Source organism: Gnatocerus cornutus, chromosome 7 (assembly GCF_029298725.1).
Source record: "Gnatocerus cornutus isolate USDA-ARS CGAHR chromosome 7, icGnaCorn1.1, whole genome shotgun sequence".
NCBI classification, from domain to species: Eukaryota; Metazoa; Arthropoda; class Insecta; order Coleoptera; family Tenebrionidae; genus Gnatocerus; species Gnatocerus cornutus.
In genome coordinates this window covers 18,179,534-18,406,646 of record NC_142239.1, presented here as the reverse complement: position 1 = coordinate 18,406,646, position 227,113 = coordinate 18,179,534, and the positions used below count along the sequence as shown (strand labels likewise).

General features: G+C 36.0%; 25 protein-coding genes and 1 pseudogene across 33 annotated transcripts; 10 read left to right on the top strand and 16 right to left on the bottom strand.

Moving 5' to 3' along the window:
• Positions 1–9,276: 9,276 nt before the first annotated feature.
• On the top strand, positions 9,277–79,661 carry LOC148172028 (Ig-like and fibronectin type-III domain-containing protein 2). Its single transcript, XM_088042593.1, has 14 exons — positions 9,277–9,498; positions 23,628–23,650; positions 44,255–44,312; positions 64,234–64,440; positions 70,912–71,055; positions 71,109–71,276; positions 72,356–72,583; positions 72,629–73,611; positions 73,662–74,165; positions 74,213–74,351; positions 74,403–74,728; positions 74,775–75,021; positions 77,705–78,816; positions 78,859–79,661. The coding sequence occupies exons 3-14, from the start codon at positions 44,264–44,266 to the stop codon at positions 79,054–79,056; spliced, it is 4,305 nt and encodes a 1,434-aa protein (XP_087898719.1). The 5' UTR covers positions 9,277–9,498; positions 23,628–23,650; positions 44,255–44,263; the 3' UTR covers positions 79,057–79,661.
• LOC148172032 (cytochrome P450 4g15-like) lies at positions 10,327–12,532 on the top strand. Its single transcript, XM_088042595.1, has 6 exons — positions 10,327–10,844; positions 10,890–10,996; positions 11,044–11,320; positions 11,367–11,436; positions 11,486–12,312; positions 12,365–12,532. The coding sequence occupies exons 1-6, from the start codon at positions 10,640–10,642 to the stop codon at positions 12,523–12,525; spliced, it is 1,647 nt and encodes a 548-aa protein (XP_087898721.1). The 5' UTR covers positions 10,327–10,639; the 3' UTR covers positions 12,526–12,532.
• On the bottom strand, positions 15,464–16,136 carry LOC148172031 (uncharacterized). The gene is made up of 3 exons (XM_088041244.1): positions 16,047–16,136; positions 15,752–16,002; positions 15,464–15,697 (listed from the first exon to the last, which is right to left on the bottom strand). Exons 1-3 carry the CDS (start codon positions 16,093–16,095, stop codon positions 15,509–15,511), a joined length of 489 nt encoding a protein of 162 aa, XP_087897370.1. The 5' UTR covers positions 16,096–16,136; the 3' UTR covers positions 15,464–15,508.
• On the bottom strand, positions 62,319–63,287 carry LOC148172030 (uncharacterized). The gene is made up of 4 exons (XM_088041202.1): positions 63,270–63,287; positions 63,136–63,176; positions 62,659–63,094; positions 62,319–62,606 (listed from the first exon to the last, which is right to left on the bottom strand). The coding sequence occupies exons 1-3, from the start codon at positions 63,285–63,287 to the stop codon at positions 62,842–62,844; spliced, it is 312 nt and encodes a 103-aa protein (XP_087897328.1). The 3' UTR covers positions 62,319–62,606; positions 62,659–62,841.
• Positions 63,121–63,840, top strand: LOC148172029 (uncharacterized). The gene is made up of 2 exons (XM_088041706.1): positions 63,121–63,385; positions 63,438–63,840. The coding sequence occupies exons 1-2, from the start codon at positions 63,370–63,372 to the stop codon at positions 63,782–63,784; spliced, it is 363 nt and encodes a 120-aa protein (XP_087897832.1). The 5' UTR covers positions 63,121–63,369; the 3' UTR covers positions 63,785–63,840.
• Positions 79,662–79,683: 22 nt separating the features above from the next.
• On the bottom strand, positions 79,684–81,543 carry LOC148172027 (potassium/sodium hyperpolarization-activated cyclic nucleotide-gated channel 2-like). The gene is made up of 6 exons (XM_088042397.1): positions 81,247–81,543; positions 80,994–81,203; positions 80,791–80,950; positions 80,247–80,754; positions 79,980–80,203; positions 79,684–79,941 (listed from the first exon to the last, which is right to left on the bottom strand). Exons 1-6 carry the CDS (start codon positions 81,492–81,494, stop codon positions 79,684–79,686), a joined length of 1,608 nt encoding a protein of 535 aa, XP_087898523.1. The 5' UTR covers positions 81,495–81,543.
• A 54-nt stretch (positions 81,544–81,597) lies between these two features.
• On the top strand, positions 81,598–108,949 carry LOC148172026 (calpain-9-like). Of its 3 annotated transcripts, XR_015770338.1 has the most exons (11): positions 81,598–81,837; positions 96,422–96,497; positions 98,433–98,601; positions 102,472–102,659; positions 106,730–106,870; positions 106,919–107,717; positions 107,761–107,991; positions 108,041–108,265; positions 108,310–108,561; positions 108,606–108,695; positions 108,860–108,949. XR_015770338.1 is itself a non-coding variant. In XM_088040664.1 (10 exons), the coding sequence occupies exons 1-10, from the start codon at positions 81,753–81,755 to the stop codon at positions 108,630–108,632; spliced, it is 2,190 nt and encodes a 729-aa protein (XP_087896790.1). In that variant the 5' UTR covers positions 81,598–81,752; the 3' UTR covers positions 108,633–108,747. The 3 variants fall into 3 exon arrangements, 2 of the variants coding, with proteins under 2 accessions (XP_087896790.1, XP_087896789.1); XM_088040664.1 differs by lacking the exon at positions 108,860–108,949 and having other exon boundaries at positions 107,764–107,991; positions 108,606–108,747; XM_088040663.1 differs by lacking the exon at positions 108,860–108,949 and having other exon boundaries at positions 108,606–108,747.
• On the bottom strand, positions 108,776–111,471 carry LOC148172025 (toll-like receptor 4). 2 transcript variants are annotated; one of them, XM_088040661.1, is made up of 2 exons: positions 111,363–111,471; positions 108,776–111,313 (listed from the first exon to the last, which is right to left on the bottom strand). In XM_088040661.1, the coding sequence occupies exon 2, from the start codon at positions 111,303–111,305 to the stop codon at positions 108,831–108,833; it is 2,475 nt and encodes an 824-aa protein (XP_087896787.1). In that variant the 5' UTR covers positions 111,306–111,313; positions 111,363–111,471; the 3' UTR covers positions 108,776–108,830. The 2 variants fall into 2 exon arrangements, with proteins under 2 accessions (XP_087896787.1, XP_087896788.1); XM_088040662.1 differs by lacking the exon at positions 111,363–111,471 and having other exon boundaries at positions 108,776–110,953; positions 111,009–111,091.
• An 822-nt stretch (positions 111,472–112,293) lies between these two features.
• Positions 112,294–115,001, bottom strand: LOC148172024 (toll-like receptor 4). The gene has a single exon (XM_088041100.1). It carries the CDS (start codon positions 114,727–114,729, stop codon positions 112,294–112,296), a length of 2,436 nt encoding a protein of 811 aa, XP_087897226.1. The 5' UTR covers positions 114,730–115,001.
• Positions 115,002–119,228: 4,227 nt separating this feature from the next.
• On the top strand, positions 119,229–121,043 carry LOC148172023 (uncharacterized). Its single transcript, XM_088042429.1, has 4 exons — positions 119,229–119,531; positions 119,575–120,048; positions 120,124–120,367; positions 120,417–121,043. The coding sequence occupies exons 1-4, from the start codon at positions 119,432–119,434 to the stop codon at positions 120,907–120,909; spliced, it is 1,311 nt and encodes a 436-aa protein (XP_087898555.1). The 5' UTR covers positions 119,229–119,431; the 3' UTR covers positions 120,910–121,043.
• Positions 121,044–121,130: 87 nt separating this feature from the next.
• Positions 121,131–151,045, top strand: Pde11 (Phosphodiesterase 11). 5 transcript variants are annotated; one of them, XM_088042427.1, is made up of 13 exons: positions 121,131–121,277; positions 131,762–131,842; positions 143,172–143,373; positions 144,429–144,759; positions 145,134–145,448; positions 147,117–147,224; positions 148,251–148,661; positions 148,712–149,047; positions 149,096–149,182; positions 149,230–149,397; positions 149,449–149,961; positions 150,020–150,103; positions 150,151–151,045. In XM_088042427.1, the coding sequence occupies exons 3-13, from the start codon at positions 143,207–143,209 to the stop codon at positions 150,337–150,339; spliced, it is 2,709 nt and encodes a 902-aa protein (XP_087898553.1). In that variant the 5' UTR covers positions 121,131–121,277; positions 131,762–131,842; positions 143,172–143,206; the 3' UTR covers positions 150,340–151,045. The 5 variants fall into 5 exon arrangements, with proteins under 5 accessions (XP_087898553.1, XP_087898549.1, XP_087898550.1 ...); XM_088042423.1 differs by lacking the exon at positions 121,131–121,277 and adding an exon at positions 127,339–127,399; XM_088042424.1 differs by lacking the exon at positions 121,131–121,277 and adding an exon at positions 128,519–129,054.
• On the bottom strand, positions 150,816–153,927 carry LOC148172021 (pickpocket protein 28-like). The gene is made up of 9 exons (XM_088042428.1): positions 153,443–153,927; positions 153,149–153,391; positions 152,997–153,102; positions 152,796–152,944; positions 152,499–152,703; positions 152,185–152,455; positions 152,085–152,138; positions 151,879–152,038; positions 150,816–151,830 (listed from the first exon to the last, which is right to left on the bottom strand). The coding sequence occupies exons 1-9, from the start codon at positions 153,601–153,603 to the stop codon at positions 151,605–151,607; spliced, it is 1,575 nt and encodes a 524-aa protein (XP_087898554.1). The 5' UTR covers positions 153,604–153,927; the 3' UTR covers positions 150,816–151,604.
• Positions 153,928–167,128: 13,201 nt separating this feature from the next.
• Positions 167,129–168,960, top strand: LOC148172020 (pickpocket protein 28-like). The gene is made up of 7 exons (XM_088041288.1): positions 167,129–167,281; positions 167,317–167,550; positions 167,599–167,853; positions 167,894–168,357; positions 168,403–168,465; positions 168,511–168,664; positions 168,707–168,960. Exons 1-7 carry the CDS (start codon positions 167,184–167,186, stop codon positions 168,903–168,905), a joined length of 1,467 nt encoding a protein of 488 aa, XP_087897414.1. The 5' UTR covers positions 167,129–167,183; the 3' UTR covers positions 168,906–168,960.
• LOC148172019 (uncharacterized) lies at positions 168,937–172,608 on the bottom strand. Its single transcript, XM_088041287.1, has 2 exons — positions 172,478–172,608; positions 168,937–172,362 (listed from the first exon to the last, which is right to left on the bottom strand). The coding sequence occupies exon 2, from the start codon at positions 172,354–172,356 to the stop codon at positions 168,988–168,990; it is 3,369 nt and encodes a 1,122-aa protein (XP_087897413.1). The 5' UTR covers positions 172,357–172,362; positions 172,478–172,608; the 3' UTR covers positions 168,937–168,987.
• Positions 172,609–172,916: 308 nt separating this feature from the next.
• LOC148172018 (uncharacterized) lies at positions 172,917–176,598 on the bottom strand. Its single transcript, XM_088041802.1, has 2 exons — positions 176,478–176,598; positions 172,917–176,363 (listed from the first exon to the last, which is right to left on the bottom strand). The coding sequence occupies exon 2, from the start codon at positions 176,355–176,357 to the stop codon at positions 172,989–172,991; it is 3,369 nt and encodes a 1,122-aa protein (XP_087897928.1). The 5' UTR covers positions 176,358–176,363; positions 176,478–176,598; the 3' UTR covers positions 172,917–172,988.
• Positions 176,599–176,834: 236 nt separating this feature from the next.
• On the bottom strand, positions 176,835–182,409 carry Swip-1 (EF-hand domain-containing protein D2 homolog Swip-1). Its single transcript, XM_088041342.1, has 3 exons — positions 182,093–182,409; positions 177,152–177,434; positions 176,835–177,103 (listed from the first exon to the last, which is right to left on the bottom strand). The coding sequence occupies exons 1-3, from the start codon at positions 182,260–182,262 to the stop codon at positions 176,972–176,974; spliced, it is 585 nt and encodes a 194-aa protein (XP_087897468.1). The 5' UTR covers positions 182,263–182,409; the 3' UTR covers positions 176,835–176,971.
• Positions 178,487–180,141, top strand: LOC148172017 (ero1-like protein). Its single transcript, XM_088041341.1, has 2 exons — positions 178,487–179,489; positions 179,537–180,141. The coding sequence occupies exons 1-2, from the start codon at positions 178,580–178,582 to the stop codon at positions 179,914–179,916; spliced, it is 1,290 nt and encodes a 429-aa protein (XP_087897467.1). The 5' UTR covers positions 178,487–178,579; the 3' UTR covers positions 179,917–180,141.
• A 4,378-nt stretch (positions 182,410–186,787) lies between the features above and the next one.
• On the bottom strand, positions 186,788–188,192 carry LOC148172015 (pickpocket protein 28-like). Its single transcript, XM_088042396.1, has 5 exons — positions 187,987–188,192; positions 187,753–187,948; positions 187,433–187,706; positions 187,166–187,388; positions 186,788–187,121 (listed from the first exon to the last, which is right to left on the bottom strand). Exons 1-5 carry the CDS (start codon positions 188,190–188,192, stop codon positions 186,914–186,916), a joined length of 1,107 nt encoding a protein of 368 aa, XP_087898522.1. The 3' UTR covers positions 186,788–186,913.
• LOC148172014 (pickpocket protein 28-like) lies at positions 188,152–188,723 on the bottom strand. The gene is made up of 3 exons (XM_088041015.1): positions 188,548–188,723; positions 188,266–188,504; positions 188,152–188,217 (listed from the first exon to the last, which is right to left on the bottom strand). The coding sequence occupies exons 1-2, from the start codon at positions 188,673–188,675 to the stop codon at positions 188,282–188,284; spliced, it is 351 nt and encodes a 116-aa protein (XP_087897141.1). The 5' UTR covers positions 188,676–188,723; the 3' UTR covers positions 188,152–188,217; positions 188,266–188,281.
• Positions 188,724–190,895: 2,172 nt separating this feature from the next.
• LOC148172013 (pickpocket protein 28-like) lies at positions 190,896–191,283 on the top strand. Its single transcript, XM_088042395.1, has 2 exons — positions 190,896–191,023; positions 191,067–191,283. Exons 1-2 carry the CDS (start codon positions 190,896–190,898, stop codon positions 191,281–191,283), a joined length of 345 nt encoding a protein of 114 aa, XP_087898521.1.
• Positions 191,284–193,156: 1,873 nt separating this feature from the next.
• Positions 193,157–199,444, bottom strand: LOC148172012 (uncharacterized). Its single transcript, XM_088042394.1, has 27 exons — positions 199,317–199,444; positions 199,031–199,273; positions 198,744–198,983; positions 198,512–198,707; positions 198,192–198,465; positions 197,919–198,141; positions 197,626–197,874; positions 197,109–197,145; positions 196,826–196,829; positions 196,758–196,762; positions 196,445–196,534; positions 196,248–196,300; positions 196,071–196,205; positions 195,993–196,020; positions 195,872–195,934; positions 195,802–195,840; positions 195,735–195,749; positions 195,405–195,636; positions 195,138–195,360; positions 194,848–195,093; positions 194,516–194,582; positions 194,450–194,452; positions 194,277–194,345; positions 194,038–194,205; positions 193,718–193,991; positions 193,448–193,667; positions 193,157–193,403 (listed from the first exon to the last, which is right to left on the bottom strand). The coding sequence occupies exons 1-27, from the start codon at positions 199,442–199,444 to the stop codon at positions 193,157–193,159; spliced, it is 3,771 nt and encodes a 1,256-aa protein (XP_087898520.1).
• Positions 199,445–202,757: 3,313 nt separating this feature from the next.
• On the bottom strand, positions 202,758–205,405 carry LOC148172011 (pickpocket protein 28-like). The gene is made up of 7 exons (XM_088040694.1): positions 204,830–205,405; positions 204,537–204,782; positions 204,245–204,487; positions 204,013–204,208; positions 203,693–203,966; positions 203,446–203,647; positions 202,758–203,398 (listed from the first exon to the last, which is right to left on the bottom strand). The coding sequence occupies exons 1-7, from the start codon at positions 204,952–204,954 to the stop codon at positions 203,200–203,202; spliced, it is 1,485 nt and encodes a 494-aa protein (XP_087896820.1). The 5' UTR covers positions 204,955–205,405; the 3' UTR covers positions 202,758–203,199.
• A 1,344-nt stretch (positions 205,406–206,749) lies between these two features.
• LOC148172010 (pickpocket protein 28-like) lies at positions 206,750–208,398 on the top strand. The gene is made up of 7 exons (XM_088042392.1): positions 206,750–206,856; positions 206,910–207,260; positions 207,307–207,481; positions 207,529–207,799; positions 207,851–208,067; positions 208,118–208,329; positions 208,373–208,398. Exons 1-7 carry the CDS (start codon positions 206,750–206,752, stop codon positions 208,396–208,398), a joined length of 1,359 nt encoding a protein of 452 aa, XP_087898518.1.
• On the bottom strand, positions 208,347–211,940 carry LOC148172009 (pickpocket protein 28-like). 2 transcript variants are annotated; one of them, XM_088040693.1, is made up of 7 exons: positions 211,762–211,940; positions 211,483–211,725; positions 209,537–209,785; positions 209,294–209,492; positions 208,990–209,260; positions 208,882–208,941; positions 208,347–208,839 (listed from the first exon to the last, which is right to left on the bottom strand). In XM_088040693.1, exons 1-7 carry the CDS (start codon positions 211,926–211,928, stop codon positions 208,433–208,435), a joined length of 1,596 nt encoding a protein of 531 aa, XP_087896819.1. In that variant the 5' UTR covers positions 211,929–211,940; the 3' UTR covers positions 208,347–208,432. The 2 variants fall into 2 exon arrangements, with proteins under 2 accessions (XP_087896819.1, XP_087896818.1); XM_088040692.1 differs by having other exon boundaries at positions 208,347–208,941.
• Positions 211,941–212,060: 120 nt separating this feature from the next.
• LOC148172008 (pickpocket protein 28-like) lies at positions 212,061–214,550 on the bottom strand (annotated as a pseudogene).
• A 187-nt stretch (positions 214,551–214,737) lies between these two features.
• On the bottom strand, positions 214,738–215,726 carry LOC148172007 (enhancer of split mgamma protein-like). Its single transcript, XM_088040974.1, has one exon. The coding sequence runs from the start codon at positions 215,648–215,650 to the stop codon at positions 215,033–215,035; it is 618 nt and encodes a 205-aa protein (XP_087897100.1). The 5' UTR covers positions 215,651–215,726; the 3' UTR covers positions 214,738–215,032.
• Positions 215,727–227,113: the final 11,387 nt, after the last annotated feature.

The following is a 227,113-nucleotide window of genomic DNA, read 5'->3' as shown; positions in this document are numbered from 1 at the left end:
GCCGAGGAAGCATTTCTAGAATAAATCCTCATGATTAAAAAAATCTCAGCAGCGTTAAATCATAAAATGTTTGCAGTGCTTAGATGTTTATAATTAGTTGGTACAACCTTGGACCTGGGACGTCGTAATTGTTGTTATGTAATGAAATGAGCTCCTTCTCAGTTTCAATTCGAGCGGGAGGAATTTTACCAGTATTATTCAGTTAATTTTTCGCCATATTAGAAGTTTTGAATAATTTTTGTTCTGTTCATAATACTAGTCAAAAAATTTGGAGCAGTGAAAAATCATTTCTAAAGTACGACTCTTCTGATTCTAAATCCGAAGCCCGTTTTGCCTAATCAGGTCAGGATTCAGAGATATTTGTAAAGTACGTTTGTTATTTTCAGTTTTGCTTAACAACCTGCAAAATTATGAAACTCTAAAATATATTATTGGAAAAAGTAATTAAATAAGCTTCTCAACAAACTATGAAAGTCGCCAGGAGAGTTAGTTTTTGCCAAAATATTTGAGAAAAACTGATGAAAATTTCGAAAAACAAACGCGCATTTTTTTGAAAAGAACTTTTAAATTGGTATTTTGATCTTTTATTGTAATACATGCGCCATTATAAGGGTTAAGATTTCTGCTTTCGAACGTAGTGTTAAACAAGTTATTATCTTTTGTCACTTAGAAGTTACACGCCAAAGAATATTGAATTATAAAATTTTGTAAAATTTTTAATTTGAATACTCACAAAATTGTAGTTTCTCGATAAATCCCGCGTATTAAATGATTTTACTGGTCAGAATGAAAGATCACAAATAAAAATTTTGCAGAAACTATTAAAAACTTTTAATGAATTTGAAGACGTTTTTGTATCAACCTAGATAACTGTTTTGTCCCAGATAAAATTTTCGTAAAATTTATGAGATTTTCTTCGATTACTACTACCACAAGATTGACCGAAAAAAAGTTAAAGTGAAGATACAAAAAATTTTTAGTGATATCCACTTCTTCATTGTGGGCTAAATTTCCAACAAATTGGCGAGGATTTGTGTTTAATAGTTACCTACTCATTTTGTCTTCCAAAAAAATCTTTCAAACTTCTTTCAAACATTTCCATCCTCAATTTTTTGATCCATAAGTAAACCAAGAACTCTTTCTAATCAAAAATCTAAAAAGAAATTAGATAATGTAGATAAGACCTGTAAAATTCTAAGAGAAAAAGGATCTGAAGATTCTACAGATAATCCAAGAAGAATCTAAAGAGAGTTTAGAAAATTTAGCAAAACTCTTAAGAATCTCTAGAAAATCTAAGAAGAGTCTAAAGAAAATTAAGATAACTTAAAACAAGAAATAAAAGATCTAAAAAGAATTCAGAGAATTTTAAGAATCTAAAGAAAACATAAAAGAAAGAAAGAATCCTAGGAACTTCAATATTGTCTATAAAAGCAATCTTAAGAGATTCTAAAAAGAATTTAAAGTGAATTTGGCAATAAAATCACAGCTCCAAAAAATCTAAAAAGAATTAGAAAGATCTTAAAGACAATTCAGAGAATTTAAAAAATCTATGGGAAAGTTAGAAGAAAATTTAAAAGACTCTAGAAACTTTAAAAAAGTCGAAAGACTATAGGTAAAAAGAAAACTTTATGGAGAATCTAAGAAGAATCTAAAGAAAATATAGAAAATTTAACAAAACTCTAATAAAGTCTAAACAGAATTAGAACGAATTAGAAGATAATTCAGTGAATCTAAAGCATCTAAAAAAAAACAGAAGAAATTTCAAGAGTCTCTAGAGACTTCAAGAGTGTTGAGAGACTATAAAGGAAATTTTGAGAGAATTTAAGAAAAATTAAAAAAAAATAGAAAATCTAACAAAAACACCAAGAAGTTTAAATGTATGCAGCGCTGCATAAGGATTAAAGTCATTTTAAAACTCAATGAGCCATTTTACAGAAGCTATGTTAAATTTTTAACTTTGATTAAAGATTTAACATTATGTTAAAGTGACATGTGATAATTTTTTCGCCAATCAAATGTCACTAATCGTCAAATTAGTTGCGAGATTAACTTAACTTCAATTAAATTATTGTGTAAACTGGCCCAATATGTGTCTAGAAATTGGATTTATTTAAGCAATGGCATTAATTTTTTATAAAATCGTCAAAAAATAAAAAAGTTTTAGTTTGTAGAAAAACTTCTCAATGTTTTTTGTCCTGTAACTTCTAAACGATAAGAGAGGGCAATGCTGTTATTAGCGCGCTTAAAAGGCAAGATCTCAATCCTTCCAATAATGCATTACAATAAAAAATCGATGTGTAATAGTTTCTAAATTATATACAAAATTGTAGAAAAACGACATTTTAGGAACATGAAATCAGTTTTTCAAAAATATTATGGAATGTACTTAACCTAGCAATGAGTTTTATAGATCGTTGGAAAGCTTATTAAATTAGCTTTCCAAAACATTGTCGAACAGTCCCACAACTTTGTAACTTTTCAAGACAAAAAATAGGAAAATAAATGTACAGTAGAGCCTAATAAAATAATTGTTCAAGAATACCTCTGAATCCGGACCTGATCTGATGGAGCAAAACAGAGTCCAGATTTGTTGAAGAGAAAAATTTGTTGACTATGTATAGTGGTATTTTGAGTAATCAAACAAATCTAAAAAATTTAATATACATAAACTCAAGAAAAAAGTTCAAATTTTAACTTAATTTTACAAAACCTGCTTATGAAAGAAAATCTAATAAATCTAATGGAATAAATCCAATTTTATAATTAATTAAAGACCACTCCTACAACTTTACCAGTTGTCAAGAAAAAGTGACGAAAATATAACTTTCGACTTTTCCAGTACAATTTTTTCTCACTTTTTTGACTAGTGAATCCAAACCTTGAAAGCCCTGGAAGGAATCTAAGAATCAATAAAAATTCGAGGTTATGGCCCCCTGCTAATGTTAACAATTTTTAAAAACAATAAATCATTATAATTAATTACCATCGTTGTAAATTAATTATCAACTAATTGCTTTAATACAAAATGAAATTAATTTCGTCTGTGGCAAGTTTTATATCGTTGTATTTAATAACCGAGTGGAGGAAATATCTTGAGGATGTTCCCAGATTCCGTCCGCAAACAAGATTTTCTCTCATCTTGCGCCACTCCAGCTTTGTCAAAACTCTTCAGCATTGTGTCATCCATGTCAGGGACAAGGTTGCATTCACACTCAACCAATTCCAGCGACAATTTCAATGAATCTTTGTCAACATTCTTCCTCTCCTTTGTTTTCTCTGTTAAATTCCTCCTAATCGCACCGCCGATAAAGAAAAAAACAAAATGTATTCCGCCTTTGGACAGCAAATAAAGGGACGGATTTAATGAAATCGAAATCAAACGCTGAATCGGCGAAAGTAAAGAATCACTCATCTGTTAAACGTCGAATTCTATCACGGTCAACACACACTTTCTATATTATCGCACTTTGAAGAAGATTCACCGTAAAATGATCAATTAACAATGCGAATGATGGCGTTCTTTTATAATTACGAGCCAGGGCCGGAATAAGTAGTGTTGGGATTAATATGTCATGGTTTTCGAGCGCAAGGTCGATACGCCGATCCGAAGTTGGTAAATAAGTCAATATTGCATGCTTTGTGCTAATTCATTGGCTAATTTCAAATGCAGACGGTCAAGGTGGAACAACGCGGAGGTTTTCAATTTTGTGATATAATCTCAGGAAGTTACCGAAAATGTTAAGTGATGTTCAGATTTGAAATGATGTCACTAGTCGTGAGAGATTTTCTTCTTTAATTGGAACCTAGAATTCTTGCAATTTCATTCCAAAGCCATGAAATCGCCTCCAGTTATCAAGCTCCAGATTCTGACTCAAAAATTTGTTTTTGTTTAGCGCAAATTTTCTAGATCTTTGTCAACTATGAGAGTATTAGTTCAGACAAAAACACCTATTATAAAAATTATACCTGATCAAATTTGCGCAAGTAAGTTTTATTTATGGTGATTGCCGCGGTTCATCTTACCTGTATCTTAGGTAAATAAGTATAAATTGCACGATTTCAACAAAGATATACATAAAATTCATCCTGTTCTTTTGAGGACTCTCAAAAACTAGAAGAAGTTCTGAAAGAAAATAGGTATCATGAAAAAAAAATTGCAGAAGATTAATTTCATAAGTGGCTGGAAAATTTTGTGGGTTAAGTTTACTCAATGCTTTCTCAATCTAAAAAAAGACACTAAGTTGTTTCGACTGTGGTGCATAAAAGAATAAATTTCTTGAAATTTTGAAAAATATTTTTTTGACAAAGTAAACGAAAATTTTCCTTTTTATTCAATTCCGTATCTTTAGTAGTTTCAACGTTAACACAATAAAAATTGGACTATTTACTACTTTTAACATGTTTATTAACTGTGCCAAATGCCAAAGTATTAGAACAAGAAAGAGCAAATTTGGAAATTTTTACTCTTACGAAGATTAAAAAAGTCAGCATTTTCTAAAAAATTACGTAACTTTGCTAATTTAAACGCTAAAACAATAAAATTTGTCGACACTATAATTTACAACACACTTATTAACTTTACTAAATCTTAAAATTTTAGAGCAAGAAGGAGCATTTTTAGAAATTTTTATTGAGAGAATAAACCAAAATTTCTTTCTTTTTATTATAAAATTTAATTTGGTAATTTAATCGCCAAGACAACCAAAATTAGAGCAGTTATTACTTTTCACGCGTTTATTAACTGTGCTAAATTCCAAAAGATTAGAGCAAGAAAAAACAGTTTTAGAAATTTTTGTTTTTCGGAAGGATGAAAAATGCCACTATTTTTTCTAAAATTACGTAACTTGGACAATTTAAACACTGAATCAATGAAATTTGTTGACGTTATAATTTATGGCTCGCTTATCAACTTCACCAAATTTTAATATTTTAGAGCAGAAAAAAGCAATTTTAGAATTTTTTTTGACAAGATAAACGAAAATTTTCCTCTGTATTCCATTAAATTCCGTATCTTTGGTAGTTTTAACGCCAATACAATAAAAATTGGAGTATTTACTACTTTTGACTTGTTTATTAACTGGGCCAAATGCCAAAATATTAGAACAAGAAAAAGAAAATTTAGAAATTTTTACTCTTACGAAGATTAAAAAAAGTCGGCATTTTCTAAAAAATTACGTAACTTTGCTAATTTAAACGCTAAAACAATAAAATTTGTCGACACTATAATTTACAACACACTTATTAACTTAACTAAATCTTAAAATTTTAGAGCAAGAAGGAGCATTTTTAGTAATTTTTATTGAGAGAATAAACCAAAATTTCTTTCTTTTTATTATAAAATTTAATTTGGTAATTTAATCGCCAAGACAACCAAAATTAGAGCAGTTATTACTTTTCACGCGTTTATTAACTGTGCTAAATTCCAAAATATTAGAGCAAGAAAAAACAGTTTTAGAAATTTTTGTTTTTCGGAAGGATGAAAAATGCCACTATTTTTTCTAAAATTACGTAACTTGGACAATTTAAACACTGAATCAATGAAATTTGTTGACGTTATAATTTATGGCTCGCTTATCAACTTCACCAAATTTTAATATTTTAGAGCAGAAAAAAGCAATTTTAGAATTTTTTTTGACAAGATAAACGAAAATTTTCCTCTGTATTCTATTAAATTCCGTATCTTTGGTAGTTTTAACGCCAATACAATAAAAATTGGAGTATTTACTACTTTTGACTTGTTTATTAACTGGGCCAAATGCCAAAATATTAGAACAAGAAAAAGAAAATTTAGAAATTTTTACTCTTACGAAGATTAAAAAAAGTCGGCATTTTCTAAAAAATTACGTAACTTTGCTAATTTAAACGCTAAAACAATAAAATTTGTAGACACTATAATTTACAACACACTTATTAACTTAACTAAATCTTAAAATTTTAGAGCAAGAAGGAGCATTTTTAGAAATTTTTATTGAGAGAATAAACCAAAATTTCTTTCTTTTTATTATAAAATTTAATTTGGTAATTTAATCGCCAAGACAACCAAAATTAGAGCAGTTATTACTTTTCACGCGTTTATTAACTGTGCTAAATTCCAAAATATTAGAGCAAGAAAAAACAGTTTTAGAAATTTTTGTTCTTCGGAAGGATGAAAAATGCCACTATTTTTTCTAAAATTACGTAACTTGGACAATTTAAACACTGAATCAATGAAATTTGTTGACGTTTTAATTTATGGCTCGCTTATCAACTTCACCAAATTTTAATATTTTAGAGCAGAAAAAAGCAATTTTAGAAATTTTTTTGACAAGATAAACGAAAATTTTCCTCTGTATTCTATTAAATTCCGTATCTTTGGTAGTTTTAACGCCAATACAATAAAAATTGGAGTATTTACTACTTTTGACTTGTTTATTAACTGGGCCAAATGCCAAAATATTAGAACAAGAAAAAGAAAATTTAGAAATTTTTACTCTTACGAAGATTAAAAAAAGTCGGCATTTTCTAAAAAATTACGTAACTTTGCTAATTTAAACGCTAAAACAATAAAATTTGTCGACACTATAATTTACAACACACTTATTAACTTAACTAAATCTTAAAATTTTAGAGCAAGACGGAGCATTTTTAGAAATTTCTATTGAGAGGATAACCAAAAATTCTTTCTATTTATTATAAAATTTCGTAAATTTAGTAATTTAAACGTCAAGACAGCCAAAATTAGAGCAGTTATTACTTTTCACGCGTTTATTAACTCTGCTAAATGCCAAAATATTAGAGCAAGAAAGTACAATTTTAGAATCTTTTGTTTTTTGGAAGGATGAAAAATGCCACTATTTGCTCTAAAATTACGTAACTTTGACAATTTAAACACTGAATCAATAAAATTTGTCGATGTTATAATTTACGATTTGCTTATCAACTCCACCAAATTTCAAAATTTTAGAACAAAAAAAAACAATTTTAGCATTTTCTATTTTGCGACCGAACCAAATTTCCACCAGTTTCTATAAAATTTCGTAACTTTTCAGTGACAAAATGGTTAAAAATGTTGTGCATTACCAATTTTAAATATTGGTAATGACCAACTTTATTATTGCTGATGACATTTTGAAAAATATTTTCATATCTCAAAAATGCCAACTCCAATGAAAAATATTACGAGTTTTTTTTTGTGGCCAATTTGATAAGATAATTGATAAGAAAGTCATAATGTAAACAAACCCTTATCTCTTAGCTTCAACAAAAACTGACTTTTTGCGGCTATTAATCAGGTGGGACGATAGTCAATTTAATTGCTTCAGTGTTAGTTTGACTCCGTGACGGGAATTTTTAAAATGTTTTCCAATAGTGAAATGATCATGATCTACGGAAAAACTAGTGGAAATGCTCTTGTGGCTCGCGATTTGTACAGTTTACGTTTTCCAAATCGACACGTTCCTGATTCTCGTGTGTTTGCAAGAATTATGCAGAAATTATGAGAACATGGTTCTTTTAAAATGAACACAAGAAACATAGGCCCCACCGAAAGTGATCGCAGATTAGAAGTTGAAGAGGAAGTGTTAGATACCGTTGAAGAAACTCCAGGTACCAGCACCAGACGATTACGACGAAAATGAGCTAGAAGATTTGTTAGACGACGTTCAGTTAAACATAAGGGCTCAAATGTGGTTTTTACAAGACGGAGGTCTTCTCCATAGTGCGCGCATAGTGTCCCTGTGGTTGAATAATAATTTCCACGAGCGGTGGATCGGAAGAACTGGACCAGTGTTGTGGCCCCCATGTTCTCCAGATTTAAATCGAGCCTACATCGACAACGGGGGGCGGCAGTTTGAGCAATTTTTGTAATTTCAAGGTAACATTTCCATGCGTAAACACAAGGTTTTGTTGAAATCGCAAAAAACCACATTCGTTTTTTGTTCGGTCGTCGTTCCAGTGACCACCAAAAGTTTTTTCTCGTGCACATTTTTCTCAAATTGATGGATTTTTTTTCCCCTGTATAGTAGATGTGGACTTTTGACATCTCGTTTAGAACAATAAAATAAATGTCCACACGAAAAATCAGCCTTATGGAAATTATTTCAAGTTTTTGAAATTTTTGTGTTTATTTTGCCTGAACTATATGCAAATTTTCAAAATTTAATATTAAAAATTAAGACGATTTTGGGGTTTTTAGGTACTTCAACGCTCCTGAACTGTCTAAATTTGGACTGTGTGTAACCTGAGTAGAAATAATTTCCGAATAATTAATTAGTACGCACCTTAATTACCCCAAAGGTGGCAATTAAAGCAAATTAAAGCCTTCCCGTACGTCAGTAAAATATCGTGATTATTTGAATTTCCTGTCACCGAATAACAATGCAATATTGTGGCTCGCTTTAATTAAACAATACACATTCCGAACGCATTTTAACGAGCGATTAACACACGCAATCACCATTTCTTTATCATAATATGACTCCCAATCCAAATATCCGTTGTCGCAAGAGACGACCGTTTTTAGTACCTTGTACAATCTTGTAAATAATCTCCAACATGAAAGGCTTGTCCGGTGTCTCATATCCTTCAAAAAACACAATCCAATTTTCTCGATCAAACACAACAAAGTGTAAATACGGGATGTGTCAAGAGTTCCAAATGTTCCATCTATCGATCATGTCTCTAAAGGAAACTGAATTTCCTAATCAATTTCGGAGCGTATCAACACTTTGTAAAGTTTTGTATGCTAGATAAAAGATATTAGTGTCTTATGAAAGTTTCTTTTCGTAATAAAAGTGGTTATATATAGAGAGCGATAAACGTGGATATGGTAGCACGAGAGGTTACATATGGAACGAGATGTGCATATTAATGAAAACCTGCAAAAGCGAATCGCAGATATGGTTTATGGAAACATCAAATGGATCACATACTGTTGAATATTGGATTAATTTTTATTTTTGCTTTGTGTTAGGAGAGAATATTGCGAATTAATCATATCGCGGAATTTGAGGGGGAATAAATTTGATAAGCCGGATTTTTCCGTCCAGGAGCGGCTTTTCGGACTTTTTCAGTCGAATCCGCGCCATTTCCCCCAATAAAAGAAAACCTCCCTCGCCCCCTCGCCCCATCCCGTTGCAACAGGTAGCCCCCAATCGATTTCCAGCCTCTTCTCATCCGAAAAAAAGCGCGTCCGAGCCTGCTAATTGTATTCCTGCAGCAGCAGGACCTTCGTTGCATCCAATGAACACAACGTTCCGATCCTGCCCGAACAAGAACGGCACCGTTTGCCCACTATTATTGTTGACATCGAGCTTGATCGCGACTCAGTCTTCGCCGCGTCCTTCCAGCAGGCGCCCCGAGAGTCGCAGGACTAACAGACGGCGTCGCGACGCTCTCACGTAACGTTCATCTGGTAAAATTGACGGTTGATTGCGAGTAGCAAACGGCAAATCGACAACACCTGTGAGTTCATGTTCAGTGTTTGCAAGACTCAAGAGGAAACGTTGTGTTGGTTTGAAGGTAAGCAACACTTACTATTTGGATTTTTTGCGAGATTAGGTGTGTTCGCGGTGTGGATGAAAAGAAAGAAATGAGGGGAATAAAGAGTAAAAGAACCACAGCGTGACAATTTGGGAGTAATCAATATTTCTCACCCCCTCGGTCTTGAATTTTTCCGACGACCTTAATTCTTTATTCATGGTTCTGTTTTACTCACGATATTTACATCGATCTTGAATTTTGACCACCCTTTTTTAATTTTCCCTCCAAATATTTAACGAGATGAAATATTAATGAGAATCGCAATGAAATTTTCATGTCAACATTATTACAACTCTTGTTGCCGATTTTTTAATTAAAAGCTCCCAATTTCTACTGTCAACAAGTGATGGGAATTAGATTTTTATATACTGTTTTTATTATATAATCCTAAAACGACGATATTATCTCAACGTTTTGCGACCTTTCACTTTGCATTATCCTCGTTGACATTGTAACCGATTTGAAACTAAATCAGAGCAAAAGTGGAAGAATATAAAGTGCTAATTTATGGATTTTTGAGCAGATGCAAGGTTCTGACCGGACCGTAATTAGCTAGTTTTGCGTTAGTTAAGCGATTTTTATGTGATGTTGGAAGTGAAAGCGGACGGAATTTACGTAAACTGGAGTTATTTAAAATGCTCCAAAATATTGAATCACAAATTTCGGTCTCAGGAAGAAAAAAATGACCTGGAATCTGTCGAGAAATTTTTATTACAGGCGCAGCAAAACATGATATTCTCATGTTTTTAGGTGTTTATATCTTCATCTCGTGTTGTCTTTTTAGTCAATTCTCTGTTTTTTCTGTAAACCTGCTTCTTAACGTCTTGTGGTCTTAGAGATTTGTTCAGATCTAAAACGTTGGAGGTTCTGGTGAAATGTTGAAGCCAGTGAAGAAATGCAACGCAAATGACGGCGGTTCCAAATAATGGACTTTCACCCTCTTCACCATGACCTTACATTTAAATAATTATGGAATTTCTAACTAGCGGTGTCTGGGAATTATAATATATAAATCAAACTTTTCCAAAAGTCACACCTAAATATTTATGGTCTATTGTTCTGGGGTTTATAAATAAGTCCAATTCAAGGGTCTCTTCAGTTGTGTTAGAAAAAAGTCGCCATGAATGCTGTGGAAGTTCTCAAGCAGAGCCAAGTTCTCTATTATCTACCAGTGTATTTTTTGGTAGCGGTAATCGGTCTTTTGACCATTTACCATTTCTGGTTCCAATCTCTTCGCTCGACGAAGCTCGGTAATAAAATTCCTGGTATCTACCCTTTACCAATTGTCGGAAACGCTCATATGGCCCTCAATAAGAGCCCCGCAGGTAACCAACGAGTCATAAAATTCTCCTCCAAAATTGACTTTGCAGATATTTTCAATGAAGCAATCAAGAGAAAGAAGGAGTTTGGTAATACCGTTAGAATCTGGTTTGGGAACAGATTAGGTGTTATCCTAACTGATCCAAGAGATGTTGAAGTACGTATATCTTCTTCTCGAGATTTTCCGCTAATTCCAAGTCTTAGCTTATTCTGGGAAGCAGCGTGCACTTGGAGAAAAGCCAAGAGTACTCGTTCTTCGAGCCATGGTTGGGTGACGGTCTTTTGATAAGTAAAGGTGAAAAGTGGAGGTCCCATCGTAAGATTATCGCTCCAACTTTCCACCAGTCTATCCTCAAGACGTTCATGCCGGTGTTCAATAAAAACTCAAACGATTTAGTGGAGTTGTTGCGCAAAGAAGTCGTAGGGAAAGTGTGCGATATTCATGACTACATGAGCGGGGCCACTGTCGATGTTCTCTTAGGTACCACTTCTCATTTTACCCTCAAAGTCTTATGGTAACTTTGTAGAAACTGTTATGGGAGTCAAAAAAACCAAAGAAGACAAAGCTAGTTTTAGATACGCCAAGGCTGTGATGGAGTAAGTTGTTTCCAGTCACGAAGAAGTGGTCATTTTGTTTACTTCTTAGCATGTGTACGATCCTCCACATCCGCCACACTCGCTTCTGGTTGCGCCCAAACTATTTGTTCAGTTGGACAAAGATGTTCAAAGAACAACGAAGTCTCTTGAAGATCATCCATGGTCTTACTGATGCGGTCATCCGCCGCAAGAAATTCGAGTTTTTCGAAAGGAAGAGCAGTGGTGAGGTTAGCCTCTACCAGGCGGCGGTCCAAGACACCGAAAAGACAGTAAAGAACGATGGTTTAGGCTTTGGAAGCGGCCTGCGCGACGATCTTGATGAAAACGACGAGAATATTGGAGAGAAAAAACGTCTTGCTTTCTTGGAATTCATGATCGAAGCGAGTCAGAGTGAAGGCAACAATCTCAGCGATAGAGACATTCGTGAAGAAGTTAACACTATCATGTTTGAAGGACATGATACCACGGCGGCCGCCTCGAGTTTCTTTATTTGCATGCTGGGGGTGTATCCAGAGGTACAAGAGAAGGTCTTCCAGGAAATAAAGGAGATCTTCCAGAGTAGTGATCGCCCAGTCACTTTCAACGACACTTTAGAAATGAAGTACTTGGAGAGAGTCCTTCTGGAGACTCTGAGGATGTACCCTCCCGTTCCTTTAATTACTAGAGTCATCCGGGAGGAGATCAAGCTCGTTTCTGATAATTATATCTTACCGAAAAACACGACTATTGGGATCCCTCAGTTTATAATTCATCGGAATCCTGAGTACTTTCCAAATCCTGAAAAGTTTGATCCTGATAATTTTCTACCGGAGCGGTGCCAACAGAGGCATTACTATAGTTTTATTCCGTTTAGTGCAGGGCCTAGAAGTTGCGTCGGTAAAGTAACAAACTGAGTAACCAACACAAGTACCTACATGTTTTTTTACAGGGCGAAAGTACGCCATGTTGAAATTGAAAGTTCTTCTCGCTGACATCGTTCGTAATTTCAAGATTCGGTCAGTGGTGGAAGAGAAAGATTTTGCACTTCAGGCTGATATTATTCTGAAACGAGCCGATGGGTTCCGGGTGGTGTTGGAGAACAGAAATTGAGTTCTTGACTGAGACAATAAATTTGGTTTTTTTGTTTGAATTCTGCATTTTATTTCTTGCTTCCAAAGAATGAAAAATTCTGAAATTTATGTCTTTTGCTTTAGCATTTTGGCATTTGGTGGTATTAATGAACAACTCAAAATTAGAAACCTCCTAAAATTTAGTCACGATTGCACCAAAAAATTCAGAGTTATAAATTAGTAAAAAAATTGTGAAAGTAATTTTTTGGTTCATCCAAAAAAATGAAAAAATTGTGAAATCTGGGTCTTTTGGTTTAAAATTTTAACATTTGGTAGAATTAATAAAGGTTTCAAGAATAGAAACTTCCCCAAATATTGTTACTGTGGCACTAAAAATGTCGGAGTTACGAATTTCCAAAAAAAGTTTAAATTTTTTGGTACATTTGAAGATTAAAAAAATCCTAAAATTTGTATTTTTTTGTTTTATAAGTTTGGCATTTACTGAAATTAATAAACAGTTCAACAACAGTAACCTCCCCAAATTTAGTTACTGTAACCCTAAATATGTCAGAGTTATGATTCTTTCTAAGAAAGTTGAAAATTTTTGGTTTATCCAAAAAATGAAATTTTTTAGAATTTGTGTCTTATAGTTTAGAATTTTGACATTTTGGGGTATTAATAAACAGCTTGAATTACTTTCTCGAATTTGGTTACTGTAGGTCTAAAAATGTATGAGTTATGATTATGAATGTTGAATAGAAAAAAGTTGAAATTTTGAAAATTTAAAAAATGTGTCTTATGGGTTAAAATTTTGACATTTTGCAGGATTTATAAACAGCTGAAAGATAGTAACTTGTCCAAATTTAGTTACTGTGGCACCAAAAATGTCGGAGTTATGAATTTTTCAAGAAAAGGTGAATTTTTTGGTTTGTCCAAAGAATGAAAATTTTTTATATTTGTGTCTTTTGGTTTACATTTTTGGTAATTGGTGGGTCTAATAAGCAACTCAAAAATACTAACCTCCCCAAATTTGGTTATTGTAGCACTAAAAATGTTAAAGTTATAAAGTTTTATAAAAAATTTTTGGTTCGTCCTAAGAATGAAAAATTCTAAAATTTGTGCTTTTTTGATTAAAACTTTGCTTTTTGGTGCAGTTAATAAACAACTCAAAACTAGTAACCTCCCTAAATTTAGTTGATATGGCACCAAAAATGTGGAAGCTACAAATTTTTATAAAAAAAGTTTAAATTTAGTTTGAATTTGGTTCATCTTACGAATAAAAATTTCTAAAATTTGTCTTTTTACTTAGAATTTTTTGCATTTGGTGATAACATTAAACAACTCAAAAATAGTAACGTTCCCAAATTCAATTGTTGTGGCACCAAAAATGTCAGAGTTATAAATGTTTGTAAAAAATGCTGAAAATTTTTTATTCGTCCAAAGATTGAAAATTTCTAAAATTTGTTTCGTTTTGTTTAGAACTATGGAATTTGGTGAGATTACTTAACAGTTCAAAGACAGTAATCTCCCAAAATTTTGTTTCTGTAGCACCAAAAATGTCTGAATTATGAATTTTAGAAAAAAGTTGAAATTTTCTGGTTCGTTCAAAGAATGAAAATTTCTTAAGTTTGTGTCTTTTGGATTAGACTTTTGTAATTTAGTGCAATGAATACCCAACTCAAAGATATTAAGTTCTCCAAATTTTATAGCTACAGCCCCAAAATTGTGAGAATTACGAATTTTTTACCAAAACGTAGGAAAATGTTTTTAAAAATAAAAATCGACAATTGGTATTTTTTTAGTGCTCAAGTTATACAACTATTAAAATTAAAAATTTGTTTTAAATTCGCCTTTTTAAATGCTCATCAGTGAAAACTTCAATTTTCTATCGCTCCAATAGCTTTGAAATGATGTTAGAAACCCGAGTTTGAAATAAAGTGCGCGCATTTTAATTTCCATTAGTACATCATCCTTTCAATCACTTCTGGCGTATTTTCCGGTTGTGCACAAATAGAAAAAACTCCCGCGTTGGAAAATCAACGTGACAACTTCATCCCAGCCCTCTTACTGTCTGAAATCGTATTGTCATGCAAATTCGCGAAGTCGTTGTTGAAATAGAACAACGTGTTCCCATGTTTCTACCTGCGACTTTATTTAATTATTTACTAATGTGCGCAGTTGCTGGTTTCATCGATTTGGGGACTTTTTGTAAGAAATCGCCACCAACTGACTTTAATTAATCTTTGGTGGTAGTTTTGCGGCTGACTGAACAATCGGACGTTTTATACTTATACAGGGTGTCCAAGTAAATTAGAGCGTTCATTCCGGGATTGCTCAAAGTGTTGTGTAAGAGGCAAAAACTATGGTCACGCTTTACTCGTTCCTTCCCAGCGGAGTGGGGAATTACCATAGAATGCAGAAGAAACTTTTCGGATGATAATTATAAATTCATAATAATAATGACACCGAGTTGCCCGGGGCAGAATTTTAACTCCTTAATTAATTTAACACCCGTCTATTACCGGAGTTTGAAAAATTATTTAAACCGAAATAAATAAAACTGACACCGATGAATAATAAACACAACCCTCTCATCACTTATTTAAACACAATTTTTCTTCCCGGATCTCCGAAGGGACGATTTTTTCAGGCACACCTCTTCGCAAGAGTCGTAATTTTAATCGGTGTTCTTCTGCACATTAAACTTGGCTCGTTTCCTACAACTTGGAAGATTAAAATTAATTCGAGAGGGGAAAAGAACGAGGTTTCCTTCCTAGCAGGTGTATGTTGATCGAGATGAAGCAATAATTAGTTTTCAGGGTCACCGGCTATTGTAACAATTATGTAAAATTAATGTGAGCATGTAGAGGCGGTGGAAAAAATGTGCAGATTTACCATCACCTTGATTTTTAAAAGTTATTGCCTTGAGAACGAAATCTTGGCCAACGAACCGGAAATTTTTACAAGACTAAGAGATGTTAATGTTTATGTTTATATTGTTTTACTGCAACGACACAAATCTGTTAAAAAACTTCTGGAATGCACCCATCGTAACCTTCTTCAGCTAACATCTGATTAACTCCGATGCTCTTCGCACAGTCGTTGAATCTTCGCGCGTACGTCGTGTTAAACATGGGATTGGTACACTGAGAACCGAACAAGTGGATAGCGAACCTGTCTTTGCAATCGAATTGACCATCACAGTTGCAATCCTGAAATTTCTTCACTAAAAAAACTCTTTATTAGCTTACGAGTACGATTTTTACCCTTTCTCCAATAGCTTCAATGTATTGAACAATCGTGGCCACAATGCAATTCTCATTTCTCATGCACTTCTTGTAACTTGCTTCACTGTTAGGTGCATCATTTTCGTCCACCACTGGACTCTTTGCAATGGTCCAGTAGTCCATATTGACGGAGTATCTGGCACAATTGAAGCGACTGTAGCAGCCACTTCTGGCATGGCAGAGACAGTTGATACATTTCTGGATGTCTGTACCCATGTAGTTTGTGATGGCTTGAAAAAAATGTTAAAAAGTCGGTGGGATAAAGAGATTTTACCTTCGGTTGATGTGAAGACCACGAAGAGAAAGAATAGGAAAAATTTCATGTTGATGGTGTTGAATTCAAGACGGCAATGGCGTGTGATTTTAAACTCGAAGGAAGAGGTCGAAAGTTATCGTTTGTTGACAGTCAAAAAGTTATCGGAATTGTTGTGCAAAGAACGCGGGTTTTCCCAGATTTATACGATAAGCAATTGTAGAAATTTCTTTTTAGTTCTTTGCAGGTCAGTTTCAAACTCTGAGAAAATGAAGATTTTAATTTCTAGAATTTGTGCTCTCTGGTTTAGAATTTTGTCATTTAGTGCAATTAAAAACAGCTCAAAAATAGTGATCTTCTTTTTAGTTGCTTTAGCAAGTGTCAGAGTTTTGGTTCGCAAAGAAACAAAAATAATTTTAAATTTTTGTCTTTTGGTTTATAATCTTGACATTTGGTGGGCTTAATCAGCTCAGAAATAGTGACTTCTCAAAATTTAGTTACTGTACCACCAAAAATGTAAGAGTTATAAATTTTTGTAAAAAAATTGAAAATTTTTGGTTTGTCCAAAGAAATGAAAAATTCTAAAATACATATGTGTCTTTCGGTTTTCACTTTTGGCATTTGGTGGAGTAAATAAACAACTCAAAAATAGTGACTTCCCTAAAGTTAGTTACTGTAGCACTAAAAATTTTAGAGATATGAATTTTAGAAAAAAAATACAATTTTTGGTTCGCCCAAAAAAATGAAAAATTCTAAAGTCTGTGCCATTAGGTCTTCAATTTTGGCATTAGGTAGGATTAATAAACTACTTAAAAATAGTAACTTCCACAAATTTAGTTACAGTAGCATTAAAAATTTCCGAGTTATAAATTTTATTAAAAAAATTTAAAATTTTTGGGTTTATCCAAAGAATGAAAAATTATAAAATCTGTGTCTTTGGGTTTACAACTTTGACATTTGGTGGGATTAATAAACAACTCTAAAATAGAAAAATTCCCAAATTTAGTTACTGTAGCAGCAAAAGTGTCAGAGTTATGTTTTTTTTAGAATTTAAAATTTTTGATTCGTCCAAAAAATAAAAAATTCTAAAATCGGTGTCATTTAGTCTACAATTTTAGCATTTGGTATGATTAATAAACTACTTAAAAATAGTAACTTCCACAAATTTAGTTAGAGTAGCATTAAAAATTTCTGTTATAAGTTTTATTAAAAAAATTTAAAATTTTTGGGTTTATCCAAAGAATGAAAAATTATAAAATCTGTGTCTTTGGGTTTACAACTTTGACATTTAGTGGAATTAATAAACAACTCTAAAATAGAAAAATTCCCAAATTTAGTTACTGTAGCAGCAAAAGTGTCAGAGTTATGTTTTTTTTTAGAATTTAAAATTTTTGATTCGTCCAAAAAATAAAAAATTCTAAAATCGGTGTCATTTGGTCTACAATTTTAGCATTTGGTAGGATTAATAAACACCTTAAATATAGTAATCTTCCTAAATTTAGTTACTCTACCACTAAAAATTTCAGAGGTATAAATTTTAGTAAAAAAAGAAATAACATTTTTGGTTCGCCTAAAAAATAAAAAAATTTAAAATCTGTGTCATTAGGTCTACAATTTTGGCATTTGGTAGGATTAATAAACTACTTAAAAATAGGAACTTCCACAAATTTAGTTACAGTAGCACTAAAAATTTCCGAGTTATGAATTTTATTAAAAAAAATTAAAATTATTGGGTTTATCCAAAGAATGAAAAATTATAATAATCTGTGTCTTTGGGTTTACAACTTTGACATTTGGTGGGATTAATAAACAACTCTAAAATACAAAATTTCCCAAATTTAGTTACTATTGTAGCACCAAAAGTGTCAGAGTTATGATTTTTTTTTTATTCTAAAATTTTTAATTTGTCCAAAAAATATAAAATTATAAAATCGGTGTCATTTGGTCTACAATTTTAGCATTTGGTAGGATTAATAAACAACTTAAATATAATAACCTCCTTAAATTTAGTTACTCTAGCACTAAAAATTTCAGAAATATGAATTTTAGTAAAAAAAGGAATACAATTTTTGGTTCACCCAAAAAATAAAAAATTCCAAAATCTGTGTCATTAAGTCTACAATTTTGGCATTTGGTAGGATTAATAAACTAGTTAAAAATAGTAACCACCCCAAATTTAGTTACAGTAGCACAAAAAATTTCCGAGTTATGAATTTTAGTATAAAAAAATTAAATTTTTGGTTTATCCAAAGAATGAAAAATTTTAAAATCAGTGTCTTTTGGCTTACAACTTTGACATTTAGTGGGATTAATAAACAACTCAAAAATAGTACATTTTCCAAATTTAGTTACTCTAGCACTAAAAATTTCAGACATGAATTTTATTAAAAAAATTAAATATTTTTGGTTCATCCAAAGAATGAAACATTCTAAAATCTGTGTCTTTAGGTTTACAACTTTGACATTTGGTAGGATTAATAAACAACTCAAAAATAGTAACTTCTCCAAATTTAGTTACTGCAGCACGAGTTATGTTAGAGTTATGAATTTTTATAAAAAAACTGAACATTTTTTTGGAACGTTCAAAGAATAAAAAAATCTAAAATGTGTGTCTTTGGGTTTACAATTTTTTGACTTAGTGGAATTAATAAACAGCTTAGAAGTAGTAATCTCTCAAAATTTAATTACTGTAGCACCAAAAATGACAGAGGTATGAATTTCCATTTAAAGAGTGGAAACTTGAAAGAATGCATTAACTCCGAGAAAGCTAAACACCCTTTGGTAGATACCTGAGGAGTTGTAGGATTAAAAAAATTAAAAAATCAAGACTTTGTGTGAAAAATTCCAGAGGAAAAGACAACTAAAACTCGAAATACAAAAAATTGAATAAAGCTCCAGTAACCCAAAAACTCAACGAGGTGGCAATGAGGAAACAAATTTTAAATATTCCAAGCACGGGCTTAAAAATGCGCCCCGTAATCCCGAAGACCTTTAAACTTGTCGATCCTTTTTCTATCAGATTAAGGCGAAACCACACCGCACCGAATCCTTTTAAGCACATGATTCAGTTCAAGGCGCTCCTATGCAAATTTTTATTGTATGGTTTTCAAGAGCATATCTTCCACACCTCCAACAATTAATTTTCCGACCTTGACAGTTGCAACAGCGCGACCTTGCTCCTCCACTGAGATCACCTTTTGCATCATGAACTGGTTTAAGGAGTCCCAGCGACATTATGCAACAACAATAAACAAACAATTGCAAAATCATCTAATTGTGTAAATTATTGGTTGTGAAGTTTTGTCGGCTCCACTTTCGATTTTCGTTTTTTCGGTGACCTTGTTGACACACTTGTTCTAATTGCGAAAACTCGAGATTTGTTTATAAACAAAAAGTTTCATGACGCCATAAAATCACAGGTCGTTAAAGAAAAGCAGATTTTTTCTCCGATAGAACACGCAAACACTTTCTTACATCCTCGCGATGTAAAGTGGAATTTTAACTTTTACCTCTCGAAATACAATTTCTCACACCACGCTGTAAATCAGGCCTCAAAAGTCTTCATTCATGTAGATGTGCCCTTTAAATAATTTAACAATTGCAGCTCAGCTCGGTCAGCGAATGGGATGTGAATATTTTATTGGGGTGCTCCAAGGCATCGCTCTGAATCCGTCTCTGTTTAGTCTGCTCCAGTGTAAACACTGCAAGATTGACAAATGTAGAATTTTTTCTCAGCCCCAGGGCTCGGAATTTATAAATAATTAAATCGATTCAAGGTGAAATGAATTATATCATGCTCATTTTTGGTCGGCGATTCACGAGGACTTCCTAGGGTTTAAAAGGTTATTGCTTTGTTTCGAAACCAGGCGTCAAGGCCGTTCAAATCCGACAAAATTAATTAAAAAAAAAAAACAGGGAATCCGAATTAATTTCTACTGATGAAAATGGAACGAAAAAGTTTCGTCTGAGATTAAGGGAATGAAATAACTTTGATATTTCTCTCTATCATTTTTATTAATTTTACATAGTTTGGCGAGGATGTAATTAAATTTTTGCAAACGCTTCAATGAATCGCTTAATGAGAAACACATTGTTGGTTTTTAATTAGAAATAAAATAATTTATAATGAGTGGGTGTCATATTCAGGCTCTACAGGAAAAAATCAAGGTTGGAATAGTTGTTTAAAATATTAAATAATTAAGGATTCATGTCATGTCTTAAACAATTTTAATTACAAAAATGTTTGCTTGGAATTAGAATTAGAATTTTAAAACGTAGAGTTTCAGGTACAGGTATAACGACTAAATTGCCAATGAAAATGTTGCGCAATAAATTCAGAGCTCGATTACTTCTGTTTAGTGCGTTTTTTGTTATCGTTATCAGCATCCAATGAACTGTTTCTTTTTTGTGCATGATTTAGAAATTTAAATTTTTGTAAAAAAAGTTTGGAAATGTTTGGTTCGTTTAAAGAATGAGAAAAATTCTAAAATCTGTACATCTGGTGGCATTTGGTAGAATTAATAAACATCTCAAAATTCCCAAAAATATTAAACATTTCTTTGGACAAACCAAAAAATTTCGATTTTTTTTGAAAATTTCATAACTGACATTTTTAATGCTACAGTAACTAAGTTTGGAGAAGTTACAATTTTTGAGCTGTGTATTAATCCCACCAAATGCCAAAATTGTAAACCACAAAACAACGAGTTTAATGTTTTTCATTAAACCAAATGTTTCAATTTGGTTTACTAAAATTGATAACTCTGAAACTTTTAGTGCTATAGTAACTTAATTTGAGAAAGTTATTATATTTGTTTATTGATCCCACTAAATGCCAAAATTGTAAAGTTTTCATTATTTGAACAAACCAAAAATTTTCTTTAAAAAATTCATTTTGGTGCTACAGTTACTAAATTTGAAGAAGTTACTTTACTTAAGAAGTTTATTAATTCCACCAAATGCCAAAATTGTAAACCAAACGACACAAATGTTATATAGAATTTTTCATTTTAGGCGAACCAAACACTTTCAATTTTTTACTGAAATTTACAACTGGAGAATTTTGGTGCTATAGTAACTAAATTTGAGAAAATTACAATTTTTGAGTTGTTTATTAATCGCAATAAATGCCAAAATTGTAAGCTAAAAGACACAAATTTTACAATTTTTCATTCTTTGGACAAACCAAAAATTTTCAATTTCTTCTAAAATTTTAAAATCTGTGAGTTTTGGGTTACAATCTTGACATTTAGTGGAATTAATAAACAGCTCGGAAATACTAAGTGCCTCAAATTTGGTCACTATATCACCAAAAATGACAGAGTTATGAATTTTTATAAAATAAGTTGTCAATTTTTGGTTTGCCTAAAGAAATAAAAAAATGTAAAATATGTGACTTTTGGTTTAGAACTTTGGCATTTTATAGAATTTATAAACTGCTCAGAAGTAGTAACTTTTCTAAATTTAGTTACTCTAGCACCGAAAATTTTGGAGTTACGATTTTTAGTAAAAAATATTAAAAATTCGTCCTAAAAAATAACTCATTTTCAAATGTGCGTCCTTTGGTTTAGAATGCTGACATTTAGTGCGATTATTAAACAGTTCAAAAGTAATAACCTCTCCAAATTTAGTTACTGTAGCACCAAAAGTGTCAGAGTTAAGAATTTTAGTAAAAAAATTGGAAATTTTTGGTTTGCCTAAACAAGAATTCTAAAATTTGTTCCTTTTGCCTTACAATTTTAGTATTTTATGAGATGAATAAATAGCTTAAAAATAGTAACTTCCCTAAATTTAGTCACTGTAGCACTGAAAATTTCAGAGTTACGATTTTTAATAAAAAATTCGAAAGTTTTTGGTTCGTCCAAGGAATCAAGAATTCTAAATTCTGGGTCTTTTGGTTTACAATTTTGGCAATTCGTGGAATTATTAAACAACTCAAAAATAGTAAATTCCTTAAATGTAGTGACTGTAACACCAAAAGTGCCAGAGTTATGAATTTTTTATAAAAAGTAAAACATTTTTGGTTTGGTTAAAGAATACATTTTTTTTGTGTTTTTTGGTTTACAATTTTGGCATTTAGTAGGATTAACTCAAACAGCTCAAAGATTGTAACTTCCCCAAATTTAGTTAGTGTAGCACTATTATGTCAGAATTTGAGTAAAAAACTGAAAAATTGAGAATTGGAAAAATCAAGGTTAGAATTATTTGTTTAAAATTTATATTTAAATTAATGGCTTAACGAAATTTAATAACAAAAGTGTTTAGATTTTCACAACGGGAGTTTCAGGATAAATAGTACACTACAAAATTAGCCATTGAAAAAGTTGCGCAATAAATTCAGAGCTCGATTACCTCTGTTTAGTGCGTTTTTTGTTATCAGCGTCCAATGAACCGATTCTTTTTTGTGGATGATTTAATTAGCTTCGAAATTTATCCAATAAATAACATTTTTGAACATCTAGCCAATGAATGAAAAGTTACGATCGAGTTGGTCGCTTTGGTGCGTTTTTTGTTATAAAAACTACTTTGATAAAGACAATCCTAGCGAATCAATGAACTCTTTTTTGGGTTTTGATAAAGAAAGGTTGGATCTATAAATGTTTAAGGGAAGAATTCATTTTAAATTTTTCTGCATTCTTGAGATTCTCTAAACCTTATCAACTTAATAAATACTTTCGATTTAAATTGTTTACCATAATTATGTAATGTGTAGTAGTAAGCAATGCAAAATATGCATTTTTAATTGTAAAGTCCAGGGCAGGCTTTGGAATTGAAAACCAGTTGGTAGCGCCGATTGCCATTACTCATTGCTCTGAAATGTCAAACTGAAGCAACGTGTAAAAAATTGCAGAGCCGTTTCCTCCACACGTGTTCAAATAAAACCAAAGTAAACAAATCCTTGACCATGAAGCGGCTTCTGAAGCGCCTTTCCAATAATTTCTTTCAAAGTAAATCGCGACGTGACTTTATTACGAGAACTTCTCGGAATGTGCTGTAACTTTTCCATTTTGGCCCATAAAGAATTAAAGCGTAAAGACAAGAGTTTGTTTTTATCCCGCATCATCTTAATTGGTCTGTGATCTCGTGGACCTGGTGAAGAGTCACTCGTTTCGGTTCAGTTGCACCGTTGATTGCCTGTAATTGAATTTGTTCGCTTTATATGACACAACAATCCAAATGGCCGAATTAACTTATAAACACCACTTGGTTACTTGGTTAGTTATTCTTCCTTCCTAGTAGAGAAAAGTGCAAGAGGGAGTTGCGCTTCCATGGTCAATCAACAATGTTTTAACAGAATTACAACGTCATACACTCCGCTTATAATGAAGTTGACATTAGAGGAACAACAAAGACCGCCACTTAATTGGTTCCTTTCACCATTGCCAACGGTTGCGCACAAAAGGCCCCAAACGGGGGGATCCACGGGACTACAAACTGCACCCACTTTCGCATTCTTCTGCGGTCACGAAGACTCCAAAAGAGATTCATTCATTATTAAATTGTTGCACCGATCGAATTGCACGAACACGTTTTTCCTTTTAAAAAGAAAGTTGATTATTTGTACTTAATTTCCCTTTTGTTAATTATTTCTCATTGTTACAGGTTGACGTTCAGCGCCGTTACAGGTCAGTACTCATAAATATTCTTATCTGTGGATCTTTTAATCATTATTTAAAGCTGTAATATGTAAAAGTGGATCTAATTCCACGTGAAATATGCCGTTTCGTGAAAATGTTTTGCAAATGTAAATCTGTATGCAGATCGCGATGCGGTTTAACAATAGAGGAATCAGGACTCTGCGCTCATTCTAAAGTTTCTGGAGTTTAACTGGAGTGTAATAGAGGAGATTTGCGGTGGAATTGTGGTTTGCGACTTTTTTAATATTCGCCGGATTGAGATGAAAAAATATTACGTGGATGAACTCTGCCTAATTTATTTTGGGAATTGCAGCGATGGGGGATTATTAAACTGGGGGCGGTTCTCGATTACTTAACGTAGATTGGGTTAGCCGGTAATCTCGCTAATTTCATTTCGGTTTATTGATGAATTGCCTTATTTATTTTATTGGCACTCGGAAATCCATTTCTTGCATTTAAAAATTGAGGTAGACACTTTGATGTGATTTTAATCTAAAGCGGCGTTTTATAACCCAACACTTGAAGATAGAGTCTAATTACCCGTCTCAAATGAGTTTTTAATTTGTTATTTTTAAAATCCATTTATGGAGTCGTAACTGTTGTCCAATCCGAGCTGTCAATCTTTATTTATATCCCAGACAGCAAATCGCAGACGAATCAATAGAAAACGTTTTGTAAAAAACATCGTTTAGGGATTACCTCTACAAATAGGTTTTCTTTTAAACTTTAAAGCCCCGCATTATAGAAAAATGTTTCTATAAATTCAAGTGTTATTACTTGGCTGTCATAGTTTTCAAATACCATTACATTGGTCGACAAACAAAGCAGTTAGAGTAAATTTCCAATAATTGGACGTTTTCAATAACCGATTTGTTCTGGTTTTAGGTAAAAAACTTAACCATTTGTGTCATTCGAGAAATCAAATGTAGTATCCTCAGGCTAACAATTGACTACAGCGTTACAAATCCCCCCTTGACACACTTTTCCTAACAAAAAAAGGATTTTTCCAATCGAGTACTTTACATTTGTATGCAAACAACGGACGTCTTAATAAACAACATTCTTTGCCTTAATTGCTGTGGAAATGGGGGCCTCCACGGAACTGTTACATCATCGGAAATTTGTTTTGGAAACGTTTGAGATTTTTCGTTTTTACCTTGATGGAATTGAAATTTATTAATTATATCAAAGACGAGAATCTCGAGTCAATAGCTTGGAAATTAATATTTAATTATAGCTTCGCGGTGATGATTAAGGTTAATGCGGAAAAAAGGTGTAATAATAAAGTAATCACGAGAATCCTTGTGTTTAAATTATCGCGTTTTTGGGTTTTATTTATGGATTGTAATAAAAACGACATTAGAAGGCTCAGTTCGTGTTGGTCAAGGACGAGGGACGCTATAAAAATAAATTGTTTAATAAGGGACAAGTGGTGGGACATTTTCAATTCATTTATCGGATGGAGTGTAAAAATCGGCGCTGAAATAGATTCTCTGTTCCGGAGCACGCCGCCGCATTTATGGATAATAAAGAGATTTATGAGAAGATTTAGATCTGCAGAAGCTATCAGTTGAACTGGAATAAACTCAAGTTGTAAATACTTGTTCAGGAAGAACTAGATTTTTTTAATTGACCATAAATACAGCAGTGTTAGGATAATTAGACACGAAAGTTGCCAGCCCTCGTCGGACTTTTCCATATGTGTAATATTAAATTAAAACACATGATACAAAATACGAATACAGATTTTGTCTTGTTTTATTAATTAATGTTTGAAGATATACAGGGTGAGTCAAGCCTGGACAGTCCTTGAGTAACGCTTTTATAAAAAACTATGTATATTTGAAAAAAAGAATGTAAATGTTTGAATAAAGTGCATATTTTAAAATTGATTTCAGTTCTCAAAAGTGCACCATTTTTGTAGGGCTGCATTCAACTTTTAGTGGAGAATTTTTATGAGTTTTTGAGTCAGCTATTCAAAAATATCAAGTTTCGAATATTTGGTCGGGGCGTTGTTAAGTTATGAATTTTTGAAGTTGCGGTGGCTGACTTAAAAATATACAATCACTGTTATTTTTTGTGATATGGAGACAAAATTTGACACGTTTGATAACGAACCTACTAATTTTTTATACATAAATGTAAAAAATTGGACGATTTAAATTTTCAGGATTTACAAATGGCCAGAACTTGTTTTTTTAAATGGAACACCAGGTATATATTTGAATTCATTTTTGTATTCTCTTTATTTTTTGTCTTCATCTCTGCAAGCTTAAAATCGACGATTTTTCAGATATTCCATGGTACATATTTGATTGATCTACTTACCATATAATCTAAAAAATTCAACATTTAGCTGTTTTTTAAAAACACATTGAAACGTAAGACTTGGTTTGAATGATGCGCTTGACAATTGTTGACAATTGAAGGTAAAATAACGTCACTTTGAGTGTTTAGGGGTGGTTTTGTGTTATTAGAAGCATTTAAATGAAGTTTCTTAAAATGGTATTTTCAAGTATTTTCTATAAATTTTGGTAAATACAAGTAGTGATACTTCGCCATTAATTTTGGCTAGTTTTGACGAAGTTCGAGCTTGTAGTTCAAGCTAAGCTCTACGTTTCTGTTGCTTCTGTTTTTCAATGACAACTATACCTGATTTTTTGGAGTATATGGTAAATTAAAAAAAATACAACTAACGCACGGTATTAAGCAGAATTAAGTTAAATCCTCGACATCGCTAAAAGCTTTATGAACGCAAATCCTAATCCTTTTTAAAAATGAATTTATGTTTACATTTCGTACAGTATTTTTATTAATGTCATGAAAGACTTGAGTAATCCAATTTATTGTCTTATTTGGTGGTTGGAGGTTTTTGATAAATACTAAGACATACCTATATTTCTCAAAAATCGTAACCATGAAGAGATTAAAACAAAAAATGACGAGAATTGAATTGAATTCATTACACTAAAAATTTACAGCGAGTTTCATTTGATAAAAGCAAGCTCTGTCAATTCGTAAATCCTGAGAATTAAAATTGTATATTTTTTACATTTAAGCATAAAATTCATTTCTGGTTAAATCGAGAGAAAAAGCATAGTTAAATGTGTCAAGTTTTATCTTCAAATTTCGAATGGTAATGGTGCTGTAAATTTTTAAGTCAGACACTGCAGCTTCAAAAATTTTCGGAAAAACCTTGACATTTTTTAATAGCTTACTAAAAAACTCATCAAAATTCACCACTAAAAGTTGTATGTTGAATTTGCGGTTTTGCAGTGCACCTTTGACAACTGAAGTTCATTTTAAAGTATGCATTTTATTCAGACATTTAGATCCACTTTTTCAACAATATAAAATAATTTTTTATACATGGCGTTATTTTAATGCATGTACAAAAAGAGAGTGTTAATTCCTTGTCACAAAAATTGAGCCTGTTAAGAGAAAAACGTCCGTTTGTTTCGAGATAATAAATTTCCTTGTGCGCCACTGTGGATTGAAGTTAATTTTAACTTGTCAGTTTTTGACTTAAACATTGGTTTTTCATTTTTCATACTCTTTCTAAAATAACGCAGAACTGTTTTGTACATGCATTTAAAAACACCTGTATGTAAAAGTCTTATAGGACTACGCAAGCTAGACTCACCCTGTACACATTGCTAGTTACTTAGCAACATAAATTTGTCGTAAGAAGAATCGTTTGTGATTGGTGGATTTCAAATGTGACGTTTGTAATTGGTGAACTTTGAATTAATCCAAAATCTAATCAGATTATAGAACTTTTTTTGAAGATTCACTCTCATGTCTATGGTCTATGGTTAAAGGGTTTCTTTTACAGGTGTCCGGAAAGTCGGACACCACTTTAAAGGAAAATAACTGGATATTCCTCTAGAATGCGTTAAAACTGTTAAATAATCACATTTGTTTACGGTAGAGCCAAAACAAAATACGAAAATCAGTCAACATTGCTGAACTGTGCACTTAACAATTTCTTGTATTCAGAGCGATGTGAAAATTTTGTTAACAATCTTCAGGGATTCAGGGAGTCTTAAAATTTCTTATGCAGCACGACATTTTACACAACGCCTTTTATATCACAAATGCATTGGAACGTGAAACAGTTGGACTGAAATCCTCAATTTCGTTATATCTTGAAAAATGTAAAACAATTTTTTTAACACTTTTCCTATAGTTCATGACATGGTCTTAATAATCCAGTGTCAAGGTGGTGTGCGACTTTCCGGACACCTGTATGTACAAATATACAGGTCTGACAACACTTGTGTTCACCTCCAAAATGGTCTTTAATTTTAAAGACAAAATTTTGAAAATTTGCATAACGCTTATAGTTGACAAAACTCTAGAAGCTGACGCAAAAATTTGTTTTTTATCACGGTTTGTTTGGCGTCGCGACGCCTAAGAAGTATAATTAACCAATTTTTAGTTTTTGCGGAAATACTCGAGAATTCAATTTTTCTTCAACACATTTGTGATTCAAAAATTTGCGAAAAAAACGCCCTTTTATCAAGTTTTCAATATTATAATGGCGCAGTGGCAAACTACGTTTACACCAAATTTTCACAAGTCACTTCATTTTCTCGTATGAAAGTCAATTTTGATTAACTAGGGCATATTGCACTTTTTGGGCATCAGAGGAATTGTTAATTAACATCGACAAAGCGACAATTTCACCAAGTAAGACTTTTGTTACAATCTAAAAAGAACCAAAGGATAGACGACTTTGTGACACAAGATGTTGACAGCTGGGTGTGAACGTAGTTCCCAATTTTGACGTAATGAAATTAGAAACTAACTTGATAAAACAGAATTTTTTCCTCAAATTTTAAATTTAATTTCTATTTTTAATTTTTGACACATTCATATTGAAAAAAAAAAATTAACTGTTAATTTTACAAACCCTCATAATTAGCTAAAAATTGCATTCTTAAGGCGTCGCGACAACAAAACTATCAGTGATAAAAAACAAATTAATGCGTCAGCTTCTAGAGCTTTGTCAACTCTGAGCGTATGCAAATTTTCAAAATTTTATCTTTAAAATTAAAGAGATTTTGGGGGTGGACATAAGTGTTGCCGGACCCTGTATAGGTGTCCTAGAACTTTTAATGGAAAATTCTTTATCAAAATGTGAGATGATTTTTGTATGGAACAATTTTCAACGACTAGTTTTTGAATTAGATAAACTTTGGCCAATCACAGTCCATAAATCGCTAGAATGTGTTCTGTTGCTAACTTATCAACAAACATTTTTTTTTGTATTACATGCAGATGCACTGTTCGATTGCATGTTGCACTGTTAAACACTCAACTTAAAAATGCTTGGAATTTGAGTACTATAAATAACCTGTTCATTGTGCGTGCGTGTTACAAAAATCTACTCAGATTTCGATGGAGAATTTTCCATTAAAAAGAAGTGCGAGCGTTCTGGGACACCTGTATATTTATCTTGCTCTGAATACGATTCTTCATAACGGAATCCACTACGTCTTTTCGGTAGCTTTCAGAACAGTAACGATTATTTGAATATTTTCACGGCAAAGGGAAATCAACATGTCCGATTATGGAATCAACTTTACACAATGGACGTGTCGGATTACATGCAAAGGTTGCGAATTACGCGTACAATACATTACTATGGAATTTTTCGAAATGTTTGAAAAAATTGATGGGTAGAAGTATAAAAACTGCGCAGAAATAGACTATCTATCCTGCAGCACGCCTGTGCATTCATAGATAATAAACAAAAGCTCCCTCCAGATTTACGATATAGATTTAGACACAGACATCATCTGGCGAAGCCATCAGTTTAACTCCAATAAACAGAACTCCCCAAGTTGCAAATATTTGTTCAACAAAACTCCTGATAAACCTGCAGAAATTGCAAACACCAGCAGTCCCAGCCGTAAAATCCCAAATATAGTGTCCTTTTTTTGTCCCTCTGGATAACTCACGATTTTACAACCATCCGACCATGTACACACCTATCAATGACACTTCACTTATCTTTCAGGTGGGATAAAGTTCACAGTTCACCTTTTGTAGCACGCACGGACTCTAAATCCCGGAAAAATCCGAGTTAATAATCAAAAGTAACGATAATGCGATTGGGTGTTGCGTGTCGAAGTCGTCCTGATTTATGGGAACATATCAGAGAATTACTTTGAGGATTGGATACTGAAATATAGCTCCCTATAACGAGATCTTACATACGCTTAGTTTGGGGGTGAAATATGCTAGAGGGGGTAATGCGTTACCATTAACCGAGCGACTTAATTACAAGTCACCGCAACGTCAAGTCCGGGAGCTTTGTTTATGACCGGAATTCTCCGAATAGTACGGCGAAGTCTTCGATTTTTCATAGTGCTAATGACAGGGAACTAGGATTTCGAATTTTGCCTACGATGATGGACTAAGATTTATAGTTTTTGGCGGCTATTGTGCGCCAACATTCCATTTATTATTTACACTACATTAAGTGGTTTTTCAGTGACGCGTTTATCGAAATTATCGCGGATTTTAGGGCAGCGCTGCGGTGATAAAAATTCGGGAAACGCAATTAAGCGGTTGTGGAAACGTGATTCAATGAAAGAGATTAGATTTGATTTTTTAGTTATTTCGGGCCTACATCGGAAAGTTTCCAGGGGCGGATTGAGACACCTTTGTATTTTTCTTAGATCAGCATGAGTCTTCTTTTAAACTTTCCATTAAAACTTCCTTTAAATCCGCCTCTGGATGTTTTTTAACCAAGTTAAATTGAAAATTTCAGATTTTGCCGCTCAAACGCATAAATACCGAATATTTCTCGTCCATAGCTCTCATTATCCATAAACTATTAATTCCACCCCGAATAGCCTACCCTTCCCTTTTAGATAATGAGCGCCGAATTTCCCCACTCGTGTTGCTTCCCCGACCTTTTTCATCCCTACACGAACTACCCCTAATTAACCCAACATTGTTAATTAAAGGACTTTTTGAATTAGGTCCATGACACGCTTAAAACTAACGGTACAAAACGACCGTTTTTTCAATTTGCATATTTTTTCCACTCCTGGACGGCATTCCGCAGGTTGTTACCCTATGATGGTAATATTTTTATATGGTCAGTTGTTGACCTTACTTGACCACCGCACGTGTTCTTCGCGGACTATTTTTCGAAATGGAGCGAGAATTCCACTGATTTAGCGGTAATAATTAATTATAGAACGAATCGATGGAATATGAATTATTGATGGGTCAAATATTTGGATAGGAAACAGCACACGGTCAATAGCCGGGAAATTACGTCAGAACGAATTTCATAAATTATTTTAATAGGTGCAGGATTTGAAGTTATGATGGAAAATTTAAGCAAGTTGTTAACAGGATTATCGGGAAATTGCATACACGTCCTCTCAATACCTCTTCAGGGTATTCAATTTCAGGAATGTTAACCTGCTGGTTGTAATAATCCGAAATCTGCAAATTAAATTACCAACAAAACACTTTTATTGAGCCCTTTACCCGCATCGTGTTGTTATAATCTTTCTTGGCAAGTTCCTCCTCGGATAATGAAGTTTAAACACAACCCCCGTAGATTTATGGTCAATTAACTTTCTTGTTAATAGCCGCAAGAGCATAAAACGCTATTGTTATAGCGAAAATTTGCCACCACTACAAACCTCCAAAACCCCCGTTTCTAATTGTTTTTTTTTTCATCCCCAATTTCAATATGAGATGAAAAAATTATGCGGAGAGCGCGGATTTTTCTGCCGCAACATGTGCCGACAAAACATTTCGTCGTTTCCGGACTCGGCGTGACGAAGATCCGGAACCAGGCTTATATTGACGTTTTCCCTTTTGTTGGCCCTTTCACTCTCAACCCTCATAAATCCACAAGTTCTTTAACGAAGCTTGTAAGAAAGAGTTTCGCGGAATATTCGAAAAATGTATCGGTGCTCGTGAGTGACCTGAACCAAGGAGAACTTCTTCGGTGCTCCAGAGGCTGTTTACTTGAAACGACGTTGGCGGGCTCGCCTTGGAAGGGCGGTTTTCCGATTGATGAAATTCCCCGCAGCTGTGGAAATCCGGTTTTAATCCCGTTTATAAATTCCGTGAAAAAATCAGCCGTGCACCCTCGTCTAAAAAACCAACATTTAACTAAGTTTCCTCCCTAAACAGTCCGATTTATCGTGGTGGAACATCCGTCCAACCCTCTTGCACCCTCCAGATAAGCGGAAGCGCATTTCGAAACAATAACTCCACATGACTTGTTCCATTCCGTCGAAAAAGTGCCAATTGAACGAGTCAAAGAGGGTGGTTACACTTTTTTCTTGTTTTCTCTCCCGAGTTTCACAAGGGTGGGGTTCCAACCCCTTTGCATAATGAGTTTGAGACGGCGTGAATGTACCAAGGTCGGTAAGTACACCATCATCTTGATATCTTTCTTGTTAGACGTTTTAACGTGATGAAAGGGTGAATAAGACAAGCAGTTATCGTCGAGAATGCTGCACGAATTTAAGGGATGATATTGCCAACATGATGGCGCGTTTTCAGAGAAAGATGTTTGCATTTCTGTGTCGTTTCCACTTTGAAATTTTAAACTCGAAGCGTGACAAGAGCACGTATAATTAAAATCGTGAGGGGTGGATCCACCCCTTGCAACGAGATGCATTCAAAGGTGCATGACAAACAACAAGCTGTGGGAAAATTACAGCTTCCTTGACATGGAAATGGCTGCGTTTTCAGATGCATCAAAAATGTGTCGTTCGAATGAAATATTGCACGTTTTAATGGAAAATCCGGTTTTTTTTCTGCTGTACCAACAGGTCGACATCAGAGGGCTGTTAATACAAAAGAGGCGAATAATCCGACGTCGGAAACTCTTAATCCGATAACTGCTCGCTTGAATCTGTATAAAGACGACGTGTATCTCTTCGGTGGAAGGCATTGATCATCGAATAAAGACGCCGTTTTTGGAAGGATTAGCACCGACGCGTTGTTGGTTTCAGTTAATTTACCGAAGGGAAGACAGGCGAAAAAACCGGAAGAGAAAAACGCTCAGTTCTGATCGACTTAAGAGCGGATTTTCATGCTAATTCCACTTTTTAGAACGTGCAAAAATTCCAAAATCTCGCCCAAATATATTCAAAATTCGATCATAATGTGATTCTAATTTCAGGGGCGTGCAAAAAAGGGACCTCAGCAGCAATCTGCGTCACTTATCTCTTGTCTCTGCCGGTTTTAAGGGACAATAAGGGCCGACAATGCCCTCTCATGTTTTATTGTCTGCTTTATTGCCTTTTTCACGCGACCGCCTCCTGATGACTTTCATGAAAATTAATTTCGACTCTCCTGTTCGTGAGCCAAATTGTTGGCGAAGATTTATTTTTTCCTACAGACTCGTGTAATTCCTGCTGGCAACCTTATTCCATCATTATTTTTGCACGAATATCGTCTTAAACTCGTCTCTATTAATTACAGCAGAATTCCGTTTCGCTTGATTCGTCCAATTATTGCTGTTGTGACAATAGAAGAAAGTTTTTTTTTATTCTTTGTTTTATATTCGTTCGACGTAATTTACTGCCGCGCACTTTTTAATGGAACAAAGCAATCTAAATTTAATATGATTCCAAAGTTTTGACAAATTACATTCGAGCTGGAAAAATGAGCGAGGGATTTTAACGTTACATTTTTGGTTTGATCCAACTATTTCGCCCCAATTAAGGGGTACCGAAGTCAAGACGTGAAAGGATCAGTTTCGAGGGCTAATTACGCCGCTAATTACTGATATTCAGGTTCGTTTTGTGTTAAACGTGTTAAGTACGGCAATTAAAAAATAATTAACGGAGTCATCCCAAAACAAATATAATTAGAAAAAGTCGTAACGAGGTGTCAGCAACGAAGTGGTAAACAGTCGACTCATTTCAACTAAATAAACACTCCTAAATTGGACAGAGCCTTATTCAGTCTCATTGCTAGTTTTCCTAATTTCCCACATTTTTCCTTTTCCGCCACAAAAACTTATAAACATGTCATAAAAAGGGATGAAACAACCATTGAGGGCGGAAGCGAGTGTTCCTGCCTCAGGTACAATTATTTATAGTTGTGCCGCTTCCACATCCTCAACTAAAAAACTTAAAAAACGTAATTAAGCTCGTTACGTGACAAATCCGATCGGTTTTAATCGCGCGAAAAAACGTGCTCATCCATGCAATTTCAACCGTTATCTACGTCAGAACACCTGAAACGAATTAATTGACGTTGTGTCCTTCAGGGAAGATTTCGGGACTTTTTTCCAATTAGGGACGCTCCGGGACTATTGTCACGTGATCTGAATATATTTGCATCGGTAATGGCGGGCGGGTGGCCATTTTGGTATCAGTATTGATGCAAATGCAAATGGCAGCGTCTTAATTTATAGACGGGGCACTGGGGGCGATTTTCCTAATTGGGTCGCTTGGGCGCTAAAATTATAATAGGGTCGGTTTTGGGCGCTGGATTTTGATCTTTGATTTGCATGAATTTTGGAAAATTTGAGGGCCCCTTTCATAATTTTAATTTGAGAGACACGGGGACAGAATTTTTGATCGTTTTCCCCCTATAAATAAGATCGTCCCTCTGAGAAATCTGCATGAAAACTCCCTGAAACAATGGAATAAAAGAAACGCCATGTCGTGCTTTTATCTTCGACCAAAAATTGCGCCATGTTCCAGCAGCAAAACAGATTAATTACGACAACAAAAGCCGAGACGAGCCTTAATTCTTGCGTTTTATTACGTTTCCTCGGTTCGATGTGAATTATATCTCTGTTAATCCCCCAAGAGTTATCAGTAACGTTAAAAATTATTGATGGGGTAACATTTAAGTATAAACCACAAAACAGAGGGTGTAAAACCTAGTAAATTCACTTTTGATGTTTTCAATTTCACGGGTTTCTTGCCAATTTTACCTGCAAAAATTGCAAGATGTGGAATCGATAGTGTGGAAAAAAGGCAAACCGCGACACAGGGTGGGATTAGGAGGGTACCAATTTCCCATCAATTCCCATTAGGGGAAAGCCCGGACCGCGATCCATCAAAAGTGACTTCTAAATCGAGTCGTGGGGAGATATACACACCATTAGATTATATCTCCATAATGGAGGAGGGGGCTCCTCAGAAACCGGTCCTGCTTCATTCGCAAACATTTAGTTTAAGGGTGAAATTATATCTCTTCAGCGCGAATAGAAAACAAATACACTCCTGAAAGATATGAATCGATTTTGAGGCCGTGCCTGGAAAAGCCAATGGTGTTTACAGAGACGACTTCGCTAAAAGAACCCCTTGGGACAGCAATCCCCTTCGTGGCGAAAAAACAATAGATACAGGGTTGCGACAATGGAGCTGTTTATTATTTTCGAATTGGCAGATAAGGGTGACTTTACCCTCAGCTTCGAGGCAATTTAAACAATATTGAATCAAAAAAATGTGGAAGAAACAGAGCGGGAAAATTAAAATATGTCTCCGGGAAATTACATTGTACGAGATAAAACACGGAAAATCCCACATGTGGAAGTTAAATGTCTCATGAAAAACAAAGGCTTATTAATATTAATATTATTAATATTATCTCAATTTTCTAAATCTTTTACTTCCGTGGAACTATGACAGAAAACCATTAAATCTGAGTGTTCTGAAACTACCCCTAACTACTCCAAACTGTAACAAGTTGTCGCCTTAGCCGTCCCCGAATAATAAATTTAATAAAGCGTAAAATTACTCCAAGTAAACGCCGTTATTAAAACTACTAAAACCAATTTAGGACTTAATGCACAACATTAAAACTAATGAAAATTTCCAACTCCAAACTTAAACTTTTCTCAATACACTTGAATGGAACAAAACGTGCCGCTACCTCCACCGAACTCTTAAAAGCCCCCCAATTTATCAACCCTCATTTTCGAATTAATCGGAATTGTGGCGGAAACACAAACAGCCATCTGTTGATGTTCTCGCTAACGTAAACAACGACTAATTCTGTGGGAAACAGAGTGTCGACTGTCTATTGAATTAATAAGGTCTGTGGATTTGATTGTCGGCAGAAAACCTCGGAAGCGGGAGGTAAAATCAAAAACTAGAAATGGTGGATGCGCCGGGAAAATCACTAATTAATTCCTCTAAATACTCATTTGGTTAACACCCTCCAATTCGCAGTGCTTAAAGTAATAAAACGCATTAACTCGATGCAATCGGATTGATGAAATGCGCATTGTCCTGACGTTACAATAACAATAATTTGTCGACAGCTTCTGTTTAGTGCTTGTACATCCCATTGACTATCGAGCACGATTGTACATTTTGTATGACGTGTGTCATTTTCACTAAAACACACATGTTGCCAGACGTTTTTATCAGGAGATTTTCGCTTCAATTGCATGATTCGCGAATTTTTGCATCACACATTGCAACAAAAGTTTCAACATATGTCATAAGTCATAAGTTTGTGCAGCAATTCCTAAATTCTGTGATTTTTTGGTTTTGACTTATTTAAAAAAAAAAGATGCTCAACCTTGACGCTGAGCTTATAAAAGTTATTCAAACCGGTCTTATATGTATTTTATAATAATTTTGTGCTAATTTGTGCTGCAATTTTTAAATTCTGTCCTCTTTTCGTTTCTTGTCGAGTTTGAGCATCAAAAAGATAAAAGTTACTTTTTTATCATCGATAATAAGTAGTCTATATCTTTTTTTAATTATTGTTTAATTTTAGTACGAATTAACGCAATCATACTGTATTTGTAAATATTTAAGAGTTGTTTACATCCGGTTTAAATTCTAAGGAAAATAAATGATACAAAAACAGAAGAGTTTAGTTACTATACAGGGTGATTTTGAAATAGAGGCGGAAAAAAATCCATTACAGCGTTGTTGTTAAGGTTATTTTGTGCATATCAGTGGCGCTGGTAAAGTCAGGATTTTGAAATTTTTATCTTTACCTTAAAATTAATAAAAATCACTGAAAACGTCTTCTACGTATTTCCGTAAAACCATGTTTTTTTTCTGCTTCTATTTCAAACTCACCCTGTATATTATTTTTGAGTCGTGGATTTAACTCTACCAAATTTTGTACAATTGTAGAGCAAAAATACTCAAAGTTTAAAAATGTTTATTTTGAAGTCCAAGGAAAAATTTCCGACATCCGCCAATAAAATTGGTAATTTTGGTAATTTTAGAGCTACAGCTGCGAAATTCAAACAAGTTACTATTTTTGAGTCGTTTATTAACTCTACCAAATTTCAAAATCATAAAACAAAAGACTCAAATGTTAGAAATTTTAAATGAATGACACTTTTTTTTGCATGATTTAATTAGGAAAGAAATCAATCCAATAAACCATAGTTTTGGACAAACAGTCAATGAATACACGTTACGTTCGAATTGGTTGCTCGGGTGCGTTTTTATTATAAAAACTTCTTTGATAAAGAAATGGCAGCCAATCGCACGAATTCTTTTTTTGGTTTTAATCCGATTTCAATCACATTCTTCATTTTGTAATGGGGAGAGGGTGGATCTTTAAATATAAATTTTTAAAAAGTGTCTCTTTTGCTACAGAAGTTTGTAATTCGGCATATTAAAAGTAGTAACGATGGCAAATTTTGTTACTGGAGGATCAAACGTAACAGAATTTTTAATTTTTTTAGATCTTCAAAATTTACAATAATAAAACCAAAGCATGCAAAAGCATTCAAAAAACAAAATGTATATCGAATTTAAGCACCAATAATACTATAAATGAAAAAATAGAGAATCCACAACACTAAACAATTCAATTAACCGCAAAAAACAAAAAAAAAACACAACTTTTTTTCAAAATTTATTATCTGAAATGTTCTGGATTTTGCAGTTTTTCACATATCCGTTTATACGCGTATATTTGAATTTAGTTTTGTAACATGGTTGGTTCCAAACTTGCTCGAATTTCGAATACATACCCTATTGTAGTGCTAAATTTTATCACAATAGAATAATAATTATTGATCGTGTTGAGTTTGAGAGTGTAGAAAATAACAAAGAGAGATTTTCTGGAGATACGACAAATAGACACAAGAATTTAGATTTTTATATCTATTCTTTTAGTAGGCGCCTTCAACATTCCACAGATGTGAATTTTTTTCATAAAGAGAAATTAAGGATTTTACATCGTCTGTAGACCATGGTTTGTTGTCTTTTCCCGAAATCTCTATTGTACAGAAACTGCTTATAGATCAAAAGTTTGTTGATCAAAAAACTTCATAAAATATGTACCAAAAATGGTTCCAAGCTCCAAGAGTTGCGATCTAAGGACCCCAGAAAAATTCCAATTTCCGTAAATGTAAATTTATTAATAATTTTATGTAGTGTGGAAATTTTCCATTACGTGTCGTCGTAAGTAATCTGAGTCCCGAGAAAATCTCGTATGTCTCATAAGCAAGCGTGTAATGATAAGAATAAGGAAAATTTTTTACTAGTGAACTATCAGCAAAGAAGATAGTCAAAACAAAACAAAAATCTTTATAAATTATATATTCAGGGGAATTCAACTAAGATGATTTAAGTTTCCCCTACAAAAAGGCAACCCAAAATACAGATTTCAATGGATTCTAGATTTTAATAGATAATTTTTTAAAATGCTTTTAATCCGAGTCTGTTTTTAAAAGAATATTGACGAAATCTGTCACTGCTGTAATAAACTTTTGCTAACTAGATAAGTTATGTACCGGGTGTTCCGCGGATTACTTAACATAAAGAAATAACATGGGAATTTTAATTTTATTTTTTACTGCTTTTCCGAACCTGAAAATTAAATTTGGTTAATGTCGGATTTTGCTCTAGAGAATTTTTATTTTTAAAATTCTATGTTATCACGGCGTTAGTCAAAATTAGTTTAAAAACGTAATATTTTAAATTTCCCGCTCGAATTTTTGACGTGCGTGACCGCGAAATAAAGATCCGTCACTGCGGAACGTCGCATGATTTCGAAACTATCCTTTTTACTGCAAATTTGTCTTTTTAAGATCCGTGTTTATCTTTGGTTCTATCTTTAAGGTTGAAAAGTAAGGTTATTTTAGACATTGTCGTGTCAGTTCTCTAAGTTTCGAGCCGACAATTTGAAATTTTACGTTTCTGATTCGATTTTTTTAATAATGCCGGAATAACACTGTATTCTAAAAATTGCTGCCTTTTAAGTAACATCAATGTCAGTTTAAATTTAAATTTTTTAAATTGGGATTTTGTTGAATTAACTTTGTAAATTTTAGGATGACAAGTTTGGCATTATTGTTGCCCCAAAATTTGACAGTTGTCAATTTTGACATAAAAACTGCTTTGCATCAATGTTAGGAAACTAATTGAGAACTCAATAAATCCCTTTCATAAATTTGTACAAGGTGTTTATAAATGTTTCTAGCATCAAACGTGGCTTTGGAATTCCTGTCGTACACTATTTTGCCGCTTTATTTTCATGGTGAATATAACTATCTTGAAAATTATTCATAATGTTACTTGCTTCAATGACGTTTTAGTTACGGTTTTGTGCCCAAGTTTTCGATTTTCAGGTTTTAAACCACAACTCGAACAGTTTATTTCTCAAAACTTACTTTGCTTCATGTTTGAGGTTAACTGCAAATGTCAGTTGACAAATCGAAACCCACATTTGTAATAAGCGGCACAATTCTTTGACATTTCATAGCCACCCTTGATGCTAGAAACATTTATAAACACGTTGTACAAGGGTTTTAATTTTCTTCAAATTTTCTTCAATTATTTCGGCATAAGAGGGTAACACAATGTTTTAGCAAAAGGTTTTTCACTGAATAAAGAATACACATTGTTAGATTTATCCAAAATAATCTCAAATTCACATCAAACCCAATGTGAGTCAAAATTGGATTGATTGAGGTGAAATTTTTAGAATTTGTGGCTAAGAGTAGACATTCCAACCTAAACGAACTGTAAAAATATTATTTAGAATTTAAAATCTATTGAAATCTGTATTTTGGGTTGCCTTCTATTAGGACGTACGTGGGCCATCTTAGCTCAACAACGAAATAATTCGAGAACGAAAAGAGCAAAGAATTTGGAATCTTTAAACTTCTTTTGCAATGATGCTTAAACTAGACGCACCTTTTGACCTTTAAAGACCTTTAAAGGGATAAGTTGTAGGAGTCATTAATTTTTATTGAATATCTGAGTGGAATTACAACCGCTTAAACGTTCGCTCGAGCTATAAATAGTCCGAATATTCTGCCCGTTTCCCCATTTAGTGTCTCCAGAAGAAAATTGGTGTTTGCGCCAAATAGTTGTAAAATTATGGGAGCCCAACATTAATTTCAGTCTCGTTCTCTCAACAGCCCAATTCTGGTCCAGTGTCACTTTTATACAGTCTCTGTCTCTTTGAAATGACTCCTCCAACTAATTATCGAGGGTGGAAAATAATCAGGCCATTCTATTTCCCCATTACTCCACAGATGTTCGTATTTAATTCTGTCGTCGACTCCCTCTTCCGGTCTAAAAGCCGCTCCGGAGATTTTCATTGAGGTCAAAACCCGACAATTTTAACACAATCAACATAGCCATTGAAACAACAACCCTCTCATTGTTTGCCCCCAAAATCGTAGTCCGCATTCCCAAGAGGGTCGCATCGAAAAATCGATTCGTTTTAAAATTGTCGCCATTAGTATGCCGCTAATTCACGGGGGTAAAAATGATGAATGTCGGGTATCGTTGTATCTTTTCAAATTGGAATGTATAAATAAATCTCCCCCTCTTTATCCAATAAAATTCAGCCGAAATGAGCGCATTTATCAAAATTACTATGAATGGTATCGTTCTCAGAGAGGGAATAAAGCTGGCGATATCATCTATTCGTAGCGCTTCTTATATTCAGGATTCTATATTCCGGAGGCGTGTGTTGCTTTTCAATTTATGTATTTACGAATTCACCACGCTGAAGTTGATTGATGAAGGATGTAGGGTGCATTATTACCTTCCAGTTGCAATCGATGCACTCATCATTTCAAACAAAACTTCCCATCATAATAATACAGTTAAAAATATGAATGCTTTCGTAAACAGAAACCACTAGATCGCTGGCCTAGAACGGAATTCTGCGAGAATCAGCGGAGAAGTTTTACCTCATTACTTATGTATGAGATAAAATAAAGTTCGGGCTGTGTATTAACAAGGAGTCTGCTTTTTGTAAAGCTGTTTTTATAGAATCTTTAGATAAGTCGATTTATGCCTTGTTTCGGGACGCCAAAGTGCCAACTAATTTAAATATATACATCCGGCGCATCCACCATTTTTAAATACATGATTTCGTGCCCAATTCCAAATAATTGCGTCAATTAACTTCGCTATTAATCAGTACAAAACGCGGTTTTGTTAAATTTAACGAGGAGATTTATTGGGGGTGTTAAGAGCCATTGGGGTCTTATTGATTGGGGGAGTGCAGTGATGCACTAGCTAATTGAGCAACGGGGGTGAAATGATTACACTAGTCAACGAGGTTTTGGAGAAGTGGGCAGGCACTCCTGAAGGAAAATCGATTCGAGGTTCTGGAGCCGCCGATTTTTTAAAAGAGATCGTTATGAATTTATGGTGGTCTAAGCATTTTTGAGATTCTGAGTATTGTGGCAAACCGAAGAACACGCCGAAAGCACGTAGCGAAAATTTTATTTTTTTTTTATTCTAGATAGTTTACTAGTCAACAAATTTTATACGGAATTTGTACCGGAGCAGTGGAAAGTCATTTCTAACGTCGAATTGCCTCCAGATTCTAAATCCGAGGTCCGTTTTACTCCATCAGGTCAGGATTCAGAGATATTTGTGAAAAATGTTTTTTGAGTACCTCGCGTTCGCTTTTAGTTTTTCCTAATTTGCATTTTAAACATTCCCAAGTTGCTATCGAAACAAAGCTATTCTAGCGAAAATAACTTTGTTCATAAGGCCATTAAGGCACTCATCTATTATAAAGTGGCTCAATTTTTAAACTTGGATTCGTGCTTTATGAAACTCGATGTTTTAATATACTATTTTAGATCTCTAGTTCGTTTTGGATTCTCTTCAATTTGTGTAGGTAAACATTCTGGATTCTCTTTAGATTCGGTTTGATTGTCCTTCGATTTTAAAATTTACATTCTTCTTGCATTTTCTTTTTAGATACGAACTCTTTGAATTTCATAAATTGTCTCTAAATGTCTATATTTTTTTCTTAGACTCTCTCTAGATTTCTTTATGATTAATTTAAATTCTCTTGAGTTTGTCTAAATTCTTTTTTCTTGTTTTTCCTCCAGATTGTTCTTAAATTGGCTACTTTTTAGATTTTCTAAATTTCCCTCAACTTTTGTGCAAATTGTTTTTAGATTCTTTTTTTTTAATTTTGCTGTCTGGAGCACTCCTCGTTAAATCCTTGCAAGCTGCCTCCCAGAAAATCTGTGAATGAAAGTGAAGCTCGGCGTTTAGTTTGTACTACATGCAAATTCTGAGTTCGTCAAAAATCTGTTTTCATTGTTATTAAGTTTAATTAAAACGTTAAAACTTTGAAAAACAATTTGCCAAAGTTGCGACTCTTACAAACTTCTAGAGCAAAAGAGACAAAGATCCACCCTTTCTTTATAACAAAATGGAGAATGCGATTAAAATCGGATGAAACCGCAAAAAAAGAATTCTTTCATTGGCCTGCATTATCTTTCCCAAAGTAGTTTTTTCAACAAAAAACACACGCGAACAACCCACTTGAGCGTACTGTTCATTCATTGGATGTCTATAACTGTTGCTTATTGCATAAATTGCTAAGCACAAAAAAAATATTATTGAAATTAATAATAAACTAGAAGAGTTAAAAAAGTGAAAACGTTGGAAAAGAAATTCCGGGAATTCCAGACCCAACTCTGGATAAAAGTTTAAACTAAAGAATCTTTCTGTATATTCTAAATTTTATCATTATGGCTCAGAGTTTCTTTTTAAATTTTTTTAATATACTATACCCTAGTAATGAGTTTTATCGGTCGTTTGAAACCTTATTAAACAAGCTTTCTAAAACACTGTCGAGCAATTCTTTAACTCTGCAAGTTTTCAAAAAAAATTGAAGAGAAATTTTCGTACAGTAGAACTTAAAAACATAATTTTCAAAAATATCTCTAAATCCGGACCTGTTGAAGCAAAACGGATTTTGGATATGAAATCAAGAGCCCATACCACTTTTGAATATTTTCCACTTTTTCAGTAATTTTTTTCCAAAATTTGTTGACTGGTGTTATTTGGAATTTTGAAAACTTGCGTAAAAAATTTGGTACTTGATTTTTTTGTTTCTTTTCTAAAATACTGAACTTATGAATATGAAAGTTTGTTCACTTATACATTTTGAGTCGCTCTTTCATTTGGTATAGAAATCAAACAAATTTGACCACGATCTCAATCTGAAAATATTCTTAAAAATTCGACTTCTTGAATTTGCTTATTCTGATTTCTCGTCTACTAATAATAATTATGAGCCCACTTTAGATGTGAATTTTTGCCTCATGAAACCAAAGAGTGATTTGATAAAAAGTCCCTAGTCGTTGGCAGCCCTGACATATTTCCTGTTTATTCAGCGACCACTTCCGGTCGTGCCCCGCATCTAAATCCATCGATACAGACTTTTTAAACTGGTTCTTGTCCTCCCGGGAATATATCAACAGATGTCTTGTAGAACAGTCCGGGGATTTACCCGGAGCGCTCTTGACAGTCCGGAATGACGAATAGGTCCGGGTTATGTAAACGGCACCGCCGATAATCAATATTTAACGCAATGTTAAAAATCCGCCGAAACAAACGACTTTGACAAAGCTTTTTGACACGTGTTTATGGAATCCAAAAATAAATCAAATGCAAAATAAATATTTTGGGAATTTCCGACGAAATCCGCGCATTTCATCGTTTTATGGTGGTGTTGGCAATTTATGTAATGTTAAAACACACCTGGCCTCGCTAAAATCGAAACAATATTGAAAATATAATTGGAATCGACGATATTTTATGCGCGTTGTTAATTGAAGCGTTTCGATCACAGCGGGGCGGTTTTTCCGGGATGCCCCGGAGCGACTCACCCCCTCAAGTTTTGATTTGTAAATAAAATGGAAGCTGGGGGCGGTGGTACACAATAGATGTATGGATTGTTGGGACGCTTCTGTTTGCTGATAGTTACGTGCTTTGGGTGCTTCCGGGCATAAAATGAAAACCGACAACGTTGTAACTAACTTCTGCCACCACCTGCGGGAATTGGAAGGCTCAGAGCGAAGGAACAAGGACTAGAACTGGGATTGTGTGATTAGTGATTATTAATTATTACGCGGACCAGGAAAAGAGGGATGAAACAGCTGTTCGCATTTTTTCTTCCAATGACACAAACAACACGGAAGGCGTTAATTCCAGTCGACACTTTTTGCTCGGACCCCATGAGATGTTAATTACCGAGGTGTTGAGAAATTAGCGGTGGCGGCATCGGAATTTCGGGTTCTTAATTAGAATTAATTAAATTAAGAGTGATTAATGTTACGAACTACCAGTTTATTGTTTCTCAAAAATGTTTTTTTTATTACAGACTGCCGCCATGCTGCCCCCGGTGGCGGTGTTCGCCGCCCTCTTCGGCCTAATTTCTGGTAAGCATCCTAAATTCTCTAAACACTTGACGGATGAGGTGACAAATTTCCACCGGCCCGGAAACTTTATTTGTCCCAAGTCGATGCAGATTATAGGCCGAAAATAACCCCCCTTAGGACTTTCCCCTTGAATTAAAATCGATCTTGAAAAAATATCCAAACGTCTGCACAAAGCTGAAGTTTCAAAGCACATCTCGCTGATTAAAGTGAAATATTCAGAGCACATCCGGCTCCGGAACTTGCCTCTATCTCCAGGTGAGATAATTCGGAATAATCCGGGTCCTTCTCTATAACTCCGGTTGGAGTACGATCAGTTAAGCACTTCCGGTACAGTAATGAAATTTTTACCCTGGGAAAAATCATTTCAAAATATATCGAGCAAGGAAAGTTTCTTCGGGGAAATTTATTTTTTATTCTAAACAGTTGCGATTACATCTCGGGAACGCCAGCATCGTTAAAGTTTTTTATTTGTTGATAACTCAAGCCAACTTTGTTCAACTTGAGATTAAACGTTAGCAAGTTTTAAAACGAAGAACGTGTTATAGTTACAATGCAGGCTCTCTTTTTTATTTTTAGCGGAAATATAATGAAACTCGAGATTGATGGGGGAGGAAAAAACTATAATTACCCTCAATGATAATGAAGAGGAACTAAAGAATTAATTAGGCGCAATTAGGTGTTTGGATGACACGCTTAATTATAATTAACCTGAAATTAGGCGGAAAAAATTGTTGAAAATGGTGGATGCGCCGGGCGAGGAGAAATTTAATTGCCATTTCAAAGCAGAAAAGTTAAATGTGGTGGATGCGTCAATGAAATGTATCAATTCGAGCTCGGTTAAGTGCATTGGAAGATGCAGCTTTTGAATAATTAACCTCGGAGCTTTCAGGTCTTGTTAAAATTTAATGGCATCATAATTTTAGCTCTGTTTATTTGAGCAATCGATCTTGTTGTTTTTGGCCGAGAAAATAGTTCTTAGAAGACGCAGCAGAGAAAAAAAAAGATGAAAATAGAGGATCCGCCGCTTTAACACTCCAGAAGAGTAAAAAGTGTCTAAATTTTTTAATTCGGCCGGGGCAACAAACACTAAAAGTTGCATTATCTGAATAATTAACGCCAGAGCTTTTAGATTTTGTTGAATTTTAATGGTATCAAAACGTCAGCGGAGTTAATTTTTCCATCGATTTAGCATTTCCGCTTGAAAATCCCAACCTTCACTCAGAATAAAAACTCGTGTAAATCTGCCCTCGCAACATTTAACTCGAAATTTAAATTTAATAACGCAGACATATGTAGCCTCTTCTCGTAATTTTTGCTCCCAGTAGCCGCGTTGTGAAGTTTGAAACACAACAGAAGCTGCCAGTGAAATGATAAATGAATAAAACTTCCACAAACACTAATTAGCAACTATTTGGCGTAAAAAATCAATGACCGAGAAAAGATTTAATCGACAACATGTAAATAGCGGCGAAATAATTTATTCCATGCATATTTAAAGTCAGATCGATGTGAACGAGCTTTTGACGTTTTCAAAGTTCGCGAATAAATGCGATAAAAGCTGTACCCATCTAATTAAGGTTGTATGTGACACCGCCGCCGCCCCCGACTATTCTAATTACAAACACCGCCATCTCGTTGCAATAGAATTAGTTGCGGGCTTATTCTGTATAACAGCGCCTTGATTAATCTTCAAGTTTAAATTAAGGATCTCATTTGTTCAACAATGAATCATTTAGATTAGTGCCGCGGCGGCGGCGAACCTCTTTTTACACACCTCCAACTATCAACAAGTTCCCCAAACTGGAGACATGTGAAGTCCGCGAAATTTCATCAAATTCATAAAAATGTAAATACTTGCCGTTTTATTAAAACCACTTCCGGCGCTCCGACTCGACCCGGAATTTAAAATTAAATTATTTGTTTTCTTTCTGGCTGTGTTTTTAATTCTCTACTATTCTTTACTACGAACTTTAATAATGAACTTTTAATTGCTGGAAGTTTCGGCGGTTGTTAAAGTTGTCACGACTGATCTCACTGTTGCCAACAAAAAAATCTACGATTCCCCTGAACCTCGTCTCGTAAATAATACACGTCGCGCGTTATTTATTATGATCTGTTGTATTTTTCCAGACACGTTACGTGTCGTAAATTGGGATTGCGCCATCTTTTGACGACAAGTGACGGAGTGTAATGGTTTTGACGTTTAGGGAAGCACAAAGATGAATGTAGAAATAGGGAGATTCCGGGGCATTTTTTTTTGTTTTCAGTTTTCTCATTTTTTTTTTGATTTTAATTCTGAAATTTTTTTAGTACTTGCTGTTTTGCTTAAAAACTTGAAAAATCATGAAACTATAATGTATTGTTAGAAAGGTAAAGAAATAAGCTTTTCAACGAACTACAGAAATCTCCGGGAGAGTTAGTTTTGCCAAGACATTTTAGAAAAACTGATGAAAATTTCGAACAACAAACTTTTTGACTGTTTTTTGTATAAAACTCCTAAGTTGGTACTTTGATTTTTTATTGTAATGCGGTCATTATGAAGGTTAAGATTTTTGCTTTCTAACACAGTGTCAAACAAGTTATTATCTCTTGCCATTTACAAGTTACATGAAAAATAATATGGAAAAATTTTTGAAAAAAAAATCATGTTTTGTCAACTTTTCCAGACTTTACTTACAACAATGTAGTTTTTTGATAAATCTCGCGTTTTTAAAAGATTTCAGAGGTCAAAATTGATGATAATCATAGACTACCATTTTATGCAGCAACTCTTAAAATTTTGTAGCCGAGTTTTTTATTATTTAATGAAATTTGAAGGCACTTTGTATCAAACAGCATAATTTTTAGTCCTAGTTAAAATTTTCGCAAAATTGATGATATTTTCATCAGCTATTGCTACAAAATTACCCGAGAAAAAGTTCAAGCTAAGATACAAAATATAAATTATCAGTGACATTTACTTCCTCACTTTGTGCTAATTTTTCAAGAACTTTTTTTCATCAAAAATCTAAAGAGAAATTAGACAATGTAGATAAAATCTGTAAAATTCTAGGAGAAAGAGGATCTGGAGATTCTACAAATAAATTAGCGAGATATCGATATCAAAAATTTGACATAGTTTTAGTCGTAAATTTTTGCGAAAATTTGCAAATTTTGACTGTAGAAAAATCAAAGACTGTTTCTTATGTAAAAAATCGCGAGAAAAACGATGGCACAAACCGCATCCCAATATCTGAAATAGTTTCCGAGATATCGAGAAAGAATTGTTTTGAAGGCGTCAAAAATTTGGCTCTCTGGCGACAACCCAAAATTTCAAACGGCCATAACTCGGTTATTTATTAACAAATATTAAAAATCATCATGTTTTTGGATTCAGCGTGAAATTTTGCGTAAAATGAGACCCAAATTTGTTGAGTTTGCTTAATAAATAAACGAGGTATTGGCCAAAAACTGTTTTGGAAACATCATTTTAGGGTGATTTTAAATCAATCTTTTCAAAAAGAAAACGATGTTAATAGCATTGAATTATACATCAGTCGAAAAAGGAGCTCAAAATCTATTTGCTGACCAAATTCGAGATCTATCGGACAAATAGTTTACTAGTTATGGCAAAAAATAAAAAAAATGAAAAATTTTCGTCGTTTGAGTCGGAATTTTTTTTCGCAAAAAATCGACTATTGAATTTTGGGCTTTTGAGAACATTTTCTAACGTAAAATGAGCCGAGAAAAAGAATGGCGCAAACCACATCTCAATATCTCAAATCGTTTCCGAGATATGTAACTTTAAAAATTACGAAAAATGAGAAAAAATGAAAATCAACTTTCCAAAACTTTGATCGGCCATAACTCAGTTATTTGTTGTCGGATGTGAATTTAAATCCAAGATTTGGAATCTGCGTAAAATTCTGCGTACATTGATGTATAATAACTTGAGTTTACTCTAAAAAATAAGCGAGATATCGATATGAGAAGTTTGGCCATAGTTTTAGTCATGAATTTTTGCGAAAATGTGCAACTTTCGACTATTGGAAAATCTAAACACTATTTCTTATGTAAAAAATTGCGAGAAAAACGATGGCGCAAACCGCATCTCAATATCTGAAATAGTTTCCGAGATATCGAGCATGAATTGTTTTGAACCTTCAAAAATTAGGCCCTCTGGCGACAATCCAAAATTTCAAACGGCCATAACTCGGTTATTTGTTGACAAAAATTAAAAAATTATCATGTTTTTGAATTCAGCGTAAAATTCTGCGTAAAATGAGACCAAAATTTGTTGAGTTTGCTTAATAAATAAACGAGGTATTGGCCAAAAACTGTTTTGAAAACGTCATTTTAGGGTGATTTTTAATCAATGTTTTCAAAATGAAAACGACGTTTAATAGCTTTGAATTGTACATCAGTCGAAAGAGGAGCTCGAAAACTATCTACTGGCTAAATTTGAGATCGATCGGACAAATAGTTTACAAGCTATGGCCAAAAATAAAAAAAATGAAAAATTTTTATCGTTTGAGTCGGAATTTTTTTTCGCGAAAGGTCGACTATCGAATTTTGAGCTTTTAAGCACTTTTTCTAACGTAAAATGAGCCGAGAAAAACGATGGCGCAAACCGCATTTCAATATCTCTAATAGTTTCTGAGATATTTAACTTCAAAAATTGAGAAAAATGAGAAAAATGAAAATCAACTTTCCGAAACTTTGATCAGCCATAACTCAGTTATCTGTTGTCGGATCTGAATTTAAATCTCAGATTTGAAATCTGCGTAAAATTTTGCGTACACTGATGTATAATAACTTAAGTTTACTCTAAAAAATAGGCGAGATATCGATATCAGAAGTTTAGCCATTGTTTTAGTCATAAATTTTTTCGAAAATTTGCAAATTTCGACTTTTGAAAAATCTATGAACTATTGAACACGCGAGTAAATGACACTATTTTATCTACGACTAAATTAATAATTCTGTAACTGAAATTTTTATTTTACATTATACAGTAATTTTTATCTCAACCAGTCATAGCAAAGATGTTCCGGCGTCTGAGTGAAACCCTAGACGTCCCGGTTTCAAATTTCAGCAAAACCAGGGTTTTTATCAGTCTGTAATGATCCGTATGGATGTTGTAATAGCGTATCGATGTAATAATGAATATTACTTTTCATGCAATAGAAAGATGCATCGTTAATTACTAAAATTTTTAGAAAGATTCTAGTCATGACTTGCTGATCGTAGACAAAATGCAATTTTCTAGACTGAGATTCCTTTAACTTTCAACGCTATTCCAGCTATTTCTTTCATTTTATCCACGAAATGTTTTTCACTTGCACTAAAAATGTAAACACAGTTTGCTACCATAACACTAAAACAGCACATTTTGAAACCGTCAGAATTTTTTATGCCAAATCTCATTCTTTTGAAAGAAAATCGAATATAATCCTTTGTATGTAACTCATACATAATAAGGCTTTGTAAACTCTTCCACAAAGATTTAAATTATGTCTTTGTTACAACAATAGCTTTAGATTTTGTGATATCTATGAATGGCTGCAGAAATAAATTTGAAAAATGGTGGATGCGCCGGGCTTTGCAACTATTTCCAATTTATTGGTAAAAACGCGCAATCTATCACACCGCCAATTATGCTGATCAAATTCCCGCCTGCTACTAACACGATGGTTAATTTATAACACGATAATTGCACACGTGCCATTACCAACTATGACCGAAATGACATACCGGTGTGCATATTACGGCATTGATCGTTGAGAATTTGCCGGTTTCAGCATTTCTGCCAAGATTCCAGCTCTGGCAATAAACGAAGTTGCGCTTTCCATAAAATGCATCCAGTCGCGGGTGTAATTTACGCCGCAATAAGGATCTGGAAAGACTCATACATGAAGTGGTGCTTATTTTATTTGTTCCACTGTTGATGGTACAGAGGAGGCCGTTTCTCCAGGACCTCCTTGAAGACAATGGCGCGCACTTTTGAACTACTTGAGATTAATTCGGGCGGAATAATAAGCGTCTAAAGCAGAATCCCTCGTCACAAATCGACTTTCCACGTAACGTATTACATTAATCCAGGCTCCGTTTCCTCCTCCTCCTCATACATTTTCATATTTTAATTCTTTTCAGCGCTTTTGAGCTTAACTCGAGCTCTCTTAAACAACTTTATGATCTCTGAAGAATTTCGCACATTTAATTGCGCTGCTTTCAGGATTTTTTCACTTCTGTCAGAGTTAATTACACCACTTTTTAGGGTAATTGGAACCAGAAAGGGACGAATTAAATGTTGGGCCCCATTGAAGATCCTTCTCTTCTAATCGATGCCAACATTCCGCCTCGGAAAAACTAATTTTGTTTAGATCGGGGTTAGAGATACGGGCAACATTTGCTTTGAGAAATTAGCAGGAAGGTGCTGATGTTTACTCTCGAGATCTCTGTTTGATTAACTTCCAAAGACCTCCATTTGCATGAGTGGAAGCAAATAAAACGGGCTTCTTTAAGATTGATTCGGCGACGGGAAATTGTCCGTGAAAAATCTGATTCGGGATTTTTTACCGAGATAATCAACGCCAGCGTATGAGATATGGAGAAAGTTTTTATTTCTTCTTTGCAAAGATAAAAGATTACGCAGGTGAAATGGTGGATGCGCCGGGATAACTGAGCTAACATTACCAGATTAAGTTCCCTCGAACTCCTAGAAGTAACTTGAGCGAACTCCACCAATTTTTAATTAAGGGGCGAAACTAGGGATAACAGTTAATGAGTAACATTTCCGTCGAGTCTCGCAGATAGTCGATAACGAGTCACAATTGGCACTAAACAATGGAGCAGCCACTCGAAAGGCGTTGTCGCGATTAAAATAACTAAGCTCAGAGACTTGGAGTAATTTGTCAGCACCCCAGAGCAACATCGATTATGTATAAAGAGGGTGGAATACCGGAATTGTCATTTTTCTCCGGGAATTCCCGGAGCGACCACCTTCTTTTTGCCTTCTTGCGTGTAGTTCCCAGTCAGCGGTCATTATAAATACGGGGAGGCTTAAAAACAACGTGAGCTAAATCCTCAACTCGTTAGCGGTCCCGGAAAGCTCCGGTAATCGTCTGTCTGCCTTTTGAATAGATTAATCCGGATAGCTCGTCGGAGTATGTATAACACTCTTCAGTCCGACCTTTATAATCCCATGAAGCTGTTGTTGATGGCCTTTAATTACACCACAAAAAACGCCCGTACCAACAAATCTCAAACAACCAATTATACACAAACGTGTCGTTCCTCCACATACGCTGTCGTTTCTATTCAAATCAAGTCATAATCTCGGCATGTCGCGGTCGTTACCGTTGTCGTTTTCCAATTTAAGTCCGAGAAAACGGAGCTCAATAAAATCAAACGACACTTGTTGCAGTTACGAAACGACATTCAAACATTCGCTGCAAATGTCCGTCGGAAACGGTCCCGGTAACGTTATCGCGGTGGTTATTCCTTTTGAGTCAGCGTATTTGTCTGGAAGACGTTAATTTGTGGATAAATTACTACGGGCGACAAGGGGATTTTAAGGGTCTGTTTTGTTTGGATGGCAAGACTGGAAAAACTCTGTGTGGTCTAAGGGGAATTAAATTAACTAGAATCCAAGTTTTAAAGGGTTTGAGTAAATAGTTATAATGTTCTAATTGATTTAAAGTACAGAAACTGAAGAGGAGTTGAGATCGATCCCAATTGGTGGCTGCGCTGGGATTTCATTCTCAAACATTTCGGAATACATTTTTCTTCTTCTTTGAAAAACGATTGTATTTTCAAAACATTTCAAGGATTTCTAAAATTTACTTCTTTGGCGTTTTGGTTAACTGTAGAAAATTCCAAAAAATTTTACTTTTAAAATGCACAAGAGTTCCCAATATTTTCCATCGCTTGTAGTTTTAATGCCAATTCGATGAAATTTGAGGAGATTATTATTTTAGGGTTTTTAATAATCTGTTTTATATTTCCATTATTATGTATTTGCACCTGTAATTCTCGTCATTGTGATGCCAGTTCAATGAAATTTAAAGAGATTATTACTTTCAGCTTATTAATAAAATGTACCTAATTTCAAAATTTTAGAGCATCAGGGACGAATTTTAGAAATTTTTATTTATAGAACGAGCCAAAATTTTACAATATTTTTTATTTGCACCTGTAATTTTGGTAATTGTGATGTTAAAGCAATCAAATTTGGGAAATTTGCTACTTTTAGGTTACCAATTCATTGTCCTGAATTTGAAAACTTTAAAATAACGGAAACAAGTTTTAGAAATTTTTGTTTATAGATTGAGCCAAAAATAATTAATGTTAGATATAGGCAACTGTAATTTTCGTAATTTTGATGCCAATTTGATAAAATTTAAGGAGATTGTTAGTTTAAGTTTATTAATAAACTGCGCTAAATTTAAAAATTTTAGAGCAACAGGAACAAATTTCAGAAATTTTCGTTTAGAAAATGGGCCAAAAATTTCCAATTTTTTGTGTTTGTTTCTGTAATTTTCGTAATTCTGTCGCTAGACTGATGAAATGTAGGGAGATTGCTATTTTTGACTTATTATTTAACTGTCCAAAATTTTAAAATTTTTGAGCAACAGGAACCAATTTTAGAAATATTTGCTTTACAGAACGGGTCAAATTATTCATTTTTTTCTATTCGCACATGTAATTTTGATAATTATGATTCTAGAATGATGCAATTTGAGGAATTGGCTACTTTTGAGTTGCTGATTAAGTGCCTTAATTTTCAAAATTCTAAAGCAATAGGGACAAAATTTAGTAATTTTTGTTTAGAGAACGGGCCAAAATTTTTTAATATTTTATATTTGCCCCTGTAACTTTCGAAATTCTGACGCTAAAATGATGAAATTTAAGGAAAATGCTACTTTTGATTTATTATTTGACTGTCTAAAATTTGAAAATTTCTGAGCAACAGGAACAAATGTTAAAAATATTTGTTTTGCAGGACGGGCTAAATTTTCCCATTTTTTTTCTATTTGCACCTGTAATTCGGATAATTATGACACTAGAGAGACGAATTTTGGATAATTGGCTACTTTTGAATTGCTAATTAAGTGTCTTGAATTTCAAAAGGAATAAAATTTAGAAATTTTCGTTTAGAGAACGAGCCAAAAATTTTTAATATTTTATAATTGCACCTGTAATTTTCGTAATTTTGATGCTAGAACGATGAAATTTAGGGATTTTGTTAAATTTTAGCTGTTAATTTATTATCCCAAATTTAAAAATTTTAGAGTAGTGGCAACAAATTCTAGATATTTTTTTTATTGAACAGGCCAAAATTATATTTTATATTCACACCTGTAATTTTCGTAATTTTGATGCCAGTTCAATGAATATTAAGAAGATAATTATTTTCGGCTTACTAATAAACTGTCTCGAATTTCAAAATTTTAGAGCATCGGGGACAAATTTTAGAAATTTTTGTTTAGAGAACAGGCCAAAAATTTTCAATATTGTGTATTCGCACCTGTAATTTTCGTAATTCTGATGTTAGAATGATGAAATTTAGGGAAATTTCTATTTTTGACTTATTAGTTAGCTGCCCTAAAGTTGAAAATTTTTGACCAACTGGAACAAATTTTAGAAATATTTGTTTTACAGAACGGGTAAAAATTTTCCATTTTTTTCTATTCGCACCTGTAATTCTGATAATTCTGATTCTAGAACGATGCAATTTGAGGAATTGGGTACTTTTGAGTTGCTAATTAAGTGCCTTAATTTTCAAAATTCTAAAGCAATAGGGAGAAATTTTTGTTTAAAGAACGGGCCAAAATTTTTCAATAGTTTATATTTGCACCTGTAACTTTCGAAATTCTGACGCTAAAGTGATGAAATTTAAGGAAAATGCTACTTTTGATTTATCATTTGACTGTCTAAAATTTGAAAATTTCTGAGCAACAGGAACAAATGTTAAAAATATTTGTTTTACAGGACGGGCTAAATTTTTCCATTTTTTTCTATTTGCGCCTGTAATTCGGATAATTATGACACTAGAGAGACGAATTTTGGATAATTGGCTACTTTTGAATTGCTAATTAAGTGTCTTGAATTTCAAAAGGAATAAAATTTAGAAATTTTCGTTTAGAGAACGGGCCAAAAATTTTTAATATTTTATATTTGCACCTGTAATTTTCGTAATTTTGATGCTAGAACGATGAAATTTTGGGATTTTGTTAAATTTTAGCTATTAATTTATTATCCTAAATTTAAAAATTTTAGAGTAGTGGGAACAAATTCTAGATATTTTTTTTTATTGAACAGGCCAAAATTATATTTTATATCCACACCTGTAATTTTCGTAATTTTGATGCCAGTTCGATGAACATTAAGAAGATAATTATTTTCGGCTTACTAATAAACTGTCTCGAATTTCAAAATTTTAGAGCATCGGGGACAAATTTTATAAATTTTTGTTTAGAGAACAGCCCAAAAATTTTCAATATTGTGTATTCGCACCTGTAATTTTCGTAATTCTGATGTTAGAATGATGAAATTTAGGGAAATTGCTATTTTTGACTTATTATTTAGCTGCCCAAAAGTTGAAAATTTTTGACCAACTGGAACGAATTTTAGAAATATTTGTTTTACAGAACGGGCCAAAATTATTCATTTTTTTCTATTCGCACCTGTAATTCTGATAATTCTGATTCTAGAATGATGCAATTTGAGGAATTGGCTACTTTTGAGTTGCTAATTAAGTGCCTTAATTTTCAAAATTCTAAAGCAATAGGGAGAAATTTTTGTTTAAAGAACGGGCCAAAATTTTTCAATAGTTTATATTTGCACCTGTAACTTTCGAAATTCTGACGCTAAAGTGATGAAATTTAAGGAAAATGCTACTTTTGAGTTATTATTTGACTGTCTAAAATTTGAAAATTTCTGAGCAACAGGAACAAATGTTAAAAATATTTGTTTTACAGGACGGGCTAAATTTTCCCATTTTTTTTCTATTTGCACCTGTAATTCGGATAGTTATGACACTAGAGAGACGAATTTTGGGTAATTGGCTACTTTTGAATTGCTAATTAAGTGTCTTGAATTTAAAAAATAACAAAATTCAGAAATTTTCGTTTAGAGAACGGGCCAAAAAATTTTAATATTTTATATTTGCACTTGTAATTTTCGTAATTTTGATGCTAGAACGATAAAATTTAGGGATTTTGTTAAATTTTAGCTGTTCATTTATTATCCCAAATTTAAAAATTTTAGAGTAATGGGAACAAATTCTAGACATTTTTTTTTATAGAACGGGCCAAAATTTTCCAATATTTTGTATTCACACCTGCAATTTTCGTAATTTTGATGCCAGTTTGATGAAACTTAAGAAGATAATTATTTTTGGCTTACTAATAAACAGTCTCGAATTTCAAAATTTTAGAGCATCGGGGAAATTTTAAAAATTGTTTTATATGTAAAATCGATCAAAATTTTTCAATACTTCCTATTTGCCCTTGTAATTTTAGTAATTTTAAGGCTAGAGCAATAAAATTTAAAAAAATTCTTACTCTTAGGTTGCTAATTCATGATCAGAAATTTCAAACTTTTAGAGCAACAAATTTTAGAAATTCTTGTTTATCGAACGGACCAAATATTTCCAATATTTTTTATTCGCTTAAACATCTCTCTAAAACCGACTTTTCATCAATTCGAACCTCAGAAACAAGAATCTATTGAAGATATTTCGATGCGCCGCGTTAGGCTCCTTCCAGATACGTCATTTTCTATGTATAATTCCTTCTATTGTTACGTATTCTGTTTGCAACAAATACAGTACGTCCCAATTACCAATTCTGTTTGATGCCCCGCCGACATCTTCGCCCTTGTGATTGGAATTCCGCGATAATTGCAGCAAACCCCAAAAATGTCCCTTCCAATGATGAATGACAAATTTGGTCCTGGAGCGCTCCGGTCATTTTTAATAACATCCCCGGATGAATCCGTGTTTTAAATGTAACACATATTGCCAAGAGCGCGCCAACAAGATGGATCGTTCACGTGTGCGCTTCAGCAGTGTTACCAACATTACGTCACCCATAAATATTCCCCGGAGCTCGGGTATTTAATACCGCCGCCACAATGATATGTAGACGCCGCCCCCGGAACTATCTTGATTCACAATTACAAATTTACGCAACTGGAGATTGAATTCGCTTGTGTTTTTCCACATCCCCAGAGGCGTTTAACCGGTCTCGCAATACAGCAATGATAATTAAAGAGGTGCTTTCTTTAATCGCCCTTTTGAAGCCAAAGCGAATTACGGCTCTTTTGATCGGTTTTATTAAAGTCTAAGCAATCAGTCGTCTGTGGCCATTATTAATTATACCTCTCTTTAATTAAAGTGTCGGTGCAGGTGGGATCAGAATTTTTCCGATTTTCTCGGAATAATAAGAAAGGAAAGATTTATTTCCACGACCGTGCTCACTTCTTAATTTAACTTGTCGCGGCGACTAATAGGATCTGTTTAATTTGTGGCTCCGACGCAGAGCTTGAGTGAAAAAGCCTGTTCGAATCAATCCGAACGACGTGGACGGGCTAATTTGCTTCTGGGGCTATTTTTAACGGTCACAGTCCGGGGGCGGACGCAAACATGCTCAACTTCTGCCCCCGAGGGACCCAACTCTTTCGCCAAGACAACTGTTGATAACACGCCTAATAGAATCTTGTTTTGGGAGAAATGGCCCGGCGCATCCACCATTTTCTCTCGCAAAAATTAATCCATTTATTTGTCAAAATGGCGGCTTATGTCAAATCCTGCTGTCAAATTAGCGCATTCAGTTTTTTTCGGAGCGTCATAAGAAACTGTCTCAAACTTCAAAATTTTAGAGTAACAGGGACGGATTTTAGAAATTTTTGTTTATAGAACGGACCAATATTTTACAATATTATCTATTCGCACCTGTAATTTTCGTATTTTTGATGTTAGAACAATAAAAATTAGGAAATTTTTTACATTTGATTTGCTAATTAATTCTCTCAAATTTCCAAATATTAGAGCAATAGAGACAATTTTTAGATATTTTCATTATACAATAGGACAACAATTTCCCATATTGCATGTTTGCACTTGTAATTTTTGTAATTTTGATGTTAGTTTGAGTCGCAATTTTTTTTCGCGAAAAATTGACTATCGAATTTTGGGCTTTTAAGCACTTTGTCTAACGTAAAATGAGCCGAGAAAAACGATGGCGTAAACCGCATCTTAATATCTCTAATAGTTTCCGAGATATTTAACTTTGAAAATTAAGAAAAATGAGAAAAAATGAAAATTAACTATCCGAAAGTTTGATCGGCCATAACACGGTTATTTGCAGTCGTATCTGAATTTAAATCCCAGATTTGAAATCTGCGTAAAATTCTGCGTACACTGGTGTATAATAACTCAAGTTTACTCTAAAAAATAAGCGAGATATCGGTATGAGAAGTTTGGCCATAGTTTTAGTCATGAATTTTTGCGAAAATTTGCAACTTTCGACTATTGGAAAATCTATCGATTATTTCTTATGTAGAAAATCGCGAGAAGCACGATGCCGCAAACCGCATTCCAATATCTCAAATAGTTTTCGAGATATCGAGCATGAATTGTTTGGAACCTTTAAAAATTTGGCCATCTGGCGACAACACAAAATTTCAAACGGCCATAACTCGGTTATTTAATAACAAATTTTAAAAAATCATCACATTTTTGGATTCAGCGTGAAATTCTGCGTAAAATGAGACCAAATTTGTTGAGTTTGCTTAATAAATAAACGAGGTATTGGCCAAAAACTGTTTTGAAAACATCATTTTAGGGTGATTTTCAATCAATGTTTTCAAAATGAAAATGACGTTTAATAGCATTGAATTATATATCAGTCGAAAGAGGAGCTTAAAATCTATCTACTGGCCAAATTTGAGATCTATAGGACAAATAGTTTGCGAGTTATGGCCAAAAATGAAAAAAAATGCAAAATTTTCATCGTTTGAGTCGCAATTTTTTTTCGCGAAAAATCGACTATCGAATTTTGGGCTTTTAAGCACTTTTTCTAACGTAAAATGAGCCGAGAAAAACGATGGCGCAAACCGCATCTCAATATCTCTAATAGTTTCCGAGATATTTAACTTTGAAAATTGGGAAAAATGAGAAAAAATGAAAATCAACTATCCGAAACTTTGATCGGCCATAACTCAGCTATTTGCAGTCGTATCTAAATTTAAATCACAGATTTGGAATCTGTGTAAAATTCTGCGTTCACTGATGTATAATAACTCAAGTTTACTCTAAAAAATAAGCGAGATATCGATATGAGAAATTTGGTATAGTTTTAATCATGAATTTTCGCGAAAATTTGCAAATTTCGACTTTTGGAAAATCTAAAAACGATTTCTTATTTAAAATATCGCGAGAAAAACGATGCCGCAAACCGCATTCCAATATCTGGAATAGTTTCCGAGATATCGAGCATGAATGGTTTCAAACCTTTGAAAATTTGACCCTCTGGCGACAACCCAACATTTCAAACGGCCATAACTCGGTTATTTATTAACAAATGTTAAAGAATTATCATATTTTTGGATTCAGCGTGAAATTCTGTGTAAAATGAGACCAAATTTGTTAAGTTTGCTTAATAAATAAATGAGGTATTGGCCAAAAACTGTTTTGAAAACATCATTTTAGGGTGATTTTCAATCAATGTTTTCAAAATGAAAATGACGTTTAATAGCATTGAATTATATATCAGTCGAAAGAGGAGCTTAAAATCTATCTACTGGCCAAATTTGAGATTTATAGGACAAATAGTTTGCGAGTTATGGCCAAAAATTAAAAAAAATGCAAAATTTTCATCGTTTGAGTCGCAATTTTTTTTCGCGAAAAATCGACTATCGAATTTTGGGCTTTTAAGCACTTTTTCTAACGTAAAATGAGCCGAGAAAAACGATGGCGCAAACCGCATCTCAATATCTCTAATAGTTTCCGAGATATTTAACTTTGAAAATTAAGAAAAATAAGAAAAAATGAAAATCAACTATCCGAAACTTTGATCGGCCATAACTCGGTTATTTGCAGTCGTATATGAATTTAAATTTCAGATTTAAAATCTGCGTAAAATTCTGCGTACACTGGTGTATAATAACTCAAGTTTACTCTAAAAAATAAGCGAGATATCGGTATGAGAAGTTTGGCCATAGTTTTAGTCATAAATTTTTGCGAAAATTTGCAACTTTTGACTATTGGAAAATGCAAAGACTATTTCTTATGTAAAAAATCGCGAGAAAAACGATGCCGCAAACCGCATTCTAATATCTCAAATAGTATTCGAGATATCGAGCATGAATTGTTTGGAACCTTCAAAAATTTGGCCATCTGGCGACAACCCAAAATTTCAAACGGCCATAACTCGGTTATTTATTGACAAATTTTAAAAAATTATCATATTTTTGGATTCAGCGTGAAATTCTGCGTAAAATGAGACCAAATTTGTTGAGTTTGCTTAATAAATAAACGAGGTATTGACCAAAAACTGTTTTGAAAACATCATTTTATGGTGATTTTCAATCAACGTTTTCAAAAAGAAAATGACGTTTAATAGCATTGAATTATATATCAGTCGAAAGAGGAGCTTAAAATCTATCTACTGGCCAAATTTGAGATCTATAGGACAAATAGTTTGCGAGTTATGACCAAAAATTAAAAAAAATGAAAAATTTTCATCGTTTGAGTCGCAATTTTTTTTCGCGAAAAATCGACTATCGAATTTTCGGCTTTTAAGCACTTTTTATAACGTAAAATGAGCCGAGAAAAACGATGGCGCAAACCGCATCTCAATATCTCTAATAGTTTCCGAGATATTTAACTTTGAAAATTGGGAAAAATGAGAAAAAATGAAAATCAACTATCCGAAAGTTTGATCGGCCATAACTCAGGTATTTGCAGTCGTATCTGAATTTAAATCAGAGATTTGGAATCTGCGTAAAATTCTGCGTTCACTGATGTATAATAACTCAAGTTTACTCTAAAAAATAAGCGAGATATCGATATGAGAAATTTGGTATAGTTTTAATCATGAATTTTCGCGAAAATTTGCAAATTTTGACTTTTGGAAAATCTAAAAACGATTTCTTATTTAAAAAATCGCGAGAAAAACGATGCCGCAAACCGCATTCCAATATCTGGAATAGTTTCCGAGATATCGAGCATGAATTGTTTCGAACCTTCGAAAATTTGACCCTCTGGCGACAACCCAACATTTCAAACGGCCATAACTCGGTTTTTTATTGCCAAATTTTAAAAAACTATCATATTTTTGGATTCAGCGTGAAATTCTGCGTAAAATGAGACCAAATTTGTTGAGTTTGCTTAATAAATAAACGAGGTATTGGCCAAAAACTGTTTTGAAAACATCATTTTAGGGTGATTTTCAATCAATGTTTTCAAAATGAAAATGACGTTTAATAGCATTGAATTATATATCAGTCGAAAGAGGAGCTTAAAATCTATCTACTGGCCAAATTTGAGATCTATAGGACAAATAGTTTACGAGTTATGGCCAAAAATTAAAAAAAATGAAAAATTTTCATCGTTTAAGTCGCAATTTTTTTTCGCGAAAAATCGATTATCGAATTTTGGGCTTTTAAGCACTTTTTCTAACGTAAAATAAGCCGAGAAAAACGATGGCGCAAACCGCATCTGAATATCTCTAATAGTTTCCGAGATATTTAACTTTGAAAATTGGGAAAAATGAGAAAAAATGAAAATCAACTATCCGAAACTTTGATCGGCCATAACTCAGGTATTTGCAGTCGTATCTGAATTTAAATCACAGATTTGGAATCTGCGTAAAATTCTGCGTTCACTGATGTATAATAACTCAAGTTTACTCTAAAAAATAAGCGAGATATCGATATGAGAAATTTGGTATAGTTTTAATCATGAATTTTCGCGAAAATTTGCAAATTTCGACTTTTGGAAAATCTAAAAACGATTTCTTATTTAAAATATCGCGAGAAAAACGATGCCGCAAACCGCATTCCAATATCTGGAATAGTTTCCGAGATATCGAGCATGAATGGTTTCAAACCTTTGAAAATTTGACCCTCTGGCGACAACCCAACATTTCAAACGGCCATAACTCGGTTTTTTATTGACAAATTTTAAAAAACTATCATATTTTTGGATTCAGCGTGAAATTCTGCGTAAAATGAGACCAAATTTGTTGAGTTTGCTTAATAAATAAACGAGGTATTGGCCAAAAACTGTTTTGAAAACAGCATTTTAGGGTGATTTTCAATCAATGTTTTCAAAATGAAAATGACGTTTAATAGCATTGAATTATATATCAGTCGAAAGAGGAGCTTTTACACATTCACACCTTTTCCCGATATCCCCGGTTTTCGGCTAGGCATGAGTTCTGGGACACCTGTATATAATAACTTCCGCCCCCGAGGGACCCAACTCTTTCGCTAAGACAACGCCGAATTGAATCTTGTTTTGGGAGAAATGGCCCGGCGCCTCCGCCATTTTTGCACGCAAAAATTAACCCCTTCATTTGTCAAGTTGGCGGCTTCTGTCAAATCCTGCTGTCAATTTAGCTCATTCATGCATTAATCAAACACTTTAGATGAGAAAGTTCCCCTAAGAGGGCCGGAATTAAATTTGGAAGGTTTGAAACTTTGCTAAAACTTTCCCCCACAATTGTGAGATACCGCTGCGGTCGCTGCAAATGCCACGTGAATGATTCTAATGATTCTGATTGGCCGAACTGGTTGCTAGGAGCATTGAGTCGTTATGGTTCATAAATCAAACACTTTAGATGAGTAAGTACGGTGTAGTAGGCGGAATGAAAACACTAGCGCCAAAGTGTTTGTGGGGAGAATTAAAATTGAATTACGATTAGTATTACTATTATTTTTATTTTAGTTTCACTTAAAATCAAATAACCCAAAAATCGCTGTTGTAATTTTTATTTCTTAGTAGTTTGTACACTGCACTTTAACTGATGTTCTTGAATAGTTTTATGTATGTTGGGAACAGCCAATCTTGCAAACGATTAGTTTTCCCCCGGTGTGATCCATTCACAGATAACATTTTCCAGTTTCTTCCTGTTGATTGATTATCGGTTTCGTTATTCATTCTTCTTGGCGATTTTTCGCTAGAACTCTGGTCTATCCATCTATGTATAAGTCCACATCTCAAAACTTTACATTATCCTTTATTTTGAGCGTTCATCCTTCCATTTTGTGCCTGTTCATCTGGACAAGAGAATCTCTTGTTTATTCCTAGATAATTGAATGTGTTAACTCGGTTTTGGGAATCATTATTTTAGTATACCTTTCTTTCCTGGCATATTATCTTCGATATTTTGTTAATGGAGAACTTGTTCATTCCTGATGAAAACAGTTCAGTTTGTTTATTCTTTATAGCTGATGATGGTACCTGGACCTGATGTACGTAATGTAGAAAATTGATGTCCTCTGGCTTCAATTAGTGTTAAATCAACTCTTGGGCTCGGATTTACAACTGATTTGAACGTTTTGGAGAATGATAATGTGACAACACCACACATTTGTCTGCGCAGTTTGTAAGTTTGTAACAACCATAACGACTCAATGCTCCTAGCAACCAGTTCGGCCAATCAGAATCATTAGAATCATTCACGTGGCATTTGCAGCGACCGCAGCGGTATCTCACAATTGTGGGGGAAAGTTTTAGCAAAGTTTCAAACCTTCCAAATTTAATCCCGGCCCTCTTAGGGGAACTTTCTCGTCTAAAGTGTTTGGTTAATGGTTATGGTTGTTACAAACTTACAAACTGCGCAGACAAATGTGTGGTGTTGTCACATTATCATTCTCCAAAACGTTCAAATCAGTTGTAAATCCGAGCCCAAGAATTGATTTAACACCAATTGAAGCCAGAGGACATCAATTTTCTACATTACGTACATCAGGTCCAGGTACCATCATCAGCTATAAAGAATAAACAAACTGAACTGTTTTCATCAGGAATGAACAAGTTCTCCATTAACAAAATATCGAAGATAATATGCCAGGAAAGAAAGGTATACTAAAATAATGATTCCCTAAACCGAGTTAACACATTCAATTATCTAGGAATAAACAAGAGATTCTCTTGTCCAGATGAACAGGCACAAAATGGAAGGATGAACGCTCAAAATAAAGGACAATGTAAAGTTTTGAGATGTGGACTTATACATAGATGGATAGACCAGAGTTCTGGCGAAAAATCGCCAAGAAGAATGAATAACGAAACCGATAATCAATCAACAGGAAGAAACTGGAAAATGTTATCTGTGAATGGATCACACCGGGGGAAAACTAATCGTTTGCAAGATTGGCTGTTCCCAACATACATAAAACTATTCAAGAACATCAGTGAAAGTGCAGTGTACGTACTACTAAGAAATAAAAATTACAACAGCGATTTTTGGGTTATTTGATCTTAAGTGAAACTACAATAAAAATAATAGTAATACTAATCGTAATTCAATTTTAATTCTCCCCACAAACACTTTGGCGCTAGTGTTTTCATTCCGCCTACTACACCGTACTTACTCATCTAAAGTGTTTGATTTATGCATTCATGCCGACAGCAGCATTTTATTACCTTGAAATTTTTGACGTGTCCCGGAGTTTTCTCCGGAGCGGAAATGAAAGCGCGTCCTTACAAGAACAAGACAAATGGAAAAGCGTAACTGTAACTGTAAATACTATTATTATGATGGATGTGGCCCGTTGACAGCTCCATAAACTGAAAAGTAGGAGTGTTTAGGAACGTGGAAAGATACAAATGGTTGGGCACGTCATAAATTTTTATGAAGCTTTCGGGATATATAATAAGGATATTTATTCATTTTTCTTTGTCTTATCCACATGTGTTTTGTTCCAGGTTTGCCGTCGATGCGAGACAGCCTAACTAATCCCGTGCACGTGTATGAAGGCGACGATGCTCTTATTACGTGCGTGGTTAGAGATATTGGGGAAAACACCATCATGTGGAAGAAGGAGGACAGGGAGAGACACAGCCGGAGAGTATTGACGGCGGGAGATAAGAGGGTTACTGCTGATAAGAGATTCGCTGTCTTGCACGACTCATGTAAGAATTTTTCTTCGTTTCGCGCCGGGAAAATGACGAGGAATCACTCTCACTTCCAAGTACTCATTTTTCATCGCTTGCGGATAAATTTCATTCTTGTGCCTCATTTAACACGCTAATTTTTTTTTTATTTAATTCTGTCAATTCGACCTTTTTCAAGTTAAAGCAAAAAATTTTGTTTCAGCTATTACACAGTTTTAGGACAAAAAGGAACTACTTTTGAATTCTTACTTTTTATACGAGCTCAAAATAAGAAAAGTCGCATTAAATTCTGTATCTTCCACAATTTTAACGCCAAAGCAACCAAATTTTGAACCATTCTTACGTTTATTAAATGTTCCAAATTTCACAGTTTTTGAACAAAAAGGAAGAAATTTATTTTTTTTTATTTTTTTATCGGAAAACTTGGATTGTGTCTTCATGAATTTTAATGCCATAGCAATCAAATTTAGTACAATTGTTACATCAAAGGCGTTTATTAAATGTACCATATTTGTCAGTTTCGGAACAAGAAAGAAAAAATAGAATTTTAAATTTTTTACACGACCTCAAATAAGAAAAATTTCATTAAATACTGTATTTCACGACCTCAAATAAGAAAAATTACATTAAATACTGTATTTTCCACAATTTTTACACCAAAGCTACCAAATGTGGTACAATTATTATTTTAATGGCGTTTATTAAATGTACCAACTTTCACAGTTTTAGAACAAGAAAAAAGAAATTTAGAATTTTTTATTTTTTATACGAACTAAAATACGAACGACAATAAAAAAAAACCATTAATTTGTGTATCTTCATCAATTTTAATGCCAAAGCAACCATATTTGGTACAATTATTACATTAAAAACGTTTATTGAATGTACAAAATTTGACAATTTTAGAGTAAGAAGAAAGAAATTAACAATTTTTAATTTTTTGTACGAACTCAAAATAAAAAAAATCCTGTATCTTCCACAATTTTAACGCCAACTCAATCAAATTTTATAGAATTATTACATTTAAAGTGTTTATTAAATGGCCAAAATTCTAAAATTTTAGAATTAGAAGGAAAAATGTAGAATTTTTAATTTTTTATTGAAACCCAAATAAAGAAAAATTGCATTAATTTCTGTAATTTCCACAATTTTAACGTTAAAGAAACCAAATTTAATAAAATTATCACATTTAAAGCGTTTATTAAATGCGCTAAATGAACAAATTTTAGAACAAGAAAAAAAAATAGAATGTTTTTATTTTTTATACAGAATCGAAATAAAAAAGATCTATTAAATTGTGTATCTTCATCAATTTTAATGCCAATGCAACCATATTTGGTACAAGTATTACATTAAAGGCGTTTATTCAATGTATTAATTTTCACAGTTTTAGAACAAGGAGAAAGAAATTTAGAATTTTTAATTTTTTTGTATGAACTCAAAATAAAAAAAAAATGCATTAAATTTCGTATCTTCCACAATTTTAACGACAAAGCAACCAAATTTAATAAAATTATTACATTTAAAGCGTTTATTAAATGTGCTAAATGAACAAATTTTAGAACAAGAAGGGAAAAATTTAGAATTTTTATTTTTAATAAAAACTCAAAATAACAAAAATTTAATTAAATTCTTTACCTTTCACAATTTTTACGGCAAAGTAACCAAATTTGGTACAATTATTACATTAAAGGCGTTTATTAAATATACCAAATTTCACAGTTTTAGAACAAAAAGGAAGAAATTTTGAATTTTTTATTTTTTATTCAAACTCAAAATAAAAAAAATTATTAAATTGTGTATCTTCATTAATTTTAATACCAAGACAATACAATTTGGTACAATTATTACATTAAAGGCGTTTATTGAATGTACCAAATTTGACATTTTTAAAATAAGAAGAAAGAAATTTAGAATTCTTATTTTTTGTACGAACTCAAATAAGAAAAATTGCACTAAATTCTGCATTTTTCACAATTTTAACGCTAAAGCAAGCAAATTTAATAGAATTATTACATTAAAGGCGTTTATTAAATATACCAAATTTCACAGTTTTAAAACAAAAAGAAAGAAATTTTGAATTTTAATTTTTATATAAACCCAAAATAAAAAATTCTATTAAATTGTGTATCTTTATTAATTTTAATGCCAAAACAACCAAATTTGGTACAATTATTACATTAAAGGCGTTTATTGAAGGTACTAAATTTGACATTTTTAAAATAAGATAAAAATAAGAAAAATTGGATTAAATTCTAAATCTTCCACAATTTTAAGGCTAAAGAAATTAAACTTGGTACAATTTTTACATTATAGGCGCTTATTAAATGTTCCAAATTTGACAGTTTCAGAACAAGAAGGAAAAAATAGAATTTTAAATTTTTTACACGAACTCAAATAAGAAAAATTTCATTAAACACTGAGTTTTCCACAATTTTTACACCAAAGCTACTAAATGTGGTACAAGTATTAGATTACAGGCGCTTATTGAATGTACCAAATTCCAAAATTTTGGAACAAAAAGAAAGAGTTTTATAAAATTTTATATTTTTAGGACCAATATTACAATATAAAATTGTTTATTAAATTATGTAAATCTCGCAGTTTTAATCGTAGAATAAATTTTGCGGATTTATAACTTTCGGCCCGTTTATTGAGTGTATCAATTTCCAGAATTTTAGAACACGAATCTCGAAAATTAATTAAAAAGGTGCCAGAAAAACGTGTCAAACCTTATTAATTTTTTTCATTTTTCCCTCCGCGTCCATTTCGCCGATCTCGGTGATAATTTTTTAAGCAAGATAAGCACAAAAGCGTTGTAATTTGCCGCTCAGTAATTTTCGCTTTGCTGATCACCATATGGTCTAGTCCATAAAAAAGTGTGAATCCTCTTCGGCGATCAAATTTCGCGTTATTTACGAGCCGATTAAATCTCAATTCGGTTTAAAAACTGCCATTGACGTCCCCGTTAAGGATCCCTTGCTTACCATTCATAAATATAAATACGATCTTTCGAAAGTCGAAACTGCAAGAATCTTTTACGGTAATTGGCGGCCATAAAAACGTGCCTCTCGACTTTTCGAGGGCGAAACGAGGGTATAAATCAATAAATTTCTCATACTTGTGTAATGATAGCGTCGACGGGGTGTGTGCATCTATGAAAATTAAATGAGACACTATCCGCAGGAATGCCGTCAGTTCACAATGCAAAATAAATGGAAATTTGTATCCGTATGGAAAATTCAATATCCGGCTGCTTTGCCAAACTACAACGTGAGAATTTTTCATGGAGAAAATTTTATGACTCTCTCGTTCTCGCTGGTGGAGGTGCGCTCGATATTCACAAATAACAGATTAAATCAATTTGAGTATTTGCAGACGGTCGAAGATTGAAGCTAATGTAAACATGCTCGCCTGAATTCCTGATATTAGATTCACGGACACGGGAATTTTCCCGGCGCATCCACCAATTTTAAAACTCCTCCTAACGAGTTAAGATGATCCCTACTCTTAATGAAGCTCCCGTTATGTAACTGATCCTTCCCGGATTCGGCAATTAAAAAATCAACCGAGCATAACGAATCCCGAACGGAATTAACCGCGTTAAATTTGATAGATTTGGGAGTAAAACGAGCTCCAAGTCAATATTCCAAACCCTCGTACCTTCCTGTTCCTTAATGTCGTTACGCAACGCCCTTTTATTCGAAAACTTTTAGTAATATGGCGCTTCATAAGCGAACTGAATTCCAATCGCCGTGGAATTTATATTGCGTTCGATTTACTCCCATTAAATGATCTCGATGGTCGCTTCCTTAACTTATTGAATTTTTTTTGTTTGGAGAAACCATCCCGATATTACTTAATTTCAAAGTAACGAATTTTGTCCAAATGCTTCCACATTAAAATAATGAAAAATTGAAACGCGCCGCGGCGAAAGTCGCATCACGATATGAAATCAAACGAAATCAATACGAATTGTTAGATACTCTCCCAAAAATCAACAATTATTTTATAAATTCTTGTCTTTTCTGCTATCGTCTGAACCATAAATCGCTTCTTTATATTGTTTTTGTCCTATTTCCTCTCCGAACGTTTTTATATAGAGCAATAGGGACAATTTTTAGATATTTTCATTATAGAACAGGCCAACAATTTCCCATATTGCATGTTTCCATCTGTAATTTTTGTAATTTAAATGTTAGTTTGATAAAATTTAAGGAAATTCTTACTTTGGGCTTACTTATAAGCTGTCCCAAATTTCCAAATTTTAAAGCAACGGGAACAAATTTTGGAAATTTTCGTTTAGGAAAACTGGCCAAAAATTTCCAATTTTTATAAGCGCACCTGTAATTTTCGTAATTTTGCCACTAGAGCAATGAAATGCAGGAAAATTGTTATTTTTGAGGCATTATTTGAGTATTAAACTATTCAAAATTTTAGATCAACAGGGGCAGATTTTAGAAATTTTTGTTGATAGGACGGGCGAAAATTTTCCAATATTTTATATTTGCACTTGTAATTTGGGTAATTGTGATGTTCCACCGATTAAATTTGGGAAATTTGCGACTTTTAAGTTGTCAATTTATTGTCCTAAATTTGAAAATTTTATGTTTTCCTTTATAGAAGGTTTCAAAATTTTCCAATATTTTCTATTCGCACCAGTAATTTTCGTAATTTTGATGCCAATTTGATGAAATTCAAGGAGATTATTAGTTTGAACTGATTAATAAACTGTCACAAATTTCAAAATTTTAGAGTAACAGGGACGGATTTTAGAAATTTTTGGTTCTCGAACAGGCCAAAATTTTCCAATATTATCTATTCGCACCTGTAATTTTAGTAATTTTGATGCCAGTTTCATGAAATTTTAAGAAACCATTACTTTGAGCTTACTAATAAACTGTCACAAGTTTCAAAATTTTAGATTATCAGGGACGGATTTTAGAAATTTTTGTTTATAGAACGGTCCGAAATTTTCCTATTTATCTATTCGCACCTGTACTTTTAGTAATTTTGATGTTAGAGCAATAAAAATTAGGAAATGTTTCATTTTTAAGTTGCTAATTAATTGCCTCAAATTTCAAAACTTTAGAGCAATATGGGCAATTTTTAGATATTTTCATTATATAGAACAGGTCAACAATTTCCCATATTGCATGTTTGCACCTGTAATATTCATGTTAGTTTGATGAAATTTAAGGAAATTATTACTTTGGGCTTACTTATAAGCTGTCTCAAATTTCCAAATTTTAGAGCAACGGGAACAAATTTAAGAAATTTTTGCTTAGAGACATGGCCAAAAATTTCCAATTTTTTTATAAGTGCACCTGTAATTTTCGTAATTTTGCCACTAGAGCGATGAAATTCAGGAAAATTGCTACTTTTGAGTCATTATTTGACTGGTCAAAAATTCAAAATCTTAGAACAACAGGGACGGATTTTAGAAATTTTTGTTTTTAGAACGGGCCAAAATTTTCCAATATTTTTGCACCTGTAATTTTGGTAATTGTGATGTTAGACCGATAAAATTTGAGAAATTTGCTACTCTTAAGTTGTCAATTCATTGTCCTAAATTTAAAAATTTTGGAGCAACAGAGACATATTTTAAATATTCTCCTTTATAGAACGGGCCAAAATTTTCCAATATTTTCTATTCGCACCAGTAATTTTCGTAATTTTGATGCCAATTTGATGAAATTCAGGAAAATTGCTACTTTTGAGTCATTATTTGACTGGTCAAAAATTCAAAATCTTAGAACAACAGGGACGGATTTTAGAAATTTTTGTTTTTAGAACGGGCCAAAATTTTCCAATATTTTATATTTGCACCTGTAATTTTGGTAATTGTGATGTTAGACCAATAAAATTTGAGAAATTTGCTACTCTTAAGTTGTCAATTCATTGTCTTAAATTTAAAAATTTTGGAGCAACAGGGACAAATTTTAGAAATTGTCGTTTAGAGAATGGGTCAAATTTTTTTAATATTGTGTGTTTGAACCTGTAATTTTTGTAATTCTGATGACATTAAAGGAGATTGCTATTTTTGACTATCATTTAATTGTCTAAAATTTCCAAATTTTTCTGTCCAGGGGCAGGACGAAAACATGCTTATTGAATTTGAATTGATTATTAAATTTTTTTGTTCGGGGTAACGAATTTTGTCCAAATGCTTCCACATTAAAATAATGAAAAATTGAAACGCGCCGCGGCGAAAGTCGCATCACGATATGAAATCAAACGAAATCAATACGAATTGTTAGAAACTCCCCCAAAAATCAACAATTATTTTGTAAATTCATGTCATTCCTGCCCTCGTCCGAATGATAAATCGCTTCTTTATATTGTTTTCGTCCCATTTCCACCCCGATCGTTTTTATATAGAACCCCGTACTGTTTTATGATCCCTTAAAGAAAGATCTCTTCATTTCCAATTCAAATTCTCCAAAAGAAAGTTAGACGCAAATATCTAAACATTGGATTTTGTTGCAGCGGCTTCGGACGAATCAGCGGACGTGCCTTCTGGTGGTGACGTTTGGGTTCTGGTGATAAAAAACTCGAAACCTTCTGATTCCGGGATCTACGTTTGTGAGGTGAATAGCAACCCCATCGTGAGGAGTTTTCACAAACTGAGTGGTTAGTTGGGTTCTATTGGAATTTTAAACATGCGGAAAGATTTATTGTTGTAGTTTTATCGAAGGCTCTTCTGCCGCCGAATAACACGACCGATGCGGCGCTGTACGAAGAGCAGAAGCAGCAGTTTAGCAGCAGGAATCATAATTACACGGACTGCTGTTATGCGAAGAACGTCTCGGCGAACTGTCTTGGGTTCTGCAACATTCAGAGCATTCTGGAAGGTAAAACTAAAAATTTTCTACTTTGTGTCAACAATACTTTCATTGTGAAACTCAAATGCGTTTTACAATAACAACTGATTTTATTATCGCCCTCAAACAATAACTTTTTTTATTATGTTGGCATTGTTGTTATGCAAGACTCCAAAATTGAATCCAAATGTCAATGAATATTGTTAATAATTTATATCTAAATTAGGCATTTCTGTCCAATCAATAAACTAAAACTAGAAAAAAAAGTTTTAATACCAAATTTTGGAAAAAAGAACAGTTTGGTAATAAAAATTAAGCAAATAACGTCAAACATACTTCAAATTTTGTTAGTCAAATGTCATTTCTTCCTTTGTTACCAACCAAACATGTCAAAAATTCCTAGTCATTTGTTTTTATTTATTTATTTACGACGCAATGTAGAAAAAAATAGTGTAAACACTCTTTTCATAAACGATTTGCAGCACCCACGTGTAATAATGTACCAGGTGTTCCGCGAATTGCGAAACATAAGGAAATAACATGGAAATTTGGATTTCATTTTTTTTCTGCTCTCCCGAACCTCCAATTCAAATTCGGTTGATGATGGATTGTGCTTCAGGAGGTTTCTAATTGGAGAGTAATTTTTTGAATTCAATGTTACTGTGGGATAATAAAAAAAATTGAATCAAAAACGTAAAATTTCAAATTTCCCACTCGAAATTTCGAAGTTGGTGTTACTGAAATTTCTGAAGTGTCTAAACTAACCTTACTTTTTAAATTTACTTGTTCCAAAACCAAATACGCACCATAAAATAGCGTTGGAAAGGAATATTTGCAGTTAAATGGTGAATTTAGGCACAAACCGTCGTGACAGATCTTCATTTCGCAGTCACAACCTTGAAAACTTTGGGCGGAAAATTCAAAATTTTACATATTTAATTCAATAACATAGAATTCTAAAAATAGCTCTCTGATAAAGAAATTTCTAGAGCACAATCCACCATTGACTAAATTTGATTTGAAAATTCGAGAGAGCAGGAAAAAAATTAAATTAGAATTTTCAATTCGCGGAAGGTCCGGTAGTTCGATTTAATTTCATGTTTTTACAGGAAGCACCGGTCAAGACCCGGAAAATTGCGAGTCCGACTTCCCCTCCATCGTCCGGTGCATGGCCGACGGCCGCAACCACGTCCCTTGTTGCATTCAGGAGCGCGTCCCGGACATCTGCCAGGACGTCTGTCGTGGCGAATACACCGCCATCACCGACAACATCAAGACTCATTTCTCTTGTTCTTCGTACACGGAGCAGACTCTCGCCTGTATAGTTGAAGGAATAGGTAAGAAGAAGACCTCGTGAAACTGTTACTGAATGAAATTTCCAGAACTCCTCCCGAGTCCGCCCCAGAACGTGGAAGTCGAAGCCTTGACAGAAAAGTCCTTAAAAGTGTCGTGGACGTTTCCGGTGTCCAACTCCGAGACTGTTACAAATTACGTCATAAACGTGACGTCGCTGAAATCGTTCGATGAGAGTCTCATGGAGATGAAGACGACCTCTAAGTCTCCAGTGACCACTCAGAACGTCCAGGTGAAGGTTCCTCCTTCCGAGAACACGACGACGTTGAATAATCTCACTCCTTTCACGATGTACGAAGTGACGGTGACGGCGGTTAACACGCACGGTGCGAGTCTTCCGAGCTACAGCGTCCGTTCTTTGACTCTAACACCCGGAAATATGAAGAGTACGAAAGTCGGGGAAGCCCCCCAACTCCCGGATATCAAAAGCTGTTGTGCTAAGAAAGGAGTTGTTCATAAGACGTGTTTGAACAAGCTGTGCGACCCCGCTCTCGCCGATACCGCTGAAATTACAGATCTGATGATCTGCGCCCCTTGGGCCGCTGACACTTTTAGTTGTCTTACAAACGAGTTGGACCACACGCCGTGTTGTAAAGCGAGGGGGCTGCCGGAGCTGTGTCAACAACTATGTACCGGGAATGTCTCTAGTATTGATTTTAACTACTTCAAGTGTTTGCGGTACATGGGGGAGTACACTAATTGTCTCCTTCAGGGTTATGGAGTGTTACCAAGTGCCCCCACTCAAGTTCATATCACGAATATCGAACCAGAGTTCGCGATCGTGCATTGGGCGCCGCCGAAGACGTTAGGAGACACAGTCTTGCACTACACTGTTCATTATAGGGCTCTTGCGGCGCCGGATGATGACTACAAAGCCATAGGTAAAGTCCACAGTCCTTACATCCTGGAGGACTTGGAAAGTTACAGCGATTATGAAGTGTACGTGGAGGCGGTTAACAGCCACGGGGTGGGGATGCCGAGCAGTCGCATCACCTTCAGAACGGAAAGCAAAGTAAGGATTTTCAAACGTTTTTTCCCATTTTTACTTCTTTTTTTTTTCAGATCGTCGAAGAAAAAATCGAAGAAGCGGCAGTGTACAACGTGACCGCCTGTTGCGTGGACGCCGAGCTCAGCAGCGTCTGCCTCCCGCTGTGTTCCTACAACGCCAACATGAGCGACATCAAACTCTTAGCCGGAGTCTGCGGCGCGGAGTTCCATAAACTCCTGCGTTGTGGAGCCGGCGGTCGTAACCACGGAGCGTGTTGCAGCAGACGTGGTGTTCCTCCAGCGTGTCTTTCTCTTTGCTCAGGAGTCATCGTCGACTCGTTGCTCGTTACAGCAACCACTTGTGTGCCATACATCGGGAATATTGCTCAATGTTTCGAGGAAGGAACGGGACTCCTTCCAGGACCCATCTCTGAGTTGCACGCTACTGTGATCGACGACAAATCGCTTTTCTTAGAGTGGGAGCCTCCAACTGAAGGCGTCAACGTCAGCGACTACATCGTTCATTACCAGAAAGTTGATAACACATCGATGCATGAGACGCTGTTGAAACTAGATAATGTAAGTAAGAGTTCGAGTGTCTTGGGAGTTACTTAGGGAGTTTGTAGCAAGTCAACGTGACTGGTACCACTGCGACTTTAACGGCTTTGGAAGCGGATGCTACATATCATATTTTTGTGGTCTCGAGGAATCAGCACGGGACGTCTTTACCGTCATCTATCATCGTGATTAAGTTAGTCAAAACAGGTAAAGTAGTTTTTCGCATTTTGTGGTCATGTCTTTAGAGAAACTTCTCAGGAGACAGTCAATGGGTAAAGGCGGTCACCTCACCCCCGCACTCCCTTGCGGTGGCGGCTCACAGCGCTACTTGGGTCACGATCTCCTGGCAGCCCCCCGAATTCAGCCACCCATCGGAACAAATCACGTATCGACTTTACCACAAGTCGACGTCTGAAGAGAATTATCACATCATAAATGTCACTTTGACATCGCACATGATTACAAATCTCAGTCCTAATACACAATATATTATTTACGTGACTGCCATCACTGAGAAGGGGGCTAGTATGCCTTCGGAAACACTGATTGCTTGGACGGATCCTGCATATCCTGCTTTTGTTGAGGTTAATTGAAATTCTAGTAGTTACCAAGTTGTAATTGTCTTTTTAGCCTCCTACTGTGCATCCAATTAATTTGGTCATTGAAGGGAGCAGTATGACGATATTGTGTATTGCAATGGGGACACCAATGCCTACGATTTCCTTGTACATTTCGGGACGACTGGTCAGACAGGAAACGACCAGGCACATGGTCACTGTTATACATAACGTCACGAGAGACATGGACCAGATTTCCTGCTACGCCGACAACGGGTACGGCACGCCCATGCAGGCGTCCCGGAAGATTACGATCAGCCGTAAGTTTATGACTCCGTTAATGTAAAACTGACTATACGAACGTAAGTAATCATCTTACACTGATACTTCAACAGTTTTTTACTTCAAAATCAACTTATTATGACTTTCAGAATGTAAAATTGACTGTAAGAATGTAAGTAGTCAATTTATCTCGGTGATAATCCATCTGTTTCTGACCTCAAAATGAACTTATTCTGACTACCCAAGTAATATGACTATTAATGTAAACTTGACTGTAAAAATGTAAGTAGTCAATTTATTACGGTGATGATTCATCTGTTTCTGATCTCAAAATCAACTTATTCTGACTAGTAGTAGTCCGACTCTGTTAATGTAAAATTGACTGTAAGAATGTAAATAAAAATTAACTTATTTTGACTACCCAAGTAATATAAATCCGTTAATGTAAAATTGACTGTAAGAATGTAAGTAGTCAATTTATTACGGTGATAATTCATCTGTTCTTGACCTTAAAATCAACTTATTATGACTTCGATAATGTAAAAATGTAAGTAGTCAATTTATTACGGTGATGATTCATCTGTTTCTAATCTCAAAATCAACTTATTCTGACTACTCAAGTAGTCTTACTCTGTTAATGTAAAATTGACTGTAAAAATGTAAGTAGTCAATTTATTACGGTGATGATTCATCTGTTTCTGATCTCAAAATCAACTTATTCTGACTACTCAAGTAGTCTGACTCTGTTAATGTAAAATTGACTGTAAGAATGTAAATAAAAATTAACTTATTTTGACTAACCAAGTAATATAAATCCGTTAATGTAAAATTGACTGTAAGAATGTAAGTAGTCAATTTATTACGGTGATAATTCATCTGTTTTTGACCTCAAAATCAACTTATTATGACTTCAATAATGTAAAACTAACTAAAAATGTAAGTAGTCAATTTATTACGGTAATAATTCATCTGTTTCTGACCTAAAAATCAAGTTATTATGACTACCCAAATAGTCTGTTGTTCTTATGATTCCGTTAATGTAAAATTGACAGTAAGAATGTAAGTAGTCAACTTACAGTAATAATTCCTCTGTTTCTGACCTCAAAATCAACTTATTATGACCCTGTAGTTGTAAAATTAACTGTAAAAATGTAAATAGTCAACTTATTACGGTGATAATTTATCTATATCTGACCTCTTAAAATCAATTTATTATGACTACCCAAATAGAATGACTCCATTAATGTAAAATTGACTGTAAGAATGTAAGTAAAATCAACTTATTATGACTCCGTTAATGTAAAATTAACTGTAAAAATGTAAATAGTCAACTTATCTCGGTGATAATTCATCTGTTTCTGACTGCAAAATCAACTTATTCTGACTACTCCGTTAATGTAAAATTGACTGTTAAAGTAGTCAACTTATTACGGTGATAATTCATCTGTTTTTGACCTCAAAATCAACTTATTATGACTACCCTTACTACTTATAGTAAGTAGTAAACCCATGTAATATGACTCCGTTAATGTAAAATTGATTGTAAAAATGTAAGTAGTCAATTTATTACGGTGATGGTTCATTTGTTTATGACCTCAAAATCAACTTATTATGAGTCCGTCAATGTAAAATTCACTGTAAGAATGTAAGTAGTCAGCTGATTACGGTGATAATTCATCTGTTTTTGACCTCAAAATCAATTTATTCTGAGTACCCAAGTATTATGACTCTGTTAATGTAAAATTGACTGTAAGAATGTAAATAGTCAACTTATTACAGTGACAATTCATCTGTTTCTGACCTTAAAAATCAACTTATTCTGACTACCCAAATAATATGACTCCGTTAATGTAAAATTGACTGTTAAAGTAGTCAACTTACGGTGATAATTCATCTTTTTTTGACCGCAAAATCAACTTATTATGACTACCCAAATAGAATGGCTCCGTTAATGTAAAATTGACTGTAAGAATGTAAGTAAAATCAACTTATTATGACTCCGTTAATGTAAAATTAACTGTAAAAATGTAAATAGTCAACTTATCTCGGTGATAATTCATCTGTTTCTGACCGCAAAATCAACGTTTTCTGACTACCCATGTAATATGACTCCGTTAATGTAAAATTGATTGTAAAAATGTAAGTAGTCAATTTATTACGGTGATAGTTCATTTGTTTATGACCTCAAAATCAACTTATTATGAGTCCGTCAATGTAAAATTGACTGTAAGAATGTAAGTAGTCAGCTGATTACGGTGATAATTCATCTGTTTTTGACCTAAAAATCAACTTATTCTGACTACCCAAGTAGTATGACTCTGTTAATGTAAAATTGACTGTAAGAATGTAAATAGTCAAGTTATTACAGTGATAATTCATCTGTTTCTAACCTTAAAAATCAACTTATTCTGACTACTCCGTTAGTGTAAAATTGACTGTTAAAGTAGTCAACTTATTACGGTGATAATTCATCTGTTTTTGACCTCAAAATCAACTTATTATGACTACCCTTACTACTTATAGTATGACTCCGTTAATGTAAAATTGACTATAAGAATGTAAGTAGTCAATTTATTACAGTGATAATTCATCTGTTTCTGACTTCACAACTTATTATGACTCGCAGAATGTAAAATTACGAACAAATCGCGCTCTAAACTTGACATTGGCACTGGCGATTATAAGATTTTAACTAAAATAACGATAAACCGTTTTTTCTAGATCCGCCTCACATCCAGGCGAGCGGCATAACCATGGCGGCCCTCGGCGACTCGGTGACTCTGGAGTGCCGCGTGGACGCCCAACCCGAGCCAAAGATGATCTTCTGGAAGAACCACGAAGACAGAACTCCGGTGATCCAAGGCGGTAAATACGACATCAATACAAAACCGGTCAAAGACGAAGAAGATAAATACATTATGCAACTGACCATCAAACAGATAACTGACATGGACGTCGGTGACTACTACTGCCATGCTGAGAACGCTTTCGGTAGTAAAACTCAAGCTGTGTCAGTTCGTATTCGGAACGTTGCAGCGACGCACAATGTAACGCAATGCTGTATCGAACAGAATGTGACGTCTTCGTGCATGGATGCTTGTTCGTTTTATTTGGATATGGACGCGGTCATTGATAAACCAGAGTGTATTAATGACTTTGATAAGTTGATGAAGTGTGCGGCTGATGGGTCTGATCATAGGAGCTGTTGTACGCAATGGGGGGTTCCCAGGAGGTGTTTAGATTGGTGTAGGGGTGAACCTATTTTGAATAGCAAGATCTGCGTTTTGTCGTACACTAAACAGATAATGAGTTGTTTCCATGAGGGGAGAGAAAAGCTACCGGGGCCCCCCCAAAACGTGAGAATAGAGTCTGTAGATTCTCACTCTGTAAACGTGTTGTGGGATCCCCCCATTAAGAACCCACACACTGTGGAGTTATACAGAGTGTTCTGGAGGCTTGTGGATTCCCAAGGACGAACGGGACAGAAGGGTGACACCTCAGAGACACACTTATTGATTGGGGAGTTAAAAGAAGGCTCAACTTACGAATGTGTAGTCAAAGCCGGAAACAGTAAAGGAACCTCGACTTTGACCGAACCAATCAAATTCACAGTAGGAGAAAAGTACATCACTTCTGCAGCCAGTCACAGCGAAGATAGTAGTCACGTGGGTGTCGCTGTAGCTGTCGTACTAGCTCTAGTAGTAGTGGCAGCAATCGTGGTGGGGGCTGTATGGTTCATGCGCAACAAGAAGATGTTAGGAGTGAAGAACTCCAATGGAGTTGCGTTCGAAAATCCGAGCTATCTTAGAGAAGTCAACATGGACCATATCCAGGTAATAATCCAAGTTGTTTTAAGTGAAACTAGCTTGTTTTAGGTCCCTCAAGGGCAGAGTGATAACCCCACAGTCTCCAATGGTGCTGCTAACGGCATCTCCGTTTCTTCAGCTTCTGGAGTCCAAGGTTGGAAGAACGAGGCGCTCCATGTACCTGCAGCGACCGAAGTGAACCCCACGCTTTACGAAGAATTGAAGTTGGGCCAAGACGGCGCCGGTTTCAAACGACTTAAGCCCTAGTATGAGGCCAGAGAAGGGAGCGAGTCCAGGTTCTAAGATTTCGGTCACGATTGTGATATAGTAATAGTAATACTCACCGGCAAGGTATTATTGAAATACCTCATCTAGTGTAATTTTCTCCTCTAAGTGTCAAGTGTGGGAAAGGGGAGATAAACATTTAGTTGTTAGCGACAAAAAAAATGTGTAAAATAGCAAAAATTTTGTAAATGCACTTTTAGACATAGATAAAACCAGTCCAAATGTTTGTATCTATCTCGTTGTCATGACTGACTGTCAAAAGAGACACCATCAGTGATATGTAACATTCCGGAGATTTTGTGATCAAGGGACTTGGTTTTATGAGGATTCAACTAGCTCTAGTCTCATCTAACATAAAGATAAAGCCATGGTTCTTGATCATTGTGTGTTATTATTTATGATTCAAGAATAAGTTAAGAAATACACTTATCGTGCCTTTTTCACAAATCTTGTATGATATCTGGTTGAAATAACGTAGAGATTTTTAGATATTTCTTTGTACATAATTTTTAAAAATTTGTAAAAATATAAGATGTCACAAATAGAAAAGGCAATAGACATATAAATAAAACCCAAAGAGAAAACAAGACTTTTATTACCAACCATAAATCATAGAATCACACTCATTGAATGCTCCCTCTCCAACAATCTCTTCTCTATATCCTGCGTCAACATAATCCTCCTCTTCGCCACTCGTTTGATCGTTTTAAACAACTCATCTCGTGCCTCAAAACACTTCTTGAACTGCCTCCGCTCCAACTTGTACAACTCGCAACACTCCAACGCTTTTATACTAGCCGTGGTCTTCTGATTCGGAAAAATCAATCCAATCTCACCAAAGTAGTCACCATCTCGCAAATGACAGACCTACAAACTAACTTAACTAACTCACTGTTAACCTCAACCTCTTTTCCTGAAGGAGACGACACGGAAACGGTTCCAGAGGACAGGAAGTACATGCAATCTCCGATGACTCCGCTTTTGATGATTAGGTCTTGAGGGAGGTAGATTTCTTTTTTTAGATGAGTGACGATAACTTCTAGAATCTCCGAAGGAAGGGACTCGAAGAGCGAGACGCTTTGGACCAAGAGGTAGCAGGTTTGGAATTTGATTTCTTTGCGGAGCTTATCTAAACTTATCAATGAGAAAGAGTGGTGAGATGTGGTACCCACCGGAGATGTAACGATCAATGGTTCGCTCGTTGAAGAATTTTTTTTGGTACTTGTACTCGTAGTACTGATACACTCTGTTTTGAAGAGCTGGAGGAAACTTGTACACTTGCATAAATGCGTTCATCTGACTCATAATAGCGCAGTACTTAGTCTCAGTACTGTTGGAATCAGAGTTGACTTCTATAAACACAGCTAAGGGAGAATAAAGGACTGTTGGTACCACCGCACCTGTTAGATAAGCAATGAAGACACCACCAATTATGTAGATAAGAATAGCAAAGCCGTAGACGCTCCAGTTTTGGTCGAGTTTGATGGGTACTTCCACTCCTAGAATAAACGACGCGGAGTAGAAAACAGAGAGGATGTAGAGGCTCCCCATCAGCTCCCAGTCTTTGGAGGGAGTACCAACCACCATTGGAGTCAAAAAGAAGTTGCAACAACTAATATAGTTCACTATTATGATAGTCAGGATGCAGATCTTGGGGGAGAGACACCTGCATTTAAAAAACTGGAGAGGATAGAAAAGGTACTTTGTGGTAGTTACGTGGAGAGTTCGGTGAAGGTAGATCATGAACGTGAGAAGTCTGAAGATTTTTAACAGCGCCAGGTAGTTAACTACAGTGTTGTACGTGGAGGCTTCGTACTGAAAAATCGGTAGCGAAGAGAGCAAGTCGGTGATGAAATAAATACTGCAGAAGTAGTTCCTGGAAGACATTTTAGCTCATGGTGGTAAAAATTCGTACGGACTTTGCAACCCTCGTTGGATTCATTTCAATTTCTTTGTTTGGAAGACAATAACCCGTGTAGAAGTTAATGGCAATGTCGCAAAGACAAAAAGCAGACAAGGCGTTGGGGATCCAAAGGACATTATCTAAGTAGTACCGAAAAGCAACATCAAGAGGTCGATAAATCAAAGCGCCAAGAAAGACGAAAGTCATCCACATCTCGTAGTACAACCTAGAAGTGTCAATGAATACTATGCATGGTACTGGAACCCAACCTGAAGATGCTGAATGGGTGTATCACCCACGATCCCGTCACTCCTTGTTTCTTTCGCTCAGCGGCAATCACTGAAAGACTCATGAAGAACTTCCGACTCTGCGGATTGAACTCGGCCGCCAAAATGCACTTCCTGATGCTCCTTAAAGCCTCTCGCCACAACGGCGCATTTGTCGGTAACTTCGGTAAAAAACTCCCCGACGTCTTCTCCATAACAGCACAAAGATGATTCGCTTTCGTATGAAACATCTTGACACATGTCACGATGACTTGAAAATTCCGTTACGCCCCTGTAAACACCAGCAACAGGTGTCCGTCAATTTCCGGCTCTAGTCGAGGAAACTCGAACTCCTAGGCTAGAGTACCACTCTGCATTTTCCTTCAGTGATGTTCGGTCGCTTTGATATCGTGAATACGCGAAGTAAGCGGTGGAACACACGTGTGCGTTGAAAAAAGTGTTGTGCGACGCCAACTTTGCGTTTTTGACAATGTGAAAATATTGAAGAAATGCCTCACACGATTTTACGGGGGCATCCGAATGGGTATGCCCATCATTACACCCAAAACGGGCATGCCAAAACCAATGGGCATGGTAAGATTTTTTCAAACTCGAAATTTTTAAACAATGCAATTATGTGCATTCAAGAGCTCTTGAATGCGAGTGCAATTCATGTGACAGACGGACAGCGGAGATGTTGCATGATTTGTGCAATTTCTTCAGGCTTGAGATGATAAGGAGGAAAAATAATGCGGTAATTGGATGAAAATTATCGATCGCTTGTTGCGCTGTTGACACTCATTTTAGCGCACACCAACACCTGTTGTTGAGGTTTTTAAATTTGAGGGCGATTATCGGACTCCAAGGACCAGCATCAAGGGGAAATTAGTCCTAAATTCTTTGATTTTTTAATTTTAGTGCTAGTTTCTCACCCTTAATAAATTTGATCTACAATCATTTAGAAAATAGGCACTTTTTGCACGTATTTTCGTTCAAAAAGTAGACGTTTAGTGCACTGCAATAAACGTTTTATTGAACGCTTTTTGCTTAGAGTCGATAAATCAGCAGTCAAATTGTATTTATTTTGACCTTTGATGACAGATAATTTCTGATTGTCCGTTTTTATAAATTAAAACTGGAGAACAGTCGTAGATAAAATGTTGTAAAATACAAGTTAAAAATGGCATTTGTTGCATTTAAAACACTCGTAAATTCGTGTTTTAGACACTCATGCAATAAACACTTACTTTTTACACTTATTACTTAAATTACTATGAATATTGACTTTTTCATTAGTTAATTTAATAGTTTTCAGGATTTTTTTTCATTTATATTTCATGTTTCTCAGTTACTAATTTCTCGCTTTATTTCTCTTTCTGTGGTACTTAATTTTTCCGATCGTTTGGGCATCTTAGCTTCATTTTTAGATCCTCATTTCTCCAAAAATTTCTCAGATTATTTTCATTTTTTTTATCAGACCCTGAATTAGCTTAATTTTGAATTTATTTTCAGTTTTCAGGATTTTTCCGTTTCGCATCTCGTCAAGACTTTTAGCGACTTTCCTTAATTTGTCTATCTAAAAATGAGATCTTATAGTTTATTTTCAGTTTATCACTTTTTTGGATAAAAGCAGGTGTTGGTATTTTAACCCAGCTGGTTTGACGGTCAGTGATGTAAATTCTGCCAGGGCTGCCAACGTGAAAACCAGTTGATTTTCAGTTTCTCACATTTTTGAGTAAAAGCAGGCGTTAGAATTCTGACCCATCTGGTTTGGCAGTCAGTGATGTGAATTTTGACAGGGCTGCCAACGTGAAAAAATCGCGTCACTGACTGTCAAACCATTTGATTTTCCGTTTCTCATTTTTTTTTAATGAAAGCAGGCGTTGGAATTCTGACCGGCTGGTTTGGCAGTTCTAGTGATGTGATTTTTGCCAGGGCTGCCAACGTGAAAAATTCGCCGTCGTTTTGTAAAGGCAAACAATGTTCGTTTCAGTGGCAGCGAGGTAAATTCCAATTTCCTCTTTTGGCGTTCTTCGAATTCGGCTCAATGAACAATAACTTCAATTAAAGTGTAAAATTTCTTCCCACTATCTGCATGAACATCGAGCAGTTCTTACCGAAGTAATTAGCCAAGAAAGGCATTTTACGATACGTCAACCGATAAGAAATGCATCTGAGATCTTATCCGTTTCCACTTTTAATTAACAGAAAAACAAAACAGAAATTTAGGTTAAAATGACAATGTGAAGTCGCCTTAACAATCCCAGTAGGAGGCAAGAATATAATTTATCGCCAAATAACACATTCTTCGGTTATAAATCATAATTACATTAAATTTCATAATTCCAAATTTAATTTCGAGCGATGATTTATCGACGTATTATTAAATATCAACCTTGTATTTATATTGTAATTTTTTTTTCGCGCGCTCTTCGGCATTCAACATCACGTTGTCGACGTGATTGTTATAATTTCCCGTAATTGACGATTTAATTAAATTCGATCGAAGTCGATGAACTCAAATCATCGGGCTAATTTCAGGAGATTGGTGTCAAGGTCGGGTAAAAAACGCGGGTCATCACCTTTAGAAAAATTGAATTGGAAGATTTTCGAGCGGAAGAGATCCAAGGCCGCCGATGGGAAGATTACAGACGTCATTAACGAATAATTGAAATATTTATCATGATCGATTGTTGGCGGTTTCGAAGGAAATTCCACTCGAAATCTGCACCGGAGCGGAATTCATTCGAATTAATTTCGATTTCGATGATGTCTTCGCGCCGGACGGTGAGAGGAGGTTGTAAACCTTTATGGTTCTTGTACAGTTAATGCTTCCGTTACTTGTTTTTATAGTTTCTCGGAGTTTACCTAAAGTCGCAGTTGTCATTTTCACGCATTTCCTGAGAAAGGCTCGCTTGTGGTTGCCCAAGTTGCTTTACGGTCCTCCGAGCCACAATAAAGTCTCCCTTTCTGTACTTGTGACAGGGCATGAAACTAGGTCTGCATGTATAAATTGCGCCGAATATGGAAAAGGCGCGCATACCAAACATTCTACAGTTAGCACGCGATTCCTGCGATTTTTCTTACATTTCGACGGTGACTTCAACGGTCGATGACACGCCGAACTGATAAATCTGATTGTGGGTGTTGGAATTAGTGCGACGTCATTTATAATAACAATGGAGAGTGTTTGGACGCCTACGGGGATTTTTCTTCACTTATTCCATCACCTCCACAAATCATCACTGCTGTGTTATTAACTGATTGAAAGCGAGATCGAAAGAATGCGGAAAAAATTCCATAGTTTGGGCTCCTCCATCACTTACATCACAAATTTTCGCTTTGTGGAGGTTGAAGTAAAGAAACGTTCCTCCTCGTCTGCTTCTGTGCCACCCACTTGTTTTTCTTCATTTAAGAATCTTGCACGGTGCGACCAATTTCGCCTCGCTCTTCATCCTCATCTTTTCCCATGTCGCCTCCGCCAGTAACCCATCATCCTCAAACAAAAAACGTCTAATTGCACGTTAGAATAATGGGCTAGTAAACCCTATAACGAAATTGCACAATAAAACTCTCAGAACGGATTTTCTAGTCTGTGTGCGTTATAAGTGAGATGAACTCTGAAGATACAGTGGGAAGTGTTTGTTGCTTAGCGTCTCGTCGTAACATTTTTTTCTTTTTCTTCTTCCGTTCCTTGGCGAGAGAACGACACACTCTGTCGTAAACAATTTTTATGTCATAATGAAGCACTAAACTCCCCTGAACGAGATACCATGAATTACGAGCGGTGTAAAATCGATGGTAGCGACATGAACGATCGATAAAAAATCGATGATCGGATGTCAAACGATCGATGATTTAATGGACGATCGTAAACAAGGGAGGAATTAAATTGTTGATCATTCGGCTATAAATACCGACGGCCGAAGGCGAGATTGTATCTGTTTAATTAACATCGGCGTTAAAGGATTTATAAGAGTTGCTCGCCACAAATTTCGAAACTGATCCTTATTTATTTTTCTTGTTATCTGCGCTTTTGTTAACTCGGAATTTTATTGCGAAGATGCTAAATATGCGCATAAACATTACAGGTCGCCATATAGCTGTAAAACGTCCTTTATTATGGAAATTCTGTGGAAAAATTATTAACGCGAAATTAATTATGCATTTTCCTGTGCTGCTGAGAGAACTGACGTGTCGCCATTTTCGTCGATGATCTAAGGTCACTAAAAGAAAATTTCTCTTTTGTAAGATACCGCTCTTGGTTACGAAGAGAAAGACAACGATATATTCTGTCTTTTTAATTTTTTTTACGCGAATGACATGGATATTTTTTGTTGTTTGTGTACCAACCCTGTTTTTATGATCTGTTAGTAGGATTGTCATATGCAATTTTGGGATTTTCTTCTTCTTGCACTTAAAAATTTGTTTTACCTATAGCTCAATTCTTCTATCGTTGTCAGAATCACTTACCCCCAGATTTTCGAAATATAATTTAGAATATTTTTTTCGGTGACATTGGAGTTTCATAGCTATCTAACACTTTTGATAAAATTCTAGATTTATAGTGGCATTTAAAACTATTAATATACTTCAGAAGTTTCAAGAAATTACCACAATATCAGCTTTTACAAACTAATTCTGAGAAAATATAGAGAGGAAATCACATGTAAATTTTAAGGAAAACGCAAGGGAAAAAAAAATTCGAGTTGTAGAAAAATTCGAGTAAAAGAAGTTTGAGTAGTTGTGGAAGTTCGCCTGTATTTTGAAGTACAAAAATCTAGTACTTTTATTTATTTATTTTTTTGGTCTCAAAATTTCTTCTGTCATTTAAGTTTTTAGTTTCCTTAATTATGAAGGTTTTTATTGCAAAAGAATTTTTATTTCAAGCATTTTTGTTAATGTTTACAAACACTACTAGACAAAGACAAAAATTTTAGTTTTTACTTTCTGCACTACCGACTTAAACCACATTAAACTACACCAGTTGTTACTCGTAAAGTTCCAATTTTTAGGTTTTCTAATATTAGAAGCAAAAATACGAAGTAATTGGTCTTAGATTTGAGTGCATTTTGTAATGCACGGATAATCCGTATCCGGATAATCGAGGTTCTACTGTACTTTAAACAATCATTTTAAGATAATCTTAACTTTTGTCGATGACAAATTTCATGTCTTTCTAATCATTGTTTTCTGCATTATGTCTATTTCTTTAATATTTTAAACACATTCTCAGTTGTCTGTACCTTATGAAAGAGAAGTTTTCATCTAGTGACCTTACGATGACCTGAGAAAAAAATTTTTTTAGGCGACTTAAACTAAAAATAAAATTTTTAGGCCTTAAAAGCGGCCTAAAAGTGAGTCTTTTCTGGCCGCAAACATTTTCGGCCGATCTATGGTGGCGCCATCTATCCATAGTTTTGCATATTACATCAAGATACCAATATTACCCTCAATTTTGTAATTATTTGGGTAAAATTAAATCGGCAAACTGCTGTAAAGTGCATCAAAGACGTATTGAATTATTGAAAATGAACATGGATAGCAGTGCTGTCGCAACAACATCAAAAAGCACATCAAACCTAATTTATACAAATTGTGAAGCTACACGTGCTGAAACTGCAAATGTAAATAAAGAAAATATGAACTTTTCTAAAGAATTCATAAATATTTCCAATTGTTCAGTTGTTAAATCAATAAATCATAAGTAAAAATTAATTAACTACTAAATTTAATGATGTCGCCTAAAAAATCTTGTGTGTATCACGGCCAAAAAGTGCCATTTTGCCCTCGCCTTCTTTCTGGCCTCGGCTAGCGCCTCGGCCATTAAAAAAAGGCTCGGCCAAAAAAGAACCACTTTTTTGCCTTGGTACACAAATAGCTATTTTAGGCGACTTAAAGTAAAAATGGAATTTTTAGGCTTCAAAAGCGGCCTAAAAGTAAGTCTTTTCTGGCCGCAAACATTTTTGGCCGATCTATGGTGGCGCCATCTATCCATAGTTTTGCATATTACATCAAGACACCGACATTACCTCCAATTTTATAGTTATTTGGGTAAAATCAAATCGACAAACTGCTATAAAGTGTAACATGTCTAGCAGCACATCAAACCTAATTCTTACAAATTGTGAAACAACACATACCGAAACTGCAAATGTAAATAAAGAAAATAAGAACTTTTTTAATGGATTCATATATATTTCTAATTATTCAGTTGTTATAAATGATTAAACCAATAAATCATAAATAAAAATTATTTAACTTGTAAATTTAATGATGTCGCGTAAAAAATTTTGTGAGTATCACAGCCAAAAAGTGCCATTTTGCCCTCGGTCATTAAAAAAAGGCTCGGCCGAAAAAAAAAACACTTTTTGGCCTTGGTACACAAATAACTATAATTTTTCCGCCTTCATTTCAAAACTTAAATTTTCTGAGAAAGTGAGATGCGGAAGGACGAATTGGTTGTTTTGGGCATCTCCCATTTCCCTTCATCCATCGAAGTAACGGTTACATAACGTTACCCCAGCGGAAACGCTAATCACCGCCAATTTCTTTAATTACAATAATCGCCTCGTAAATGATTAATAACTGAAACCGAACCAGATTTTTGCATAATGTCACACGTGCAAGCATCCACATCTACAGGGTGTTTGCTTACCACGACTCCGATGAGAAATTCGTGATTCCAGTGGGTGTACGTTACAACAACGCACAAGAATTTTTACCGCGCTCAGGTGAGCTCATACACCTATTGCATATGAGAATGATAAAAAGGGAAACCTTGAGGATATGTCCGATGTATAATTACATACACAAACTGGTTATCAAGTCCTCACACGCACTTAGGGCACGTGTACACGAGCCATTGTCTCTTCTAATCCATGCATTTATTTCTTTATCAAATTGCAGCGTTTCCGGTTCGATATCTCAACCTTGATGACGCCTCTTTTGCTAGAGAGGCGGCGAGCTGTTACGTAACGGTGAAGAAAATCAATTCCAACACGGAACAATTAATTTATTGCTGCTATTATCTGGAGTTTGTAGTGTGAAGATGGTAATTGGGTGCGTTCAAATCTGACCTCGAAATGCGAGGAATTTCGGCGCACTTCACGGCGGAGATAATTATGCAATGTCATAACATTGCATGGTAGTTATTACTAAAAATGACACAAAAGGAGGAGTTGTGTTCTTGACAAACTTGATGAGTTTTCCGTGTTTGACGACCAGACGAGTACATTAGCTAAATCGTGACAATGCTAACTGCTGATAATACCACACTTTTTTAGCTTGTAATGCTACGTCGTTACATCGGGTGCTCGAAGGAAAATGCCGCAAAACAAACCATTTGAAATAAAGGATTGTTATTACTTGTTCTGAAGAATTTCTTAGAGAATTTCTGGCCGTCAAGTTGAAACTTTCTAGCTTCTTCAGGGTAGAAATTAGCATTTCGCAACAAAAATTTCATAATATTTTTGAACTTTTTTATTTGTGTGATAACTTTCGTAATTCCACTGGTACTGTAATAAACTAATAAACTTTGGAGTATTTTTAGCAGCAAAAATCCAAACAGAAACTTCGGGGCAAAAAAAGAGAAATTCCGAGAAATTTCAAGAGCAAAAAAGACAAATTTTCTTTAGATTCTCCCTTTCTTCATAACAAAATGGAGAATACGACTGAAACTGGAATAAAACGCAAAAAAGAATTCTTTCATTGGTCCGCTTTATCTTTCCCAAAGTAGGTTTTAGAACAAAAAAACGCACACAAACAACCAACTCGATTGTTCTGTTCAAATGAATAATAAACTAAAGGAGTTAAAAAAGTTGGAACGTTGAAAAAAAATATTCCAAAAAACTGCCGGGATTTCGGGGAAAAAGATTCTCTCTGGATATTCTAGAGTTTGTTTAATTCTTTAAACTCTGTTTAAATTTTCGGCATTTCCAGATTCTGTGTTTAAAATATTAAATTTTCATTTCAAATTAGATTTTTTTAGATCTCTAGTTCGTTTTAGATTCTCTTCAATTTGTGTAGGTAAACCTTCTGGATTCTCTTTAGATTCGGTTTGATTGTCCTTAGATGTTCAAAATTTACATTCTTCTTGGATTTTCTTTTTAGATACGAACTCTTTGAATTTCATAAATTGTCTCTAAATGTCTATAATTTTTTCTTAGACTCTCTCTAGATTTCTTTATGATTAATTTAAATTCTCTCTAGTTTGTCTAAATTCGTTTTTCTTGTTTTTCCTCCAGATTGCCCTTAAATTGGCTACTTTTTAGATTTTCTAAATTTCCCTCAACTTTTGTGCAAATTGTTTTTAGATTCTTTTTTTTAATTTTGCTGTCTGGAGCACTCCTCGTTAAATCCTTGCAAGCTGCCTCCCAGCAAATCTGTGAATGAAAGTGAAGCTCGGCATTTAGTTTGTACTACAAAAATCTTTTTTCATTGTTATTAAGTTTAATTAAAACGTTAAAACTTTGAAAAACAATTTGCCAAAGTTGCCATTCTTACAAACTTCTAGAGCAAAAGAGACAAAGATCCACCCTTTCTTTGTAACAAAATGGAGAATGCGATTAAAATCGGATGAAACCGCAAAAAAAGAATTCTTTCATTGGCCCGCATTATCTTTCCCAAAGTAGTTTTTACAACAAAAAACACACGCGAACAAGCCAATTGATCGTATTGTTCATTCATTGGATGTCTATAACTGTTACTTATTGCATAAATTTCTAAGCACAAAAAAGAACCAATTTATTGAAATGAATAATAAACTAGAAGAGTTAAAAAAGTGAAAACGTTGGAAAAGAAATTCCGGGAATTCCAGACCCAACTCGGGATAAAAGTTTAAACTAAAGAATCTCTCTGTGTATTCTAAATTTTATCGTTATGGCCCAAAATTTCTTTTTAAATTTTTTAGATTTTTTAAATTTTGATTCTTTCCAATTTATGGATTCCTGGTGTTCAAAATTTGCAGTTTCTTCTTAGATCCAGCTCAAATTTTCTACATTCTCCTTGAATTTTCTCGATTTTCTCTGTGAATTCATTTTAGACAACGGGTGTCTAAATGAAAATCTGGTCAAGAGCGTAATGCCACCAGCTTTTGTTTTTTTCCGTATGTCGGTTTTAAACTCAACAGCTGTCAACACGTTGTCACACATTATAGGTTATTTGTTATTTCTCCATAATCTTTCAAAAAAAACATTTTGTGCTAGCTTCCAACCATAAAGGCTTTTTGTTCACTAGAGAACACCATTTTTGAACAATAATAAACACGTTCAACGAATGACGGCTGTCAAAACTGATTTAGGAGGAGACATACGAAAAAAACAAAAGCTAGTGGCACTACATTCTTGACCAGATTTTTATTTAGACACTTGTTACATAAAGTCCAAAATTGTCAGTTTGACATATTCAAGTGGCAAAAAAAGAGTAGGTAATCCTGGGCTGACCTTGGTGAAATGTATTTGTCGAAAATTGTTATTGGTTTATTGTCTATGCCACAGAAATAACTATGATTTGTTGGAGCAATGATTGATGATACGCTGAGGAAAAACAATTATCCTAAAATCCAAAAATTACCAATGTATAAGACAGGAGAACTTTTTAGAACCACTCGAATCTGGCAAAGTGACAATTTCGGCCAAATTTATTCAAATGAACTATAACTACTCTTTGAATTGCTTTTAAATTAATAATAATTTTAATTATCTTTAAATTCTTTTAACATTTATTTAAATTCTTTCTAGTTTATTTAGATACTTTCCTTGCCTTTCCTCCAAATTTTGCCAAAATAAGGCTACCTACTTTTTAGATTCCCTATATTTTCCTTAATTTTGGTGCAGATTGTTGTTAAATTCACGAAATTTTTACTTTAAATTTTTAGTTTTACTGTTTGAAGTACTCAACGTTTAATCCGCTTCTGATCAAGCTGCCCCCCAAAAAATCTCTCAATGAAAAAAAAAAAACAGCGTTTTCTTTATACATACAAATCTGAGTTCACCATAAATGTGTTTTCATTGTTATTAGGTTTAATTAAAACAACAATTCAAAGTTAAAACTTTTGAAAATAAATTCCGGAAAAATCTGCGGAAACTCCGGTAGTTTAAATGCCGCCCCAACAAAATTTAACAAAGTTAATACCTTTACAAACTTCGAGAGCAAAAGAGACAAATTTTAGAAATTTATTTTTACAGATCCACCTTTTCTTCTTAGCAAAAAGTTTTTGTTATATTGGCCCGCATTATCTTTCCTAAAGTAGTTTTTATTATTTTATTTTTATTATCAGTGCAAGAGTTAGAAAAGTGAAACTTTGGAAGTTTGGCTGCAAGTTGAAAACGCTTTCTTTTCCAGTCATAAAGCGCGATATTTTTCTTGTAAGCCGTTTAACGCAGCAACTACTCGTTTCGCCGTTTGCAATTTATAGGATTTAGCACTTAACGTTCATTTGTGTAAGAGCATCATGTAATTACAAGACCATTAAGTTCTTGTAAAATCCCGACAGAAATGTGTGGCAACATCTCGACCTATTAATTGTTACTTAAATATAATAGATAAGTCCGTTAAGTGGTGGCAATGAAATGGATACTTTGAGAAGAACACGTCGTTTTTGTCTGTGGCTTTGTAAACAATCCAAAATGCCAATTTATAGGAGAGTCTCGGAATGTCCATTTTTGTAATTCCCAGGAGGTGCTGATTGTGTGTAATTTCCTATTTCCCAGTGGCTGGAAAAAAGTGGTTCGAGTAAAAGTGCACGCTTTCCATTTGCTCTCATCTCTCTAATTACGGAAGTAAAATTATTGATGGTTTGTTGACCACAATCGCAATATTTTATTAAGAGTCAGTCGGCTGGGATCGATAAATGATCGATAATAAATCATGAATACGTGCATCTTCATCTGTCGAAAGTACGCTGTAAAAAGACAATTATCATGTATATTACCAGAGCGCACAACATCAAAGAAACTAAACAAATTGAGATATTTATTAATGCGGCGCGATTTAATTTGCATGAAATTACAACGTACTATCAACGAGTAGGTGTGTAATGCCAGAAGTGGCAAGTTTGTATCGCACAAGTTGATGGGAGCTGTCATAATACCGAAGGAATTAGCAGATTTCCGTGCTTTATTCAGATAACATTGCCGCAATTCATTAATCATGATGTGTTAAGGTAGCTTCACATGACAGTGATTTTGATAAGGAAGAACACACATCGTGGGATCCATTTTAGTTAGCATCGAGCGTTGCTAACCAGATGGTCCAAATGGGACGACTTTGTGCGAAAAATCCCGTTTGAAAAACTCCTCAAATTACAGTTTTCTTTTCGAAACGGACACGCTTGAAATTATTGTCGATTATACGATTTGCTGAAGTATAGCCGCCGTTACATGTCCGCAAACCGGCTAAGTCATAGCGAAATGATCCAATAACGTTATCTAAATTATGAAGTACACGTTCCCGTCTCTATTACCATTAAATTGATCCAAGCCGGCTCTCTTTACTCGACCAGCAATGATAGAAATATGTCGGCTGTGCAATGTTAATGTTATTTCTTATACACGACGACTGCCTCTGTCATATTTCAACAAAGTGCACACTCTAGAAATGTTTCCGCTTTTTATAACTGCGAACGAACGCATCAACTCGTTTCACCCAGGACAGGACTGGAGATTATCTCCAAGTCCGCCCCTGACTCTCTCCGTTTTTGCTAAATCATGAAACCCTATTCTTCGCCGTCCGACAACCTCGCGGCGAAACCTTTGTCGACGTTTTTGCAAAAATTCTACATCGCACTTTTATACCAAACTGCAACTTACAATGTGCTCATTAACATAAATATGCAGAGAGCTTGGTGCTTTACTTTCGACACGCCTCTGCCTCTTGACTGACAGACGTAATTAAAATAAATATCAATGTCACCGGAGGACGGCGCGAGGGTGGACGGACACTCCGGGCTAACGCTTTTTTACCACTGCCACAACTGATATTTTACGTTCAAACTTCGCGCCACACTAGCACTTTGGTGCTTTAAAGTTCTAAACTAGACCTCATTACTACCAGTCCACCCCTGGCGAAATTTTCGAAATTTCTCGGGTGTAAATCAGACTTTCAATTCCTTAGGGAGAAAACTGGGGGAAAATTGAATGTAGCGATTTTTGAGGCTTACGTGTTGTCAGATTTGACTGACATTAATTTAAAATTTGTTTCAAAGAGAGATATAAATAAGGATTTTGGTAAACTTACACAGGACGATTAGCTTCTACACATGTCACAATTTAACCCAATAGTTATGAGTTCTTCTATAAATTTTCGAAAATTCTTGAGTGTAAATCAGGTTTTCAATTTTTTTATTTTTGAGGTTAACTTGTCAAAGTTGGCAAAATCAACAGATTGCATTAATTAAGAATTCAGTTCTAAAAAGGAGCTTTAAATCTAATTTGAAAAATTTTTGTAAAGTTACATAGGACGATTAACTTCTACGCATGTCACTGTTGCGTCAAGATAAAACTTTTGTGCTGCCAACTGTTATCGATTAAAATTGCAAGAAACTGTTGCCAACTTCACTTTTTATTTTTCCTATATACATGCCAATTTTGATGTCTCCACAAGCAACTGTCCAGTTTTTTACTATAATAATGAAAAACGACAATAAAATGACAAAGTTTATTGATGAAGCTTCTACAATTTGGTGACAATTTGAGAGATGTGACACTTCTTGTTTGACATTTTTTTTTATACATCTTCGAGCAAAAAAAGTGCACGTTCAAATTATTTAAAATTTTACATCACTGTGTAAGTATGGTTGATACCAATAATTTGTCAATAAACATTAACTGTCAAAATTTTGTTCAAATTATGGCTTCGATTTCCAATTTCAACTAAAATACAAACTCATGACGTCTAATTCTTTTGCTCGGAACTGTAATAGCTAAATATACGAAGGAAAAACAGTTATATAAAAAAAGTTATAATAAAATACCTAATTTGCACTGAAAACAACAAAAACAATTTAGTGGCAGTTCTTTGCACCGTGTAACTCGCTCTGTTAACCAATCACAGAGCCGCATTTTAAATTTTACGCCCCCAAAAATTCTCTGCAGGAAAAATTGCCTTTAGTATTTATTCGGAAATTTTGCACTTTGGTTCAAAATCAACTAAATGTTAAAACAAGAAAAACAAAATCTAAAGTCTTGTATTAAACTTCACTTTACTAGAAACATGTTTAAAGCCTTTCACTATTTAATAACGGAATCCGTATTAATTTTATTGTCAAAATTGACAAATGTCAAATTTTGGGGAGATAATAATGCCAACCTTGTCATCTTGACAGTTTTTAGAGTTAATTCATCAAGATTGCAACCTTAAATGAAAATAACTGTAAAGTGAGCGTTTGCAACCTAAACCGACTGTCTTAAATACAAAAAATAACTGTCAAAGTGGGCATTGGCAACCTAAACCGACTATACAGTTACAGTCCACCCAAGGTCACAAATTTTAAAATTTTCATCGTGTAATTCGTTTCGTTGCAAATGTTGCAATGGCAACGTTATGTAATTTAGGTTTTGTAGTACAAAAGACGATCGAAGTTCTGTCATTGTAATGCGTCGCAATTAAATTTGTTTGTTTCGTTTTTAATCAGCAATCGCATCTGAGGAAAAATTCGCTTCACTTAGAATATGTTCAAGGACTCGCACTAATTAATTACGTAACTTTGATACACAGCAATTTTCATCTTAAACTCGAAATCAAATTTTTCAAGATTCCTACCAAACACTGTCAAAGTGCAACCTAAACCGACTGTGAAGGTGGAATCTTGATGAATTAGTTTTGGAAATTTTGAAATGACAAGGTTGGTATCATTGTCGCCCAGAATTTGACATTTGCCATTTTGACATAACATTTACTGTGCTTTAATTGAATTTTGACACATTACATTACATTTTGACACCACCATTGCAACCTTTGCAACAGGAACAAATTACACATTAAAAAAATTCAAATTTTTATCCTTGGGTGGACATTTGCAACAGAAATTTTGCACTTCAATTCAAAATTCAAATTTTATGAGAAAAAAAAATAAAAATCTAAAGTCTTGTATGAAATTCGCCTGTCAGTAATTAAAAGCGCGAACTGCCAAATGTCGACAACTAAAAGTGTCGAATTTTCCCCGCCTAAAACAATGTCAAGTTCAAATAAATTAATTGAACTGTTTCTTTGTTCATGTTTCCCATGCACCAGCGCCCGCTCTGATTCTTTTTAAGGTCACGTGTGCGACTTCCGAGGTCTAACTGTATCATCTTCCTCTTTAATTTAATTAAGAATTGTATTATAATGAAAAATAGCAATGTTACAGTTTCTTATGTTAATCCGTCTCTTTAATTCCTCTTCCTGACCCGATTTCGTCTGACCACCCAACACGTCTCGCTAATATACAGGGCGATTCATGTAGCAATTGGTTCGGACAAATCCGGCTGCGGTTTTTGATTAAGTCGTACGACAGGAGCGTATTTACAATTATGTTCCAGCAAGCTCGCTTCCATTAAACTTGTCAGTAAATAATTATTTGAATTTGTCAAATGTCGACTGTATAAAACCGAAGCTATGCATAATAATCCGAACACGCTTTATAATGTCAGAGTATTGTTGATGTTTTCATTTCGAAAACTCCGGGAGCTCCGGATTGCGCCACCTGCGGCCGATGAATTAATTAACGCGATTGATGCTACGCCACTGATTGTTGTGCAAGAGGATTATAGCGGAATCTGATTTATCGGCGCGGAGATAAAATCGGATGCGTAACTTGGCAAGGAAAATTGCTTATTTTTCACTCTGGTAGAGTGAAACGCCGGGAACGCGACTAATTAAGCTGGATTGAACAAGATGGGCCTAAAGACGGATCCCTGGGGCACACCCTCAATTAGCGCGCCGTGGCGTGGCGTAATTTCCTCGTGATCTCTCCCCCTCAATCTCCACGTTTGCACAATAATTATCACCATTCCATGCAATTTGCGTTGAATTTCAAATAATGGCGCACAATACCCTCAGCCACTGACTCTAATCTAATCACGAAGTGAAAGTAAAACGGTAGAAATGCATTCCCATGCGTTCTTACAAATTTGAATACAATTACTGAAATAACTGTTTAGTCAAGAGTGCTTGGTTAAAGCGTCTTCGTTTGTTTCAGGGGTTAATGGGAATGGGAGGCCGTGGATGAACGGACACGCCACCAAACCGGAGGACAAGCAGTCGACGCTATCGAGGTAATTATGATTAATGAAATAGAGACTGAAATGGTGGTACCACTGGTTTTTATGTTTGCCAACCTGTAGAACCAGATGTGTTTTAATTAGCGTCATTTCCTACTAGAAGCGGAATTCAGTTCAACGTGTATTATCCATTCTAAACATAAAAAATCAATTTACCTTCGATTTTTGGTAAACCAGAGTTGGCGTTCTGCTTAAATAGCATTGGTTTTAGGACTGTACTTTGAAGTTTGTTGATATAGTTGGTTTAGGTTGCAAAGGTTCACACCCAGGTCACAAACTCTAAAATTTTCATCGTGTAATTCGTTCCTGTTGCAAATGTTGCAATGTGAGTTGGCTTCTGGGGTACAAAAGATCGTTAAAATTCTGTCAATTTCACTTCACTTGGAACATCGCACTAATTAATTACGTAATTTTGACACCAAATTTCATGCTATCAAATTCTTGGGGATCAATGTTGCCAACCTTGTTATCTTTATTTTCCCAAAGTTAAATTATCAAGATTCCAAATAACTGTCAAAGTGCGCAGTTGCAACCTACTGTAATGTCACATTCACTTACTTTATTTTAGGTTATCTACCTCTCAATGTAGAAATTATCAGTTTTTTCCATTTTTCACGCACAATGTAAAATTCCAGTCGAATTTGACACTAAAAACGTCAATGCCCATTTAGTTACCTACCACTCTCGCCAACTCACGTTTAGGGTGTTTTGTTTTCGCCAACCTTAGTAACTTTTATGTTTTGAAAATGATATTAGAAGGATGTTTAAACAGTGGGCTCTGGACCAACGTCAAAATTTCGAAAATGTCACTGCTCCTGTATTTGTTCGTCCTTTTCGGGTGCGTGTCTCTGTGTATCGTCGCGTTTCTGCTCATTTCCGCCGGAAACCTCGCAAAATTCAAAACCATCCACACATCGAAGGATCGCCCTGTTTTACCCCTAGTTTCAAAGTACGGAGATGTCATATCGTCGCCCCAGCAGTTGGAGTTCCATTTAACATCTCTCCGGGGGCGCTTAAAGGAGAAGTACCAAGAACTCGATGGTTACAAGTCCAAAATTCACGTTAGAATGGAGAATCTCCAGAAATTCGACACGTACAAGCAAGGGTGTCTTGAAATCCGCGCCAGCCTCGTCAAAATCGAACAAGACTGCAAAGAACTCCAGGAGAAGGTCGATTATTACAAGAAAGTGCAGTTGATGGTCGAGGAGAGTTTGGTACCATCGTCTGCCTTCATGAGCGACGCTGATTTTCTCGCTAGTAGTGCCATGGTCGCTTTCTAAAATAAACCATGACCTTTTCATTGTCTCGTTTTTCTCACTAATTATCCCGTTCGCACGCCACTGTCGCGGAAGTGCCTTCATCGAGATATTCCTTCCGGAAAGCGCAAATTCCGATACGTTCCATTCCACAGTTGATGGAGCTAATTTTACCATTAGCCGGACTCCAGATGCACGTTTCGAATGAGAGCACGTGACGGCATTCTCTTCCTCGTTCTGGAGACACTTCCGACGCAAAATTAGAGTGTCGTTGCCATACTTGCTTCCAAGGTCACAAATTTTAACATTTTCATCGTGTAATTCGGCCCTGTTGCAAATGTTGCAATGACGGTTTTACAGTCGATTTTGACAGTTATTTCCTTATTTAAGGTTGGAATCTTGATGATTAGCTTTGGAAACTTTAATATGACCAAGTTGGCATCATTGTACCCCAGAATTTGACTTTCGTCTATTTTGACATGAAATTAGCTGTGCAATTGCTGCATTTTCAACCGGAATTAATTGTAACCTTAGTACACAGCAAATGTCAAATTCTAGGGAACAATGATGCCAACCTTGTCATCTCAAAATTTCCAAAACTAATTCATCATATAAAAAACAAAGTCAAAGTGACATTTGCGTCCTAAACCGCCTGTAACTTGTTTTTTTGCAGGTATTGCACCACCGAGCGGCAGCGCCTGGCCACGAACTACCAAGCCATCCGGCGCGCTTGCCGCGAGCGAGGCGCCCTCTTCGAGGACCCCGATTTTCCGGCGGGTCCTCGCGCCCTCTACCACCACAAGAAGCCCCCGTTGCACCCCATCGTCTGGATGCGACCCCACGTAAGCACAGTTGGCGTGCGCTTTAAACGCCATAAATAAGCAATTAAAGGGAAAAACTAGTTTCGAAAAGAGCCGTATATTATCTGTGATTGCTCACCACATAAAGTGACTTTTTTCCTCCGATGGTATCTGTGATTTTTTTTAACGAGTCAGAGAAAGATTATCTTTGTACAGCAGCGACGAGTTTCAATTCCGACGATGCTATCGACAAAGTGCTCGTTTCCGACGTTTATTAAGGAAAAATAACGACAGACACGAAGAATTCGCACTTGAGAGACTTAACGATCATCACGGAATATTTTAATTGGTCGCTTCGTGGCGCGCCTACGACACAAATTGTAGGTACTTAGTTCGAAATTTAATGCCGTAGTTTGTGTCGGGTTTAACTTATGAAAGCACGAAAAGTTAGTTTTCTATGTTTTTTTTTTTTTCATTATGCTAAGTGGGTTTTTATGACGGTTTTATGTTTTCATTAGGTGGAGAATGGTGGCTTTTATTGTTAATTTTAAATTTTTAGGTTTTCACACATTTTCAAGAGAAATTATATATTTGAGTACGCCTGGAAAGCATGTCATTGTGTTAACTGCCAAGTCTTTATTGTTATTCGAAGATGAGTACAATTAAAGACGTACGTTCCAGTTTCCATGTCCGAGTTTGTTTACAATTTCACAACCCTTCACTCAAACATCTGACAACTGCACATATAAATTTAAAATATCATTTTAATGAACTACGTGCCATTTTAAGTTTACAAAACTACAATAGTTAATAAATTTTGGAAATACTTTCGAATCCGTCCGGATTCAGAGATATTCTTGAAAATTCTTTTTTTGAGGGTCTACTGTACACAAAATGTTCTTCACCTCTTCTTAAAGACTTGCAAAGTTATGATTATGGGAGTGATTTTATCGGGAAAAGTTTAATACCAATCGAAAGAGCAGCTTGAAATCTATCAACTGGCTAAATCTCAGATTGGTAAGACAAATAATTTACCAGTGATGGTCAAAAAACTAAAAATTCAAAATTGTCTTTTAATTCTTTTTAGTTTCTATCAAGTTTGTTTTATAGTCTTTAGACATTATTAAAGTATCTACAAACTTTTAAGATTTCTTTAAAGTTTTCTTTAGATTTTTTAGATTCTCTAAATTATTTTTAGATTCTGTCTAATTCTTTTTAGCTTCTTTAAAGCTTGTTTTAAGTTTTCGAAATTCACAGTAGACTTTTCTCAGATTCTCTCAAGATTTTCATTTCCTTCATAGTCTCTCGACTTTCTTAAAGTTTCTAGAATCTCTTAAAGTATCTTCTAGATTTCCCATATTTTTTTTTAGATTCTCTACAAAGGAAATTTATTGGATCAATTCTTGGTGTTGACAAATTATTAAAATTACAATTTTTTCCCAAAGTTTAATCATCGCTCTGATGATGACAGCATTGCTATCGAAACGCGCGTCAGCATTTTTTGTAAAAATTTGGTGTTTGGGAAAAAATTGTAATTTTAATAATTAGATTCTCTAGATTTTCCGTAAATTGTTTCTAATTTTTTTTAGAATCCTTGGAGCTTTATTAAATTTTTTAAGTGCTCTTTAGATTCTTTTTAGATTCTCTCAAGATTTTTTGTATAGTCTCTGGACACTTTTGAAGTTTCTAGAAACTTTTAAGATCTCTTTTATTTTTTTTTATATTTTCTGAATTACCTTTATTACCTTTAGATTCTGTCTAATTCTCATTAGATTCTTTAAAGCTTGTTTTAAGTTTTTTAAATTCCCTGTAGACTTTTCTTAGATTCTCTAGAGATTCTTCAGATTCTTTAGAGTTTTTCTAAATTTTCTAATTTCTCTTTAGATTTATAATAATGAAGAGTTCTTACAATTAGTTTGCCTATGAAACAAAAACTGTAGAGGGTGGAAATTTTTGAAAAAAGTTTAGATTTTTAGAAAAGACATTATTGAACTATTAAACACAAATCCTCGCCATTCTATTAAAAATTAGCACAAAATGAGGAAGTCGATGTCACTGAAATTAGATATTTACATAACAAGTACGGAAAGTGACCAGTTTCGCACGAGTGTAAAAGTAGATGCACGAGGCGCCAGCCGAGTGCAGATATTACACGAGTCCAAGAAAGACACTTTCCGACGAGTTATGTACAATATTTTTCCTACGACCTTTCATCATCAGGAAAAAACCATAAGTTTCGACAACAGTATTCCACATATTTAGATGGTTCATATTTTGGTACATCCATTTCCGAAAGTAAAAGTCACTAGTGTGGTATGAATATATCCGTACAGACCTGTCAAAATTGACAGTTATTTTCAAATACAAATGTAATTCTTGAATTTTTGTCTTAAATATCTAGACGACTCACTATAAAACAACATGCATAATAGTAAAAATGAATTGGTTAGGTCGTTTCTGACAAGACAATTTTGACAGGTCTGTGCGGATATATTCATATCACACTAGTGACTTTTACTTTCGTAAATTGATGTACGAAAACATCAACCATCTAACTATGTGGAATACGTCACTTTTATTCATATAAAACCTCATGGTCGTAAAAAACGATAATTAGAATAGATAAGAAATGAACTATTGTCAAGACTTATAGTTTCTTCCTGATGATGGAAGGTTGTAGGAAAAATAGTGTACACAACTCGTCGGAAAGTGTCTTTCTTGCACTCGTGTAACATCTGCACTCGGCTGGCGCCTCGTGCATCTACATTTACACTCGTCCGAAATTGCTCACTTTCCGCACTTGTTATGTAAATATCTATTTTTGTATCTTCACGTAAATTTTTTTTTCTGGACAATCTGGTGGCAGTACCTAACCTATGAAAATATCATGAATTTTACGAAAATTTTATCTGGGGCAAAACAATTATCTAGATTAAAACGAAAACGTCATCAAATTCATTTAAAGTATAAAAAACTCGACCAACAACTTTTTAACAGTTACTGCATAATTATTATCTATGATCTTTCATTCTGACCAGTGAATTCATTTAGAAACGCGAGATTTATCGAAAAACTACAGTTTTGGGGGGATTTAAACAAAAATTTTTACAAAACTTTCGAATGATATCAAAACGTGATTTTTTTTCTAAAAAGCACTCCATATTCTTTGTAATGTAACTGCTTCTAAATGACAATAGATAACTTGTTTATCACCGCGTCAGAAAGCAGAGATCTTAACCTTGATAACGACGTATTACAATAAAAAATCAAAGTACCAATTTAGGAGTTCTATGTAAAAAATACAAGCACGTTTTTAAAAACCGTCCGTTTTTTGAAATTTCCATTAGTTTTCTCAAATATCTTGGCAAAAACTAACTGTCCCGGCGATTTCTATAGTTCGTTGGAAAACTCATTTAATTACCTTTAATGATGTATCATAGAGTTTCATGATTTTGCAAGTTGTTAAGCAAAACTGAAAAACACAAAAGTAAACGCGGCGCACTAAAAAAAACTTATTTTACAAATATCTCTGAGTTCTGTCCTGGGCAAAAAGTGCATCAAATTTAGATTCAGGAAGCAATTCTGCTTCTAAATTATTTCCGGCATAGCTGCCAAACTTGTACCATTCCTCAAAAACCCATGTTTTTGCTCTAGTTCATCTCCAACAAGAATCAGCGTATATCAAGATTAAAAATTGCGTAAAGTTCCACGCTTCGTTGAGTCATCCTGTATGCATAAAACCGCGAATATTCTTTGTTCCACTGTAATTAAGCCTCATCTCGATCTTTTTGGTACATAACTTCTGAATTGAAATTTCTCCTGTCAATGCAGCCAACAAATTAACCATCAAGCACGCACTTGACCCCGACACGATGACCAACTAACAAGCAACTAATTCCCTTTTTTTTGCAGGAAATGTGCCAAAGGCCGCGCTTCGTTAATGACGGCGAAATGCGCTTCGCTGTCGAAGCAGGAGAATTGGGAGATCAATGGCTTCTTGCAGCTGTGGCGTCTTTGGCGTTGACACCGCGATTTCTGGACAGGATTGTTCCTCCAGATCAAGGATTCGATAACTCGCATTCTTATTGTGGAGTTTTTAGGTAATTTAACAGTGGAGGTCTGGAATGGCCTTTATCAGCGAGAATACCTAATAAATCTAATTAAATAGGTAGTCGAGGTTCGCATGCTGCTCTTCTAAGAAACACACAAGGGAACATCATAAAGTGTTATTTTTTTAAATGATCAAATGCATGAAATTATCTAGATCGTTGAGCGGTTTAATTTGTTTAACAGGACTGAAATAACGATCGCGCACATCTTTGCGGCAGTGGCGGAGCTCGGAGATGGTAAAAGGGGGGTGTGGAAATAGACAGATGAACAGAGCTACCAACTATTAAAAAAATTTGATGATAATATAAAAATGGGAGTCACGCAAGGCTCTGTTTTAGGTCCCACACTTCGTTCCCACGTCCCTGATTTGTAAACCACACGTCATTTGAGCCTAATAATATTAGTACGGCACTGGTTGTTTCTAAAAGTGAGCCAATTACCTACAGCACAAGTTATTTCTCATTGGAATTACAAACGAGATTGAGTTAGACATCAGGTCCAAGTAAAGCAAAGACTGTTATACAATGGCAGATATCTCATCATTTTTACCGCATGCCACGACTCGATCTCGTCCTGTTCTAAGGACCATTGTCCACTTTAAGCACGCACTTGGACGCAGTAATTGACTTATTTATGAGAAGGACGATCTAAAAGTACAATGCGGAACTGTTGCGCCGATTTTTCGGTACGGAAAAATCGCGAGAACCGTGAGAACGAACCATTAGCGGTCGTTCTCGCCACAAATGAGATTAAGATTGTTCATTCTGCAATCACTTTTCACGACGTATACACTTCCATCAGATTAGAACTCATTTAGGGTCAAAAACGAGCACCAATCATCATTGATAAACATTCACCTCCTTCTAGCGTTTATACTTTGCCGCACAATTACAAAATCGCGTCGTTAATAACGGAATTTATCGGAAGATTACATCGGGAATGACACTCGCCGCCTCCAGGAAAGGCGCGCGGGGGCGGCGGTAAATTAACACCCAACCACTGGAATAACTCAGCCCGAGGCGAACGAAACGAATTAACGCGAGGATCGCAATTGAACACTTTTTCGGATGCGGTTTTTTACTTAACTAAGGTGCAGAAGGAAAATATTGCTGATTTCCTTTCAATTTTCGGAGCTAGAAGTGCAATTTAAACTTGCTCCTGTATTCCCATTTCCATATTTTATGAATTCTGCGCCATTTTAAAGCCAAAAGTTCCAAATTCTAGTTCTAGTTCCAAATTTTTTTCACCAAATTATAGTGTCTTAAACTTGACAATGACAAATTTTTAAAGAAAAAGTTATTCATTGACAAGTCCAATTTTAAAGAACTATTTAACTATCACTTTAAAGATAAGAGGTTGTTTTTTTGGTCGGGCAATTTTTTAATTATTTCTTTTACATTTAGCCTCTTAAATAAACTTAATGTAGACAAAATTAGAAGAAAAAAATGACAAAGGCAGAAACTCAATTTTAATGGAAAATAATTTTACGGCTTTACTTTTTCTTTTATGTTGGTAGCACTGTCACAAGATAAGTCTTAGCAACATATTAATATTTAAACTAAAAAATATTACGAATTTTCATACAATTTTTAGAGCTAGAAGTACAATTTTAAAAGTTGCATTTTTTCTTTGAATTTTTCTGAAATCGGAAGTCCAAATTTAATAAGTAATGCGCCGTTTTAAAGCCAAAAATTTACTCTTTGCACTCTCTTAGTATCAATTTTTTGTAACAAATCTCCATAATATCTTACAAAGTTATAGCTTCTGGAGAAATTGTCAACTCGAGACGACCGAAAAAATTCTTCGTCGACTTTACTTTTTTTCTCCTGTTGGTAACACTGTCACAGCATGAGTCCTGCCAACATAGTAAAATAAAAACTAAAAAAATATTACTCCTTCAAATTTTCAGAGCTTTAAATGCAACTTTAAAAGATTGCTTCTTTCTCCGTATTTTCTCTATACTTTTGAAACTAGAAGTCTAATTATAAGTAATCATATATCATTTTAAAGATAAGAGGTTTCTTTTTACATGTGGCAATTTTCAAATAATTTTTTCTTTATTTGACAAAGTTACGAGTCTCTTAAACTGGATGAAGATAAAATTAGAAGGAAAAAGTTAAAGAATGAATTTGTATTTTTGATAGCAAAAGTCTCATTTTAATGGAAAATATACCATTTTGTAGCTAAAATAGTGCTTTTTAAACGTGCCAACTTTCAAGCTATTCCCACAATATGTTACAAAGTTATAGCTTTTGGAAAAATTGTCAACTCGACACGGTCAAAAAAAATTCCACGGTTTTACTTTTTTTCATAACACTGTCACAACATGAGTAATACCAACATATCAAAATAAAAACTAAAAAAAAAGATTACATTTTTTTAATTTTAAGCGCTAGTAGTGCAATTTTAAAAAATTGCTCTTTTCTTCGATTTTTCTTTGTGTTTTTGAAACTAAAAGCCGAATTTGAATGTATTATTCGGCGTTTTTTAGCCAAAAGATTGATCTTTACACCCCTGTAATTAAAGTTACAGCTGCTTAAAATTGAAAAAAAAAAATTTAAAAAGAAATGATCTTCGGAATTTTGTTGCATTTTGTTATATGTTATTTTAAAGCTGAAAAGTTGCTTTTTAGATGGCACTTTTCAAATTATTTTTTCGTTATTTAATAAAGTTATGGCCTCTTAAACTAAATGTAGACAAAACTAGAAGGAAAAATGACAGCTTTAGAAAATATTTTAGTATTTTTAAAACCAGAAGTCTAATTTTAATAAAAAATATGTCATTTTGAAGTTAAAAAAGTGTTCTTTAAATGTACCAATTTTTAAGCTATTTCCATATGTTACAAAGTTATAGTATCTGGAAAAATTGTTCAGACGAGATGGTCGAAAAAATTCTTCCACGGCTGTAGTTTTCTTCTCATGTTGATGACACTGTTATAACATGAGTTCCTACCAACATATCAAAATAAAAACCGCAAAAATATTGCAAATTTTCTTTCAGATTTTTAAAGCTAGAAGTGCAACTTTAAAAAAAAAAAAATTCCCATTTTTTCTTTGTATTTTTGAAACTACAAGTCCAATTTTAAATAATTATACGCAGTTTTAAAGCCAAAAGATTACTCTTTGTACCTTTCTAATTTTAATTTTTTTCCGCTAAATTTTACAAAGTCACAGCTTCTTGAACTTGAGAAAAACATATTTTGAAAAGAAAAAGATTAATCCTCAGAATTGCGATGCATTTTTGAAACTACAGGTCCAATTTTAACGAACTATGTACCATTTTTAAGCCAAAAGGTTGCTTTTCAGAGGTAGCATTTTTCAAATTATTTCATCGTTATTTGACAAAGTTATGGCCTCTTAAACTTGATGTAGACAAAATTAGAAAGAAAAAGTGACAGCTTTAGAGAATATTTTTTGTATTTGTAAAACCAAAAGTCCAATTTTATTGGAAAATCCGCCATTTTGAAGCCACAAGAGTGCTTTTTTAAATGTGCCAATTTTCAAGCTATTCCGACAATGTATTACAAAGTTATAGCTTCTGGAAAAATTGTTAACTCGAGACGGCCGAAAAAAAATCCACGGCTGTACTTTTTCTCATATGTTGGTAACACTGCCACAACACTCGTCCTACCAACATATGAAAATAAAAACTCTCGCGCTTTGAATTTTCCCAGTAACGATCTCGCGCGCTTAAAATTCCTTCGCCGTCGACATAAAATCCGATTGTCGCCCCGTTCACAATGAGCGAGTAAATAATATTGATTTTCAGTTTAATGGTAATGGTAGGATATTATTTCAACGCCTACTGGATGTGAACACAATGAACGCGTACACCCACCCCCTGACTTTGTTTCGCCTCTAACGAGGAAATCTCACACTGAAGAGGACCATTCGCAAGCGGAAACCGTCCTTGGTGTCCCATTGGAATACCAAATTCGATGGTTATTTGTAGTCGATTTAATGTTAATTTGCCATGGTCTCGGAGGGCTCATGAATTATTTATTCGTCGTGCACGATTTTAGAAGGGCACGTTTGCTCAGTACTAATTATTTTTATTGTAGATTCCGCTTCTGGCACTTTGGCGAATGGAGAGACGTCATTGTCGATGATAAACTCCCAACCTTCAAAGGTCGCCTTGTCCACCTCCATTGCTCAAACACCACGGAATTCTGGGCGGCACTACTTGAAAAAGCCTACGCAAAGTACGTGATCGAGCGGATTTGACCCCTATTGAGTTTCTTTGGTTTTAGATTCTACGGTTGTTACGAGAACCTGGCGCAAGGATCGACAACGCGCGCTCTTCAGGACCTCACTGGTGGTATCGTCCAAAGTTTCGGTCTCACTCACCAAGACCGTTTCTTAACATTTCAAGTGTTGAACAGTGCTGTTCCTAGATCTAGTCTACTCATCGCTACTGTCACTCAGGAAAAAGAGAACAAAAGACAGTTGAGGTTGAGGAATGGGTTAATCACCCAACACGCTTATAGTGTCACTGGGTTGGCAAGAGTGAGAGGACCACAAGGAGAGACGCCGTTGGTAAGACTGAGAAACCCATGGGGAAGAGGCGAATGGAGCGGACCATGGAGCGAAAGATCTTGGGAATGGGACGGGCTATCAAACAGAGACAAAGAACTGTTAAGTGTGAGAGTGGCCAACGATGGAGAGTTTTGGATGTCTTTCGATGACTTCTCCAAACACTTCACGCAACTGGACCTGGTGCACATCGGCCCCGACGACTGGATGATGGAAAGCGCCCTCCACTCCAAGCAACCGTGGAGAGCGGTCCTAGCACGACGGCGATGGCGCGCGGGGTACAACTCAGGAGGCGGCCCGGGCTACGTGGAAACCACCTCCATGAACCCGCAATTCCACGTCCAGATCCCTAGAACCTCCAGTAACAAGTGTCATGTCGTCGTCTCCATCACGCAGTGTTACGAGACCCACATTCAAGACGTGAAGAAGAAGAAACCTCTGTACGCTATCGGATTCGCCGTCTACGAAGTACCGCATTCCATGCAGAGGTTGACTCCTCATTTCGTAACAGAGCAAGTAAGTACCGGAGATGTGAAAACCACAACTGACTCTTTTTCAGAAGCCTCTGGACGTTACCAACCATTCCATAGCCCGGGAAGTTGTGACCTTCTTCACATTACCACCAGGAGACTACATCGTGGTACCACAAACTAACATTCCCAATCTCGACGGGAAATTTCTTCTCAGGATCTTCACCGATGAGCAAAGCAACATCTGGGAGGTCAACGAAGACAACATGATCATACGCAACATCTCCGCCGAATTCATGGAGGAAACAGCTCCAGTAACGGTACTACTTCAATTTTCCAAATATTTGTCATCGCCAATTATTGTTGTAGCCCGACGGTAAGACCCTCCTCACCAAACTCCTCACGAAGTTCCCCCCCGAAGTCGATGCTAGTCAATTGCAGAAGATCTTAAGAGCCCACTGGAAGTCGTACTTATCGGAGAAGCCCTCCTTGGAACTCTGCAAGAGTTTGATTATGTTGCGCGACTACAACATCAGCGGGCGCATCAGTCTGATGGACATCCCAGTGTTGATGCACATGCTCCAGTGCTGGAGGGTACCATCAAACTCCTTTTCTTCTCGAATAACGTTGTGTTGTAGATAGCGTTTCAGAAGTTCGAGCGTGGTCATGGGAATGGTAAAACCTCGAGTTACCACCTTAGAGCGCTGCTGTGGGAAGCTGGTTGTACTGTTAGTAATAAAGTGTTAGAGTGTCTGGTTCTTCGCTTCGCGAAGAACCGAATCTTGACCACTGAAAACTACGTCATGGCTTTGGTGAGGCTGCATCTTGCCCACGAGAGGTACCACAATATTGACACAAAAATGAAGAGCAATCCTCTGTCTCTGGAAGAGGTACGACTTTGGTACTGTTAACTTGAACTAATCCTCGGTTTTAGATGATTCTGATGACAATCTATTCATGATGTCTTCTTGGTGAAGAGGTAGATAAGCCAAAGAACGTGACTCCTCCAGTCTGATGTAAAAATGTAAAGTGGTTATTTATTAATGTAAAAACTAATATATGTTTCTCATAAACTGTCTTTGACTTTGGAAAAGAACACTCTCATTGTCAGTACAAAGCTTTATTAATAAAAACAAGTAATAATTCTAATATTTGGCAATCAAATGTGACTTTCATACATTGGCACAGGTGGAGCAAGAACCTTCCTCAGCTTCTGCCAGAAGACGGCCTTCTTCTTCTCATCGTCATCCTCCCACTGCAAATAAATCCTCGTCTTCAGAAGATACTTCAACATCGGCGTCATATGAGCGTCATTTACAACCCCCAGTTTGATAAAAATCACGTTGTCATCAACGTATTTTCCTCCTTCGTTCTTCCGGAAGAGTCTGTTGAACTCCGCGATCTGGCTCTCCCAACGACACCACTTGGACTTCGCGTACGAGTCGCTGATAACAAGAACAGTCTTCCGACTCCTTGAAACCGAGTCCAGGATGTTATCAGAGATCATGCTACCAATCTCGAAGTCGCGCTCGTAGATACAGAGCTGGATGAACGGAGGATGGTTCTCCAACATTTGCACCAACCCTAAGACAAAGTCTCTGTCTTCGCTGCTGTACGAAATAAACGCGTCGTAAATATAACTTGTACAACTTGTCGCTCTTTTGTTACTGTACACCTTTAGAGTCCTCCTGAGGTGAAGACGAGTCAAGAACAACCAGTACTTCAAGTGCCAGCGGTACCAATAAACCCCGAACGCTGTCAGTATTACCAACAACACGAGAACAACTAAAGAAATGACCAGAGCGTAGTTAAAACAACGGTAGTCATCATGGAAGAACTCCTGCACTGTCAACTTGGTCGTACTCTCAGGAAACGTGCATGGGAGCGTCTGGTTTTCGACCAAAACAAAAATCTTCTTGCTCTTCCAAGCAAAAGAACAATCACAAGTAAAAGGGTTGTTGCTCAAATTCAACACTTTGAGTCCATCAAGATCGCGCACCATCTTCGGAGACAAGTACACGATTTTATTACCATCAATTCTCACTTCTTGAAGTTCGTGGTTGTGGGAAAAAACCGACTCCTGCCATGGTCGCAGGCTGTTTTCCGACAAGTTAACACTCTTTAAATTGCCCAGAGGCGCAAAACTAGGGAGCACCATAAGTTTGTTGCGTTCGAGCCCCAGGTGCTCAAGTTTCGGAAAGTCTTTGAACGCGACACTGCTTAAAACACGAATTCCGCACTCTCCCAGTAAGAGAACTTTCAAGTTGTTGAGACCGGCGAAGAGTCCGTGCTCGCGCCACGTGTCGTTCTTCACGAAAGCGTTTTTTTCAAGGTTGAGGTACTCCAAGTGTGATAACGGGGCGAAAGTACCGTTCTCTATTCTGATAATATTAGAACTTTGAAGGTCTAACCTTTGCAAGTTGGAGAGTCCGTGGAAGTTTCTTTCGTGGAGACCATGGAGGCGGTTGAGGCTCAAATCCAGTTTGTGTAAGTTACTCATGTTGAAGAACTTCTCTCCGAAGAAGTCCGAGCGGTCTTCGTTGGTCAAAGAGTGTCGCAGGTCCAAATACCGGAGTTGGTGAAGAAGAAGTCCTTCAGGAAGTGTCAGGAGTTTGTTGGTGTCCATTAGAAGCACCTCCAAGTTGGTTAGACCACGGAAGGCGTCGTTGGAGATGTTTGTTAGTGTGATTGAACTTAGATCAAGAACGCGAATGTTGGGCATGTCCTGGAAGACCTCCGACTCGATGGTTTTCAGTTGGTTTTCTCCCAAGCAGAGCTTGGAGATGTTGGTGGTACCGATGGAGGTGAAGAGGGTCCTCAAAGTGGTCTTCTTTGCCCCCATGGAGGCTAAATTGAGCACATCTATCGGTGTGTGCTTGGTGGCTTCCATGATGACGCTCCCAAGAGCCCCGGGGTCAAATTTATTTTGCCCCAAGCTCAAGTGTGTTAGATTTCCAAGCGGATTAAACGCTCCAGTTCCGATTTCTTCGACACCACACAACATTAAGTTAAGTTCTATCAGTCCGCCACCTCTCAACACTTCAAAGTCATCATCGCCGACACTTTTGAACTTATTTTCACTCAAATCAAGTTTTGCTAATTTAGGCAAGTTTGTAAGAGCCGCGGTCACTGAAAACAACGTTACGAAACCGTTCCCCGAAAGTCTGACTTTCTCCAAGTTGTCCAATCCGTCGAAGCTACCTCTTTGCAATGTGTCCAATTTGGTGTTATACGATATTGATAGATTTTTCAACATGTGAAGGCCACGAAAACTTCCTGTCTCTATGACAGAGAGATTATAGTTGCACTCAATCATTAAAGTCTCGACATGGGTCACCTTCAACAGATCACCTGGTTTGATAGTGACCACTTGTGACGACTTAAAGTAAAACGTCGTTGTGGTAAAGTTGAGAGTTTTGGGAAAGGAGCGACAAATTGCTCCTTTGCCTGAACAGACCCAGTAGAGCCCTGGCGACTCTCCACACTTGCAACCACTAGCTTCATCTCGGTAGTGGTTGAGGTCCTCGTTGGCTTCCTCTATAGTCCCTGCATAATCCCAAACTGACGGAAAGAAGTCCTTCGAGCAACACTGCAGAGATGTGATCAAACTCGTGAAAATAATGATAACTTTCATTGCTTAAGCTGAAAGAAAGTCACTCAGTCGCCTCAAGAGAGTCTAAGAAAGTCTTACTTTCATTGTTGCCTTCACGTGTTGAACTGCTGGGTACAACTGGTGGAACTGCGCATAAAAACAAGATGTGGTATTAACCACAGTGATTATAGACTTTTTTTAATTGGAAACACCGGCAGAAAATCAGGAGATGGCTCGGGGAGGGGTTCGGAAACTATATCTTCATGTATATGCAAATTCGTCTTCATTATAATATCTGAATCATTCTTCATCTTACCCGAGAAGAACTACAACTGAGGCACTGCGCGAAAATGTCGTGCCTATCAATTCCCAATTTCGGTCCCGCGATGGAAAAACCGCGAATCAGAGAGTCTTCGCTCGAAGACCTTGACCGTGAAAATTTCCGATTGTTAAAAACGAGAGACACCTCCATCTATCTTTAGCCAGTTTGGGTACCACACTGAGCTGTCAGAACGAAAAGTAGAATGACCGAGGGTTTTACCACTTCCATTAAACCACCAGCGTCACGAAAACATCTTGGGAAATTTCACCGGTGTTGACCGGTGGCTATCGAAAGCGTCAGTGACATTTAAGACACTTGATACGACCTGTTTTTGGAAATTCCAATTACATAAGTGAAGAATTACAATATTTTGCTTCGTTAAAAAAATCACGAGATTTTCGGCGCTTACCTTTGTTGTTCTCGTACTCTAATTTGTTTTTTTAGCCAAAATAAACGCGTGGTGAAAGGTGACAGTGATGTAAGCTTAAACTAGTTTTGGATTTAAATACCGTTAATGTTATGTAAATTAGTTTCAGACAGTTAAATTTCATTGAAATGTTCGGATATGAAAGTAAGCGAGTGACAGGTGGAATTGCAATAAAAACTCTTCTTTTTGTGAACACTCTATGTATGTACTCATAATTTCCTTCCTTAATAAATGACTTTCCGTTTTTCCTTCAATTTATTTAAGTAATATAAAAATTTTTATCACAAGTGCGTATTTTCCCTGACTTCCTGGGGCGGCGCCAGCACCGCCCTCAGCTTCTCCCAAAACGCCTTCTGCTTCTTTTCCTCAACATCCCACGGCAAGTAAATCCTCGTCTTCAACAAATACTTTAAAATCGGCGTAAGATGACTCTCATTCACCGGTCCCAACTTGATCAAAACAACACTATCGTCAGCGTACTTCCCATCTTCATTCTGAAGAAAGAGTCTGTGGTGTTCCGCAATCTGACTCTCCCAACGACACCATTGCGACTTCGCGTAGGAGTCACTGATTACAAGAACAGTCTTTCTACTTTTGGCCACAGATTCTAGAACGTTCTCTGAGATGATGGTGCCGATTTCAAAATCGCGCTCGTAGACGCAGAGTTTGATGAAAGGAGGATGGTTCTCGAGCATGGCGACCAAGCGAACGACGAAATTTCTGTCTTCATTGCTGTAGGAAACAAAAGCGTCGTAGTGGTAATTGGTGTAGGATCGAACTTTCGTGGTTTTTATATCGCGGGTTCTACTTAAGTGAAGACGTGTTAAGAAGAGCCAGTACTTCAAGTGCCATCGGAAGTGGTAGATGCAGTATGCTGCTGTGACTAGAAGCAAAACGGTGATAACTGAAGACGCTAAAAGAGGTACGTTGAGACAATCTTGGTGGAACGTCGCTACCGTGGCGGTACCAGAAGCACAAAGAACTGTTTGGTTTTCGATCAACTTCAAGATTTTCTTCTGATTCCAAGAGAACGAGCAGTCACAAGTAAACGGGTTGTTCTCCAGAACTAGAATCTTCAAAGTGTTGAACTCTTGGAGCATAGTTGGAGTTAGATCAGTGAGTTTGTTGGAACCAACTCGTACCTCTTCCAAAAGATGGTTGTTCAAAAAAACTTGTTCCTTCCAAGGTTGGAGAGCGTTGTCCGACAAATTAATGCTTCTCAAGTTTAGCAAAACTCTGAAAGTTGGAAGAGACATCAAGTTGTTCCTCTCCAGACCTAGGTACTCCAGTTTGGGCAAATCCTTAAAGAGCTCTTCGTTTAAAAACGTGATGCTGCAACCCCCCAAGTAAAGCTCTCGGAGATTGACCAAACCTTTGAAGAGATTCTTACTCACGACCGTATAATTTCTCAAAAAAAAGTTGTTTTCGAGATTGAGCCCTTCAAGATGATTCAATGGCTCAAATGCAGAGTCCCAGATTTTAAAAATAGTCGCATTTTTCAACTCCAAAGTTCTCAAGTTCTCAAGACCCATAAAACTAGAGTTGTACACAGCGTACAAAGCGTTGAAGCTTAAACTGAGCTGCTCTAACTCCTTCATGTTGATAAACGTTTTACCATGAATATTGAAAGAGTAGCGATGGCCCGAGTTTCGCTGCAAGTCTAAACATTTGAGCCTCGGCAAAAGAGCTCCTTCAGGAAAGAAAGCGAGTTTGTTACTACTCAGAAACAAACTCTTCAGTTCCGGTAAGTTTGCAAACGTGTCGTTGGTGATGTTCAAAGCCAAGACTCTTCTCAAGTCGAGAACTTCAAGATTAGGCATGTTGGGAAACATCTCAGAGTTGATAACTCCAAAGTGGTTACCACCTAAACAGAGTTTAGTAATGTTAGTCTTGGCGACAACTTCGAGGAGCTCCTTTGAAGAAGTCTTCGTTAAACCCGTTGAGTACAAGTCGAGTAAATCTAGAGGAACTTTGCCGGTGGTTTCTTGTATCACTGCCGCAATGGAGGAGTTAAAGTTGTTGATGGCTAGCCTCAAAGTAGTTAACTTGGTGAGAGGATTGAACGCTGTGGTTTCGATGTACTCGAGCTCACACAAATTCAAAAAGAGTTCGTGTAAAGGACTGGAAGCCAACACTGCAAAATCCTTAGCACCAACCGTCTGGAAGCTATTCTCACTAAGATCGAGTTCCTTCAGCTGTGGTAAGTTCGTCAATGCAGCCGTCACAGAAGCAAGAACCACGAAAGCGTTCTTCTTCAAACTCAAGCATTGTAAATTAACCAGACCGTCGAAGCACCCACTTTCCAACACCTTCAAGTTCGAGTTGTCCGAAATCGAGAGTTCCTTCAATTGGTGGAGCCCCCAGAAACTCCCTTTAGCCACCAGACTCAACTGGTGATTACTCTGAATCTCCAAAACTTCAACATGTCTCACTTTAACTAAATCCCCAGGTTTGATCTCAAACACTCCTGACGATTGCAAGGAGAACTTCTTCGTGGTAAAGTTGAGGCTTCTCGGAAACTCCCGGCAAACGTCGCGTCCGAAACAAATCGAAGATATTCCCGGTATTTCCTTGCACATACAACCAGTTTCATCAGTACCCAGAAAAACAGAATCGATTTGTTGTTTTTTCGGGACATCCCAAGGTTGACAGAGATCTTCAAGACACGACTCAAGTGAAGTTGGAAGCAAAGTCAGTAGTAACATAATCATGAACATGGCACATCCTAGCAGCAAGCAAGACTGTACTGAAATAATTTTAGAGATGTTCGCACCTTTGTTGGCTCGTTTCACATCCGCTCACTTTTAAACTATTAGAACAAGTGTGTTAAATAAACATTTTTGTTGGTGGGACAGGGATGGCCTTGCCCACCGTTGCGAGTACCGTATTGTGTACGTGCTTGGATGGGTTATGGTGATGGACCGAGGCCGGATCTGCACAAAAACAGTTATTAGACGCTAGTTATTTGTTTTATTTTCCTGTGTCCTTTTGACGAGCCATTTGCTCTATCCAAAACTCCTGTGATTACTCAAAATTGCAAATTTCGACTGTAGAAAAATCAAAAAACTTTTTATTATGTAAAAAATCGCGAGAAAAACGATGGCGCAAACCGCATCTCAATATCTGAAATAGTTTCCGAGATATCGAGCACGAATTGTTTGGAACCTTCAAAAATTTGGCCCTCTGGCGACAATCCAAAAATTCAAACGACCATAACTCAGTTATTTGTTGACGAAAATTGAAAATTCTTATGTTTTTGGATTCAGCGAGACATTCTGCGTAAAATGAAACCCGAATTTGTTGAGTTTGCTTAATAAATAAACGAGGCATTGGCCAAAAACTGTTTTGAAAACGTCAATTTAGGGTGATTTTCAATCAATGTTTTCAAAATGAAAATGACGTTTAATAGCATTGAATTGTATATCAGTCGAAAGAGGAGCTCAAAATCTATCTGCTGGCCAAATTTGAGATCTATAGAACAAATAGTTTACGAGTTATGGCCAAAAATAAAAAAAATGAAAAATTTTCATCGTTTGAGTCGCAATTTTTTTTCGCGAAAAATCGACTATCGAATTTTGGACTTTTAAGCATTTTTTCTGACGTAAAATGAGCCGAGAAAAACGATGGCGCAAACCGCATCTCAATATCTCTAATAGTTTCCGAGATATTTAACTTTGAAAATTGGGAAAAATGAGAAAAAATGAAAATCAACTATCCGAAACTGTGATCGGCCATAACTCAGTTATTTGTTGTCGGATCTGAATTTAAATCCCAGATTTGGAATCTGCGTAAAATTCTACGTTCACTGATGTATAATAACTCAAGTTTACTCTAAAAAACAAGCGAGATATCGATATGAGAAGTTTGGCCATAGTTTTAGTCATGAATTTTTGCGAAAATTTGCAAATTTCGACTTTTGGAAAATCTAGAAACGATTTCTTATGTAAAAAATAGCGAGAAAAACGATGCCGCAAACCGCATTCCAATATCTGAAATAGTTTTCGAGATATCGAGCATGAATTGTTTCGAACCTTCGAAAATTTGACCCTCTGGCGACAACCCAAAATTTCAAACGGCCATAACTCGGTTGCTTATTGACAAATGTTAAAAAATTATAATATTTTTGGATTCAGCGTAAAATTCTGCGTAAAATGAGACCCAAATTTGTTGAGTTTGCTTAATAAATAAACGAGGTATTGGCCAAAAACTGTTTTGAAAACATCATTTTAGGGTGATTTTCAATCAATGTTTTCAAAATGAAAATGACGTTTAATAGCATTGAATTATATATCAGTCGAAAGAGGAGCTCAAAATCTATCTACTGGCTAAATTTGAGATCTATCGGACCAATAGTTTACGAGTTATGGCCAAAAATAAAAAAAAATGAAAAATTTTCATCGTTTGAGTCGCAATTTTTTTTCGCGAAAAATCGACTATCGAATCTTGGACTTTTAAGCACTTTTTCTGACGTAAAATAAGCCGAAAAAAACGATGGCGCAAACCGCATCTCAATATCTCTAATAGTTTCCGAGATATTTAACTTTGAAAATTGGGAAAAATGAGAAAAAATGAAAATCAACTATCCGAAACTGTGATCGGCCATAACTCAGTTATTTGTTGTCGGATCTGAATTTAAATCCCAGATTTGGAATCTGCGTAAAATTCTGCGTTCACTGATGTATAATAACTCAAGTTTACTCTAAACAACAAGCGAGATATAGATATGAGAAGTTTGGCCATAGTTTTAGTCATGAATTTTTGCGAAAATTTGCAAATTTCGACTTTTGGAAAATCTAAAAACGATTTCTTATGTAAAAAATCGCGAGAAAAACGATGCCGCAAACCGCATTCCAATATCTGGAATAGTTTCCGAGATATCGAGCATGAATTGTTTCGAACCTTCGAAAATTTGACCCTCTGGCGACAACCCAAAATTTCAAACGGCCATAACTCGGTTACTTATTGACAAATGTTAAAAAATTATAATATTTTTGGATTCAGCGTAAAATTTTGCGTAAAATGAGACCCAAATTTGTTGAGTTTGCTTAATAAATAAACGAGGTATTGGCCAAAAACTGTTTTGAAAACATCATTTTAGGGTGATTTTCAATCAATGTTTTCAAAATGAAAATGTCGTTTAATAGCATTGAATTATATATCAGTCGAAAGAGGAGCTCAAAATCTATCTACTGGCCAAATTTGAGATCTATAGAACAAATAGTTTGCGAGTTATGGCCAAAAATTAAAAAAAATGAAAAATTTTCATCGTTTGAGTCGCAATTTTTTTTCGCAAAAAAACGACTATCGAATTTTGGACTTTTAAGCATTTTTTCTGACGTAAAATGAGCCGAGAAAAACGATGGCGCAAACCGCATCTCAATATCTCTAATAGTTTCCGAGATATTTAACTTTGAAAATTGGGAAAAATGAGAAAAAATGAAAATCAACTATCCGAAACTGTGATCGGCCATAACTCAGTTATTTGTTGTCGGATCTGAATTTAAATCCCAGATTTGGAATCTGCGTAAAATTCTGCGTTCACTGATGTATAATAACTCAAGTTTACTCTAAAAAACAAGGGAGATATCGATATGAGAAGTTTGGCCATAGTTTTAGTCATGAATTTTTGCGAAAATTTGCAAATTTCGACTTTTGGAAAATCTAAAAACGATTTCTTATGTAAAAAATCGCGAGAAAAACGATGCCGCAAACCGCATTCCAATATCTGGAATAGTTTCCGAGATATCGAGCATGAATTGTTTCGAACCTTCGAAAATTTGACCCTCTGGCGACAACCCAAAATTTCAAACGGCCATAACTCGGTTACTTATTGACAAATGTTAAAAAATTATAATATTTTTGGATTCAGCGTAAAATTTTGCGTAAAATGAGACCCAAATTTGTTGAGTTTGCTTAATAAATAAACGAGGTATTGGCCAAAAACTGTTTTGAAAACATCATTTTAGGGTGATTTTCAATCAATGTTTTCAAAATGAAAATGTCGTTTAATAGCATTGAATTATACATCAGTCGAAAGAGGAGCTCAAAATCTATCTACTGGCCAAATTTGAGATCTATAGAACAAATAGTTTACGAGTTATGGCCAAAAATAAAAAAAATGAAAAATTTTCATCGTTTGAGTCGTATTTTTTTTTCGCGAAAAATCGACTATCGAATTTTGGGCTTTTAAGCACTCTTTCTAATGTAAAATGAGCCGAGAAAAAGAATGGCGCAAACCGCATCTCAATATCTCAAATAGTTTCCGAGATATTTAACTTTAAAAAATACGAAAAATGTGAAAAAATAAAAATCAACTTTCCGAAACTTTGATCGGCTATAACTCAGTTATCTGTTGTCGGATCTGAATTTAAATCCCAGATTTGGAATATGCAGAAAATTCTGCGTACACTGATGTATAATAACTTAAGTTTACTGTAAAGAATTAGCGAGATATCGATATCAGAAATTTAGCATAGTTTTACTCATGAATTTTTTGCGAAAATTTGCAAATTTCGACTGTAGAAAAATCAAAGAACTTTTTTTATGTAAAAAATCGCGAGAAAAACGATGGCGCAAACCGCATCTCAATATCTGAAATAGTTTCCGAGGTATCGAGCACCAATTGTTTTGAACCTTCAAAAATTTGAAGTTTACAGATACATTAAAAAGTGAAAGAAAATAAGTAAACCACTGTAAGCATGCATCAATGTAATTTTTTTCTTTTGTTTTATTAATTTCAAAGGTTAGCCAACAAAAATTATCATTACGCCTACTTTGAAAACCTGTTTTACTACCTCAATTTTTGAAAAAAATGTTTTACTTTATTTTGGCCTCTACTGTTTTATATTTTGACATTTATTTGTAGAGCCATCTGTTAATCAAAATTGACATGTAATTACTTCAGGTATCTAACTTGCTGTCTAAAATTGCTCCTTGGTAAATCGGTAAATTTGCAGAAAAAAATATCTGACAAACTTAAAATAAAAACATGAAAATAGAAATGACAAAATAACCGATCTTTAAAAAAATTACATAATGATAAAAACAAATGCCAAGCAATTATCGTGTAAAATAAACAATTTCGTAAGCAAACAAAGCTGTAATTTGCATTGTTTATTTACGATGACCTTGCTCATTGTGTGAAAGCAGCTTTACATCAGTTTTATCAATGTGTAAATGTAGCTTTACCACACGTCAAAACGTTTGTCTTTCCCCTCCGCTAAATTTCCTCCAATCGCATGTCGGTTTGTGATCACGTGCCTGAAGTTTCCATCGGCAAATGGCGGCTTACAAACATGATCACATCCACATGTTTGTAAAATCCCGAATTTCCATTAAATGTTTCCAGTATTTTTTAGCATAACAGTGTTTAAGTATTAGTTCCCGATAAATCTGCCTCATTTGCCATCGCCTTACAACATGTCAAACGAAAATAACCGCGAAAACATGGACAACCGTCAACCGGAAAACGCGACGATTTTATCAGGGACAAAAAACGAAAATCCTTCAATTACCAGTGGTAAGCTCGTTTTTGCATCCAGCACGTGGTTTAGTTGGTTTAGTTCCAGAAAAACGACAGTCAGAAACGTGTGATAAAAGTGTCTGCGAAGAGAAGTTGCCCCCAAATACCAGGGGAGCCAACCCAGGAGTTGTAATCAAAAACTCTGAATCGGAATCGTTAAATAGTCTTTTAGTGTACGACAGCGATTCGAGTTCGTCGTCAGAAATAGAAAAACTTAACCTCAATTGGAGGGTTCAATTGGAGACTGAAGAGTCTTCAACCTCGTCGTCGTCATCGTCCAGTGAAGACGAAGATGAGGACAGTGATAGTACCAGTGAAGAAGAAGAAGTCAAAGAGGTCGCTCCGACTCTAAACAAGGGGGCTATTAGGAAAAGTAACCCTGTGCTTAAAACAGATGGGGAAATGTCTCTAGACCAGTTGCCCCCAGTCCCTGATTTGTCTAAACTGAACATTAGTGTCGAGGATGAAAATTTTGTGCACATGGGGCATGTCTTGGGGATTGTAGATAAGTTAGGTGAGTGAGTTTAGAATGACAGATAACTTAATCAGTTGGCAGTACTGAAGCTAACGCGTTTTTTATTTCTTCTAGTTACGGTGGCTGCGATCCCCAACTCCCCCGCCTATGACTTGGACACGCTTCTGTTCCTTGACAACGGCAAGAGGCCCCTGGGCTTCGTCTTTGATGTCTTGGGGCAGGTGACCTCCCCAATCTACGCCATCCGCTTCAATGCAATAGAAGACATAAAAAACCTCCAACTCCAAATCGGGGCAAAAGTATATTCGGCCCCCACTAGTAAACACACCCAGTACGTTTTCCTGCAGCAATTGCTCAAGTAAAATCTCCCATTACCCCAAAACTGATAATACAGAACTTTTTTTCAGAATGAAAGGAAGCGACGCCTCCTGGCTCGGCGACAACGAAGTTCCATCAGAATTTGCGGATTATTCGGACGATGAAAGCGAGTCCTACCAACGTTTTGGTATAAAGAAGCTCGGCCCCCACGTAAAACGCACGCATAGTGGCGATAATCACAAGAAATTTGAGAATACAATGAATCGCCGGAATATTCTTAATACAAAGTTTAATAAGTACATGGATTCGTATAAGCAGGCACGTTTGAATAAAGCCAAGGCGAAAAAGGGGGCGCCACAGATCAACGCCGTGCCTGCGTTCGATCCGACGGTGCCGCCCCCAAGCCACACTCCATTTTACCAAGGACTGCAAGTGTTGCCGCCCCCGGAATATTCCACCGAGAACAACAATAGCGGAATGAGTCATTTCACCCCGAGTTTCTTCATGAATAACTTCGTTGCCAACTTGGCCCAGCCAAATTCCGCTGGTTATTACACCAATCCAGGCCCGTCTCACGAATAGGGATGTTTGTTTTTTTAAGTTGTGTATAAATTCATGCCATATAGAAGACTGTTACTGTTTTAGTTTGGGTTCACAATTCGGTTATCATTGGTCATGTTTGTTTCGTATTATTTTCTAATAAACGTTTAAAAGATGATTTTGTGTTGGCAACCCTTCCAGCGCGAAACTTTCTCCGACTCGCGAATCCAACGCCGACTGCGATGTTGTACGCACACACGGCTAACTGCGATCGCGACGAAATGTCCCGCATTCTAGTTCTATTATCGCTAGGTAACCGTGAAGAATCAGCTGTTGGAACCTCGGACCTCATTAGTGCGTGTTTCTAACGAAAAAAATTTGGTTTTGACCACCATCACTTACTAGGAAACGTGAGTCTATTTTTTATCCAGAATAAGATTTTGACCTAGAAGACGCTTTATCTATGTTTATTGATGTTTCACTTTTTTCGATTAAGGTCACTTCACACGGAAGCGCCGTGTCTGACCTCTCAGATTTTAAAGTGACGAAGGCCACACTTTGTGACGTCGCGACGGTGTAGTTGAACGACTTTTTTATCGACAGGTTCTCGATGGCTTCATTTTTATGCAGAAAATATGTTAATTGGTTGTTGAGAAATCTGTAAGCACCCCATTTTTGAATTCGATTAGATAATTATGCTAATCAGAAACGAATATGGGAATTTTGATGGGAGGCACCTGTCGTGGGCTCCACCAAAAAAAAAAACAGTTTAATCATCAATTATAAATAAATGAAGCGCAGCACGACGCAATCGCCTTTTTTTTAACAAATGAATGGAAAAAAATTGGTCCTTGATCAACTCCATGCGGCGCGCTGAAAACTGTAAAAATATGATGAGTTGCAATAAAAATTACCACTACGAAGTCATCTGCTTTTACGACTCAGCATTTAGCTAAATCATAAAATGTTTATGTTGTCACACTAATGAAAAATCGTTAAGCTTTAGTGACTGCAGTTCTTATCTTGAAACTTGCAACTTTGTGGTCATTCCTATTTTGTTGTATTCAAGTTTTGCGTAAAAAGTTCCTGATGAATGTTGAAGGACGCGAGTAATCTGTTACTACGTTGTAAAAATTATCATTAAATTAATAAACGTTACTGAGATAAGCGCATTACGAATATACACAGTGTTCCATAAAAAAGTGCGCGCTGTGTACCAGGTGTTCCACGAATTAAAGGAAATTTAGATTTGATTTTTTTCCTGTTTTCCTAAAGCTCCAAATTAAAATCGGTTAATGATGGAATATGCTTTAAAAGCTTCTTAATTAGAGAGCCATTTTTAGGATCCAATCCTACTGCATACAAAAATCGAATCAAAAACGTGGAAATTCAAATTTCCCACTGAAAATTGGAGAACTGCCACTACAGTTGGTTTATGTTGCAAATGTCCACCCAAGGTCACAAATATTAAAATTTTTGTCGTGTAATTTGTTCTTGTTGCAAATGTTGCAACGGCGGTGTCATGTGAGTTGCGTTTTGGCAGGTTTTGGGGTATAAAAAACGATCGTGGAAAAGTTCTGTAAATGTAAATCTGTTGGAATTAAGTATATTTGTTACCGTTTTTAAACAGTAGTCGCATCTGAGGGAAATTTCACTTCACTTGAAATATCTTTAAGGGTCCGAACTAATTTATTCACATAAGCTTGATGCACAACAAATTTCTGTCAAAATACACAAATGTCAAATTTTGGGGGACAATGATGCCAACCTTGTCATATTAAAATTTTCAAAGCTAATTTATCTAAATTGTAAAGTGGACATTGGCTACAGTCGGTTTAGGTTGCAAGTGCCCACTTTGACAGTTATTTCCTTATTTACGGGTGAAATCTTGGCGAAGTGTCATTGGAAATTTTAAGGTGACAAGGTTGGCATTATTTTTCCCCAGAATTTGACATTGCATTAAGATTTATTATCATATTATATTATTTATTTATTTTTATAGAGCCGGCGTTTAAACAAGTTTCAAATGTAGTGAAATTTCTTTAGATGCGACTGCTGTTTTTTAAAACGGTAAGAAGCAATTTTATTTCCAACACATTACACTGACAGAATTTACACAATTGTCATTTTACCCCAAAACCTATTTCACATAACACCGCCATTGCAACATTTGCAACAGGAACCAATTACACAATGAAAATTTGCAAATTTGTGACCTTTGATGGATATTTGCAACCTAAAACTTACTTTTGAAACTTACTTGTGCAAGGGTAGTGTACCAACGGTATACAGGGACCAAAAAATTAGTTTGGAAAGGCATAATTTGCAGTAAAAAGCTTAATTTAGGCACGTTCACAATTCTTTAGAACACAATCCGCTATATCCAAATTTAATTTAGGTTCGGCAGACCAGGAAAAAAATAAAATTGAAATTCCCATGTTATTTCCTTATTTAAAAAAGCTTAAAAATTTTAGCCTTCAGTAATAACTGCACGAAATTTTAATAAAAGATCTACAGTTCAAAAATGTAAAGTTTTTAAAAACTTCTCTTGCGTGAAAATTGTGTTTGTCTTAGCTTGATCCACTGTAAGATTAGTTTCGTGGAAATGAAATATTTCCTGTCGAGCCGAAAACACTGCCCATTCAGAAAATAATAAGAAATTGTTATCTAGCATCTGCTCCTCAAAGCCACTTCCCTTTCCGCCACAACTTCAGAGAGGAAACTCGTTTGAAGACTTTCGCATTTCGATAGTTTTCCTCACACTCCACAAAAAATGGTCAATTTCTCTTGTGCGCCCCATTTTCATGAATGACGATATGTCTGGAAATTTACGGTCGCATGAAAATTGGTGGAAAAACCTTTCACTTTATCCTCCACAGAATGGGTTTATTGCGTGATCAATACACTCAAAATAGACTCCGCATTTGAAAGGGGCTTCGTGTAAACAAGTTTGTTTATTAATTATTGTTTTCAATTAACTTACATTATTGTGGGGATGAAATTTGTTGCAACCCCAATTAAAGTGATTGTCGGAGCTGTGATCATTAATCGCCGCCCCCCACGACGCCCATAAATAAATCTAAATTGACGTTATTTATTGCTTTCCTTGTCCCATATCGCGACGACAAATTGCAGAAAGTACTCTTTTATGACACCCTAGGAAAAAATAATTAAGTAATTACGCATTCGGCGTTGGTAATGTATGCTTTAAGCGCCACATAATCAAGTCACTCAAGTGTATAATCATGTTTTATTGGTCGCCTTTTAATGCATTAATTACAATAATTTATAGAAACGACATACACGTTTAAGTATGTTTTTTAATTTCGGTTTTAATCCCACATTCTTGGCGGTTTTACAGAAAATTACTTCGCTGATGGAATTTTGCCGGAGGATGACGTCATTTTTACGATTGTGGATGATCCTCCAGAGGCGTATCGTCAATTTTTTCGGTCGTTCGGAAGAATTATGTAATAACGATCGACTGAATGATTTAATTGAGGTTTATTTTTGTAATCACACTAGTCAACAAACCTTGGAAAAAAGTTGTGTTGGAGAAGTCATTTTTAAAGCCTCCTGATTACGAATGTGCATGTTCAAAGTAGTGAACTCCCTAGATTTGATTGGCATAGCGTTAAAATTACCAGAAATAATAAGAAATTTTGCTCATAAAAATTTGAAATTTTCGTATCAAAATAAAAAATTTGTAAAAACTGCTTTTTTTGCTCTACAATTTTCTAATTTAATGGAGCTAATAACCAACTTAAAAACAATAAATTCTCCAAATTTGATAGGTATAGCGCTAAAATTACCAGATTTACAAATTTTTACACAAAAAATTAGAGATTTTTGGTTCGTCCGCATAACAAAATTTCTCAAAAATTGACTGTTTTGGTGTGAAATTTTGTAATTTGACGGACTTAATAAACATCTTCAAAGCAGTGAACTTTCTAAATTTGATTGACACAGCGTTAAAATTACCAGAAATACAAATTTTGATTTCGGGAACATGCAAATTTTTAGTTCATCTCCAAATTAAAAATTTCTAAAAATTTTGCTTTTGCTCTACAACATGCTAATTTTATGGGGTTAATAACCATATTAAGAATAATAAATAATAATAATAAATAAATATTAAGAATAATAAATAGCATGAAAATTACCAGAATTACAAATTTTTATAGAAAAAACTGGAAATCTTTGGTTCGTCAGCATAATAAAATTTCTCAAAAATTAACTCTATTGGTGTGCAATTTTCTAATTTGACGGAGTTAATAAACATGTTCAAACTAATGAACTCCCCAAATTTGATTGGCATAGCGTTAAAATTACCAGAGATACAAATTTTTATTTACGGAAATTGCAAATTTTTAATTTGTCTCCAAATTAATTTTTTTTAATTGCTTTTTTTTGCTCTACAGCATTCTAATTTGATGGAGTTAAGAATTATCTTAAAAATAAAAAATTCCCCAAATTTTATATCCATAACACGAAAATTGCTAGAATTACAAATTTTTATGAAAAAAATTGTATATTTTTGGTTCGTCCGCATTATAAAATTTCCAAAAAATTAACTATTTTGGTGTGACAATTTTTTAATTTGACGGAGTGAATAAACATGTTCAAACCAGTGAACTACATAAATTTGATTGACGTAGCGTTGAAATTACCAGAAATACAAATTTGTATTTACGGAAATTGCAAATTTTTAGTTTGTCTCTAAATTAAAAAATTTTAAAAATTGCTTTTTTTGCTATAAAACATTCCAATTTAATAGAGTAAGTAAGTAATAACCATCTTCTAAATAATAAATTCCCTAAATTTTATTGCCACAGCACGAAAATTACCAGAATTACAAATTTTTATAGTAAAAACTGGAAATTTTTGGTTCGTCCGCATAATAAAATTTCTCAAAAATTAACTGTTTCGGTGTGCAATTTTTCAATTTGACGCAGTTAATAAACATGCTTAAACTAGTAAACTTCCCAAATTTGATTGGCATAGCGTTAAAATTACCAGAAATACAAATTTTTATTTACGGAAATTGCAAATTTTTATTTTGTCTCCAAATTAATAATTTCTAAAAATTGCTTCTATTCACTACCATTTTCCAATTTGGTAGAGTTACTTCTTGTGCTAAAAATAATAAAAATCCCCAAATTTCATTGGCATAGTGTGAAAGTTACCAGAATTACAAATTTTTATTTAAAAAAAAATAAAATTTTTAGTTCGTTTACTATAAAATCTGCTTTTTTGCACTACGGTTTTCCAATTTCATTCTAATTTGATGAAATTAATAATCATCTTAAAGACAATAAATTTACCAAATTTTATTGCCACGAGAATTCCTCAAATTTTATAACCATAGCAGGAAAATAATCAGAATTATAACAATTTCATGGGTACTCAAAAACAACTTATTTAACAAATATGAGTCCTGACCTGATGAAGCAAAACGGGCTTCGGATTTAGAATCAGGAGACAATCGAGTTTAGAAATCAAAAACAACATCAGCAGATTAAAATTTATACGTCATATTACCAATATCTCATTTAGCGATATTTTTTTATCACTATCTGTAACATCTGTCAAAAAACCCCAAATCTTATCGCTGGCACTCTTACGATGGCCATCGTAATGAACTATCAGTTGGACTCTAACTTTCGTCTTCAATATTACAAAAGACTTCTACACAAAAAACATAATCTTATCTAAAAATCAGTCCCAAAAAACAATAAGATTTCGTCACCCAGCGATAGCATCAGCTGATGAAAAATGTGGCAACTGAAACTCTTTTGCAAATTACGTATAAGATAACTTAACAGCTTCCGGCCTGCGTGGAATTAAAATTACATAAATGCGGGTAATTCTGTTTGGGGAAAATGAGAAAAGTTTTCAAACCAAATTTACATCTCATTGAAAACTTTCGTGAATTATTTTTCAGTTCTGCCCCGCCACTGTTCTAACAAAGACACCTCTAAGAATTCTAATCATGTGAGTAAATTACGATTTCGCGAGGTGGACTGACCTCTGGAGAAACGTGAAAAAACTTGGCAATGTTGCGAAAGATGTGAAAAGCGCAACACGACGAAAATGGGGATCGAAAAATTGCGTTCACACCTACTTATTTGTGTTTAACGTCAATTAGTGGTCATCAAGGCTGGTGATAGGGGAGGTGGGGGCTCGCCGATATTGACTTACTATGTCAACAGTCGAGGTGTAGCTGTGGTGGTTGAGAAACTTTTAACGAAAAAAAAAAGAGTGGGCGTCCCGATGTGCTCATTGGTTTCTCTTCCCCTGCTAATTATCTTCAATTAGAGGGTATCTGCAAGCACCATCGATTTGGCTAATCTCATTATTATTGAATTTTCCCACTTAGCCTATCTTATCTTGGTTTTCTCATCATAATACAGCAAAGCACTGTTCAAAACATACCTCTCTGTGCTTGATACTGATTTTAACACCGAGGATGCAAAGTGAATTACGATGATGCGGACGAAGAGAGTAAGAAAAATCGCGCCTCTCATCATCGGTGAGTATTTTTTGTGTTGGAATGAATCTTCACTGATTATTTCCGCTCTTTTGATTCTCCCGTGACGTCGAAAGCGACGGTTGCTAAGGTAACTAGGGCGTCGCGACGCTTCCGCGTTTCCGACATGTACTAACAATGAAATGTTGCTACCATTGTCAAACGGACACGCAGTCTATTATTGTTTGGTTGAATTGTGTAAATATTGAAATTGAAAATACCACACTGTTTGTTTTTCCGCTATCTCGAATGAAGAGAGACGAGGGTTTTGTTAATTTAATAATGTCGAGCGCTACATTGTGAACACTTGTTTACTTCTGGAGGACATCAGACACCGCATTTTCACCTATTTCCATCTGGAATAATATTGACGCTCTTTTTGTTTACTTACATCTTTAAAGCTTTTACGCATTATCTCAATCAAAACAAATTATCGCGAGCTGGTAATGCAAGAACAACAAAGGAGACTCTGCGTTTTTTACATGTTGGCAACAATGCGACGACAAGAATTTTTTATAGATACAAATCATTTTCACCGTCGATGATCATTTAGACACGAAACAATCTTTATGTAAATTTATTATCACATTTATCGCCTCTCAACTTCAATTACTCAGTAATTTTAAACGTGTTTACATTTTTGATAAAGTGGCGTTTAAATCCTACATAAATAATAGACGGGATATTATTATTACCGCCAAATACGTCCCAAAAAACCCCGCGATGTGACCAACAATACACCGCCGGTAATACAGGAATCTTTCTTTTAAGGTCGTCAATTTTGCAAGATTAGCGCTTTTCATGCCTTTACTTTTTTAATTTGCGTGTTTTTATGGTGTTTTTATTTCAATTTCCCCCGTATTTCTTTATTAAAAATCGAATTTATTGTTAGTGTGAAGATTTCTTTCTGTGGTTTGTACACTGTCGGTAAGATGGCGCAACGCGTCTTAAGAAAATAAAAAGAAAAATAAATCATTGAGTCACTCTTCCATCTCGCTGTAATTTATAGCCTCTATCCCAGCAAAATTTAATTAACCCTTCGACCCATCAATATGCGATAACCCAATTACAATAAACAATCGTGCGTCGCAACACTCATTTGTTTAAAATTTTGACAGGCTGTCAAACGTCCAAAAATAATCATTTATCGAAGACGCGTGCGCGATTTGGCTTAAAAAACCACATTTTAATGTGTTTAAAACACGAGCTCTTTCATTTTATCACTTTTCCATTCTCGTTTCCTCGTGTTTATCGAAAGAAGCTAGCAAGTTTCCGTCGTGGCGTTCCGATAACCACTTCCGGTAACTTTTCTGAGGTTATGTCGTGTGCCGTCAAAACATCATGATTATTTAAACAAACGTGACTTGTTTAAATCAATTAAGTGAAGTGACATGATTGATTGGTGATTGGGAGGAACGGGCGGGAAATTTGAATTTGACGGGAGATGTGTGCTGATGGCCTTGAAAAACGAGCGATTACGTTATCAGGGCGAGTTATTAGTGGTGTTATCTAAATAGCGCATGTTACTTAAAGTTGGAGTGTTTATTAAACATTTTGAGTGGAAACACAAATTTGGGAGTTGGGGAGCATGCTAAAGAGGAGGCTGGGAAGTTCAGTTGGTACTCCTTGTTCTGGATAATGGATGGTGATTTTTTGGGGTAAGGACAGGTCTACCAACCTAACTATAATACTCTAATTCCATACATCAAAAATGACACACGAGCTTAAGTTTATTGTTCGGAACTGTAAAGTAACAGTAAAGTCAGATTTTAGAACAATACCCCGCGATGTTTGCTCAGTAATCACAATAGCTATGGAAATTTTATGATCTGAAGTTGTAAAACTGCACGCCAAATAATTAGTTATTTAATAAGGTTGCTGATCTCTTATCTAGAACGTTTCGATTTCGGATTTTGGCTTCTTCAGGTCAATGGAAAAAACTCTTCTTTCTGAAAGAGAGCAACCACGTCTGAAACGTCGTCTAGACATAAAAAAGGTTCTTGGGTCCTCTCTGTGTGTGTATAATTGTTAACTCTTCTTTGGGTTTGTAACCATTTCGAATTTGGGTCCCCCATTGGCCGAGTTCCCTTCCATCTCAAGACTTCCACGTCTATCGGAATCCAAGCTCGAAATCGAACAATGCTATAGTGTAGAGATGTCGTTTTTGTTTGTTTGTTCGTGGCGAAGTCGACGACCGTTGCATACCGGTTACAACAACCCGACCTCACCAACATGAAGCGATTCCTATTTCACCTGCACGTTCCATCGCCTCGTCCATAATCCAGGAAGTTCCCCGTCTGTCCGTCACTTTCCCATGATTGATTGAAAAGCAAAATGGGGAAAAAACTCATCAGACTCTCGGGCGCTATCAACCCCCGGGACACAAGCCAAGTGTATAATAAGCGACCTTGAACGTTCTCGGACTTGGCAGTCTTTGGGTGCATTTGGCCTTTTGCCAGATGTCGAGACGCGTGTGTTCTGCAGGAAGATCCTCGTCTAGGACGTGATCGAAACGAAACGAACGTGGATTTTCAAAGAGGAGAGGCGTTATTGTAATTGGGTGTAAAATGAGACGGCTTGCCAAGCCGACAGTTAATTATAGTTGTTTTTAATTAAAATTAATTAGCAATTAATCTAGGTTATAATTCAACGAAATCTTGCGACGACCTGATTTATTGCCACAGTTCCTGTTGCGTATTAATTAGTGGGGGGCTGTGGATCACAGTGGCAAGGACACTTTAAAGAAAGTGTGATCTATAGGAAGTGACGTACACCTACTTGATGTTTAAACAATAGTAATGCGAATCGATAAATTCTTTTTTAGGCGACTTAAACTGAAAATGAACCTTTTAGGCCTCAAGAGCGGCCTAAAAGTGAGTCTTTTCTGGCCGCAAATATTTTTGGCCAATCTATGGTGGCGCCATCTATTCATAGTTTTGCATATTACATCAAGATACCGACATTAACCTCAATTTTATAATTATTTGGGTAAAATCAAATCGAAAACTGCTATAAAGTGCAACAAAGAGGTGTTGAATTATCGAAAATGAACATGTCTAGCAGTGCTGCTGCAACAACATCAAAAAGCACATCACACCTAGTTCATACAAATTGTGAAGCTACACATGCCGAAACAGCAAATGTAAATAAAGAAAATATGAACTTTTCTAAAGGATTCATTAATATTTACAATTGTTATAAATGATTAAATCAATAAATCATAAATAAAAATTAATTAACTTGTAAATTTAATGATGTCGCCTAAAAAATCTTGTGTGTATCACAGCTAAAAAGTGCCATTTTGCCCTCGCCTCGGCCATTAAAAAAAGGCTCGGCCAAAAATGAAACACTTTTTGGCCTTGGTTCACAAATAACTATACTAGATTTCAGTTCTTAGCGAGGTCCAAAGGTCGAACCTGGCCCGAAATTTGGGACTGTACCCAAAAACTGTGTCGAGGAATGTACTTTTTAGGGACATTTTTAAACACCAAAAGTTGCCGACATGTATGACAGCATTTTGACAGGAACGTCATAATTGTAAACATTGATGAGACATTTACATTTCGCGTTGGAATAACATCAAAAACTGTTGAATTCTTCCGAAAATATGAAGTTATTGTCTTACAAATTGAGATGGTTTTTAAATAAGTGGTTTCTTTGTTGGTTATTAACAGTGAAGTAATAAAATCTCGCTGACTTTTTGAAACAGGAAGGCTTACTTAATTAAAGGATTGAAGAATTTTGATATATTTTGATATAATCTTGCCCCAAATTGCCTTTGTATGAGTTAGGGATACCTTTTTGTACTGGACGTAACCAATCATTGCGAAGTCTTCAATGGCAGCTTAAGCATCGGTCCAGTTAAAAAAATGGCCGGTATCTTACTTTTTAGTGTTTTAATACGTACTTTCAACTTACAGTGCACTTTTTAAGAGCCAGAAAAGTTTAAAAATTTAAGTTTGTAGGTTAGAGTAAACAAATCTATTTTGACAAATTGACGTATGACACGATATCCCCCTCTTCTTCAAAACATCCCAATTAGTACCAACTTTCATGCATTTCACTAACATAATACAATATACTGGTCACTCATGTATACTAGTTGACATTAAAATGGGGGCCTCGCTATGAATTGAAAAGAAGTATATATCTCCGTACTTCTGTAGAATATCTTCATGAAATTTGCATGGATCCTCTAAAACTCTAAGGGAAGTTTTCTTATTGCGTCTAAAAAATGTAACATCTGGCCGCGCCGAGATATATGAATGAATTGAAAGCAATTGATAAGCTAAATATTTATGTAAGAAAGTGACGTGTGCAAGTAAAAACCTGTCACCTCCGCCACTGACCGTTTTTCCGTTCCAGAGCCGGACATCACAAGCAAGCTGGCTCTTCCGAGTGGTAGCGCATCGCCCCCTGTCCTGTGGGCTTCCCGTCGAAAAACAGGTAAGTCTGCCTACCCAAATTAAACGTATTTCCTGGCGGAAAATAACCTCATGGTCACGGCACGGCGTCGCTGACGTCCGCGTGAAAGTCAGCCAATTTTTTTTCCCTAGTCACCAAAAGTGACTAATATGGCGTTTTCCGAACGAAACGACCGGATCTACAATTAAAAACGACAAAACTTAATCGAGCGAATTACAGGAACTGTTCAAATGTAAACATGTGGGGGCGGCGTTTATGTCATTGTTGGAAAGCTCGAAAGACGTTGAAACCGGATGACTTGCGATTAAATTAATCCTTCCGTCCAATGGACGTCTAGACGGGGCGCAATGCGGAGAATCCGGGAGCGGTGATGTACGGTCATTCACTGTGCACGAGTGCATTTTCGGAAAAATCCGGCGGCGCCCAACGCGGGGCCGTTTGCCAGGTGGTGGCGCCCGACAAAAAGCGCTCTAGCGAGCTCATTTTTCGGTGTTTAGCGCTTCTTCTCTTTCATTTTCCGCCAATTTGTTCCACGCCGAACGAATTACGGTGTAAGACAACACTTTTCGCCACACTTTGAACTTTTGAAGTCCCTCGACGTTTAGCGAGTTTTTTGTTTCGGAAAGTCTAGACTCCGGTTTGAAAAACGCGTAGATTTACCAGCTGATACTTTTAATTAAAAGGCCTGTTTTCACCGGAACTTGAGAAGATAGCGTCAGATTTCATTGTTTTGAGGCATCTCATCATAACACCAAACAACATTGTTAAACTCTTTTGATAAGGACCGTGATAACACTTGTTTTAGTACAAAAACACTCGTTTTCGGTTACATAAAGTTGTTTTGGGGTGATCCAAATATGAGGCGATCTATGTACTTACGCTGCGCTGATTTGTTAGGATTGTTATCACCTGTTTTATCACATTTTTTTCCAGTAATCAATTACTGCCACAGTTTTCAAGGTTTAATCATAAACACCTGAAATTGATAAGTCTACACAAAATCTCATTTTTATAATTTTGGTCAGTCAACAATAAATAATTACTTCTCAATTCGTCCGTTTTTGTCAAGTCTTTGTCACAGCTCGTGGTTTTAATCGATTACTTAATCTAGAGAAAGTCAAAGTCAGTTACCACATCTACTGTCCGTTTTTCCCCCGTCTTTACATTTCCGGTGAATTTTCTCCCCGTTGCATGCTTATGGTGGTCTAAAATTTCGAAACGCGTCCCATATGGTAAACGTCTCGACGCCACCGGATGTCGTGGGTATCTTCCGGGTCATGGGCGCGCCTCCGGTCGTGGGAACATTAAACAACGTTCAGTCACCGTCCATCGATAAACATACAACCACGCGTCCAACACAAGAAGTCGGAATGTCGCCAAATGGCTCGAATCCACCGCCAAAAAAGATAACTTATCGCTGGTTGGCGGCGGTTTTTCGACATAATTTTTCTTCCGTTTCAATGCAGAGCTCGTAAATCAAGTGAATTTCTTTCGGTGATAAATCGGCCGTTTCCATGCAGACGAGGGTGGAAATGTGACGGTATGCCCAGACATTTCCCGTCAAAATCCGATTATAAAAAGTGCGTGCAGAGACGGACGCTACTGAAGGGTTGGGGATGTAGGGAGACCGAAGAGCGGTTTCGACCAGTGGCGTGCTTTGACCAGAATATTGAGAGCCGCTACCAGAATTTGGTGGTGATGGCGGAGTACGAGGGGCGGTCGCTGGAAGAGTGGCGGTGGCGGCATTACCAAAACCGCAATATTCCACAGAATTTGGAAGAAATTTGTAAAAAAATTACACATTGTCTGAACGAATAAACGTCTCTATAAAACAATAAGCGCTCTCTTATTGATTTTACCCCAACTTAAAAGTATTTCTCTTGATTACGATGTTAAATCGACCATTTTATGTCTCTGTGACCAAGTCATTTCACGAAATGACATTTTCTGCATTTCTTGCCACAAAAATATACGTTTTAATTCGATTGGTACAGCCATGGGCGTTGGTACAAATTAATCAATTTAATCACCTTTTTTCGAATCAATGAGACGTCGTGTTTGCAATTAGCGAAATGCTTATTCAATTAATTAAATTAAATAATTGTGATTAATTATCGGGGCGTTAATTGGAATGATGGCGTATAAATTAACGGACTCGCGAGTCTTAGAAGTGGACGTAATTCGTTTGGGAAATCAACGAAATTTGTTATTGGAGTGGGCGGGAGAATCGTGAAGATTGCTCTTTTAGCTGTGACCATGTTTGGAGAAGTGCAAGGAGGTGGAGTTTTTGTAATTTTGTTTTAAATTTGACTTGTTTCAATTATAATTGCGAAATTTCATTCTTAAAGAAGTCCATTTTATTATGGATATTAATAGTGACAGGAAACAATATTAAAGCAATGATATTTGATGGACTTATTGCTCTGGGGAAAATTAGAGACTTTTGCGAAACAAATATAAAATTTTCGGATTTTTTTTAATTGTAGGAAAAACTGAAAATAGTTGTGACATTAGCGCAATGAAATTAGTGCAACATGTTGCTTTAGAATCGTTTATAGAATATACCAAATTACAGAAATTTGAAACAGTTCAGAATTTTGGCATTTTTTATTTCTTAAACAAACCCAAATTTCAAATTTCATATCTTTGACAATTCTAATGTTAAAACAATAGTGTTTGTTGGAGTTATGGTTTTAGGGTTGTTCCAGGGGTTATTACTCCTCCAAAAAGGAAAACACCTGACTTCCCTTAATTTTCCAATGTTTTTATTGTGGTTTCGTCCAAACTCTCCTTATTTTCTTATGATTTCGTCGAACTTCTCCTAATTTCCTTATAATTTCGTCTAACTTCTCCTGATTTTCTTGTGATTTTGTCCAAACTCTCCTTATTTTCTTGTGATTTCGTCTAACCTTCCTTTAATTCCTCGTGATTTCGTCTAATTTCCCCTGATTTTTTTGTGATTTCGTCCAACCTCCTCTTATTTTCTTGTAATTTTGTCAAGTTTGCCTGATTTTGATGTGATTTCGATTGATCCTCAGATTTTCTATTGATTGCCTCTGATGGATTTCCCCTCTTTTTATAATGATTTCGTGTTGGTTTTCCTGATTTCCTAAGACTGATACACCGATTTCTCAGGGAGGTTAACCTCTCGGGGTTGTTCTTTAAGTGAAGAAAAAATGAGAATTTGAGAATTTTTCATTTGTAGGAGAAACTCAAAATTAAAAAAATCTATTTTATGCTTTAAATCCAGCAGTTTTGAGATTGCTAAATTTTGGAAATCTTCAATTCACGAACAAACCAACATTTTAATATATTTTTTTTAATTCTATATCTTTGACAGTTCTGATGTTAAAGCAATGGTGAACTTATCGCTTTAGAATTATGCTATAAAATATGCTAAATAATAATAATAAGGGTTCTAAATTTTAGATTATAGATTTTTTATTTGTAGGTAGGAAAAACTCAAAATTAAAATTTTTAAATTAAATATTCTAAATTTTCCAGTTTTAAAGTTGCAGCAATGAAATTTGTTGGACTCATTGCATTAGAAGCTTTTTTTGGAATATACTAAATTTCAAAATTTTGAATTTTTTTATTTCATGAACAAACTCAGAATTCCAATTTTTTTCTTAATTTTTTATCTCTGACGGTTCTAATGTTAACGCAATGACATTTGGTACTCTTATTTCTTTGGAATTGTTCTATAATGTTCTTACAGACTTTTAGGAGAAAAAGTGAGAATTTTAAGATTTTTCATTTGTAGGAGAAGTAAGAAAGTTCAATCTAGGATTTGAACAATGTATTTGCCCTCTTTCTAAAAATGAAATTTACAAGACTTGAAATTTGAAACTTTTCCACATCCCATCTATCATCTCGGATTTTTGTGGCAGATCTTATCGAAACGTTTAGAAATTCGCGTTGTTTGCTATCATACAATTCAATGTTGTTATCTTTTCCATCCGATCATAATTGAATCCTATCTACACATTTAATAATTGTTGATTTAGCTGGCCTCCAATGAGAAATCGATGTTTGTAAACAGTCCACTTCGAATAAAGTAGTTGATATTTATTTAATTCACTTGGGTGGATAATTTATGTATCAAAATTCAACCACGTATCGAACCGCAAATATTTCTGATTTATTTGAAGAAATATCAGAAACCGTAATAGCTTGTAAAAAATTCAGTATCGCAGCGTTCAATTTCGTCTGGTAAAATTCCCCGCCTCCTTGTGGCGGCGTTGGGGCAGAACAAACCTCTATTTTCACCTTCTATTTTCTGAAAAATAATTAATAGCTCTCCGTCCTCATGCCATTTTATTATTAGAAACGCAAATACATTTTCGCGTGTCTTTGAGCAGTGACACGAAGGTCCTCTTTGACAAATGACGAAGACATTGTTCTTCTAAAAAAAGCCACGAATTGGACTCAACCCTCAACCCCGATCGCGTGGACCTCCCCGTCCATATAGATAATTAATAAAAGATAAAAGCTAATTAAGGAACGATCCTTATAAAGCTAATTAAAGTTCGGTCAAGGGGCGAACCTCCAACTGATATTCCAGTTCAGTCGGTCGGGGGCGGTTTTCACGTGCGATGCGAAAATTCTGGTTCAAGTTCACGACTTCCCGTAAGTATCAGTGACGGGTCAAGGGTTTGTCGTTACGTAATTAGAAAGTGGTGAAAGAACCAGGGAAAAAATTTCGCAGAAACAAGGTCGCTCGAAAATTTTCCATTGATTTCTCTTCCTGTTGAGAGGTGAGGAGAAAAAACACCAAAAAGATGATTATGGAAAAAATCTGGCGCCTACGCCACGGTAAACACAATGAAAAGTCTGCATGTTAATGTTGTATTATGTTTATTTGAACTTTTTACGATAGAACGAACAACTTAAGCCCAGGAGCGTCTTGGCGAGATTTTATTGTGTATACAATTATTGCGCTTATCGCTACGCGAACACCGCTGAACAGCCAGTTTTTGTAGAAAGGTGCATTCATGTTTACATGATCTTGGCAACGATCGAATCGACCTTGCTTTTAAAAGACAGGACGCCAAAGGTTTTGTACACTTGCAAATATCAACACGAGGCAAATAGTTGGGATAAATTTAATTTTCGCAAAGTGCAAAAGTCACAGTCACCTCCAACGCCAATTTGTTGGGCGAGTGCGGTCCTGTCACGTCTCACACTAACGTTTGAATTACGCGACCAATTGATAAAAACTGACCTAACTCACCCCTCAATCTTGATTTGGATGCATCACCCTAGTAAGATCGTTTCTTCCATCAGCATCCCCTAAAAACGCCATCAATTTCACCCCTTCTTTGTGACGACACGAAAACTTTGCTCGTATCCAAGAACTGGGTCAATTCATCCCTAATCCAAGCTTTACTTTAACTCGAAATGCGTCAACTCCATTTTTCATTTCTCTGTTCATAAACGATAAAATTTCGGAGAGAAAAAACCAAACAAAATCGAATTAGCAAAAGCTGTGATAATATTTTGACGCGAGTATCCGGGCAGAATAAAGTAGAAAAATAAAAGTGCCACTGAATTTTGACGCGAGTCATTTTAAATACAGGAAAAACAACAATGGGGCTATCAATCATGAAAATCAGATTGTGCTCTGACAGCTCCTGTCGTGATGCTTTTATCGATCTTCATGATTCCTCCTCTTCGTAATTAATAATTTAAGAAGAAAACTTTCTGGCTAATTTGGGTTGTGTCCCAATTAGTCCGCCCTTTGATTCAAGATCTCGAAAATTATCTTATCTTTTATCTGTTGAAAGCTGATCGTGAAAACTGAGTCCAATTTTCATCACAATAAAATAACAAGACCTAAATGCTATTTCCAACCAATCTTTTCAAATTGATGCAAACCAGAACCACGTGGAAATAAACAGTTTATCGCTTTCGATAAAAGTAGACGAAAACAGTGTAAAATACGCGAAGAAGTGTTTTATCGTGTTTCTCATGATGAATTGGAAAATTTTTGATTAATGTCAAAACAAATCACTTCTTGGACAAGTCAAGGATGTGGAGCTTCCACGTGCCGAAACAGAACATGCTAAAAAATTAGATCAAAGTTCGATAAAGAATAAGCCTAAATTCCAACTCGTTTGCGTTGACTTTGCCGTTTTGCAAATTTAAAAAGGAGACCCAAAACTTGATATTTCGAAAAATTGTAGTGAATTTCAACTTATTGGGTCCGAAAAAGCGAAAATTTCCAAAAATTTTCTCGTTCTAGATATGGCTTTGCCGTTCGTTAAACTTAAGAAGAAATAATAGTGAAACAAAAAGAACAGGAAAAAAGAAGAAATCAAAGAATGAAAAATGGAAAAAGATCGAAAACGTGTCTTCCTTTGGCTTCCATTGAACTACAAAACAGGTGAGATCCAGGAAGAAGCTTCAAAAAAAAGAGTGCTAACCGCTAGATTCGAAAAAACCATCAAAAATTACCATCTAGCGTGCAAGAGCACCCATGAATCATTCAAACACATGAATGACTCGTCATTCGCAATCATTCATCTTTTTTCGAGCGGAACCATATGTGTCATGTTTACATTTTCACACAGATAACAAAAACGGCCCGTTATGAGCTCCGGCAGTCCCAAAACGGTAATTTGTTGTTTGACTCGAGCACATTATCGTTACTTTCTTTGTATTTTTCTGAAACCTCCGGCGCCAATTCAGATTACCACAAATCGAAAGATAAAAGTGAAATATGTAAATAAGATCCAAGTGCGCATTCCACGTTTCGGCCTTCGTCAGAGCATCTTCCATGATTTTTCCTCGGCAGTACCATGAAAACGATTTCGATCGAGATCAAACATCTTCGAAGAGAGAGACGAAGTGTTGCGGTGTTTGCCATCGGCAAGGTCAGGTTCGTGGCGCCACAACGAACTGTAAACGCCGTCCCTGGCGCAAGCACCAGCACGATATTACCACGAGAGAGTCTGCGGGCAAGTTATGCGGATTTCGTAACCGCACACTCCAATTACCGACGGCGTAACCGATACTGCAATTAAGGAGAACACTGGATTATCGACGGGGATGGAAAACTGACATTCCCAACCTCAAACTGTCACATTGACAGTTTACTATCTAACCTCAAACTGTCAAACTGACAGGACAGTCACTACTGGCAGCCAATCGGAACGTCCGGCGCCAAAATTTGAACCAGCCTTGACTGGAATTTCCACAACTGTCTTCGGAATCGGTAATAAACGTAATGTTTCTAATGTTTATTTATGATACGTCGAATCGTGGCGGCCTTGCGTTATCTCCTTTCGGTAGTCGAGGCGATAAGTTGGCGGCGATACAGTACGTTTCCTACATCGACTAAATAAAATAAAATAAAACAAACTACACGTCAGAAGGAGCCGAAACAATGACGAGACGCAATGTGGCGACATGTCTTGCGCAAGTTTTGCAATCACGAAAAGTTGGGTGTTGAGAAATTTATCTTTTTGAAGAATATGTTGGTGGCACTGTTAAAAATGTGTCACAGAGCCACCAACACTGCTTTTTAAAAAATAAACTCTTACATAGACTTTGGGGCCTTGCGTGTCGTTAATTGCACCCCCGGCAGCGTATCTTCTAAGCTTTCTATGTGGTTATCTTGGTTGGTAATCCTGCTTGTCACTTTTGACAGTTCTGTGACGTAAATACGGAAGTGTATAGGTCCTGAAGGCTTGTCTCATTTCATTCTCGAAGTTTTGGGGCAGAACTGTTATTTATAATTTTATAGCCGGACTTGCACTCGAAGTTGGAATTTCTAGATTAATGTGGATTACAACGAAACCCACAAATTTTATGTGACAATTCTGGATTTTACGACGAAGTGGGTCGTATTCTGTATTATTGGATTGTGGAGATATTAGTGGCTTCTTGGGAGACAGTGAAATGTGGTAGTCCTGTCCCTATATGTGTATGCCCCAAACTCTTTGGTCCTTCGAGCCGTATCACCTTACCTCTTCACGCCTGTCTCGGTCTCGGATTCCTAACTTCCGTGCGTGGCCCCCGAAGAAACTTATCATTCGGTCGTTCAGCCTCCTCGGCAAGGTTCGTAACTAGTTGTAGCGATTTCGTATGAATGTGTCTCAGTATGTGTGCATGTCCGTACGTGTCTTGGTGAGAGTGTATTAGTGTTCGGCGCGCACAGAACCACAGCGTGCTGCGGCCGCGTATTTATTTTCAGTTGTTTTGAAATCGCGACGCAGTGAAGTTGGCCACTACGACGTTCAAATGCGAACGCGAACGAAGCAGGCCATGGTTTGAGTGGAAAGTTTCGGAACGGAAAATGTGATTTCCGGTGCGACGTGCGTCCCGAAAATTCCCTTAAAGTTTTTCAGTGTGTTTTGGTTAAGTGACAGGAACAGTTGCCTTGTGGATGGTAAATTTTTGTTTATTTTTGACGGCGATGGTTCGATGTGGTGTCAAAAATCCAAGTCCCACTTTATCGGTCGATAAGTCTTATCGCGTTTCATCGCGGGATTTTACAGTTGGAGTGGCTTTTGTTTTCGCGATTGACGTGACAAGGGAGAGGAGGCGTGGTTTGTCCGATTCTCTGGATCGCAACTGTACATTGTCCGAATTTAATCCGGCATATTGTACTTTGGTCGAAAAATTCGGAAAATCGTTTTTTTCTTCGCGATAAAACGTTGGCGCCTTCATTATCGTTTACGCAATGCTAACATAGTTTTATCAAGTTTGCTTTTTTCGGTTTGATACGTTTCCAAGTTCTGTGGGCGGTTTCGTTTGACCGAAATTTCAAAATTTGGAGCGTGTTTTTGGGTTTTTTTTTGTCCTCGGTAATGACATTGCAGATTGGAAAGGATCCAGGCTCTACAGATAAAAAAAACAAGACTTTTAAAAGGTCTTTATCCTTTTGAAATCGGACGGAGCACGTCTGAGGAATTTCATTAGAGAAATTTATTGAATTGTCTCCGGTTTTTTCGAGGGGACTGGATGACATTGAATTATCGGTAAATGTCATCGCCATCGTGTCAAAGTGTTAATAGATGGGAATTCTAACGAAGAAAGAGCGATGGTTTGGCCACCGCGAGTGTCTAACGTCACGGATTGTCGCGAATTTATGCATTTTTTTGCATACATAAATGATGAACAAGTCACCAGGTGGATTTCCCGCAGAATTTCCATGGGAAATTGGCGGAGAAGTTCGATCTTCTTGCAATGAGATTCCGCGGTTTCTAAAAAATTTAAAATTTTTCGCCCTCCGAAAGGAAAGTTTGGGCCCGCGGCGCCCCGGCCGTTGTCCTCTCGGCGCGATGAAATGGGACATGCGATGGACCACGTCCTTCCTAAATGGGTCTTGGTTTTGAATAATTCATTGTTCCCACCGAACCATCAGCGCTGTGTTCTGTGTTAGATTCCGCGAGGAGATGAACCTGGAGAGTAGCCATCAATCTTTGTGTTATCGTTATCGTTGTCGCTCAAGACGGCGTCGTCAAATTTCATCCAGAAGAAAAACCGGAAGAGGCTGAAAGTGCAGCTGTTCCGGACCAACAGAGATCCGTGGACGTTGTCGAAAAAACAGAGAAAAAGAGAAGGCGTGCTGGGGAAAGTCAGCGGCGTAGCAGTGACGTTAAAACAGTGGTGGCGCGATGTGGGGCTGTGCCCCAGGGCAGCCCCCTCGGCGGTAGGCGGCCCCCTCGCCGCGAGGCATCGCTGCTGTCACACAAAGAGGGGGTCCAACCGATCCATGGGACAGTCCTTCAGCATGTGTAAATTGAATCATTGCCGACATAAAAAAAGTAAGTCATTTTCTTAAATGATTTGACGTCATGAGGAGGAACGATCGATTGAGGGTATTTTTAGAGGCGTCGTAAATTTCATGGTTCTCGGTAATTGAACGAATTGTCCATTTCGACCTACTCGGAAAATGAGGCGACGGGTATTTTCGGAAAATGTGGGTCGGTTTTTCTCTTGTTTATGGAGATTTTTTTGTAATTTATTGTGACCTAAATGCCTATTCTCTCTTTCCACATTTCGTGGAATCCAATTCGCTCCCTATAAATACATAACGTCTCTTCCACACTTTAAGCGCTATTATTTACAACAGCTCGAGATTACTCTACGTCAAAAAGCACAATTTTTCTTCGCTTTCCTTTGCGTGGAGATTAAATTGGAAAATTCTGTCCCATACATCACGACGCTTTTTTTCCATTTTGGGACACAGCAGAAAAATGAAATGTGATGTATCGTGACCATGGGAAATCCGTTCACTTATTAGTCAAAATTTTTACATTTGTCGCGCCTGTATAAACGTGCCCGAACAGAAACTCTCGTGTAAACGTCGTCATCGAATCGAGTTTACTTTCGTCTTAATTTACTTGGAAATTCATGGTAATTAATATGGAAGTTTTAATTGAGTATTATGAAGAGAAGTTGCCAACAATAACTTGATTTATCGAAAAAAAATATTAATACTGTCGAGTTCATGTTTATGTACTCTTCCAATTGTCTTGTTCGTGTTAATTTTGATTGTTTGAACACGTGAATTATTTATTTGCTTAACCAGGTCGCAAATTTTGCGTTTCAATCGTTATTTTTCGTCTGATCTAATTATTGCCAGCGAAATTTTCCGCATACCGCGGCGGATTTTTCCCATTTGTAAGTGGGGCCTCCGATTATTTTTAAACCGTAAGTTTTCTCTTTCCAACCCTCTTCCGGTGGTGATTTGGGCTGTACCGACCTACTTTCCACTTTGGAGGACTTTAACCCTTGTGGTTTATTTTTAGAACGGAAAGTTTGAGATGTTTTCCCTGTTTCTATTTTTGGAACGGGAAGAAGTTTGTTTTTTTTCTTTAGGGGTGAGTTTTTTAGGGCGAGGGTAATGGACGGAACTGAAGACAATCGCTCAATTTATCTGTGAATGTGTGGATTGTTGCAAGTTGACGTTGATGGACGACATCGACTTGGGCATGAAAGGAAAATTCCTGATAAATCGGGACGGGGTTAATTGATCGCGAAGGGCACAAAAACGGATTAAAGGAAATTATCTGAATGAGACCAGGCGCGATGTAGGCAACCAAAAATACATTCCAGAAGTAACCAACCGCGAAGTTACCATTGCTATTATTTAATTAACAAACTGTGAGATAACATAAAGCTCTTTGTAAAGTTCGGAACCGTTGAAAGGTCTTTGTGCAAATAAAATCGATGGAGATTTTTGGCCGTGGGATTTTTTCCGTTCACATGACGCGTGATTTGTTGGTATTACCGCAGAGATTAAGCGATTATATTGGTATTACTGATATGACTAAAACCGGGTCAATTTTTCAAAAATATGGCTCGCTTCGCTCGCTCAAATAATTTCTCCTTGTTGCAGGCTTGCATTTACGCAGTAGTGGCGACGACTGTCGGATGCCGGCAGAGGGGGGACCCCCCGGCTCGGAGTCTGCACACCGAGATCGACTCCAAAGACACAGTAATCATGCCGGACATGGGGGCCACTGCTACGATCCAGAATACGCACGTATGGAGTCCTGGCTCGACGAACATCCAGATTTCGTCCAGGACTATTTTCTCAGGTACTTTTTCTTTTGCGAGTGATAAATCGAAGGAGTCGGATGTTTCCGGTTCCGCTGCGTCAGGTTAAGGAAAAACAAGATGGGTGATAAATTATAGGGAGAAAGGGACAAGTTCCTGTTTAGAATTGTAATAGCGGTTGGAATTTTCTGGACCGCTTGCTATAAACTATGGGATTTTTTGTTTTGCCTCGGGTTGCCTCGGCGATGTTTATTTCTCCCATCGTTGTGTGTAAATCGTTCGCTCATTAGCCGGTGCGGAAACACGATCCCAATTGTTGAAATATAACGTCACTGGCAGTTTCACGCCTCATAATACGAGTGTGACGTGGAATTTAAATTCGATATTTCACGTGAAAATTCCGCGACGACAGACAAAATCCAATGTAAATAATATGCAAATTGATTGGGTGTTATTGAAACGTGCACGTCAGTGATTGCGGACGTCGACCCAAGGGCGACATCCCTTTCCAATAAATCACATTTTTTCCGCCCAAACCAGAAATGCGCTGTTTTTATTACGAGATCTTTACATTTACTGTAATCCCAGATTTTTTAAGCCGATAACGAAATTCCATGGCTTGGGGGGAAAAAATACGGTGATTATCCTCACTTCAACTGCCAATTTTCTGCAAGGTTATCTGGCGTATCTAAATACGTCTCGTTCCGATTAATTCGTATTTACGTAATGTATTTAACTTGGAATTATTAGCATAAACTCATTTGTAAAGCTAAAACGAAGGAGAGAATCCGACGCAGTGGCGCTTTCTTTAGATGACGTACAAGTTCGGGGAAAATTACACCTCGAAAGATTGGCAAAGTATTGACATTTCTCATGACTATTGACTCTAAAAAATTGAAAGTGAAATCTCCAAATACAGCTTTCCTGTAATTTTTATTCTTGTCTTTCCCCCGTCCTTCGACGGCGGCGCTAGGCAAATATGCCGCCCACGTGTACGCCAAATTCCAAGGAAATGAGAGCGTTCAGAATTCAGAAGAGTGTCCGCGTTCTCTCGCCTCATCCCTACGCCTCGGTAATATTAATTTTTTTTTTGTAGGAAAGCCACCAGACAAGTGGTGGACTCATGGTTGGTGTCACATGCGACGCCGACGTCTTCGAGCGTCGAATTGGCGTCACCAACCCACAACCAATCCAGAGCCGGCTCGGGCGCCACGACGCCGGTCAGGAAGATATCGGCGCACGAATTTGAAAGAGGAGGTCTTCTTAAACCGATGATAAGCACAATCGATGGACAACCGACGTTTCTGACGGGATCGGCGGAGAATCAGGTCAGTGGAGGTGCGAACAGTCCTACACCTGGGAGGAGGCAGAGGCGGTCGAGGCACGAGCTGAGGCATCTGGATGAGAAGGAGCTCATTTTCGAATTGGTAAGAATTTCTTTGCGGGTCGAAGTTGAAACGAATTGAGTTACCGAGCAAACTGAGTTATTGGGTGTCTGATTGATCTTATTTTTTCGTATATTTATTTAGCTCGATATTTCTGTACGTCGAACTTTTCCTCGAAAATTTCCAAACAAACTTATCGGGAGAATTACGCATCGGTTATAAACTCGATCCTCCCACATTACCACAATCATAACACTCCCAAGAACTCCATTTAAACTAAATTTTTTCGACGTGCACTCATGACGCGCTGCATTACGAAATTTCCTGCTGATGGCAATTGATCATTTTCTCAGCAGACGCGTGTAGGTAGTCGTTAAACCCGCCCACTCCTCTTCTACATCCCTCATTTTTTTCAGGTTAAAGACATTTGTAACGAATTGGAGGTTCGTTCTTTGTGTCACAAGATCCTCCAGAATGTCTCCACGCTCCTCCACGCCGACAGAGGCTCACTTTTTCTCGTCCAAGGCGAGAAAGGAGGCGGATGTACACCGTTACCACCGGGACAAACTCCAAGAGGGAGGTGTTTGGTGTCCAAGTTGTTTGATGTATGCTCGAGGAGCACACTCACCGAGATGGAGAAAAAGGAGGAGATCAGGATACCGTGGGGGACCGGAATCGTGGGGTACGTCGCCGAAAGTGGAGAACCTGTCAACATACCCGACGCTTACCAGGTAAGAAGTTTTTTCCGGCTCCAAGGACCAAGGAAATGAGAGAGGCGCCTTTTAATTACCGTCTTTGTGTAATAAGCGGAACAAACGTAACTAATGACATTAATGACAGGTTAGAATAACAAATGAGCAGCGCAATTCCTCCGTTAAACCGAACAAAACTAGTTTTCCGCGTCGCGTGTTTGCGATGACGGTAGTTTTAGCTTATTAAAAGGGGCGCAGATCCTCGATTTTTGGCGGGATTATATCGACCAATCAAGGACTTAAAACGACGCAATTCTACGCGCCAAATTAAGGTTGTTTTTATTCTAGCGTTGTTTGATAAACAAGCAATTGACTGTTTGATGGGGTCAAACGATGCACCTGATTAAGATTTAACAACAACAGTCTAAAAAGTCCATTGAAGTTGAAACAATTTCGCTGCAATCTCAATGAAAGTGGGTGAAGTTGAGTTGTCGAGATTAAATCTCGATTGTATCAAAAATGATGGAAATGGCATCCGAGTCGGAATAAAAATCATGCGGTTATTATTTACCGATAATTTCAAGATAACGCTCCTTCCTCGCTTCGTTTGCGAGGAATTAAAGCAAATCTTGGTCAATAATCCAAGGTACAACGCTTGTATTATGCGCTTTATTGCAATTCTGAATAGCTGTTAAAAACTGGTCATTAATTCGATTACCGTCAAGTTCAAGATCGTTGTTTGTGTGCGAGCGTCCTCAAATATGACTTCCGTTTTTATGTCAGCTTCCTTGTTCGATTTCTACTTCCTGATAACTGCGATAGCGAATTGCGTCATTTTCGCAACAACCGAATTGAAATGGCGAAGTATTTGCTCTTTTTATTCGCTATACATTCTAATTTTGTGATTTCATCGTCCGATATAAAGCGGGTCTAAAATAACAAAGAACAGATAAATTAACGAAAAAGTACGTCGGTTATTTGGCAAATTTCCAAGACACTCGCGTTTCCTGGGGCCGTTCATAAAAATATCACCGACTTGAAGGTGTTTACATGAAGGCGAAACGTGTATTGTTTCTTGTCATGATAAAATCTAAAGTACCGGTCGGTCGTTCATCAATCGATGACAGAAGAAACCTGACCATCAATCTACATCACGTTTCATTGGGGGGATTAACACGCGCCAAATCCGCTGATTGGTCGGTGAAACTGGTCCAGAACGAAGAACCAATCAGTGTGGAGTGGGTCATTGTTGATTGGCAGCGCCCGTGTTAAAACCGTTGATTGGTTGGTGAAACGAATCCAGACGCTGGAAAGTTTCAAATTGTTGAAAAACTCGCAAGACGCAGTTTGTTTCTTACATAATCGCGCTTTAATTGCGCTCTCTGATCAGCGCACAAACGACCCATTATCCCGGTTCTCAAAAGCAATATCGTCTCCGTTTATGTCGAAAGAATTCTTCTAATATAGCTATTAAGATATAAATCGTCGGAACGTGTCTCATCGATCACGTTCAATTAACGAGCGTTTTATCGCCAATAAAAGGTGGGTGGTCAACAAATGACCGAAATTTTTCGCAGCCAATAATGGAAACAATTTGCACGTGAGAGTCATAACACGTTGGGGGGCGCAGCCCTGGGTGGTCTCCCAATGTGTGTACAAAACGCATTATGTTTGTGTCTGGAATGCTAAAATGATTTTCTCTTCCAGGACGACCGCTTTAATCACGACATTGACGCTCTGACAGGATACAGGACGAAGACATTGTTATGTATGCCAATCAAAGACACGAATGGTGATGTCATCGGAGTCGCACAAGTGAGTTTTTCATTTCAAAGTCCTGCGGGTTTTACAATTAAACGATTCGAACGATAACAATGCGTGGGGGCTTGTAATTTCATTTGGTAATTGTTTTTTCTACGTTTTGGGGGAAATTAAATTTACTCCAGTGACAGGAATGCGATTTTGTTTGGCAAAAAAGGCTTCACTTCAAGGCTGCTCCAGAGCTTCACGGAATTTCGTTTTATTGCTCTTGGCTGAAATCGCGGCGAATTTTACAGTCGCTCCGCAAGGTTCCGTGAAAAATTCCAGAGTTTATGGTTATTGTTGTAATTATTTATTGTTTATAATCGCAGCTTCCTTTTACGGCGCTCTTTGATGAGTTAATTGGGCCATGAATTATTTATGAAATCCGCTGCACTGATTACGGAATAGATAAAGCCAAAGACAAAAAATCGTCTAAAAAAGCGCGGATTATTCAACATTCAGCTTGTTAGATATCTGTTTACCACTTTTTTACCACTTCTGTATTTAAAATGCCCTTTTAATTTGTCATCTTCGTGTGCTTTTTGTAATTTCAATAAAGTTAAAATTTTATAGTTTAGATTCAATATTTATTATGGTAGCAATTTGAGGTCGTAGAAAAAGTATAGTATGTAACACGTTTATAAACTACTTTAGACACTCGTACTTTAAGCACGGAAGAGACGTTTATTATAAAACGTGTTACATAATAGTTATATTTGAACAAAAATATGTGCAAAAAGTGCCGACTTTCTGCACGCTTGTAGATAATATAATTACTATTAAAGCACTTGTGTCGTTTTCGCAATTAAATTTGTACGAAATTAAAAAATTCAGCGCTGCATTCCTGCTAATTTTATGTTTTAATTATCTCGCTCCCGCGCCCTGAAACTAACTAATTCGAAGGTATTTTCCCCCGAACCGCCACACGTCACGCTCACCATAAATAAATTTTTTGTCACCTTGACGCTGTCTCCGTGGGCGTCGTCGCCGGCGTCACTCTTGGCCAAACTTCAATAGCACGTGTTTTCATCGTTGCAGGTAATTAACAAAGTGGGCGACCAACCCTTCAGTAAAATCGACGAAGAAGTCTTCGCCAGTTACCTCCAGTTCTGCGGAATCGGTCTTCGTAATGCACATTTATACGAAAAATCGCAGTTGGAGGTGAAACGCAACCAGGTCCTCCTCGATCTCGCAAGAATGATCTTCGAAGAGCAGAGTACGATTGAGCACGTCGTCTTGAGGATATTAACGCACACGCAGAGTCTGATTCAGTGTCAGAGGGTGCAGGTGCTTCTAGTCCACCAAGGCTCAAAAATTAGCTTTTCTCGGGTGTTTGATTTTGAAGCGACAGATCTCAACATTGAAGAAGGGGAGTCGAGGACGAGTCCTTTCGAGAGTCGGTTTCCGATCAACGTGGGGATTACCGGTTATGTCGCCACCACCGGCGAGGTATTTCATCGGCGCCGCTATTTTTCTTAAAATCAATATAGTTTTTCTAGACCGTCAATATCCCGGTGGCTGAAGAAGACGAACGCTTCGATCCCAGTGTGGATGATGGGACGTGTTTTAAACATAAAACTATTCTTTGTATGCCGATCAAAAACTCCACGGGACAGATAATCGGGGTCATACAATTGATAAATAAATTTAATGATCTGCCTTTTACGAAGAACGACGAGAATTTCGTTGAGGCCTTCGCGATTTTCTGCGGGATGGGAATCCACAACACCCATATGTACGAGAAGGCTGTGGTGGCGATCGCGAAGCAAAGTGTGACTTTGGAGGTGTTGTCCTACCACGCGACGTCGACCACCGACGACGCACAGAGGCTGAGGGTGAGTGGTACCAAGTCGTACCTTTCGTTTCTTAATTGAAATTTGCAGAGTCTGAGGGTACCATCAGCGGCACATTTCAGACTACACGACTTTGCTTTCGACGACATCAACATGGAAGACGACGAGACTCTCACTGTAAGTACTTTTGATGGTGTTGTGGTGGTGTTATTGTCGTTTTCAAGGCCTGTATCAGAATGTTCCTCGACCTGGATCTAGTCGAACGCTTCCACATGGATTACGAGGTCCTCTGCAGGTGGCTCCTTTCAGTGAAAAAGAACTACCGCAACGTGACGTACCACAACTGGAGGCACGCTTTCAATGTCGCGCAGATGATGTTCTCCATCCTGACGGTGAGTCCGCGTTCTTCGCCTCAATTCCTTCTTTGATAGTTGAGTTGTTAGGCGACTCAGTGGTGGAATGTCTTCGGTGAAATCGAATGTCTGGCGTTGGTCATCGCTTGTCTTTGCCACGACTTGGATCATCGTGGTACCAACAACTCCTTCCAGATTAAAGCGTCGTCGCCGTTGGCTCAGTTGTACTCCACGTCCACGATGGAACATCACCACTTCGATCAGTGCATTATGATTCTTAACTCACCAGGGAATCAACTGCTGTCTAATATATCTTCAGAGGAGTACTCGAGAGTGATTCGAGTGCTCGAAGAAGCGATTCTTTCGACTGATCTGGCGGTGTACTTCAGGAAACGAGGGGCGTTTTTCAACGTAATCAGAGACAGGCCGTGTTGGGGGTTGGACGAGCACCGGGAACTCCTCCGGGCGATGCTGATGACGGTGTGTGACTTGGCGGCGATCACGAAGCCGTGGGAGGTGGAGGAGCGAGTCGCCGGGTTGGTCTCCAAGGAGTTTTTCCAACAGGGAGACATCGAGAGGAACGAACTCAACCTCACTCCTATAGTAAGTTAACCTTACTTTTTGACGTTGATTGCGATGCGAATTGTCGTGTTAATTCCAGGATATAATGAACAGGGAAAAAGAGGACCAATTACCATTAATGCAAGTCGGGTTCATCGATTCGATTTGTTTACCAATTTACGAGGTGAGTAGTGACGTGAAGTTGACAGGACACTCAACCTATTTTCACAGGCGTTCGCGAGGCTCTCCCCTCAATTAGAGCCGCTAGTGGAGGGTGTGAATAAAAACAAAGTGAAGTGGTTAGAAATAGCGGCGGCACAAAGTCTGATCCCCCCAGAGGGTGAGAAAGACTCGAACGATAACCTCTCCAAGCCTACAACCCCCGAGTCGAATCCCAACGCCTCACAGATTACCGACTAGTAGAATAAATTGTAAATAATTCCTGAAGACTATTTATTGTTGTAGTATAATTTTAAAGACTTAAATGACACTGACCATTTAGAGCGCGGCGAAGAGTGTTATTTTTTTAAAGTATTGTGAAAAAATGGCTCTAAAATTTCCCTCCTGTTTATTTATTTGTCAGTTATTTTTATTTATTCGCGAGTATTTTTAGAGGTAAGAGCTCTCTTTTGTAAGTTTTTAGTTAAGGTTTAGTAGTCACTTTTTGTGATATTTTAGTGGGCTCTACTTTTTCTTTTCGGTAGAGAACCGTATTTTAATATGGTATTAATATCATTATCAGAAAAACTTTATGCCAAAGTGTATTTTTTAATCAGACTTTACTAATTTAGTTCACGTTTCTAGTGTCTATTGTTTTACTCTTTCATTGTTGTACGTCAATTTGTTTCATGTTTTTTTTAATAAGTGTACATTCAGTGTAAAAATAATTACAATAATGAATTAATATAATATATATTTATCAAGCAAGGCATTTAACTTCAACACCCTTTGGATTTATTACAAGAAATGAGCAGTTTTCTTTTATTCTACTTTAAAAGATACCAAAAATAAGTTTTTGCTTCTTTCTAATTCAAACAATAATTATTTGTGTAGCAATAAAAGTACCAAAAATACAAGCGTTTATAAAAATGTTGAAAAACTTCTCAAATAAAAAATTCTAACATTGGTCTCTTGGTTTATTATTTAGTGATTAGTACCACTGACTGCCAAGTGGTACCATTTTTCCCAAAATTCGTTCTAGGATTATAAAACACCAGTCTTGCATGTTGGTGTAAAAACAATTAAAATAGGTAATTAAATCAGCTACCTTCTTGGTCGCCTTTTTTTAATTCGAGATTATAAGTAAAAAGCGCGAGAAAAACGATGGTAAAAACCGCATCTTTCTATCTGTCTTAGTTTATCGAGGTTTTATACATATAGGAGCTAAAAATTCACTATCCGTAACTTTAAACACTTCTAATTCGGTTATTTCTTAAGTGAATTTTGGATTCTGCGTGAATTGAGCACCAATAATTTAAGATTGCTCGGCAAATAAGCGAGATTAGCGAATTACATTTATAAAAATATTTTTTTCGAAAAATCTAAATTCTAACATTGATCTGTTGGTCTATTATTATTTAGTTATTTTGCAGTCAGTAGTACCATCTTCACAAAATTCATCGCTCTAGGACTATTAAAGCGCAAACAAACAAAATACTAATAAAATATATTTTTGCATAAGGCATTTAGTTTGGAGGCCCCGACCAAAGTCCATACAATCTCTCATTATAAAAAATTCGGAGCGAGCAGAAATAAATTATTTCAACCCCAGAAATCAGCGAAAATCCAGTAAAAAGTCCCACCAGTCCTCCCAAATTCGAAATTAAATCTGACACGCCATACAACTCGTTTCGTTCCATCGTCAAAAATTGCTCATTCTTGAAATAAACTTGAAGCACCGAAAAACTCTCTCTGAAAATAGTCATTACTAATCTAAAGGAGAAAATGAGTGTTATATACCCAGGATCGAATTCTTGGTGTTGAAGCTTGAGGTATTCCTTGTAATGAAAATTACTGTGTGAAGTCTCCGCGCTGTATTTAATATCAGTGCAAGCTGGTTTACAATCACAGAAACTTTGTTCAGATAGTCGTGACTCCAAATCTTTCTGTTTTAACTCCGCTGAAACGAGAAAATGACTCAAAAGTCACTAATTAAAGTGACTCACTTTCAGCTTCTTCCATACATTCTTGGTTGCCACAAATCGGCGTTTTGCTATCCCCTGAAACCCCACTAAATAAAAAATTCAAAGAGTACCAACTTCTTACTCGGCATTGAATAGTCGACGCACCCGCATTTACCCAAAGTGAAATTAGTCAAACATTCCAGAAAACAATTCGACTGGGTGTAAAACCGAAAGTGCTTCAGTGGCCGCTCGTCCTTCATATAACATTTCCGCTTATCTGGATGGAATCTTCGGACGGTTTGAGAAGTCTCTATCATTTCCGGTTCTATCGCTGCCACCACGGTTTTTCCAGGTGGCACCCGGAAGTAATGTTTGGATAGTCGAGGGACGTCCCACGCGTTGTGAATTAGCACCTAAAAGTCTTTAAATTCGGGGGGCTTTTTAGGGGTGTTTTACCGTAAATCCATCGAAAAATGTGTTGCAAGCGGGGTCAGTATCGTTGTTTTGATATCGTAACGTGATGACAAAGGGCTCGTCTGCTCCTGATTTTAAGGCTCTTCGGGGGTAAGGGTTAATTCCTGCGGACTTGGAGTAGCCCAGTTCAATGTCGAAGAAGTTGGTGGAAGTGTTGGGGACATGGTAATAGTTCTTGTAATGGACGCTAAAATTTGAAATTTCTGGCATTTAAGACAGTCAAACTAAGAATACCTCCAACTCTGTCAAAACCTGAAAATTCTGCCTTAACTCACTCACACATGATCCTTGAAGATTTCTTGCCGCCCCAGGATGTTAAAAGAGTAACAAATTCCATCATCAATGAAGACTGGAGTTAAAATATCGTCACACGGCACCTCCTCATCAAAGTAACAGAACCCAAATATTAAATCCTTGTCTAGTCGTAGCTAGAACCAAAACTAGCGAACTAAATTGAACTTTTTCACATCAGAATCTCACCTCTTCAACGGTATCATAAAAATCTTCCCGGAAAGTTTGATTATTCTTTACCACCTTCTTATTGTTCTCATAACACAGAAGACTCAAATGTTGGTAATTTCTCATCCTACAAGAAATAATTAACACAGTGTCAAACCCGCGCAATTGATTACTCTTCGGGAGCAACAGCTTCGTTCCTTTCAATCCTCAGATGAACGTCCGTGTAATTAAACTTGGACCTTGAGGATTTGGGTTCTGGGCAAATCGTCACCGCAGGAAACGGAATTTGGAACAGTGGCGTATCCTCGCTGGCGAAACTGACCACAACTGGACTATTATTGTACTTGTAAAGCACCTCGTAGATCATGAAGATGCAACCAGCGAGGGAAATTGACAACACGATGCCCCAAAACACCCTGAAATTGTACCATGAACCATGACGATGGTACCTAAAGCGTAATACTCACTTTTCGCATCGCGACCTCTTCTCAGTGACGTAACGCAGCCCATGGATTCCCGTCGTTTCGTTGTACTCTCTAAGGTACTTTCGCAAGTTGTGTCCGAATCCTTTTTCTCTTTCCGCGGGGATTCTTCGGACGTCCTCGCTTTCCGCGGTGTACACAGCCATCGCGGCACCACGTTATGGATTCTCGTTGGTTAGAATGGAGGAGTGAAGGACAAGGTCGCTGTCTGTTTTGTTCGAATTTTAGTTTATGTAACAAAGAAGAGTGACACAATCGGCGGACTATTTATGGGAACGTCCACGACGTACTCCATCGGTGCGCTAACTAGTGAAGTTAGATTCAAGACGGAATGATATAAATAGATATTGATTGATGGTCAGGGAAAAAAGCACAATGAGATGCGATTTTTGCAAACGCGTAGGGCAAAGGTTGGACGAACTATGAATTACGAGCTTCGTGGAAATCAATCTGCGCTTTCTGAGAATTAAGTCTGTTGCAGTTGCGTGTAGGAGGGCGAAACTGCGCAAATTGCAATTAATGTCGGGATGAAGGTTTATAATTCCTATTGGCACGCAAGGGATAGTAAAAAATGCGAAAATAGATGTTTTCAAATTCCGGGGTTAAAAAATTTGTCTCTGCCAAAAACAAAATTGGATCGTTTCGATATATTTTTTAAAACTATTGATTCAGACGCAGAATTCAAATTACATACATTGCAGTAATGAAATGATCTCAAGAGCGGTATTATTATTAGAATGATTGAGAGTGGGAAGCAAAACATGAAAATTATTTTAATACTTAGATCGGGATGGTAAGACCGGAGCTTTTAAACCAGAAGTGTTTCCAAATTTTTGCGCCCTGGAACAACTCCAAATTTCGATCGCTTCTAATTCAGTTATTTGATGGCGTAGGAGAAAAATTCACACAGTTTTAGATTCCGCGTGAAATTCTGCGTTAAATGATAGTTAAGATTGCTCCGCAAATAAGCTAGATATCGAACGAATTGCTTCACAAATAAACGAGATATTAACCAAAATAAGGGTTCATTTTGGGGTGATTTTCAGAGAACTTTTTTGGGGCGAAAACGACGTTCGATACTTCCGAATTATACATCAATCGAAAGAACAGCTCGAGATCTATCAACTGGCTAAATTGCAGATTGGTAGGTCAAATAGTGTTAAAAAAAATCGAAATTATTCGGAACTGAAAATTTACTAATTAATTAATTGGCCATAACTCAGATTTGATGTCGAATCTGGATTGTAAGCACAGATTTGGAATCTGCGTGAAATTGTGCGTGAAATGAGCCCTTGTAATTTAACTTTGCTCCAAAAATAAGCGAGAAATCCATCGAAGTGGGTTTACATCCTATATCCATATTTTCTTTTCAAAAAAATAAAATTTTCAATTTCCGAAAAACGAATTTATTACAAGAAAAATACGAAAAAAACGATGACAAAAACCCCATCTCTATATCTATCGTAATTTCTGAGATATGGAGCACCGATGTTTCCAAACCTTCAAAAATTTGGCGACTGTCCAAAATTTTAATTGGCCATAACTCAATTATTTGTTGACGTACCGGAAAAACTAGGACAGCTTGGGATTTTGCGTGAAATTTTACATTAAATGCGCACCGATAACTTAAGTTTACTTTACTAAAAAATGAGACATCGACCGAAGTCGATTTTCAGGAGATTTTTTTTTGGATGATTTTCAAGGAACTTTTTTGGCACAAAAACGACGTCTGTTACCTTTCAGTATCGAAAGAACAGCTAGAGATCTATAAACTAGAAAAATTTTAGATCGTTAAGTTAAATAGTTTGCGAGTGGCGGTCAAGAAAAAACAAAAATTCAGAAATATTGGTCGAAAATGTTTTTCTTCAAAAAATCGACTATCAAATTTTGGGTATTTGAGGGCAAAAAAACTCTAAATAATACGCGAGAAAGACGATAGTGCAAACCGCTTATTTTTATTTGTAGCAGTTCCGGAGAAATATTTACCTCTAAATATTCCGGTGCTTTAAAATTTTTGCTTTCTGTCGACAACTCAATACTTCTATCGTTGCTAATTCAGTTATATGTTGACGTACGAGAAAAACTAGGGCAGTTTTGAATTCTGCGTAAAATTCTGCGAAAAATGAGCCATAATAACATAAGTTTGCTCCAGAAATTAGCGAGAAATTGACCGAATTTGATTTTTGAGACGTCAAGATTTGCAATAAGTTTTATTAAAGTGTAACTTGAGACAATTCGTAATCGAACAATCTAAATCATGAAAGAATGTACCCACAATTAAAATCGTAAATTTTATGGTAAAAATTCCAACAATTTGCCTTTGAACTCCTGGTCGAAACCTGGCGCATCCACCATTTTTGGGCATTTTGCCTGGCGCATCCGCCATTTAAAAACCAAAGCACAATTTCCGATATTCAATGAAAAAAATAAAATTCAGTAATTTGAGTAATGAAATTAGCTCGTAAAACTGTCAACTTATCCAAAATGCTTCACAATAAAACCATTAATTTCCCATATCCATTTATAATAAAGACGTTCGGATTCCCTCGGGACAAATTATTATACTGATTCGTAATAATAAATCCCACAGCGGAAACAAACGTCAATAAATCCGGTTTTTACCGGAAACAAAGCAATATAAAGTAATCGTAAATTAATAAAATCACATTTCCGTGCGAGGTAAAACTGTAATCACATCGCACTATGACCACTACAAGAAAAATGTTTTTTACAATCCTCTTCCTCAGTGTTTGCCATTCTTCCAGTAGCTTCTTTACCTCTGACCTTGAACCAGAAATCAACCACTGTGTTTCTGAAATCGTCTCTGCATACCACCACCCGGGGGCGTTCCTCTTAGCTGTGGAAACAAACATCCGATTTTCGTACCCTGTCATTTACCTTGGAGCCAACAACTTGAAAATCTTCGAGAGTTTTGTACCAACGATGTACATCATTGATGTGAACACGGTGGAGATACAAGAAGTGTTGAAGTCGTTGGAAGACTTGGAGATTTTCAATTCCCGAGCGTACTTCATTCTGGTTTCGCGTGGTTCTTCCAGAACTGAAGAACTCTTCCTAAGCCTGTCTGATTTCTATGTATACAACGTGGTACTGTTAGAAGAAGACACTCTACTGACGTACGATCCGTACGTCTTTGAAGATGTAAGAGCCACCGGGATCAAACCGTACTCCATTGGTACCTGTCACAACTCCTCTTTTGTATTCAATACAACCTTTCCTCATCTCTGGAGGAACACCACTGTTCAATCAATCTGGACAAAGCATTTTCCGTATTTGTACATCGAAGACGAGACATTCATTGGTGAGAACTATTTCGTGGCCAAGACGTTACAAGAGAAACTCCAATTCCAACTAGTATTACAAGAAGTCGACGACGATGTCTTCTTCGGTTGGTGCTGAGGTTCAGTCACGTCATAAACTGTTCAGATTTGTTACAGAGACGCGAGAAAGACATGGTTGCCAACCTCCAGACTACCAACTCCACGAAGTTCTTGAAGTTTGATGTGTTTGAGGTGGATCTAGCCGCTCATTTCTTCTGGGTGGTACCACCAGGTCTGCGAGTACCATACTGGAGGATTTTCTTGATTTTCGTCGACTATAAAGTTTGGGTGGGTCTTTTATTCTGTTTTGTGTTAATGTCGGTTGTTTGGTGGTACGTGGAAACCACCGATTTCACGTCTTCGGTTTTTCTCCACTACCAACTTCTCCTGGAGTTTGGGAATGTAAGAGTCCGAACAATCTCAAGATTAACTTCAAGAGTCTTGACGATGAACTCCATGTTCTCTTTCTTGATCATCTCGACGACTTTCCGCAGCATCCTCTTGCAGACTTTCACAGAAAATCGTCACGCCTTTCCTATTGATAACATCGACGCCATTGTAAGACACAATCTCAATTGTTACATCGCCGAAGACATGAAATCTCTCTACAAATCAGTTAAGCATCACTACGAGTACGTGACTAATTGCACCACAATCCAAGAACACGACGACCAACAGGACATTCTCCTCCGCGCCGCTCTTGACAAAGACGTCGCCACAATCTCAAGAGTGTTGAAACTGAGATTCACCACCAACACTCTCCTCACCATGGGCTCTGAAGAGCTCCCTCACCTTATTACGCACCAAGTGAAGTTCGACTTTTTGTTCTTGTACTTCACCAAAGGGTACCCTTTGTCTGAGAGGGTTGCTAAAGTTTTGGGGTGGATGAACTCAGCTGGACTTATATCGTACTTCAGAAAACTGGTTGATTTTAAAGTTAGTAAAGCTCTGAAGCACCAGGAGACGTTGAATGCGAAGGATATCAAGTTTGAGCATATTTCCATGGCGTTTTATTTGTTTTTGGTGGGGTTGGGGGCGGCTTTGGGGTGTTTTGTTGTGGAAATGAAAGGGAAGTTGCGAAGGGTTTGCAGAGCGTTTGAAAGCAGTCGATGATGATTGTTTACTTTTGCATAATTAATGAAAAACAAATAAACAAGAGTTTTTGTTTTTACGGAAATATAAGGGTAATTACAATATTGTTTATTGTCGGTGGAATATTTTATTAGTTGTGAGTTTCGTGTTGAAAATTAGAGAGAAAATTGGTGGAAATAATTGGGAAATAAACAAACCAAGTTGCGTCAAAGATTACGGTGGAGTTGTCACGTAGAAAAGAATTTTTGACACATTTACTGTCTTTCGAGCAGCACAGTGAAAAAGAAGCATTTTGGCAGACTTTTGCAATGTTCCTTATGACCAAAAAGCGATTTAGACTATTTAAGCCCTGCCATCCAATCGAACAGTATTCGTTTGCACAGAAAGACGCGACGTCAAATGCAAGATTTAGTATGGACTTTGCCAGTGGCGCAATAATATTTTAAAATTTTATATATAGTTTGGTACCACTTTCTATTTCCTTGAATGAATGAATGAATCTCGAGTCGTTTTTTTTAATTTGAAAGCAAACACTCTGTATATTTACTAACAATCTCAACCACAAACGCAATAAATGAACCTAGCAGTCCTATCATCAGCAAAACAAAAGCTATTCGAATTTGGCGAAGCGTGATCTTCTTCGAAACGATTTTCTTTTTCGCTAGCAGATTCTTATTGATTTTGTAAAACGCCTCTCTTCTGAAATAGTCAGGGAAGCCACCGGAATTCATTCTCTCAATAACTGTAGCGAAGACGGGAAAAAGAGGATAGCCCTTGGTGAAGAAAAAGTACATAAAATCCCTCTTCACCATTCTTCTGACGGCGTGAATTGGTACCTCTTCGAATCCCATTTTGTACAAATTATTGGTGGCATACTTATACGAGAAGACGAGTAACTAGAGCTGCGTTCTGGTGAAACGCAATGTCTTTCATGACGTTTTGGTGGTCGTCGGTTTCGTCAAGAACTGTACATTTTAGTACGTAAGGGTAGTCGTCTTGGAGGTACTCTTTATCGTCTTGAGTCATGTAACAATTCAACTGGTGCTTGATGATGTCTTGGACGCTGTTAATGGGGTACTTGATGGAGACTGTTGTCAACGAGCGAAGCATCTCTGTCTTGAACACAGTGGAGATGATTAGAAAAGTGAACATGGCGGATGCTATAGCGAGGCGCGGCGCTAATCTGTTCATTTTATCCAAGTCTTGAATGGGGGCTTCGAAGAGAATTTGATAATGATACATGATAACATGAGGGTTTTTAGTCATTACAGCCCAAAAGAACCCCGGGAGTACCAACAACCCCAAAATACCAATCCAGACTTTCGCGTCAAACCTTGAAATGAAGACTTTCCAGATGGGGCCGTGTACACCTCGTGGTACCACCCAATGGTAGTGCATGGCCATACCAACTGAAGCTACATCGAATTGGGAGTACTCCAAAGAACTGGCTCTTCTTTGGTTGACCATGACGTGTCTTTCCCTCTTCTGTAAAAGATCTGATACAACAATGATGATACTGTGGTGGGCGGAGTACCAAGCATGTAAGAAGAAGCGTTACCAACTACTGTAACATTCAGAAGGTCTGGTTTGAATTTCAACGTCTGTGCTAGTACTTTAAAGAAGTGGAAATAAGGACCGGCTATGGAGGTACCATCTTGGAAAATGTACGGGTAGTGTTGAGAGTAGACTGCAAGAACTGTCGTGTTTCTCCAGATAGTCGGTAGCAAGTTATCGAAAAGATCTGTGATGTTTAAAGTACCGCAGGGACCCAAATGGGTGGGGTGGGTACTTGAAGAGATATTTTCCCCAAAAAACGGGTCGTGGGTCACCACTCCTCCTTCCAAATCAACAATAATCGCATTGTAAATGAAGTAGTTGGTCAGTAGTTCGAAAACTTGATGGTACTGAAGGAACCCAGTCAGAACTATAACGAACTTCGCTCGTGGGTTAAAATTCCTCATTTTTGCCAACTCATCAAGAATCTTCCCTAGATTTTCGTTCAGCGTGATGATGTAAAGCTCGGGGGGCTCATAGCCGAAGACTTTCATCTCTTGAGACGTTTCGTGGTAAATGTAGGAAATATTCGTTCTTATCAGAGAGTTCACCATGACGATATTTAGATTTTGGTAATGAAGTAAAATCCGGTTTACACACTGGTCTGCGATGGGGTCGCTGGTAATTTTTAAGGGGCAAATTTGGGCACTTGCTCCAACAAAAAAGGAGCAAAAACAGAAAAACAGGACCATCATGTCTTCCTTTTTGAGAAAGAAATTTTGGAGGACTTCATATAGTCCATAAATATCTTTTTTTTTTCAGTTCATCGCCAGTTTCTAGTACGTAGTATTAGTTGCTAAATAGTTGAGCTTCGTGTTGAAAATTATCGAAATTATGAAGAAAAGAAACGAAACCTGTTTTATTTATACAAGGTGTTTATAAATGTTTCTAGAATCAAGGGTGGCTCTGGAATTCCTGTCGTGCACTACTTTGCCGCTTTGTGTTTATAGTGAATATAACTATCTTGACAATTATTTATAATGTTACTTACGTCAACGACGTTTCAGTTACGGTTTTGTGTCCAAATTTTTGATTTTCAAGTTTCAAACCACAATTAGAACAGTTTTCTTCTCAAAACTTACTTTGCTTTATGATTGAGGTGAACTACAAATGTCAGTTAAAAAATATAAACTCACATTTATAATGAGCGGCAAATTTCTTTGGCATTTCATAGCCACCCTTGATGCTAGAAACATTTATAAACACCTTGTACATAATAAAATGGTTCATGTTAAAATAATAACTAAACGCGAACTGAATCCTGACTTGGATCCAAATGAATCAGAGCAAACTTCACTTTAAAAAGCACTTCATTAATTTTTTTTCCGAAATTTGTGTAATTAACCCCTAAATAGACTAAACGATTTACCGAAAAAATGAACAAATAACGAGACCGCAATTATTTTACTATTTTGTTTTGACCGAATCGAAAACATGTTTATTAAGTTCCCTGCGATTATTAAAAAAAAGCTGGCCGTGACTTTGTTTTATAATTTGGTAACACTGAAAAAACAATGACAGTTGGAATGACATACAGTGCTACCAAAATCGTATTGAAACAAATTTTGGACGTTTGTACTGAAGCAGTGGAAACTCATTTCTATAGCAGAATTGTCTTCTGATTCAAAAGATCAGGAATCCGAGATATTTTTAAGTTTTGTTTATCAAATTGCAAAATCATAAAACTCTATAATACATCAGTAGAAAGGTAATTAAATAAGCTTTCCAACGAATTATGAAACTCGCTGGGAGAGTTAGTTTTTGCCAAGATATTTGAGAAAACCTGATGAAAATTAACAAAACTGCATAATGAAAATCACTAAAGCTGCGATTTTTTTTGGACATGAGATCAATTTTACACAAATATCATGAAAAGTACTTTTCCTAGCAATTTGATTTATAGGTCGTTGAAAAGCTTATTAAATTGGCTTTCCAAAACACTGTCGAGTATTGCCATAACCTTGCAAGAATTCAAGAAAAAAAATTAAGAAAATGAATTTTTGCATAGTAGAACCTAAAAAATAAATTTTCGAGAATATCTCTGAACCCGAGCCTGTTGGAACAAAACGGACTTCAGTTTCGGAAACAGGAGGCCATACCACTGTAAAAATGACTAGTGTTATCAGTACTACCAACCCGATTCAAATTCCAAAGCCTCGACAATTCATGTTTTGCGCCAAACTGCAACGAGTTGTACTACAGGATGAATCAAATTCTTTCTCGTTTTAGTAATGCAGGAATAAAAAAACACTCTGTATAGTTACTAGTAATCTCTACTAAAAACGCAATAAAAGCAGCTGAAAATCCCACTAACAGTATAAGAAAAGCTGTGCTGATATGCTGGAGTGCGATCTTGTTCGAAACGATTTTTTCTTGTGCTTGAAGGTTCTTATTTATTTTATAAAAGACTTGTTGCCTGAAGTACCCAATGAGACCAGCGGAGTTCATTCTTTCGATGACTTTAGAGAACGCTGGGAAGAGAGGGTAGCCCTTGGTGAAGAAAACGAACATGAAATCCATTTTGATCATTTTTTTGATGACGTGAATGGGAGCTTCTTCAAATCCCATTTGGTACAAGTAATTAGCAGCAAACTTATACTTGAGAACCCGCGTAACTAAAGACGCGTTCTGATGTAAAGCGATGCTTTTCATAACATCTTGATGGTTATCATTTTCGTCAAGAACTGTACATTTTAGAAAGTACGGATAGTCGTCTTGGAGGTACTTTTTATCGACTTGTGACATGTAACAATTCAATTGGTTCTTAATGATGTCATGGACGCTATCAATTGGGTAGTTGATGGAAATAGTCGTCAACGACCGGAGCATCTCTGTTTTAAAAAGAGTGGAGATGATCATGAAGGAGATCATAGCACTGCCTATGGCGATGCGTGGAGCGAGTTTCTTCACTTTATAAAAGTCGTGAATGGGTGCTTCAAAGAGGATTTGATAATGGTACAACATAACATGGGCGTTTTTGTCTATCATTCTCCAGAACAACCCTGGGAGTACCAATAAGCACACGATAGCAAACCAGGCATTCTCGTCAAATCTGGAAAAGAAGACTTTCCAAATGGGGGCGTGAACCCCTCGCGGTACCACCCAATGAAAGTGCATGGCCAAACCAACTGGAGCTATATCAAACTGTAAATACTCCAAATTACTAGAGCTTCTTTGGTTGACCACGACGTGTCTTTCTCTTCTCTGCAAAAGATCTGATACAACACTGATAATACTGAGTTTACTGAAGTACCTAGCATGAAAGAGGAAGAGGCATTACCAAATATTGTAACATTCAGAAGATCCTGTTGAAATTTCAACTTCTGAGCTATCACCTCGAAGAACTGGTAGTATTCACCCGCCATAGAGGTACCATCTTGGAAAATATACGGGTAGTGTTGGGAGAACACTGCCAAAACTGTTGTGTTCCTCCAAAGAGTCGGGAGCGGCTTATCAAAAAGATCGTCTGTGATGGTTAAATTACCACACGGACCCAAACGGATAAGAGCAGTACTTGGAGATATATTCTCCTCAAAAAAAGGGTCGTGGGTCACCACTTCCCCTTCAAAATTGACAATAATAACATTATAAATGAAGTAGTTTGTCAGTAGTTCAAACACTTGATGGTACTGAAGAAAACTAGTCAAAACCACAACAAATTTTGCTCGTGGGTTGAAATTCCTCGCTTTTGCTAAGTCATCAAGAATCTCCTCTAGATTGTTCTTCGTTGTGACGATGTAGAGCTCATGGAGTTCGTAGCCGATGACTTTCATCTCTTGAGACGTTTCGTGGTAAATGTAAGAAACATTCGTTCTGATCAGGGAGTCCACCATGACGACATTCAGATCTTGGTAATGGAGCAAAATTCGGTTAACACACTGATTTATGACTGCGTAGCTGTTGATCTCCAAGGAAGAGATCTGGGCACTTGTTCCAACAAAAAAGAAGCATAAACAGAAAGACAGAACCATCATGTGAAGCGTGTTAATAATTAATTAGGAAACGTTGTTTGAACTGTAGAAAACCACAAGTTTCTTAATTTTTCCTCGAAACTTTAAGTGAAACAGGTTCTTAAATCATAAGTCTATCATAAGACGAGTCTATCATTCTTACTAATCTCCGCAAGCACCAAAAACTACCATAAGGTCATCGATAAATGCCGAGTTGTTTATTGTTTATGAACTTGCTTTCGTGTCGTTGGAAAGATAATTTCAGGTCTCTTTATTTGTTCGTTCTTTAATTTTATTAATCAATTCGTGAGGTAATTATTATTGTTGTAAACATTTTCGTCCGCGCTGATGATGTTTATACGTTTTTGAATTAAAGGCTATTTTTCCTCCAGAGAATTTTTTGTAGGCGTCTAATTTAAAATGCAGCTCTATGATTCTAAACTCTGATTTAAGATTCAGGCGGTGGTTGTTATAAAAATAGTATTTATTTGAACATTAGGTCTGAAGTTAGGCCGCGCGCGGTTGGCGCCGTGTGTCCTAGCTTGGTGCACTGGTTGAAATATTGTTCATCGCCGGGAAATCAAATTTCGACATTTTTAATTCGCATTTTCTCAAAAAATCTCACAGCTAGCGAGAAACTGAGACCAGAAATGGATGCAGAAATGTCAAATAATGCTCTGTGCAACGTTTCGTGTTGATATGAGTACTTTCGTGTTTTTTGCCAAAAAAAGTTCAAAGGGGTTAATTCATGGATTTTTGGCGATTTTGACAAAAAATTGAATCTTTTTAAAATCAACTTTTTCCATCAATTTGGACCTCAGGAGCAACAATCTGGCGTCGTTTTTTCGATCCGACGCTCGGTTTACTTTTAATTAATTTTTAAAACTTTTATTCGACATTACGATTTTCGGTCTAAATAAAAGCAGAAAGATACTCTACTTATTAATTTGAACCTCAGAAAAACGAATCTGAACTCTGATTTGAGATTCACGCGTCGGTTGTTGCTTAATTCATATTTGTTTAATCATTAGGTCTGAAGTTGGGTCTTCGCCGTATGTCTTAGATTAGCAGCACGCACATTTCTTGTACGAATTTCAATTGGGATTTTCTCGAAAAATCTTACAGGTAGCGAGGAACTGAGACCAGAAATGGGTTCAGGAGAGCCAAGCGAAGCTGTGTGGACAGTTTTGTGTTGATCTGAGGTCTTTAATCTGTTTGCTCGAAAAAAATCAAAGAGGTTATGTACATAAATTTTGAAGTCTAATCAAAGCCTAAAAACTTTTGAAAACATTTTTTTTTATTAATTTGGACATCAGGAACAAGATTCTGTACTCTAAAGTTAGATTTAAAACCTAATAATGATTTTATTTAATAATAAAATTTGCTTTGTGGGTAGGCAACCAAATATACACATGTTGTGCTGTCATTTTTAAACCTTGTGTTTCGGTGTAAATAAATACAATAAACTACTTAACTTGTTAGTTTTAACCTCAGAAAAACGAATGCGAACTCTGATTTAAGTTTCACAGCTTAATTAATATTTTATATAATACTAAAGATGACTAAATATAGGACAGATCTGATGACGCATGTCCTAGCTTGTATGCTGCGTTGACATATTGCTCGACGCGGGAAATTGAATTTTAAAAATTTTTAATTTGCATTTTCTCAAAAAATCTCACAGATAGCGAGGAACGGAGGCCAGAAATGGATGTAAAAATGTCAAATTATGCCCTGTGCAAAGTTTCGTGTTGATCTGAAAACTTTCGTGTTTTTCGCCAAAAAAAGTCCAAAGGGGTTAATTCATGGATTTTTGGCGATTTTGACAAAAAATAGAATCTTTTTAAAATCAACTTTTTCCATCAATTTGGACCTCAGGAGCAACAATCTGGCGTCGTTTTTTCGATCCGACGCTCGGTTTACTTTTAATTAATTTTTAAAACTTGTATTCGACATTACGATTTTCGGTAAAAATAAAAGCAGAAAGATACTCTACTTATTAATTTGAACCTCAGAAAAACGAATCTGAACTCTGATTTGAGATTCACGCGTCGGTTGTTGCTTAATTAATATTTGTTTAAACATTAGGTCTGAAGTTGGGTCTTCGCCGTATGTCTTAGATTAGCAGCACGCACATTTCTTGTACAAAATTCAATTGGGATTTTCTCGAAAAATCTTACAGGTAGCGAGGAACTGAGACCAGAAATGGGTTCAGGAGAGCCAAGCGAAGCTGTGTGGACAGTTTTGTGTTGATCTGAGGTCTTTAATCTGTTTGCTCGAAAAAAATCAAAGAGGTTATGTACATAAATTTTGAAGTCTAATCAAAGCCTAAAAACTTTTGAAAACATTTTTTTTATTAATTTGGACATCAGGAACAAGATTCTGTACTCTAAAGTTAGATTTAAAACCTAATAATGATTTTATTTAATAATAAAATTTGCTTTGTGGGTAGGCAACCAAATATACACATGTTGTGCTGTCATTTTTAAACCTCGTGTTTCGGTGTAAATAAATACAATAAACTACTTAACTTGTTAGTTTTAACCTCAGAAAAACGAATCCGAACTCTGATTTAAGTTTCACAGCTTAATTAATATTTTATATAATACTAAAGATGACTAAATATTGGACAGATCTGATGACGCATGTCCTAGCTTGTATGCTGCGTTGACATATTGCTCGACGCGGGAAATTGAATTTTAAAAATTTTTAATTTGCATTTTCTCAAAAAATCTCACAGATAGCGAGGAACGGAGGCCAGAAATGGATGTAAAAATGTCAAATTATGCCCTGTGCAAAGTTTCGTGTTGATCTGAAAACTTTCGTGTTTTTCGCCAAAAAAAGTCCAAAGGGGTTAATTCATGGATTTTTGGCGATTTTGACAAAAAATAAAATCTTTTTAAAACCGACTTTTTCCATCAATTCGGACCTCAGAAACAAGAATCTGGTGGCGTTTTTTTGATCCGACCCTCTGTTAATTTTTAATAAATTTTTAAAACTTTTATTCGACTTGCATTTTTTCGGCAAAAATAAAAACAAAAATTACTTTTTTTTGTCAATTTGGACCTCAGGAGAAAGAATTTCAACTCTGATTTAACATTCACGACTTGGTTACGATTCTATTAATTATTTAAAATTATTGTGTCTAAATATAGGACAGGTATCTTAACGTATGTCTTAACTTGGTTATTTTGACAGCTCCCATTTGTTCGACATTTTTAATTTGAATTTTCTCGGAAAATCTCACAGCTGGCGAGGAACTGAGACCAGAAATGGATGCAGAAATGCCAAGTGATGCAGTGTGCAGAGTTTGGTGTTGATCTGTAATGCTGCATTTTCTCTTATCAAGAAACTTTTAAAGGTGGATTCCAATTAAATCACGAAAAAAACTGTTTTTTTTTATCAATGTGGACCTCAGGAACAAGAAACTGCAGCTATTTTTTTGATTGCACGTTCTCGTTATTATTTAATTCATTTCATGATAAAAATAAACACTTAGCATACGATGCAACTTTTTTTACCCGCATGCACAGAAAAATGCGAAAATTACAGATTTAATTACAGTGCACTCGTAAATTATTATAAAAAACATTTCCTGATGATCAACGTACGCAATTGTTCGTACTTCCGGAGCTCCCACAATCTGATTACTACCATAGTGAGGTTGGCAAAGCATTTGAAATAATTTGCTATCACTAACTAAAATGATAAGAAATTTATAAAAAGTAGGTCGTTCTGGGTCACGTCCAGCTTCAAAACAACTTCTTACATTTCACCAGCGTAGTCACGATGGAGAACTACGACGAAGACGATTTCTCAAACTTTTGCAAGAGTACCAAAATGTACGGATTTAGCCATCTAAACGAGAGAACTCCGAGAATCGAAAAGTAAGACCAAGTAGAACAGAATTTAACTCCTTTAGATTGTATTGGTGTTTTTTCATCGTCTTGTCAATCTGTCTCTCTACAACTGTGATTGTTCAAAAGTGGAGTCAATGGACTGGTTCTCCCATCGTCGTCTCAACCACGTCAAGACCCATCTGGGAAGTACCATTTCCCGCTATTACCATCTGCTCGGAAACGAAGATTCGACAGTTTCTTTATAACTACACAGATGTCTACCATCAAGTTATGAATAAGAACGTCACTCCGGAAGAGTAAGTTGTGGATTAGAGAGACAACTTTAAATGATCCTCTTTTCAAAGGTTGCGAACATTTTCAGACGCGTCTCTTCTGTGCGACAACGCCGTGGCCAACTCCGATAATAAAACGACAACTTATGAGAACGTGATGAATTTTATACGCCAATATTCGCCTTCTCTTGACACTCTTCTCTTCGCTTGTAAATGGTCGCATGAAGCAAGACTATGTCGGAAGTTCTTCACGCAAGTGGTAACAGACGATGGATTATGTTTCACCTTCAACATGTTGGCCCAACAAGACATCCTCACCAGTGGAACGTGAGTGCCCATTTATAAAATTTCAAAATCTCTTGTGTAGGTCTTTTGAACATTACAAGGTTGAGACACCGATCCGAGGATGGTCCCCTCATGGTTATACAACGAAGAGTATTGAAGACTCTTTTCCTCGAAGAACCCCAACGTCTGGTCTTCAAAGAGGCTTCTTTGTTGTCCTCGCAGACTACCAACAGCACTTAGACTATATCTGCAGAGGTCCGCTGCAAGGCTTCAGGGTTCATCTTCACCAACCAAGTGATTTTCCGAGGTTTAGAAGTCACTACTTCCGTGTTCCATTGAACCAAGAAGTGATAGTTGCTGTTGAGCCACATCTCCAAACAGTCTCTGAAGATATGAGGAGTTACGAGCCTTCCAAACGTGGGTGCTTCTTCACGGATGAACGACAATTGAAGTTCTTCAAGCATTACAGTCAGACGCATTGTCAACTTGAATGTCTGGCTAACTTCACACTTTCTAGGTGTGGATGCGTTGGATTTAACATGCCACGTGAGTTTGTCTTCATGACGAAACAACCAATAAAAAATGTTGTAGATGAAGAAGAAAACAGGAAGATCTGTGCGGCTGTTAACAGAAAGTGCATATCTGACGCAGAAGGTAAATCTTGTTCCTCCGAGGATTTCTGTATCTCTTGAGTTCTAGACGAGTTGTTGATAAGAGAAGCAGAGTCAGAAGGTTGTAACTGCTTACCAGGTTGCACTTCTTTGTCGTATAGAGTCGAAACGTCTCAAGCAGATTTCCATTGGAATAAGCTCATGGAGTCTTTCAAAACTGACCACACTGTACTATACCCAGGGTAAGAGGAGTGTCTTGGGGATGTAATTCTACCTTTTTGCAGCATTCAGATGGCGCGTCTTACGATATTCTTCAAGAACATGCAGTTTGATTCAAGCGAAAGAAGCACAAGTGGTAACTTCTTAGCGCACTGTGGAGGAGTGTTGGCCTTCTTTTGCGGGTTCTCATTCTTAACACTTGCAGAAATAGTTTACTTTCTTTCAATTAGGATTGCCAGTTATGTTAAGCGAATTTGGGGGTAAAACTAAACGATAAAAACAAAACTAAATATAATTCTTTTAAAAGTACCAACAAAAATATATTTCTTAAGATAGTAACAGTTCTCTACCAAACAGAATTATTATGCGAGCTATTTTTCAAGAACAACCCCATCTTTACTTGAACCGCACCATCCTCCACCAATATTGCCGCCCTCAAAATCTCATCATACAACACGAAGGTCTCTTCCAACTGTGGCTCATTCTTCGGCAACAGCCCCAAAATCAACAACCAGTCGCGATCCTCCTCCTTACACTTGAAGATGGCATGACACAGCTTAAGCTTCTCGTTTAATTGAACCCACGCGTGCTTCAAAACGAAGTTATTTAAACAGTCGAGCAACACTCTGATGGCATAGGAACCAAACTCTTTGCAGACTTCCCGGTTCAAACCAATCAAACCTTTCGCACAGTCTTCAGTTTGTTTCTTCCACGCCATGCACCTCACAGTCACCACCTCGTCGAAGGCGTCGCGGAAAGAAAAAACGGAAGTGAAGACGGAAGTTAGCTCTTTAACAAACAGCGAGTTCGTTTCCTCCTCATTCATGTAAGTGGTGAAGACTGTTTGAATGAAAGAAGCGAGTTTCTGGCGAGAATCTCTTCGTGTTGCTGAATTGTTCCAAGTTTTCTTCAAATCGGAGAGAATGTCGGACAAGAGAGTGAACCTCTGTGGAGTCTTTGAGAAAATGAGGATGTTAGCAATGACCTGGTGCGCTTCCTCGAACTTGAAAATGTTCTCTTTGATTATTTTGAGGGCAAAATCGGTGGCAAAGTCACGAACCGCGCGCTTATCAATCTTTGGAATGAGGAGCTTCTTCGTTTCTTTGTCGTCGTGCTTGTCGAGGAGCTTCCACATCGTCTCCACACACCTACTCTTGTATTGAGACGGTATTGTTATGTTTAAAGCATTCTTGAGGAGAGGTAATTCGTTCTTTTCCAACCCCTGGATCTTGGTTTCGACCAAAGACCAAAGCTCCTCCGACGGGTTCTTTGAAAAGTATCTCATTGTCACCAGCAGGGTGGATACAGTAGTCTCCTGTAAACACTTTTTTACTTTGTCTTCACTGAGAATAACACAACTCAGTGCTGCTGCGTGTTTCTTCACCGACACAGCTTTGTAGTTTCTCAACTTCTCCAAAAACTCCACGCTTTCGTTCTCTGGGAGTTTATGCACAGAACTATATAGAGGACTCAGCGCAAACTGGAGATAATCACCTCGGCAGAAATCAAAAGTCACCTCCAAGACCTGTCGCGGGGCTTCCACTAGCGGCAAACACCGCACTAGCTTCCCTTGGATCTCGTACAACTCTTTAGCTTCATCGTCTGTCAAATCAACTTTGTCCGACAGAGGCTTGTAGCGTTTAACGAGCTCTAAGTGTGCCTCCACGGGAGTTAAGATGCTCAACGCTCGGGCTAACCTCTTCTTAGACTTATAACCTTCTTCTGATAGTTTCTGTCGGAAGAACTCCACAGTTTTTGTGTCGAGGCCAAGATGCGAACATTTTTTGATATATTTCCAGAACTTCGCAGAGTTGATCCTCGAGTCACTGAAGGCTTTTAAAAACTCATCAAAGTATTGGACGAGGGCGGCTGGTTCGTTCTGCAAGAACCACATCAGACTGGACAAGCGTTCGAAGGTTTTGAAGTTGGAAAAGTAAAGCACCCTTAGCGAGGCGTTTTGGTGGATGACATGCTGAACTCCATAACGGCACGGAAGATTCACATATTCATTGGTATTGTGTTCTAGTACATACTGCACGGACTTGTAGATCCTAGGATTTGGAAAGATGGTAATAGTATTGCCTGGGTACTTCTTATTGTAGTTTTTACAAAAATGAACAAGTTCGCAGTCGAAAACCGCCCGTTCCAATTCTTTATCATCGCCGTTGTTCTTCTGAAGACCCAAATCCAAGAGTTGGACCAAGACTGCTCTGTTAACATCCTTGTCTTTGCTTTGAAACATGAAACTGCCCAAGAAAGTGATTTTTGCCACCACGTCTTTGATGGGTTTACCATTCTTCACTAACATTAATAAGCGACTGGCTAAATATTGCGAGTCGTCGCAATGATAACCTATTTTCACTTCAAAGCTTGCGAGGATGTCATCAACAAATTTCCAGTGTCTCTCGTCGAAAAGATCAAATTTCTTCTTGTTGGCTTCCACAGTTCTAACATAGACTCGCTGGATTTCAATATCGTCGTTTTTCAGTCTTGTTGCCACCACCTCGGTGATCTTCAACAAGACTTCCGGGTCATTATTAAGAAAGGCACTCTCCAAAGTGTACCCCACATACTTTGCCCTCTGGGCACTGCCCAGGTAGTTAATTTTGTCCATAAACTCCTTCAGACAGACCTGTGGAGTGTAATACTTCAAAAAGCTCTCTTGGTACTTCTTCTGATTCTTCCTTTGAGCCAACTCCTCTCGCAACCCCGCGTCTGGAATCAACTTCAGATGATCTTCAGTGATGTTGTCAATGTTATCACCAAACTTCTGGTGATGGAGTTTGTCGTACGAGGCTCTAAACACCTCGAATTGTCGGTGTTTGGGGTAGTACTTCAGAATGGCTTTCCAGTACGTTAGATACCGCCCTGCTGGTTCAAACAGGAGTTCGGTTATTTCACTTCCAACCCTCCCAACAGTGGCCTCTTTATTCAAAATCTTCAGATATCGGAGCTTGTCGTCCAACACCTTACCCCTTTGAGAATCGATGTACTTCTTAGTTGTGCGTCGCCCTAAAGTGGTATTAAAGTTGAACTTCTCAAACAACTCCGAAAAGAGCTTTGGGTTCTTTCGTGCAATGTAAATTAAAATCGGGTTCTTATCAATGAACTGCGAGTTCCCTTCCAGCTTCGTGCGTTCCTCGAAGTAAATTCCAATCAAACTCGGATCTTTGTGGAAAATCGCTTTTAGTTGCGTCACGGTTAGTTTAATCGGGTAGTTCTTAAGAGTCTCGCGGATCTTGGCACTTGAGCATTTCGGGAGAAGAATCGTAGCTAAATGAAGACCGTATTTCCGGGAGACGCCATCAAAAATATCATCAGCGTGGGGCTCATCCAAAGGAATTTTCTTCAAAATCGTTGTTTTAAGAGAGAACGAACATGAGGGGAGAACAGAGTTAATAAAGTCGTCACGAGAGACTTCTTTGAAGGCTTTTTCATAGAACCACTGGTGCTTAGAGAGCTTTTTTATGGTGATCTTATCACCTCTTTTAAAGTCATTGTACAGCTCGTCAAACCTTTGGAAATAAATCAAGAAATCGGTACGAAAAATCCTCTCCAAATGGTTGTCGGCGTGAAGAGAGGCAGTGATCACATCTAATTTCTCTGGGGAATTCTTCAGGAAGGAGTGCTCTTGGAACAGTTTAAACAAGTTCTGCTGCTTTTCCTTGATAATGTCTCCGGGAAGGGCGTGAAAGCGTTGGACGAAATCACCCATAATTGACTAAAAAATAGATAAGACAAAACGTAATGTTGCGCAACTTGAAGTAATAAAAAAAGTTGATGGCATTAATAGTAAAAGATGAAATTGTGTTCAATAAAGGCGAATTAAAACGTACCTTTGATTTTCGACCGGTTTTCTCAATTTCAGGAGTAATTTCAGTCTAAAGTGTTTGACTTAGATTAGATACTGGTGTTTGAAGTGGACACACGTCAAAGTTTGACATTTCGGTTGTCAAGGTGACAGCCACGTGACAGCCGGCATCTGCGAGTCTTTCAGAGTACCGGACGATTCGTTGAAAACTGAGCCAGCAATCGTTCGTTTTTGAAAAAAAGTCGCTTTTATTAAGCTTTGTTTTGAGATAATGGATAAAAAAAACTCCTTGAACATCACTGAAATATTGCAATGGCACAGGTGGTAACTTCTTAGCGCACTACGGAGGAGTGTTTGCCTTCTTTTGCGGGATCTCATTTTAACACTTGCAGAAATAGTTTACTTTTTTTCAATTAGAATTGCCAGTCATGTTAAGCGAATTTGGGGGTAAAACTAAACAACGATAAAAACAAAACTCAATATAATTCTTTTAAAAGTACCAACAAAAATATATTTCTTAAGATAGTAACAGTTCTCTACCAAACAGAATTACTGTGCGAGCTATTCTTCAAGAACAACCCCATCTGAACTTGAACCACACCATCCTCCACCAGTGTTGCCGCCCTCAAAATCTCTTCATACAACACGAAGGTCTCTTCTAATTGTGGCTCAGTCTTCGGCAACAGCCCCAAAATCAACAACCAGTCGCAATCCTCCTCCTTATACTTGATGATGGCATGACACAGCTTAAGCTTCTCGTTTAATTGAACCCACGCGTGCTTCAAAACGAAGTTATTTAAACAGTCGAGCAACACTCTGATAGCATAGGAACCAAACTCTTTGCAGACTTCTTGGTTCAAACCAATCAAACCTTTCGCGCAGTTTTCAGTTTGTTTCTTCCACGCCATGCACCTCACAGCCACCACTTCGTCGAAGGCGTCGCGGAAAGAAAAAACGGAAGTGAAGACGGAAGTTAACTCTTTAACAAACAGCGAGTTCGTTTCCTCCTCCTTCATGTAAGTGGTGAATACTGTTTGAATAAAAGACGCGAGTTTCTGGCGAGAATCTCTTCGTGTTGCTGAATTGTTCCAAGTTTTCTTCAAATCGGAGAGAATGTCGGACAAGAGAGTAAACCTCTGTGGAGTCTTTGAGAAAATGAGGATGTTAGCAATGACCTGATGCGCGTCTTCGAACTTGAAAATGTTCTCTTTGATTATTTTGAGGGCAAAATCGGTGGTAAAGTCACGAACCGCGCGCTTATCAATCTTTGGAATGAGGAGCTTCTTCGTTTCTTTGTCGTCGTGCTTGTCGAGGAGCTTCCACATCGTCTCCACACACCAACTTTTGTATTGGGACGGTATTTGTATGTTTAGAGCGGGCTTGAGGAGGGGTAACTCGTTCTTTTCCAACCCCTGGATCTTGGTTTCGACCAAAGACCAAAGCTCCTCCGACGGGTTCTTTGAAAAGTATCTCATTGTCACCAGCAAGGTGGATACAGTAGACTCTTGTAAACACTTCTTCACTTTGTCTTCACTGAGAATAACACAACTCAGTGCTGCTGCGTGTTTCTTCACCGACACAGCTTTGTAGTTTCTCAACTTCTCCAAAAACTCCACGCTTTCGTTCTCTGGGAGTTTATGCACAGAACTGTATAGAGGACTCAGCGCAAACTGGAGATAATCACCTCGGCAGAAATAGAAAGTCGCTTCCAAGACCTGGCGAGGAGCTTCCACCAAAGGCAAACACCGCACTAGCTTCCCTTGGATCTCATACAATTCTTTAGCTTCATCGTCTGTCAAATCAACTTTATCCGACAGAGGCTTGTAGCGTTTGACAAGCTCCAAGTGTGCCTCCACGGGGGTTAAAATGCTCAACGCTCGGGCTAACCTCTTCTTAGACTTATAACCTTCTTCTGATAGTTTCTGCCGGAAGAACTCCACAGTTCTTGTGTCGAGGCCAAGATGCGAACATTTTTTGATATATTTCCAGAACTTCGCAGAGTTGATCCTCGAGTCACTGAAGGCTTTTAAAAACTCATCAAAGTATTGGACGAGGGCGGCTGGTTCGTTCTGTAAGAACCACATCAGACTGGACAAGCGTTCGAAGGTTTTGAAGTTGGAAAAGTAAAGCGCCCTCAGCGACGCGTTTTGGTGGATGACATGCTGAACTCCATAACGACACGGAAGATTCACATATTCATTGTTATTGTGTTCTAGTACATACTGCACGGACTTGTAGATCCTAGGATTTGGGAAGATGGTAATAGTATTGCCTGGGTACTTCTTATTGTAGTTTTTACAAAAATGAACCAGTTCGCAGTCGAAAAACGCCCGTTCCAATTCTTTATCATCGCCGTTGTTCTTCTGAAGACCCAAATCCAAGAGTTGGACCAAGACTGCTCTGTTAACATCCTTGTCTTTGCTTTGAAACATGAAACTGCCCAAGAAAGTGATTTTTGCCACCACGTCTTTGATGGGTTTACCATTCTTCACCAACTTTAATAAGCGACTGGCTAAATACTTCGAGTCGTCGGAATGATAACCTATTTTCACTTCAAAGCCTGCAAGGATGTCATCAACAAATTTCCAGTGTCTCTCGTCGAAAAGATCCAACTTCTTCTTATTGGCATCCAGAGTTCTAATATAAACCCGCTGGATTTCAATATCGTCGTTTTTCAGTCTTGTCGCCACCACCTCGGTGATCTTCAACAAGACTTCCGGGTCATTATTAAGAAAGGCACTTTCCAAAGTGTACCCCACATACTTTGCCCTCTCGGCACTGCCCAAGTAGTTAATTTTGTCCATAAACTCCTTGAGACAGACCTGTGGAGTGTAATATTTCAAAAAGTTCTCTTGGTACTTTTTCTCGTTTTTCCGTTGAGCCAACTGCTCTCGCAACCCCGCGTCTGGAATCAACCTCAGTTCATCTTCAGTGATGTTACCAACGTTTTCACCAAACTTCTCGTGATGGAGTTTGTCGTACGACGCTTTGAACACCTCGAATTGTCGGTGTTTGGGGTAGTACTGCAGGATGGCTTTCCAGTGTGTTGGACACCCCACTTCTGGTTCAAAAAGGAGCTCAGATACTTCATTCCCAACCTTCCTAACAGTGACCCCTTTGTTTAAAATCTTAAGATATTTGAGCTTGTCGCCCAAAACTTTATCCCCTTGAGAATCAATGTACTTCTTAGTGGTGCGTCGCCCTAACGTGGTATCAAAGTTGAACTTCTCAAACAACTCTGAAAAGAGCTTTGGGTTCTTTTGCGCAATGTAAATTAAAATCGGGTTCTTATCAATGAACTGAGAGTTCCCTTCCAGCTTCGTGCGTTCCTCCAAGTACACTTCAATCAAACTCGGATCTTTGTGGAAAATCGCTTCTAGCTGCGTCACAGTTAGTTTAATCGGGTACTTCTTAAGGGTGTCGCGGATCTTGTCACTTGAGCATTTCGGGAGAAGAATTGTGGCTAAATGAAGACCGTATTTCCGGGAAACGCCATCAAAAATATCATCAGCGTGTGGATCATCCAAAGGAATTTTCTTCAAAATCGTTGTTTTAAGAGAGAACGAACATGAGGGGAGAACAGAGTTAATAAAGTCGTCACGAGAGACTTCTTTGAAGGCTTTTTCATAGAACCACTGGTGTTTAGAGAGCTTTTTTATGGTGATCTGATCTCCACTTTTGAAGTCATTGTACAGCTCGTCAAACCTTTGGAAAAAAATCAAGAAATCGGTACGAAAAATCCTCTCCAAGTAGTTGTCCGCGTGAAGAGAGGCAGTGATCGCATCTAATTCCTCTGGGGAATTCTTCAGGAAGGAGTGCTCTTGGAACAGTTTAAACAAGTTTTGCTGCTTTTCCCTGATAATGTCTCCTGGAAGGGCGTGGAAGCGTTGGACGAAATCACCCATAATTGACTAAAAAATAGATAAGAAAAAACGTAATGTTGCGCAACTTGAGGTAATAAAAAAAGTTGATGCAATTATGAAAAAAGATGAAATTGTGTTCAATAAAGACGAATTAAAACGTACCTTTGATTTTCGACCGGTTTTCTCAATTTCAGGAGTAATTTCAGTCTAAAGTGTTTGAAGTGGACACACGTCAAAGTTTGACGTTTCTGTTGTCAAGGTGACAGCCACGTGACAGCCGGCATCTGCGAGTCTTTCGGAGTACCGGACAATTCGTTAATAAAAGCTCTTTTTAGAAAACTAGTCATTTTTATAAAGCTTTATTTTAAAATATTCGTAATAAAAAGAATTCATTAAACATCACTGACATGTTGCCACGGCAACGACTACCTCGAAATTCAAATATTGACGTATTGGTTGTCACGTGACATCCACTCTGAGTCTTTCGCAGAACCGGACGTTTCGCTGATAACACATTAGTCATTTTGAACCATTTTATTGTAAAATCTATCACAAAATTCGAATGTTATTGTTATTACAATCGCTTACATTAATTTAACACCTAGTTATATACAGCAGTACAGTTAAAATGTCAGTCTACTAAAATACTTGTCAGATTACTTAAAAATAGCAGCTTTTTCCAAGAACTGTTGTCTTCTCATGGCTTTTTCTTCTTCCATCCGCTTCCTCTCCTCTTGTTCTTCGCGGATTTCGCTCTCAAACTTGCTGGTCTTCGACAGTTCGTGTATCTGCAACTCAAAAATGAATAAAAAAATCTTGGAAAACGTGGAGCTTACCTTAGCCTCAAAGAACTCTTTGGCGCCGTTGACACCGACTTTGTCGACGTCGACTTCTGTTAATTTCGCCAGTTGTGCCAAACCGGAGTCTTCCTCCAACTCTCCAGCTCGTGCTTTTCGGTAAACTAAAAGGAATTCTCTGAAAGATAGACGTCCATCATCGTCTTCATCCACTTCTTTGATCATAGCTTTAAGTCCAACGTGAGTTTGTGGGGCTCCTAAGACCTCCATCATTCTTTTAAGCTCGCTGAGACTCAGAAACCCATCTTTGTTTGTGTTAAACCTGTAATAAAAATCTTTTATTAGCAATCGTGCATGCACCCCACGAAGAAGTATTTTGGGAGCAGGGATTTTTTACCTGCGCGCTCAGTGGGGGCCCAAGCAAAAAACATGTTTGCATGCATACTAAAAGGGGGCTAAAAATAAATATCAATTGGTATTCAATAGACGTGGAGGTCATTTTAGCTATTAATAAATTTGCACAGCCAATAAAGAGTTGTTAAGATAATAAAGTTGAGTGGAAGTAATTTGTCTAGTTCTTTGAGGTTTTTCTCATCGGATGTTTTCACAGACCGGTTCTTTTTTTAGAAGCTGTTGATATCCACATATCGTAAACACATTTCCTTCCTTTTATTTACATGCATTCCATGAGTTTATGTACTTTCATCATTATCTCTTGGAATTGCTTGTAAACAGTAGTAATGGAAGAGGATCCTAAAATTTTCGAGAACTAAAAAATGGATAAATATTGACTTTCCGTGTGTTATTTGTTTGGTTATTAAGATATTACAATCTAATAAGAAGAGTAAAGTTTGTTTTTCTTATCTGGTAAAAACGTGTGGGCTTTGGATCTTTTGACATGTTGGTAGCACTGCATTAGAACTGTAACAATAACATTTCTATTAAGTGTCATTTTTTCGCAATTGATTAATTGGCTAAAACTGTTTAAAATAGCAACAAGAATGGAAATCCCCTTTGCAAGGTCGGACGAAAACCGCAAATTTCCATTTTAACGAGGCAGTAAGAATTTTAAAGCCCCATTATCAGAAAACGACAAGTAATTACAGTTAACGCATAATATTTACACTCATAAGTCTTTAATCACCAAAATTACTGATAAGCGCATTTTTACCAGGTAAGTCTTTTGACCCGGACCGCAGACAAAACACCAAAAAAAATCGCAAATCAAGTAACCTGAGCCTCTTTTGTTCCGTTTTTTTATTGTATCATCGCGTTATCGACGCTCCGTCAGCGCACCCGTCATTTGTCACGTCGCCCGCAATTTACGATCCCACCTTTCGCATTCTCCTCTGGCATCGACCGTTATCCAAACAGCTGAGCCGACGTGTTCTCTGCCCGTTCGATACAGATTATCCGTCACGAGTGAAAAACACACGTTTTTGTCCGCAATGAGCCAAAGTAAACGCGATGTTGTTCCGATCTAGCCAGCTGTGGTTATTGTTGGTGGTAACATGCACGGCCTATTTCGATCCGCATATCGAGGACTCCTGTTTTTGTCAATTGAGTGGGAAGATCGACGAGTGCGGTTGTAACATTGACACGGTCGACCACTTCAACAATATAAAGGTGTATCCACGTCTGAGGAGTCTTCTGTTGAAGGACTACTTCCGGTTCTACCGGGTGAATCTGAAGAGAGAGTGTCCGTTTTGGCACGATGATAGCAAGTGCGCGATGAGGTACTGCCACGTGGAGGCGTGTGGGGAAGAGAATGTTCCTGTGGGAATCAAAGGGGAGGCGAAGAAGAGCTGCGGGGGTGAAGACCTGGACTATTTGAATAAGACGATCAGTCCGAAGATGCAAGAGGATTTGGTCATGTGGACGGCTCATGATGACGCGAATGATAATTTCTGCGTTCTTGATGAGAATGATGAGGATGCGGAGTTTGTGGATCTTCTTCTCAATCCTGAGAGATTCACGGGGTACCAAGGACCTTCAGCTAATAGAATATGGAATTCGATTTATCTAGAGAATTGTTTCCGACCCAAAACGTATTATAGTTTATACATCCCCACGAGCAAACTCAATAGTATGTGTCTGGAGGAACGAGTCTACTATAGAGCGATCTCTGGTCTCCACACCAGCATCAATATCCATCTCTGCGCAAACTACCTCCTCTCCCAATCCAACGGGTTGAGCCTCAAAGACCCCAAAGGCGAATGGGGACCAAACCTGAAAGAATTCCAAAGGAGATTCTCCCCGGAGACGACCAACGAGGAAGGTCCCCAATGGTTGCGCAACCTCTACTTCATCTACCTCTTGGAACTCCGCGCCTTGACTAAAGCAGCACCATACTTGGAACAAGAGATGTTCTACACAGGTAGATGTACCACCACGACGCCAAAACCTAATTTTTTTTATTTCCAGGTAGTTCAACTGAAGACTTTGACACTAGAATGGCAGTGCAGGACTTCCTAACTATTGTCAAACAGTTCCCAAACCACTTCGACGAATCCTCCATGTTCACCGGAAGTGCTCAGGCCGCGCGATTAAAGCACGAATTTAAAGAGCACTTCCGGAACGTGACCAGAATAATGGACTGTGTTGGTTGCGATAAATGCAAGCTTTGGGGGAAACTGCAGACTAGAGGTTTAGGCACAGCTTTGAAGATTCTCTTTTCGCACAAATTCAATCAGAAGAAACTCTTTCAGTTGGAAAGAGGAGAAATCGTTGCTTTGTTCAACGCCTTCGGTAGACTATCAACGAGCATCTACAAGTTGGACGATTTTAGACAGATGTTGAGCTAGTATTTTCTTGTGCTTGGGCACGTTTTACTGTGATTGACGTAATTGCGAAGACTGTAGAGTAGGGAATTTGTTGGTACATCACTGACATGTTGGTACAATCTTTGAACAAGAATACTTAATTTTGAATTTACGTTTTCCTGTTAATATAACTTCCAGATTTTTATTTTATTATACACGTACTATTTATATTAAAGTTTACTAAAATAAGAGTTTTTTGTGCTCCCCCGCCATCTTTTTTTTAGAATAGTTGGTTTAATTTTGATGGTTGGCATTACTGCATCAATGTCAATTACAAACTAATTAAGAAAAGTTACTACAAAAATTTACAGAAACTCATTTGAAATTCAATTGTTCGATCTGAATGCGGTGCTACCAACCTAAATATTAAATTTCCCTAAATAAGTGAATAATACCAATTCACATAACATAAAAACAACTCTTATTGACAAACTTTACCGCTATTTATACACCAAATTAGAAAATTTAATTCCCCCAGACTTCCGTGAAATTATTATGCAATAGCAATTTGAACCGGTTAATTGTTAGTTAAAAACCGCTAATTATTTCATTCTTCCTTTATTACAAAATTGTCTGAGTCATGTAGAGATAAAACGGATTTAGTAACTAATCCGGTAATTGTTAATAACTTAAAAAAAAACTTTTGCAAGTTGATATCACCTTGAAGAAATATTTTTAATAATTGCTGCAGCATTAAATAAATAACGTTGGCTACACTGCATGAAAATAACTGAAGTAGCAAATGTTATAGGATTACAATTGGTACCAATCTTGGCAAGATAAAATGAAAACATTATGTATAACAAAAACAAGTAATTTTTTTGAAATTTTAGGCATAAAGCAACGTTACAGTGACAGAACTTCAAAATTTTGAGCGGGAAATTTGAAATTTGACATTTTTTTAATGCAATTTTCTTACAAATGCCGTAATACGTGGAATTCTAAAATTAGCTCTCAGAATAAGAATTCTTTAGACCACAACCCGCTATTAACCAAATGTCATTTGAAGGTTCGGCCGAGCAGGAAAAAAATAAAATTCAAATTCGCTTCAAAATCTAAATAATTACTAATTTCAAGGGAATTTATAAGCGAATTTTTAGACGGCCACCCGATAATCTAAATAGGTATTATGGCATACAAATCAGGGTCGCAAACCTAAAAACGAACCTCCTACAAGCTACCAACACGAAAAAACTAGACAACCGCCTCTCAGAAGTGAATTTCCATGTCTCCGCCGCTCTAGAAACCAATGTCATCCACTCCTAATTAGAACAAAGTGGAAATACGCACGTGTGCAATAATCGTCCCATAACACGATTACACTCTTAACTCGAGAAATTACGGCTTCTCGTGCTACAAACAGAAAAATATTTTCACAAAGTAAAAGTCGCATCTTCGATAAAAGCGATTGATTTCTGGTGAAAGCCTTTCCCTGGGAAAAAATCGCAAGTGATGAATGCTTTCTCATGAGTTATAAAATTGGAAACCGCACCGTCGAAATTTCAACGGACATCCTGCGATTTTCCGGAACCAACAGACTTAAATTTCTTCGGGCGTGACCACAGATGGTACAAAATAAATGTTAATTTAGTTACAGCTATGAATTTTTGCATTTTAATTCAATGCTAGATTGATGTCAAATCGGTTTGTTTATTTATTGCGTCTAGAAATGTTAATTAAAAACGAGAGAGTTCGCGGATTTTCCTCTTGATTAAGTTGTTAACAGTTTTCGCATCACCTTCGTTCAATGACGAAACAGTTTCTCATTTAATGGTCGACTTGTGATCATGGAACTGTTTTGTAAGACTCAAGGTACTGTTGGTACCTTTGGTATCAAAGAACAAGCAAAAATGTGAGGTCACGAGATAACAAGATCAAAGAAGTAACAGAAAACACGGAAAGTGATAAGAGGGACCCACCCGTTCCATAAAAGGACAATCAATATCCATTAGAAGGTCACTATATTAATAGGTTACCCCGATGACCTTTTCTAGGTACTAAATCAATAAACGTACTACATTGCAAATGACGTATTTAGCGCTATTTGTTACAAACGTGTTTATTCCTTATCAACACATGACTCAGTCCTTGGTACACTTAACACTCACTTCTGTGTCATGTTTTACTGAAGAAGCCAGATAAAAAATTTGCTACTTACTTCTTAAAAGTCGCCTCATACTGTTTGATTTCCTTCCTAGAAAACTCGTGAAACTCCGTGTAGATGTTGACCACTCTATAGTTGATTTTCACCTGGTGCCCATTATCAAGAGCCTCGTTAATTTCTTGTCTTCTGATCAAAACTGAATTTAATTCGGCGTCTGCTGGCATTGTACACTGGAGATTTGGAGGACAACACAAAAAAACGTCAAAAAGGAACTGACAATTTTGAACTCACGTGTGGTGTGCACGCTTGGACGAAACAGCGGAATCAGAGAGTGTGATTTTAAATAAGCACGTGGTGACGCTTGCGCGGGGACTTTACCTCCTCTAGAGCAGAGAGGAAAGTGGGAAATTCTTGAGGGGTGTGGGCGGATTTGGTTCCAGAAAATGTTATGAAAAGCAGGAAGTGGAGTGGCTATTTTGGGAAAGTGGGGCAGGTCCCACCTCGCTGAAGTAATCATTATTCTGGAATTTGATTTAAAGGTCTATACAGTTGAAATTTGGAACACTTGAGCTATTACAATAATTAAACCTCCAATAATAAATATATTTAGAAATAGACGATCTATTGGGCGAATTTGGATATTAAAAGTTATTATAGGATGTTATTTTTTCATCGCACTTATTAACTGCGCAAAAGAAAAAAATGTAGATTAAAATAGACCAAATTTAGAAATTTTCATGTTTGGACGAACGAGAAATTAAGAAAATTTCATCTTTATCATGATTCTAATTCTGTTAGTTTTAATACTACAGGGATCAAATTTATGGAGATTTCTCTTCTTAATTGAGTTATTTTCTGCGACAAATTACAAAATTTTACAACCAAAGTAGAATTTTCGAAAATGTTACAATTATGGCCCTAATTCTGTTAGTTTTGACACTACAACGATCAAATTTATGGAGATTACTCTTCTTAAATGACTTATTTTCTGTGCCAAATTACACAATTCTATAACACAAGAAACGAAATCTAGAAACTTTTATTGTTGTGACAAAATCGAAATTTTAAAATTTTTATATTTATGGTTCTAGTTCTGTTAGATTTGACACTACAGCAATCAAATTTATGGAGATTACTCTTCTTAAATGACTTGTTTTTTGTGTCAAATTACAAAATTTTACAACTCCAGAAACGAAATTTCCAAACTTTCATTTTTGTGAGGAAAGTAAAATTAAAAAAAAAAATTGTGATGGCTCTAATTCTGTTAGTTTTGACAGATAGTACAACAATCGAATTTGTAGATATTCTTATTTTTTTCATACTAATTAAATGTGCAAAAATACTAAATTATAAACCTAAATAGACCAATTTTAGGAATTTTCATGTTTGGACAAACAGAAACTTTGTAAACTTTTACATTTATGGCTCTAATTCTGTTCGTTTTGACAGTACAACGATTAAATTTATAGAGATTACTCTTCTTAATTGACTTATTTTCTGTGCCAAATTACAAACTTTTACAACACAGGAAACGAAATTTAAAATTTTTTTTTGTGACGAAATTAAAATTTCAAAAATTTTGTATTTATGGCTGTAGTAGTATTAGTTTTGACAGTACAGTGTTCAAATTTAAAGACATTGCTCTTCTTAATCGACTTATTTTCCGTGGCAAATTACATAATTTTACAACACAGGAAACGAAATTTAGAAATTTTTATTTTATGACAAAGTTAAATTTTTGAAAATTGTATATTTATGGCTCTAATTCTGTTAGTTTTGACAGTACAGCAATCAAATTTATGGATATTTCTCTTCTTAATTGACTTATTTTTTGTGCCAAATTACAAACTTTTACAACACAGGAAACGAAATTTAAATTTTTTTTTTGTGACGAAATTAAAATTTCAAAAATTTTGTATTTATGGCTGTAGTAGTATTCGTTTTGACAGTACAGTGTTCAAATTTAAAGACATTGCTCTTCTTAATTGACTTATTTTCCGTGGCAAATTACATAATTTTACAACACAGGAAACGAAATTTAGAAATTTTTATTTTATGACAAAGTTAAATTTTTGAAAATTGTATATTTATGGCTCTAATTCTGTTAGTTTTGACAGTACAGCAATCAAATTTATGGATATTTCTCTTCTTAATTGACTTATTTTTTGTGCCAAATTACAAACTTTTACAACACAGGAAACGAAATTTAAAATTTTTTTTTGTGAGGAAATTAAAATTTCAAAAATTTTGTATTTATGGCTGTAGTAGTATTAGTTTTGACAGTACAGTGTTCAAATTTAAAGACATTGCTCTTCTTAATCGACTTATTTTCCGTGGCAAATTACATAATTTTACAACACAGGAAACGAAATTTAGAAATTTTTATTTTATGACAAAGTTAAATTTTTGAAAATTGTATATTTATGGCTCTAATTCTGTTAGTTTTGACAGTACAGCAATCAAATTTATGGATATTTCTCTTCTTAATTGACTTATTTTTTGTGCCAAATTACAAACTTTTACAACACAGGAAACGAAATTTAAAATTTTTTTTTGTGACGAAATTAAAATTTCAAAAATTTTGTATTTATGGCTGTAGTAGTATTAGTTTTGACAGTACAGTGTTCAAATTTAAAGACATTGCTCTTCTTAATCGACTTATTTTCCGTGGCAAATTACATAATTTTACAACACAGGAAACGAAATTTAGAAATTTTTATTTTATGACAAAGTTAAATTTTTGAAAATTGTATATTTATGGCTCTAATTCTGTTAGTTTTGACAGTACAGCAATCAAATTTATGGATATTTCTCTTCTTAATTGACTTATTTTTTGTGCCAAATTACAAACTTTTACAACACAGGAAACGAAATTTAGAATTTTTTTTTTCTGACGAAATTAAAATTTCAAAAATTTTATATTTATGGCTGTAGTTCTATTAGTTTTGACAGTACAGTGTTCAAATTTAAAGACATTGCTCTTCTTAATTGACTTATTTTCCGTGGCAAATTACATAATTTTACAACACAGGAAACGAAATTTAGAAATTTTTATTTTATGACAAAGTTAAATTTTTGAAAATTGTATATTTATGGCTCTAATTCTGTTAGTTTCGACATTACAGTAGCAATTAAATTTATGGATATTTCTCTTCTTAATTGACTTATTTTTTGTGCCAAATTACAAACTTTTACAACACAGGAAACGAAATTTAGAATTTTTTTTTTCTGACGAAATTAAAATTTCAAAAATTTTATATTTATGGCTGTAGTTCTATTAGTTTTGACAGTACAGTGTTCAAATTTAAAGACATTGCTCTTCTTAATTGACTTATTTTCCGTGGCAAATTACATAATTTTACAACACAGGAAACGAAATTTAGAAATTTTTATTTTATGACAAAGTTAAATTTTTAAAAATTGTATATTTATGGCTCTAATTCTGTTAGTTTCGACAGTACAGTAGCAATTAAATTTATGGATATTTCTTTTCTTAATTGACTTATTTTTTGTGCCAATTTATAAACTTTTACAACACAGGAAACGAAATTCAGAAATTTTTATTTTATTTTTTGTGACAAAGTTAAAATTTCGGAAATTGTATATTTATAGCTCTAATTCTGTTAGTTTTGACACTACAGCAATCAAATTTATAGATATTCCTCTTCTTAATAGTATTATTTTCTGTGCCAAATTACAAAATTTTACAAAACAGAAACGAAATTTAGAAACTTTCATTTTAGTGACAAAACCAAAATTTCAAAAATTCTATATTTATTATGGCTGTAATTCTGTTAGTTTAGACAGTTTAGCAACCAAATTTATTATTTTCATCATACTTATTAAATGTGCAAAACTACTAAACTACAGACCAAAATAGACCCATTTTAAAAATTTGGAAAATTTCATATTTATAGATATGATGATTCATCAATTTGAAAATGATGGATGAGGAAATTTGTTTTGTTGTATTCTCAATAAATATTTACGTGCAAATAGATAAGATATTGTCAATAAAATGGTCTCAATTTAGCTCACGACAATTTTCTCGTTTTTTCATCACTTGTGCATTCTTAAAATACCAAAAATGGGCCCTAATTGGCCCAAAAAATGTAAATTCGCCCCATTACCATAAAATTCCACATAATTAGAAAGTCCCCGAGCGCCGAAGAATCTCCTCTGATTACTATTTCCAACAAATTTACGATTTTTTCAAAAATACTTTCACTCCCAATCAATAAAACCGAAAGTTCTATTCCTAAATAGCCAATTTCAATTACTTTCATTACAAGTAATTTCACTTTCGAGTTGTACGTTTATTCACTTATTTATTTATTTTCGACGTGACTCAGTAACATTACACCTTTAATTATTTAATAGAAATTCCTGTAATCATTCTTTAAACGAAATTTCCCACCGTTATCAATGAGTGTAATTTTATCAGTTGAAATGCGTGCGATGACTCAGATTCGCACAACGGAAGGAAATGGGGTGATATATGATTATGATTAAGCGGCCGGCGGCGGAGAACGTGATAGTCTCTGACGGCATCAAAACCTACTTCCATGCCACCGGTAATTGTGGTGGCGGCGGCGATGCGGATGACTCCTCTTTGAAGTGGAAACTTTCATTACTCATATGAAAGGGGTGAAATAATTATCTGCAAATCTAAAAAGAGTTCAAACCCTTCATGAAAGACTCATTAATTTTAATAAGGATTGAAAACGCCTATAGCTAGGCAAGCAACAATACACCATGTTACATCTAGACTGCCTGTGAACAGGTAGAGGAAGAGAAAGAAGCCAGAATGTACTATTGGTGCATAAAAACCATCAAGATAATTTTTTGAGACTTCTACTTCTTTTCATTCCCATTCTAGCTTCCATACAACTTCTTATTGAAGAACATCCTCCAAGTAAAGAAGTACAGAATCTCCAATAAAGATATGAGAGAAAATCCGATAAACAGCCCCAAAAGCCCCCCAAAATTCGATATGAGATCGAAGACCCCGTACAACTCTTTCCTCTCAACTACCATGAACTGGCTACTCTTAAAAGCAACCACCGCTGCTGAGGTACTCATACTAAAATTCTTCATGAATTGAAAAACTTCGAAATTGGAACATACTCATTGAGCGTCCAGCCAAACTTTCTTCCGTAAAACGTCTTGAGGTCCATTTCCAGTAGAGAACTCTCGTATTTGTACTTCCATTCGGTACAAGAAGGGAGACAATCACACTCTGTTTGTTCTTTAGCGATTTTTTTTAACATTTCCTCCTCGAACATTAGGTTTTTAGCTTCATAAACACAGTCCTCGCTGCTACCGCCACATATCTTATCGCCTTCCATTCCTAACGTTTTCATGTAAAATAGAAAAGGAGTAAAATCAACTTACGGGGTAAGTAGAAAGGAGTACACCCACATTTTTTGAGGGTGATGTTAGCCAAACACTCCAAGCCACAGTTACTTTCCGTGTAGAACCGGAAGAACTTCAAAGCCCGCTCGTGACTCAAGTAACACTTCCTTTTATCCACACTAAAACGTTTGACTTCGTCAGATGTGATTATCACGTCTGGTGTGACTTTCACGTGAAACATTTTATTGCTCGGGATGGTGGTGAGGTAATGCTGCGCCAACTGAGGGATTTCCATAGGACTGTGAATCCAAATCTGCAACACTACATGCAGAAAAAGTTTTAAGAAACAAAGAAATTACGCTGATGCCGGTCAATAAAGAGCTACACTCTGACTTCTTTTCCGGGTCATCGGAATAAAACTGCAAAAGCAAAGACTGTTCAACACCAGTCCTATGAGCCCTCAGAGGATAAGCTGTAAGGTTTGCGTTCCTATCGTAGCCTTCATCCATTTTGAAGTTACTGGTGCTGACGTTCTCAGAATCATGTAAAAAAATCCTTCAAAAAATAAAAATAAAAGATTTCTTGTTAGTTACACTTCGTCCCTGAAGATGTCTTTTTTGCTCAGAATGTTGAAACTCCGACAGATTCCGCGTTCCGTGATGATAGGAACTAAAGGTTCACAAAAACGGTCAAGAATCCAACAGAAGACTCTGACGTCCGGTTTTACTGCTTCAACAACTCTGAAGAAGTCTTCTTCTACGGTTGTCTTTCCTACTGCTTTCTCTCCCTCACATATCATTGTTAAATAAGAAAACTTCTTGAAACTACAAAACTTAATAACTTTACTTGTAATATTATTAAAACCATCTTACTCTTCGACAGATACTGTCACATTCTCTTTGAATTTGTAACATCGCTATAGTTGAACTTGTCGTCTGCACACAGTGTTTCCGGACAAATGGTAACAGCAGGAAACGGCACTTGATGAATGGAAACGGGTTCAGTTCCGAAACTAATCACAATTGGATTTCTTTCGTACTTTTCCCAAATTTTCGAAATCATGAAAACGCAACAACAAATGGAAAGTGTTAATAGGAGAGCCCACACAACTCTGAAATCTCCAATTAAAAGAAGTTGGGAAAAATCGTGGGTACCTTTCAGTTTTCGATCGTTTTGAAGCTAGATAGTGGACACCGTGCATATTAGAAATGTTGCAATAAGTGCGAAGGTAGTCTCTGAAGTCTTTAGTCATTGCTGAGTTTGATTTAGGGTGAACGCGCATTTATGGAGTTAGTTAGATTATTATTAAATAGACACAGGTGTGTGGTCAATTTGACAGTAAACACTTTTTTTTATTTATTGATTTAATGTTAAGTACGTTTGTTTTTAATTTTTTTATTTGATGAACTACATAGTTTGTTGTTGAACGCAATTAATAATTGAAAGTGTTTAAGGCACGCACGAGCGATAGCGAGTGAGATGTGGAAGTTAAAAAAAAATACCTTTGGCTTTATTTTCTGGCCCGATCCAGACTTGACCACGTACGCTAGGCGATGTAGTTCAACTTATATCATAGTATATTATATATTATGTATGTTGAAAGACTGGCAGATTCCTCGTTCCGTCATGATAGGAACTAATGGTTCACAAGCACGGTCAAGAAACGAACATAAGATTTCGAAGTCCGGTTTTACTGCCTTAAGAACTTTGAAGAAATCTTCTGGTGTGGCTATCTGGCCCACTGATTCATCTCCGTCACATACCAATGTTAGATACGAAAACTTCTTGAAACTACAAAATTTACTTAACTCTACCTGTAATATCATTGAAACCATCTCACTCTGCCTCAGATACTGTCACATTCTCTTTAAATTTGTAGTAAACATCGGTGTAGTTGAACTTGTCGTCTGCACACTGCGTTTCCGGACAAATCGTAACAGCAGGAAACGGCATTTGTTGAATGGAAACGGCTTCAGTTCCAAAACTAATCACAATTGGATTTCTTTCGTACTTTTCCCAGATTTTCAAAATCATGAAGACGCAACAAGAAATGGAAAGTGAATAGGATAGCCCACAAAACTCTTTCAGTTTTCGATCGTTTCGAAGCTACATAGTGGACACCGTGTATATTAGAAATATTGCAATATGTGCGAAGGTAGCCTCTGATGGCTTCGGACATTGTTGAGGTTGATACAGGGTAAACGCGCATTTATGGAGTTAGATTATTATTAAGTAGACACAAGTGACTAGTCAATACAAAACGTATTTTTTATTTATTGATTTGATATTATTTTTAATTTATTTATTTACTAAACTAGTTTGTTAATAAAGGTGATTAATAATTGAAAGTGTTTAAGGCACGAACGAGGGATAGCGTGTGAGTGGCAATATTAATAATAAGTAGAACATGCTAGTGCTATCAAATTTGAAAGAAATTACTTCTACATTTAATAATAAAATTTATGATGCTACAGTGAAACCTGTATAAAACGGGCAGTTTTCTATTTTATGCATTTTTTTTTTAATTCCAACATTAAATGTTAATTATTTGTTGGCTTCTCCACACACTTTTTTTTAGAAAGAAATGGCATGTCTTCCGCGAAAAATTTCTAGCCAACAATTCGAAGCTTTAAAATTTTGATGTTCAAGATCTTCGGTTTAGCTTGCGATTGTAAAAGTAGACCTGATATTTCTACACTAGTTTGTTTACTTCTTTGTTTTTGGTAACACGAATTTTCCGTAACTATTTTTCGGTTTTCCATATCTAAATTGAGTTATTAATTGTTTAACACTTAAATTATCATACTCTTGAACTCGGTTTAACTCTTTCTATTCTTTTTTAAGGTCAACGTGATTTTCTTCCATCCGTTCATTGTCCCTTAATTCTCGATATCTAAATTTTTATTCGAAAGCAAAATTTTTGGTAGCCATAAAAAAATTGTAATAAAACTAATAGTTTAATCATCGCTCTGATGATGGTAGAATTGCTATCAAAACGCGCGTCAGCATTTTTTACAAAATTTGGTGTTTGGAAATAAATTGTTTTGATTAAACTATTAGTTTTATCATCGCTCTGATGATGGTAGCATTGCTATCAAAACGCGCGTCAGCATTTTTTGACGAAATTTTGTGTTTCGTAATTTTTGTCAACACCAAGAATTGATCGAATAAATTTTTTTGAACAATTTTGTAGCAAAAAAAATTGGTGCTTTAATTTTTTTTTCTTTTTTGGTCCCAAAATTTTCGCTGCTACTTAAGTTTTCAGTTTTCTTAATAAATTATAAAGGTTTTTATTGCAAAAGAATTTTTTTCAAAGATTTTTGTTAGTGTTTGCGAACACTACTATTCAAAGACAAAAATTTTAACTCGTAATTTTGTTTTTGCTCTCGGCACTAACTTAAACGTCATTAAACTACACCAACATTTGTGTGTTTTTTGTAATGCATGGATAATCGAAGCACACACCTGTGTCTACTTAATAATAATCTAACTAATTCCACAAATGCGCGTTTACTCTGTACCAAACTCAACAATGTCCGAAGCCATCAGAAGCTACCTTCGCACATATTGCAAAATTTCTAATATACACGGTGTCCACTATCTAGCTTCAAAACGATCGAAAACTGAAAGGTACTCTCAATTTTTCCCAACTCTTTTTAAATAGACATTTCAGAGTTGTGTGGGCTCTTCTATTAACACTTTCCATTTCTTGTTGCGTCTTCATGATTTCGAAAATCTGGCAAAAGTACGAAAAAAATTCGATTGTGATTAGTTTTGGAACTGAAGTTCTTTCCATTCAACAAGTGCCGTTTCCTGCTGTTACGATTTGTCCGGAAACACAGTGTGCAGACGACATTTTCCGCGTTGCTATGGAAACAAATCTATTATAACATTTCGCATTGAAATGGGATATTATAGCACTAAAAACGAATATAAAAATAGCGAAAATAGTTCTGTTACAAGAACAAATTAGAAAAAATGAAATAAAAACCTCGTTTATAGGGCCATTAAGGCACTCATCCATAGAGCTTTGCCGCTCGTTTTATAAACTTGGATTTGTACCTTAAAATTTGCCTTATGAAATTCGTTGTTTTAATATACTAATTTTAGTATATACATATAGTAGAACCTCGATTATCTAAGTGCGGATTATTCGTGCAAGGATGTTCGTTCGATTATCCGTGGTCAATTTCATAAAAAACACATTTTTTATTTATTGATTTGATATTATTTTTAATTTAATTATTTAATAAACTCGGTTGTTAATAAAGGCGATTAATAATTGAAAGTGGTTAAGGCACGAACGAGCGATTAGCGTCTGCGTGGACAATATTAATAATAAGTAGAACATGCTAGTGCTACCAAATTTGTAAGTAATTACTTCTACATTTAATAATAAAATTTAAGTTTAAACTAATGCTATTAGCATTAGCTTTTACTAGTGTAACCACTAAAAGGTCGTATGTACTAAAATAGACCATTTCGACACCGTATGCTATAATAGCTTTGTTTCCATAGCAACGCGGAAATGTTTAAAGCATTTTATCTGCTTAATCAAATAAGTAGAAGATTTAATGTGAAAATTAAGTCATCAATCACTTATATGACTAGTTTCTTATTAAACACCTTTTTATTTATTGATTTGTTGTTGTGTAGGTTAAAATAAATAATTAATAAACGCATTGTAGTGACAATGGTAATTACATTAATGCATTTCTACTTATTTTTAAGAGAATGTTTTTGTTTACTGAAGAGTACTTCAATTTTCTTACTCATCTAGTGCTTCTTTTCGCCTCTGAGTCTCTTTTGTTCATTTTTTCTTTCCATATTTAAATGTTAAATTTAGTGGTTTAATTTTTGGTAATGGCCGTAGAAAAACAGAGCTAATTCATTTGTCAATAAATTTAGAACGAAATTTGTACTGGAGCACTGAAAAGCTACTTCTTAAGCAGCATGGCATTCTAAATTCGAACCTCGTTTTGCTACATCAGGTCAAGGCTCAAAGATATCTATAAAATAAGTTTTTTTACTTCTGTTTTTTTTGTTTTACTTAACAACTTGCAAAATCGATTATGAAATTCTATACCTAATATATCATTGGAAAGGTAATTAAATCAGCTTTTCTACGAACTGTAGAAATCGTTGAGAGAACTAGTTTTTGCCGAGATATTTGAGAAATAAAAAAGTTTTAGTTTAATTCAAAAATGTTTTAATGTTTCTTGCTTTAGATAGCAATGCATTTGTGCGCCAAAAGGGCAAGATCTCAATTTTTTCAATGAATTACCTAAAGGGCTGTTTACGGTTTCGAAACAATTGTAAATTGAAATTATTTTTAAGAATTATTAAATATCTTTTTACCACATTTTTAATTCACATTTTGATTTCTTTTTCATGCTTTTGCCGATAAAACAAACATAATGGGTTAGGTTTGCCACCGATTTTACAATTTTGATTTTTGAAAAACGTAGTTTTTAGCGTTTAAATCACATATGGTTAGCACTAGATTAAAACTAATTACCTCAATTTGAAGCATGTACAAAAAAAATAATTTTTATGGCTTCATAATTAATAGCGTTTAGTGTTGGCGGACCCTGTAGGTACTGTAGAATCTAAAAAAATAATTTTGCAAGAATATCTCTGAATCCGGTTCTGATGAAGCTAAGCGGACTTTAAATTTTACTTTAGAAATAACTCTCCACTTTTCCAGAACATAATTTTTTTAATTTGACACTTTATTTTTGCTGCAGTCACAGATAAGCCAAATTATGATTGTTTAGTCACCGACTTCCTATCCTCCCCATTCCAGCTCCCATATAACTTCTTATTGAAGAATATCCTCCAAGTGCAAAAGTACACAATCTCCAGCAAGGATATGATCGAGAATCCTATAAACAGCCCTAAAAGCCCTCCGAAATTCGATATAAGATCGAAAACTCCGAACAACTCCTTCCTTTCAACTACCCTAAATTGACTACTTTTAAAGGCAATCGTCGCCGCTGAATAAGTCACACTGAAACTCTTTATCAATTGGAGATCTTCAAACTTGAAACATACTTAGCGAAAACTGAGCCGAACTTTTTGAAAAACCTTTTGAAATCCACTTCGAGTAAAGAACTCTCGGATTTGTACTTCCAGTCAGTGCAAGAAGGGAGACAATCACACAGCGTTTTTTCTTTGGCGATTTTTTTTACCATTTCCTCTTCGAACATCGAGCCTTTAGCGTCACCAACACAGTCCTCGCTGCCACTGCCACAGATTTTATCGCCTTCCAATCCTAACGTCTTTAAGTACAAAACAAGAAAACGCAGAATTCTGGAAACTTACGGGGTAAGAAGAAAGGGATGCAATCACAGTTTGTCAGGGTAAAGTTAGCCAAACACTCCATGTCACAGTTACTTTGGGTGTAAAACCGAAAGAACTTCAAAGCTCGCTCGTGACTCAAATAACACTTTCTTTTATCAGCACTAAAATGTTTGACGTCTTCTGATGTCATGATCACGTCTGGTTCAACATTGACTTGAAGCATCTTGAAGTCAGGGATGTGAGTAAGGTAATGGTTCGACAAATAAGGGAGTTCCATGGGGTTATGGATGTAAATCTACAACATTAAATAAAGTCAAAATCGTATAAGAGAAAGAGATTACACTGGCGCCTTCAATGTACGAATTGCACTCTGAGTTTCTCTCCGGGTCGTCGACTAAAAAATTAAAGAACATAGCTTCTTCGACACCAGCCGTGTGTGCTCTGACAGGATAAGCAGCAGCGTCAGTATTCCCATCGTAGCCAACATCCATCTTAAAGTCACTGGCGCACTAGATAGTGGACACCGTGCATATTAGAAATGTTGCAATAAGTACGAAAATAGTCTTTGATAGATTCGCACATTGTTAAACGTGACACAGGGTGAACTCGCATTTGTGAAGTCGAGTAAATAAATAAGACTAAATGGAGACTGTTGTGTGACCAATTTGATACAAATAATTTCTATTTATTGATTGGGATTGTTTTGTAGGTTAGAAATAAAAATCAATAAGCGCATGGTAATTGTGGTGGTACTTGCTAAATAATTTTATTATTTTTTTAAAGTTTGTTTTTGTTTACTCAAATTTTGGACGAAATTACTACAGAAACTGTTAAAAAGTTCTTGGTCGAGTATTTATAATTCAAATTTAGACGTTTTTGTATCAATCTAGATAATTTTTTCGCCAAAAATAAAAATTTTGTAAAATTTTCTGTTAGTTTTGGGCTGTAAGCAAACTGAGAACTCTTCATCATCAAGAAGTTTTCTAAAATCTTCTATTCTGCGTTACGTTAACATTAAAGTTATTTTTATTTATTGATTTTATGCTAGGTTTTTATGCTATTTTTAACTTGACAATTTATTACTAGTGCAGTCAGCTCAGCCAGACCAAGAAAAAAACACAAAAAAGACAAATTGTTGTTGAGTCTCCTACTTTTTTCCTTCCCTCTTGAGTTTCCTATCGTACCCATTCCAACTCCCATACAACTTGTTATTGAAAAACACCCTCCAAGTGCAGAAGTACACAATCTCCAACAAAGATATGATGGAAAACCCGATAAACAGCCCCAAAAGCCCTCCGAAATTCGAAATGAGGTCGAATACTCCATATAACTCTTTACTCTCAACCACCATAAACTGGCTACTCTTAAACGCAATCGCCGCCGCTGAGGCACTCACACTGAAATTCTTCATGAATTGGAAAACTCCGAAAGTGGGACATACTTATCAACAACCGAGTCAAATTTTCTTTGAAAAAGCTTCTTAAAATTCATTTCGAGTACAGAACTCTCGGATTTGTACTTCCAGTCGGTGCAAGAAGGGAGACAATCACACTCTGTTTGTTCTTTAACGATTTTTTTTACCATTTCTTTCTGCAACATTGAGTTTTTGGCGTCAACAATACAGTCCGCGCTGCCACCGCCACATATCTTATCGCCTTCCATTCCTAGCGTTTTCATGTAGAATAGAAAGAGGGTAAAATCAACTTACGGGGTAAGTAGAAAGGGGTACAACCACATTTTTTGAAGGTAAAATTAGCAAAACACTCCAAATCACAGTTACTTTGGGTGTAGAACCGGAAGAACTTCAACGCCCGCTCGTGACTCAAATAACACTTCCTTTTATCCGCACTGAAACGTTTGACTTCTTCAGATGTTATTATTACGTCTGGTGCGATTTTCACATGAAACATTTTATTGCTGGGGATGGTAGTGAGGTAATGCTGCGAAACATTTTTTTTAAACATTTTTTTATTTATTAATTTGATGATATGTTGAAATTAAAGATCAATAAACGCATTGAAATAACAATGGTAATTACATATATGTTGTTCTCCTTATTTCGAAGATCACATTTTTGTTTACTTTAATTTTTCTATACATCAAACGCTTCTTTTTTTTGGACAGTCTTTGATATTGTCTTTTTTCTATTTAAAAAAAAAACGAGCAATTTTTTACTTGACAATTTATTATTGGTGCAGTCAGTTCAAGAAAAAAATGGCACAGATCAACCAAATTACACTAGTCAACAAATATTGAAAAAAAAAATAGTTCGGAGAAGTGAAAAGTCATTTATAACGTGAAATAATAACCTCCTGATTGCAAATCTGAAAAAGTTATTTTGTAAGACGTTTCCAAAATTCGAAAATATTTTTACTCGTCACGAATTGTCATCGAAATGTTAGTAAAATTTGAATATTTCGGAAAACTGCTATTTTGTAAGACAATTCGGAAATTCCGACTAATTTTCCGATCGGAAAGACACACAATTGAAAAATTATTTTTAGAGGTTCTACTGAACAAAAATTTATTTTTTTTTACATTTTCTTGATACCTTGCAAAGCTATAGGATTGCTCGTTAGTGTTTTGGAAAGTTAATTTAATAAGCTATGATATTTTTGAACTGATCTCATGTGCCAAAAAATAAAGTAGTTTTTAGTGATTTAATGAAATGATTAAAATTTTATGGGTCGTCTTAAAAATAAAAATAAAAAAAAATCTGTCTTATGCTATTGTTTTGTAGTGTACTACAGCTGATAAACAAATCGAAAAGAGTAAAACCTCTAAATTATACTGTTTTAGGGTAAAAATTGCCAAAGTTACGGAATTTAATGGAAAACACTGAATGTTTTTGAGTCGTTTTGAAAATAAAAATTTCTGTTTAATGAATTTTTTTTGTGATTTTCTGCAGTTGATAAACAAGTCAAAAAGAGTAAAACCTCAAAATTTTATTTATTTTATATTTAATTGATTTGTTGAGTGTGTGTGAAGTACTATGCGAAAAATGTTTTTAAAAATCCTTCGTTTTTCGAAATTTTCATCAATTTTTCTCAAATATCTTGACCAAAACTGAAAGTTTTTGGTTGTTGTGAAAGTAAAATTTTCTTTTTATGCAAATTTTTTGTTATTTACGACACTTAATAAACGTGTCAAAGGAAAAAAAGTTTCCAAGCGTTGTTGTTTTAAAATGAAAACTGACAGTGTTGTAGAATTTAATAGAAAAAGTTACGAAATTTAATGAAAAACATTCAAAATTGTTGGGCATTTTTAAAAATAAAAATTTCTTAAAAATTTGTGTTTTATGTTATTTTTTTGTAATTTACTACAGTCGATAAACAAGTCGAAAGGAGTAAAACCTCAAAATTTTACTGTTTTAGGGTAAAAACTGCCAAAGCTACAAAATTTAATGAAAAACACTGAAGGTTTTTGGGTCGTCTTGAAAATAAAATTTACTTTATCCAAAATGCACTAATAAAGTAGTACTTTATTCACTCATTTTAGACAAATAAAGTACTCTTTTACTCTCTAAACACTTTAAAGAAAATTATGAAACATTTCCATGACAACAATGCAAGCTAAAAATTTGTCACTGCTGTCACTTCCGACAATTTTTTTAATGCCTTAATTGCAACCAACAGGGGTTTTGGATAAAATCTAGTATTATATTCGAGTGTAAGGACAAATTATTCACTCCAAAAATCTTATTCTCTCGATCTACGATTTTTGTCGTGAATAATTTGCGTCCTTACACTCTTATATAATAAATATCTATTTCAATGCTATATTATAGAGTTTAATGATTTTGCATGTTGTTAAGCTAAACTAATGAAATTAAAAGTGTACGCGGAATATTTAAAAAACTTATTTTACAAATATCTCTGAGTCTTGACCTGGCAGAGCAAAATTCTTTAAAAATGACTTTCCAATGCTCCTACTTTTTTCCGTTTCTCCCGAGCTTCTTATTCTCCCCATTCCAGCTCCCATACAACTGCTTATTAAAAAACACCCTCCAAGTGCAGAAGTACACAATCTCCAACAAAGATATGATCGAGAAACCGATAAACAGCCCCAAAACCCCCCCGAAATTCGATATAAGATCGAAAACTCCAAACAACTCCTTCCTTTCAACTACCCTAAACTGACTACTTTTGAAGGCAATTGCCGCCGCTGAAGCAGTCACACTGAAACTCTTCATCAAATGGAGATGTTCAAACTTGAAACATACTTATCAAAAACTGAGTCAAACTTCCTTTTGAAAAATCTCTTGAAATCCACTTCGAGTAGAGAACTTTCGGATTTGTACTTCCAGTCGGTACAAGAAGGGAGACAATCACACACTGTTTTTTCTTTGGCAATTTTTTTTCTCATTTCTTCGTCCAACATTGAGTTTTTAGCTTCACTAACACAGTTCTTGCTTCCACCGCCGCAGATTTTATCACCTTCCAGTCCTAATATCGTTATGTACAGAACAAGAAAACGAAGAATAGTGGTAACTTACGGGGTAAGAAAAAAGGGATGCAATCACATTTGTTAAGGGTGAAGTTGGCAAAACACTCCATGTCACAGTTACTTTGGGTGTAAAACCGAAAGAACTTCAAAGCTCGCTCGTGGCTCAAGTAACATTTTCTTTTATCAGCACTAAAATGTTTAACGTCTTCAGATGTTATTATCACGTCTGGTTCAACTTTGATCTGAAGCATTTTGAAGTCAGGGATGTTAGTAAGGTAATGGTACGAGAAATAAGGGAGTTCCATGGGGTTATGGATGTAAATCTACAACACTAAATGAAGTCAAAATCACATAAAAGAAAGAAATTACACTGGCGCCATCAATGTAGGAATTACACTCTAAGTCCCTCTCCAGATCTTTGACTAAAAACTGAAATAACAAAGCTTCTTCAACACCAGCCGTATGAGCTCTGAGAGGATAAGCAGTAGCATCAGTATTTCCATCGTAGCCAACATCTATCTTAAAGTCACTAACGCTGGTATTCTCGGAGTCGTGTAAAAAAATCCTAACAAAATCAAAAGAGATTCAATTTGTTACTTACACGTCGTCTCTGAAGATGTCCATCTTGTTCAGAATATTGAAGGAGTAACAAATACCTTCTTCTGTAATAATGGGAGTCATAGCATCATAACAAGTTTCACTAAGAAACGAACAGTAGATTTGAAAGTTAGATTGCACCGCCTTCAAAAGTGTAAAGAAGTCTTCTTCCATGGTTTTCTCACCGATTCGCAACTCCTCCTCCTCCTCACACACCATTGTTAAGTAAGAAAACTTCTTCAAACTACAAAACTTCAATAAGTTTGTACAATAGTACCAAGCCTATCTCACTCTTCTGCAGAAACTGTCACATTGTCTTTTAATTTGTAATAAACTGCAGTGTAGTTGAACTTGGAGCTTGCACACTTCACTTCCGGACAAATGGTAACTGCAGGAAACGGCACTTCGTGAATTGAAACGTCTTCAGTTCCGAAACTAATCACGATTGGATTTCGATCGTACTTTTGCCAGATTTTTGAAATCATGAAGGCGCAACAAGAAATGGAAAGTGTTAATAAGAAAGCCCACACAACTCTAAAATGTCTGTTTAAAAGAAGATGGGAAAAATTAAGAGTACCTTTCAGTTTTCGATCGCTTTGAAGTTAGATAGTGGACACCGTGTATATTAGAAATTTTGCAATAAGTACGAAAGTAGTCTTTGGTGGATTCGCACATTGTTGAACGTGATACAGTGTGAACTCGCATTTGTGAGTCGCGTAAATAAATAAATATAAGTGGGAACGGTTGTGTGATCAATTTGATACAAACAATTTTTTGTTTATTGATTGAGGGTGTTATGTAGGTTGAAAACAAAAATCAATAATAGCATGATAATTATGATGGTATGTATTAATTAATTTTGTTTACCATTCTCAAGTTTGTTTTTGTTTACTCAAATTTTAGACAAAAAGTAATTTTTTAAGTTGAACTGTGTTTTGATTCTAAATCCGAGCCCGTTTTTACATAAATACATACAAAACTGATGAAAATTTCGAAAAATGGACGGTTTTTAAACCCTTTTTGACTTTTTTTGCATAGAACTCTTAAATTGTTACTCAACAAATTGACTATCAATAGTAGTAATTTACAAAAAAATTGCACAAAAAATAAAATTTTTCAGAATTTGCAGTTGCAGGACGACACAAAAAATTTCATTTTTTTCTATTAAATTTCTTAACACTGTCAGTTTTCATTCTAAAACAGTAAAATTTAGAAGTTTTACTTCTTTCAACACGTTTATCAAAAGTGGTAAATAACAAAAAATTGGCGCAAAAAAGTAAATTTTTTGAAATTTTTATTTTCAAGACGACCCAAAAACTTTCAGTGATTTCCATTAACTTTTGTAACTTTGGCAATTTTTACTCTAAAACGGTAAAATTTTAAGGTTTTACCCCTTTTGACTTGGTTATCAACTGTTATAAAACACAAAAATATAGCACAAAACAGGAAATTTTTAGAATTTTTTATTTTTAACGCGACCCCAAAACTTTACGTGTCTTTTATTAACTTCCGTAACTTTAACAGTTTTTATTCTAAAGCAGTAAAATTTTGAGTTTTTACGCTTTTTGACTTGTTAATCAACCCTAGTAACTTACAAAAAAAAAGCATAAAACAGAAATTTTTTAGAAATTTTTATTTTTAACCCAAAAACTTTTACTTCTTTTGACTTGTTTATCAACTTTATCGAAACATGAACATTAAGATGTACCTAATACCATTGTATGCTTACGTGTAAAGTACATCATAATAGTGATGATACAAATAATTCATAATAACATAGTTACTGTTTCATAATAGCATAGTTACCGTCTCATAATAGCACAGTTGCCATTAATCCATAATATTCAACGTTTTTAAGCAAACGAAAGCAACTCCAAAGACCAAAATTAAAAACATTCTGAAGATCTGCATTTATTTATATTAATTCTAACATAAAATATCTTGGAAAATGCTTTTCTCGCTGTTTCATCGCGTTCAAAACTTCCGTCAAAAATTGGAAATTTGCAGAACTGTTGAGTGGTAACATTGCCACCCTCGTCCATGTTTCGATAAAGCTTTGTATTTACTACGGATATTAAGTAATTCATAAAAAACTCGGACGTTAACAAGTAACGTCCTCGTTCATTATGAATTACTTAATATCCTTCTCAAATAAATAGCTATTAATAATTATACAGCGACTGCTAAAAAGTTGTTGGTCGAGTTTTTTTGTAATTTAAAGAAATTTGAAAACGTTTTCGTATCAATCTAGATAATATTTTTGCCGCAGATAAAATTTTCGTAAAATTAAAAAATATCATAGAAAGTAGTTACTTTAGCGATAAGTTTTATATGTAGTTGCAAAAAGCTTATTAAATTAGATTTTAAAACACTGTCGAGCAATTTCATAAATTTGCAAGTTTCCAAGAAAAACTAAAGAAAATTAATTTTTGTACAGTAGAACCTAAAAATCTAATTTATTAAGAATATCTCTGAATCCGGACTTGATGGCGCGAAACGGACTTCAGATTCTTAAACAGGAGGCCATTCCACTTTAGAAAAAAAATTATTAGTACTCATTTTACGCACAATTTTACTCAGATTTTAAATTCGTACTCACAATCCAAGTACGACAACAAACAAAAAGTTATGACTGATTAAATTTTCGGATAGCAAACGATAAAAAATTTTACTTTTTTGTTTTTTTGATCGTCACCCCTAAATTATTTGACCTAGCAATTTGAGATTTATGTAGTTGATAGATCTCAAGCTGTTTTTTTACAGTTGATGTATAACTCAACAGTATTAAATAAATTCTCCTGAAAAATGTTGAAAATCACTCCAAAAAGACTTGAAAATTGAAAACAGATTTTGATTAATATTTTATTTATTTGTAAAGTAAATTTAAGGAAATTAGAGAATTTTATTTTTTTCATCACCAGTAGTAACTCCACTAATTTGAAAAAAGGTAAAGCAAAACACACAGATTTAGAATTTTTATTTAGTCAAAGAATTAAGAATTTCATTTTTTTAAATAAAAATTTGTAGTTTTGGTAATTTTCACACTACGATAATGAAATTTGGGGATTTTATTACTTTTGACACAAGTAGTAACGTTATCCAATGAGAAAATGGTAATGCAAAAAACACAGATTTTAGTATTTTTTATTTAGAGGACAAACAAAAAATTTCAGTTTTTTTTTAAATAAAAATTTATAATTCAGGTAATTTCCGTACTATGGCAATAAAATTTGGGGATTTTATTATTTTTAACACAAGTAGTAGGTAACTCCACTAAATTGTAAAATGGTAGTGCAAAAAACACAGATATTAGAAATTTTTATTTAGTCAAGAAACTAAGAATTTCATTTTTTTTTTAAATAAAAATTTGTCATTTTAGTAGTTTTTACAAGATGACAATGAAATTTGGAGATTTTATTATTTTTAACACAAGTTCTAATTCCACCAAATGGGAAAATGTGCCAAAAACACAGATTCTAGAAATTTTTATTTAGTCAACAAACTAGGAATTTTATTGTTTTTAAATAAAAATTTGTAATTTTGGTAGTTTTTACACTTTGAGAACGAAATTTGGGGGTTTTATTAATTTTAGCACAAGTAGTAACTTCACCAAATTGGAAAATGGTAGTGCAGAAAACACAGATTTTAGAAATTTTTATTTAGTCAACAAATTTTTTTTAATACAATTTTGTAATTTTGGTAATTTTCGCACGATGACAATGAAATTTGGAGATTTTATTATTTTTAACACAAGTAGTAACTCCACCAAATTGGAGACTCGTAGTGCAAAAACTAAAGAAAATTAATTTTTGTACAGTAGAACCTAAAAACCTAATTTATTAAGAATATCTCTGAATCCGGACTTGATGGCGCGAAACGGACTTCAGATTCTTAAACAGGAGGCCATTCCACTTTAGAAAAAAAATTATTAGTACTCATTTTACGCACAATTTTACTCAGATTTTAAATTCGTACTCACAATCCAAGTACGACAACAAACAAAAAGTTATGACTGATTAAATTTTCGGATAGCAAACGATAAAAAATTTTACTTTTTTGTTTTTTTGATCGTCACCCCTAAATTATTTGACCTAGCAATTTGAGATTTATGTAGTTGATAGATCTCAAGCTGTTTTTTTGCAATTGATGTATAACTCAACAGTATTAAATAAATTCTCCTGAAAAAAGTTGAAAATCACTCCAAAAAGACTTGAAAACAGATTTTGATTAATATTTTATTTATTTGTAAAGTAAATTTAAGTTGTTAAATTTCACGCAGAATTCAAATTCAAAACTGTCTTCGTTTTTTACGTACGTCAACAAATAACTGAGTTATGACCCATTAAAGTTTTCAGTAGCAGCCAGCAATTCCTAAATTTGTTGACTAGTACTCCAATATTTTTGTCAAATTCTTTTGTAGAACGAAAACATTTATTATTATTTTTATTAGAACTTAATCTTTAGGTCTTCTTATTGAATAACACCCTCCAAACACAGAAGTACACAATCTCTATCAAAGATATTAAAGAGAATCCAAGAAACAGCCCCAAAAGTCCTCCAAAATTCGATATGAAGTCAAAGACTCCATACAACTCTCTCCTCTCAACGATCATAAACTGCTTGCTTTTAAACAAAATTGTCGCTGATGGATTATTCCAACTAAAATCCTCAATAAACTAAAGAAATAACAAAGACAACCCCCAAACCTTCTTTCAGGATCATTTTTCAAATTCATCACGAGAAGTGAACTGTCAGACTTGTACTGCAAGTTAGTACAAGAAGGGCGGCAATCGCATTCAGTTTTTTTGTAGGTGATTTCTTTAATCAATTCGTCTTTTATTATCTCGTTTTTGGCATCAGAAACACAGTTCGCGTTGCCGCTGCCACAGATCTTATCACCTTTCATTCCTAACGTCTCTATGTTGAATAAGAAAATAATGAAAAGTAACTTACGGGGTAAGTAAAACGGAATACAATCACATTTTCTAAGAGTGAAGTTAGCCACACACTCCAATTCGCAATTGTTTTGCGTGTAGTACCTGAAGAATTTCAACGCGCGCTCGTGGCCTAAGTAACACTTTCTTTTATCAGCGTTGAAGTTTTTGACTTCTTGAGATGTCATTGTTACTTCGGGTTCGACTTTCACCACAAGTCTTTTATTATCAGGGATGTTGGTAATGTAATGGTCTGGAGAACGGGGGATTTCCAAAGGACTATGAATGAAAATCTGCAAACTTACATGTAGTAACACTAGTAAAAAAGAAGAAAATTACACTAAAGCCTTCAAAGTCTGAGTTGCACCGCGAAGTCCTGTCGGGAATTTCGGTTAAAAAATCGAAGAACAAAGATTCGTCCACACCCCCTTTGTGTGCTCTTAGGGGATAGACAAAGGCATCAGTATTGTCATTGTAGCCTATATCTGTCTTGAAGACACTAGTGCTGGCGTTCTCAGATATATGGAAAAAGATTCTAAAACAATAAAAAAAGGTTCATTTTATTACTTACACGTCGTCTCTGAAGATATCGTCCTTCTTCAGAATATTGAAGGAGTAGCAAATGCCATATTCTGTAATGATGGGATTTATGTACTGTTTACAGGAAACCCCAAGAAACAGACAGGTAATTTCACAGTCATATTGCACTTCTCCCAGAAGTGTGAAGAAGTCATCTTCTATGGTTTTCTCACTGGTTAAAAACTCATCTTTATCTTTATTGCACACCATTTCCAGATAAGAAAATTTCTTGAAACTATAAAATTTCAATAACTCCATCAGCAGTCATGTGAATACTTTCTCACTCTTCATTTAACACCACTGTCGGATCCTCATAGAATTGATAATAAACGCTGCTGTAGTTAAACTTGTAGTCCGAACACTGCGTTTCTGGACAAATCGTAACCGCAGGAAACGGTACTTGATGAATGGAAAAATCTCTAGTTCCAAAACTTATCACGATTGGATCTCTTTCGTACTTTTCCCAGATTTTCGAAATCATGAAGATGCAGAAAACGATGGAAATTGTTAATAAAACGGCCCACACAACTCTGAAATGTCTACTTAAAACAGAATTCAAAGATTCCAAGTATTACACCTTTCAGTTCTTGATTTTGAAACTAGATAGGGGACACCGTGTATATTAGAAATGCTGCAATAAGTGCGAAAGTAGCCTTTAATAATATCGGAGATTTTTGGGGGTGGGAAAGGTTGAACTCGCATTTTGGAAGTGCGTTTAAGTGTGACAGTTTTGTGATTAATTAAGTTTGATATGTGTATTTAATGAAGGTTGAAATTAAAAATTAATGGATGCGTGTTAGTGCCATTTATTGTTGTTTACTTCATTTCTAAAAGTGTTTTTGTTGTAATTCGTAGAACCAATCGCATTTATTATTTTTCTCATATTCTATTTACTGAAACTACTCGACGACAGACAGATTTTCAATTTGAATTTTCTTGGAAAGTCTTACAGGTACCTAGAGGCGGATAAGAGGATGTTTTGATGGTAGCGCAATGAAATTTGGAGATGTTGCTTTTTTTGACTTGTTTATTTTCTGCTCCAAATGTAAAATTTTTTGAGCAACAGGAACGGATTATAAAAATTTTAGTTTTCAAGACAAGCCAAAATTTTTTATTTATTTATTCGGACTTGTAATTTTGGTAGTTTTGACGCTAAAACAATGAAATTTAGAGCGATCACTATTTTTGACTAGTTGACTGTCTGTTTCAAATTCCAATTTTTTTGAATAACAGAAACAGAGTTTAGAAATTTTTGTTTTGAAGAAAAATTTCCAATTTTTTTCACTCGGACGTGTAATTTTGGTAATTTTTTTACTATTTTTGGCATGTTTATTGTATGCTTTAAATCAAAATTTTTTTAAGCTACAGCAACCGTTTAGAAATTTTTATTTTGAAGACGAATTAAAAATTTTCAATATTTTCTATTCGGAGGTATAATTCTTATAGTTTTAACACTAAAGCAATGAAATTTGAAGAGATTACTACTTTTGAAATGTGTAGTATTCGTCTAAAATCCCAAATTTTTTGAGCGACAGGGAGGGATTTTAGAAATTTGTATTTAGTAGTTTTGATGATAAAAGAATGAAATTTGGAGAGATTACTATTTTTGGCATGTTCATTGTATTCTCCAAATCCAAAATTTTTTGAGCAACAGGGACGAATTTTAGAAATTTTCATTTTCTAGACGGATCAAAAATTTCCAATATTTTAAATTCGGACGTATAGTGTTGGTAGTTTTGACATTACGACAATGCAATTGAGCCAGATTACTGTTTTTGACTTGTTTATTGTCTGTCAAAAATTTCAAATTTTTTAGAGAACAGAAACGGATTTCATAAATTTTTATTTTGTAGACCTAATATTTTTTATCTTACGTGTAATTTTGGTAGTTTTAATGCTAGGGCAATAAAATTTGAAAAAATTAAAACTATTTTTGACTTGCTTATTATTTGTCTGAAAACCCAAATTTTTTAAGCGACAGGGGCGGATTTTAGAAAATATGTTTTTATTTTCAAGACGAATTTAACATTTACGACCTTATTATGTTATTATTTTAATATTTTAATATTGCATCTAAAGATAGAACAAGTCTTCATAGTATGTCTTAGCTTGGCTCTATTTAATTTCGACAACATGCAAAATTAAATTTTCAAGAATTAGTCTCACAGTTACCGAGGGCCAGATAAGAGAAATAATTCACAAAGTTTATACTTCTATAATTTTCCCCCAAAAACTGAAAACCTCAATAACAAAATTAATTCGTTACTTGTTCTTGGCAGTGCGCCAGATATAATTTATTAAACACCTCGTTAAACCAACCGTATTTATTATTTTAGTTAAATTCTTGAAAAACGCTTTTTCTGATTCATCAATTTTTATCAACTGACTACAATAAAACTTCATCGTTCTTCCTCCATTTCCTTACGACCTATTTTTGCCACGATAAACATTCAGAGCATAAAAGCGATGAGTTCTTTACGACCAACCAGTAATTACCATGTCTTCTCGTAAGACAACTTGTGGTGGCTACTTCAAGGAGTATTGTGAGTCCACCAGCATCCACGGTTTCAAGTACTTTGGCGAAGAACGCTCGGTTTTTGAGAGGTAGTTATATAAACTTACCAACACCATTGTAATGAGACTTTTATTTATTTAAGACTATGGTGGGCTGTCATTTTTGGAGCGTGTCTCTGCGGGTGCTCTTTCATGATTTTCTCAATCTACCAAAAATTCGAAAAGAGTCCAGTTATTGTAAGTTTTGCCACGAAAGAAACGCCAATTTATAACATCCCGTTTCCTGCCGTTACTATTTGTCCCGAGACTAAAACAAAGAAGCAAGATTTTGAGCAAACCTTGAAGAAGAAGAGTTTTTTGGATCATGTCTATCCTTGCATGTTTATGGGGACACCACTTAACTGCAGCGACATCTTCCTCCCTGTTATAACAGACGAAGGAGTGTGCTATTCTTTTAACCTCCTAGACCACAGTCAAATCTTCACCCCCTTGGTGTAAACCCTACACATTCAAATCCACAAACTAACATCGCCGTTTCAGTGACCAATACAAAGGGTACCACTCAGCTACTGAGAAGTCTCTCACGTGGACCATCGAGGGGTACTTGAATGATTCCAAAGACACGTACCCACGGAGGGCTCTTTTATCTGGCGCCTCCAACGGTTTAATAGTGTTGTTATCGTCCCCTAAAGACAAACCAATCCAAGGCAACAGAGTACCATAGTGTAGTACTATCTTCTTAAAGTAATTATTTATTTTGAGGTGATTCTCCACACGCCGATGCGGCTTCCACGACTCCAACAAGAGTACTTTCGAGTACCACTAGACGAGGCGGTGGTGACGGCGGTCAAACCGGTCATGATCAATACCTCTGAAGCCGTGAAGAAGTACCCAACTAAAAAAAGAGATTGTTGTTTTCACTTTGAGCGCAAACTGAAATTCTTTCAGAGTTACAGTCAGTTGAACTGTCAGTTGGAGTGTTTGGCGAATTTTACTCTTCAGAGGTGTGGATGTGTCAGCTTCTTTATGCCAAGTATGATTATCGACTATTTTGGTGGTGATTTACTTTACCAGAACGTTGTAGAAGAGAAGACGACGAGGATTTGCACCAACGGAGATGACGAGTGTGTGAAGAACGCAGACATTATTTTACAAACTGAGGAAATTCATTACAAGTTTGAAAGGAAGAGGGAGATTGGGGCTGCTTGTGACTGCATGCCGCTGTGCACCGATCTGACGTACCACACGGAGTCGTCACAGACGAGCTGGAATTGGAACAAAGAGAAGATTGAGAGGAATAAGTACGACTAAGAACTAAGACAGTCTTCTTTATATCTGTGGTTTGTTTTAGCACTCATTTATCGAGCTTGACTGTCTACTTCAAGTTCAATCATTTTATTACTTCGGAACGAAATGAGCTCTACGGCCCCACGGACTTCTTGGCCAACTTTGGGGGACTCTTAAGTCTGTTTACAGGATTTTCTATTTTGTCCTTCATGGAGATTATTTATTTTCTAACAGTGCGAGTTTGTTGCAATATAAAATTGTACGGAAAATGGACGGGTAAATAAATAAATCTGTTGCTAATTTCATGTCTTTTAATCAGTTTGTTGGAACTCTGCCAGGCGCTAATTTCAGACGTGTTGACAAATTTGCGATTGATTCGTTAAACTAGCTCTCCAGCCCAACTGCCAAACAATCTAACATTACACAAGAGACGCACGCTCAAGAAGTACAAAATTTCCATTAGTGACAGCACCGAAAATCCGGTGAAGAGCCCCAGGAGCCCCCCGAAATTCGCCAGGAAGTCTGTGGGGCCGTACAACACATTTCGATCAGAACCGATGAAATCGCCCTTGAGGAAGTAAGCTCTAACTTTGGACCCATGACGTATTGAATTCTCTTCACTGTCGAGTTCTTCGTACCAGTGCCAGAGGGTTTGTGACGACCCCACTTTGTACTCGATGTCGCTGCACATCGGGAGGCAGTGACAAATGTGTTCTTTGATATAAAGAGAGGCGTTCTTTCGCTTGAGGACGATGCGGTTGTACAAACGAAGATTTTGAAGTTCAACTAAAACACTTTGAGATGGTGGTGGGATGAGTGTGGACTTACCCTCAGCTTCTTGGGTGCAATCGTAATCTGCGGCGGTGCAAATCCTCGTATTGTTTTCCCCTACAAGAAGATGTGGTCAATGGTCACCAGGTCACCACGTACCCGTACTTGGCATGTAGAAAAGAACACACTGGCAGTACTTCAGCGTGAAGTTAGTCAAGCACTCGGTGTTGCAGTTAGATTTACTGTACGTCCTAAAGTACCTGAGTTTTTTCTCCAGAGGAAAATAGCACTGTCTTTTCTGTGCCGGGTAATTTTTAACAGCCTCCGAAGTCATAATCTGGCTCGGACTAATAGTAGCACTCAGCGCTCTGTCATACGGTACTCTAATATACTCCTGACTCGGTCGTGGTAACCTCATGGGAGCGTGAAACAACAGCTAAAAACTAAGACTAAAATTCTTCAAACTCACCCTATAGCCTTGAACTGAGCCCCGACAAAACTTATCCAGTTCGTTTTCTGTTGTTAGTTCGAATTCGAGGCCATGGCGGGCTCCTGGTAAGAGAGCGCGTTTTGGATAAGTTTCAATTTGAGCCTCCTCTTTGTAACCGTCTTCCATGCTCCACATATCCGAGGTCTTGTTGACATGGTGGAAATTCAAATAATGAACGCTACAAAACGTGGATTTGGAGTTTTTAACAATGAAGAGACTTACACGTTGTCGTTGTAGATTTCTGTACGATCCAGCATGTTGAAAGTGTAGCAGAAACCCTCATCGGTGACTATGGGGGTGAAGAGTTCCTCACAGGGGTAGGTGTTTCCCATGTACTTGCAGTTAATTACGGAAAACTGAGGGGTAACTTCGTGTAGCGTGTCCAAGAAATTTGAATTGGAGGAAACGGAAGAGTAGTTGAAATCTTCGCGGTAGTTGCAGATGTATGCCAGAGTTCCAAGAAAATTCTCTCTATTTATATTTATAAAAATTAGTTGCTTGATACGTCTTTTCAAATCGCAGGTTTTTAAAAATTAAAAGTTCAATAAATTTTTTAAAACGACAATGAAATTTGAGGATTTTATTTCATTCAGCACAAGTAGTAACTCCACTAATTTGAAAAAAGAAGGCAAAAAACACAGATTTTAGAATTTTTATTTAGTCAAAGAATTAAGAATTTCATTTTTTTTTTTAATAAAAATTTGTAATTTTAGTAATTTTTACACTACGATAATGAAATTTCAGGATTTTATTACTTTTGGCACAAGTAGTAACTTTATCCAATAAGAAAATTGTAGTGCAAAAAACACAGATTTTAGAATTTTTTATTTAGAGGACAAACAAAAAATTTCAGTTTTTTTAAATAAAAATTTATAATTCAGGTAATTTCCATACTATGGCAATAAAATTTGGGTATTTTATTATTTTTAACACAAGTAGTAACTCCACTAAATTGTAAAATGGTAGTGCAAAAAACACTGATTTTAGAAATTTTTATTTAGTCAAGAAACTAAGAATTTCATTTTTTTTAAATAAAAATTTGTCATTTTAGTAATTTTAACAAGATGACAATGAAATTTGGAGATTTTATTATTTTTAACACAAGTTCTAATTCCACCAAATTGGAAAATGGTAGTGCCAAAAACACAGATTCTAGACATTTTTATTTAGTTAACAAACTAGGAATTTTATTTTTTTTTAAATAAAAATTTGTAATTTTGGTAATTTTTACACTATGAGAACGAAATTTGGGGGTTTTATTATTTTTAGCACAAGTAGTAACTTCACCAAATTGGAAAATGGTAGTGCAAAAAACACTGATTTTAGAAATTTTTATTTAGTCAAGAAACTAAGAATTTCATTTTCATTTTTTTTAAATAAAAATTTGTCATTTTAGTAATTTTAACAAGATGACAATGAAATTTGGAAATTTTATTATTTTTAACACAAGTTCTAATTCCACCAAATGGGAAAATGTGGCAAAAACACAGATTCTAGAAATTTTTATTTAGTCAACAAACTAGGAATTTTATTGTTTTTAAATAAAAATTTGTAATTTTGGTAATTTTTACACTTTGAGAACGAAATTTGGGGGTTTCATTAATTTTAGCACAAGTAGTAACTTCACCAAATTGGAAAATGGTAGTGCAGAAAACACAGATTTTAGAAATTTTTATTTAGTCAACAAATTTTTTTTAATACAAATTTGTAATTTTGGTAATTTTCGCACGATGACAATGAAATTTGGAGATTTTATTATTTTTAACACAAGTAGTAACTCCACCAAATTGGAGACTCGTAGTGCAAAAAACACAGATTTTAGAAATTTTTATTTAGTGGACGAACAAAAAATTTCAAATTTTTTAAAATAAAAATTTGAATTCAGGTAATTTTCATATTATAACAACAAAATTTAGGAATGTTATTAATTTTGACAAGTGTTTTAACTCCACCAAAATGGAAAGTTGTAGTGTAAAACGGAGTCTTAAAAATTTTTTGTAAACGAATTAAAAATATAGTCGTAGTATTTTTTTTTAAATAAAAATTTGTAATTCTGGTACTTTTTACGTTATAACAGTGAAATTTCAGGATTTAATTAGTTTCAACATGTTTCTGAAAATTGTAGATCCGAAAACTTTTTAAAAATATGAATACAAAGTTATACTCACTCTTGCGAGCTCAAAACTTCCCCGTTCTTCTTCCTGTTAAAAACATCCCGATAATCCAAAACCTCTTTTTTAACTTTCGCCTCGGAGCAAACCGTCACTGCCGGAAACGGAATATCAGAAATCGGCTTTCCTTTAGTAGCAAAAGTAACAATAACAGGGCTCTGGTCCCACTTTTCATACACTGAGAGAATGAAAACCGCGCAGAGAATCAAACAGATGATGAAGACCACAAACCAAAAGATCCTGAGGGAATTAGTGTTACGTTTAATTTAGACTTACTTTTCACAAAGAGTTCGTTTCTCCCCAAAATACCGAAAGCCGTGGATGCTGGTAGCCTCACAGTACTCCCGGAAGTAAGTGGTGGCTTTGGATAACATACTTGGGGGTTGAGAGGGTGGACAGGTGGACGGGAACTGCAAATCGACGCTGACGAAGTCGTCCAACATTTCGGGACTATTAACAGGTTTTGGGGGAAAGAACGGGCGTGTTGCGTGACAGTCCCGTGGGAATAAGAGATAAAATAGGTCACTACAATTACGTAATTACTTAAATGAACCGGCGCATCCACCATTTCTATTTTATAATTTTTTAATTAAAAGCGCTAGAACGACATTTCCTGTGGGAAACAAAAACACGCTCTATTTTACGTTTTGTTTATTTCTATTACACGCAAAGTCTGATTGTTTATCAATAATTCAAATAAAAAAATATGTTGTATACGCAACCAACAATACGTCTAACTGCCAGCCCAGTTTCCATGCAATCTCCTGTTGCACCAAATCCTCACACTGCAGAAATAAATGATTTCCATCATCGACAAGATAGAAAACCCAGTGAAGAGTCCCAGAAGCCCCCCAAAATTTGCCACAAAATCCGCCGGACCGTACAACTCCTGTCTCTCTGAGGCTATAAAATGATTGAACTTGAAGTAGAGAGTCAAACTGGATACGTGTAGCCTGGAAAAGACTCATAGTTACTGGTAACAAAACAGAGACTCTCACTTTTCGTCTTCAGTTGTTTTCCAATTCCATTGCGTCTGCGAAGTCTCCGCATTGTAGCTCAAATCTGTACAAATCGGCCGACAATTACACCCCACAGAATTGGTAAAATCCGTTTCTATCTGTAGCATTCTTTCAGATTGCTTCATGCACTCCTGTCTTGTGGAGTCGCAGATTTTCGTAGTGTTATCTCCTGGAAAAAGTATTGAGATTGGGATAATCCTGAGGGAACATACTCGGCATGAAGAATCCGACGCAGTTGCAGCGGTTTAACATCGCCGCGGTCAAACATTCCAAATGACAGTTCTGCTGCGAATACGTCCTGAAATACTTCAATTTTCGCTCCGAAGGAAAATAACAATCCCGCTTCTTCGCATCGTAGCGTTTCACAGCTTGAGACGTCGTCACCACGACGGGATGGACCACCGCAAGCACGGCGTGATTCAAAGGAACACGGAAGAAATCCTGTTTTAACCGCGGGATTCTAACAGGAGAATGAAGAACAACCTTGAACCCCTGGATGGTGTTACACGTGAAATCTAAATCGTCATTTTGGGTACCTAGATGCAAAACCAAACCATTTGTCGCTCCGGCGAAGAAAGCTCGTCTGGGGTAAACCTCGGGGAAGTCCACCAGGTAACCATCCTCCATGTTCCACGCACGGATGTCTTTGTCCACTTTGTGATAATTTTTGTAGTGGTAACTGAATCGGTTAATTGAAGGAAAGTTGAGGTTTTTTTAACACTTACATGAAGTCGTTGTAAATGTGCCGCGGTCTAAGATGTTGAAAGAGTAGCAGATTCCTTCGTCGGTAAAAACGGGGGTGAGGATGTCTTCACAATCGTAGTCTTTCCCGAGGAATCTACAACGGAAGGCGAGGAAGTCGGGTTTGATCTACAAGAAAATCTTGAAGGAGTGTTACTAGCGAGTTCTTACCTCGTCCAAAGCGGCGAAGATGTCGCTATCTTCGCTGTTATCCACCAACTCCTCAAAAAACTCTTCACAGATTGTTGACACGTGTGGAAAAACTCTCTTTCTAAAAAAACGTGAAATTATTCTTCAGTTTTGCTCCTCTACTTACTCTAGACTCGTCAATTTTTCTCCAATTTGGTTCTTCTGAACGACTGCACTCATGTTAAATTTCTTCCTCTCCGCTTTGACTTCCGGACAAATAGTTACAGCAGGAAACGGAATGTTATAAATGGGTGTCTCTTTCGTGGCAAAACTGACAATAACAGGACTCGTCTCGTATTTTTCGTAGATTTTGTAAATCATGAAAGAACATCCTGATAAACATAATGTAAATAAAAGCACCCACCACACTCTGAAATTATATTTTGGTAGTTTGTTTAGGGATTTTTTATTTATTTACTTTTCGCAGGTTGATCTGTTTTCTCCAAAGCATTTAACTCCGTGGATGCTAGAAGACGCACAATATTCTTTGAAGTATTTGGAGATCTTCTTAGTTCGATTATTTTGACTCAGCTTGGCTTGATTTATTTTAGTTCGCTAATTTTGCTATTAATAGGTTGGCGGCATTGTATTGAGGGATTACCTAATCATTTTTAATTTACTTTCCATGGAGAATTTATAGTTTTTTTGAATCACTGACAGAGTTTTAGAATTGAAATAAATAACTGAAAAAATTGGATAATTCAGACTCTAGTTTTCATATTTTAGAACTCGCACCTAAATTTTAATTATTTGAAATTGTATTCTTTTTGCGAAAACAAATCAATTCCTCACCCTTCATTTTACAGGAATTTTTAATTCGTTTTACAGAAATCTGCGCAATTGCAGTTTTTATAGCGCCATCTATGGAGTAAAATTCAAATGTGTGTTAAAATCACTAGCTTTCCTAACGTGAGAGGGAGCCTCCGTCAGTGAAAATTTCATAAATTTAAAGTCCAAAAGTTTACTTATAAAATACACGAGTGTTGTATTGAAAAAGTCTAATTTTTGTGAAAAAATAAGCGCCACCTCGTCGATAATCCTGCAAGTTTTTACAGATTCCTTTTTGTGGGTGGTACTTTTATTCAAATAAAAAGTTGCGAAAGTACCACAAAACATGTGTTCTATGAAATGTTTTTATGATCGTCTCTGTAATCGAAAATTTTCCAACAACTTTATTGGACTATGATGGAAGTTTTCCAATCAGAATCTTGTTGGACTTGGACCAGATTCGTATCGATGATTCATCCACCTGTTGGCGGAAAAAAGGCGCCAAATGTGTTTACGCGCAAATAAAAATCAGAAGTAAGTTTATGTAACAGTCGTATTTATTCTCAAAGTATTTCATATCAAAAATACAAACATGTATCACAGTAATGCTTGCAATACAAGGTCATAAAAAATCTTAAGAGTTAAAGGCACACATTTTGATTCAAGTATCGAAAGAGCCTTACAAAATCACAGGTACCAACTTATATAAATATCACAAAATCTAACAAATTTAAAGCTTGTTTATAAAGAGATCATCCTCTCTAACTTAATATTAAAGCAATTGAGCAAGTGAAAGACGTCGTGAGACATGAAAAATATGTACAGCGTGTTCACCACGGCCTCCACACATCTTCAGTTTTGTGCGCAACTTTGAGTAGCCCCGCCGTGGTGCAATCCATTGGCTGATCAGGAGAAGGTGCTCTTCGTGACGACGTGGAGGACGCCGGTGTCAAAGGCATCGAATACACATTGGTGGTCTCAGGTATTGGAGAACCTGGAGGTGTGTACGGTGTGGAAACTTGTATCACTAGAGGCGACACTTTGTCCATTTCGTTGAGACGTAGCCCCAGGTGGGTCATGAGTTTGGTACCAAGTTGTACATCCACGTGGGGGATGGACGCCAAGCACCTCGACACCTCATTAGCACAATGGGTGTACCCAGCCCGGAATCGGTCGGCATCGATAACAGGATTTGCAGAGAGCCTCTGTTGTCTTCTCAGCTTGTGGAGGTGTCGTACCGTCAACTCTAGGATGTCAGCTTTTTCCAACTTGGAGACGTTTTCCCCTTCGCTTTGCAGCGCCGTCACCATGAGTTCTTTGAGCTCATCGAGACAGCGGTTGATGCGAGCTCTTCTCTTCCTCTCGAGCATCGGCTTCATGACTTTGCGGTACTGGTAAGTACGCGAGATGGGTTGAGGATCTTCGACTGATAGCATTTCGTACGACATAACACTGAGCACTGCACTAGGCGAGTTGTAGACTCTGAATGAAGAGGGAGATGGTAGGGCGAGCTTTTATAGGCGGCCCAGGTGTGCGCTGGTCGCAAGCCCAACTCTGATCGTGGGAAACTCAGAAGCTAGCTCGTTCCCACACTTAGGCCACCTGTGGCAAAGCCAGCGCGTGCAGCTGCCCTCGTCTTGTCTCTCTCGAAGACCTCTTCGTCGCTCCGAGGGCCTTGTTTTCAGCTCGTGCGAGGTGCGTGGACGCCGCACTCTTCATCTCTGTCTTGTGCCGAGGATCGGAAAATGCGTTATTGACTGGGGCACCAATTATCTTATATTTGTCGCTTTGCTTATCTGATCACTGCCCCTATGGAATTTCCTTTGATTTTTCTAGTGCTTGATGCGTGGGAATGCATTTTTCGTGTCGCTAATGCCACTTGAGGACGTGAAGCATCAAAGTACCATTAGAGCGGACCTTATTCTACGATCACCGTTTTTGCGGAATGCTCATTTCCGGCGGAAGAGGCATAAAGCCGAGCGTGATTCGGACAAATCACTGCTCCATATTCACACCTTTTTGCCGGAAAAAGTGACCCACGCTCGGATTTCCATGAAAAATCGGAAATTGGCGTGAAGATGGCTCAATTTTCCCCAAACTTTCACGTCCAAATCCACAGATTCTTTTTTGTCCTACTGTTGGTAAAAAGAGGCAATCATTCTTATTAAATTTTGAACGAAAAATCCCTAGCTGCCAATGTGACCAACTAGTATAAAGTGAAATACCGCGGTGCTGTCAAAACACAAGTAGAAATTCACAGATTTTTTGTGTCTTTGAGTTGGCAAAATCCGTCAATCCAATTGAATTCTGAATCAAATTTTAATGTTGTATTAAATTTCAAACGAAAAACCCCCAGATGGCAATGTGACCAACTAGTAAAAAGTGAAATACCGCGGTGCTGTCAAAACACTGGTAGAAATCCACAGGTTTTTTTTATCTTTTAGTTGGCAAAATGAGACAATTCAATTACATTTTGTATCGTGCTCTAATTTTTCTTCTTCAATTTCAAACGAAAAATCCCCAAATAGCAATGTGACCAACTAGTAAAAAATGAAATACCGCGGTGCAGTCAAAACACAGATCAAAATCCACATGTCCATTTTGTGTCTTTCAGTTGGCAAAATAAGGCAATCCAATTGGATTCTGCATCATGTTCTAATTTTTCTTCTTCAATTTCAAACAAAAAAATCCCCAGTTGGCAATGTGACCAACTAGTAAAAAGCGAAATACCGCGGTGCTGTCAAAACAGAGATAGAAATCCACAGATCCTTTTTTTGGCTTTCAGTTGGCAAAATGAGACAATCCAATTAGATTCTGTATCGTGCTCTAATTTTTCTTCTTCAGTTTCAAACAAAAAAATCCCCAGTTGGCAATGTGACCAACTAGTAAAAAGCGAAATACCGCGGTGCTGTCAAAACAGAGATAGAAATCCACAGATCCTTTTTTTGGCTTTCAGTTGGCAAAATGAGACAATCCAATTAGATTCTGTATCGTGCTCTAATTTTTCTTCTTCAGTTTCAAACAAAAAAATCCCCAGTTGGCAATGTGACCAACTAGTAAAAAGTGAAATACCGCGGTGCTGTCAAAACACTGATAGAAATCCACAGGTTCTTTTTTTGTCTTTCAGTTGGCAAAATGAGGCGATCCAATTAGATTCTGCATCATGTTATAATTTTTCTTATTAAATTTCAAACGAAAAATCCTCAGATGGCAATGTGACCAACTAGTAAAAAGTGAAATACCGCGGTGCTGTCAAAACACTGATATAAATCCACAGGTCCTTTTTTTTGTCTTTCAGTTGGCAAACTGAGGCAATCCAATTAGATTCTGTATCGTGCTCTAATTTTTCTTCTTCAGTTTCAAACAAAAAAATCCCCAGTTGGCAATGTGACCAACTAGTAAAAAGTGAAATACCGCGGTGCTGTCAAAACACTGATAGAAATCCACAGGTTCTTTTTTTGTCTTTCAGTTGGCAAAATGAGGCGATCCAATTAGATTCTGCATCATGTTATAATTTTTCTTATTAAATTTCAAACAAAAAATCCTCAGATGGCAATGTGACCAACTAGTAAAAAGTGAAATACCGCGGTGCTGTCAAAACACTGATATAAATCCACAGGTCCTTTTTTTTGTCTTTCAGTTGGCAAACTGAGGCAATCCAATTAGATTCTGTATCGTGCTCTAATTTTTCTTCTTCAGTTTCAAACAAAAAATCCCCAGTTGGCAATGTGACCAACTAGTAAAAAGTCAAATACCGCGGTGCTGTCAAAACACTGATAGAAATCCACAGGTTCTTTTTTGTCTTTCAGTTGGCAAAATGAGGCGATCCAATTAGATTCTGCATCATGTTATAATTTTTCTTATTAAATTTCAAACAAAAAATCCTCAGATGGCAATGTGACCAACTAGTAAAAAGTGAAATACCGCGGTGCTGTCAAAACACTGATAGAAATCCACAGGTTCTTTTTTTGTCTTTCAGTTGGCAAAATGAGGCGATCCAATTAGATTCTGCATCATGTTATAATTTTTCTTATTAAATTTCAAACGAAAAATCCTCAGATGGCAATGTGACCAACTAGTAAAAAGTGAAATACCGCGGTGCTGTCAAAACACTGATATAAATCCACAGGTCCTTTTTTTTGTCTTTCAGTTGGCAAACTGAGGCAATCCAATTAGATTCTGTATCGTGCTCTAATTTTTCTTCTTCAGTTTCAAACAAAAAAATCCCCAGTTGGCAATGTGACCAACTAGTAAAAAGTGAAATACCGCGGTGCTGTCAAAACACTGATAGAAATCCACAGGTTCTTTTTTTGTCTTTCAGTTGGCAAAATGAGGCGATCCAATTAGATTCTGCATCATGTTATAATTTTTCTTATTAAATTTCAAACAAAAAATCCTCAGATGGCAATGTGACCAACTAGTAAAAAGTGAAATACCGCGGTGCTGTCAAAACACTGATATAAATCCACAGGTCCTTTTTTTTGTCTTTCAGTTGGCAAACTGAGGCAATCCAATTAGATTCTGTATCGTGCTCTAATTTTTCTTCTTCAGTTTCAAACAAAAAATCCCCAGTTGGCAATGTGACCAACTAGTAAAAAGTCAAATACCGCGGTGCTGTCAAAACACTGATAGAAATCCACAGGTTCTTTTTTGTCTTTCAGTTGGCAAAATGAGGCGATCCAATTAGATTCTGCATCATGTTATAATTTTTCTTATTAAATTTCAAACGAAAAATCCTCAGATGGCAATGTGACCAACTAGTAAAAAGTGAAATACCGCGGTGCTGTCAAAACACTGATGTAAATCCACAGGTCCTTTTTTTTGTCTTTCAGTTGGCAAACTGAGGCAATCCAATTAGATTCTGTATCGTGCTCTAATTTTTCTTCTTCAGTTTCAAACAAAAAATCCCCAGTTGGCAATGTGACCAACTAGTAAAAAGTCAAATACCGCGGTGCTGTCAAAACACTGATAGAAATCCACAGGTTCTTTTTTTGTGTTTCAGTTGGCAAACTGAGGCAATCCAATTAGATTCTGTATCGTGCTCTAATTTTTCTTCTTCAGTTTCAAACAAAAAATCCCCAGTTGGCAATGTGACCAACTAGTAAAAAGTCAAATACCGCGGTGCTGTCAAAACACTGATAGAAATCCACAGGTCCTTTTTTTTGTCTTTCAGTTGGCAAACTGAGGCAATTCAATTAGATTCTGTATCGTGCTCTAATTTTTTTTCTTCAGTTTCAAACAAAAAATCCCCAGTTGGCAATGTGACCAACTAGTAAAAAGTCAAATACCGGGGTGCTGTCAAAACACTGATAGAAATCCACAGGTCCTTTTTTTTGTCTTTCAGTTGGCAAACTGAGGCAATTCAATTAGATTCTGTATCGTGCTCTAATTTTTTTTTCTTCAGTTTCAAACGAAAAATCCCCAGTTGGCAATGTGACCAACTAGTAAAAAGTGAAATACCGCGGTGCTGTCAAAACACTGATAGAAATCCACAGGTTCTTTTTTTGTCTTTCAGTTGGCAAACTGAGGCAATCCAATTGGATTCTGCATCATGTTCTAATTTTTCTTATTACATTTCAAACAAAAAATCCCTAGTTGGCAATGTGACCAACTAGTAAAAAGTGTCACAAGTCAAAATACCGCGCTGCTGTCAAAACACAGATAGAAATCAGGCTAACCAACATGTAAAAAAGTGCAAGGCCTTCGAGTGGATGGAAGAGAACCATCATTGAGCGAATTCTGCATTAATTCGCCTTGACTTTTAAAACCCGATTTCTCAACCTCAAATCCAGCGGAAGTTCTAATCTCGCGAATCAGCCTCCCTCCCCTAAAATCGCGCCCTTTCGCCGTTCCTTTGTCGCGTTCCACTTAATAAATCGTCCTTTCTCCTTCTATTCAACAAGTCGAGTCGCACGTGCTAGGCGAACGTTCCCACGGTAGTTCGCTGCCCCCTTTTTCCCCCCCACATCTACATCAAAACAAGCGTGAGCAAGTCAATGATGATTACACGGCCTACTACTTACTGCAGACCAGTTCGTGCTGCACATAATAACAAATGAATAACTAGCATTTTGCATGGAACACATTCCGAGCCCACTCTGCAGGATTTTTTCCGAAAAAAAAACTCGCAGCAGGAAAAAACCAAATGACGCAACGTTTAACTTCCGCGGACTTTCTAATTTTCGTTTTTCGTGAAATGCTAAGGTTGAGGAGGCGTTCAACCGCAGGATCGAGCGGAGTTTTTCCCGAAAATTCCGGGCGTGTGCGTGGAACGTGTCGGTCGTAAGTCGGCGGCGTTCCCACGGTCGGTGTGCAAATAGCCGGACCTGATTACTTTATCTACTTTCAGTGGAAGTATTTTGAAAGCAAATATCCTGTTTGCGAGTCCGCCCCTGCATTTCCACGCGTGAAAGTGGGACCGGCGAAAAACGACAAAAAACCAACCGGGAATATTAATTTTTTCGTTCTTTTTTAATTAAGCTCGAACTGCATAATCTCGAACCACATGCGCATCTGCGGATTTTCCCACATATGATTAAAGTATCTCGAACCGTGTCAACGTTTCAGTTGATTATGCAAATGTCATCATCAAGCACCAGAAAAAAATGAAATGTACCTGTTTGATGCGTTTTTTTCGGATTCTTGATAATTGGAAGAAATTGTTTTCATGAACACACATGCGGGCGATAACATTTTTATTCCAGAAGAATCGTAAATAATGATGAACACTCTTGCTATTAATGTAATTTTTAAAATATTTGATTTATTTTGTAATTACAATAATTTATATTTATGGCCGGTTTTAGGGACGTTGTAATTATCCACGACAAGGTAATTTCGTGTCATTATTCTCTAATTACAATTATGGATGGCAATAATAAATCGGACGGGTTGGATGGGTAATCGATTTAAACCAAGAAGGCCAAAATGAAGAATAAGAAATCGGAATGATGCAAACTCTTTTTGACAAGAGGCACGTTTAACCATTTTAATTATCAATTAATCCGGTTATTAAAATAGTTTAGTAAATGAATTTTGAGAACATCCTTGACATTTCGAAAGACAATAGACCCCGATTTTCCTAAAAAACAGGTTTTGAAGTGTGTTATCTAATTACTTGAAGTATCCGAAAAATCCTAGATAACGCCTGATGAAATCATCGCATTTCAACCAATCCCAATTATTATGTTAATGTCGGCATTTGACGAGACAAGAGTGAAAATTCAATCAACTTTTTGCCGACTTTGCGTACCACGGATAATTAATGCTAATACCCAATAACTCATCTTGACTTATCAATCTAAAATCAAACGCAAAAAATGGTCCCCGTTACCCCGTCAAATTCTGCATCCTCGTTCCTAGATAAAATCCTTGTGTGCATTAATCTAAAAACCGTAAACATTACCACGCAACTTATGTGATGGTATTATAACAGTCCGTCTTTTTCCAGCTGGTGTGGTCACGTTTTCGACAGCTCTCTCGCACACTTCCTGTCTTCTGTGGGAAAACGAGGCAGGTGTTAACTTGCATAGGAATTTTTTATTGCTATCCTTGACTTTTAAGCACAAATTTCTCAGGTTTGTGCCATCATTATTTACCACGACATAATCGGTTTTGGGGCCGCGAGCAATGCGTTTTTTGCCAATCAATTTCGTGACGTGAAAGAGTAAAGCGAAGAGGAAGAAGTGCAAGTGACAATTTTGAGTGGTTCGACTTTTTATCACACACCTGGAGCATTGTATTTTCGTTATTCTAATATGATTTTTGTGATAACGAGGCACACCTGCAGTTTTGAATTGTATGTAAACAGTTCGAGTTTCAATTGTGACATAGTTAAGAAAGTGCGAAGAATTCGGATTTTTAGATCGATTTGATAGCGTTTTATGCGGATCGGGTGATTGTGAAGGTCACAGTTAATGGGTTTGCTCCATAAAATGACTGTTTCACTGTGGTTTACCACCAGTGGAGAGGAATTTTGGGAATCTCAGGAAGGTCCTTGCATTCCGGAAATTGTTTAACATCAAATTTATAAATTTTGATAGGTCCTTGAGAAGTTAAAGCATCCTACAGGATCCTTACAAATCCTGAAGAATTCTGAAGAATTACTGAAGTCTTGAAAATTCCAGTAAAATTCCTTGAAATTGTAACGAATTTCATAGCCCATTTCATAGCATCCTGAAAATTCCGAACAATGTTTGGAAATCTTGGATTGCTATAAAATTCCATAAAATCTTAGAGCATCCTGGAAAATCTGAAAGAATAAAATGTTAAAAGATTTCTAAAGGTCTTTCAGAACCTTTCAGAGAGTTTGAAGCCCAGCGAATGTAAATAAAGAGTCTTGGAAAATTCTGTAAAATTCTTTGCAAATTTGAACGAATCTCATTTTTCAATGTTCAGAGAATTTGAAGCTTCCTAGAATATTCTAGACGTCGATCATTCTACAGAATGCCTGAACAACATCTTGAAAAAACTTAGACAATCTTCAGGACTCTTGGACTGCAATAAAATTCTTTAGAATCTTAGAGCATCCTGGGAAATCCTAAAAAACCTCATAAAATGGAAAAAGGATTCCTGAAGATCTTCCAGAGCTTGTCCCTTAATTAGTGATTTACCCTCTAGCCAGGACGCAATTACTAAAGTAACTAAAGAGTTCTGGAAAATCTTGTAAAATTCTTTGCAAATTTTAAATAATTTAATTTTACATGTTCAGATAATTTAAAAAGCTTCCTAGAATACTCTAGACGTCGATCATCCTGCAGGATTTCTGAAAATAGCATCTTAAAAAATCCCGAACAATGTTTAGGAATGTTAGATTGCTATAAAATCCTATAGAATCTTAGAGAATCTTGCTAAAGGATTTTCAAAGATCTCTCAGAGCTTGTCCCCTAATTAGTAATTTATCCTCTAGCCAGGATGCAATTCCAAAGAATTACTAATGTAACTAGTCTTGAAAAAACTTGTAAAATTCCTTGCAAATTCTAATGAATTTCATTTTTCAATGTTTAGAGCTTCCCAGAATATTCTAGATGTTGATCATGCTGCAGAATCCCGAAAAATAGAGTTCTGAAAAATCCCAGACAGTGTTCAGGAATCTTGGACTCGTATAAAATCCTAGAACATCCTGGGAAATCCTAAAAAACCTTAAAATTTTAAAGATTTTCAAAGTTGTTTAAGAGATTTTCATAAAGTATAAAGTCCAAAAAATCTAAAAATTGAGCGTTTAACTTTTTTTAATTAGAATATGCATTGTTTTCTAGGTAATTAGTACATCATACACTAGCCAAGAAGAAATTCCAAAGAATTACTAAAGTAAGTTCTGGAAAATTCTGTAAAAGTCTTTGCAAATTCTAAAGAATTAATTTTTACATGTCTAAAAAATTTTTCTAGAATATTCTCGACGTCAATAATTCTCCAAGATCTCTGAAAATAGCATCCTAAAAAATCCTGGACAAAATTAAGGAATTTTGGACCGCTATAAGACCCTAAAAAAATTTTCAAAAATTTTCCAAACCTTCTCAGAGAGTTTAAAACTGAAGAATCTAAAAATTTAGAGTTAAACTTTTTTTTGTTGGAATAGCATTGTCCCCTAATTGAGGAGTGAATTTTCAAAACTCAATAAATCCGATTTATACTGACAGTGGGTTTAATGTGAATTTGGGATTATTTTGGGTAAACCTAACAATGTGTATTTTTTATTTAGTGAAAAACCTTTTGCTAAAACATTGTGTTTTATGTCAAAAGAGTAGAAGTAAATTTGAAGAAAATTGAACAAATTATCGTTTTTTCTAAACCTTTGTAAGAATTTATGAAATGGTTTTATTAAGTTTTGGAAAATAACTCCTCAATTAATAATTCATCCTTTAGCCAGAACGTAATACCATAGAATTACTAAAGAATCCAGGAAAATTCTGTCAAATTTCTTGCGAATTCTAAAAAATCTAATTTTTCAATGTTCATAGAATTCCAAGCTTTGTAGAATATTCTAGATGTCGATCATCCTGTAGGATCCCAGAAAATTGCATCCTGAAAAATCTGGACAATGTTCAGGAATGTCCGATTCTTATAAATTTCTTGAAAATCTTAGATAGTCTTGAAAAATTCTATTAATTTTTTTGCAAATTCGTAGGAATTTAATTTTTCAATGTTGAGATAATTTAAAGTTTCCAAGAATATTCTAGACATCGATTATCCTGCAGGATCCTTGAAAACAGCATCCTGGAAAATTCCGGACAATGTTCATGAATTGCATAGTATCTTATAGAGCATCTTGAAAAATCCTAAAGAACTTTATAAAATGCTAAAGGATTTCCAAAGATCTTCCAGAAATTTTCAGAGAGTTTAAAGTTCAAAGAATCTAAAAATTTAGAGTTTAAACATTTTTTGTTGGAATGGCATTGTTTTCTAATTAGTAGTTCATCCACTAGCCAAGAAATAACTCCAAAAAATTACCAAAGTAGTTAAAAATTTTTGGAAAATCCTGTAAATTTTTTTGCAAATTCTGACGTATCTCATCCCTGAAAATAGCATGCTAAAAAGTCCTGGACAATTCTAAGTAATTTTGGACCCCAATAAAATTTTAAAGATCTTTGAGTGAACTTAGAATTTCTTGTAGAAACCTAAAAAAATCTAAAAATTTTTTCTTTCCTAATTAGTAATTCATCCTCTGTCCAGGATGTAATTCCAAACCTGACTCATGATCTCAGAACCCCCTCGAATGATTTAAAGTCCGTTTACTCTCTAAAAAACCTGTTATAATCAGTGATTTGTGAAACCCGATCTTGTAACATAATCCCGATGGTCCCCGCCGCGTATTTTAATTTCTTGCCAGGATTTACACCTCGCTTCGCTTGTAATTTTTGGTAGTTTCTTCTCTTTTCTGTGACTGAAAGATCCGGTTCGTCCGCACGCTCCGGGCTCGCGAGCGCCATAAAAGCCAACAATGTGCTCACTCACCCTTTTTCCCCCAAAGCGCAATGCTAAAAAGGTTGACGTTCCCACGCCAAAGAACACCTTTCTTCAATTATCACTTCTTACCCCCGAGTTGTGTGCCCCTATTATGTGCGGCATACGAGCGACATATGGCCAACGCGTTCTCAGACCGTGGGAAAGGAGGGCATGCTGCTTACGGAATCTTCCGATAAATACCTGAAGATTCACCCCAAAAGTGCAGATTTGTAGGATGGGGAGATTAGCGCGGAAATTTCTTAGTTTTAGACGGAAGCCCCCGTGAGAACCTCGTGACCACAACGTCACCGGAAGCCCGTAATAGATATAATAACAGTGAAAGTCAAGTAATTCTTGTAATTATATATACAAGGATGACCCATGATCTTTCCATCAGCGCCCGTTCCTCTCAATAGCCGTGATTGAACCACGACCAACGATGGCCGCCTCTCTTCCATTCTTTATAATTATTTAATTGGTTCGTGCCTTGAAGCCAAGGAAGTTTACAAGTTTTTGTCGATGATTTTTAACAGCTTTACGCTAGGAATTATTTATTGCACGGCTGGTTTCATCTCTTCCTGCTCGGAGATGCAACAAAAGATGCCGACAACGCTAAACTGAAATCAATTAGGCGCTAGATGGCTTTCACACGCTGCTCAACCGAAGAATAATCAGCTCGGATTTAGTAATAATGGGAAAGTAATTGGATTTTTTCTCAGCAATGGAAACTTTTCGGCTGAGCACTCCATTTTATTGACTCTAAAAGTGCTAACCTGTTTCCAGTTTCTTCTTTTTGGGATCTGATTTTTTTATTTTTGCATCGATAGTTTCGTTGACCCGGACAGAATGCACATTTACATATCGCTTGCGGAAATTTATGGCGTTAGATGGCCAAAAAAAGTTGCGCAAGAGGTTTTTACACCACAAAAATAAAAGAAACTTTATGCTGAATATTCAGAGTTGATCCTCCAGGAAACCATTAGCGAATAATTAACTCCATAAGTCCAACGATCCCAACGAATCTTAGATATTTACACACAATGAAGGTAGCCACGTTATGTTTAGGAAGTTGCGTATCCTCTCGCACGGTATTTCTTGCAAACACGTTGATGATGATGACTAATAATATCCTGCATTACCTTTGACCATTTCCCAATAAAAAATTACACGAATTGCACAAAAAATCTCTTACTCTAATAAAGTCTTATCGGATTAATTAATTTTATCAATGGAATGGGTCGCTCGGGTCTTCTGGAGGCTGTGCCACAGGCGAGACGGGTTATGAATGAAAGAGCTATTAAAGTGTCACAGGAGCGTTTGCTGGCTTTATTTACGAAGTTCGTAATTGAAAAATTCTGATTGAATAAACATTGCTATTGGAAATAAGAGACGCCGGTGGTGTGTAGGCGGTTCTTTGTGAGCAGGTTCTGTGGGGTTTTTTACTTTCAGGAAACAATCGTTAAAGTTGTTAATTTTCAGGTCATCTAACAACAAAAGTCAACAAATTTTGAAAAAAAAATTCTCATCCTTTGCTATCCATAACTTTAATCGGTCGCAATTCAGTTATTTGTTGTCGCACGTGGATATTCAGTACGGATTTGGGATCTGCATGAAATTCTGCGTAAAATGAGTACCAATAGATTAAGTTTGCTCCGCAAATAAGCGAGTTATTGATCAAAATAAATGAATTGAGGGCGTTGGTGGATGTTATCAATACTTTCACTGGTCGACAAGGCTTTCTTTGGCTTGTCTACAATTTTTATTTTGATTTTTTTCTATTTTGTTTAATCTTAGATTCTATGGCATTTATTTTTAAAAAATTCTTAAATTCACTACTTTTTAAAAAAAATTTTTTTATTTAAATTTATAGTTCCTGTTTGGTTTCATACCAGGGCTGAACCTCCTTGGAAAATCGGTGTATTAGTTTTAGGAAATCAGGGAAAATCGTTAGAAAATCATGGAAATCA

What these genes read in the sequence shown, in the direction of transcription:
- LOC148172014 (XM_088041015.1), bottom strand. Translation starts at nt 188,675, where the DNA reads ATGCGCGTTCACCCTAAATCAAACTCAGCAATGACTAAAGACTTCAGA. An exon ending in AAACGATCGAAAACTGAAAG is followed by an intron (nt 188,505 to 188,547) that starts GTACCCACGATT and finishes TGGAGATTTCAG; the next exon opens with AGTTGTGTGGGCTCTCCTAT.
- Pde11 (XM_088042423.1), top strand. Translation starts at nt 127,354, where the DNA reads ATGATGCGGACGAAGAGAGTAAGAAAAATCGCGCCTCTCATCATCG. An exon ending in AGGAGCTCATTTTCGAATTG is followed by an intron (nt 144,760 to 145,133) that starts GTAAGAATTTCT and finishes CATTTTTTTCAG; the next exon opens with GTTAAAGACATTTGTAACGA. An exon ending in ATGTCATCGGAGTCGCACAA is followed by an intron (nt 147,225 to 148,250) that starts GTGAGTTTTTCA and finishes TCATCGTTGCAG; the next exon opens with GTAATTAACAAAGTGGGCGA.
- LOC148172021 (XM_088042428.1), bottom strand. Translation starts at nt 153,603, where the DNA reads ATGGCTGTGTACACCGCGGAAAGCGAGGACGTCCGAAGAATCCCCGCG. An exon ending in GAAATCTTCAAGGATCATGT is followed by an intron (nt 152,704 to 152,795) that starts GTGAGTGAGTTA and finishes TTCAAATTTTAG; the next exon opens with CGTCCATTACAAGAACTATT. An exon ending in ATGTATGGAAGAAGCTGAAA is followed by an intron (nt 152,039 to 152,084) that starts GTGAGTCACTTT and finishes TTCTCGTTTCAG; the next exon opens with CGGAGTTAAAACAGAAAGAT.
- LOC148172017 (XM_088041341.1), top strand. Translation starts at nt 178,580, where the DNA reads ATGTTGTTCCGATCTAGCCAGCTGTGGTTATTGTTGGTGGTAACATGC. An exon ending in ACAAGAGATGTTCTACACAG is followed by an intron (nt 179,490 to 179,536) that starts GTAGATGTACCA and finishes TTTTATTTCCAG; the next exon opens with GTAGTTCAACTGAAGACTTT.
- LOC148172024 (XM_088041100.1), bottom strand. Translation starts at nt 114,729, where the DNA reads ATGTTCATGATTATGTTACTACTGACTTTGCTTCCAACTTCACTTGAG.
- LOC148172020 (XM_088041288.1), top strand. Translation starts at nt 167,184, where the DNA reads ATGGAGAACTACGACGAAGACGATTTCTCAAACTTTTGCAAGAGTACC. An exon ending in AGAACTCCGAGAATCGAAAA is followed by an intron (nt 167,282 to 167,316) that starts GTAAGACCAAGT and finishes TAACTCCTTTAG; the next exon opens with ATTGTATTGGTGTTTTTTCA. An exon ending in GACATCCTCACCAGTGGAAC is followed by an intron (nt 167,854 to 167,893) that starts GTGAGTGCCCAT and finishes TCTCTTGTGTAG; the next exon opens with GTCTTTTGAACATTACAAGG.
- LOC148172028 (XM_088042593.1), top strand. Translation starts at nt 44,264, where the DNA reads ATGCTGCCCCCGGTGGCGGTGTTCGCCGCCCTCTTCGGCCTAATTTCT. An exon ending in GAGTTTTCACAAACTGAGTG is followed by an intron (nt 71,056 to 71,108) that starts GTTAGTTGGGTT and finishes TTATTGTTGTAG; the next exon opens with TTTTATCGAAGGCTCTTCTG. An exon ending in TCAACATGGACCATATCCAG is followed by an intron (nt 78,817 to 78,858) that starts GTAATAATCCAA and finishes AGCTTGTTTTAG; the next exon opens with GTCCCTCAAGGGCAGAGTGA.
- LOC148172019 (XM_088041287.1), bottom strand. Translation starts at nt 172,356, where the DNA reads ATGGGTGATTTCGTCCAACGCTTTCACGCCCTTCCCGGAGACATTATC.
- LOC148172018 (XM_088041802.1), bottom strand. Translation starts at nt 176,357, where the DNA reads ATGGGTGATTTCGTCCAACGCTTCCACGCCCTTCCAGGAGACATTATC.
- LOC148172026 (XM_088040663.1), top strand. Translation starts at nt 81,753, where the DNA reads ATGCCTCACACGATTTTACGGGGGCATCCGAATGGGTATGCCCATCAT. An exon ending in TGCCAAAACCAATGGGCATG is followed by an intron (nt 81,838 to 96,421) that starts GTAAGATTTTTT and finishes CGTTTGTTTCAG; the next exon opens with GGGTTAATGGGAATGGGAGG. An exon ending in AGGAAACAGCTCCAGTAACG is followed by an intron (nt 107,992 to 108,040) that starts GTACTACTTCAA and finishes TTATTGTTGTAG; the next exon opens with CCCGACGGTAAGACCCTCCT.
- LOC148172025 (XM_088040661.1), bottom strand. Translation starts at nt 111,305, where the DNA reads ATGAAAGTTATCATTATTTTCACGAGTTTGATCACATCTCTGCAGTGT.
- LOC148172031 (XM_088041244.1), bottom strand. Translation starts at nt 16,095, where the DNA reads ATGAAATTTTTCCTATTCTTTCTCTTCGTGGTCTTCACATCAACCGAA. An exon ending in GGTCTTCACATCAACCGAAG is followed by an intron (nt 16,003 to 16,046) that starts GTAAAATCTCTT and finishes ATTTTTTTCAAG; the next exon opens with CCATCACAAACTACATGGGT. An exon ending in TTGAAGCTATTGGAGAAAGG is followed by an intron (nt 15,698 to 15,751) that starts GTAAAAATCGTA and finishes AAGAAATTTCAG; the next exon opens with GATTGCAACTGTGATGGTCA.
- LOC148172027 (XM_088042397.1), bottom strand. Translation starts at nt 81,494, where the DNA reads ATGTTTCATACGAAAGCGAATCATCTTTGTGCTGTTATGGAGAAGACG. An exon ending in CATTGATCGTTACATCTCCG is followed by an intron (nt 80,204 to 80,246) that starts GTGGGTACCACA and finishes TGATAAGTTTAG; the next exon opens with ATAAGCTCCGCAAAGAAATC. An exon ending in CGTCTCCTTCAGGAAAAGAG is followed by an intron (nt 79,942 to 79,979) that starts GTTGAGGTTAAC and finishes GTTAGTTTGTAG; the next exon opens with GTCTGTCATTTGCGAGATGG.
- LOC148172009 (XM_088040692.1), bottom strand. Translation starts at nt 211,928, where the DNA reads ATGTTGGACGACTTCGTCAGCGTCGATTTGCAGTTCCCGTCCACCTGT. An exon ending in AAACGAACTCTTTGTGAAAA is followed by an intron (nt 211,726 to 211,761) that starts GTAAGTCTAAAT and finishes TAATTCCCTCAG; the next exon opens with GATCTTTTGGTTTGTGGTCT. An exon ending in GAAGTTTTGAGCTCGCAAGA is followed by an intron (nt 209,786 to 211,482) that starts GTGAGTATAACT and finishes AAATATAAATAG; the next exon opens with AGAGAATTTTCTTGGAACTC.
- Swip-1 (XM_088041342.1), bottom strand. Translation starts at nt 182,262, where the DNA reads ATGCCAGCAGACGCCGAATTAAATTCAGTTTTGATCAGAAGACAAGAA. An exon ending in TATGAGGCGACTTTTAAGAA is followed by an intron (nt 177,435 to 182,092) that starts GTAAGTAGCAAA and finishes TTTTTATTACAG; the next exon opens with GTTTAACACAAACAAAGATG. An exon ending in AAGAGTTCTTTGAGGCTAAG is followed by an intron (nt 177,104 to 177,151) that starts GTAAGCTCCACG and finishes TTTGAGTTGCAG; the next exon opens with ATACACGAACTGTCGAAGAC.
- LOC148172012 (XM_088042394.1), bottom strand. Translation starts at nt 199,444, where the DNA reads ATGCGAGTTCACACTGTATCACGTTCAACAATGTGCGAATCCACCAAA. An exon ending in TACCCCTTTCTACTTACCCC is followed by an intron (nt 195,361 to 195,404) that starts GTAAGTTGATTT and finishes TGAAAACGCTAG; the next exon opens with GAATGGAAGGCGATAAGATA. An exon ending in CCTGTGTCACGTTTAACAAT is followed by an intron (nt 194,206 to 194,276) that starts GTGCGAATCTAT and finishes TCCACTATCTAG; the next exon opens with TGCGCCAGTGACTTTAAGAT.
- LOC148172013 (XM_088042395.1), top strand. Translation starts at nt 190,896, where the DNA reads ATGCGCGTTTACTCTGTACCAAACTCAACAATGTCCGAAGCCATCAGA. An exon ending in AAACGATCGAAAACTGAAAG is followed by an intron (nt 191,024 to 191,066) that starts GTACTCTCAATT and finishes TAGACATTTCAG; the next exon opens with AGTTGTGTGGGCTCTTCTAT.
- LOC148172011 (XM_088040694.1), bottom strand. Translation starts at nt 204,954, where the DNA reads ATGCGAGTTCAACCTTTCCCACCCCCAAAAATCTCCGATATTATTAAA. An exon ending in GATATCTTCAGAGACGACGT is followed by an intron (nt 204,209 to 204,244) that starts GTAAGTAATAAA and finishes TTATTGTTTTAG; the next exon opens with AATCTTTTTCCATATATCTG. An exon ending in AAAAATGATCCTGAAAGAAG is followed by an intron (nt 203,399 to 203,445) that starts GTTTGGGGGTTG and finishes TGAGGATTTTAG; the next exon opens with TTGGAATAATCCATCAGCGA.
- LOC148172007 (XM_088040974.1), bottom strand. Translation starts at nt 215,650, where the DNA reads ATGTCGTACGAAATGCTATCAGTCGAAGATCCTCAACCCATCTCGCGT.
- LOC148172032 (XM_088042595.1), top strand. Translation starts at nt 10,640, where the DNA reads ATGAATGCTGTGGAAGTTCTCAAGCAGAGCCAAGTTCTCTATTATCTA. An exon ending in CACTGTCGATGTTCTCTTAG is followed by an intron (nt 11,321 to 11,366) that starts GTACCACTTCTC and finishes GTAACTTTGTAG; the next exon opens with AAACTGTTATGGGAGTCAAA. An exon ending in AGGGCCTAGAAGTTGCGTCG is followed by an intron (nt 12,313 to 12,364) that starts GTAAAGTAACAA and finishes GTTTTTTTACAG; the next exon opens with GGCGAAAGTACGCCATGTTG.
- LOC148172015 (XM_088042396.1), bottom strand. Translation starts at nt 188,192, where the DNA reads ATGATATGTGAGGGAGAGAAAGCAGTAGGAAAGACAACCGTAGAAGAA. An exon ending in GACATCTTCAGGGACGAAGT is followed by an intron (nt 187,949 to 187,986) that starts GTAACTAACAAG and finishes TATTTTTTGAAG; the next exon opens with GATTTTTTTACATGATTCTG. An exon ending in TTTGGCTGGACGCTCAATGA is followed by an intron (nt 187,122 to 187,165) that starts GTATGTTCCAAT and finishes GAAGAATTTTAG; the next exon opens with TATGAGTACCTCAGCAGCGG.
- LOC148172023 (XM_088042429.1), top strand. Translation starts at nt 119,432, where the DNA reads ATGTCAAACGAAAATAACCGCGAAAACATGGACAACCGTCAACCGGAA. An exon ending in GGGGATTGTAGATAAGTTAG is followed by an intron (nt 120,049 to 120,123) that starts GTGAGTGAGTTT and finishes TATTTCTTCTAG; the next exon opens with TTACGGTGGCTGCGATCCCC. An exon ending in TTCCTGCAGCAATTGCTCAA is followed by an intron (nt 120,368 to 120,416) that starts GTAAAATCTCCC and finishes ACTTTTTTTCAG; the next exon opens with AATGAAAGGAAGCGACGCCT.
- LOC148172010 (XM_088042392.1), top strand. Translation starts at nt 206,750, where the DNA reads ATGTCTTCTCGTAAGACAACTTGTGGTGGCTACTTCAAGGAGTATTGT. An exon ending in GAACGCTCGGTTTTTGAGAG is followed by an intron (nt 206,857 to 206,909) that starts GTAGTTATATAA and finishes TATTTATTTAAG; the next exon opens with ACTATGGTGGGCTGTCATTT. An exon ending in GAGAAGATTGAGAGGAATAA is followed by an intron (nt 208,068 to 208,117) that starts GTACGACTAAGA and finishes GGTTTGTTTTAG; the next exon opens with CACTCATTTATCGAGCTTGA.
- LOC148172030 (XM_088041202.1), bottom strand. An exon ending in CACATTTGTCTGCGCAGTTT is followed by an intron (nt 63,095 to 63,135) that starts GTAAGTTTGTAA and finishes CAAACACTTTAG; the next exon opens with ACGAGAAAGTTCCCCTAAGA.